Raw genomic sequence first — 288358 nt, forward strand, 5'->3', positions numbered from 1 at the left:
TGTTAAAAACATGGCAGCTAGGCTTTTAACAGGGTCAAGAAAGAGGGATCACATTTCCCCGGTTTTAGCATCTCTGCACTGGCTTCCAGTGAAATTCAGGGTCGATTTAAAAATCTGATTCATGTCTACAAGGTACTATCTGGTCTCGTGCCCAAATATATAAGTGACCTTCTACACCCTTACTCCCCAACCAGAGCACTCAGGTCTTCTGATCAACTTTTATAAAGGGTTCCTCGTTGTCGCTATAGATCTAAGGGTGACCGTGCCTTTTCTGTGATAAATCCTAATCTCTGGAACAGTCTCCCTTTCCATGTGAGGTTAGCTTCATCATTAGCCATTTTTACATTTTCTTTAAATACATATTTATATTCTGTAGCTTTTGAATAGATCATTGAATAGTTTGAAATAGATAAATATTGTATTTTAAATGTTATTTATTTATTTTATTATGTTTTATATTTAACTTTAAATTAATCTGTTTTTAAATCACTCTGTCATTTTGTTTGTTTGATCTGTAAAGCACTTTGGGTCAACTTCTGTTGTTTTTAAACGTGCTCTATAAATAAAGGTTGACTTGACATAAACTACACTTACAATGTGTGTTTAAAAGAAGGATTGTACTTTTGTTTCTGCAGTGCATTTCACCTAATGCTGGCAATCAAGAACAATATGTCAATAAATAACTCTTGTTTGTGTGTTCCTCATCTCTAGATTATTGATTTAGATCAACATCAATGCAGATTAAAATCATGAATAAATGAGCATTGTTGAAAGCAACTTAAATGAACGGAGCCACGTTGTTTAGACTTTCTGACTGATGGCCTATTATGTAAGGGTTTTTTCAGCTCATGAAACTCGCCTATGATTGGATGGGTGGTTGCTCAATCAACCCAAAGTAACAAAATGCAAAGAATATTGTATAGAAATCCACCATTTGGACTCGGCATGGGTTTAGCTTGAAAAAGTGTGGGGGACCAAATCAACTTTTTAAAGAGTTTGGGGGACGTGTCCCCCACATCCCCTGTGGCTGCTACGCCCTTGTGCCTCACATTGAAGCTGTTAAAGATGATGATGATCCTTTTCAATTGCTTGCTCCCTGGTCCAGTTCTTAATGGCAAAACTGGCTGGAACAAGTAATCAGTAAAGAAAGATGAATAACTTAAAGCTGCTATAGCGAGCAGCCCCCTCTGTTGGTCTAAATAAACAGCACATGATTAACCTTGTTGCCGGTAGGCTTCAATAGGGGCATTCTTGCCACGTATTTTCACTTAGCGGACTGTTTTAAACGTGCAATAAAAATGGGGACATTTCCGGAGACAGCTCCAGTTGGAGACAGACCATCAAAAACTGGGACTGTCCCTGGAAAACGAGGACGTCTGGTCACCCTAGTACCATGCATTAACAAAAAGTTGTGTATGAGTGGTACATGTAATTCACCTATGTTTATTCACCGGTACAACAGAAAATGAGCTTTTGCCATCATACAGTGTATTTGTTGAGTTCGGCTTCTTCCTTATTTTGTTTCCTACTTCAATGCGTGGCATCGTAGTAACGAATGCCCAACTCGGAGGAACGAGGTTCCCAGGTCCACTTGAAGGCGGTCGTGTCTAGAAGGGAGCCCTCTCTCCTCAGCCTCGTGAGATTCTTACATGCCATTAATTTGAAGTTGCACAGCAACGAGAAGCTCTCATAAAAGATTATTTTAAATTGTCTGTTTTGATGAACAGTCAGTTTTGATGATAAATTCATGCTCTAAATAAATATTTCACATAGTAAATTTGACAACTTTAGCTCTACGTCTGCTACTTTTGGGCATGAGATATTGTTGGTCACTGGAGAAGTACATCAGTCAGCTCAGTTAATCAGAGTCTGAATGGGTGGTCAAGTGGTAACATACTCACCCCTTTTATAAGAAGCCCTGGGTTCTAATCAACTCAGATGCAACTTTATATTTTAATAAATGAAGATTGCATCTGCACTTCAGTGGACGTATATCTTAAGTGGGGACAAATTTGTTTGCATTTTTGTTTGTGATTCGATGGGAAAGGTGCGCGAGCTTTGGATCACAAACAAAATCACCACAAGATTTGATTTACATTTTCCAGTTCTAAAAGAGATAAACATCTTTAAACAGCAGCTAGTTATTCAACACAAACACTTTTTCTTAATAATAATAATAATAATAATAATAATAATAATAATATAATAATAATAAGGCAAAGGCTATTTGCACTAAGTGCAAATATTGTTATAGACATATACTTGCACCCCATATTAAATACTAAAAGGGCATCACTGCAGTGTGTTTATTTAGTGACCTACAGACACCCTACACCAATGGTTCTCACCATTTTTGACTCCAAGGCCTCCCACTGTCCAAGACAATATTTGAAGGCCCCCTCGCCCGAAACTAGACGTGTCTGATTAAAATAATTAATCATGGATAATTTTGAATTCTAGAAGTTTCAGAAAGAGTCTGTTAATAATTTTTGGGCATCCATCTTAAAGTATTTTTAGCATTTTAATTAAGTTGGATTATTTTAATTATTTTAATATTTCTTATTTTCAATTCATTTTAAGTCATCTTGAGGCCCCCTTGGAAGTGTGCTTAGGCCCCCTAGATGGTCCCGTCCTCCTGGTTGAGAACCACTGCCCTACACCACCCTATCACTGCAAGGAAATCAACCTTTATATTTATTATTATAAGTAGTATTAAAGAAAAATATTAACAGTGGAGACAGGAAACAGGATGGAGAAAACTGGGGATTAGAACCCAGGTCATCCGCATAGAAAAATCACATTCACACGTCTTATCACTTTAAGCCCAAGGGCGTAGCAGCTGCGGGTAACGTGGGGGACATGTCCCCCACACTGTCAGAGTTTTCTGCTTTAATGTTTTATTTTGGCCACTAGAGGCCCTCATTGTATTTCTTTTCAGTTTCCCGCCATTTTATCATGTGTTATTGTTTTCACCTGTGCCTCATTCTGGACTGTGTATTTAAGTTATTCACTTCCTTTGTTTCTTTGCTTGGTTATTGATGTTCCTAGCCAGTTACTGCTGTAAGTTTGCTCTAGTTCCAAGTACTAAACTTTGTAAGCCTTTTGGTTTGTTCTTTCCCCGTGTTTATTTTTTGCTGTTTTTTTTTTTTTTATATATCTTTTTCCTGAGTTTTTTGGAGATGATTTTTTTTCTCCTTTCAGATCCTTTTCTGGACTAAAGATTTTTCTGTTTTTTGTGATTGTCAGTAAGAAATTGCTATTTTTGTTAATAAACTCTTCTGAGTTCTTTTAAGAGTGCATCTGACTATTGGGTTAAACTCCCTTCTGTGGCTCAGTGGTAGAAATTAAGACTTTTGTGCCAGAGACCCAAGTTCAATTCCTGGCTCTGACAGAATAACCAAGCCACACTATGAACCCAGAGACACCTAACGCTCAAGAACTCCTGGCCACAATTGCTCAGCAGGAGTCCACAGTCCAATGCCATGAGTCAGCACTAGTCCAACAGGAGACTGTGATGGCTAAACACTCACAAGTGCTGTCGGATCTCATGATTTCTGTTTGTCAGATCCTGGACCGGCTGCTCTCTACTTCAGCTACTGCTTCTCCTGCTGCCTCGGTACCCCTTCTGGATTCTCAAGTACTCTCTCCCCTGATTGAACCTTGCCTAGCTCCACTGTAACATTTCTCAGGTGATCCCAGTGCATGTGATGGGTTCCTGACTCAATTCTCTCTCACATTTGAATTACAACCATCTTCCTTCCCCTCAGATTGGGCCAAGATTGCATATGTTATTACCCTCCTTTCTGGCAAGGCTCTTTCTTGGGCAACAGCGGTCTGGAAGGCACAGGCACCCTTCTGTTCCAGTTATTCTGTGTTTGAAAAGGAGATCAAGCGAATCTTTGACCACCCCCTCAGTGGCCGGCAAGCCTCTAAGAGACTTCTCACCCTCTAACAAGGTAATGGCAGCGCGGCTCAATATGCCATACAGTTTCGGACAGTTGCAGCAGGGAGCGGCTGGATGAGGCCCTCATGATGTGCTTCCTGAATGGTCTGTCTGAGGCAATCAAGGATGATATGGCTACCAGAGAACCTGCCCCCCCAGAGGTCATATTCTCTTTGTCTCCCCCCGAACGAACTGCTATGGACAAATACATTAACGAATCCCTTGCGGCAGGTATCATCCAACCATCCACTTCCCCTGCTGGAGCTGGATTCTTTTTCGTTGGGAAGAAGGATGGCGGACTCCGGCCATGTATTGATTACAGGGGCCTTAATAAGATCACTGTTCGAAACCGCTATCCCTTGCCATTAATGACCACTGCTTTCGAACTTCTGCAAGAAGCCTCCATCTTCACTAAGCTTGACTTGCGCAATGCCTACCATCTCGTGCACATCAGGCAAGGAGATGAATGGAAGACCGCCTTCTACATGCCCACTGGGCACTATGAATATTTGGTTATGCCCTTCGGTCTCACCAATGCTCCTGCAGTATTTCAAGCTCTCATTAATGATGTTCTCAGAGACATGCTCAACCAATTTGTGTTTGTCTACTTGGACTATATCCTCATCTTCTCGAGTTCCCTCCAAGAACATGTAAAACACATCAGTAAGGTTCTCAGATGTCTTCTTGATAACCATCTTTATGTTAAACCTGAGAAATGCGAGTTCCATGTGACCAAAGTTCAGTTCCTGGGGTTCATTATCAAGCCTGGCCAGATACAAATGGACCCTCAAAAGGTCCAAGCAGTTGTGGATTGGCCCTCCCCCCTCATCGGTAAAGGAAGTACAGCTTTTCCTTGGTTTCGCCAATTTTTATCGCAGATTCATCCAGAACTTCAGTACTGTGGCGGCTCCTTTTATCTGCCCTCACCAAGGGGAACACAACCAGCTTTAATTGGGGACATGAAGCAGAGTTGGCCTTCAGCAAACTCAAAAGCCATTTTACCTCTGCACCTATTCTCATTCTCCCTAACCCAGATAAACCCTTCACCATTGAGGTCGATGCTTCGGACGTGGGGTTTGGAGCTGTGCTGTCCCAAAGAGGGGAGGACAACAAGTTGCATCCATGTGCATTCCTTTCCCATCGCCTTACACCAACTGAGACGAACTATCATGTTGGGGATCGAGAGTTACTGGCAGTTAAGCTAGCGCTTGAAGAGTGGAGGCATTGGCTTGAGGGGGCCAAACACCCATTCCAAGTATTCACGGACCACAAAAATCTGGAATACATTCAGCAGGCAAAGCGACTCAACCCCTGCCAGGCACCTTGGTCCTTATTCTTCAACCGTTTCCAGTTCATCTTATCCTACCGCCCTGGCTCTAAAAACCTAAAACCTGATGCTTTGTCCCGAGTATATGTAAACACTCCTCAGGAAGATTCTATTGCATCAATTATTCCTAGTTCCAAGATAATAGCTCCTATCAGGTGGGATCTGGAAAATACTGTAAAACAAGCCCAAGCCTAAGAACCTGACCAAGGAGGGGGGCCAACCCACTGCCTGTTTGTCCCTAAAGCTGTCCGCTCCCAGATCCTCCAATGGGGACAATCCTCTCGTCTCACTTGTCATCCTGGTACCTCTCGCACTCTTGAGTTCCTCCAAAGACAATTTTGGTGGCCAACTATCAAGGAGGATGTGACAACATTTGTAAACGCATGTCCATGTGCAACCAAAATAAGGTCCCTCACCGCTCTCCACAGGGGCTATTGCATCCTCTCTCCATACCTCATAGACCTTGGTCTCATCTTTCTATGGATTTTATCACTGGACTTCTCACGAGGCAACACCACTATCATGGTCATAGTTGACAGATTCTCCAAGGCTGCCCGATTCATTCCTCTGCCCAAACTACCCACCATTAAGAAACTGCAGAATTGGTTATAAACCACGTCTTCCGAGTCTTTGGCATCCCACAAGACATCGTCTCTGAGGACCCCAATTTTCCTCCCGATTCTGGCGGGCATTTTGTCAATCTCTAGCGGCTACAGTGAGTCTATCTTCTGGGTTCCACCCGGAGTCCAATGGGCAAACGGAGAGGCTTAACCAGGATCTTGAGACTACACTGAGGTGTATGGCAGCCAACAACCAGTCCTCTTGGTCTTCCTTCGTCATGTGGGCAGCAATACGCTCACAATACCCTTCGCTCCTCAGCTACAGGCATGTCCCCTTTCGAGTGCCAGTTGGGATACACCCCTGCTCTATTCCCTGAGCAAGAAGTGGAGGTTGCAGTTCCCTCTGCTCAACAGTTCGTTAAACGTTGCCGCCAGACATGGAAAAAAGCCCGACTCAAGCTCTTGAAGGTCTCTCAGCAGTATCAGCACCAGGCCAATCGCAGACGCAGACCTGCCCCCACTCTGTGCCCCGGCCAAAGAGTCTGGCTCTCCACCAAGAACATTCCCTTGTGGGTGGAATCCCGTAAACTTTCCCAGAGGTTCATTGGCCCCTTCAGGATTGCCAGGAAAGTAATCCCAGTTACTTACCATTTATATTTGCCTAGGTCTTTGAAGATAAATCCCACTTTTCATGTCTCACTGTTAAAACCTGTTTTGTCTTCTCCTTTTCTTGCGACAGGTAAACCTCCCCCTCCTCGTATCATTGGTGGCCAGCCAGCCTACACAGTCCACAGAATACTGGATGCCCGTCAAGTACGTGGGTCCCAGCAGTATCTTGTGGACTGGGAAGGATATGGCCCTGAGGAGCGCTCCCGGGTCCCTGCCAAGGACATCTTGGACCCCAAACTAATTCAAGAATTTCATGCTCGCAAGTCCAGTCATCCAGGAGGGAACGTCAGGAGCCGTTCCTAGAGGGAGGTGTCCTGTCAGAGTTTTCTGCTTTAATGTTTTATTTTGGCCACTAGAGGCCCTCATTGTATTTTCAGTTTCCTGCCATTTTATCATGTGTTATTGTTTTCACCTGTGCCTCCTTCTGGACTGTGTATTTAAGTTGTTCACTTCCTTTGTTTCTTTGCTTGGTTATTGATGTTCCTAGCCAGTTACTGCCGTAAGTTTGCTCTAGTTCCAAGTACTAAACTTTGTAAGCCTTTTGGTTTGTTCTTTCCCCGTGTTTATTTTTTGCTGTGTGGTTTTTTTTCTTTTTCTTTTTTTTTTTTTTTTAAATCTTTTTCCTGAGTTTTTTGGAGATTATTTTTTCCTCCTTTCAGATCCTTTTCTGGACTAAAGGTTTTTTTGTGATTGTCAGTAAGAAACTGCTTTTGTACTCATTTGCTATTTTTGTTAATAAACTCTTCTGAGTTCTTTTAACAGTGTGTCTGACTATTTGATTCAACTCCCTTCTGTGGCTCTGTGGTAGAAACTAAGACTTTTGCTCCAGAGACCCAAGTTCGATTCCCGGCTCTGACACACACCTTTTAAAAAGGTGATTTTTGTCCTCCGCACATTTCCAAGCGAAACCCATACTGAGTCCAAATGATGGATTTGTACACGGTATTCTTTGTGTTTTGTTACTTTGGGCTGATTGAGTGACCATCCAGCCAATCGCAGGTGAGATTCATGAGCCGAAATAACCCTTACGTAATAGGCTGTCAGTCAGACATTCTAATCAACGTGGCTCTGTTTATTTCTACAAAGTTGCTTTCAACAATGCTAATTTATTCATGTTTATTATCGGCATTGATGTTGATCTAAATGAATAATCTAGAAATGAGGAACACACAAAGGAGAGTTATTTATTGGCATATTGTTCTTGATTGGCAGCCTTATGTGAAATGCACTGCAGAAAAACAAAACAAAGGACAATCCTTTTAAGCACACATTGAAAGTGGAGTTTAATTTAGTGCCTGAATCTTCATTAAGTTATACTTTTAACATTATGCTTGTGAGGTAAAAGTTTGATAAGTTGTTTTTGCCAATTTAAGCAGATTATTAGATCTGTGTTAAATTTTAAAGCAATTTTTATATCAGCTCCTATTTTTTTACCTCTATCTGAGTGTGCAGTCGACCAACTGTAGGAAAAAAGATAGATCTGCTGTGTTCTTAGAAAACAGGCATTTTACTGAAGTGAAATAGATATGTAGACACTTTTTTTTATACATGAAAATGTACGGACATTATTGAAACTCATTATAATTGTCATGTGTATTTTGTTGGTTCATGTTTTTCATGTCTTTTATTTTGAAATTCTAGTTCCTGTTTCATGTCATGTGGTTCCCTTGTCATGTGATTTCATGTTTCCCTCCATGTTCATGTGTCTTGTTTTCATTGGTTGATTGTCTTGTTAGCTTGTTTAAAGTTCTTAGTGTTTATTGGTTATCTTTGTCATGTGTTCTCCCATGTCTAGTATTTAAGCCTCATGTTTTCCTTTGTCCATTGTCAGGTATTGATTGTTTGTATGTAACTTTGTTGGCGAGTCAAGTCTATGCCAAGCCAAGTCTATGCCAAGCCAAGTTTGTTATGTCAAGTTTACTGTATGTTTACTTCATGTTTGTTGTTAGGGTTTATGGAATACATGTTGGAATAAATTTGCACTTGGGTTCTTCATCGTCTTTGTTATTGCCAGTGCCAGCAGCATACATTACAGATGTTACAGAGAGAATATTACAATAATTATCAGAAGACTATTGTTGTCTTTTGATATGTCATGCACAGCAGCTCACAAACTGTAGGAAAATTATTGATTTTCTTTGTTCTTGTAATGCTTAAAACCTCTACTAAAGTCTCTTTCTAGGTCTGTAGACATAGAAATATTAAAGGATTCAAATTTTCTATTGATCGTTGATTCAGTGACTAACTCATTTCACACAAGACACTCATTTCTCACCACATTCTGGCATCACCAGAAATGGCCAATGAACGAATCATTAAATTAATCTGAAAATTTTTTGGTGAACGTAGTCAAAACACTCGAGCCACTTGGATACATTTAAATCCCACAGTGCACAAGCACAGAGTAAAAAATTAAATTGTGCTCATGCACAATTGTCATTATTGTAATTGATAAAATAATTTATTCAGGACCAGCTTGTGCTCAGTCTTTTATTGTCATGTATGAAACAGAAGCAAGTGCTCCACAAGATGCCCTTTATTTTTGCAGCTAATTTTGCAATTATTTTGCAATACTTGAATATTTAAAATACTACAAATATTAAAAGTAAATACTAATTTAATACTTATATCATACATAATAATATATACTGTAATATATTAATATTACCTATGTGAGCACCCCCACCACACACTTTTAAAATGAGTGCTACGCCCCCTGATTAAGCCATTGCAAAAACACTTAAAGAGCAGTTTGTTATTAATTTCTTTGTTTCCACCAGACTATTTCAGTGCAAATAGCCCCACTGTGGCAGGTATTTACACCTAGTGCAAATAGTCACTCTATGATAATAATAATAATAACAATGTTATATTATTTATATTATTGAAGTTTCTAATGCTTTCCATCATTAATACGTTGAGATGCGAACAAAAAAAGCACAGGCGAAAGCATCTTAACTGAATGCGCATGCGCGAGAAGTTGACGAGACAGGATCCCTTCTAGACACGACTCGAGAAGGCAGCTATCGTTTTTATTTATTTATTTATTTTTATTATTACAGAACAAGAACACTTACAACAAAATATACATACAATGATCACAATGAACTCTGATACAATTATAGTAGCAGCAAAAAGTAAAATTATAAAGAAAGAAAAAACAATAACAAATAATAATAATTAACCAAATAAAACCAGGGGATAACTTAAAATGAATTAACAAGAGAAAAGGTTTCAAGTATTCTATACATTCGTTTTGCCTTTTTATTTCTTATATCTTTTAGAGTCTCAATATAATGCATCAGTTCAGTTTTAAATGGTATTATGTTAGGTTTATTGTTTGCCCATTTTTGTTTGTGTATATGGTATTTTCCATATATAATTAACAGATTTATCACCAAATTTTGTTCCAAACTCTTATTCTTAAATAATAAAAATATATCTTTCCCAGTTAGTCAAATCTTTAATTTTGTGTGTTTAAGTATTAAATATTCAATATCAATCCAAAAAAGTTGGGTAAACACACATTCAAAGAATAAGTGTTTTATGGATTCTTCCTCTAAGTCACAAAAACACATGTAGTCTTCGTGTCCCTAAAAAATCTTGAGACTACTTGTCTCACTGGGTAAATTAAATGAATAATTTTATATGTGACTTCTTTAACTTTATTGGTGAGACAGTATTTACTAGGTAACTTCCAGACCTTTTTCCATTCAATCTGATTATACAATGAATTCCAATATGGTTTGCATTTAGGTAACGATGTATTTCTGCATATTGTTTTTATAAATAAGTTGTTAAATTTTTTATCTAAAATCTCCACACCATTAATACTTATCTGAGTATTATATACAGAAATACACTCAGAGGATATATCACCCAATAAGAGTTGAATAAGGCCACCAGGAATGGCATCAAAAACTATTGCAAACTCTTTAGCAATCACCGGAATCTTATAGTAATTAAGGAATTCACAATAATTAAAAAGTTGTCCATTACTCTTAAATAACTGTCTCACCAGTACAATACCGTTATCATACCAGTTTCTAAAAAATAAAGATTTGTTTTTAAACACAATATTCTTGTTATTCCATATTACAGATTTGTGTGGAGAGAAGTTATGTTTATAAATGAGCATCCATAATAAAAAAGCCTGTCTATGAAAACAAGATAGCTTTATCGGAACCTTGTTTACATCAAAATTACATCTCAAAAAAAAAATTCCAAACCTCCCAACTTTCCAAAAATCAGGTCAGGGATAATGTTCCATATTTTGTCTTTAAAGCATAAATAATTCTTTATCCATTTATTCTTAAATACGCAATTAGCAGTATTAAAATCAAGTACATTCAGACCACCTTCTTCAATTGGATTGCATAGAATCGTCTTTTTTAAATAGTGCGGTCTGTTCTTCCAGATGAAATTAAACAAAACAGTATCCACTTCTTTTATAACTGACTGTGGAACGTCTAATGCAAGAGCTGTATAAACTAAGCGCGATAACCCTTCAGTTTTAGATAATAATATTCTACCTTTCAATGATAGATCTCTCATTAACCATGAATTTAATTTTTGTTTAATTTTCCCAATAATTGGTGTAAATTTCAAATTATTTCTCTCCTGATCTTTACAGATCTTGATACCTAAATAATCTACCACCTCCTTCACTGGTATACCATGTATGTTATCAACGTTACAAGTTCTCAAAGGAAACAAAACACTTTTTTGATGTTTAAAAATAAACCAGATACAGATGAGAAAGTATGAAGACAATCAATAGCTTTTTTTATTTCAATTTCATTTTGCAAAAAAGGGTAGTATCGTCCGCTAATTGGGAGCATTTTATTTCTTTCTTCAAAAGTGTAATACCCCAAAATTTATCTCTTTTAATATGTATGGCCATAGTTTGTGTTACAAGTAAAAAAAAGAAAGGGTGAGATTGGGCAGCCCTGTCGTATGCCTCTATTGATTTTAAACCTTGATGTTGTTCCATATGTCATCTTAATTGAAATGTTACAGTCATTATATAATGTTCGAATAGCTCGTTTAAAGAATTCTCCAAAACCAAAAAAATTTAAGGTCTCCAACATGAAATTATGATCAATAGTATCAAATGCTTTAAAAAAATCAACAAACAAAATAAAACTTTTATCTGTAATAAAATCGTTGTAATCAATTAAATCCAAAATGAGCCTTATATTATTACAAATGTGTTGACCTTTCATAAATCCCGACTGACAATCATCAATAATGGGATCAATACAATACTTTAGTCTTTCAGCAAATATACTTGCGAAAATTTTTGCATCATTATTAATCAATGTAATCGGGCGCCAATTTTCTAAAAGTAATACATTTTTATTGGGCTTTGCTAATAAAGTTATCAAACCTTGTCTCAGTGAACCTGGTAAATAACCGTATTGTATAGCCTCTCTAAATACAGCTAACAAAAAAGGTGACAACTCGTTTTGGAAATATTTATAAAATTCACTAATTAAACCATCATTCCTGGGTGACTTATTGTCTTTAAGTTTGTTAATACAATGAAGTACTTCATTTAGAGATATTTCTTGGTCACACATTTTCATAGAAGACTCACTTATCTTTTTAGCATCCTCTTTAATAGAATCCAAGAATGACTGTGCATTACTCAATTTGTCGTCATAAGAATACAATTTCTCATATAATTTTGCCACATATCTTGATATTTCCATAATATTTTCTGTTAACTGTCCATTAATATTCAGTTTGACCATAGATGTGAGTTCTACATTTCTTTTTTCCATGTTAAAAAAATATTTGGTACTTTTTTCTCCTTCCTCTAACCATTTCTTCCTTGATCTAATAAAGGCACCCTTTGCTTTATATTCATATATTTTATCTAAATCTAATTGTAATTGTAATAATTTATTTTTCCCTTCTTGATCTAAATTGCAATTTCCAGAGAGATTTATTATTTCACATATACGTTTTTCTTCATTTTTTTTCCTCTGTTTTGCCATTTCTTTTCCTCTCCTTATGGCTAAAGCTCTTATTTTATATTTCATTAATTCCCAATTTAAGCCGAAAGTATTTGTTGAATGTGCCTCATTCCAACAATCTATAATAATATTTTTAACATCCTCTCTGAACTGCTCATCTTTCAGTATGTTTTGGTTCATTTTCCAGTACGTAATTGTTTTTACATCACTGGATTTTGTTGTATCTAGTGAGAGAAAAATGCCTTTGTGTTCTGTAAGAATAGACGGCTCTATAGAGACCTCTTTAACAAAATTCACTAAATACCTTGAAATTAACCAATAATCTATACGTGACTGCTGAGTAAGGTTCCTTTTACACCATGTAAATTTAATTTTATCTGGATACTTATGTCTCCATATATCAATTAAGTCAAAAGTAGAACATAAATTATTCAATTCTGGAAGAACAGACCTGACATTTGGACGAGGAGGAAAATAATCCTTTTCAGAATCCCATATTGTATTAAAATCTCCTCCAATTACAAATTTTGCATTGCTAAACTTTTCTATTATTTTTTGAATCTGATCTTCGAAATGTAAAAAAAAAAAAAGCTTTATTTTGCGTGGTAAAGTTTGTTGCATAGACATTTCCCGAAATAAAAATTTCAGCATTCTTTTCTATTACCAATATCACCCATCGACCTGAGTCATGCAATTTAGTTTAAGGCAGCTATCGTTTGTTGAGATTGGATAGCGATTGTATACGTCATCATTTGCGTCGTCGCAGTTGTGTGACAACTGTGTTTTGGTGTAGAGAGAGATGGCTGAGCGTGAGGCGCTAAAGAGAGAAATAGAAGAGCTGCAGAGTAAGTGTGTTCATTTTATATTTATGTCGAGCTCTTAATATAATTAAACAGTGATATCAGCCCTAACGGTTATTCGTTGAAGCTCAAACTGAAAGCGGTTATGTATTAACACCTTTCAGACAGTTTAACTTGACCGTTATCTATGACCGATCGCTTACCTCATTCATTTGATCTCGTTGCTGGCAGTTCTTCGCCGGTTATTGTAACCGTTACTTTGGTTGTTCAAAGCTCTTAATGCAGCTCGCAGTCCTTTGAATTCTGCTCAGTTGTAATATTTGTTATTTCATGAGAAATGTTCTTTTAAATCCGCCCTCGATACCAATGACAGATCAAATCAAATCAAACTCAAATCACATTTATTGTCACACAGCCATATACACAAGTGCAATGGTGTGTGAAATTCTTGGGTGCAGTTCCGATCAATATAGCAGTAGTGACAGTGATGAGACATATACCAATTTACAATAACATCAATTTAACACAACACAATTTAAAGTCTAATATACACATAATTACACACAACAGTATACAAATAATAACATACACTGTACAGTATACAATATGCACAATATAGAATACACATTATTGAATAAAAATAAAAAAGTATATGTAGAAGTATATATAGAATGTACAGTAGGCTGTATTGTACTGTATTGACATTCAGGCTGTCGGTTGATAGTAAGTTGTTAAGAGAGAATATATATAATATAATATAATATAATTTATGACAGTCCGGTGTGAGATATAAGAGTGAGAATAATAAAGTGCAGTGCTGATGTATTTTGATCATGGGAGATCAAGCGTTCAAAAGTCTGATTGCTCGGGGGAAGAAGCTATCATGGAGTCGGCTGGTGCGGGTCCTGATGCTGTGATATCGCCTGCCTGATGGTAGCAGTGAGAACAGCCCATGGCTCGGGTGGCTGGAGTCTCTGATGATCCTCCGAGCTTTTTTCACACACCGCCTCATATATATTTCCTGGAGGGAGGGAAGCTCACCTCCGATGATGTGTCTGGCAGTTCGCACTACCCTTTGCAGTGCTTTGCGGTTGTGGGCTGTGCTATTGCCGTACCAGGTGGAGATGCAGCCAGTCAGGATGCTCTCCACAGTGCAGGTGTAGAACCGTGTGAGGATGTGGCGGTTCATTCCAAACTTCCTCAGCCATCTCAGGAAGAAGAGGCGCTGATGAGCCTTCTTCACAACGACTTCAGTGTGGATGGACCATGTGAGTTCCTCAGTGATGTGGACACCCAGGAACTTGAAGCTGCTGACTCTCTCCACTGGTGCTTCATTGATGGTGATGGGACTGTGTTCTCTGTCTTTTCTTCTGAAGTCCACCACAAGCTCCTTTGTCTTACTGACGTTGAGGGAGAGGTTGTGCTCCTGACACCAGTGTGTCAGAGTGTGCACCTCCTCTCTGTAGGCTGTTTCATCATTGGCAGTGATCAGACCTACCACCGTCGTGTCATCAGCAAACTTAATGATGGCATTGGAGCTATGTGTTGCCACACAGTCATGTGTGTACAGGGAATACAGGAGTGGGCTGAGAACACAGCCCTGTGGGGCTCCAGTGTTGAGGGTCAGTGATGAGGAGATGTTGCTGCCTATTCTAACCACCTGGCGTCTGCTTGACAGGAAGTCCAGGATCCAGCTGCACAGCGAGCTGTTTAAGCCCAGAGCCCGGAGTTTCTCATCTAGCTTGGAGGGCACTATGGTGCTGAATGCTGAGCTGTAGTCTACAAACAGCATTCTCACATAAGTGTTCTTTTTTTTTCCAGGTGGGAGAGAGCAGTGTGTAGTGTAGATGCAATGGCATCATCAGTGGAGTGGTTGTTGCGGTAAGCAAACTGCAATGGGTCAAGAGAGAGAGGCAGCACAGAGCAGATGTAATCTCTGATTAGTCTCTCAAAGCATTTGCTGATGATGGGGGTCAGTAACAGCAACAGGACGCCAGTCATTTAAGCAAGTTAATTTTGATTGCTTTGGAACAGGCACAATGGTGGATGTTTTAAAGCATGTGGGGACTACAGACAAAGAGAGGGAAAGGTTGAAAATGTCTGTAAAAACACCAGCCAGCTGGTTCACGCACGCTCTGATGATGCGGCCCGGAACACCGTCTGGGCCCGCGGCTTTGCGGATATTCACCCGCCGGAAGGATCGGGTTACATCCGCTACAGAGACGGAGAGTGAACTAACCTCTGTAGCTTCGGCCGCGAGAGCTCTCTCCGCGAGGGCGGTGTTATTGTGTTATTTACTGGTGTTAGATGTACGCACTGTCAGAAGTTTGTACATCACTGTTAGATGTTTCTGATCATATTTGTCATATCCAAAGCAAAATATATTTTTAACCCTGTTAAAGACAATAACTTGATTGATGTTCAGTGGACTCTATTTAGTCTTTATTTATTTTTTTTTAAAGAATCTGATTTGTCAAAGCATTTTGCTGTTAACTTCTGAGGGATGTGGACTGGACTGCTGTGTGTACTGTTATTTCCTTCTTCCTAATAAATTAACAATTTCTTCATGTGCAAATAAATTACAAAAATTTGATGACTAAACAGAAATCAGAAGAAACTATCTACCATTTAAAATACAATATTATTTCTTTAGATTTTTTTTTTTTTTTTAACAAAGTTTTGTGTGAAATTGTGTAAATATAGTGCTAAAAAAGTTTATAATTATTTATTTATTTATTTTTTTTTAGCAGTTATGTTTGTTATTTACACACAATATTAAATTGTGTGATGTATCGGCCAATCGGTCACCCTGCTCTCTGGATATCAGCATCGGTTATTAAAAAACCCATGTCGGTAGACCACTTGTAGTGCTGAATAGGACTGAAATGATTAGTCGACAATAAAAAATTGTCGAATAGTCGTTTGATCACATTTAATGTAACATGACATAATATGAAACTCTTATGATGACGCATGCAAGTAGCACTGCAGTTCACACCTGAATGAGGAGAGGAAGATTTACACAGCTCACAGTCCAGACGCACTCTAAATTTTCCAAACAAAATTTTCAGGTGATGTAGATCGCAAAGTATGAGGGAATTATACAAAAATACCAAATAAGTAAATACAGAAGCACTCTCGTTGTGGAATAAGCAGAGCCGGAGCTCTTGAAAGGAAACACTACATTACATTACATCTTTAATGCAGTTATATTTATTGCATTATAGCTTTATTAAAGTTAAAATAATAAGGAAACAGGTCATTTAAATAACTACAAACTCCGAAACTGGCATTTGTCTGTGTAGTCAGCACCTCTTCTATGAGTTGCGCGAAGTGTCCCGATCTAAGGGGGAGAGATTGAAACTGCACCCGGCTGATGACACTCTGTCGCGGGGACGCTCATCCCTCAAGCATGCAAGCTTAATGCAGCTAGATTATAACGTGATGGCTCGTGACTTATTGAATTATAATATGTCACAGTGCATTTCTAATAGTGAAGAAAACTGGCAATAGGCAGCTTTATTAATGAGAGAGAGTTTGTTTTTTTTGGGTGTTAAAGATGGATTGAAGTGAACAAAAAGGTGAGAGAGGTAGACTTCGCCTCATTATACACGGCAACGAAATACGTTTTTGATTTGTTTTTGTTTTGGCTTGTTTTACAAAATAAATATCTAAAACTCCTTTAAAACAACGTACATTTTCTTTAGCAGCTATACTGCAGAATAAAAAATTGTTATCCGAGAAATATCTAAAAGTATTATTTAAAAGTATTAAAATATCTAAAAATCCTTAAAAAAAAAAAAAAAAGATGCATTCACCTGAGAAGCAGCATATAAGATACAGTGCTGCTTGAAAATATGTGAACCTCTTGAGCATTTTGGAGTTTTCTATTATTTTACCATTATTTCTTTATTTAATCAGAACCAGTATTTTTTATATGAAATAACAGGTGTATGTTTATCAATTCCATATACTTTTTTTGAGGAAATCAATTGTGTAGTCAAAAGACTAAATTAAACATATTTTTATATAAAATTTTGTAGGTGCAAAAGTTAGTGAACTCTGAGCTGCATTGCTTAAAATGAGCAGGTAAATAAAATTAGGTGGGACAAAATTGGTGGCTAAATTAACCAATGAAATAAGAGATCTTTAGGCAAGAAATTGGGCAGCACTGATTGAAACAGAGATAAAACTAGGTCAGTTTAGTCTTACCAAAGTGAACCCATACAGGTCAATCATTCCGAGAAGAAAATAAATCTCAGAGGACCTCAGAAAGAAGGTAGTGACAGCACATTTGTCTGGGGAAAGCTATAGATTCATCTAAAAAAAAAAAAATTGAGCTCCATTGGTCAACCGTGAGGCAGATCATCTACAAATGGAGAGCACTGAAAATTACTGCAACTCTGCCTAGAAGTGGACGACCTTCTAAAATATCTGCAAGAGATGCAAGAAAAATGATAATTCAGGTAAAAGCCAACCCAAACATAACATCTAGGGATTTGCAGACCTCTCTTGCTGCATCTGGGACACATGTGCATTCTTCCACAATAAGAAGAAAACTCCTTCATCATGGCTTTCATGGGAGGGTAGCTAGGAAGATGCCTCTGCTCTCAAAAAAGAACAAAGCTGCCCATCTCAACTTTGCCAGAGAGTACCTGGAGAAACCTGAAGCTTTCTGGAAGTCCAGTCTGTGGACAGATGAGTCCAAAATTGAACTGTTTGGTCACAACCAAAACCGCCACGTTTGGTGAAAAGTCAACACTGCATACCACTATAAGAACCATCTCCCAATAGTGAAGCATGGTGGTGGGAACATTAAGATCTGGGCCTACTTTTCGTCCTCGGGACCTGGACAACTCCACATAGTCCAGAGAATCATGAATTCTGAGGAATATTGTAAAATCCTGGAACATAACCTCAAGCCATCAGTTGTGAAGTTATAGCTTGGCTGAAAATGGATCATGCAACATGATAATGATCCAAAGCATTCCAGCAAAACAACCAAAGAATGGCTGAGGAAGAATACGATTCGTGTTTTGGATTGGCCCAGTCAAAGTCCGGACCTGAATCCAATTCAAATGCTGTGGCGGGACCTGAAGCAGGCAGTTCATGCCAGACGCCCATCCAACCTCACTCGACTGGCTGCATTCTGCAAGGAGGAGTGGGCAAAAATCCCCCAAAGCAGATGTGAGAGACTGATTAGTCGCTACAGAAACCGTTTGGTTGAGGTTATTGCTGCGAAAATAGGTGCAATATTCTATTAACTGAAGGGGTTCAAATATTTTTACACCCATGAAATCTGAGTTTTTGTTAAATCAACCACTTTCGTTAAATAAACAATGACAATATATAATTTTCTTTTGAGTCCATTATTTGGAATGTCAGTATTATGAATTGGGGTATAGATTAACATTTAATAAGGTTATTTTAGTCAGTATTTTTGTAAAAAATACTATCTCTGTAGGGTTCACAAACTTTCGAGCAGCACTGTATTTAGACTTGATTTTAGAGAATTTATTTAGTCTTTACTGCACTTGCAGAAGAAAAAATACATTTATACAAAATACACATATTTAAGATACATTCTTTCAAAGCAAATCTAAATATCTTATATGTTGCTTCTCAAGTAAATGTATCTTGTTTTAAGGATTTTTAGACTATTTTAAATGGAAAACGAGACAAAAACACTTGATGACAAAATTATTTTTTGCAGTGATTTTTTTTTTTTTACTGAATGAATCTTAATAAAAAGTATTTTTTCCTTAATGTCATTTAGAGGTATTTTTAAAAGATGAAAAGGTATTTTTCTCCTCTGTATTGTTAGCAAGCATGTTTATTACAGCCTTTTAAATTGGGGCACAAGTTGAATAGTCGGTTTAGAGCTAATGATTAATCGTTGCAATAATCACAGAATAAGCTAATAAATGTTCTAATAATCGTTAGTTTAGTCGATTATGAAAATAATCATTAGTTGCAGCCCTAGTACTGAATATTTATACTGGTTTATTATATAATATGTACAATTACAGTTGAGTTTAGAAATAAAAAATAATGTCAGCAAGAAGTTGTTTGTAAAAGTGTAAAAATATATAAAAACACTAATAGGATATAGCATTAAAATGCATTTAATTACACAGGTTTATTATTGTTACATAAAATATTATAAGAAAATAAAATTGGTAAAAGCTGCCTGTAAAATAAGGAAAAATAAATAAATAAAAACAGTATTTTAAACAAGACTTAAAAAGAGAAATAGACTCAGAAGATCTGATATTCCAGGGGAGGCTGTTCCAAAGTTAAAGGGCCTTCATTGCAAAGGCTCCGTCTTAAGTTTTACATCTAGATCTTGGAACAGCCATCAGTTTATAACAATATGATCTAAGAGGTCTAACTGTTTGATAAGGTCTCAGCAGTGTATATTGTTGTATATTCTGTATCCATGCAATGCTTAATTAAAATCTAAAACGTACTGATAACCAGTAAAGTGAGGCTAAAGCTAGAGTGTTGTTTAAGTGTAATATGACTATTATTATTATTATTAATATTGTATTTTAATTTTGTTATTTTTAATACAGATTGATTATTAGCCTATTAAGAGTAATAGGGTCAGTTCCAAAACCTAGTGAGCTTCCTCCCTCCCGAGGCAGCACTTTAAAAAGGCGTGCTCCCGACGCAATGACTGTTTCACTAGAGGCACTAGCACCACTAAACGGTATTGCAAAATTAAACGTTGTTTTCAAAACAGCTTTCTGAATATGCCCCCCTTCTGCCATTGATCGAACAAACAGATAGTCCTTGAGACGGGTCACTCAAAACAAACAGAGGAATTTTCATAGCGCCACATAGACACAGTGACCATGTTTACATGCACTATTCCAGGGTTTTTGCAGAAAGCGCCATTCTGGAACATCATGTAAACTAGAACGCCGGTTCCTTGTGCCACTTAAGGTATTAAGAGAAAGTGTTGTAACACATCCAGGTTTCTCACTGAGAATGTGGCTTAATGTGGTCATGTAAACACATAAGCAGCATTCTAACAGGTTTTTGAAGAGTGTGCATGAACAGACCAGATAACAAACGTCATAGGATGGAGCCCAACAACATGTCAACACAGCAGAAAGAATTCAGCATTTCTGGGAGTACAGTTGGAAAATCACATACACTATAAACCATAAACCATACCCATTTATACACACCAGTGTAAAATATCGATCGACTGTCCCTAACGCCTGCATATATGCGCTGGTACATTGAGGGAATCCCGGAGTTTTACGTAATAGGGAAACCCCACTAATGAAATGCAATTTTTGCCATGTTTGTTATTTACACAAGCGTTGCAGGGAAATTATGTTGCTGTGGAAAAAGCTGCTAACTGACCGAGCCACATGTATATGGGAGTAAAGAGTACACCGCTTATCCAGTGCATGTAAATAGGAACGCTGTTTTCTCGCAATAAAAAAAAAAGATGTTACTGTGTTTCAGAAGGGACAAATTATTGGCCTGCATCAAGCAAAGAAAGCAACCAAGGAGTTTGCTGAAATCACTGGAATTGGGTTAAGAACTGTCCAATGCATTATTAAAACCTGGAAAGATTATGGTTAACCATCAGATTCTTGGAAGAAATGTGGTCTGAAAAGAATCTTGAATAGCTGTGATCGGAGATCACTAAAACGCTTGGTGATGTCACATCGTAAAAAATCGACAGTAGAACTCACGGCAATGTTTAATAGCGAAAGTAAGAGCAATTCCAAATGCACAGTGCGATGAGAACTGTGGAATTTGCTAGGGAGCATAAAGATTGGGCTGTGGAGAATGTTGCTCCGATACCACAATTTTGGCTTTTGTACGATACCAGCCCTGGCACCTCGGTATCAATACTAACTTGATACTTAGGCAACAAATACATTTTTGTTTTTTGATGAAATTACACTGCATAAAGTCTTATAGATACAAATTATGCCTTTTTTTGTTTTTATTTTTCTTAATTCCATATTAAATGTTTTAATTAAATGTTATGACCAAATTGTGTTTAATCAAATACATACTGTACAGCTTTTATCAAATGAAAATATAATACTTTTCAACAAATATATATAATATATATATATATATATATACACTACCGATCAAAAGTTTTGAAACACTTACGCATTCTTTATTATAATTTTTTTTCTTCACATTTTAGAATAATAGTAAAGTCATCAAAACTATGGAATAACATACATGGAACTATGGGAATTATACCCTTTGCCTAGAATTTGCAGACATGTACTCTTGACATTTTCACAATCAACTTCTTGAGGTATCACCCTGGGATGCTTTTTAAACAGTATTGAAGGAGTTCCCATCTATATGCTGGGCACTTAGTGGCTGCTTTTCTTTATTATTTGGTCCAAGTCATCAATTTAAAAAACTTTTTTTAAATTTTTTTTTAATTAAATTTTAGTTATATAATGAAATAAATTAATATGGTGGCACAATTATATTTTTGTCTACAAAACGAATTTCAAACATTTAAGCATACGCCTTCAGATCAAAAGATTTTTAAGATCATGAGAAACATTTCAGTCAAGTCAAAACTTTTGACCGATTGTGTGTGTGTGTGTGTGTGTGTGTGTGTGTGTGTGTGACTAATATATATATATATATATACACACTATATATAAATTTTTTTTTTAAAAAACATGCACAACAGAGCTTTACGGTATTAATGAAAACATTAAATGAAAACAATCTGATTACCTGAGGCAAAGGCTGCCATGGCTAAATCACAACATGCTGATATTCAGAACACTTGCTTATGTGATATTGCTTACAGAAAATAATACTAATAATATAGCTGTTTAATATTATATTTGTTGTGTGCTACGTTCAGGAGCGTGTTTGGTTATTAGCAATAATTAATAATTATCGAAGATAATTATTAATTATTAAAATCAATATAACATTGATTAGAATCAGTGTTAACTTTTTAATCCTTTAAATCAACAATCAAAAATAATTATCAATTATCAAAATCAATAGAATATTAATAAGGATTAATATCGCCAGGGCACCACCCTGGAATCAGGGACTAATAACCAGACAGTATTACAGTCTCAATATAGGATTGTTCTTTTAGGAAAGTCGACGTCAGGAGAACATTGACATTCAAAAGTAAAACAATGAAGGCTTGAATCCGAGCATTGACATCCCCTGCCAGCCCTTGACACTGGTGTATGCAAAATAGTGCCCGACTGATATATCGGCCGACCGATATTAGCCTTTCACCGATATATCGGTATAGGCATATATTTTACTGATATGCGCTGATATTCAAACTTTTTTTCAGAACATATAATGCAGAAAACAATGCTTTAGAATTGGTGTCATAGCGTAGTTTGTCCAGCAGAATGCGCTCTGAATCCATTGTTTACAGAGCTGACTCTGAGCTGACGGTGGCTCTGCAGTCAGGGCGGAGTTAAGCGGTGTCTCGGTAAGTTAACTAGTTTGTGAAATACATACTGGAAACTTAATAAACAATGACCCCATCATTTTCCCTTTTCAATATAACTAATATAACATTAACCTTGACCCTGACAACCATGTCACTCATGTCTGTTTGCTGTTAGCCAGCTATAGTTTGTCAGTGCAGTCAGTAATGTAACAGATTGAAAGGTAAGAGAGCATCTTTTTGCAGCTCAGCAGACAGCAGTGCAGTGGTGGATTGTGTCTGATGAGTGTTGATTTCATGCTATGTTGTTACGTAGTTGATGAGACACAATGCTGGAAAGTAAAATAAACAACGTCCGTCTTTTACTCTCCGTGACAACAAGCTTATAGCTAACTAGCTAATCACGTAGCCACTTTCAGTAACTACGTTTCCATCCAAGGATTTTTTGCATCAAAATAAAGCTGATGGAAACGCAAATTATCGCTAAAATTTCACAAGTGTCGACATAATATTTTTCATTTGAACTCTAGCGCATAAATTCTATGTCGATACATCAGATGTCATGAAAAACTGGTTTGGAAACACTTTTTGTCGAGAAAAATGTAATTAACGCAAAAATGTAGTGTCACATGACAGAATTTACCCCAATCGTTAGCCTGTGTTAATCATGACGACAAGGTATGATCCTTGAAAGCCAACTTATTGTACGTGATTATGGATTGACCTGAACGGCATAAAGATCCGATCACTGCAAACATGACACTTCCAAGAGTGCCAACACAAATATCTCATATCAAGTCTTGCACATTGACAAGTGCACGCAGAACAAATGAATGGCCACTCTTTGCGATTAATTTAATCGCAGTAGCCATTCGTTTATTTATTAAAGTTGCTTTTCCACACCATTCAAAATAATAGACGGCAGTCACGGAAGTAGCCCACAATACAAAAAACATATAATTTCTGTGCACAAATGTATTAAAAATTAATACATAATACTAGAAGAAAAGCTTCATTGTGCTTTTATGGAACACTAACAGCCCAATTCTATTAAATTATTGTTTAGCTTACTTTTGAAAAAATGCTGGCAAAATTCCCTGTATTAAATTAAATAAATTACCAAACAAAAAATGCATTAAATTAAAATAATAAATTACCAAATGAAAAAAACATATATTTTTAGACATATATATGCCTTTTCTTTATACAAACTTAAATTAGCCATACCCTGTTCTGTAGATTAATAAAGTCGGCTGAATGACATTTTCTACACTTCAAGACTATAAACTATCAGTACTATTTGTCCAATGCGGAGTTCACTTTCAGAAAACGAGCTTTTGAACCTTTTAAAACTTTTAAATATTTTAAATCTAACCCTCTTTACCTCGGATCGCATTTGCTGAGCTTCTTCAGAAAAAGTAAATTGTATTATGACGCTAAAATTAATTTTAGATAATCAAGTTCAGTTGGTTGTTAAAAGTTGTGGGACAAATATACGGAACATAATGCAGTTGAGATGGCAATGCTGCAGATGATTGTTCAAAATAGCCTATTGAATATCAGGAATGTATCATGTGTAAACACTGATATTACACAGCATCAGTTTTTCTTTAATTGCTGTGCACACAGCATATACACATCGATGGATGGTCCTTATACTATGACTGAAAATTTCCCCACTACTTGGTGCAGGTTGCCAGCTTGAACAGGGCCATGACGATTTGCTTTCGGGTTGGAACCGGTGGCAACCTGCGATAGGCGCAACATCAGGACCAATATTACAGTCCTATCAGAAGGGCAACTGCTCCCTTTTGATTGCAATTCCTCGTTCTCTGATTGCATTTATTTGTGAAAATAAAATGACAGTTAGCTGGTTAATTTCAATGAATTGTCTCAATACTCTACCCATTTTACCAAAACTTCGGTGGAAAAAAATTTGGGACATCTGGGAGGCAAATTAGCGATAAACACACATTTCTGTATGGAAACAGCTTAAGGGCAGATTTCTTTTGCGATAAACCAAAACTTATGCGACAAAGTGTTTTTTTAGGCATGACATGCAAACAGGCAGAAGACGGCAAATTTCGCAAACATTTTTTTACGCATTTTCACTTGATAACAAAATAGCGCGAAAGGTGGATGGAAACTAGGCTATTGTTGTCAGCTGAGTGGAAGCAAATGAGTAAATGGATTCACCAAACTGTTTTGTTCAGAATTCACAGTTTGGTACACCCTTCAACCGAACAATTCCAGTTTTTGCATTTATAAAATGGAATATTTAAAAGTCTGGTTTTCCACCGTTGAAAGTTTCCCCTGAACTTGTATAGCAGAATACAGTGTAACACCGCAGCTTATCTGTTTATCTTGACTCAGCAGTATTAATATAGTCCGCATTTGACTGATATTAAACAGTAATACTGATGTTTATTTAGCTATTTATTTTACTTTGATTTATTCTTTATTTTAATGGTCAGCATTTGACTGATACTAAACATACAGTACTGATGTTTATTTAGCTATTTATTGTATTTGTATTTATTTTCTATTTTCTCAAAAATCCCTAAAAAAAAATGCTCTAATGCAAAACAAACCAAAACACTTCTCTATGAAATATAACAAAGTTTATTGATGCAGTAATATCAAGTAATAATCAATACAATGCAGTCAATAAACTTCTGACTTACAACTACAAACTAAACAGTGACATGATTAGATATGGTAATCACATGAGAGGAAGGTATGTGTGTGTGTGTGTGAATGGGTGTGTGCGTGTGTGTAAGGAGTGACGCGCACAAAATGGCGGACGTGACTCTCGTGGAGCAGAAATACATAACAGTCCAACATGGTTGGACTAAAACACAGCAAATCACATTTGTGATAACAGTACGTTACAGTAATACCTTCAGTATTATTAGCAGCAATGAGCGGACTTGGCGGTCTGTAAACTGTACAAGCAATAACCTTGATACACAAGAATAACACACTATAGTAATCTATCTCTGCCCAGACGTAAACCTCTTACTTGAATCGCATGAGGACGTGGGTAGAATGTGTGTTCATCCGTCGTTTGACTCTGACTCGGTTCCTCGAAGCTCGGGTGATGACGGGAGGCTTCCTTGCTCTATTGGCGGGCGGTTCGGCTGCTGATTCTCGATGGGCTGGCAGAGAAATCAGCGAAGTTGACTCGGTTGAAGAGGGAAGAGAAATCTTCTTTCTTCACTTCTGCAGGCAAACGGATGAAGACGCAGATTGCTTGGCGGTCTACTTCGGATCCATTAGCGTGTTCGGTGGAACACAGAGAAATCTCAACTCGTCCAGCAAGATGGAGATTGTATGGTTTCGAGTCATACGTTACTTCCTTGTGCAACGAGGCTACACCTGAGAGCAGCAAAGCTGCGTCTAGACACAGCACGTAATGTCGCTGGAAGCAACGCCCAGAAAGATCTCAGAGGTTTTTCTACTCTCGGTGACGTCATGGTTGAGGGGCGTTCTGTCGTGCGCCTCATCCAGTAGGAGTTGAGAGTTCGATCCTTCGGAATTTCACACATAGGTGTGAAGTGAACAAGGCTTCATGGGATTTGTAGCCTGTTTTGGACTCCCTTTGTTTGATATTGGCGCAGTTGTTATCAGTAAGATTTTATGACTGTGTGTGTGTAGGCCTCAGTCAGGCTTTACAACTGTGTGTAGGCCTCCCTTTGTCTTATATCTGAATACATGAGGCCCAACATGTTGTTGCTATGAGTATTTGTGGAGGGGGACGTGGTCGTGTGTCTGTCACTGGGGAGTGTGGAAGCGGTAAGGGCCATCACCTGGTGATTGTTGATATTAAACACCTGTGTCTCGTTTCAGTGGCGACGGAGACGGGTTTTAAAAGACTGCCGGAGCAACAGACCGAGAGAGAGAGTCCTAACCAGACACACACCCCGAAGCTACACGCTGCAAAGCGTTTATTTAATACTATTATAATACTTTTTATTCTGACTTTTATCAGTGAAGCTCTGTCTGTGATGAGAAAAGCACCTTTCTGAGTTAAAGTTGGAGAATAAATTCACACTTACGTGGACTGCAACCTCAGCTCCCACTTCCTTCTTACCAAAACCTGCTACACTGGTGCCGAAACCCGGGATAAGGAAGAAGGCTGGTCGCCATGGACACCTCACTGCTGGGCGAAGTCATCCATGCCTTGAATTGCATCCATCAAGCTCTCCTCACTCAAAAACAGCATTTCCAGGAGCTCCTCAAAGCCCAAGCCGAGGATCGGCAGGCCTTGCGGAGCTGGTTAGCTCCAGGCAGATTCTCCACCGTGGCCCCAGAAGCAGCGATGAAGCCACAGCTGCTGCTCTCAAAGATGGGCCCTCAGTACGAGCCGGAGGTGTTCTTGAGTTTCTTTGAGCAGTCGGCCACCGCCTCCGGCTGACCGCGAACCCAATGGGCCCCCCACCTGCTGTTGCTGCTTTCCGGGGAGGCCCAGCTCACGGTGCAGCAACTACCAGCTGAGGACCGCCTGGACTACATTAAGATGAAGACCGCTGTCCTGCAACGGGATGGGTGCACCCCAGAACAACACCACCAGCGGTTCTCTCCCTCACCCTGAGTGATGCCGGCCGCCTGTTCGCATTTGCCCATCAGCTCCATGATGCCTGCCGAAAATGGGTGCTTGCCGAGGAAGGGCATGGCGTGGAGGATGTCATCGAACTGATGGTGCTGGAGCAGCTGACCATTCGCCTGCCCCGAAGAACTACAGAACGGGTCCAGTGCCATTGCCCCACATCGGTGGATGACGCCGTCCAAGATTATTAAAAGCATTGTGTGTGGTTGGATCCTGTAAACTGAAATCTCGGTGTGTGATGTGTGACGCGATGGCTGGGGAGGCGGAGCCGGGGCTGTCCACGTCTGCTCAGTGTCGGGATAACGCAGGAGGGGAATCCTCCGGAACTCCTGCCCTGAGGGATTCCCCTGAGGGGGATTTCCCTCTAGAACAGTCATGGACGAAACCCTTAGGCACGCATTTGACCAAGTGAGAGTAATCGATGGCCTGCAGCTCCAGCCTGATGTCGCCCTTACATACCCGAATTTTTCAATTTTAGGGACCAGTTGTATCGAGTAACGCAGGACATTCAAACCCATGAAAATACAACCCAGTTATTAGTCCCGAGGAGCCGTCGGGAAACACTTTTCCAGGTGGCTCACCATGATCCTATGGCAGGTCACTTAGGACAAGAGAGAACACTGCACCATTTAATGGCCCACTTTTACTGGCCAGGCATTCACGGGGATGTGCGCAGATGGTGTGCGGCATGCCGCGAATGTCAGTTGATGAACCCACCGGCCACCCCAAGAGTGCCATTATGCCCGTTACCTTTAATTGAAGCCCCCTTCGAAAGAATTGGTATAGACCTCGTCGGGCCATTAGAGCGGTCAGCACGTGGATATACTCTTCCGTTCTTGTTCGGGGCTTCCGCCACTTTCCAACGCCTCATGGATAAGATTCTCCGGCCGCACGCTGCATACACCACTGCCTATTTGGATGACATTATTATATACAGTAACGACTGGCAGAGACATATGCAGCATGTAAGAGCCATCCTGAGGTTGCTGAGGTGGGCGGGGCTCACGGCAGACCCAAAAATGTGTGCAATTGGATGGGTGGAAGTACGGTATCTGGGCTTCCACTTGGGTCATGGGGAGGTACGGCTGCAATTTGAAAAGACCGCAGCGATAGCGGCCTGCCCACGTCCCAAGACCAAGTAGGAGGTGAGACAGTTTATGGGGTTGGCTGACTACTACCGAAGGTTTGTGCCTAGTTTCTCTGATATCACCAGCCCCTTGACTGATCTCACTAAAAAGGGGGTGCCAGATCCAGTCCAGTGGATGGAGGCATGCCAACAGGCTTTGAAATCTGCACTCTTTGGCAGGCCGCTTCTACATGCTCCTAACTTTTCTCTCCCCTTCATTTTGCAGACAGATGCATCAGAGAGGGGCTGGGGCCGTGCTCTCACATGAGGTGGAGGGGGTGGAGCGGCCCGTGCTGTACATTATTTGCAAGCTCTCTTTGAGGGAGACTAAGTACAGCACGATTGAGAAAGAGTGCCTGGCCATCAAGTGGGCGGTCCTAATCCTCCGCTATTACCTGCTGGTTCATCCTCTCCTTGGATCACGCCCCGCTGGTTTAGCAAGCCGGATGGGGCCCGGGCCTGAGTTGGGTGGTGGGGGTATGTGGAGCTGGACGTGGTCATGTGTCAGTCACTGGGGAGAGCGGAAGTGTTAAGGGCCATCACCTGGTGATTGTTGATATTAAACACCTGTGTCTCGTTTCAGTGACGACGGAGAAAGGCTTTAAAAGACTGCCAGAATGACAGACCGAGAGAGTCCGGACCCCACACACACACACACACACACACACACACACACACACACACACACCCCGAAGCAAAGTGTTTATTTAATACTTCAAGTTTATTCTGACTGTTATCGGTGAAGCTCTGTCTGTGACGTGAAAAGACTTGTTGAAAAGCACCTTTTTGAGTTAAAATTGGAGAATAAAATCACATTTATATGGACTGCAACCCTGGCTTCCGCTTCTTTCTTATGAAAACCTGCTACAGTATTATTGCGACTGCTTTAAAAATTGCACTTTTATACAGTAGTAATATTTTTCTGTCGTAATGTCTTCAGTATCACGCAATCAGTTGAATAGTGCTCTCATTTCAGCAGGACTTTTATTTTGAAAGATCTTTGAAGTTCTTCCTGTTTGTGAAGAGTGTTTTATATCAAGCTTCCCGTGACTCACAAGCTGAAATCTCTGAGCTGCAACAGAGAAAGAGTTCATTTGAGAGTTCACAGCCGTTTATACACTCAACACACTGATTTGTGGCTCTGCAGATTGATACTTTTGGACACACTGCATGAAAATCAAGCATTCGTAGTGTGTGTTGCGTTTGTGTGTGTTCGTGTGCATGCCTGTGTGTTGTGTGAGTGTGTGTGTGTGTGTGTGTGTTAGGGCTGCAACAACTAATCGATAAAATCGATAATAATCGATTATGAAGATCATTGTCAACGAATGTCATTATCATTTGGTTGGTCTGCTCACGTCACGGGGAGCGTTTACTGATGATGTCACTTTCATGAAAACACAGTCACACGTGAAATGGCAGAGAGTACAGATTAACCGGCGGCAGAAAAAAGTGTGCGCCCCAAGTCATCTAAGTCAGGGGGGAATTTTACATTAAGTGCAGCAAAGAAGATGGTAACCTGCAAGTTATGCAAAGCTGAGCTTGTGTGGCACGGAAGTACCACAGTAATGCACAAGCACATGAAAAGAAAAACACGTTGGTGTCACGGATGAAGGTGAAACATCAGCACGGTAAGCAAACACTATGTATATCCGCATTATATGAAGACGTGAAAATGGTATAGTCTAGTTTAATTCAGTGCTATTGGATTTGTTTAACAGCTTTGTTTACTAACTTCGGGACAGTCAAACTAGATCTATTTTGTCTCGAGCGTCAGGTTGCGCAATCAGCTCGCTCGCAACATAGTGATGGATTAAAATAGCGCTACCACAGAAATAGGTTAAATTAAAACTGTGTGAACAAAGTGAAGCACTAAATCTAAAGGCAGTTAATAACAACAGCAGTAAAACATTTTTATTTTTTTTGTCACTAGTGGTTTTCAGCGAATGCTTATGTGCTTGTGCACTAATGCATAATTTTTCCTGTCCTTTTAATTAAGCCTGTTAGCTTGCTGCGTTTCACCGTTCCATTCTCTTTTTATATCATTTGTCTACTACAATTAACTTTTATCTGTTTTTCAAACGTGATCTACTGCGGCTCTACTATGTTCACACGCTTGTTTTCAGTCTTTCTATATTTAATTTATCTATATATCCTTTAATTATTATTGAAAATTAAATGAATTATATATTTTAGATGTTTTTGGTTTATATCTGAACATGTCTGTGTAAAAACGTAACAAAAATTGTTAAAACATTATATGTTGTATTATTAATTATTTTGATTTTTTATATTAATCATGGTTGTCAACTTGCCATCAGCTATTATCATTAAAAACAATGCAAATATTGATTTACACATAAATTGCTTCGCCTTGCATACTCAAATGCTGTTTTTTTTATTTCAGAAAGAAACAGCTCACCATGAGTGAATTTGTTCAGAGGAGAAATCCCCCATGCACTCCTCAACAAGCAGCCATTGTAACAGATGCCATCCTGAATATGTTGGTAACTGACATGCGGCCAGTGTCAATGGTGGATGGTGAAGGATTCAAAAAAATGGTCAGCATACTCAACCCAGGATACATTCTTCCCTCAAGGACCCACTTCACAAAATTGATGGAGAGGAAGTACCAGGAGGCATTCCAAAAAATTAAGAGTGCTATAAACACCACCAACAGCAGAATGGCTTTAACTACTGATATATGGACAAGTGTTGCCACTGAAGCTTACCTTGGTATTACATGCCATTACATTGGGAATGACTGGAATGATGTCTGTCTGCCTTACCACCATGCCACTCAAAGACAGACATACCTCAACCAACATTGCAGAGTGGTTGGAAGAAGTAGCAGTCAAGTTTGAAATCCCTTCTGAGAAAATTAGTGCCATCGTACATGACAATGGTGCAACATTGTGACTGCTGTAAAATTACTGGAGGAGAAACATGGGTGGACCAGTATACGCTGCACTGGCCACACCTTGCAGTTGGTGATTAATGCTGCATTAAAACTGCAAGATGTCTTGTGGAGCATTTTAAAAAAAGTGAGCAAGCCTGCATCAAGCTGAAAGACAAGCAGAAACAAATGGGCACACCTGAGCACAAGCTTGTTCAGGATGTAAGTACAAGATGGAACAGTAGTTTCTATATGATTAACAGACTGATTGAACAGAGGTGGCCTGTAACTGCAGCTCTATCTGACCCATCCATCACTCAAAGAGGCAAACACTATCTTGACTTGAAACCAGACCAGTGGAGTCTGCTTGAAGAGCTTTCCGCTGCTATTAAGCCTTTTGAATGTGCCACTGTTTTTATGAGCGGGCAGGAATATATAACATTCTCTTCATTGCCTCCACTTGTGAAAGGGCTGTTGAAGTCCACTGAAGGTGCTGCCTTCGATTCAGCTTCGGTGAAGTCCTTCCAAGCCACAGCAGTTGAGCAGCTTCAAAACAGATGGAAGGAACACTCTTTGATCAGGTAGATAATCCTGTGATTCTCTCCTCTGCTCTAGACCCAAGGTTCAGAAGACTGAAATTTCTGTCACCTGAGCAAATTATAACTGTGCAAGCTAAAGCGCAAACTGAAGCACTTGCAGCAAGAAGGGAGATGGTGCAGCAGCAGCAAATGACCACCTCAGCCATAAGAGCAGCAGCTGAACCTTCAATATCTTTGCTTGACTTACTCCTTGAGTCTGGAGGCAGCAGTGAGGAAGAGATCAGAGAGGAGAAAGCTGAGGAGAACCTCAACACTCAAATAAGAAATGAAGTCCTGGCATACTTTGTTGAGAAGCCCCTAGCTAAGGAAGAAAATCCTTTGGATTGGTGCAGGGATAATAAAGATAAATATCCCTCCTTGGCAAAATTAGCTAAATCCTACTTGTGTATCCCAAGCACCTGCAGTGGTTCTCTGCTGCAGGTAACATAGCTTGCAAAAAGAGAGCCAACCTCAGCCCGGAGCATGTGGACATGCTGACATTTTTGCATTCCAGTTCAAAGTTTGGGAAGAGTGAATAAGAAACATATGAACAACACTGAACAGAGACAGACTTTCTCTTCTTCTGCATTCTACCTCTATATCAAACAGTAACATTTGTTTTTTTGTTTATTATTTGTAATTTTGATATTTCAACAAATTCTGCTGCTTAATATCTTATTACATACATGTTGTTATCCTAATTTCATTTTAGGATAATTTTACTTGAAGTTTATATGAGTTCAACTCAATATTTTGTTTTGTTTTGCTTATTTATTTTTTTGGATATTTAAAGAAGTTTTACTGTTTAAAAACTGGACAAACTTTTGTGTTTTATTTATTTTTTATAATGTGGGGATTATATTTTTAAAACTCAGTTTGTGGCTTTGTTTTTGATTATTTATATTTTGGATATTTAAAGTTTTGCTGCTTAAAACTGTGGACAAACGTTTGTGTTTTATTTAGGGTTTAAAATGTCAAAATTAAAGATTATATTAGTAAAATTCAATATGTGGCTTTTGCACTTTTTAAAGTACACTTTTACACATAAATACCCTGATTAAGTGTTTTATTTAGTTATAATAAACAAAAAATCAAATTGAAAAATTGTTTAGCTTTTTATCTGATTAATCGAAAAAATAATCGTCTGATTAATCGATTATCAAAATAATTGTTAGTTGCAGCCCTAGTGTGTGTGAAGGAGGTGACAGGGCAGAGAGGTGCCTCTTATTCATACTCTGGCATGCAGCGCATGTGACTGTATATTATTTAATTAAATTACATCCTTCTGCTGTTTAATGATCTCACTTGGCCACATAAAGGCTTTTTAATTATTAATTTCAAATGGTCTTTGATTTCATCTCCAAACTCTTATATTACATTACCTTTTGCTAATGGCAGCATACTTTAATATGGTACTGAAATTAACAACAAGATGATATCATACCATTTAAATTGCTTGGTATCGTGATATTTCATTAGTACCGGTATACCGCGCAACCCTACTGTGGAGCAATGTAAAAAGGTCATGTGGTCTGATGAGTCCAGATTTACCCTATTCCAAAGTCAGGGTAAGAGGGGAAGCTCATGAAGCGATGCACCCATCATGCATAGTGCCCACTGTACAAGCCTCTGTAAGCAGTGTTATAATCTGGGGTTGCTTCAATTGGTCAGGTCTACGCTCAGCAATGTTATGCGGCAATTAAATGTCAGCTGACTACCTGAATGTACTGAATGACCAGGCTATCCCATCAATGGATCTTTTCTTTCTTGATGGCATGGGCATATTCCAGGATGACAATGCCAAGATTCATCGGGCTCAAATTGTGAAAGAGTGGTTCAGGGAGCATGAGGAATCATTTTCACACATGAACTGGCCACTACAGAGTCCTGAGCTTAACCCCACTGAAAGTCTTTGGGATGTGCTGGAGAAGATTTTACAGAGTGGTTCGACTCTCATCAATACAAGATCTTGGCAAAAATTAATGCAACTCTGGATGGAAATAAATGTGACATTGTATAAAGTTGTCGAAACAATGCCACAACGAATGCGCACCATAATCAAAGCTAAAGGCGGTCCAACAAAATATGTATGCAACTTTTTTTGGCCAGGTAGTGTATAATCCATTGAATACTGAAAAGTTTTGATAAAAAAATTATCTTAATATTAGGGATGGGCATTTTGGTCATTTTGTATACTCGAGTACTCGGCCTAATTATTCGTTGAGTACTCGAGGGGCAATGACATGTACATAACTGTATATATAATAACATGTCTGACAAATGTCTTTGGCTGCTGCATTGCATCTTGTTGTTCAAGTGTAACGTCTATTCATTATTATAAGCTGTTATAAAATAATCTGTAACAAAATGTACAAAATATTGCATATTCAAAATATAATGCATCATATTTTGTCATTATGTGAAGATTCACTGCCCATCTCAATGAAAGAATGTGCACAATGCGCATTTTTAATATGTGTGTTAAGTTGAAGTTCAGTTCTGAAGACGCTGCGTTCTATTCCATTCAGCTACACTCTGTCTAACTGTTTGAAACACTCGCCTGCTGTATATGTGCTGCTTCAGCGTGTTGAGTCCACTACCACACGCCTGGTCCCCAAGTGTTTGCTCCTGTGGGGAAAGCCGCGATGCTCCGTAGTGTTGTTGCTGTGATGATTCATGAAGCGTTCCATTCAATCTGAGAGTCGGAATGACAATTTATGTCATACTTCTAACTTGCAAACTCTTGCAGAAATCTTCAGCTCCCAACTTGTCGAAATGCACGTGTGTTTTACGTCATGCAAACATTTCGGCACCCGACCACGAGCGGGGAGGGGCTCACTGCCGACCGCCTGGAGTGGGAGAACCGCTGCCAGGAGTGGAGGAGAGCCCTACCATCCACCAAAACGCGGAGGGGCATTCCGTCCACCAGGGCCCAGAGGACTGCCTCCGGTCCACCTGGGGAGGAGTGGCTGTCATCCACTAGAGGGTGGAGGAGTGACCAAGGACCAGGCTACGGTGTATCAGAGAACCGGCGAGTAAGTTATAATTTTTTTTCTCTCTCTCTCCCGCTGTCATTCCATGTTGGCCTTTCCCTCTCTTTTGTTTTGTTGTTTTTCCCTCCCCTTTTCTCCCTCCTACATCCGAGAAGATCTGCCGGGAAGTTTGTGTCAGCAGAGCAGCACCATTCACCAATGCGGTGGCGCTGCACATACTATACATTTACTTATTAAACATAGCCTTTTGTGATTCACAGAGCTATCGCACGTCTTCAAGTGGCTTTGAATAAAATGCACGAGTCATATGAACTGCTTTAATGGTTTTTATGGTTCTTTTATGTCATTTTTGGAGCTTGAAAGTAACGAACATGACTAACACACAGTATCAGATTTGGATCGGGCTCGTCGGACCGGTACCCGATCCGTCTAAAATCTTCGGTATCAGAGCCGATACCGATCCAGGTATTGGATCGGTGCATCCCTACCGAATACCCTAGTACTCGTGCCCATCCCTATTTAATATGATAGAAAACATTTTTACCCAAAATGTGTGTCTGCTATGCATATTTATGCTCATTAGAGTATTTCGTTGTTCCTCTCGCATCACCTATATTGAAATCAGTTGCTAGTCGAGTCTCCAGTATGCTGAGTGTGAGGAGCACTACCTATGGTGTACCTATGGCATGGAGTTGCTACCTATGAAGAGTGTTCTAAATCGGTCTCTTATGAAGTGCCATTTCAGTTAGGATGCAGCCATAGAAGACAGCTGCCTATGTAGGAAGAAGACAGCGAGGCACCTCACTAAAGTTTATAACAGACCCATAGATTAATAGGGCTATTACAGTTTTTGTTTCACCATATTGAACACTATCTGAACTAACATGCTTCTCGTTGACTTTTGCAGACCTCATTAATGATTATAAGAACACAAAAGGCAATGTTCCTTCAAGCTCTGACCAGTGGGATCAAGCCAGATGGGGTTCAAGAAGGGGTCGGAGTTATGGCTCACTTGACACACGGTCATATTCAGCACTGCCACAGCCTCATGTGCCTAGTGCTGCTGGCAGCTGGAGGAAAACATACTCCCTTAGCAACAAGACAAACAGGGCGATTGGGAGGTATGTGTCTCACCCACCACAGTCTTATCTGAACCAGCCTTCCCACCACTCTAGCACCACATCTAGAGCTTCTGAAAATAATACAAGATTGGTTGGTGGCAAGGAAACGATTCTAGATGAACAAACCAAGGTTAAATCTACAGCATCTTCACTAAATGTCCAAAATGCAACTTCACAGGTGAGGAACGTAGTACTCGCAGCCAGTGGAAAAAGGAATGTGCTTATGTCTGCAATAGGAAAGACTGGTCATGGCGAGTCACCTAATAATTATATGACAGACTCAATTGCACCATTAGAACAACAAAGTGAGTGTGAAAACAAGATAAAACCCGATTTGAAATCACCTGAAGCTGTGACCAATCCTTCTATCCCTTCACCTCTCAAACAAAAGCCTGAAACTCAGTTACAGGTCAAACAAAGCCTTCCCTCCGCTGCCTTATCCAATAGGACTGTCAAAATGCCAGCAGCCAATAAATATTCTTCTCAAGCTTCTTCTGCCACTTACCTTCAATTTCAGGCTTCCTCAAGCCCCACAAAGCTCCAGCTTAAACCAGACTCAACACAGACAGTTGTAGCCTCCTTATGCCATAAGAAATCTAGGTTTACCTGGGTGAAAAACCAAGAAATTCTAAACACAAACATCAAACCTAAGCCAGAAGCTCGCCCCACAGATACCTCTCTCTCCTCTGTCTCTTCATCCTCTCTTTGGGCAGCCACTGCCAGAAGAGTCTCTGGCTCAAGCAAAAGGATATCTCGCAAGCCTAGTATTTCCCTCGGAGCTCATAAGACCTCAAAGTACAACTGGGTATCTTCATCTTGCTCCTCATCCACAGCTGGGAAATCAGGCACTTCAACCAAACCTCTACGCAAGCCCCTTTCACCCAAATCTCTTCAGATGCCTTTAAGAACAGATCAAGGTGGACTTGAGGGACCCAAAAAACTGAGATATCCCACTACTTCAATGACTGTAACAAAAAAGTCTAGAACTGGAGGTGCCTCCATATCCCATGATGGCCATGTCAGCCGCTGTCGCTGGAAGGCAGCTGGACAAAATGCTACAGTAACCGCATCTAGCTCAACTCCTAGATCTACCCATAAGGGCACTGTGTATCAGTGGACTGCTTACAAGAATGGTCAAAAGGGGGAGAAAGGATCTGCCTGGTCCTGCAGGTCGGTCCACCTTAGTGCTCCCTCTACTGCTTTTTCAACTGGTGCCTTCAAGCTTCAGAGCCGAACCAAGATTATCAGAAGATCCACTAACAGGTAAGAGCTCTGGTTGATAATGTTAACATAACATTAATGTGATAATGTGATTGAATGCACCACAATGCCATGGGATTTGGGAAGTTGAAGTTTTAATAATTTGTTATCACTGTTGATATCTTTTTTGTGCATAGTAATGTGTTTTTTTCTACATCAAACAAAGAAGGATTGATCACTATTGTCTTCTTATTGAAAGTAGACACAACACAATGTTGCAACTGCCTTTAAGGGGCCATATCATAAGAAATAAAATGCTCACTGTTCGTTTGAGATATACGTTTATTGAACCATCAAAAACATAAATTAAGTTTCAGAACTCAAAACTTTCTATCCAGCCCCAAAACAGCATTTATATAAGAAAAAAGATTAAAAAAAAATGTCCTTTCATGTCCTTCTGAAGGATCCCATCATTAGAAACAAGCAGCTGAGGGTTATTTTCACATTTCAGTTTTGTGAACCTGTCATACTGTAATGCAGGCTCTGCAAAGAAGCTGATGGATGGGCAGTTACATATTAGGAGTGGGGCAGTTAAACACTATATTGGATTGAGAGCAAACCTGCAGCTTGTGTGTGAGCACTGTTTTTCATTTCACATGTGAAGAGGGTGTTTACACGAGTCTTAAAACTTTTAATTTTAAAGGCTCAGGTATACTTTGTTTTTCCATGTCCCGTTTTGTTTCACACACGGTCGAGTGCTTCAGCCTTACAGAGTGTAATCTTTTGACTGCAAGACCATGCGGCCGTGTTCGACACATGCGCTCTATGACTGCATTGTGATGGTCTTTACGACAGTCAACACCAGGTGGATGTGGCGACGATGTGCAAAGATAAGGAATGTCTGCATGTCTAGAAAAACTGGGCTGCACATGCACAGTCTGTGAAGGCCATATTTATCATGCATTGTAAAGGCATTAAAATGCATTATAATGTATTAATAATGTCTAATACACATATAATGCATTGAAATACTTAATCTATTCATAGTTATGCCTTAAAGACTATAATGCATTTTACCCATAATTAATTTTATCCGCAGAAGTTATGTAAGTAATATATATATATATATATATATATATATATATATATATATATATACACACACACACACACATTGGCGGCCAAAAGTTTGGAATAATGTACAGATTTTGCTCTAATGCAGTGTTTCCCAAACTGGGGTACGTGAGGTGACAATGGGGATATGCAAATAACATTCTGAGATTTACCGTTCTTTCAATTTCATCACAATCTAAAATAACATTCAAACCCAGTTCATGTATTTCTCACTGGCAAAAATCATTTTGTGTGCCATCTAGTGTAGAAACACCAATATGGTTGTGTCATAAAGGTCAGAAAAATATGCAATGAAATAACCCTATCTTTTGTATGCATCTACTCATGCGTCGTGTGTCACACAAGTATCTTTTTTCACCAGCCCAGCACACTGCTAGGTGACGTAGCTTAGTGATAGCAAGTAAAATACTTCACTGTTTTACCAGACTCACACATGTCAGTCGTCCACGATTTTAGTTTAGGTTTTTTTTCTGCAGTTTAAAATGTAATTTGTATTTAAGGTTAGATGCATAGGGAGTTTTGATTCTGATGGTATAAGTTCAAAAGTTTTGATGACAGGTATCAGACATTCAGTGCCACCAAATAATTTTTGTTTTTTCAGCAAATGAGCTCAACCTTGCTAACAGTGTCAAATGTGACATAAAAAAGCACCTTGAGCTGACCACACAATTGCACAGATACATACCCGCAATGCTCGAATTCGGCAATGATGCGCAATTCCAGGCATAGAACTGAACACTAATCTTGCATACTGCGACGCGATGAGGGGGAGTTTTAAAGTTATGCAGTTATATCATATCTAGCATACCCATCTCAATTGGTAACCCATTTATTCAGTAGTATGTATATGAATAATATAACATGTACAAAACATGTACAAGTATAACATGTTTAATATAAGGGAGTTGTTTTACAAAGATAATTGTGTTAAACAGACATATTTTCAAATTACCTTTTGTGAATTTTATCTATGTGTTAGAGAGGGGGATTCACACAAAAGGATGTTGAATGTTTGAAGGGGTATGCCACTGTAAAAAGTTTGGGAACCACTGCTCTAATGGAAAGAAATTGGTATTTTTATTCAGCAAAGTGACATTCAACTGATCACAATGTTTAGTCAGGACATTAATAATGTGAAAAAGTACTATTACAATTTGAGAAAAATGTAAACTACTTCAAAGAGTTCTCTTCAAAAAATCCTCCACGTGCAGCAATAACAGCTTTGCAGATCCTTGGCATTCTAGCTGTCAGTTTGTCCAGATACTCAGGTGACATTTCACCCCACGCTTACTGTAATACTTGCCATAGATGTGGCTGTCTTGTCGGGCACTTCTCACGCACCTTACGGTCTAGCTGATCTCACAAAAGCTCAATGGGGTTAAGATCCATAACACTCTTTTCCAATTATCTGTTGTCCAATGTCTGTGTTTCTTTGCCCACTCTAACCTTTTCTTTTTGTTTTTCTGACATGTGAGGCATCTGTTTCTCAAACTAGAGATTCTGATGTAATTATCCTCTTGTTTAGTTGTACATCTGGCCTTCCACATCTCTTTCTATCCTTGTTAGAGCCAGTTGTCCTTTGTCTTTGAAGACTGTAGTGTACACCATTGTGTGAAATCTTCAGTTTTTTGGGTATTTAATACATTGTATAGCCTTCATTGCTCAAAACAATGATTGACTGATGAGTTTCTAGAGAGCTGTTTCTTTCTTTTTTGCCATTTTTGACCTAATATTGACCTTAAGACATGCCAGTCTATTGCATACTGTGGCAACTCAAAAACAAACACAAAGACAATGTTAAGCTTCATTTAATGAATCAAATAGCTTTAAACTGTGTTTGATATAATAGAAAGTGATTTTCTAGTACCAAATTAGCAATTTAGCATGATTACTCAAGGATAAGGTGTTGGAGTGATGGCTGCTGGAAATGGGGCCTGCCTAGATTTGATCAAAAATGACTTTTTTTCAAATAGTGATGATGCTGTTTTTTACATCAGTAATGTCCTGACTATACTTTGTGATCAGTTGAATGCCACTTTGGTGAATTACCAATTGAAGTACCAATTTCCTTCCGAAACGGCAAAATCCGTAAATATAACTTTTGGCCACCAGTGCGTGTGTGTGCGTGTGTGTGTGTGTGTGTGTGTGTGTGTGTGTGTGTGTGTGTGTGTATATATATATATATATATATATATATACACACACACACAATTGCAGTCAGAGGTTTAAATACACGTAGGTTGAAGTCATTAAAACTCATTTTTAACCACTCCATAGATTTAATATTAGCAAACTATAGTTGCGTAAGTCATTTAGGACATCTACTTTGTGCATGACACACTTAATTTTTCCAACAATTGTTTACAGACAGATTGTTTCACTTTAAATTGACTATATCACAATTCCAGTGAGCCAGAAGTTTACATACACTAAGTTAACTGTGCCTTTAAGCAGCTTGGAAAATTCCAGAAAATGATGTCAAGCCTTTAGACAATTACTGAATTGGAGGTGTACCTGTGGATGTATTTTAAGCCCTACCTTCAAACTCACTGCCTTTTTGCTTGACATCATGGGAAAATCAAAAGAAATCAGCCAAAACCTCAGAAAAGAAATTGTGGACCTCCACAAATCTGGTTCATCCATGGGAGCAATTTCCAAACACTTGAAGGTACCACGTTCATCTGTACAAACAATAGTATGCAATTATAAACACCATGGGACCACGCAGCCATCATACCACTCAGGAAGGAGATGCATTTTGTCTCCTAGAGATGAACGAAGTTTGGTGAGAAAAGTGCAAATCAATCCCAGACTGTTTTTAAAAATAAAAAATGATTAAACCTGTTTTACACTTGCTAAGTAAAAAGCAAAATGAGCAGAAAAAAAGCTTCATTAACAGTTCTATGTTAACTTGGTATTGCATTTTTAAGCAAATATGCAATAAAACACTGTTATTTTTCAAAAGTCTTTTTTTTTATTTTTTTTATAAATATTTACAGTTTAAATGAAAAAAATGAGGCCTTTAGTGTTTATCTTGTAAAACTTGCTTTAAGCTTGTAAAGGAATTATTCAAGAGCCAGTAATTAAATACTGATTAAAGAACAGAGTAAACAGTGCTTTAAGTTTTTAGCAACAGTAGCAATTAAACATTTAAAAATATATAATATAAAAACATTAAAAAAGGTAATTTAATGCAAATGAAAGTGCTTAAATATTTGACACTCTTTACTGTGTGATTATTAGATCTAAATTAATACTGCATATTTGAAATATTTGATGCAGTAAGAATGCTTGAATGCCTATAACAGACAGCATGCAGCTTATATACATTTAGACATCACACAAATCTAACATTTTGAAGAATTTTTCCTGTCTGCTTATAAATTAACGGCTGTGTTTGCTTTAATATCTCGTCAAGACAGCGCAGATTTAAACCCGTCTGTTTACACTGGTAATTCATTAACAGCTGTGTTTACATTAATATCACCTAAAGAGGACTATTTTGATTAAAAATAGTGCAAAGTCTCGTGCAGGAGTGCTGCATTCATCACAAGACACAAGTGCATGGGCAGACGCACTCATATGTACGTTTGAAAGCAGCCAGCTGTGATCAGACAGCGCACGGGTAGCGAATTTAGTTAGATCTTGGTAATGCTGTTATTTTTGTAGTATCGGTGGCTATTAAAATATTGAACTGAACAGAGATGTCACACTCCTAGCTAATCGTGACTGCACCCTACAGTTTGTAAAGCACTGTGCTGGACAAATGTCTTTGGCCATTGTGTTTTAGTTTATTCAGCGTCTTGTGCAGGAGCGCTGTGTTTTGTAGATGCCATATAATGTTTATCAACATTTAAAAATGCGTCTTGAAGTAAATTTTGAATTTAAATTTGACCGCCTTACAAACACATGCCACTGGAATGTTAATATACATTGCAGAATCGTTGTCATTTAGACATGAGATCGCGTGGGTGTCTGAATCGAGAGCGCAATCTTTTAATGATTAATCATGCAGCTCTAAAATTTTTATACAGTGCCTTGCAAAAGTATTCAGACCCCTGACCAATTCTCTCATATTACCGAATTACAAATGGCACGCTGAAATTTCATCCTGATTTATATTTTATTTTAAAACACTGAAACTCAAAATCAGTAATTGTAAGGTGACATTGTTTTTTGTTGGGAAATACTTTTATGAAAAATAAAAAACTGAAATATCTAGCTTGCATAAGTATTCAACCCCCACACATTGATATTTGGTCGAGCCACCTTTTCCTGCAATAACTGCTTTAAGTCTTTTGGGGTACATATGTACCAGCTTTGCACACTGTGACGAAGTGATTTTGGCCCATTTTTCTCGGCAGATTTGCTCCAGGTTGTTCAGGTTGTTTGGGTGACGCTTGTGGACTGCAATTTTCAAAAAGTGCCACAGATTCTCAATAAGATTGAGATCAGGACTTTGACTTCCTTCAATTCTAACAAAATGCCAAGTCCCTGCTGATGAGAAGCATCCCCACAGCATGATGCTGCCACCACCATACTTCACTGTAGGGATGGTGTGTCTTAAGGCATAGGAAGTGCTAGGTTTGCGCCACACATAGCGCTTTGAGTTTTGGCCAAAAAGCTGTATATTGGCGTAATCTTGGAGTAACGGCTTCTTTCTTGCCACCCTCTCATACAGGCCAGTGTTATGCAGTGCTCTTGATATGGTTGACTGGTGCACCATTACTCCACTCCCAGCCACTGAACTCTGTAGCTCCTTCAAAGTGGTTGGCCTCTCTGTGGCTTTTCTCACAAGTCTCCTTTTTGTTAGAGTGTTAGAGTTTTGAGGGACAGCCTTTTCTTGGCAGTGCCTGGGTGGTGTGGTGCAGCTTCCACTTCCTGATTATTGATCCAACTGTGCTCACTGGGATATCCAAACATTTGTATATTATTTGTACCCTTTCCCTAATCTGTGCATTTTTATTACTTTATCTCTAACTTCTGTGGAATGCTCTTTGGTCTTCATTTTCCTTCAGATTCACAGCCTGACCAATGATCCTTCAACAGTGGGTTTTTATCCAGAAAATGTGATTGCAGCTTTAATGATTCACCGGTGGATGCCAATGGTAAAGTAATTGTGTCCTCATTAGGGCAATTTCTTTCATCGGTGTAACCTGGCAGCTTCCACAGCACGGGGGTTGAATACTTATGCAAGCAAGATATTTCAGTTTCTTTTTTTCTTTTTTTTTTTTTTTATATTTCCCAACATAAAACCAATGTCACCTAACAATAATTGATTTTGAGTTCCAGTGTTTTAAAATAAAATATTAAACAGAATGAAATTTTCATTGCACCATTTGAAATTCAGTAATATGAGATAATTGGACAGGGGTCTGAATACTTTTGCAAGGCACTGTATATATATATATATATATATATATATATATATATATATATATATATATATATACACACACACACCGATCAGCCACAACATTAAAACTACCTGCCTAATATTGTGTAGATCCCCCTCGTGCTGACAATCATGCCACTGTCCAAATCACGGAAATCACATTTTCTTTCCATTCTGATGGTTGATGTGAACATTAATTGAAGTTCCTGACCTGTAACTGCATGATTTTATGCACTGCACTGCTGCCACACGATTGGCTGATTAGATAATCGCATGGATGATTGTTGGTGCAAGATTGTCTGGTTTGAATATTTCTGTAACTGCTGATCTCCTGTGATTTTCACACACAACAGTCTCTAGAATTTACTCAGAATGGTGCCAAAAACAAAAAAACATCCAGTGAGGGGCAGTTCTGTGGATGGAAATGTTTTTTTTTTTTTTTTTAATATTATTTTCTCCTCTTTTTGTCCCCAATTTGGAATGCCCAATTCCCAATGTGCTCTAAGTCCTCGTGGTGGTGTAGTGACTCGCCTCAATCTGGGTGGCGGAGGACAAATCTCAGTACCTCCACGTCTGAGACCGTCAATTCGCGCATCTTATCACGTGGCTTGTTGAGCGTGTTACCACGGAGACCTAGCGTGTGTGGAGGCTTCACACTATTCTCCGCGGCATCCATGCACAACTCACCACGTGCCCCACCATGAGTGAGAACCACATTATGGCGACCACGAGGAGGTTAACCCAACATGACTCTACCCACCCTAGCAACTGGACCAATTGGTTGCTTAGGAAGCCTGACTGGAGTCACTCAGCACGCCCTGGATTCTAACCCGCGACTCCAGGTGTGGTAGTCAGCGTCTTTACTTGCTGAGCTACCCAGGCCCCCCAACATCACCATTTCTTATGGTTTAGTTTACACAGTTACACCAGTTTCATACACTAACCTGCAAACTCATCAAAATAACCTTGTTTATTCTTGTAGTACAAAACCCTTTGTAACTTTGGACTGCCATCTGCTGCGCCACTTCAGCTCGTCCTGTGTGTGTGTGTGTGTGTGTGTGTGTGTGAGTGACACCTTTCCTGACTGCTACCAGCTTCAGTAAATGTTATATCACCCTCTTTTAGTCTCCCAATGCTATTGTGTCAGACTGTTAAACAGAGGTCAACTGAGTGAGTTGGAAAGCATGCAAATTAGGCTTCTGATTTAAATGTCGGTTAATTTGAATATATTAATGCCTCAAAAAAATAAAATAGCGTGCTGATCAATAATCGATATATCTATATTTTCTGACATCCCTAATACAGTATATATAATACAAGTATATAATGGATCCTTTTCACATCCCGGGTTGGAGAGCAGAAGAAGATGCATAGCAGGGTCTACTTGAATGGTGAATGGGGGACAACAGCAAATAAAATTTTTGCTTACCCGTTTGCTCCAACAGCAAAAGAAAAAATCAACTATTACGCTTTCACAGCTTTGCAAAAGATGATAAAAATATACAGTGCTGGATAACAAAAGTAAGAAGTTTCTGTCACTCCCAGCTGTGTTAGAAGCCTCATCGCAGCGGTGGTAATTGATTTTTTAAAACTTATTCCAGGGTAATAAACTCAGCAAAAAAAGAAATGTCCTCTCACTTTCAACTGCTTTTATTTTCAGCAAACTTAACATGTATAAATATTTGAATGAACATAAAAAGATTCAACAGCTAAGACATAAACTGAACAAGTTTCACAGACATGTGACTAACAGAAATGGAATAATGTGTCCCTGAACAAAGGGGGGGTCAAAATCAAAAGTAACAGTCAGTATCTGGTGTGGCCACCAGCTGCATTAAGTACAGCAGTCCATCTCCTCCTCATGGACTGCACCAGATTTGCCAGTTCTTGCTGTGAGATGTTACCCCACTCTTCCACCAAGGCACTTGGAAGTTCCCAGACATTTCTGGGGGGAATGACCCTAGCCCTTACCCTCCAATCCAACAGGTCCCTGACGTGCTCAATGGGATTGAGATCCGGGCTCTTCGCTGGCCATGGCAGAACACTCACTTACCTGTCTTGCAGGAAATCACACACAGAACGAGCAGTATGGCTGGTGGCATTATCATGCTGGAGGGTCATGTCAGGATGAGCTTGCAGGAAGGGTACCACATGAGGGAGGAGGATATCTTCCCTGTAACGCACAGCGTTGAGATTGCCTGCAATGACAACAAGCTCAGTCTGATGATGCTGTGACACACTGCCTCAGACCATGACAGACCCTCCAGCCTATGCAGACAGTCTGAGCACTGATGGAGGGATTGTGCATTCCTGGTGTAACTTGGGCAGTTGTTGTTTCCATTCTGTACCTGTCCCGCAGATGTGATATTTGGATGTACCGATCCTGTGCAGGTGTTGTTACACTGGTCTGCCACTGCGAGGATGATTAGCTGTCCTTCCTGTTTCCCTGTAGCGCTGTCTTAGGCGTCTCACAGTATGCACATTGCAATTTATTGCCCTGGCCACATCTGCAGTCCTCATGCCTCCATGCAGCATGCCTAAGGCACGTTCACGCAGATGAGCAGGGACCCTGGGCATCTTTCTTTTGGTGTTTTTCAGAGTCAGTAGAAATGTCTCTTTAGTGTCCTAAGTTTTTATAACTGTGACCTTAATTGCCTACCATCTGTAAGCTGTTAGTGTCTTAACGACAGTTCCACAGGTGCATGGTCATTAATTGTTTATGGTTCATTGAACAAGCATGGAAAACATTGTTTAAACACTTTACAATAAAGATTTGTAAAGTTATTTGGATTTTTACAAAATTATCTTTAAAAAACAGTGTCCTGAAAAAGGGATGTTTCTTTTTTGCTGAGTTTATAATACAAAGTACAATGTTATAAATTGACACTAAATATTTTTTAAAATTGGAAATATAAAAAAGTTTGCAACATTTATGTTGTTAAAGAAAGTGGAAACATGTCATAACAGGTCTGTGAGAAGGATCCATTAGTTATAACTTACATTTGATGTTGGTCATGTTATAATACATTAATACTTTAAGGCAGGGGTCGGCAACCTATGGCAACCAATGCTGGCATGCGTAGGGGTAATCACTGGCATGCCAGCAATGGTGAGAGAGGAGTAGACTATTTTATTTATATAAATCCTGCACCTGCATTCCAATCTACATCTTGATGTAATCCTTCCTCGTGATCACACAGCGTGTTTTCATGAGCTGAATGGGAGGCTAAACAAAAAGTTAAAATGTGACGAGACTGCAGTATACCCAGCAGACTCATGCAGCGCGTGCAAGCCATTCGCGTATCACGAGCCAGCAGTGCTTCACTTTCGGTTATTCACTAAAGGAAACGCACCCGCTTTGTTTCGGTCAGGCTGCCCGGATGACAGCCTACATTCACTGTTTCATTTGTTTCTTTTTGCTTTCAGAACAACACATGATGTAATAAGGAAAACACCACTATTAATCCATGAGATTTCCAACCCAGCATACAGGTACACCTTCCTTAAACCATGGTCACACTCAAAATTATATTAAAAGATTAAAAGAGAAAACATAATCTGATAAAAAAATGTGAGTCTACTCAAAATATAAATTAAACCTGGAAATAAAGTTTTAGGATTTTGCAGGTGCGATTCACCGAAAAGGGCTGAATAGTTGATCGGCTCGTGATGTGCAAATGGCTTGCACGCGCAGCGCGAGTCTCGTCACACTTTAATAGTGTTTAGCCTCCCATTCAGCTGATGAAAACATGGTGCATGAACATAAGGAAGGATTACATCAAGATGTAGATTGGAATGCAGGTCAGGTGCGAAAAACTTCATATAAATAAAATAGACTGCTCCTCTCTCGCTGTTGATTGCATGCTAGTGATTACCCCTCTGTTTGATTTTGAAAAATGTATGACATAATATAAGAAGTATTTAATATTCCACACAATTTTGTGATCAGTAATCAAATAAGCAAATTTGTGACATTAACTGTGTTAACTCATTTTGTACAAAATGACAGGTGTTCTTCATTAAAGCACTTTCAGAAAATGCATCGGCACAGCCATTGACCAGGAAAATAAAAAATGACTCTCCATGTCAAAAAGGTTGCTGAACCCTGCTTTAAGGTATAACTATTAATAGATAAGTATTATAATTTTGGTTACAATAAAGTTATAACATATTATAAGGCTTATTATGGGACTTTATAAATGCATTCTAATGAAAGCGGTCCTCCTGAAAAAAAAAAAAAATACATCCCAAGAAAAACTATTCAATAGAAACTGAATATGAGTGATTCAATCTCTGGTAAACTGAATAAAACAAAGTAGGCTGTTTTAACCAATTATACACATCACACTAAAAAGTGATACTGTATACACAAGGAAAGAAAGTGACATGTCATTCAAAATAAAAATACATTAAAAACGGGCCTAGGTAGCTCAGCGAGTATTGACGCTGACTACTACCCCTGGATTCGCGAGTTCGAATCGAGGGTGTGCTGAGTGACTCCAGCCTGGTCTCCTAAGCAACCAAATTGACCCGGTTGCTAGGGAGGGTAGAGTCACATGGGGTCGCGATTAGTAGTTCTTGCTCACAATGGGGCGTGTGGTAAGTTGTGCATGGATTGCGGAGAGTAGCATGAGCCTCCACATGCGGAGTCTCCGCATTGTCGTGCACAACGAACCACGTGATAAGGTGTGTGGATTGACGGTCTCAGAAGCAGAGGCAACTGAGACTTGTCCTCCACCACCCGGATTGAGGTGAGTAACCGCGCCACCACGAGGACCTACTAAGTAGTGGGAATTGGGCATTCCAAATTGGGAGAAAATGGGAGAAAATGTTTTTAATAATAAAATAAATAAATTGAAAACAATAATTGAATAATAATTGAAACAATATTAAATTCGCACTTAATATCGTCTTGTCCGCTATGATTTTTCTCCAAAACTCCAGTCCGCTGAGATTGATCAAGAGGATAAGCAGCATGGACTGATGGGTAGTAGACCACTGTGAAGCTCGCATTAGTGTGGGCTCCGCCAAAGGGTGCATCGAGGGTGCAGAGAAGGTGCTCATGAGCACCCTTAGGAGTGCTCAAATGACAAATGTGACAGTCCCTCTACAGTCCACATCAAGTGCACCATTTGGGACAGGGCATTTATCTGCACAGTTGAACGAATTAAGCAAAGTTACATTTAATTTTTGTTATAACTGTTACATGATGCTAAAAATCCCAAATTCCTACAGCCTTTCTTATATGCTTCTTTATCTGCAGTACTCCCTCTGTAGAGAGAAGATACAACCCTTTTGTGCAGACTTTAAGGAGTCCGTATTCACTGCGGAGACGGACACCCACTCAGGAGAAGACTCCAACCAGTGCCAGACGAGCTCCGTCCAAAGTGCTGGTCTCATTTGGCAGACACAAGCTCCGCCGCCTCTCTCTGTCAGCTGCCCCACTGGGGACCCCAAAATCAGGTCAGTATGACTGCACATTCACAAAATGCTTTGCAACTCTCAAAACACAATGCAACTCTTCTCCTACCTTTTTTAAACCAACAGACTGTTTTTACTCCCCCTGTTACTAATTGGCTCAATAGGTAATTAACACAAAACAATCTCTGGAAAATTAATTATCTCTGCTTTGTTTGTATTCCGCAGAAAGGGGTTGAAATGAGCTTTATGTTCCCATGGAAACATAGAGTTTCTGCATAGGAAAGAACTGTACTGTTGTGCATAAAGCCCTTTTGTAGATCTTTTCTGCCTTCTGTCAGACTTGCCTGCACTGCCTGGATAGTCAGTCATCACCAGGCCGGCATGGAATCAGTGGCGACAGAATTCTACAGAAAGCTCAACAGATTTCTATAGAATTCAAACGTCCATTAATCAGAGTTGTATACAGTGCATCCGGGAAGTATTCACAGCGCTTCACTTTTTCCACATTTTATGTTACAGCCTTATTCCAAAATGGATTAAATTAATTATTTTCCTCAAAATTCTACAAACAATACCCTATAATGACACCGTGAAAGAAGTTTGTTTGAAATCTTTGCAAATTTATTAAAAATAAAAAATGAAAAAAAAATCACATGTACATAAGTATTCACAGCCTTTCCTCAATACTTTCTTGAAGCACCTTTGGCACCAATTACAGCCTCAAGTCTTTTTGAGTATGATGCTACAAGCTTGGCACACCTATTTTTGGGCAGTTTCTCCCATTCTTCTTTGCAGCACCTCTCAAGCTCCATCAGGTTGGATGGGGAGCGTCGGTGCACAGCCATTTTCAGATCTCTCCAGAGATGTTCAATCGGGTTCAAGTCAGGGCTCTGGCTGGGCCACTCAAGGACATTAACAGAGTTGTCCCAGAGCCACTCCTTTGTTATCTTGGCTGTGTGCTTAGGGTCGTTGTCCTGTTGGAAGATGAACCTTCGCCCCAGTCTGAGGTCCAGAGCGCTCTGGAGCAGGTTTTCATCAAGAATGTCTCTGTACATTGCTGCATTCATCTTTCCCTCGATCCTGACTAGTCTCCCAGTTCCTGCCGCTGAAAAACATCCCCACAGCATGATGCTGCCACCACCATGCTTCGCTGTAGGGATGGTATTGGCCAGGTGATGAGCGGTGCCTGGTTTCCTCCAGACATGACTCTTGCCATTCAGGCCAAAGAGTTCAATCTTTGTTTCTCATTGTCTGAGAGTCCTTCAGGTGCCTTTTGGCAAACTCCAGTCGGGCTGTCATGTGCCTTTTACTGAGGAGTGGCTTCCGTCTGGCCACTCTACCATACAGGCCTGATTGTTGGAGTGCTGCAGAGATGGTTGTTCTTCTGGAAGATTCTCCTCTCTCCACGGAGAAATGCTGGAGCTCTGTCAGAGTGACCATCAGGTTCTTGGTCACCTCCCTGACTAAGGCCCTTCTCCCCCGATCGCTCAGTTTGGCCAGGCGGCCAGCTCTAGGAAGAGTCCTGGTGGTTTCAAACTTCTTCCATTTACAGATGATGGAGGCCACTGTGCTCATTGGGACCTTCAATGCTGCAGAAATGTTTCTGTACCCTTCCCCAGATCTGTGCCTCGATACAATCCTGTCTCGGAGGTCTACAGACAATTCCTTGGACTTCATGGCTTGGTTTGTGCTCTGACATGCACTGTTAACTGTGGGACCTTATATAGACAGGTGTGTGCCTTTCCAAATCATGTCCAATCAACTGAATTTACCACAGGTGGACTCCAATCAAGTTGTAGAAACATCTCAAGGATGATCAGTGGAAACAGGATGTGCCTGAGCTCAATTTTGAGTGACATGGCAAAGGCTGTGAATACTTATGTGATTTTTTTCATTTTTTATTTTTAATAAATTTACAAAGATTTCAAACAAACTTCTTTCACATAGTCATTATGGGGTATTGTTTGTAGAATTTTGAGGAAAATAATGAATTTAATCCATTTTGGAATAAGGCTTTAACATAACAAAATGTGGAAAAAGTGAAGCGCTGTGAATACTTTCCAGATGCACTGTACATCCCCTATTTGAAAGATACCATTTTAAAGCTACCATTAAATATTTTGCCATATTTTAATTCATCTTACTGAATTGCACAGAAAGCTCTGCAGAATTCAGATTCAGCCCCTATCTGAAAATGTTTGTTTAATAAATATTTTTGCTAATTTGATAATGCTTTTAGCTCCCAGTGAGAGTGTAATGTTCTCATTTTACAATATTTACATCCATTCTGCAGATTTTTATCACAATCAGCACAGAAAATGTGACAAAGTGTTTACGCTTCAAATCCAATATGCTGCTGGATATGGATGTACAGCTGAAGTCAGAAGTTTACATACACTTAGGTTGAAGTCATTAAAGGAATAGTTCACCCAAAAATGAAAATTTGCTGATAATTTACTCACCCTCAAGCTATCCAAGATGTATCTGTTTCTTTCTTCATCAAAACAGAATTTAAGACTTTTAGGATTTCATTTGAGGCCTCCTCCTCTAAACAATGCAAGTGAATGTCCTCCATTTTTTGACGGTCCAAAATGCGTATTTAGGGTGCATCAAAATAATCCACGTGACTCCAGTCGACAAATAAAGTTCTTTTAAAGTCGCGTCATTGTTTACAAGAGAAACTTGTGCTGTTAACAAACCAAAACAGTCCAAAACAATTTCAAAACAATATAAATAATTTCCAAATAATAATAATAAAAAAAAAAAAAACTATGTAAACAATGACGCGCTTCCTGACTCCTCCACGTGACGCGTGACCTTACCAATGAGCTTACATCATCCCTCTCATCAGCGCAGTCACAGAGATGTACGGAAGCGAACATTTGTAGTTAAAAAGTATATAAGTATTGTTTTGTTTCTAAAAATAATCAATAATTTGTATTCAGAAGCACTTTATTTGTCGACTGGATTTGTGTGGATTATTTTGATGCACCCTAAATATGCATTTTGGACCGTCAAAAAATGGAGCACATTCACTTGCATTGTTTAGAGGAGGAGGCCTGAAATGAAATCCTAAATGTCTTAAATTCCGTTTTGATGAAGAAATTAACTCAGATACATCTTGTATGGCCTGAGGGTGAGTAAATTATCAGCAAATTTTCATTTTTGGGTGAACTATTCCTTTAAAACAAATTTTTTAACCACTCCACAGATTTCATATTTGCAAACTATAGTTTTTGCAAGTCGTTTAGGACATATACTTTGTGCATGATACGAGTAATTTTTCCAACAATTGTTTTACAGATCGATTGTTTCACTTTTAATTGACTATATCACAATTCCAGTGGGTCAGAAGTTTACATACACTAAATTAACGGTGCCTTTAAGCAACTTGGAAAATTCCAGAAAATTATGTCAAGCCTTTAGACAGTTAGCCAATTAGCTTCTGATAGGTGTACTGAATTGGAGGTGTACCTGTGGATGTATTTTACTTACCTTCAAACTCGGTGCCTCTTTGCTTGACATCATGAGAAAATCAAAAGAAATCAGCCAAGACCTCAGAAAAAAAATTGTGGACCACCACAAGTCTGGTTCATCCTTGGGAGCAATTTCCAAATGCCTGAAGGTACCATGTTCATCTGTACAAACAGTAGTACGCAAGTATAAACACCATGTGACCACGCAGCCATCATGCTGCTCAGGAAGGAGACACATTCTGTCTCCTAGAGATGAACATAGTTTGGTGCGAAAAGTGCAAATCAGTCCCATAACAACAGCATAGGACCTTGTGAAAATGCTGGAGGAAATGGATAGACAAGTATCTATATCCACAGTAACCTGAAAGGCTGCTCAGAAGCCACTGCTCCAAAACTGCCATAAAAAAGCCAGACTACAGTTTGCAAGTGCACATGGGGACAAAGATTTTACTTTTTGGAGAAATGTCCTCTGGTCTAATGAAACAAAAATTGAACTGTTTGGCCATAATGACCATTGTTATGTTTGGAGGAAAAAGGGTGAGGCTTACAAGCCGAAGAACACCATCCCAACCGTGAAGCATGGGGGGTGCATCATGTTGTGGGGGTGCTTTGCTGCAGGAGGGACTGGTGCACTTCACAAAATAGATGGCATCATGAGGAAGGAAAATTATGTGGATATATTGAAGCAACATCTTAAGACATCAGCCAGGAAGTTAAAGCTTGGTTGCAAATGGGTCTTCCAAATGGACAATGACCCCAAACATACCTCCAAAGTTGCTTAAGGACAACAAAGTCAAGGTACAGGAGTGGCCATCACAAAGCCCTGACCTCAATCCGATAGAAAATGTGTGGGCAGAACTGAAAAAGCATGTGCGAGCAAGGAGGCATACAAACCTGACTCAGTTACACCAGTTCTGTCTGGAAGAATGGGCCAAAATTCCAGCAACTAATTGTGAGAAGCTTGTGGAAGGCTACCCAAAATGTTTGACCCAAGTTAAACAATATAAAGGCAATGCTACCAAATACTAACAAAGTATATGCAAACTTCTGACCCACTGGGAATGTGATGAAAGAAATAAAAGCTGAAATAAATCATTCTCTCTACTATATTCTGACATTTCACATTCTTTAAATAAAGTAGTGATCCTAACTGACCTAAGACAGGGAATGTTTTCTAAGATTAAATGTCAGGAATTGTGAAAAACTGAGTTTAAATGTATTTGGCTAAGGTGTACAGTTGTGCTCAAAAGTTTGCACACCCTGGCAGAAATTGTGAAATTTTTGGCATTGATTTTGAAAATATGACTGATCATGCAAAAAAACTTTAATCTTTTATTTAAGGATAGTGATCAAATGAAGCCATTTATTATCTCATAGTTGTTTGGCTTCTTTTTAAATCATAATGATAACAGAAATCACCCAAATGGCCCTGATCAAAAATTTAAATACCCTTTATTGTTTAGCCTTGTTACAGACACACAAGGTGACACACACAGGTTTAAATGGCAATTAAAGGTTAATTTCCCACACCTGTGGCTTTTTAAATTGCAATTAGTGTCTGTGTATAAATAGTCAATGAGTTTGTTAGCTCTCACGTGGATGCACTGAGCAGGCTAGATACTGATTCATGGGGAGCAGAAAAGAACTGTCAAAAGACCTGCGTAACAAGGTAAAAGAACTTTATAAAGATGGAAAAGGATATAAAAAGATATCCAAAGCCTTGAAAATGGCAGTCAGTACTGTTCAATCACTTATTAAGAAGTGGAAAATTCAGGGATCTCTTGATACCAAGCCAAGGTCAGGTAGACCAAGAAAGATTTCAGCCACAACTGCCAGAAGAATCGGGATACAAAGAAAAACCCACAGGTAACCTCAGGAGATATACAGGCTGCTCTGGAAAAAGATGGTGTGGTTGTTTCAAGGAGCACAATACGACGATACTTGAACAAAAATGAGCTGCATGGTCAAGTTGCCAGAAAGAAGCCTTCACTACACCAATGCCACCAAAAAGCCCGGTTACAATATGCCCAACAACACCTTGACAGGCCTCACAGCTTCTGGCACACTGTAATATGGAGTGACGAGACCAAAATAGAGCTTTATGGTCACAACCATAAGCGCTATGTTTGGAGAGGGGTCAACAAGGCCTATAGTGAAAAGAATACCATCCCCACTGTGAAGCATGGTGGTGGCTCACTGATGTTTTGGGGGTGTGTGAGCTCTAAAGGCATGGGGAATATTGTGAAAATTGATGGCAAGATGAATGCAGCATGTTTTCAGGAAATACTGGCAGACAATTTGCATTCTTCTGCACGAAAGCTGCGCATGGGACGCTCTTGGACTTTCCAGCACAACAATGACCCTAAGCACAAGGCCAAGTTGACCCTCCAGTGGTTACAGCAGAAAAAGATGAAGGTTCTGGAGTGGCCTTCACATTTTCCTGACCTTAATATCATCGAGCCACTCTGGGGAGATCTCAAATGTGTGGTTCATGCAAGACAACCAAAGACTTTGCATGACCTGGAGGCATTTTGCCAAGACGAATGGGCAGCTATACCACCTGCAAGAATTTGGGGCCTCATAGACAACTATTACAAAAGACTGCATGCTGACATTGATGATAAAGGGGGCAATACACAGTATTAAGAACTAAGGGTATGCAGACTTTTGAACAGGGGTCATTTCATTTTTTTCTTTGTTGCCATGTTTTGTTTTATGATTGTGCCATTCTGTTATAACCTACAGTTGAATATGAATCCCATAAGAAATAAAATAAATGTGTTTTGCCTGCTCACTCATGTTTTCTTTAAAAATGGTACATATATTACCAATTCTCCAAGGGTATGCAAACTTTTGAGCACAACTGTATATAAACTTCTGACTTCAGCTGTATTTCTGGCAAACATGAGCATAACATGAATGAAATACACATTAAATTAAGTGCAAATGTACTGTATATTTAGTGGAAAACTGTAACATCGAAAATAACATTAAAAAAATATGTTTTTGCTTCATGGTTTAAGAAATAAATGAAAATCAGTCAAGCCTCCTTCAAACTGGCACAGTTATTTATTTTGTTTATAATTTCCTAACTGTAGAAATCAGTATATTTATAGGGAAAAAATGACACTGGCTGGCACTTCTGAATTAAACTTATATGTTATGACTGTACACGTCCAATAGAGGGCAGCATGCTCTTAGCAGCCTCATCAGTTTAGGGGGGATTGTGTTTGTGTGTGATGGCCCGTAACCGCTGGGGATAGGAGGAGTTAATTAATTGCCCAATCGGGCCATGATGGTGTACATGTGCCGATAGTGGGTAATTTGCAGCAGTGGCACGCCGAATACAGCTACATTATCAAACCCTGCCAGCTCTCTTGCTCAGTAGATAAAAAGAAGCTAATGCATAATTATCCCTTTGCAAATTGGATTGTTTTTACGAACTGGAGAATATAAGCCCAACCTGATGGAAAGCAATCACTGTTTTTACAGCCAGCTCCACCCCCTCCACCCCATCTCTATGTAGGCAAGCAAGGCCATCTCACTGTAATTGCTTGCAGTCTGTTTCTGCACACATTTGAGTGTCGCTATTACCATAAAATTGCCTTCCTTTTCCATACCTCTCGTTCTCTTTGTCTTTGCCTCGTCTTGTCTGTAAATTTGTCTTCCTTTCTGTGATATTCTTCCCACTGGTGTCTTATAATAGAAAGTTTTGTCTTGTTTAAGCCAGGTGATGCTTCCTTGAGTTGAGAGTGAGGCGAATGTGTGGCAGTGTGTGAATGCTTGAAGAAAAAGGGGGAGAGCAGGGAAGACAGAGGGGGTGATGGAGGGGTTAGCCAGAGGGACTCTGTGCAGAAGATAAGAGTGGCTAATAAAGAGCAAATTGAATTACTAATGAGGAGAAAGAGGTCAGTCTCGTTAAAAACAACCACTAACTGCCTCTCTTCACTGCCATAGCCACCACTGCGTGACATCTCTTAATTCCTTCTCTGATGAGTGCCCCCCTCATGTCTTTCATTCTGTCTCTCTCCCCCTTCCTCTCCCTCTGTTTACTGTGGCTGGTTGGTTATCTGTTGGGGATTTAAAGGGGCATAAACCTAAGTGAGCAGTTAGGAGCGTAATGAATTGCGAGCAGGGTAGAAGCGCTTCGATAATCCCATAAAATAGATAAATGACATAACACAATAGTGAGGAGATGAGAGAGAGAGATAAAAGAGAGGAATTTAAACCGCCTGTAGTCCCTAAACAGAATTTTCAGAGGTTGTAGACAAATACAAGCAAGTCCGCACTGATCAGTGTTCACACCCCACACAACTGCTTCATTTATTTGTGGGATACATTTACACCCTTACAAGGTCTTCCCATGGTTTGCTGTGGCTACATACTACTGTGCAGCTTTTTTCAGTTTGAATTCTCTGAACAGCAATTTCTTTACATCTTCATTGTTTCCTTAGGGATTTATTTATTTAATTATTTGTGTGTGTGTGTGTGTGTGTGTGTGTGTGTGTGTGCGTTGTATTATGGAACAGGAACATTACAAAAGAAAATCAGTAGTGTTCGTCCGAAGTATCAAACAACAATTGAGATCAGTGGCCAGTAAATAATTTTAACTCATCCAAAACTGAAGAAATGTAGAATGTTCATGTAGAAATCAATTGCAATGTAGAAGACAAAGAATTTTCATTATGATTGCAAGCTAACTACTGGAAACTCACTTGCGAATCTAGAGAATCTTGGTGATTCTAGATTCTGAAGGGGCCGTTCACACCGAAGACATTCTTGCATCTAAAAAAAAGTACTGACACATTTTTTTTTAAATATTAAGTTCTCTCATCTTGACACAGCTCTTAAAAATATGCTCCTGTGCAAGATGCTGAAAAAACAGCGAGACACGGTGCAGTCATCAAAGATGTCTTTACAAATGTTTACAAGATGTTTACAAAGAAAAAACAATTGCGAACGCCCCTTAACATATGATTTCTTATAATCTTATAACAATGAAGGATTGCTGAAATAGGAAATTCGGCATGCAGAAGCAAGGTACTCGCTTTAAAATAAATGTATTAAATAAAAAAAGAATCCTACATAATATTAATCTCTATCACTTACCCACGGTTGCCATGCCCTGTTTTAGTTCTTCTTTAGGGTTTTTTTTTAGCCCCTAACAAAAAACATATATACAGAATGTTCTGTATATTAGTGCTGTCAGTCGATTAACGTGTTAACAATGTAACATTGTAATGCTTTATTAGCATTTTCCAAACAAAGCCTTCCACAGTATAAAGATAAAAATGCACTAAAATAGCACCAATTCAAGTAACATTAAACATTTCTCGAAGTCTAAGTGGGAGTTTGACTAATTGAAAGAACTAGTCCAAACATAGGTTGCATATTCATTGCAATGGGCATTACATTTCTTAAACTCTCATCCTCCATAATATTAATCTACCAGTAGACTGTGACTACCGACTTTGTTACAGCAGTTGTGAAGCTGCATTCATGATTCACGTCAGGGTGTCAGCACCAGCATCGAGCGCCACTTTGAACTCTACATGAAAAGCGCTTACGGACAAAAGCATCTCTTCTACATTTTGGTGATAGTTTTTTTTATTTATTTATTTTTTTATTTTATTTTTTCAATTACAATTTTTATTGATTCATAGACATCTCACATAGAAAAAAACACAACATATGTGTTTTTTTGGATCACATTTAACATTTAACCCCCACTATTACCCCTCCCCCTCCCAATCGCCCACCCCACCCTGACCCACAATGATCAACCCTGTGGTCACAGTAAGAATACACACACACACACACACACACAAAACATAAGAACATAAAAACAAAAAAGAAAAACTAAACTACTCTCTCCACTGCCCCTCCACGAGAGTCTAACTTAACTTCTCCGATTAGTTTGATAGAAAGGCTTTGCAATGGCAAAATAGGGGCAAGAACTTCTTGTTCAATACAAAATCAGGGAGGGGCTCTCTCAGGTGGAAGCGACCAGTGAGCCAAATGTCTGAGACAGAATGCATAATAATAAAACAAAATCTTGGGTAGGCCTAGCCCACCTTTATCAATAGGCCTATGTAACTTATTTAAATGTAATCTGGGACGTTTACCATTCCAATTTAAGGACTTTGCTATGCTATCAAATTGCTTGAAATAAGAGAGGGGGACATCTACAGGGAAAGATTGTAACAGGTAGTTACATTTTTGAATACAATTCATTTTAATAACATTAACCTTCCCAATCATAGATAAATGTAATGAAGCCCACCTGCCCACATTGCTTGAAAACCTCTTTATTAAGGGGTCAAAATTAACTCCGACAATACAAAACTAAATCAGACAATTTTGCTGTGAATAAAATTTCCAAATACTTAATGCACTGTTTGGGCCACTGGAAGGCACCCAGCTGGAAAGCCGTTACTGGGCAGTATGCTGTCAGATCCAAAGCTTCGGATTTAGACCAAGTGACTCTGTATCTTGAGAACTTAGAAAAGGAATGAATAATTCTGTGGAGGCAAGGCATAGATCTAGTGGGGTCGGAGACAAATAATAAAATATCATCTGCGTAAAGCAAAAGCTTATGCGCCACACCTCCCGCCACCACTCCTGGAAAATCATCCTCCTTTCTTATCACGGCTGCTAATGGTTCCAGGGCAAGAAGCAACAATAATGGGGAAAGAGGGCAACCCTGCCGGGTACCCCTATCCAGAGTAAAATAATCTGAAATTAATCAGTGTGTTTGTACCGTCGCTACCGGGTGTCTATAAAGTAACCTAATCCATCCAATAAAAGTATTCCCGAACCTGTATATTTCCAAAATCTTAAAAAGGTAATCCCATTCTACCATATTAAATGCCTTTTCAGCATCAAGTGAGATGGCTGCGACCAGAGTCTGATCATTCACCACTGACCACATAATATTGTTGGGACGCATAATGTTATCAGAAGAGCTACGGCCCCAAATAAACCCCACCTGATCTATATGTATAAGAGATGTCATAATCGGTTAGCCAGAATATTTGACAATAATTTAACGTCTAGCTGGATCAGGGAAATTGGACGATAACTTTTACACTCGCTTAGATCTTTGTCCTTTTTAAGAATCAGACTGATCCGGGCTTGTGTCATTGTTGGTGGAAGCTTTCCATTCTTTATTGATTCCTTATAAACTTATAGCAAAAGTGTAGCCAGTTCTGTAGCATAAGATCTAAAAAATTCAGCGGCAAAGCCATCTGGCCTTGGTGCCTTGCCTCTAGGCAAGGCCTTAATTACCTCGCAAAGCTCCTCCAAGGTTATCTCAGAATCAAGAGAATTTTGTTGCTCATTTGTCAATATAGGGAGTTCTAATGGTTCCACAAAGTTTCTAATGTCTTCATCAGTAGATGAAGACATGGAACTATAGAGGTCAAGATAGAAGTCTTTAAAAGCATTATTAATATCAGTGGCTGAGGTAAATATTTCACCACCAGCAGATTTCACTGAGGGAATGGTAGAAAAAGACTCTCTGCTTTATATGTCTAGCCAAAAGCTTCCCTTCTTTGTCCCCGACTCAAAATATGAGTGTCTTGCCCTGACAAAATAGACAAAACTCACCTTCCGTGACAAAATAGTATTATATTTGTATTTCAATCAGGTAAATTCTCTGAGGCCATCGGACGACGTTTTGCGCTTCTGCTCTGCCTCGGCACTTTTAATATTCCCTTCTAACTCCACAAGTTCTCGTGCTTTGGATTTTTTGATGAATGAGGCATACTGTATGATCCGACCCCTAAGAACCACCTTAAGTGCCTCCCAAGCCACGCCCACATAGGATACTGAGGACCAGTTGGTCTCCATATAAACATTAATTTCAGCCTTTAACATTTGTTGGAATTCAGGATTTTGCAAAAGGGATACATTAAAGCGCCAACTATATGATTTCTTTTTCTCTGTATGTGGCAACACCTCTAAACTCACCAGGGCATGATCTGAGACTAAAATGTTTCCAATTGAACAATCAACAACAGATGATATGAGGGACTTATATATATAAAATCTATTCTAGAATAAATCTTATGGACTGATGAAAAAAATGTATAGTCCCTACCAGATGTGTTCAAAAGTCTCCAAATATCTGTAAGACCAAGATTTTTACACATCCTGTGAAATGTCACTGTTGTTGTAATGGGCTTGCACACTTTGTTTCACCATTAAGTCTCCTCCCAATATTATATCATGAGGGGTGCCAGCGGCTTGCAACATCCCTTCAAGATCTATAAAAAATCCCTGATCACGTAAATATTAGCCATAATCAACCTTTGCCCCTTAATTTCTGCTAAAACAATAATGACTCTTCCTAATTTATCTTTAATCTGTTTGAAACATTTGAATTGTAAATGTTTACTTATCAGTGTAATGACTCCCCTGCTCTTACTTGAGCCAGCACTAAAGAAACATGTCCACCCCATATCTTCCCAAACTTTTCAGCTTCCTGCGGGGAAAGATGCATTTCTTGAAGAAACACTACATCAAATTTCTTACGTTTAAGAAAATAAATAACCTTCCTTCCTTTGTATGGGGTGCCCCAACCCATTCACATTCCACATGGAGAGAGACAATCCACTCATATTAACATATGACATTTTGACATATTAGAAAAATATTTATAGTGTGTTAAAAATAAAATTACCACATTCCAACATTAGTGCAACAATCAAACACCAAACCTCCCCTGAACCAAGCAAACAGAAAAAAGAAAAACGTGCACTGGCGCCAATCGGCGTCCATCCCTCCAACTCAAACAGTCCATGTACACCATTCCAGCATTAGTGCAACAATCAAACCCCGAACCAAAAAAACAGAAAAAAGAAAAACGTGCACATTTGGCTGTGTACGACATCGCCAACCGGCATCCAGCCCTCCAAACTCAAACAACCTACGAGAATTCCTGCGACAACTTTGCTGTCGGATTGCTCTAGACCGGTGTTTCTATAAAAATTTAGTGAGACAAAATTACACAACAGAAAATAATCTATAAAACAAACTCCAGCCAATTGGAGGGGTAAGCACAAAGAACGTGCAGATTCATCCACAAACTGTCCCGAAGGAGTGTTATCCCACAAAACAAACTCCAGCCGCTAGGCTGAACCAGCACAAAAAGAAACAAAGAAGGCACTCAGTTTCCTCGGACAGTAAAGTGAATGTTCAGTGAGTCAGGCTCACTCGGCTGCATAGAAAGTATCACACAATGACCTACTCATTCCATTGACTTTGGGCATGTAAATACTAGAGTTTCTTGCCTTCCTTGAATCGATCACGTTTCTCTCTTGTCGAATTCTCAAAGTCTGGGAACAAGAAAATGTTGTGGTTCTTCCAAGAAAGTCTTCCTTTACTCCTGGCGTAACATGAGATCTTTATCGGATGATCTCAGAAATTTGGCCAGAATTGATCGGGGCTTGTATCCCTCAGCGGATCTCCGAGACGGAACTCTGTGAGCTCGCTCGATTTCCAGCTTATGGCCTGTTATGTCGAGCAGACTCGGGAAGAGCTCGTCTAGGAATTTAACCATATCTCGGCCTTCTTCGTTCTCAGGAATTCCAACAATTCGGACGTTGTTTCACCGGTTACGATTCTCAATGTCCAGCAAGGTCTTGATATGTATCCACTTAGGCAGCTTGAACTAAACTGAACTGGTGGGCTTAAGGCCCCTGTATTTATACTACTATTTGTATTACTGGAAAGTTATAGAAAGTTCTAGAAGTTACTCTAAGTTTACTCAGCACTGAATTTATCTGGAATGTTCTGGAAAATAGGTACATTTCTAAATATCACTGTCCTGGTCACAAAAGCAAATTTGTGGGGAATAATAGCCATTTTCTATACTTCTGAGGCATAAGCAATTAGGAAATAACACTTACTACCCAGGAACCAAAAAACAAAAAAAAAAACAAACAAAAAAACAATAATAATAATTGTTACACGGTGTTTTCAATCACAGCTTTCATGCGTCTTGGCATGCTCTCTACCAGTCTTTTACACTGCTGTTGGGTGATTTACAGTGCATCCGGAAAGTATTCACAGCGCTTCACTTTTTCCACATTTTGTTATGTTACAGCCTTATTCCAAAATGGATTAAATTCATTATTTTCCTCAAAATTTGACAAACAATACCCCATAATGACAACATGAAAGAAGTTTGTTTGAAATCTTTGCAAATTTATTACAAATAAAAAACGGGAAAAAAAATCACATGTACATAAGTATTCACAGCCTTTGCTCAATACTTTGTTGAAGCACCTTTGGCACCAATTACAGCCTCAAGTCTTTTTGAGTATGATGCTACAAGCTTGGCACACCTATTTTTGGGCAGTTTCTCCCATTCTTCTTTGCAGGACCTCTCAAGCTCCATCATGTTGGATGGGGAGCGTCGGTGCACAGCCATTTTCAGATCTCTCCAGAGATGTTCAATCGGGTTCAAGTCTGGGCTCTGGCTGGGCCACTCAAGGTCATTCACAGAGTTGTCCCGTAGCCACTCCTTTGTTATCTTGGCTGTGTGCTTAGGGTCATTGTCCTGTTGGAAGATGAACCTTCGCCCCAGTCTGAGGTCCAGAGCGCTCTGGAGCAGGTTTTCATCAAGGATGTCTCTGTACATTGCTGCATTCATCTTTCCCTCGATCCTGACTAGTCTCCCAGTTCCTGCCGCTGAAAAACATCCCCACAGCATGATGCTGCCACCACCATGCTTCACTGTAGGGATGGTATTGGCCAGGTGATGAGCGGTGCCTGGTTTCCTCCAGACATGACTCTTGCCATTCAGGCCAAAGAGTTCAATCTTTGTTTCTCATTGTCTGAGAGTCCTTCAGGTGCCTTTTGGCAAACTCCAGTCGGGCTGTCATGTGCCTTTTACTGAGGAGTGGCTTCCGTCTGGCCACTCTACCATACAGGCCTGATTGTTGGAGTGCTGCAGAGATGGTTGTTCTTCTGGAAGATTCTCCTCTCTCCACGGAGAAATGCTGGAGCTCTGTCAGAGTGACCATCAGGTTCTTGGTCACCTCCCTGACTAAGGCCCTTCTCCCCCGATCGCTCAGTTTGGCCAGGCGGCCAGCTCTAGGAAGAGTCCTGGTGGTTTCAAACTTCTTCCATTTACAGATGATGGAGGCCACTGTGCTCATTGGGACCTTCAATGCTGCAGAAATGTTTCTGTACCCTTCCCCAGATCTGTGCCTCGATACAATCCTGTCTCGGAGGTCTACAGACAATTCCTTGGACTTCATGGCTTGGTTTGTGCTCTGACATGCACTGTTAACTGTGGGACCTTATATAGACAGGTGTGTGCCTTTCCAAATCATGTCCAATCAACTGAATTTACCACAGGTGGACTCCAATCAAGTTGTAGAAACATCTCAAGGATGATCAGTGGAAACAGGATGCGCCTGAGCTCAATTTTGAGTGTTATGGCAAAGGCTGTGAATACTTATGTACATGTGATTTTTTTTTTTTTTTCGTTTTTTATTTTTAATAAATTTGCAAAGATTTCAAACAAACTTCTTTCACGTTGTCATTATGGGGTATTGTTTGTAGAATTTTGAGGAAAATAATGAATTTAATCCATTGTGGATTAAGGCTGTAACATAACAAAATGTGGAAAAAGTGAAGCGCTGTGAATACTTTCTGGATGCACTGTATGCCTCTCATGGCACAAAAATTCAAGCAGCTCGGCTTTGTTTAATGGCTTGTGGCCATCCATCTTCCCTTGATCACATTCCAGAAGTTTTCAATGGGGTTCAGGTCTGGAGATTGGGCTGGCCATGACAGAATCTTGATCCGGTGGTCCTCCAGCCACATCTTGATTCACCTGGCTGTGTGGCATGGAGCATTGTCATGCTGGAAAAACAATCCTCAGAGTTGGGGAACATTGTCAGAGCAGAAGGAAGCAAGTTTTCTTCCAGGATAACCTTGTACGTGGCTTGATTCATGCGTCCTTCACAAAGACGAATCTGCCCTATTCCAGCCTTGCTGAAGCACCCCCAGATCATCACCGATCATCCACCTAGTTATCTAAGTGTTAGACGGAGACCTGGAGAGGCCTACAAGCCACAGTGTCTCGCACCCACTGTGATATTTGGTGGAGGATCGGTGATGATCTGGGGTTGCCAAATAAGAGTCTCTGACACCACTTTCCTGTCTGTGATAAAAAGATGAAGAAAAGAGCTACAAAACAAGCCCAAATGGGACTTGTGATAGAAATCAAGTATTTTTCAGCCTATGTAAAGTGCATTTTAATTACCACAGAATCACATCGAATCTTAACTATCACCAAAACGCAGAATGAGACGTTTTTGTTTGCAAATGCTTTTCATGGTGAGTTCAAATCGGCACTCTGACCCGAATCATGAACGCAGCTTCACGACTGCTGTAACAAAGTGGATAGTCACAGTGTATCGGCAGATTAATATTGTGGATGATGAGAGTTTAAGAGATTTAATGAATATGCAACCTATGTGGAATCTAGTTCTTTCAATTAGTCAAACTCCCACTTAGACTTTGGAAAATGTTTAATGTTACTTGAATTGGTGGTATTTTAGTGCATTTCCACCTTTATACTGTGGAAGGTTTTGTTTGGAAAATGTTAATAAAGCATTATATTACTACATATTGTTTTGTTTTCTTTCCTAAGAAGGCATTAATTAATTTTGACAAGAAAATAAGTATATATAGTGTCAAATTGCTGCACTTTTAAAATCTGCAATTAACTATAAAAAATGCGATAAATCACGAATAACATTTTTTATTGACTGACAGCACTAATATATATATATATATATATATATATATATATATATATATATATATATATATATATAAAATACAAAAATGATGAACATGTTTTGAACTCGCAACTTTATGCACTAAAAGTGGCCTCTGGACCGATATATCTCAGAGTCTTGGAAGGGGCTCTCAAAATACACTTATAAAAAATACGTGTGGCAGGTTAAAATGGAGTGGACTTAATTTAATGAATGTATCGACTCATTGAGAAGCTTTTTTGTTGTTGGAATAAGCAGAATCTTTATTTGGCAAATTAGCCTTTCATTTCTGATTGTGTGGCTTCTGATATCCCCTCCCTCTCCCATGTGTTAAAGCGATTAACTTCAGGGAGAGTTGCCATGGCTTTATTTTGAATGATGCGTGTACACCTCCACCTAACCCCACCCTTTCCACACACACACACACACCTTTCAAAATGTTAGCATCTCATCTGCCGTCGGTTGCTATCATGTAAATCAGAGGGCAACATGTATCTTCTTCAGCTGGTAAACTCACACTGTCAGTGCATGCACATGCTGACCTGCTCGGGCATCGATAGGAAGAGATTACGATTAAGTTGGACACATCACTCTCCTCCTAAATGCATACTTGCGTAGTCATGTTACTGTAATTCCATAAACTCACAAATGTACAACTAAGCCCTGCCCCACTCCACAGGGGTCATATTACAGTACAACTATGTGCCCTTTTATTTACCCATAAATAATTTTTCTGCTCTGTCACAGCCCTGATCCGCTGTCATTTTCCTCTATTTCTGATGGTACCGTCGCTCACTAATGCACGGAAAATTTACGCACATGCAGACAGGTGGTCCACACATGCAACTATATATAGATGTGTAATGTTAATCTTTTTTTTTCTTCTTTTTTTTTTCTTTTTAATTTTGTTTTATGTGTTACATGTACTTTTCTTTATTTAGCAGACACTTTTTTTCCATAGCGATTTGCAAATGAGAATAATATAACCAGAAGTGATTTAACACAAGCATAAGCAATTAACAGGCTGACATGTAATCTGCACACACAGAACTCCGCAGAAAGCTCAGTAGATTTCTGCAGAATTTGAACACCCATCGCTTACATTATGTGCTTGTTTATTAAATATATTGGCTAATATGATTATGTTTTCAGCTTCTGATAATAGTGTAGTACTTTTAGCTCAGTGTAGCTCAGTTTACCACATTTGAATCCAGAATCACAATATAACGTGAAAAAAGTCTGCAGATTCAGTCTGGGCCTGGCAGTTAGTCTTATTTTCTTGTATTCTTTGTTTTCTTGTATGGTAAGTTTTCTGATCTGATTTCAAATTAAATCACTTTATTTAATTCGATTTATATCAGTAACTCACTTCTACTACATGTTCACAGTTTGGAGAAGATGAGCAGATGTATTTTGATCTGTCCATGTGGGAGTAAGGGAGGAAGCTGTGGTCATTGCCTTTATAGGCCCCTCATTAATCAGATGGAGTTTACACACCATCTTCCTCTATTCCTGTCATACCCTCTGAATCATTGACGAGACAGGGGAGTAGAGTATGAATAACTTTACAAATAAATCACAGCACTAGAATTAACTACCATTCAACAAATCACATTTTAACAAACACACACATAGATTGAAGAATGACAACTGCATTAGGTCACACAATGAGAGAGTGGATGAGTCAAGCATGTATTATGTTTGTGATGAAGTGTAGCATAATTAAGATAATCTATGTATATAGATATGAAAGGTCTATATATATGTTTGCCCTCTCTCATCTATTTATTTATTTTTGACTTTGTGCCTTTCATTTTGTGACTTTATATAGGCAGATAGTATAATTTATGTAGATTAATGCAGCACCTAAGCCCTCTGATCACATCTGTACTCTAGGTCGACGTAAACGAACACTCATAACCTGGCAACCATACACATGCATTATACAGGTGACAGCCAGTGTTTCAGTCTTCTCTAGCCCTTATGCATCCGTTCCTTATGTGGTTTGTTTATTTTAGTTTGTTTTTTTGCCTCACTGACTAGTTCACACTTCCTTCAGTTTCTGCCACTTTTTTTTTTACATCACCGCTGCTCGCTATTTTGCTCCCTCTACTCACCTTACTCATTTGCTGGATCTTATTGAGTAAGCAGCCCATCTCGAGTCCGGTAATATACACCCGACAAATGTGTGTCGGCAGGCCATGGTTTACTTGATCCACATGCCCTGATTCTGGGCTAGTGCTGCGGTGTGAGGAAAGAACCCTCTTTTGGAGCTTTGCAATTCGTTGATGGACATGCCGGAGTGTTCACAGGCTGAGAGTCAATAAAGACAGCAGGGCGCTGTCAAATAGCATTAGTAATATTAGTGATGGTTACGATGGATGTATTGCACTTGTACATACAGAATGACTTTGATTAAGCCGAGTTTGCATATGCAGAGAGATTGCGAATGGGAGAACGAGCACAAATGTGAACAAATGGAAATAAACTTGAATGGTGACTGAGACTTAACATTCTACCTAACATCACCTTTTACGTTCTACAGAAGATAGAGGGCCCTATTTTAAGAGCGCTGTACCTCAAGCCCAGTGCTTTGGGTTACAGCATACACGCAGAGGCAGTGGGCGTGAAGTTTTGATATTTTCGTGCATGCATTCGTTAAGTGTAAGTGCAAATGGGTTGGCAAAACTGAGTTTCTTCTCTGGTTATTGCACCATCTGAGTCCTATTATATATTCAATTTCATGTAATGCAATGTTAATATACTGTAAATGAAGACAGCCCATTCATAAAACTTTGGTGGAGTAAACGGGCTGTATGCAGCGCATCCCCTGCTCTGTTTGTTACCTGTGCTGCATGCTCCGGACCACAATGTATGTGTTGTATGTACTCTAACGGCCTCTCTGGGACTGTTGGCTCTCGTCCTGCTTGTCCGTGTCTCACCTGCTTGAAATATGCTTTGCTTCTCTGCTGTTGTTCATTGTTTTCTAATGTATATTTGTTGTTTCTCTGTTTAATGTTTTGTTTAATTTCTTTCACTATACAAAATAAACATTATTATTATTATTATTATTATTTATTAATAATAATAATATTATTAATTATATTGATCTACTGAAAAACAAATCATTGCTAGCATTAAAAGTGATTGATAGATCTTTGATATCATCTGCTGGTGGAATCCCAAAACTGCAAATGCAGGAACTGATTTTAGACTTCGCACGAGATTAGACGTGGTTCTCGATTAAGCTTCTTAGCGCAGTGACCTATTTAGAGTAAAATAGCAAATTGCAATTTGTGGCACTTCATTTACATACAAAACACCCACAGTTTGCGCACAAACTCCCACCCACTTGTGCTTTGCATTGGCATGAAAATTGCGCTTAGAATTAGCACTCTCATGAAAATTAGATAAGACGTAGCACACGGTCGTTACGATTAGTGCTGTGCCTAGCACGGTCACAAATATAGAGCCCAGAAAGTCTCGTGGGTTTGGAACATAAGGGTGAGTAAACAATGACAGAATTTTCATTTTTGGATGAACTGTCTTTTTAAAGGAATTTTCTTTGTTCAGTTCAGATAAGTTAAACTCAGTTAACATCATTTGTTTCATAATGTTGATTTCCAGAAAAAAAAAAAAAAAATTTGTTTATTCAATAAAGCAGAAGTACTTACAATGAAAATGAATGGGGCCAGTCTATAAACATTCAAATACATTGTTTTAAAATTATAGCCACAAGACATGTGTTATATCAAATACCAGGATTATGGTGTCATGACAAAAAAGTTGTAAAACTAGATATAACTTGATGAACTGTTTATAGACTGGTCCTATTCATTTCTAATGTACAGTATGTGCCTAACTGTAACCGCAATTTATTTATTTTTTATAAAGGAGGGATTTTTTTTTTTTTTTAATCAACATTATGCTGCAAATGCTTTTAATTGAGCTTAACTTGTATTGAACCCGGAAGGCCCACGCAGTGTCTTAGCATCTTAATAAATTCGCTGTAAATACCACAATGCCACACTGGATGTCAGTCATGCTCGCATTCGCATACCGTCGACCTTCAGTCTGTGGGACAAACATTCTGCTCATTCCACATCACTTTCTCAGGCCCTGCATGTCAAGCAGATGGGCCAACTCACACTTTAATGGGGTGTAATCTCTCCCCTCCACCAGTGTCCACTGGATAAACATCCAACTACTCAAATTCGTGCCCTCTACGGGTCCTGGCACGCACACACCAACCTGCTCATAATATGTCCTGCAGGCCTGTCTTTAGGAGGACCACCCACCACCTGTTAACAGCTATTGTGTGGGCGTATTTTCTACAGTGTATCCCTCATCCCTAAGCCTCAATTTGTCTGCCTCTCAGCTGTCTGTTGTCAGTTTCTCTCTGCACTATGTAGTTTGTGTGCTGTGGTAGCTGTTAGCACAATGATCACATTCCCAATAACTTTCACCATGCTCTCTTGAGTTCCATTCATTTTGCTAGGCCTATCCCTTAAGCAAATAGGAAAGTGGAAATAGATCGGAAAGTGGAGGAAGTGAAAGGGGAATTGGACTGGGATTTGATGCAGGTCTGAATCGAACCTGTGTCCCTGTGAGTGCAACAACTTATTAAAGTGTCACGAGAACTACCCTCTGTGTCATGGCTGTGACTAGCGCTGGACGATATGGCTACAAACATTATATCTAAATATTTTCCAGCCTATTGACGATATTCGATATATCTCGATAGTTATGTATTTGTGCTGAAATGGCTTAAAAGTGTTTTTTGTTTTGTTTGTTGTTTTTGTTAAATCAGAGGAACCGTCATTTCATCCAAACAGCCGTTGTAGCCAACCAGATTCAACATTTTAAAGGCACTGAATAAAAATCTATTTAAAAATAATAAAGGCATGTTTCCCCACAGTTTTTCACTAAATGAACACAAGGGAGTATGAGATCTAATTATTTTCATTGATATGAACATGTATATTTATGTTTTATATACATTGATTTATAGATACATAGTTTATTAAAAAGCATTATTAACAGTCATATATTTTTACTGAAACAATTTTTTGTGCATGAAGGTGTCCAAAAACTACTCAACCCAGTTGAATATTGCATAATAGTGAATTATTCCTGTGGGACACTTTCAAGTTAATTATTATAATATACTACTGAATTTTAATTATTATTTTAAGGATTAGATTTGTTTTATATAAAAGTTATAGATTTCTGTACTATTTACTCCACTTTCACCTGGAGTTTTTATTTTGACACTGAAAGTGCAGTGTGTGGTTTACACTGTTCCGCATCTTGTGAAACGCTGGTCATCTCCTTCTTTTCTGTTATAATGTGCCGCCTTTGTAGATTTTTATAATAACTTTTAGTGGTTACTAATGTTTGGAATTGTGTGAATGCTTGAACCTGCAGTCATTTATTTCAAAATGCATGTGAACTGCTCTAAAAGCGCTAAAAACACGAGCCCATTAACCCCCTTATGTGGACACCCGATTATTCTGAATCACACCCAGACCATGTTTAACTGCCTTAAATTGCAGCCTTTAGGAGTTTTAAAATCATATACACCGATCAGCCACAACATTAAAGCCACCTGCCTAACATTGTGTAGGTCCCCTTTGTGCCGCCAAAACAGTGCCAACCTGCATCTCAGAATAGCGTTCTAAAATGCTATTCTTCTCACCACAATTGTACAGAGTGGTTATCTGAGTTACAATAGACTCCGTCAATTCGAACCAGTCTGGCCATTCTCTGTTGACCTCTCTCATCAACACGGTATTTCCATTCATAGAACTGCCACTCACTGGATGATTTTAGTTTTTGGGACCATTCTGAGTAAATTCTAGAGATTGTTGTTCGTGAAAATCCCAGGAGATCAGCAGTTCCAGAAATACTCAAACCAGTAAACTGTACAACTGTGGTGTTAATAAAAATGCAGGTTGGTGCTGTTTTGGTGGAACGAGGGGGACCTACACAATATTAGACAGGTGGTATTAATGTTGTGGCTGATCAGTGTATGACCATATCGCCATTTAGGTGTTATTTTTATTAATTGTACAGCTCAAAAGGATTATGAAACTGGTATACTGATGCACTCTTTTTGAAACTTAATGTCCAAATAAAAAGCAGTTATATCAGCGTGATATTCACAATAATGCTTAATTTTATATCGTCGGGTAAATATTTGCGACTATATTTTGAATATTCAATATATCGCCCAGCCCCAAGTATGACCAAACTTTAAGATTTTCTAGTAATAACTTCTAGCAGCTTTGCCTTCGGACAGCATTTTTACTTGTTTGTTCTCGTTTGATGTGAATTTTTTTTTATTTTTATTATTTATTTATTTTTTTACTAGCACCAGTGCTAACACCTAAGAAAAGTTAGCGTACAGCCCTGTGACACCATCCAAACATTCGTAAAGCAGTAGAGGTGTGAATCTTCACTTGCCTCACGATTCGATTCGATTACGATTCAGAGGGTAACGATTCGATTATAAAACGATTCTCGATGCATCACGATGCATCTTGTCCTCCAATTCTTTTATTAATAATGAGCAGTTACTGTTACATCTGTGGCGATGGATGTCCAGGAATCGCAGGTGATGGCCACTCGGCTGGCGTTACACATCGACTCCATTACTCTAGATTTTGTGTCACTGTACAGAACAGGTATAGCGGTGTCTGTGAAAAAACTCTGAGAAGTGATTCTGTATCTTGTCTCCAGGGTATGGAGGAGGAAGCGAAAGCAGGTGTTTTCCACGACCGAGTAAGGGCGGAGATCCTTTGCAATAAATGTGGCAAAGGACTGTGTGATCTTTGCCCTTTCAGAGTTCTGAGGTAAATTTTATACCATTGCTTGTTGTATTGTTGGCTGATTAGCTGCGTTTTGCGGGGTTGCTGCTAACTTTAGCTCTCGGTGAAAAAGGGAGATGTGTTGCTGAAGTATTTAATCTTGGTTCGACATGTCTTGCACACAGCATATTTTTTATCAAGCTAATTTTTCTACTTATCTTAGTAAAAACCGAAATGTGCCCAAATATCTGCTTTCAAGAATTTAGGTGCATTTTTAAGCACCAGCTGCTGCTCTCCCTCTGCCATGTCTCCTATCTACGAACATCAGACGCAAGTGCTTTGCTTCCGAAGGACATAGGCAACTTTTTTATTAATATTTAATTAGACTACTTTATTTAAAAACAGTACGGCATATACTGTATATGATATTTAATTAAATAAATAATAAAAAAAACCCGATTCTTTTGTTTTTATGCATCGATGCAGAATCGTTCACGTCAGCATCGCGATGCATCGTAAAAACGATTACATTCCACAGCTCTATAAAGCAGAATAAAAACAGCCTAAGAGTTTACAAGCTTTTACTGCTATCTCAGAAAGAATAGTTTTTAGACCAATGACACATTAAATTTGCTTAATAGGATATGAGTGTTTCAGTGGTTCTCAGAACACATGGATATCCACAGGGCACAGATTTTCTGTTAGCAGACTATGTAAAAAGCAGAAGTTGAAAAACATTTGAGTAAGAATATAGTGGCATATCACTGTAACACCCAGTTCACAACCACAGGACAACTGATCAACCTCAAACACTTTAACAGACAGACTACTGTGCTTGACATGGATTCCAAGTGTGTAATTCGTCTACAGCCACTGACAGACGTAGAGAGACATTATCCACAGCTCTGCACCCTGCTCCTTTTTTTCTCTGGTGGCAGGGGCCCCATGGCTCTGGCTGCTCCCTAGTCAAACTGTCAGCTGGCCATAATTAAAGCTTCTCACTGCTCGGCCTTGCGTGACACCCAAGCAGCAACGCAACTAACAGCCACATGCCAGGCACACCCGTCCCCTGCTCTTGTGTGTAAACTGCATGTGAGCACCTGCAGATTAAGTGGATGGAATTGAGGCCATAAAGTTTCTATGCTCTTTGAGTTATGCATCTGATATTGGCTAAGCTTACAAGGAAATGCTTAAGTACAAGGACATGCAGAAATAGAAAATGTGTTTGTCACAGTATTGCGCACATTGTCTCATTGAAGCTGGGTTTACGTTGAAGAGAATGTGTGTTTGAGAGCACTTGTTGAGTGTTTGTGCCAGCAGTTGACGGCTGAGTGATGAAAAGTGTAATCCAAACTCCAGAGAAACGCGACACTGCACTTATAACTCTTTCCTTCCCCGTTTTGGGGGTAAATGTTTTCTTGGTATCCCAAGGATTCTCCACTAACCAAGGGAACAGAATAAATCAGAAACCCTAAACAGGACACACATGCTAATTATTTAAAAACATACATGACATTTGCCACCTCCAACACATGCATTGTGAGTATGTGTCTAGGTCCTTGGGACTTATAAACATACTGGTGTTATGATTTACTAAGTATGTATCCAAATATAGCTTTACTCCTGTAATTAAAGTTGACATCTGTGACTACCGTGATCTGGTTTCTGTAATGATAACTAATTACTGTACATCGTCAGAATGACAGCTTCAGTCACCATTCACTTACATTGTATGGAAAAAAAGATGCAATGAAAGCGAATGGTGACTAACATGCTCTCTGAAATCTCCTTTTCCATGAAAGAAAGAAAGTCAGATGGGTTTGGAATAACATGAGGGTGAGTAAATGATTTTTTTTGGGTGAACTATCCCTTTAATGTTGTGGATTTTGTTCTATTTTCAGAAAAAGTTTTAGCAGTAACACCCCTGGCAGTGTGACCCGTCACTTCATTTTGTTTGCACTGAACACTGTTGCTTTTGGGTAAAAGTTTTATGTTGCAAAACATGAAGTCCAGTGGGCGAGGTTCCTAAAAATGGCACATTATAATATTACCTCTTGCCCAGGCCCTTTAAGTGTCTCATTTCCAGTAAACTGATCTCACCAACCCCTCCCACGCACCCTTCGTCTGTCCACACAACGTGAAGTGTTACCATAATAATCACAATAAATTGCCATTACATGGGAAGTGGGCTCTGTGGTGTTCCCAACACATCAATAATGAGGCTTCTTGCCCTTCCTTGATCGGGCTGGTGTGAGTGGATTGGTTTGAAGTGTGACAGTCCTGTGGTGTCAAAGGTCACCTCTTGGGAGTATGGGCAGAAAGAAGGCCTAGAGATTAAGACCAGTCTTCAGGCCTCACAAACCAGTAAGATGCTCCATTTTGGAGGCAAGCTGGTGAAGCCACAGAGGTCATGTTTACAGGGGGGGGTTGTGAGTCAATTGGACACGTCATTCATTTGCTCTAGCTCTTCTCATATCTCATGCTGTCATTTTAGCTCATTATTTTCTTGGACCCCTTCTGAACCTGTTGAACTGACTAACCCTGTTTAACTGTGATGGCTGTCTCGCATACTGGGTTCAATTGCTCACATTTTTAAATCAATAGTAATTTTTTTTTGTCATGTTGGTCACATGCAGGGTTGGGAGGGTTACTTTGAAATGTATTCAAAACAGATTACAGAATGCATAACTTTAAAATGTAATTTGTAACGTATTCCAATAGATTACTTAAAGTCAGTAATGTATTCTAAATACTTTGGATTACTTCTTCAGCACTGGTAGATTTTTTTCACTTGTTTTGACTATAAAAACCCTGCAAGTACAGTAAGACAAAATTATGCAGTGTTGTTTCTAAAATAAGATAAATCAAACTGATCTTGTTTTAAGAATTTTTAGATATTTTTACAGGAAAACAATACTGTGAGGGAATGAGGTCACTGGGAGAGGAAGGTTCAGGTCTCAGGTGAGCTTTTAATCACAGACTTAGGGATAACACAGTCACAACTGGCACAGTAACTTCTTCAGCTTCACAAACTCTTTCACCAGCTGACATTCGCGGCATGCCGCACACCAACTGCGGACATCGCCGCCAATGCCCGGCCAATAAAAACGGGCTATTAGACAGTTCAGTGTTTTCCTTTCCCCTAGATGACCTGCCATGGGATTATAGTGAGCCGCCTGGAATACCATTTCCCGACGGCTCCGCGGTATTAAGAGCTGGGTTGTATCTTCCTTTGTTTGAGCGTCCTGCATCACTCTATACAACCGCACATTTATAATTGCGAAATAAGGATATGAATGGGCGACACCCGGCTAAGTTGTTGACTATCGATCACACTTAAATACTTAAAAAAAAAAAAAATCTAAATAAAATGATACTGTAGGTAAGTAGAGGGGGATAAAATACTCTGGGTAGCATAAGGTGTTACACTTTATAGTTAGGTGTTAAAGTTACGAAAACAGTTTTAGATTAACACGCCACATTGGGAACTACAAGGACATGAGGGAAGCGTCTCATTGGTGGGTGTATAACACCCTGTCTACACAAGGCGCGTCTGATGATGCGACACAACGGCTTGAGGCTGTCCACACTGGACATGTCGACACAAACGTTCTAAACCATTTATTTGTGTTATTGGCAGTAGTAGACCCAGCACGTACAGCAGTGCACCCGTTTACTATTGGCACACCGCAACGGACGCTTACAGTGTAGACAGCCTCATTGATTATAATGGCTTCCGTAGCTTTTGAAGCGACTAGACATGCAGCTCTGGTCTGGTGTGGACAGGGTGTAATTCATACTATTTCAGATGAATGAACTTGTATGAATTGGTGCAAATTCACCACCTTGTACTATTATGAAGAATTCTTGTGAGATTGGGTTGGAATTAACTCGCCACTATTTCTGCATTCGTGTTTGTCTTAAATATGCTATTTATCATAATATCAGCAGTTCATCAATAGGATATTGGGAGTGTATGGTAATGACTGTTGAAAGACAGGTGGAGCGAAAATGTAAGAATTAGACTTCTTAATATCCATTTATATTTTCGGCTGTGGGTATGTGAGCCCACAGATGTTCTTATCATTTTTAGTAACCGTATCCGTGAACAGTTTCAACACATTGCAGTCAATTACAGGTTTCTTGCAGGCAAAATATAGCCATTTACACCACCTTCTCTGGTATAGTATCACTTGATTTCTGGCCTTTTGATCTGCCTTGTTCACTCTGTCCAAGTTTCTAGTTACCAAGTTGGCAAGTTAGTGTCCAAGTTGCTAATTACAAACCCAGAAACATTTGATACTCTGACTCTTAAGTGCGACCATACTCTTGGATGTGCCCAAGTCTTGATGAGCTAACTTTACTGGAACTATTTGCATCATAGCAAAGACACCAATACATCCAAAGAATTTTACGGGTTCAATACATGTTAAGCTCTATCGACAACATCTGTGACATGCTGCCGATTACCACAGAAATGAATTAAACTCAACAAGCAAAAATCACTTTTACAGTAATGCACTTATAATGGGAGTCTATGAGGAAAGGCCTTGCACCAGAATACATGTTAAAATACAAACTGCTGAACTTTTTTTTTCCATAACATTATCAGTATTTTAACATGAGATTAATGTTATAGAATCGCTTAGCCTTAACTGCAAAGTTGTATCCAATCTCCTGTCAGGACCATGTTAACCTGATAACTTTTGCACTATATGTGCCAGTATCTGGAACATGTAACTAGAAGTTAAATATTTTTTAAACTTCTTTAATTGTTACCTATTAGGCCAGTCAGGATAATTAAATAATCATCTGAATGCATTATTTGATCTAACTGTGATTATTTGAGATAACGTAATTAATGTGCACTTCAAATTCCAATTACATTTTACTACCAAATAAGGGAATTTTAAGGAAATAAATAAATGTCATGAACGGCAAGGATTTTGATAGTGAACTCAAAACGCTCTGGTTTCACTTTAATTTAACAGTCGTGTATTGGCAAATGTTCTTGGTCATTTCGAGTTCATACACTGTGAGAATCCCCTAATCTATTTGAAGAGACACATTTTCAAATACATACAGAATCTCTTCCTTCAGTCTTCCTTCCTGAGAAATAAGGTCTTGTGGGTTTAATTGGAGAGCCTTAAAATAACATGTTAAAGTGAAGAATTTAGGACAGAAATATTTGTCTATTGCATAATATAATATAATATAATATCCAACAGTTAGTTCCAGTCCTCGAATCTGATTGGACGAGAGACGTTCCATGAGTACTGATGGTCTCACACCATCAGCACTCGGACGCTTCACTGTGTTTGTATCACTCCGCTTGTGTTTGTGCCATTCTAAACTAAAGTGTAAGAGCAGTGCAGATGTGGTAAGAGCCATCTGTCTCTTTACATTTAATTTTGTCACATTACATATTTTAGCCAGCAGGTGGAGGCAAAAGACAATTTTTTGTGTGTAATATGAGCCAGTTTGTGAGGTGAAGTGAGTCAGCATTTATATTCAACACCATTATGTGATCGCTCATATTACTTCTGCACTATTAAAGCTGGGAAATAGCTTTAAACGGCTTTAAATTAACAACTTCAGCATTAAGGCTCATCACAGCTGAGAGACACAACAGACTGATTAATTTCACAAACTCAATGTGCTTACCTTTTACTGGACTTTCCACATTGGAGAGGACAAAATGGCAGACGAGATTATGGATTCTATAGATGACTCTTGCGCACCAGCTACCGTGAAATAGGGAGGAATACCCCCGCTTGAACGACTGTTTTTCCACTGAGAAAATAGGATGAATTTCACCAAAATGACATTATCTTCAGAAAGCTGACTAACAGACTACAGCATCAGCAACAGGTGATCGCACATGCTCCATCTCTCTCTCTCTCGCTCGCTCTCTCTCTCTCTCTCTCTCTCTCTCTCACTCACACACACACACACACACACACACACACACACACACACACACACACATACACACACACACACACACATCCTTGCTTCTCCATTAACTTGTTAGAAACAGCCCAAGCTGAGATTTTAGTCCTAAAGTGAAATTTTTGAATTACTAACAAAGGCTTGGACGCATCATTTGGTTTCAACCAGCAATGGCAGATTCTGATCCGTCACGTAAGAAAGTAGTTCCATGCACAAATGCGTTTTTTGTGACCGTTTTTTTTAAATGTACATATTCATTGAACTGTTGTATATAAGCAACATCACACTCGCACTCGTGCTACATGGCCCTAAATCAGCACTGCTGTGATTACCTACGGCACTCAGCCTGCGGCTGAATCACAGCAGTGCTGATATAGGGCCATATCGCACTCTCGCTTGTGTGATATTGCTTAAATATAATATAATATAATATAATATATAATAGCTGTTCAGGTTGGCTGGATTCCAAAAACAACAGTGTAAATGTAAAATGGACCAAGACTAAAGTTGACCAAAAAGAGAGGCATATTTTAAGTATTTGGAAATATTTTGATATTTAAAATATTATTTTTCATGTCATTCATAAGTTTTTAAAGCCTTAAGGAAAACATACATCCATATTTAACTATGTGATTCAAAGATAAATATGAATATTATGACTTCTTTAATTGTATGAAGCACACATACACCGTAAGAAGTATGTTAGTTCGAATGACAGTTAATCGTGAAATACCTAAAATAGACATTAATTAATGGTCATAATCAATTATTTGTTTGCCACATATCATAATCATGACAGCTTTATTATGTATACTTGTGGCATTTCTTACCAAACTTAAACTTTGTTTGCGGGGTGCGAGATGAACTTTGTTTCCCTATATACAAACCAATATAAAACGGTCCTGCCACTCACACATATGATGTAAACATCAGGGTGCGTCAAGAGCTGGGTGATTGACTAGTTTACGATAAACCAACTTGACCCTGTGGCCCCAAGCATATTCTAGAATTGCTTCATTGGTTCATTTCACTGCATGAATGAATTACATGTTGTTGGAAAAAAAGAAAAAGAAAAATGTAAACAATCAATAGGAAGATGTTAATAAAACCACAGCTATTGAGCCGTGAAGTTAAACTGAAGCTTGTGTTACTCTAAATGCTATTCTTATGGGCTTGAATCAACCGCACTGACCATAGTGGTATGACTAATGGTATATTTCTGTCCCTTCCTCTCCCTCTCGCTTTCCTTCTCTATGACGGAGTGATGAAATTCTCCTAATTAACTGGCTGGCTGTTGCAGTACGCTGCACAGAGAGGCCATCCAGGGGCTAGAGTACACACATACCTCCCAAACCCATACTCCGCTCCACCTGGCCCACGGCCCATGACAGAGGGGTGAACCGGGAAACCCGACCCTAATCACTCTCAACTTTCCATTTCAGTCGAAGAGGCTCAGACATTGGAGCTCACACTCTATTCTGGGCCTGAGAAGTAAGCCAGCAAACCTTGCAGGCATCCTTTGATTCGCCTTTCCCTTTCCCTGCTGGTTTTAGTTTCTGACCTGGTCCGTAATGACACTGTTTTTTCTTCACGATGGGCCTCTTTCACACTGCCCAAAATTACAGTCCGTCAGATCCCTTATCCATGCTTCCCCTATTTGTCTCACTTTCAGTCTTTATTTTGCTCTCTGGGGAGCAGTTAAGTGCCTTCAGGCCTCTTAGAGACTCCTGGCCACGATTGGCATGTAAGTTCTCCAGCTCAACACCCCCTATCCAAGTAAGCTCTAAAAACCCTTTGTGTGCATACACACAGGCTGCCCCCTACAAGATATCTCAGTCATCCTCACAGGTGCCTGTCCAAATTTAAAACTGCAGGCGTGTGATAACGTGTGTTATCCTGGGAAATGTGTGGGAGATTGTTTAACAAATAAAACTCGCAGACTGATGGACAGATGAGATCTGGGAAGGGAGCGTGTTTTGTAGGTGGAAGACCCAGAGCTTCTCCTTTGTTTTTGTTTTCTTTCTTTCTCTCTCTACAGCTCTTTGTTTTCATCCAGATTGTTTTTTATGTATATTTGTGTTTCTTTTTTTCATCCTTCCTCCTATTTGTACCAATCAGTAACATGTACGGTGGCCCCAAAATTTTCCCACACTTAAAAATTTATGGAAGTTATTGCATTAGCAAAATTTCAGAGGCATTTATTTTATGGACGGATAGCACAAACACACTTTTCCAGCAAAACATAACTCAAAAAGACATCTGTTGGGTTGTTAATGAAAAAACAATAGATATACTGTACTAATAATATAGTTAGTCAGTAACTACAAGTAGGAACATGTCAGTACTTAATGTCACCTTTTTGAACTTTTTTTGTTATTAACAATTTTTATTGATTTCAGTCACAGTTTAAATAAACATGAATACAGAATCAAATTATATAAACTTAAAACCCTTCACTCCGAACATTAACCCCCACCCGACACAAACCCGCACCTCAGTGGTCTGATAATAAATTAATAATGACACATAAATCAACAATAAATCAACAAAGTATTTAAAAAATTTAAAAAACAATAATAAAAAAAAAAAAAACAATAAGAATGCACACACACATTTGACACTGTCTATCTCCCTCCACTGTCTCCCCCCGAGAGCCCTCCAAAAAATCCAAATAACTGCCCCATTTTTTATTAAATAAACTCATGTTGCCCAGACTTCTATATATCATCCCCTCAAATGCCGCCACCCTGCCCAACTCCGTGCACCACTCCCGAAACGAGGGCGTTCCAGCTGACTTCCATCCCCTAAGGATGACCTGTCTTCCGATCATGAAACCAGCCAGGAACCAATTCTTTATGTACCCATCCCCTATATTAATAACCATCCCATCGCCTAGAATACAGTCTGGGGCAAAATGAAATTTGAGTACCCAAAACATCACACATAAAACTCTGAACCCTCAACCAAAATTCTAGGATCTTAACACACCACCAAAAAACATGGGTTATGTCCCCGTCTTCTGATTGGCATCACCAGCAGGTGGGTGTATCTTTAAGACCAAGTCTATACAATATAGAGGGAGTCCAATAGAATCGATGTAAAATCTTAAATTGCATCAGACGCACCCTTGCATCTCTAGATGTAAACTTGCCTTTTTTTAGAATCCTAGCCCACAGTCCTTCCTCCAATACCAAGTTTAAATCTTTCTCCCATAATCTCTTGAGAGAAGTTGAAGCTCCGTCACCCAGACTCTGAGTTAACAGGTAGTAAGACACTGATGCCTCATGACCTTTTCCAAAATCAGTAGTCACCACTCCCAGAGTATCTGCCGCTTTAGGGGGGTGTATGCTACTCCCAAAAATAGTACAGAGCAGGTGGCGTAGCTGTAAATACCTAAAGAACTGAGATCTGGGAATCCTAAAATGTTGAACCATATTTTCAAAGGATCTCAACACTCCACACTTATATAGGTCACCGAGTGTATTAACCTCCCTCACAATCCACTCTGACCAGCAGAAAGGGGACTTACTAATACATAATTTTGGGTTCAGCCATATGCTCGAGGCAACATTTAAATAAATGTCAGAATTAAACACTCTGGACACTTTTGTCCATACCACGTGCAAATGCGAGATAATGGTGTGTAACTTAACTTCTCCAGTTAGTTTAATAGAAAGGCTTTGCAATGGTGGAATAGGGGCAATGATTTCCTGTTCAATACATAACCAGGGAGGGGCTCTCTCAGGTGGAAGTGACCAATGAGCCAAATGTCTGAGCCCGAATGCATAATAATAAAACAAAATATTGGGTAGGCCAAACCCACCTTTGTCAATCGGTCTATGTAACTTATTGAAATGTAATCTGGGACACTTACCATTCCAAATGAAGGACTTCACTATGCTATCAAATTGCTTGAAATAAGAGAGGGGGACATCTACAGTGAGAGATTGTAGCAGGTAGCTGAATTTTTTTAATACAATTCATTTTAATAACATTAACCTTCCAAATCATAGAAAAATGTAATGAAGCCCACCTGCCCACATCGCTTCAAAACCTTTTTATTAAGGGGTCAAAATTAACTCTAACTAAGGGTACGTTTACACAACAGCGATGTACTTTGCATTTTTGAAAAGTTTCGCGTACAGACGACAACGTTGTCAAAATGATCCCCGGTCACACGGATCCGCGAAAACGACTAAAAGCGCTGTATTCTGCATGCCAGGCCAGTAGTTGGTGATGTCACTTTGTAAAGAAACACTACGCACCTGCGCACATAAGCATTCTTGCACAGAGTGGTGAATGCAAACAACGAAGATGGCGATAGCATCGAGCAATTTTGTCAGGACAAAATCTTGAGCAGCACAAACACAGTCCTGTAGTCCACCATTGTATTTTTGAATGTCTCGTGCGTTTTTGTATGTTTACATGGAGACGATAGCGGCGTAGTTTTCAAAAACTTGCACTTTGAAACCCATTTTCAAAAGTTTGCAAAACGGCGTTGTCGTGAAAACGAACAGCCGAAACGCATAAAAAGTTTTCCGTTTTTAGTTGAAAACGTTATCGTGTAAACGGCCCCAACATCACACAAATTTGCTGGGAATAAAATGCTCAAATACTTAATGCCCTGTTTGGGCCACTGGGAGATGCCCGGCTGAAAAGCCGCTGCTTGGCAGTATGCTGTCAGAGCCAAAGCTTCAGATTTAGACCAAGTGACTCTGTATCCTGAGAACTTAGAAAAGGAATTAATAATTCTGTGGAGGCAAGGCATAGATCTAGTGGGGTCAGAGACGAATAATAAAATATTAGCTCCGTAAAGCAAAAGTTTATGCGCCATACCTCCCACCACCACCCCTGGAAAATCATCCTCCTTTCTTATCGCGGCTGCTAATGGTTCCAGGGCAAGACAGAACAATAATGGGGAAAGAGGGCAACCCTGCCGAGTGAAATTAATCCATTTGTTTGTACTGCTGCTACCGGGTGTCTATAAAATAAATTAATCCATCCAATAAAAGTATTCCCGAACCCGCATGTTTCTAAAATCTTAAAAAGATAATCCCATTCTACCATATCAAACACCTTTTTGGCGTCAAGTGAGATGACAGTGACCGGAGTCACTGACCACATGATATTGATGAAACGCCTAATGTTATCAGAAGAGCTGTAGCACCGAATAATCCCCATATGTACAAGAGATGTCATAATCGGTTAGCCAAAAGTTTTGCCAACCTTTTTGACAATATTTTTTACGTCTAACTGGATCAGGGAAATTGGACAGTTGTGTAGCATAAGATCTAAAAAATTCTGTGGCAAAGCCATCAGGCCCCGGAGCCTTGCCTGTGGGCAAGGCCTTAATTACCTCACCAAACTCCTCCAAGTTTATCTCAGAATCAAGATAATTTTTTTTCTCAGTCGTCAGTTTAGGGAGTTCTAATGGTTCCACAAAATGTCTAATATCTTCATCAGTAGACGAAGACATTGAGCTATAGAGATCAAGATAGAACTCTTTAAAAGCATTATTAATATCAATGGCCGAGGTAAAAAGTTCACCACCAGCAGATTTAACTGAGGAAATGGTAGAAAAAGACACCCTCTGCTTTATATATCTAGCCAGAAGTTTTCCTGCTTTGTCCCCCGACTCAAAGTATGACTGTCTTGCCCTGAATAGCCAAAACTCCACCTTCCGCAACAAAATAGTGTTATATCTGTATTTCAATTCACTGAGGCCATCAGACGACATTCGGCGCTTCAGCTCTCCCTCGGCACTTTCAATATTCCCTTTCAACTCCACGAGTTCTCGTTCTTTGGATTTTTTGATGAATGAGGCATACTGTATGATCCGACCCCTAAGAACTGCTTTAAGTGCCTCCCAAGCCACACCCACAGAGGATACTGAGGACCAGTTGGTCTCCATATAAACATTGATTTCAGCCTTTAACATTTGTTGGAATTCAGGATTTTGCAAGAGGGATAGATTAAAACGGCAACTATATGATTTCTTTTTCACCGTATGTGGCAACATCTTTTAACTCACCAGGGCGTGATCTGAGACTAAGATGTTTCCAATTGAACAATCAACAACAGATGATATGAGGGACTTATATATATAAAATCTATTCTAGAATAAATCTTATGGACTGATGAAAAAAATGTATAGTCCCTACCAGATGGGTTCAAAAGTCTCCAAATATCTGTAAGACCAAGATATTTACACATCCTGTGAAGCGTCATTGTTGCTCTAGGGAGCTTACACACTTTTGCTTCACTATGATCAAGGAATGAGTCCATCAAAAGATTAAAGTAGGGATGCACTGATCATGATTTTCATGGCCGATTCTGATTGCCGATTTTTTTACAAGCAAATGGGGCGATTCTGATACGACTGCCGATTGTTTTTTTTTGTTTTGTTTGTTTTTTTTGTTTTTTTTAAGCAACAGACAAGAAAGAATGAAAAATTTCATCAAAAAGATGTTTATTTCCTTCAAACTGGCCTTAAATAAAAAAAAAATATCTGTAGCTATGTGAAATTAGAGGCAACAACTGCATATTAAGCACTAGTGGTGCACTGATCAGGAAATTTTAGGCCGATACATTCTCCTATTTTTTTTTTTTAACACTAAGATTGTCCGATACCGATTTTTTATTTATTTATTTTTTTTTAAGTGCCCTTTGCCACACTTTTGCAAGTTATATGCTGCAGTTATATGTTTATGCCCTACACAGTAAAATTACAGTAACACTTTACAAAAAGGTTCAATTTGTTAATATTATTTAACAACATTACTGTAGTTAACATGAACTAATGACATTTTTCCAAAACATTTTTAAAATCAAAAGTTGTATTAGTAACATTAATGCACTATGAACTAACATGAACTAACAATGAACAATTGTATTTTTATTAACTAACATTGATTAATAAATGCTGTAAAAATATATTGTTCATTATTTGTTCATGATACCTAATGCATTAACTAATGTTAAAGAAATGAAACCTTTTTATTAAGTTTTACCAAAATTTCATTAAAATTACATTAATTGTGAATTGCTAACATTTATTTGTATTGAAAACAGTTATTAATAGTTCTCAATATCAAAAGGTCATTGTGACATACTGGCAACCAGTAAAAACCATGAGAGCATCACACACCGCAGAGATACATTCAAAAATAAGAAACATATATCCATTACAAGCTTTAAAACTGCTCCAGTGAGAAATCATTAATATCTATGATTTGTTTACTGTCTTTGGCAGCTTGTTGTAACACAAATCAGGAATTAAGCAAATGCGTGAAGACGCGATGTCGTTATTGAAGGTTAAACAGTTAAATCTGTTATTAGTGGTAATGTGACCAACATTAATCTGATTCCAATTGGGTTCCTCACAGAACAGCGCTGAGATGAGTGACTGATTTTGAGATATTGAGAGCACCTGCAGAGTGCACGTTGATTGACACCGAGAGCGCTCATGTTAAAGAGAGTGACGCTAAAAGCCCTCATGATCGCTCAAACAGTCTCTATAGCTCAACACGTCTGATTGTCATGACTCACATCATGTATCATGTATTTGCGTGTTTATTTGTTGTTTAATTTGTTTTTATACCCGTTAGCAGCCTCTTTATCCTCTTCCTGCTCACAGTGCAACAAGTCAGAATTACTACCGTAACGACTCTAGAAAATGAGCAACTTAATATTCATACACGTGTAATTCTTACACATTTTAAAAACAAACCGGCATATTCATCTGAATTACAGCATGTCTGAAAGTTTAAATTCGTGAATGCTTAGAATTGCCAACAACTCACCCTCCAGAGGTCATTCTGTCATGCATCAAGGGCTGAGCAAGTGCTCATTCATTAGAGTATTGCACGTGTGATTCCCTATGTGCTGAAAAAAAGATCGGCACTAAATCTAGGCACAATCGGCCGAGCACGGATTTAAGACTAATATCGGCCGATTCCGATCGGTGGCCGATCGATTGGTGCACCCCTAGATTAAAGTCTCCTCCCAGTATTATATCATGAGGGGTGCCAGCGGCTTGCAGTATCCCTTCAAGATCTATAAAAAAGCCCTGATCATCAGCATAAGGTGCATAAATATTAGCCAAAATCAACCTTAGCCCCTGAATTTCTGCTAAAACAATAATGACTCTTCCTAATTTATCTTTAATCTGTTTGAGACATTTGATTTGTAGATGCTTACTAAACAATGTAATGACTCCCCTGCTCTTACTTGAGCCAGCACTAAAGAAAACATGTCCACCCCATATCTTCCCAAATTTTTCAGCTTCCTGCGAGGAAAGATGCATTACTTGAAGAAACATTATATCATATTTCTTATGTTTAAGAAAATAAATAACCTTCCTTCTTTTTATGGGGTGCCCCAACCCATTCACCTTCCACGTGGAGAGAGACAATCCACTCATATTAACATTTGACAATTTGACATATTAGAAAAAATATACTGAACAAAAATATAAATGCAACATGCAACAATTTCAAAGATTTTACTGAGTTACAGTTCATTTAAGGAAATCAGTAAATTGAAATAAATTCATTAGGCCCTAATCTAATCTAATCAATGCGTATGGAAAGTTTCTGGGATCTTTTATTTCAGCTCATGAAACATGGGACCAACACTTTACATGTTGCGTTTATATTTTTGTTCAGTGTAGATTGTGTCAAAAATAAAATTATAACGACCACATTCCAAAATTAGTGCAACAATCAAACCTCGAACCAAACAAACAGAAAAAAGAAAAACGTGTGCATTAACCCCGCGTACGACAACGCCAGCTGGCGTCCATCCCTCTAAACTCAAACAGTCCATGTACGCCTACGAGAGACCCCACGACAACTTTGCTGTCAGATTGCTCAAGTCTGGTGCTTCTATTCAAAACTTTGTGAGACAGCATTACACAACAGAAGATAATCTGTAAAACAAACTCCAGCCAATAGGAGGCATAAGCACAAAGAGCATGTAGATTCATCCACATAACTGTCCTGAAGGTGTGTTCCTCCACAAAACAGACTCCAGCCACTAGGCGGAACCAGCACAAAAAGAAACAAAAAGGCGCTCTGTTTCCTTGGACATTCAAGTGAATTTTCAGTGAGTCAGGCCCACTCGGCTGCAACATAACTTACTCAGTCATTGACTTTATGAAGAACATAGCTTACTGTGGGCATGTAAATATTTTGCGGCCATCCTTAGTATCTATTCTCAATTTGGCCAGGAACATCAGTGCAAAAGCGACCTTCCGTTGTTGTTTCTTGCATTCCTTGAATCGATCACATTTCTCTCTTGTTGAATTCGCAAAGTCTGGGAACAAGAAAATGCTGAGGTTCTTCCAAGAAAGCCTTCCTTTACTCCTCGCCTTGTGTAACATGAGATCTTTATCGGATGATCTCAGAAATTTGGACAGAATTGATCGGGGCCTGTCTCCCTCAGCGGATCTCCGTGCCAGAACTCTGTGAGCTCGCTCAATTTCCAGCTTATGGCCTGTTATGTCCAGCAGACTCGGGAAGAGCCCGTGTAGGAATTTCACCATATCTCAGCTTTCTTCGTTCTCAGGAATTCCAACAATTCGGACGTTGTTTAGCCAGTTACGATTCTCCAGGTCTTCCAAATTTTTCCAGACATGCTCCAAGTCTGCCTTGGTCGCTAGCGGGTTAGCAGCTAATTCCCTCTCCTATGACTCCAGATAATCGATCCGTTTCTCATCACCCGACACTCTTGTAACCATCTCAGTGAATTTCGTCTCCATGGCAGTGATCGATCGACATATTACAGCAAGTTCCTGCAAGTCAGCCGACACGTTCATCAATTGACACCGAATCTCTTTCACTTCACCATCCAAATTGACTCACGGGCTTTCGGCCTTGCTGCTCGGGGGATTCAGCTTGAGCAAGTAAGTGTCTTTTAATATCTCCAGAGCCTGAGGATTTTGAATTCTTTGACATAATGTCTTCCTAGAACAGTTAAGAATCAGGGTGTATCGAATCTCACCGGTTTATGACACAAAAAGTATTAAAACTAGCAAAGTGCGCAGAGCTCGCCGTTCACATGTCCGAACCTCGCATGGCGCCACGCGACTCACCTTTTTGAACTTGAAGGGAACTGACTTAATACATACACTGAAAATCACCTTAAGACCAGTTGATGTATTTGCAAAATGGTTAAGAGCAGTAAAGTGAAAAAAAAATTTGCTTTAATGTTTTGTTATCTAATGCAATTACATAGAGTATTTCATACATTTTAAAGTGTCGCTTGAGTGTCTAAATACTTTTGGCCACTGTATGCAATGTTTGAGAAACCATGTAGTGTTTATATACTACTTGCATAACTCCACAGTGTACCTGTGTGTTTTTGTAATGTGTGTGAGAGTTTGTTTAATTATGGATGATTGTTTGTGTTGGTCTGTCAGCCTGCACTGTTGTTAAAGGACTTTAAGATAACTGCTAATTCCACTCTTGGAGTATTGATTGGCTTGGCTGGGTTGGTATAGTTCTATAGGCTCTCACTCAGGCTACATAATTAATGCTTAAGGTATTTAATTAGTAAGATTTGCTTAGAACAGAGAGAGTAATTGAGTCCAATCCAGTCAATGGGACAATTCATCTACAGTTCTGGTATTAAAGTGTGCATTTGTGTACTTTTGTTGTGAATTAAAGTGTTTTCTTTGTTCATTTTCTTTCACCTTCATGAAATCTGCTTAGGGTGTCTAGTCGGCTTTTATTGTGTACTTTTTTCCAGTTAGCATTGCGTCAGAACTGTGGCACTGTGGGTAGTGCATGTGTTTGTGACAAAAGAGCATATTCATGGTGACACGTTCGATTCCAGCCTACAGTATGTCATGTCCCAGTATCATTACCGCTCTCCATCTCTCCACTTTCCTTTTTAGTTGTTTATGGATATGACTTTTTCAATAGCTGTAATCGATATCTAGAAAACGGGGTAGATGATGGCCGATATATAATGATATTTTATATGACTTATTTTACACATATTTATTGTACAATATTTTCACATAATTCACAAAATGTGCACTGTCCATTGAAAGGACTGTCACTTCTGTTATACAGCCAATCAGGCACAGCCATTGGCTAATGCCAATAGTCTCAAAATGGCCATATTTTGGTCAATATTAATTTCTCTCTCTGTCTACTGTTACAAAAATTAAAGTCAAAAAATAAAGTACAAATTTGTTGCCTTGCTGTGCTAGCTTGGGTTTGCCACTGCTGTAACACATGCACTGGTTAAATTCCCAATGGCCAAATCACTGCACCTGTCTCAGCTCACCAGATCACATAGTGTTAGGCACAACTCCAACTGCTATTTCAGCACCTGTATCAGTTCACCACAAACCATGCAGACATCGGCAAATACTAGGTCAGGAAAATCTGCCAAAACAATAGCAGATCCTCTTTCATTGCTCTGAGTCTCTTTTGTTATTTATCCATTTCCTTTTACACTCACTGTCTCCATGCTGCACTTTAAATGACCCACTATACTCTGATTTATTTTTAGTTGCCAATTTCTCTTTTATTTTTCCTTTCTCTTTTGTTGAAATAAGCATAAACATCACTACTCTATATAATAATAATAATAATTATTATTATTCTAATAATAAAATGACACAATATCAAATGTGCAGCTTCAATATATCCAGATAAAATCTGAAGATCTTTTTTGTAGCAAGGCTTACTTTTGGCAAACCTTGCCATTTAGAGAAAATCTATTTGTGTGTTTGTTTTATGTCAGATCTTTTTTTTTTTATTATTATTATTTTTTATGTCCCTTACTGTTCATCACCTGCAGAGGGAGCCCTTTTACAAGTCCCACTGATCAATCAAACCACTTAATAATTTTATCACTTCAGACTCAAAGCCTGTTTGCTTCAAATCATGCTCTCATGGACTTAAACCTGTGTGTGTTCTGTTTTCTATTGTTCTATTGATAGAATAGATGCCTTTTTTCTGTTCTTTTTCCCTTTTAGCAAATTCTTATCCAGAGTGACTTGTTAGTGGAGTCAGGTTGCTTTAAACTATAAACTGCATAAAGATGTAACAAATGAAATAGATAACAAAAAATATCTGAGTATAGCTGATATTACATGAGAGCGGCGGTCAGTCTGTGCGCACATTCATAAAAACAGTATGTGCGTACATGCACGGGCTGTCAATCAACCATCTCTTAATCTCACTTGAGAGTCACTCATCACAATCTGTGTCAAACCCATTTTGAATAGCTTGACTGAGATATTTTTTTCATAATAGGAAAAAAATAATAGTTTATCCTGCAATTACGCTGTTGAGACGCCTTCACACAAATGCTTATTAGTGGTCTGTGTTACTTCACCACAAAACACTAAGGTGAACAAATCTTTATGGCTTCTCTCTGGAGCAGTTTTGGAGTTAATATTGGATATAGCATACAAGGGGAAAAAGGCTCCCCGGGGTAAAAGGGACTTTTGATTTTATTTTCTCCCAAAACACTAAACAGCAACAAAACTATCACAGTACTTTTCTTAACACCTGTTTTCATTTTACACTGTAAAAGGTTCCTGATCCATGCGATCATTGTGTGAAGTGTCAACATTTTTATTTTGAGGTAATTTTTGTGGCGAATATATTTATGAATTTTTTTTTCAAATTTCACATTGACTGATTCTATCACAATGGAGATTACTTTGTTTATAGAAAATTTGAGATGTTATGAAATGCCATTGATTGAAATTAACAGAAAATTCTAAAGTGGTTATTTTGAATAAGCATTATCTTAATTTGTTACTAAAAAAAAACAACCTTATGCTGTCTCAAAAGTATTTGCAAAAGTTGACAAATTTTGCCCTATAACTATTGTCCCTATATTTACACAGTATCACTATAACCCCCTGGGGGCCTTTTATCCCAAATGTGGGGAACTTTTACTCCAAGTGTGGGGTATAAGGCTCCCTCGCCACCTTTTTAAAAAATGAATTTGAATCAAAACAACCTTCCTTTATATTGTATTTTCACACAAATAATGTTGCTTCATCACTACAGACAGATTGTTTCACTTTTAATTGACTATATCACAATTCCAGTGGGTCAGAAGTACTATATATATATATATATATATATAAGCAATATCATGCAAGCAAGAGAGCACGATTGTGAGTGTGATATTGCTTATATACAACAGTTCAACGAACAAGTAAATACAACAATGAGGAAAAGGACTGTAAAAAAAAAAAAAAAAAAAAAAAAACGCATTTGTGCATGGAACAACTTTCTTACAGGATCTGCCGTTGCTAGTTCAAAAGATGCATCCAATCCTCCGTTACTAATTCAAAAACATCACTTTAGAACTAGTAACGACAGCTTGGGCTGTTTCTAACAAGTTATTGGAGAAACAAGGATGTGTGTGTGTGTGTGTCAGCTTTGCTTAAGATAATTTTCTGTGTAAAAAAAATAGCCATCGGAGTGGGGTCTTCCCTGAGTATTTCGTGGTAGCCGTTTCGTTTCTCTCCTCCGCCATGTTAAATGTTGTTTACATCTAAATTCTGCTCCCAATGTGGAAACTCCGGTATGTAAGCACCTTGAGTATGTGTGATTACTGAGCGGTCTGAGTGGTCTTGAAGTAAGAGGCAGTTGCCGATGACTTCAAAGAAACTGCTTAGTCAGCGCTGACCGAAATGAATGTCAGTTCAACTCGCTCATAACACACAAAAATGGTCTTTTGTCACCACCTGCTGGCTAAAATCTTTAATGTTACAGGGAAAAATTAGACACATATTTAGCTTTTTACACATCTTCTGTGCTTTTACACTTTAGTTTAGAATGCTGCAAACAAAAGCGGATTGATATAAAAAGTGAAGCGTCTGAATGCTGTTCTGAGACATCAGCACTCAAGTAACATCTCTCGTCCAGTCAGATTCGAGGACTGGAACTAACTGTTGTGTATATATACACTACCGTTCAAAACTTTTGAAACACTTGACTGAAATGTTTCTCATGATCTTAAAAATCTTTTGATCTGAAGGTGTATGCTTAAATGTTTTGTAGAAAAAATATAATTGTGCCACCATATTAATTTATTTCATTATAAAACTAAAATGTAATTAAAAAAAAAAAAGTTTTGAAATTGATGACTTGGACCAAATAATAAAGAAACGCATCCAATAAGTGCCCAACATATATGGGAACTCCTTCAATACTGTTTAAAAAGCATCCCAGGGTGATACGTCAAGAAGTTGGTTGAGAAAATGTCAAGAGTACATGTCTGCAAATTCTAGGCAAAGGCTGGCTACTTTGAAGATGCTAAAATATAACACAGTTTTGATTTATTTTGAATTTTGTTTAGTCACAACGTAATTCCCATAGTTCCATTTATGTTATTCCATAGTTTTGATGACTTTACTATTATTCAAAAATGTGAAGAAAAAAAAATTATAATAAAGTTATAAAACAAACTTTTGACCGGTAGAGTGTGTGTGTGTGTATATATATATATGGATTAATGTAAAATTAACAGTGCGGCCCTCAAGGCTACAGGGATCCAGCTTTGCGGACCCTGAGCTTTCCAAATTTGATTAGCCCTTTTTACAGTGTACATTTTCCCTATTACATTAAGAACATATCACCCTTTCTTACTAGAAAATACACTCATGCACATTAAATTGTGTAAGGGAGTGTGAATGACAGCAGTGTGCTGTACACCCACCTGTCTCTGGCTGAGAATTGTGCCGAGGATCTTTCTTGCACCTGTGGGCTTATAACAACGTTCCTGTCCTCTGGAAGACCTCTCATATCCTACGTACTACCACACTGTATGTAATACACCATCCAAAAATGGAGTACCGATAATAAGAGGAAAACATTACACCAGGGCGTTCCGGGTTCAATACAAGTAAAGATTAATCGACAGTATTTGTTGCATAGTATTGATTACCACAAAAATGTGTTTCGACTCATCCCTCCTTTTCTTTAAAAAACAAAAAGCAAAAATCTGGGTTACAGTGAGGCACTTACAATGGAAGTGAATGGGGGCCAGTTTTTTTTTGTGTTTAAAGACTCATTGTTTCAAAAGTTTAGCCAGAAGACGTAAACAATATGCATGTTAACATGATTTTAGTGTGATAAAATTGCTTACTAACCTTTTCTGTGTAAATATATAGCAGATTTTACAACTTCATTGCCGTGATGATGTAATGTCAACAAATCCTAAAACAACTGTAAAAATGATGATTTAAACAACTTTAGAGCTCAGATAATACATTTTAATAGAATAATTAATGTATGTGCTTTTATAAAAGAATAAGCTTCACATTTTTGTTTTTAAACCCTCTAAAAATTGGCATTCACTTTCATTGTCCCTATTTACTTCCACTGTAAGTGCCTCACTGTAACCTCCATATTTGCTTTTTTTTATTTATTATTATTATTATTTTTTTTTATATATATAAAGTAAATACATTTTTGTGGTAATTAACTTTATGCCACAAATGATGTCGATTGAGCTTAACTTGTATTATACCCGGAACATTCCTTTAACGCTTGTCTAGTACAGCCACAGAAAATAATAATAAAATAAAATAAACTAGAAAGAGTTTGTCTGATCGGTTTGGTTCACTTACAGTGTATACTATGCTCCAGGTTCACTTTATTTTCAAGTCAGCGCAATTCCAAATATAAAATGAATGTAACAGAGATAACAGCACTTCTCCAAAGTTTTCTTTAAGTCAGAATGAAATGAGTGCTTAACCGCATCACCTTGCAATGCCACGTGAAAGTGAAACCTGGAAAAAAATCTATTATTAAATAATAATATTACATGGAAAATAATTCTGATGGTAATAGTACTGGTAATCATAATGTATATAATATGAATAAATATGACAAAAAACATTACATTCGATTGGGCCTGGTTCCAGTAAAGAACAGTGTAAATGTAAAATGGACTGAGATCCTATCTAAAATGTACCAGAAAACCAGTATGGGGACAGTGAAAATATAAAGAGTTCTGTTCTTTAAAGCACCATATATGTAATCATTAGTGACTCTTATTATCTTGCCTGTAGTGAAGAATAATTGCAGAGAAATGTCTGGGCTGGAAACTGTGCCACTTTTTCCACAGAGTAGTCAAGATCATGTTGTCCAAAAGTTTCACTAAATGGTTATTTTCCTAATACTCCTGATGCCTTGTCTCATTTGACTAATAATGTACTGAAGCTGTAGTCTTAAAATGTTTGGGAACAAGTGACCTAAGTTTTATTTTAATGATAGTACCTGGACTTGGAAAAACTTAATTTCGAGCTCTGCATACTAGTGGTCGGGTGATATATATCAAGATTAATAAATCAGCTGACATTTGGCATTTTTAATTATCTGTATCGGACAAAACTTTTTCCTGTTCGGTCGATTAGTCTTGCAAGCTGTGACGGCATCTAATATTACCTGTTTGCATGTGTTGGAGCCATCAGAGGCCACATCAACACTAATATGTTTTCGTTTGAAGCATCTTTTTCTCTACATTTTGACCTTCCGTCCACACTGAGACTGCATTTTTGACAGCGAAAATTGAGCTTTTCGAAAACGCTCTCCCAAGTAAATAAATTTGAAAATGCCATCTTCGCATTGTAGTGTGGAGAAGGGTGTACAATGATGATGTATTTGTTGTCATGTGACACAGTCATGTGATCCATTCAACCCAAAACAACCAAGATGGCGACCCATGTTGTAGCGACGTTTTTGTGCCTTCTATTCACTTTGATAGCATTGGTAAAGATAAAAGTTAATTTGTACATCCTTCACATTGCATTCCTTCAAAGGCAATGGGAAGTTTACTCGGAATTGCTGTCCGGCGACGGAATATGAGTACAGTTGCATTTCAGACTGCACATAGAACGGCGATTGTTTGCATCCGCAGTAAGGGGATTTAAGAGACTTCAAAAAATCACAGTTTTTGTTGGTATGTACCACAGTGTTCCCACAGGATTTTGTAAGACCTCAGTACCCAGACCTTGTATCCCCCCCTTAACATTTTTTACATTTTAAAGTTAAATTCATCAGTCTGGTGCACATTAAGAGCAAAATTAAGAGGCTAGATCTATGAGGAACTTTGTGTTCTTGTAAAAAATGTTGTGCTCTAGAAGTAATTTAATCATAAACACATTGTTTGTATAGATATGAATGGTGATGACACGGCAAAAAAGTCACATCCACAAAGCATAAATGAGATGGAAAAACACAAAATCGACTAGAGCATACATTTTAGCCAGGGCTTGACATTAAGCATTGTCATGTGCTTGTTACATGCTCAAGTAACATGTCAAAAACATGTTGTATATTTTTCTAAAATTATGACCGATGCCCAACCTAATAGTGTACCTATGCAATCAACTCAATTCTCTGTGACAGAAATGTAAACTGCACTGGTTAGGGGAGGAGGCTGTTGTCATATGGTAATTACTTTATTTCAGGTTACGTATTGTAGTCAAATAAAGAAATCCTCCATCGCCACTTCTATGGAATGAGATCTACTTTTTCATCATGTTATTGCAGCAAGATCTACCATGTACATTAAAGGCTATGCATTATCACAATACCAACATTTCAGTAGTCGATAGTGTAATTTGACGATTCGCAATACCAGCTTCAAAACCACAACAAATAATAACACTAACTAATATGTTAATTGTGGAAGAATGGTTTCAAGTTCTTAATTATTCAAGATTAGTAAACAGTCAGTAATAAAATAACAATAATAATAATAATAAAAAAGCAATGAATAGAAGTAGATTAAAAATAATAGAACAAAAAAATACAAATTAAGAAAATTTTAACAGCTTTAAAAGTTTTTAACAGCAGTAGGCTATCAAGTAAACATTCAGATTGAAATGTAACATAAAACTACTACTGGTCTTCATTGTATGATTATAATAAATTAATACTTATTAAAGCTACTAAAGTTATCCAGTCAAGAGCAGTGAGTGTTTTCTTATGGTTGTTTGATTATTATAATGACACACTAGACGGCAGCAGGTCTATTAGCTTACATTTATACTTACAAGTTCGACATTTTACTACAAGTCTGATTTTTTTTTCTCTCCGCTGTTTATGTTCACTTTAGACATCACTCTCTGTGTTTATATGAATACCTCACCAAGACGAGTATTTTGTCAGAATTTTGATATGTATTTGACCATTCAGGTGGGCATTAGGGTGAGCATTTTCGGAACACATGCGCATGTTCAGCACACACACATACGCCACCTGTCAATCAAACAGGGCACACCTGTTTCTAGATCTCTTGTGAATTATAAAATGATGTGCTCTTCATTAAATTCAACAGCAGAATAAGAATATTAACTTTCTAATAAGTGACACAGGCCTAGGCTATCACAAATAGCCTACTGTGTACGCCCGCCTTTACCCAGTCCTAAAACGAATAATTCTGGAAAATCTTGGTGACAAACAGTATCTTTAGTTATTCTCTAAATGACAGTGTGTGTATGCAGAGGTACACATTTGAATTCAGGCTGATCCATAGTTCTGATAACAGCAGGACTGTTTAAATAAATTTGTTGCATGCTAGTCTATCATTGTGGTAACACAATGGTCAGTGTTTCCAATTAATTACCTAGACTTCTCATAATAACATAAAAGATCACTAATGTTGTGTTTTGTGGCACAGATCTACTTCAGAATGTCTGCTATCAACATGCAGGCAGTGACACAGATGAGAAGGACGTAGCATACATCTTAAGCTGAATAGTCCAGGTAGCCTATACTCCACTAAAATAACTCAGAATTCTGCACTAAATGTCATGTTTGCGCTTAAATTAAATCCAAGTATAACCGACAGAAACGGTGCGTGAATTTTCCGTACTTTCTTTTTAATCTTGTACATTTTGTGCACTTTATTATCATGCAGTATCTGGCAGCAGCAATGCACTGACGTTATGTTTGATGTATGCAGTCATAAAATTACACAGCCTCCCTTCGAAATCTGAATCTGTCAGATGTTTGACAGCATTTGTAATAATTATCCATTTTTATTATTTATTTATTTTTTAAATCGGCAGATGATTTTTTCAGCTAATGCAGCCCCTGGCCATGCCAGTCTTCTTTTTTTATTTCTAAATCGCAAGCTACAAGGAAGCAACGTCCTCTTCTGGCTTTATGTCTTATAATGATAAATAGCACGAAAATTCGTGCGATTGCTCCGGAATTTGCCAGGTCGTGAAGTTGTGTCGTATACAATTGCACCAGTACAATTATCAGATAAACTGACTCGTAACGTGTGCAGGGTCTCACGACCTCCCGATTGTCAGAACTCGCACCGTGTACGCCCAGCTTAAAGGTATACATTTTCCGATGCAATCCGATCTTCATTTAAACAACCTCTAAATCGATTCTTAAATCCCAATATTGATCTTTTGCTAAATGCGCAACTCTCTTCAATGCGAGTAAATCACTCTTAAAAGAAACCAAATTTTGCGCTATGCAACTAAAATGTCAGTGATTAGCCACTGGCTGGTAAATATACAGATTTCACTGACCAGTAATTGAGTAGTATTTTGGCTAAGAAGTTCAGCATCCTTTCACTGCATGTTGAAGTTTGATTTGACTCGTCCCATGTAATGTGTGTCCAAAGACGAGATCCACGCAATACATTTGTCATTGAATAATGTCTCTTTTAATAATACATAAACATTTGATTCTAATCACTAATAGCACAGATGAGCTAAAGAAGCCATTAGAGTCCTCTCTCATTAAGATGGGCTCATTTACAGACGAGTGCAGGTTTTCTGAAAGAGACGGTATTGATTTTCAGCAAGTGTTCTACAAATCAGTGTAAATACTTGTTAATAGTATTGATTATGCATTTAACAATAGACATGTAACACAATATAATATATGCAATATAATATCATATTTGTTGATGGAATACATGGATTTGTACATTAAAAAGCTAAAATGTGACTAAAATGCTGAAAAACAAATTGTATTAAATATATATATAATTGGTCAAATATATATTTTTGCAATGTTCTTAGTTAAAAGGTCCGGACAGCATTATCTGGGAGAGAAATTAATTAATTTTGAAGCAAAATGGACATTAAACACACCTTTTGCAAATAGAATAGAATAGAAGAACAGTGAGCCCTGCAACAGATGGCATGGCTCCCTCAGAGTCCCCCACTGAACATCGAGTCAGTCTGGGATTACATGAAGAGACAGAACCAATTGAGACAGCCTAAATAGGTAGAAGAACTGTGGCGAATTCTCCAAGAAGCTTGGAAAATCCTACCTGCCAACAACCAAGAAAAACTGTGTCCAGAAGTACCTAGGGGAATTGGTGCTGTTTTGAAGGCAAATGTGGTTACACCAAATATTGATTTAGCTTCTTATATGTTTACTGGACTTTGTATGATGTTAAGTGATAAGTGAAAACTATTTATGGCATTATTTTTTAAAACATCCTCACTATGCAGCATTTTTCACAAGTGCCTACAACTTTTGCACAGTACTGTGTGTGTGTGTGTGTGTGTGTGTGTGTGTATGTATATATATATATATATATATATATATATATATATACACAGTATACAGTTGAAGTCAGAAGTTTACATACACCTTAGCCAAATACATTTAAACTCAGTTTTTCACAATTCCTGACATTTAATCGTAGAAAATCGTCTTAGGTCAGTTAGGATCACTGCTTTATTTTAAGAATGTGAAATGTCAGAATAATAGTAGAGAGAATGATTTATTTCAGCTTCTATTTCTTTCATCACATTCCCAGTGGGTACTACACTTTCCCATACACTTTGTTAGTATTTGGTAGCATTGCCTTTAAATTGTTTAACTTGGGTCAAACATTTTGGGTAGCCTTCCATAAGCTTCTCACAATAAGTTGCTGGAATTTTGGCCCATTACTCCAGACAGAGCTGGTGTAACTGAGTCAGGTTTGTAGGCCTCCTTGCTCGCACACGCTTTTTCAATTCTGTCCACAAACTTTCTATCAGATTGAGGTCAGAGCTTTGTGATGGCCACTCCAATACCTTGACTTTGTTGTCCTTAAGTCATTTTGCCACAACTTTAGAGGTATGCTTGGGGTCATTGTCCATTTGGAAGACCCATTTGCGATTGAGCTTTAACTTCCTGGCTGATGTCTTGAGAAGTTGCTTCAATATATCCACATAATTCCTTCCTTATGATGCCATCTATTTTGTGAAGTGCACCAGTCCCTCCTGCAGCAAAGCACCCCCACAACATGATGCTGCCACCCCCATACTTCACGGTTGGGATGTTGTTCTTCGGCTTGCAAGCCTCACTCTATTTCCTCCAAACATAACAATGGTCATTATGGCCAAACAGTTAATTTTTTGTTTCATCAGACCGGAGGACATTTCTCCAAAAAGTAAGATCTTTGTCCCCGTGTACACTTGAAAACTGTAGTCTTGCTTTTTTATGGTGGTTTTGGAGCAGTGGCTTCTTCCTTGCTGAGCAGCCTTTCAGGTTATGTTGATATAGGACTTGTTTTACTGTGGATATTGATACCTGTTTCCTCCAGCATCTTCACAAGGACCTTTGCTGTTGTTCTGGGATTTGCACTTTGCGCACCAAACTACATTCATCTCTAGGAGACAGAATGCGTCTCCTTCCTGAGTGGTATGATGGCTGCGTGGTCCCATGGTGTTTATACTTGTGTACTATTGCTTGCTTGTACAGATGAACATGGTATCTTCAGGCATTTGGAAATTGCTCCTAAGGATGAACCAGACTTGTGGAGGTCCACATTTTCTTTTCTGAGGTCTTGGCTGATTTATTTTGATTTTCCCATGATGTCAAGCAAAAAGGCACTGAGTTTGAAGGTAGACCTTAAAATACATCCACAGGTACACCTCCAATTCAGTACACCTCCTATCAGAAGCTAACGTTTTTGGACTCAAGATGGTGCCGAGTATGGCTGCTGCATTGCGAGCTCCGACACAACATTGCAGTTTTTTGTTTGTTTTGTTTACAGTTCTTATGTTTTTTGTCTTGGATGTTGTCTGCCTCATTGTCTACAACAGACAAACACTTTTGGACATTGGTTCTGCAATTGCACACCATAAACCGGACTTCAAATTCCTCAGTGCCGACCCGCTGTTTACAATCATGGCAGCGGAGTCCTTTGTCTGGGCAGCCCGGCCGCAGAAACACAGAAGGAAAAGGGTCTCATCAGAGTAAGACGTCGTGCAAATCGACCCCCGCTGCCCAGTATTCTACTGGCAAATGTTCAGTCTCTAGACAACAAGTTCTGCGAGCTGAGAGCGCGGATCTCTTTCCAACGAGAGACTAGGGACTGCTGCATTATCTGCCTTACAGAAACTTGGATGTCTGCTGAGATTCCAGATTAAGACGTCGCGCAAATCGACCCCCCGCTACCCAGTATTCTACTGGCAAATGTTCAGTCTCTAGACAACAAGCTCTGCGAGCTGAGAGCGTGGATCTCTTTCCAACGAGAGACTAGGGACTGCTGCATTATCTGCCTTGCAGAAACTTGGATGTCTGCTGAGATTCCAGATTCAGCCATCGAACCTGCGGGGTTCTCCATGCACCGAGCGAACAGAGCGAAAGACCTCTCAGGTAAAAGCAGAGGTGGTGGTGTATGTTTTATGATCAACAAATCCTGGTGTGAACAGAGGAACGTACATTCTATCAAGTCTTTCTGCTCTCCAGATCTGGAATTTCTTATGCTTCTGTGTCGACCATTCTGGCTATTGAGGGAATTCACAGCAGTCATTATCACTGCTGTGTACATCCCGCCACAAGCCGACACAGACCGGGCACTCAAGGAACTGTATGGGAGTATAAGTGAGCAGGAAACCGCGCACCCTGAGGCCGTGTTCATTGTGACCGGGGACTTTAAAAAATCCAATTTCAAATCAATCGCACCAAAATACCCCCAACACATCAGTTTCAACACACGAGGGGACCGGGTTTTGGACCATTGCTATTCTCCCTTCCGGGATGGCTACAAATCCCTCCCCCGCCCACCATTTGGCAAATCGGACCATTCTTTCATTCTGCTTCTGTCCGCTTACAGGCAGAAACTGAAACAGGAAGCACCCACCCTCAGAATGATCCAGTGCTGGTCGGAACAGTCAGATTATACGCTACAAGACTGTTTTGATCACGTGGAATGGAAGATGTTCCGGTCCGCCTCTGATGATGACATCAAGATTTATGCTAATAGCATAACGTGTTTCATCAGAAAGTGCGTAGAGGATGTTGTTCCGACCAAAATAATACGGATCTACCCCAACCAGAAGCCATGGATTAATAGCGATGTTTGCGCGGCACTTGATGCGCGGACCTCCGCTTTTAATTCCGGGAACGCAGAGGAGCATAAACAAGTCAGTTATGCACTCCGCAAAACTATCAGAGCAGCCAAACGCTAGTACAGGGACAAGCTTGAAGGACAGTTTAACACCACCAGCTCTAGAAGCATGTGGCAGGGAATTAATATCATCACAGATTTAAAGGGAATAAAAACTCCGCCGTGAACATCTGCCTCTCTCCCGGATGAACTAAATACTTTTTATGCTCGTTTCGAGGGAAATAACACCGCCCTCGCGGAGAGAGCTCTCGTGGCCGAAGCTACAGAGGTTAGTTTACTCTCCGTCCCTGTAGCAGATGCAACCCGATCCTTCCAAGGGGTGAATATCCGTAAAGCCGCGGGTCCAGACGCCATTCCGGGCCACGTTATCAGAGCGTGCGCGAACCAACTGGCTGGTGTTTTTCAACCTTTCCCTCTCCTTGTCTGTGGTCCCCACATGCTTCAAAACATCCACCATTGTGCCTTATTTAGATTAGATTACATCTGCTCGGTGCTGCCTCCCTCGCTGGACCCATTGCAGTTTGCTTACCTCAACAACCGCTCCACTGATGATGCCATTGCATCTGCACTACACACTGCTCTCCCCCACCTGGAAAAAAGGAACACGTATGTGAGAATGCTGTTTGTAGACTACAGCTCAGCATTCAACACTATAGTGCCCTCCAAGCTTGATGTGAAACTCCAGGCTCTTGGCTTAAACAGCTCACTGTGCAGCTGGATCCCTGGAATTCCTGTCAAGCAGACGCCAGGTGGTTAGAATGGGTAGCAACATCTCCTCATCACTGATCCTCAACACTGGAGCCCCACAGGGCTGTGTTCTCAGCCCGTTCCTGTACACACATGACTGTGTGGCAACAGACAGCTCCAATGCCATTATTAAGTTTGCTGATGATACGACGTTGGTAGGTCTGATCACTGACTATGATGAAACAGCCTACAGAGAGGAAGTGCGCACTCTGACATGCTGGTGTCAGGAGCACAACCTCTCCCTCAATGTCAGCAAGACAAAGGAGCTTGTGGTGGACTTCAGGAGAAAAGACAGAGGACACAGCCCTATCATCATCAATGTAGCACCAGTGGAGAGAGTCAGCAGCTTCAAGTTCCTCTGTGTCCACATCACTGAGGAATTCACATGGTCCGTCCACACTGAGGCCATTGTGAAGAAGGCTCACCAGCGCCTCTTCTTCCTGAGATGGCTGAGGAAGTTTGGAGTGAACCACCACATCCTCACATGGTTCTACACCAGCACTGTAGAGAGCATCCTGACTGGCTGCATCACTGCCTGGTACGGCAATAGCACCGCCCACAACCGCAATGCCCTGCAAAGGGTGGTGCGAACTGCCAGACACATCATCGGAGGTGAGCTTCCCTCCCTCCAGGACATATATACCAAGCGGTGTCTGAAAAAAGCTCGGAGTATCATCAGAGACTCCAGCCACCCGAGCCATGGGCTGCTCTCACTGCTACCATCAGGACCCGCACCAACTGACTTCATGACAGCTTCTTCCCCCAAGCAATAAGACTTTTGAACTCTTGATCGTTCACGATCAATATACATCAGCACTGCACTTTATTAATCTCATACTGGACTGTCATAAATTATATTCTCTCTTAACAACACACTGGCAATTGACTATCAACCGACAGCCTGAATGTCAATCCAGTACAATACAACCTTCTGTATATTTTATATATACTATATATACTATTTTTATTGTATAATGTGTATTCTATATTGTGTGTATGTGTATTCTATATTGTGTGTATTGTATACTGTACATTGTATATTATTATTTGTATATTGTGTTGTGTGTAATTGTGTATATTAGATATGCAAATTGTGTTGTGTAAATCTGATGTTTATAGTAAATTGGTATATGTATCATCACTGTCATGACTGCTGTGTTGCTCGGAACTGCACCCAAGACTTTCACCCACTATTGCACTTGTGTATATGGTTGTGTGACAATAAAAGTGATTTGATTTGATTTTGATTTTCAGGCTAATTTTCTAAAGGGGCTTGACATAATTTTCTGGAATTTTCCAAGCTGCATAAGTTAATTTAGTGTATGTAAACTTCTGACCCACTGGAACCGTGATATAGTCACTTAAAAGTGAAACAATCTGTCTGTAAACAATTGTTGGAAAAATTACTTGTGTCAAGTAGATGTCCGAAATGACTTACCAAAACTATAGTTTACTAATATTAAATCTGTGGAGTAGTTAAAAATATTAGTTTAATGACTTCAACCTAAGTGTATGTAATCTTCTGACTTCAACTGTATATACTGTGTGTGTGTGTGTGTGTGTGTGTATATATATATATATATATATATATATATATATATATATATATATATATATATATACATAACTCATTGTAATAATTTTTATATATTTTTTATGTATTGGTATATTGAAAGATTGTGGTTAAATAAGTTATAGTGTGATTATAGTGAAATTGCATTACTTTTGTGGATTAAAACAAAAGAAAAGCCAACTTATTTAATATTCACTGAACTGGCGTTACACAATTATATGTGCCTTTGAACATTCTCTGTGTGTTTGTGTACATTTGTTTTTGGTTTCCTCTGTGAGCAGCACAGAAGTAGGCAGTTAACAGAAGAGAGAGAGAGAGAGAGAGAGAGAGAGAGAGAGAGAGATTGATGGTATTGATCAGGGCCAGTTCATTTTCTGTTGTCCCCGTTGAGTTGCTCTGTGGGAATAGCTAGTTTGTCTTCTGTCAGGGGGGCTGTAGAGCAACCTGGGTTCCATCCTGGTCAGTGATAGTCACTAATCTGGTCAATCTTTGCAAATATTCTTGCTCTGTATTTTACTGTGTGATCATTAATGTCAGGGAGGTTTCCCCAAAAATTTAACAGTTTACAAATAACTAATAGCTATTTTTAGATTGTAGTGAGATTACTTTACTGAGAACTTTTTCTGAACAGTTATCACATAACTCATTACTTTATATATGAATTTACTTTATTTCAACCTTTACTAGATGCACAAATTAAAGAAAGATACAAAATTGTCCTTTTTGCTATTTAAGATGAATAAATTGAAATACAGTTCATAACATAAAAACACTGAATCTCTCGCTAATAGTTTTTGTTTACAGGCCTCACAAAAAACTGTTATGAGCATAGAAGCCTCCGTTATTTGTTGCAGATAAGCTTTTAGACAGGTGTTCCCAGCCAGTGAACCGCTACAATAATCTTGAGAGAGATGCTCTAAAATTCCATGGTACTTTATGGTTTAAAAGAGTAGATTGTTTATGTGGCATGGAGAGACTTGCTCTGGCATCAAGCTGGCAAATGTGCTTGGGGGCAAACCATTGATCAGTGATGCATGGTGTATTTTTACCTGACTCTGATTGATAATCAGGCTGCCAATGCATTTATTCAAGTTTTTGGGTCAGTTCCCACTGCATATTTAAAAAAGTGACAGTAAGTTAATGCCAGCTCCCATGGTGGGTGGTGGTGGAGGGTGGGCGGTGTGGGGGTTCTATCTTTAAGGAACAGTGGACTCTATTGTATTGATTGTGTTATGTGTGGGAGATCCTTGCTTATGAAGTGGTCATTCGGTCTTAAAACCTTATGGTTTCAGTGGTTAAATGCTCCAAATGATCCAGATGTATGCACTCAAGCCCCTGAAATGCTCTTTGCATGTGGATGCTTCACTGTTCGTACATTATTTACTATGGATGAACACTCAATTTTATCATTTTCATATGCAAAAAGGTGTTTGTTTTTTGTTTTTTCTCCCCTTTTCTCCCCAATTTGGAATGCCCAATTCCCAACGCGCTCTAAGTCCTCATGGTGGCGTGACTCGCCTCAATCCGGGTGGCAGAGGATGAACCTCAGTTGCCTCTGTGTCTGAGACCATCAATCCACGCATCTTATCACGTGGCTTGTTGAGCGTGTTACTGTGGAGACCTAGAGCATGTGGAGGCTTCACGCTATTCTCCGCGGCATCCACGCACAACTCACCACACGCCCCACCGAGAGAGTGAACCACATTATAGTGACCACGAGGAGGTTAACCCAACGTGACTTTACCCACCCTAGCATCTGGGCCAATTGGTTGCTTAGGAAGCCTGACTGGAGTCACTCTGCATGCCCTGAACTCGAACTTGCGACTCATCCATAAGTGATTACAGCATTGATTGTTAAATAAATCTGAGCAGAAGTTTGATATAGAGTGTCTTAGCAGAAGCACTGTGGCATGCAACTCTACCTAATATTACATAAGTCATGGCCTTTTCCCAGGATCTCTGCCCCCAGATTATGCAAAACCACAGAGAAAGACACACAGTTTATGATTCTCTTTTAAAATAGGACTAGACAACGGTGTAGGATTGTGCACAGCTGTGTGTAAGAAGAGTTGGAGGAGATGTGAAAATTAAAATGCTTATTTTGATGCATACTGCATATTGAGTTCTAATGTTATTAACGATTTGTGTGATTTTTTTTAATTAGATCTTTTTATAGTCTAAATTATAGGGCTTCTCAGTGCAGCTCTATGGTAAGAGTTAGAATATTGCCTGGTCTATTTTAGGTGCAACTGATTTGCCCCTCTCCCTTCCCTGATGTGTCACATGTCATGTCCCAGATCCGCTTTCATGCCATTCTTCACTTAACAAGTTTGTGGAAACTGATGGCCAACTTGAGGCTGGCCCTCTTAGCTTACATTAGGTGAACAATGTCTCAATCTCCCCCTCCCTTTGCCTTCCCCATCACGGAAAGATTTGTAGTTTTTGTTTTTTGGCAAAGATCCTACCCTTAGCCAGTGCTCTGGTGTGATATCGGTTAATAAGTCCTCCCAAATGACACATCTGAAGTTGAGCGTGCTGATAAAATGAAGGTCAGGGGCTTAGCCTTTCTCCACGCCCTTGCAGTTGTCCTGGTGACATTGAGGGCAGCTGCTCCAGCGGTTAGGTGCCCTCCTCTCTGACTGCTCTGAACAGATGCCCATTGCCCTCAGTGCCAGCCTTACCCAGAGGGACCAATTAGAGCGTACAGCAGCTGCTGGCATCAGTGCCAGTCATAATGGAAGGATGAGTGTGGAGTGATGAAGAGATGAGTAGGGATATGTGTGAGAGGGACACTTACAGCGTCATGTACTTTTTGTCTTCTGAACACCTGCTTGACATCCAAAGGTCTGGAGTGCAAAGACAGGTCTTTGCACTCCCTGTAGGCAAAATTAACACAAAGCCTGGCAGTCCACCACCACACCTGACCTTTCCCCTGTGAACTCTGACCTTTGGTGAGCTGAATGTGGATGCTGTTTTGTGATCTAGTGTTCTGGACCTTTAGCCTGATGTTTACGTTGATGGATTAAAGGATAATTCTGATGCTTCTTTAGATGTTCATACGAATCTTAGTTCACTACAACCAATCTTCGTACTGTTGCATAAACATATATATTTAAGGAATATTTCACCAAAAAATGAATCTACACACCCTCATGTCATTTCAAACCTGTTTGATCCTTGAAACACATACAGAGTTATTTTTCAGGATGTCTTGGCCACTTTTTTTCTTCCATACATTGGAAATTAATGGGGATTGGCGCTGTCAAACTCCAAAAATTACAAAAAAGTGACATGTAATAAAAGTAGTTCATGTTCAACGGACCAAAAGTGGCTGAAAATTGCCAATCACCTCTCCCAAATCTTATTTGCGTTGGCAAACATTCAATATGGCCCCTCAAGAAACGTTGCAGCAGATTTGATGTTAATGAGGAGACATATGAGAACCAGTCATGTCCAATGTATTTGCTCTATTTACTGCCATTTAAACACTTTAGAGCATGGTAGATGAAAAAAACAAACTCATGCGAAAAAAAAAAAAAATGTCATTCCCTTGTGGGCGAAAGTTCAAGTTTTGTGAACACTTACCTGCGAATTTGAATGATGAGAAGATGTGTGACCAATAGAAGATTGAAATGTCACACACTGACTTACTGGCTTAATACAAAGAATGCATACACTTACTGAGAACATTATTAGGACACTATAAAACTGGGTAGGACCTCCCTTTGCTCTCAAAACAGCCATAATTATTCGTGACATTGATTTCACAAGATGTTGGAAACTTTCCTTTGAGATTCTGGTCCATGTTGACATGATTGCATCATACAGTTTCTGCAGATTTGTCAGCTGCAAATCAAATCAAAATCAAATCACTTTATTGTCACACAGCCATATACACAAGTGCAATGGTGTGTGAAATTCTTGGGTGCAGTTCCGATCAACATAGCAGTCGTGACAGTGATGAGACAGTACCAATTTACAATAACATCAAATTAACACAGCACAATTTAAACATCTGATATACACATAATTACACTCAACAATATACAAATAACAACATACACTGTACAGTATACAATACACACTATATAGATACACATTATTCAATAGAAATAAAAAAATATATATATAAAAAAGTATATATAGTATATATAGAATGTACAGTATTGTACTGTATTGACATTCAGGCTGTCGGTTGATAGTCAGTTGTTAAGAGAGAATATAATATAATATAATATAATTTATGACAGTCCGGTGTGAGATATAAGAGTAAGGGTAGTAAAGTGCAGTGCTGATGTATTTTGATCGTGGGAGATTAAGAGTTCAGAAGTCTGATTGCTTGGGGGAAGAAGCTGTCATGGAGTCGGCTGGTGCGGGTCCTGATGCTGCGATACCGCCTACCTGATGGTAGCAGTGAGAACAGCCCATGGCTCGGGTGGCTGGAGTCTCTGATGATCCTCCGAGCTTTTTTCAGACACCGCCTTGTATATATTTCCTGGAGGGAGGGAAGCTCACCTCCGATGATGTGTCTGGCAGTTCGCACCACCCTTTGCAGTGCTTTGCGGTTGTGGGCGGTGCTATTGCCGTACCAGGCGGAGATGCAGCCAGTCAGGATGCTCTCTACATTGCAGGTGTAGAACCGTGTGAGGATGTGGCGGTTCATTCCAAACTTCCTCAGCCGTCTCAGGAAGAAGAGGCGCTGATGAGCCTTCTTCACAACGACTTCAGTGTGGATGGACCATGTGAGTTCCTCAGTGATGTGGACACCCAGGAACTTGAAGCTGCTGACTCTCTCCACTGGTGCTCCATTGATGGTGATGGGACTGTGTTCTCTGTCTTTTCTTCTGAAGTCCGCAACAAGCTCCTTTGTCTTACTGACATTGAGGGAGACGTTGTGCTCCTGACACCAGTGTGTCAGAGTGTGCACCTCCTCTCTGTAGGCTGTTTCATCATTGTCAGTGATCAGACCTACCACCGTCATGTCATCAGCAAACTTAATGATGGCATTGGAGCTATGTGTTGCCACACAGTCATGTGTGTACAAGGAATACAGTAGTGGGCTGAGAACACAGCCCTGCGGGGCTCCAGTGTTGAGGGTCAGTGATGAGGAGATGTTGCTGCCTATTCTAACCACCTGGTGTCTGCTTGACAGGAAGTCCAGGATCCAGCTGCACAGCGAGCTGTTTAAGCCCAGAGCCCTGAGTTTCTCATCTAGCTTGGAGGGCACTATGGTGTTGAATGCTGAGCTGTAGTCTACAAACAGCATTCTCACATAAGTGTTCATTTTTTCCAGGTGGGAGAGAGCAGTGTGTATTGTAGATGCAATGGCATGCAAACTGCAACGGGTCAAGAGAGAGAGGCAGCACAGAGCAGATGTAATCTCTGATTAGTCTCTCAAAGCATTTGCTGATGATGGGGGTCAGAGAAACAGGAAGCCAGTCATTTAAGCAAGTTATTTTTGATTGCTTTGGAACAGGCACAATGGTGGATGTTTTAAAGCATATGTGGACTACAGACAAAGAGAGGGAAAGGTTGAAAAAACACCAGCCAGCTGGTTCGCGCACGCTCTGATGACGCGGCCTGGAATGCCGTCTGGGCCCGCGGCTTTGCGGATATTCACCCGTCGGAAGGATCGGGTTACATCTGCTACAGAGACAGAGAGTGAACTAACCTCTGTAGCTTCAGCCGTGAGAGCTCTCTCCGTGAGAGCGGTGCTATTTTCCTCAAAACGAGCATAAAAAGTATTTAGCTCATCTGGGAGAGAGGCAGCGGTGTTCATGGTGGAGTTTTTATTCCCTTTAAAGTCCGTGATGATGTTAATTCCCTGCCACATGCTTCTAGAGTTGGTGGTGTTAAACTGTCCTTCAATCTTGCTCCTGTTCTGGCGTTTTGCGGTTCTGATTTTCGGAGGGCATAACTGGCTTGTTTATGCTCCTCCGCGTTCCCGGAATTAAAAGCGGAGGTCCGCACATTAAGAGCCGTGCAAACATCGTTATTTATCCATGGTTTCTGATTCGGATGGATCCGTATTGTTCTGGTCAGAACGACGTCCTCCATGCACTTTTTGATGAAACACATTACGCTATCAGTGTAAAGCTCGATGTCGTCATCAGAGGCGGACCGGAACATCTCCCGGTCCGTGTGATCAAAACAGTCTTGTAGCATGGAATCTGATTGGTCCGACCAACACTGGATCGTTCTGAGGGTGTGTGCTTACTGTTTCAGTTTCTGCCTGTAAGCGGGCAGAAGCAGAATGGAAGAGTGGTCCGATTTGCCAAATGGTGGGCGGGGGAGGGATTTGTAGCCATCCCGGAAGGGAGAGTAGCAATGGTCCAAAACCCGGTCCCCTCGTGTGTTGAAACTAATGTGCTGGTGGTATTTTGGTGCGACTGATTTTAAACTGGCTTTATTAAATCCCCGGTCACAATGAACGTGGCCTCAGGGTGCGTGGTTTCCTGCCCACTTATACTCCCATACAGTTCCTTGAGTGCCCGGTCTGTGTCGGCTTGTGGGGGAATGTACACAGCTGTGATAATGACCGCTGTGAATTCCCTCTGTAGCCAGAATGGTCGACACAGAAGCATAAGAAATTCCAGATCAGGAGAGCAGAAAGACTTGATAGAATGTACATTCCTCTGATCACACCAGGATTTGTTGATCATAAAACATACACCACCTCCTCTGCTTTTACCTGAGTGGTCTTTCGCTCTGTCCGCTCGGCGCACGGAGAACCCCACGGGTTCAATGGCTGAATCTGGAATCTCCACAGACATCCAAGTTTTCGTAAGGCAGATAATGCAGCAGTCCCTTGTATCTCGTTGGAAAGAGATCTGCGCTTTCAGCTCGCAGAGCTTGTTATCCAGAGACTGAACATTTGCCAGTAGAATAGTGGGTAGCGGGGGTCGATTTGCGCAGCGTCTTACTCTGATGAGAATGCCGGCTCTGTTTCCCCTTTTCCTTTTGCGTTTCCGCGGCCGTGCTGCCCAGACAAAGGGCTCCACTTGTGTGTTTGTAAACAGCGGGTCGGCATTGAGAAATTTGAAGTCCGGTTTATGGTGTGAAATTGCTGAACCAATGTCCAAAAGTGTTTGTTTGTCGTAGACAATAAGGCAGACAACATCCAAGACAAAAAACATAAGAATTTTTTCTTATGTTTTGAGATGTTTGCACACTCCTGCTGCAAAAATTCCATTCTACCACATCCCAAAAGTGTTCTGTTGGATTCAGATCCGTTGATTGGGAAGTCCACTGAAGAACATTGTCATGTTTATGAAACCAGTTTGATAAGACTTTTGCTTTGTGACATGGTGCATTATCATGCTGAAAGTAGCTATTAGAAGATGGTAAATTGTGGCCATGAAGGGATGCACTTGGTCAGCAGCAATACTCAGATAGGCTGTGGCATTCAAGCAATGATTGATTGGTATTAAAGGAATAGTTCAATCCAAAATGAAAATTCTCTCATTGTTTTTTTACCCTCATGCCATGAATTTCTTTTTTCAGCAGAACACAAAGATTTTTAGAAGAATATCTCAGCTCTGTAGGTCCTTACAATGCAAGTGAATGGTGATCAGACATTTGTAGCTCCACAAATCACATAAAGGAACCATAGAAGTAATCCATAATACTCCAGTGGTTAAATCCATATCTTCAGAAGCGATATGATAAATGTGGGTGAAAAACAGATCAAAATTTAAGTATTTTTTTACCCTAAATTTCCACTTTTACTTTTACATCTGAAAGTCACATGTGGTGCCTTTTTAGTTTCATTTTCACATTTGAAAGTGAAAGTTAAAGTGGAGATTTAAAGGATAAAATGACTTAAATATTGTTCTGTTTCTCACCCACGCCTATCATATCGCTTCTGAATATATATATATATATATATATTTAAACACTGGGGTCATATAGATTACTTCTTCATTTCCTTTATGTAATTTTTGGAGCTACAAAGATCTGATCACCTTTCACTTGCATTGTATGGACCTGCAGAGCTGAAATATTTTTCAAAAAAATCTTTGTTTTCTACTGAAGAAAGCCATACAAATCTGGGATGGAATGAGGTATTGAGTGATCCAGATATATGCACTCAACTGACCTGTATATGCATGATTTTATGCATTTCACTGCTGCCACACTATTGGCTGATTAGATAATCACATGATTAAGTAGGTGTACAGTTAATAAAGTGTAATACAGTGTTCCTAATAAAGTGCTCAGTGAGTATTTCAAAGCTGAGTGTTTTATTGTTGCAGGAAAGTGATTAGACAGTTTATTTTAACATTTTTAATATATAATATAATTTTATTTGTGATTTATTGTTTATTTAAACCAGAGGCCCCCATGCATGAAATCAAATATTGTTTGTTGTAAAATAATTTGCATGCTTAAAGTCTCGTGTGACCACCCCTTACTGCATCTTTAGGAGATTCATAATAAGCTTGAGATTCATATAGATGAGGTACAAAAAATGAAATTAACTTTTCCAAATGTAAACAATATGGACAGTAAAATTGGCCAGCGACAATTTTGTTTTTCTTCAACAATGACAGACGTTATTGCATTACAAGTCTGGTGACGTCTAGTGGCCATAATTTATGATCCTGCTTAGTTGAAACGCGGTCCTCAACAAGACCTTCTCAAGCTTTTCCCCTCCAACTAGTTGAGTGTTTACCACTGTGACACTTTCATAACCACCATAAGTCACTCAGTGAGCCATTGACACTCACAACCACAGGGTTAGTGACTGGTTGGTTGCGCTCAATCTCTCACTCAGTGAGTGGAACTCAAGTTTTTTAGCCAGTTGAATGCTCAGACTTGATTGAGCATGGACAGCCAAACACCAACCCTTTTTAACAACACACACATTCACACCCTGTGATTAATGATCCCTTGCAAGGAGAATGATGCCCAGGGTTTTGTCTTTTGTTTTGACCTGCTGCAGACTCTTAGGTGCCCTTGTGGGCAGACAGGTGGCTGACAGGTAAAGTAGATGTTTGAGAGCGCCTTCTGCTCTCAGTGGACATACAAACTCAACCAAGAATGCATCAGTCAAGTTTATTCGCTCTGTCACCACACAGTGAAGCAGATGTATGCGCTTCATTGAGACATACATGCACACACATACGTTACCCATGTTCGTCCACATATTTTATATGAATATATGGAGTACTCTTGTCAACACATGGCATAATCACACCAGTTGATGTACAGTACAACCTTATGTTTGCTGTGCAATTCCTTTTTTTTTTTGTGTCTCTTTCAGACACTCATGCCGCATGTTTTTATAGACATGCCTTGATCCCTCAAAAGATATATAACTTTCAGCTGTGGCAGGCAGAGTTGCAGATCCCCAGTGCTTTATTGTGTGTTGGGGCACAGAGCAATTAACCTTCATAAGTGCCCCTGTGCAACAGACACATGTCATAACGGTGTGACTTCTTCAATCTTAGGCTCAACTGATAAACACTTGTTTCTTGTGACCTTAGTCACAGCCCTGAGGCACTTCCTTGAAATGTGACTCTCATGGGACACAAAGTGGTTTTGCAAAATAACGTTACACGGATTAACTTAAACAAAAAACAAAATCCTAGAATTATTAGATGTTTTAGAACATCGAACAGTATTTTTTTTGCAGCTGTTTTTTTTTAATTAATATAGTATCCCATCCAATGCATAGCTTATTGTTTTGTTTTGATAGAAACAAGGTCAGAATGCTTGACTCTCATCTCTAATTCATGCCTTTAATGCCATAACTGGATGAAAACAGCAATATATAAGGAAGTCAGTGCCATTACTTATTTGTGTTTTTCCTGCTCGGCTTCTAACCAGCAGTGACACACAACAGAGTGCTTGTAAGGAGGAAGCAATGCTGGAATCCCCAAGGAGTAAACATTAGCAATATGGAAACATTTCCATGATGTAGTCTCTGCTGTGTTGATGGACAGTGAGAGGCTTCTAGTGTGCATCAGGAAGTAACTTTAGTGTTAACACGCAGTAAAATAACAGCAAACATGTTGAATTACGACTGTCACCCTCCATTTCAGGTTTATAAGCAGTCAGGGATGCTCAGAGCAGGTCGTGTTCCTCTTATTAGTCCCAGCCATCTTGGGTACAGTCATCGTGTGATGTAAAAGCAAGCCCGAGTATTCATGTACGTTAATGTGGTGTTGGTTTCTGTGACGATAGCACCATGTTGATGACTGATGAGGCCTGGCCTCATGGCCGTCACTTGAGCCTCTCCCAATTTCGACTGGTATGGGATCACGGAGCCATCCACTGGTGCAGGCAGCAACTATGGTTCATGGTGAAGAGGAACTTCCTGTTCTCGATCTTTCCAAATCTTATATGGCTATGTGTGAATCTGCATTAGTTGAGGGTACTTATATTTCTGGCCTTTAAAACTTACCAAGGTCAAATCAGCTCCATTACACATGCACAAACAATTGGCTGAACAACAGGTCTCAGAGTTGGGGAGAGATTTTTGTTGGCACACCTTAACTACAGGTGCATCTCAATAAATTAGAATGTCGTGGAAAAGTTCATTTATTTCAGTAATTCAACTCAAATTGTGAAACTCGTGTATTCAATAAATTCAATGCACACAGACTGAAGTAGTTTAAGTCTTTGGTTCTTTTAATTGTGATGATTTTGGCTCACATTTAACAAAAACCCACCAATTCACTATCTCAAAAAATTAGAATATGGTGACATGCCAATCAGCTAATCAACTCAAAACACCTGCAAAGGTTTCCTGAGCCTTCAAAATGGTCTCTCAGTTTGGTTCACTAGGCTACACAATCATGGGGAAGACTGCTGATCTGACAGTTGTCCAGAAGACAATCATTGACACCCTTCACAAGGAGGGTAAGCCACAAACATTCATTGCCAAAGAAGCTGGCTGTTCACAGAGTGCTGTATCCAAGCATGTTAACAGAAAGTTGAGTGGAAGGAAAAAGTGTGGAAGAAAAAGATGCACAACCAACCGAGAGAACCGCAGCCTTATGATTGTCAAGCAAAATCGATTCAAGAATTTGGGTGAACTTCACAAGGAATGGACTGAGGCTGGGGTCAAGGCATCAAGAGCCACCACACACAGACATGTCAAGGAATTTGGCTACAGTTGTCGTATTCCTCTTGTTAAGCCACTCCTGAACCACAGACAACGTCAGAGGCATCTTACCTGGGCTAAGGAGAAGAAGAACTGGACTGTTGCCCAGTGTTCCAAAGTCCTCTTTTCAGGTGAGAGCAAGTTTTGTATTTCATTTGGAAACCAAGGTCCTAGAGTCTGGAGGAAGGGTGGAGAAGCTCATAGCCCAAGTTGCTTGAAGTCCAGTGTTAAGTTTCCACAGTCTGTGATGATTTGGGGTGCAATGTCATCTGCTGGTGTTGGTCCATTGTGTTTTTTGAAAACCAAAGTCACTGCACCCGTTTACCAAGAAATTTTGGAGCACTTCATGCTTCCTTCTGCTGACCAGCTTTTTAAAGATGCTGATTTCATTTTCCAGCAGGATTTGGCACCTGCCCACACTGCCAAAAGCACCAAATGTTGGTTAAATGACCATGGTGTTGGTGTGCTTGACTGGCCAGCAAATTCACCAGACCTGAACCCCATAGAGAATCTATGGGGTATTGTCAAGAGGAAATGAGAAACAAGAGACCAAAAAATGCAGATGAGCTGAAGGCCACTGTCAAAGAAACCTGGGCTTCCATACCACCTCAGCAGTGCCACAAACTGATCACCTCCATGCCACGCCGAATTGAGGCAGTAATTAAAGCAAAAGGAGCCCCTACCAAGTATTGAGTACATATACAGTAAATGAACATACTTTCCAGAAGGCCAACAATTCACTAAAAATGTTTTTTTTTATTGGTCTTATGATGTATTCAAATTTTTTGAGATAGTGAATTGGTGGGTTTTTGTTAAATGTGAGCCAAAATCATCACAATTAAAAGAACCAAAGACTTAAACTACTTCAGTCTGTGTGCACTGAATTTATTTAATACACGAGTTTCACAATTTGAGTTGAATTACTGAAATAAATGAACTTTTCCACGACATTCTAATTTATTGAGATGCACCTGTATATGTCAGGGGTTCTTATATTCAGAGGAACTCTTTAATTTGTGCCAGGATTGGAAAAGATGCATCTATATACTTGCGGTCATAATGTATTGGCCTCGCTCCAGTTTAGGGATTTGAAGATGTATCACCCGACAACTGACTAGTCGATTAGCCTTTAGACATTTTGCATGGTAAAACCCTCTCGAAAAAGTTGACTCTTAAATTCATCCCCTTTTAAGCGTTGCCACTACAGCTATGCACATTCAGACGGAGCTTTCCGTTCATTGTGTCACGCTTAAAGCTGTTTTTTGAGCATCTCGCCACAAGAGATTTTAAGACGCAGTGTCAGGTCAAAAATGTTTCTCAAGGATCCTTGTGTGTTTTGTTCCATTGTACCATTGTTCCTAATTATACAGGGCTTCCCAAGACCAACTGGTTGACTAGTCCTAAAGGCTACCCACCGATGATTGAATTTTGGAAACAAAATATATAGTTTTCCATATCTCTACTTTATTCGCACACTGACTGTTCCTCTTATTCCTTACACTCTTCATGAGAGAGCAGATGTCACCATATTACACAGACTTGTTTGCTTGCATACCACACGCCAGGCTATGGGACACTTCCAGACATAATGGGAATCTACATTAAAAAAAATGTTCTTGCTTTATAATTATTTTAATGTTTTGAGAGTGGGGTTAGATAATATCATAATCATGATTATTTTGGTCAATACTGAGATTACGATTATTTAACACGATTACTCATTGACTTTGGAAACATCATGCATTTATTGAACTTTGAACGTTTGAACGAACTTTGAAAGTCTTTTGAACAGTGGATTTCCTTGAACTTGAAATGTAAACGGCAATGGGTAGGGGAGGAGGCTATTGTCATATGATAATTATTTTATGTTATGTATGGTAGTCAAATAAAGGAAAGCCTCCATCGCCAACATTTACAGCAGGGGTGCTCTCACTTCTATGGAATGAGATCTACTTTTTCATCATGTTATTGCAGCAAGCTCTACCATGTACAATAAAGGCTACACATTATCACAATACCACAATTTCAGTAGTCGGTAGTGAAATTTGATGATTCTCAATACCAGCTTCAAAACCACAAAAAATAATAACACTGCTGTTAATTATTGTTAATTAACATGTTAATTATGGAAGAATGGTTTCAAGTAATTATTCAAGACTAGTAGGCAGTCAGTAATAACATGACAATAAAAAACATCAATGAACAGATATAGATTAAAAATAATAGAACAAAAATACAAATTAAGAAAATTCAGTGCTTTTTTTTTAACAGCTTTGAAAGTTTTTAACAGTAGTAGGCTATCAATTATTCAAGTAAACATTCAGAATGAAATGCAACATAAAACTACTACTGGTCTTCATTGTATGATAATAATACATTAATACTTTTTAAAGCTACTGATGTTATCCAGTCAAGAGCAGTGAGTGTTTTCTCATTTTCTTGTTATGTTGTTTGATTATTATAATGACACACTAGACAGCAGCAGGTCTATTAGCTTACATTTATACTAAGTCCAGCATTTTAATACAAATCTGCTTTTTTCTCTGCTGTTTACATTCAGTTTAGACATCACTCTCTGTGTTTACATGAATACCTCACCAAGACGGGCATTAGCACGAGCATTTTCGGAACAAACACGCATGTTCAGCACACACACATATGCCACCTGTCAATCAAACAGGGTGCAGCTGTTACTAGATCACGTGATTACGTGCTCTGGATTACGTTCAACAGCAGAATAAGAAAATTAACTTTCTAATAAGTGACACAGGCCTGTATAGCCGGTTATTTTTTGGTTATTGACATTTTAATCATTCTGCTTGTCCGGTCAGTCAAGTAAAATTATTTTTTACTTGCCCCTTCAAAAATCCACTTGTTCCGGATAAGATTTAATGTTGAGCCCTGATTAAATATTGTATTCAACATTCTTCCATAACAATCCTCAGTATTGCTCCTAAAGTAAATGTATGTTGTTTTAAAGGAGTTTTAGATATTATTTTGGAAAACAAGCCAAAAAGGACTAATCAAAAACGTATTTTGTTCCAGTGTATAATAGGCTAAGACTACACTCTCTCACCTTTATGTTCACTTCAGTCCATCTTTAACTCACAAAAAACAAACTTTCTCTTCTAAATAGAGCTGCATATTGCCAATTTTCTTCATGATAAGATACACACAGTGAATGTGACACATATATTATGATTCACTATGTCGCAAGCCATCACGTTATAATCTAGCTGCACCAAACGCGCAAGTGACGAGCGTCCCCGCGCCAGAGTGTGCATCAGCCTGGAGAAGATTCAATCTCTTCCCTGGTCACTTCAAGCAACTCATAGTCGTGGCACTGACTACACAGAGAAATGCCAGTTTTGGAGTTTATTTTCATAGCCCGCTTCCTTATTATTTGAACTTTAATAAAGAATGCTTTAAAGATATAATGCAGGGGTGTTTCATTGCGAAACGGAATGTGGCACAGTAATTGTTTTCATAATCATTGGAAGCCAAAATCGTAATTGAAAATAAAATTTGATTAATCGCCCAGCCCTATTTCACATGTGGTTAAAGTAATGCCTGTTAAACAACTCAAAAGGCACTGAGAATAATTGACTGAATTGCTTGGAGACAGACAGAAATGTATAGTACAATCAAACAATTTCCTATCAACTACTGCCAAGAGAACACTCCGGAGCTCTGCCACACTCTATTGCTGTCACACTTATTTTGTCCCATGAGATTCTGCTCTGCCTTAAGACTAGTTTGATAGCAGTGTTAAGTGTTGCTGGTTTACCAGAGAAGCATTTAATGGCAGTGATGCCGTCCCACTGGGAATCAGAGGATGAGTCCCTGGGGGATTGCTGAAGAAGCAGGGGGGATGTCTCTCACTGTCAATAATGAGATTAATGATGTGACAGAGACGGAATGGCAAAGAATTGGACTGCTGTTAAACGGAATTAGTTGTCAAATTTGGAGACGGGATCAGAGAATATGAGATTGTGTTCACCAGGGTGTCACTGGTGTCCTGTCATAACAGTGATGAGGGATCATTCTAAAAAGTTGAAAATAAATACTATACCAGTATTAAAGCAAAGAGAGTCTCTGTTTCAGTTCCAGAGATCAAGTAGTGCAGCTTGAATATCTGTTCTGTATTTTTCAAGAGTACGTCCTTCGAACATATCTGGGAAAGTCTGACAAGACTAGTTTGCCACCTTAAAGTCAACTTGAAATCATAATTGAACCTATTTCACATTTTTTTTTTTTTTTTTGAGGAACAGTTCACGTCAACTTTAAAGTGATAGCTCGCCCAAAAAAGAAAATTAATTGTGTGGGAAAATTATGCTATTAAACTGAGTAGTGACTGTCTGAGGCTTTCATTCCTTAACATGCAGTACTGCCATAACAGGTAGTTCAGGTTTGGAACAAAATGAGGGTGAGTAAATCATGACATGATTTTAATTTTTGGGTGAACTATTCCTTGAAAGTGTCACATAATTGCATAGTTACTAAATGGGCTGTGTGCCGATGTGCCTTTTTACTGTAACATCACCACTCAGTTATCCCGGGCAGCCCAACATAAAGTCCACGGAAAGTAGACCGAAAAATAACATGGGAACCTGTCAGAAAAATGAGTCTGTGCTCGTGACAGAGAGAGATACATAAAGGTGTGAGCTTGCAGCACTGAAGCTGGAGTGAGTTGAGTAAATAATCGGCGGTCTGAGGCGGTGCGGAGCTGGCGTGTCAGCGAGCGATGGATGAGTCCCCAGGCCTGATTGTATAGCCCAGCAGGTTGTGTTGGTTGAGTGAGTCTGTGCCGAGTGGAGTCTCAATCTTCCCTCTAATAGGCCACTGACAGGCCTTTACCACACACATATACACACACTTGCAAGCACACACATCAATAAAAGTGTCCTGACAGGGACCACAGCCTCAGCTTTGGCACCTAGCGTTCAGCACTACACTAAACCAGCCAACAGAGACCCAGGCGGCATCAATTCTGCGGCGCTATCATTAGACAATAGGTAAGGTGGAACAATACGGCAAAGTGCGTAGTATACGGCTGGCTGTGTGAGACACCAGCTGCCTGACAAGCCATATTTTTCATCCACAGGTATACAGGCAGGTCTGATATCTGCAGTATAGATGAGAGTGTGTTAAAAAGTGAATTTGAGCCAGACGACTAATCTTGCAGCCTTACATACACAACCTCTTGACAGAGGCCCACACAAAAGTATATTTGCTCCCTCACTTATGCAGTCCGGCCATATACTCCACAGCTCAAACACTCCATCATACAGTCTAAAGGACACATAAACACTCATAAGGGGTCCTCCGCATCACACACACATACAGTCGGACCCATCCCTCCGCCTGCATGCTCTGTCAATAGGCCATGCTGTGCCGAGATTTGATCATCGGTAAATGTTTGTCGAAGATTAATTCCCTGGCTGATACTGAGGTTTGTGTGGTGATAAATGAGAGAGGGCGTCCTGGCGTGAAAGACAGGGACAAATAGGAGGAGGAAGATTTTCTATTGCGACAGGAAATGTGAGTTTCCATTGTAACAATATGAAATGGCCATTAAAATCACACAGGAAGAGTAGATGTTTACATAACCAGGGATTTATTAATTGTTTTACCAAAAACTTTTCACCTTCCTTTTTTTTTTCTTTCTCTTCCATTCTGTCTGTCTGTCTTCTTTCCTTCCATCTGTTCTGTCTATCTGTCTTCCTTCCTTCCTTCCTTCCTTCCTTCCTTCTGTTCAATCTGCATTCCTTCCTTTCTGTTCTGTCTATCTGTCTTTCTTCCTCACTTCCTTCTGTCCTTTCTATCTGTCTTCCTTTCTTCCATCTGTTCTGTATATCTGTCTTCCGTTTCGTTCTTTCTATACTGTATGTCTTCCTCCTTTCTTTGTATGTTTCTTTCTTTCTTTTTTACATTCTATCTATCTCCCTTCCTTTCTTTCTTTCTTTTTCTTTCTTTCTTTCCTTTCTTCTCTTTTCTTTTCTTTCTGTCTGTCTTTCTGTCTTCCTTTGATTTGTTCTGTCTATCTGCATTCCTTCTGTTCCATTTTATCTGTCTGTCTTCCTCCCTTCCTTCCGTTCTTTCTATATATCTGTCTTCCTTCCTTCTGTTCTGTATATCTGTCTTCTTTGCATTCATTCTGTCTATCGGTCTTCCTTTTTTTTCTTCCTTCATTCCTTCCTCAATCCCAGCTAGCGTTTGTCCCTGGCTCTCATTGTCTTCCTCCTCTTTTCTCTCACCTCACTCAATAGGAAGACAAAGCGTTGTCAGAGTCTTGTTGAAAAATAGAAAGCTGTGTGTTTGTGTGTTCGTGTTTGTAGGCATGTTCATGTATGTGCGAGCAAAAGCCACAAACTATATCATTAAATGAATTCTTTCTGTCAATTTAATGACATTTATGCTACAGTTTATGGTTACGCATCTCAAGTGTTCTTATTCTGTGATACATGAGAGGAGCACAGCTGTGAATTCAGGTTTAATTTCATACTCACTAAATCAGTCTTCCCTGTAATTACAGTATTAACATAACTACTATCGTATTACCTATTTATAAGAAGTTATAAACACTTTATTTAATAAAGTTTCAACCAAAGCCTCTCTGCTCTGGATCTTTCTTCCACTAACCCTCTCTGATTTCTTAAGTTCTTTAAGTAATTCCATTCTCCTGCTGGCTTGTCTAACATGCTAAATTGTAGCTGCTGGGAATAAATCTTTGGGGTTTTTAGCTCCAGTGTAAAGCGGCAACGAGCGAAACCGCCACGCCGAGTCCATCTTTTACTCAGCTCGCATGCATGCATGTCACTTCAGCCCAGCCACTCATAAAGCAACATGATGGATAAATGAATATAGAAATAAATAAATAAAAGCCACACTTATTCTCTCCTGCACATTCTTCCCTCTGCCTTTCTGAAGGATCTGTAAAATGATATAAGGAATAAGACTTGGAGAGAGAGAGAGAAAAGAAGGGTTGGGGTGGAGAGACGGATATGATTTATTAGCCTGATAAAAATTCAGCCTTTGTTATTCAGTCATTTTTCCATGTGCAGCTTATTAAGGAGTGCACCTGCCAGTGAAAGAGTTTGTGTGTGCTGGTGGGTGTGTTGCTAAATGTGTGTTTCCCATGGAGTAGAAGGATTCAGACCTCACAGAGCCAGTCTAGATTGTTCTTTCTTGGTTTGCAGATACGTCTCTCTCCCACTTTGTTCAGTGGCTTAAAGAACTCGTCATAGATAAACTCTTTCATTTATGTCTACCAATGAAAATGAAATGGGATGTTTTTTTTTTGTTTTTGTTTTTTTCTAGATGTGAAATGTGAAATGTAACTGGCTCTAAAATGTGAGTTTATGCAAACCACAGGCTGACTTACTAATGACTTGGTTATAGCTCATGCGGCATCATTAGGTGATTAAGTATTATTGATCAGTAAAGTGACATGTCAACCATTAATTCCTTTCCATGATTTGTCTGTTGCTCTACAGGCCCCCCCTCTCCGTCACTGCGAAGCCTGGCATCACACAGGGTCATCAAAACACGCTACAAGATCGACACGCGTAGAGCCCATGCAATCCACCACAACCCTTCTCTTTCCTACAGGGTTAAGAGAGTCCAGTCAGCTAGGTAAGCCATGAAACTCATTCTCTTCATGAATATGTGCTTTCCTAAGTATATTAGCAAATGTAAGTGGTCAGCACTATCCACTTGTTTCCTCTTCAGCATGAATCATTTTTAATAGCTAAATTACATAATAAATTGTGTGTTCCCACCAGAGCATGTGAGCGAAGCAGAGCGGTGTGACACTCCGCTCAATAACCTGATCCATGCGTGTGCGCTCCGCTCAGCCGCTACCGGCCCAAGCGGACGCTCCGCTCAAGTACCGCAAATGCTCACCTGTAAAAAAGCGTTCGCTCAAATCCCGCTCCGACATTAAATTTCTCTGTATTATACTTGTGTGAAGGTTATACGGGAAAGGACGAGTCGGGAAGCACAGACACCATTGCAGTAAGGCTTTTATTCTCTGCCTTCTGCACAGCCTGTACACTCTTCCTAGTGTTTTTCTGGGCTCACGTAGGTAGCTTTACCAATAACAAAACTTTCTATAAACATAAACTTCTTAAAAGACATGCAGTTCTTTGATGTTCAGGAAACACGCCAACACTGGACTGACATGTCGCTCTCTCTCTCCTTCTGACGGTGGCGTGGCTGTTTATATGCCGCTCTCCCCAGCTCACTGGAATTAGAGACAGGTGTTAGACATAATTTAGCTCGGGTGTAAGCGCCTTACCGCTTTCTCTCTCTCCGGATGGGCGCTCAACCACACCCCCGCTGCCACAACTTGGTTCCAAACACACACACAGGGGGTAGCTACAGTGGCCCAAGCAACTGCCCCTTTGCCCACATGGGCTGATGTGCCCCTCTGGGTGAAATATAGACTATAGGCCAACATTTATTAAATTATCAAATGATTAGTAATGTACACATCTGAAATTATGTGATTGTATTGTTGTGTTTTTTTATATAAAATCTCGCTGTTTATTTTGTAATGGTTTACAACGGCTGTTAGATAATCGGGTCTACCAGACCTTCCTTATCATTTGTAATCAGTCAAATATTTATCTGTTAGCACATATATCATTAAACATCTTCAAATAATGCCTTAAAAAATTCCAGTTCTAAATTACCTTTATTCAGTTTAAACAAGTTATCAAACACACCTCTACAAGTGCTAAAACATATGTGCGTTGGCACGGAAACTCGCATACACGCAAATTTGTGCTTTTCAGTTTAAACTGGACCTGAGTGACACAACCGACCCAGAAAACCACAATCTTTTCAACTTTAAAGTTTGTTCGAGTCGTTTATGGCAATAATGAAAACATGGACTGGTACCAGGAAAAATATTGCAGGTAAAAGTGAAATTCATAAATGTTTTTCAGTTGTCTCCACTGAATGATTATACTGTAGATTTGATACATTAATATGTTTCTGATTTAATGCTATCAGACTTTGGGTCTGTAAATTAAAATGAGCAATTTCTCATCCTAATTTTGTGTTCAGTTTTAAAGGGTTTATTAATTTATCCGGAAAAGAGCAGTGGATGTTTTTCTCTTTTTCAGTGTTGTTGCTTTTATTAATATTCCCTACAATTTTATATGTACAAATCATACACAATCTAAAGGACTGTGGTTATTTATATAATAATTATTATATTAGTAGATACCATGTGTCCCCTTTGTTTTTTCTTGATATTTTTAAAGCATTATAAAGTGAATCTGGACTTTATATGCATCAAACGATCATGTCTTGTGCATGCACTCTGTATATGTACAGCAAGGTTTAACCATGGATTTAACAAATAAAAAATATTTGTCCTGCATAAAATGAGATTTTGTCCAATAATATATTAGATGAAATCATGTTTAATGATCCTAATAAAATTTATTTTGCCTTCGTTTAAGAAAAGTTTTTTTTTTTTCTAATGTATAATCATTTATAGATTTTTTTCTCTGCGCATGAATGCAGCAAGCGATGACGAAGATGTTATCTGCAACCACTAATCTAGAATCTTTTTTTTTTTTACATTTCACTTATCGTTAAGGTGTGGATTTGGCTTTGGGAAACTGACCAGCAGTTATGTGCCACTTTATCCCGAAGCAGAAATCGAAAGCATCAGGCGATCGATTAAGTGAGATAATTCCGCTATGAAATTCTCTATGTGAGAGTGGAAATTTTACCAATCAAATGCTTAATTGTACAATGGAGGTATGAAAGCAGAATGCTCCGCCTGCAAATTAGGACACACTGATCTGCAAGATCATACATGTTTATTGGTTTTGATGCAGGGATTTTTTTGTGTGTTCGCCGGGATTCAAGGAAAAATGCTTTGCCAATATACAGTAATATTAAGCTTACATATTCAGTTGAGGGTGCTCAAACGTTCACAACCCTGCAGAACCGGGCCTGCATTATAGGCAGTTGCACTGACATGATGGCAAAACAACAAGATACCTTACTTATCAAATAATTTATTATCGAATTGTAGTGTAGCCTACTAGCTCACCTTTTGCTGCACTACATGGCGTAGCACATCCTCGTGCTCTCTAGCAGTGTGACACGTATGATTCCAGAAGAAATATTTGCTAATTCTCACGGTCTCTCCACACTCCCTTTCGATTTCCTCGTTCTTAACTTTGATTAATACTTTGCATTTATTGAGGTTATAAGGTTTGCAACTTCACTAAAACAATGTTAGAGCTCCATAACCTCAGGCCTATTGCTTATTTCGCAGATTCCTAAACCAGCATATCACGAAGCGCATTCTGGGTTGAGCGAGCGGCACTGAGCGGCCTGAGAGAGTGGGATCTTCAAAAAAGCACTCTCTGCTCAGGTGAAATTATCACCGCTCCGCTCTGCTCACATGCTCTGGTTTCCACGCACACTGATTCTCATTCACTAATAATTCACTACGTTTCACACTTACGTGTGCAGAACAAGTTCTTGCACAAAATGTCCTCTGGATTCAAAACAGATCATTTGTTTTTACCCTCATTATAATAATGATTAATCCAGATTATACTATATCAGGGAGCGCATGCCCATATTTCGTAGTTTGCATAAAATATATTTAAACAATCTCCAAATAAGGTCTGTCTGTTCAACCTTTTGCTCTACAGCTTTTCATCACTCACCACAAACATATCTTCACACTCTCAAAGATGCATGTTTAACTGAGGTCAGGAAAGTAAAATAGCAAAATATTGTTTGATTTTATGTTTACTAATGTTTAATGAAAGCAGTGTAAATACTCAACTATTAGTCCAAGGCACTCAGGGCAGGGTATACAATTAAAAAGGCTTTATTAAATCATGGCCGTTAAATTAAAGATTTTCCACAAACCGATGCACTGCAGTTTAGACAGCCTTCATCAGTGAGCACCAGCGGGAATTGCTTCACATCCAAGCAGCACTCCTTGCATGCTTTGTTTGAAAGCAGTGTAAATTGGTAGTTAATACACAAATTAGATTCAAATTATGATTTTTTTATCAAAACATGCAATAAGTAACCTGAAAATAATCAGATTAGATTACAAAAGTGTAATCCAAAACATTGAGTAACTGATTACAATTGTAGTTGTGTAATTTGTAATCATTACCAGATTACATTTCAGAAGTAATCTACCCAACACTGCCCAAAACACAAATTACAATTTTTTTTTCATACATGTGGCTTCATTTGGTTCTAAATATTATCGTAAATTCTGAATACATTGTGTGAAATTCAAATAATTTTTAAATGTATTGATGCAAGATGACTTCTGTGTGAAAGCATTCGCTCACGGTTTTTTATGTGCACATGTGTGCGTATGCGCAGTTAGTGAGCGAGCATATTCCCTTCCATGAAAGTGTGCTTTTCTTGTGGAGATGGAAGCGGTCAGCACAACCCCCTTAGTCCTTGTACTTCCTGTTTGTTTCCTCTTTAACAGGGCTCATTTTAATGGCTTTATTCTATCATAAATGGTATGTTTGCTTATAGGTGTGCATCCCTCTCACAATCTCAGCCCAGCACAACCAATTACCAGACTGACTAAAACCTCTCTGTTGACATTTAATATTTTTATCAGTGTCTCAGTGCCTAATAAAACATTCATTAACTGCCTGGCCCTTAAAAACGCTACACAGAACCATAACTACTGTAACTACCTCATCACCGCTGATATTATGACAGAGAGAAGGTGCCACTCGTCATGGTAATCTATTACTGAAACCATAATATTAGACCATAAACATGTTCTACGGGATGGCCCACATGCTCATGAGAACATGTGGGTGGTTACTGAGACACTTATTTCAGACCATAGCTTTTAATGGCCAAAGACTCCTCTTAGTGGGTTTTATATATTAACATTAAAGTGTTAGGAAAGGAAATGGGGAAGAAATGCCAAAAAGGAAAGTGCCAATAGTTAAAGGATTTGATCGTTTGCTTGTTTATTTTTACAATGACCATTAAAATAGTTCTTCCTGTCAGAGCTGTGGCCTAATGGTTAGCACTCATGATCCACACAAGTTGAGCCATGGTGTTCATATGGGAGATGCCGAGTTGAATCTCACCTGCAATATGTCTCTATCTTATATTGCCCTTGACTCTCCCAAATAATTTTCTGTCCCCTCTTTGTCTCTGTTAATGAAAAGTCTTCCAGACCTGTTGAGCCACGGTGCTCATATTGAAGGCGGAGGTTTGAATCTAGCCTGTGATATGTCTTGATCCTATTCCCCCTCTTTCTCCGTAGTAATTTCCTGTTGGCTCTTTACTGTCTCTTTTAGTGAAAGTGTAAAATTGGCCAAAGAAAAAAATAAATAAATGGGTTGATCCTTTACATACATACATTTACAGTCCAAGCTTAAATAAGAAGTAAAATTAAGAAAGCTTGGAACGCTTTGAGATTGTGAATGCTTTATATGAAGGCAGAGAGAAGGAAGAGGGGTCACGGCTGTGTCTGTATAGCATTAGCTTTAGTCTGATAGGAGACAACTGAGAAATCCCATTCACTTAAGGGTGTAAATGAAGCACTCATGCGTATGGGTGTAAATTTTTTATTCCCATTCTTATCTACAGGGTTAAAATGATCTTCATAAATCCCCCTGCTGTGTGGCCCTGGCTTAGCCATGTAGAAAAAAAGGGGCTGTGGATTATAGGTGTTATATGTTAAGAAGGGTGCCACATTAAACAAAATAACCTTCTCTTTTATCTCCCCCTCTCTCGCACACGCTCTCTTTTCTTGTCCTACTGGTCTTTTCTGCCTTAGTGAGAATTGTTTTACTCTGCCTTGAGTGGATACTGCTTACCAAAATCACTCTTTCTGGTCATTTCCTGCAGGATCAGAGCCTGAAATCACTCTAAATATCTGATTGGCTGCTTTAATAGCTATAAGTGTGTGTTAATGGAGAGTAGGGAAGATATAAGCAGATCTGTTTACGTCTATGGGTTTTTAAATTTAGTAATGTAGCAGTGATCCCTGCTTATTAAGAACTCATAATAGTTAGATTTTTGAAGATTAGTGTCCGATGTTTTTATCTTAGCCTGTGTTTGCTACTTATGCCTATTGCTCTCATTTAAGAATGTTGGACAGGCTTGCTCATAGGCAACATACACACAGTGTTGTATAAAGTATCCATTTGTCATACTTGAGTAAAAGTATAGTTACCTTCATGGAAATTGACTCAAGTAAAAGTTGAAGTAGCTCATGAGAAAATGACTTAAGTAAAAGTATTAAAGTAACTGATATTAAATTTACTTAAGTATCAAAAGTACAGGTAAATTGCATAAATTACGGAACAGTTCATTAAACCCATGGCAACTTATTTGATTGTTGGTGCTCATCATTTACTCGCTCTCATGCCATCCCAGATGTGTATGACTTTCTTGTATCTGCAGAACACAAACAAAGCTTTTAGAAGGATATTCCAGCTCTATAGGTTAATTCAATGCAAGTGAATGGTGGCCAGACATTTCAAGCTACAAAAAGCACATTAAGGGAGCATAAAGTTATCCATACTACTACAGTGGTTAAAGCCATGTCTGCTGAAGCGATTCAGTTGGTTTTGGGTGAAAACAAACCAAACCATTACTCAGTTTCACTGAATATCTTGCCATTGCAATCTCTAGGCACGGTCATGATTTCAAGCTTGATTTCACTTTCTAGTGCTTGATGCATGTGCAGAGCCCTAGGTGGCGCTATAGGAAGTGTAATCGAACTTGAAATCCTGATCGCCAAGAAGACTGCTAATGTCAAAATTTATAGTCGAAAAAGGAGTTATATTTTGGTCTATTCTCACCCATAAACCAATTTGATTCGTTCAGAAGACATTGATGAAACCACTGGAGTCTTATGGATTACTCTTATGCTGCATTTATGTGCTTTTTGGAGCTATAAAGGTCTGGCCACTATTCACTTATGTTGAATTGACCTACATAACAGCAGTATTCTTCTAAAAATCTTTTTTTTTTTTTTGTGTTCTGCAGAAAAAAATAAAAATAAAAATTAGTCATACACATCTTGGATCAAATGAGGGTGAGAAAATTATGAGAAAATGTTCATTTTTAAACGAACCATCCCTTTAATGGCGCATTCAAGTCAAATCAGAATGATCATATTTATGGGATTATGGGGCCAGCAACCACCCAGAACACCCTGGCAACTGCATAGCAATGTGCTGAAACACAGTTAAAACAACTTAACACCATAGCAACAACCTGAAAACCACCTAGAACACCCTGTCAAGTGCAAAGCAATGTGCAAAAAACACAGAAACTTAGCAACAGCATAGTTACAACCTGGCAACCGCATACTGTAGTAATGTGCCAAAACACACAGCAGAGATCACCTTGATAACTGCATAGCATGCCCTAGCAACCAATCAGAAAACCCTAGTTACTACATACTGTAGCATAAATGTGCTACAAAACAAATATAACACTTTAGCAACCACCAGAAAACTAGTTTTGCTTCGGCAAAGACCATTCACATCTTCATAAAATATAAAAATAAATATTGTTGGACATTTTCATGAGTGCTGGTAATTATTCATGCACATCATATCTTGTTTAAATGTAAAATGTAAACGCATGTGATTGACTTTTATATGAACAGGTCTCCTGGAAAGGCAGGAGACTGATCACACATAACTTCATTATTTCACAGCTTTCATAATGTTTAAGCCTAAACTTGTAAATTTAATTAGTCGAAAAAAAAAAAAAATAACTCACATGAGCAGTTTCTAGTCTTCTCCAGACGATGGAACACGTAATCTGGCGCACGCTTCGCTTGTGATTTTGATTCAGATTCGTGATTCTCAAAATGAATCATTCAGACCGCTTTTTGAATCTTTTTATTCAGTTCAAAGGAATCAAATTTAAAAGATTTGATTCAAATGATTCTTTCAACGAATCACACATTACTATCACCGATCTGCACGCATTTGTGGACATACTGCTGTTATATATTTATTTAATTTTTTTAGGTGTTCAGTCGCAAATGTAACGAAAATGTCTGGAGAAATTTATCAGAGTAAAAGTACAAATTTCCTCTTCAAAATGTAGTAAAGTGAAAGTCCAAAGAAATATTTATATTCAATAAAGTACAAATATTAAAAAACTGTACTTAAGTACAGTAACGAAGTATTCGTTACTATACACCTCTGCATGCACGCAAAGTTTCGGGAGTGACAACCGCATTTAGATGCGGGAGTGAATCCCCTAAATTTTCATTCCACGTGTGTACGTTAGAGAGGATTGACAAGTGATAACCATAGTAACGCTGCAGTGACTTGTGCCTGTGAATTATGAATGCCACCATCTTAACCCATTTTGTGTTTGCTGTTTTTGAGCAAAGAGATTATCCACGACAGATATATTATCATTCGACAGTGTTTCGTTTGCTGCTGTCGACAGAATCGGCATGTTTTGTTTATGTGCATCTAAACGGCTGTTGTTAAACATTGCGCGTGCTATGAACTGCAATGAATCGGTTACCCTGAGTCCGAAGGGCTGATGAGAGAAATTACAGATGAGAGAGACGGACTGGAATATATGAATGAATGAAGACACATACCTCCAGGAGAAGATGGACACATCTCACACGCACCATTAATCACGTCTTTAACAACTAATTGTTCGGTTCGGTACACACTGTGTGGAATTTTTTTAAATGTGGTTGTCACTACCTGAATTTTTCAGGAGTTAATTCGTTTGTAGAATGCAAGTTGTCACTCTCCTATTTTATCAAACTGTGTGTGTGTACAGAACAGGATTAAGCACTAAAAAGCGAACTGACAACTGAATTTAGCTGTAGTGTGTATGTGGCCATAGTGAGTTAGTGATCGTGAATGTGTTTATTTAAATGTTTTTGTTGAACTTTAAATAGCTTGAATCATGCTAATGATTCCTAATTTAGTACGATTCCAATACGTGTTGTCATGACATGTCGCTTGAGAACATTTTGGCCAACAGACATGTAACAACTGCTATTGAAATAGATGATTAACAGGTCTACTGGTCAGACACTCGTCTGAGCTCATTATTGATGAGATGCTGACATTTTGACCTCAGTGGTTTGCTCTCAAGTATTCAACACATGCATTTATGCGTGCAACTAATTAATAAAATGTTGTACCACTACTAAATACTTTGTTAGTAGAACTACTGTACTTAATTTGACTTCAGTATGGTGTTACATTTAACGTAAATGGCCAGTTGACTTGAATTGTCAAGCAGTGTTCATAAGTTTTCTGTGGTGTTATTCATTTGTGACATCACAGATCTTTTAAATTAACTTTTAAAGGCAAAAAGAGATGCAAATGGTAAAAAACCTAAAAAACTACTCTTTCCCTTATATTCTGATACATTTAACATAAGAGCATGATGTTCATGGACATGTTACTTGTCAACTACCCAAATATCTGTAATTAATTATATTTACCATGGAAAATGAATTGTTAAGTGTTACTTATTTTTACAACCTTGTGTGATGGTGTGAAATGCTTCATTTGTGTAATTTAGATTTGGTGTGGGGTTCTCTTGGCTTTATAATGAGCAAGCTAGTGTGTGTTTGCAGAGCTTCATTTGTGTAATGCAGATTTTGTGAGAAAGTGCGCTTGGCTTCAGACCGCCTTTGAGCTGTGGTGACTTAGCGCCATTCATTTAGCTGCCTGCAATAAATATTGATTCATCAAGGGATTTTCAAATTTGAACCTCTGACGCATTGTGAAATATTACAGGAGGGAGGGAAATGAGAGGGAGAGAGAGATATTGTGGGGGAAGAGAAGATAAGGGAAGATTTTTTAACAATCCACCTTGCATTCATTCATTTATGCAGTTGTCTATGATTCTTATTTTTTTAGAGTATTTTGAAGTGCAGCAGTCTGCCACATCCTTATTGCATTTTGGCAGACATTACATTTAACTACATTTAACAAACTACACATTTTATCAGTATGCACAATCCCTGGGATTTGAACCTGTGACCTTAGCATTGCTGGTGCCATGCTCTACCAATTGACCTAGGAACATGTGGTGCAGGCGGCTGCACAACATGCTTTAAAAAAGCCATGACACCAAGAGTCTGTGTTGGTTGGTTGGTTAGTTAACAAACATGCTCACAGATGGCTGTTTGCAGTCCGCCACACAAGAACTCCCTCTCCGTCTCGCACATGATCAGACAGACGGGTTCTCTTTAGCCCCTCACCCTTCTGCACAGTGACCCGACGTCCAGCGCAGCGAGCTGGAGAGTGGTGGGAGTGTGTTGTCAGCAGTGCTGGTGTGCCTGGTGATTGAGTGTTCGAGGGGACCGTGTGGGGGAGGAAAGGCCCTCGTAAATCCATGGCAGCCACCAGAAAATAGATATAATCTCAACATTAACTACATTAATAGTAGCAGGAGTTGAATTAAGAAAGCCGTAAAGCATGGATGCCTGGGCATAAATTACACGAGTCCGTGCACACACACGCATGCACACATAAAAAAAAAGCCCTCCTCCCATTACACACTCTGTTTTGCTCATTCTTTTCTGGATCTCTATCTTTGTCTCGCTCTTTTTTGGTTGTGAATGTGGAGCTCGTTCTTATAGTTGGATTTAGCCATGGAATGCTGAGTAGACATGAGACCAAACTGTCAAGTTTAATTTTAGGCAAAAATGAATAAGAAATAATTTGCCAAAATGAAAATTCTGAAAATGAAAAATCATTTGCTCACCCTCTTGTTGTTCCAAAGACTTTCTTTCTTCCATAAAACACAAAAGGAGATGTTAGACAAAATTTTAGACTGGTGATGCCTAAATCACCCTATAATTTCAATGCATTTTTTTTTCTCCATATAATAAAAGTGAATGGTGACTGAGGCGAACATTCTGCTTTACATCTCATGTTTGTGTTCTGTGGAAGAAATAGTCTATGGTTTTGGAACAACATGAGGGTGAGTAAACTACTTTTTAGTAAACTATCCTTTTTATAAATTCATTCAAGCAGTACACAAGAATGAAACCAAATGTAAAGGTACAATTTGCTGAGTTGTCATTTGAAAAACCCATATTGATTCATTAGTAGATTTATAGATTCACTACTAATCTGATTATTGGGTGGAAGCTTCCCCCTCAAAAGTCTATAGTGGTTATGGCCCTGGCGATACAGGACAGAATGAGATTTTCTTGAAATCTGACACTGTTCATGTCTGAGAAACACAAACAGAACAATCATAATCTTTACCTTAATTTCTCTATTTGACACACTCCCACACGTGCGGTCACTCACACTCTCTCAGTGTGGGTGGAGTGGCTGGTGTGGCCCTCATCAGGTTTAGTGCTCTGGTATTGATCAGCACAGGATATGCTGCAGCATTGCTCCCTTTTCCTCTCCTTCACAACCTCTCCATTCATCTCGTCTACCCATCCTGGGAGCCAGAGCGAGGGGAAGTGAGAGTGAGGGAAAACAGGAGGAACAAGACAAGAGAACTGAGAAAGTTAGAGGTATACTCAAAGCAATAGAATTCATGTTTTAACTAGTGGTCGACTGATAAGTTTTTTTTAATGGTCCAAATCAATATTGAGAGACTAGAGTACAGACTGATATAATGTCTGTATATGTAAAATATATATAGTAAAAATTCATTATATATATAAAGGTTTGGATGATATTGCTGATCCTGCAAAGCTTTCGTGCCTGTTCTGCCACAAAAATGGAGAGAAGCGATCTAAATTGCCTCAGGAATTATGAAATCACTTCTTTGTCAATCGTGCGTTTATACCGATCAGCTACAACATTAAAACCACCTGGCTAATATTGTGTAGGTCCCCCTTGTGCCGCCAAAACAGCACCAACCCGCATCTGAGATGCTATCCTTCTCACCATAAATGTACAGAGTTACCGTAGACTTTGTCAGTTCAAACCAGTCTGGCCATTCTCTGTTGACCTCTCTCATCAACAAGGCATTTCCATCTGCAGTACTGATGCTCATGTTTTTTTGTTTTTGGCACAATTCTGAGTAAATTCTAGAGACTGTTGTGTGTGAAAATCTCAGAAGATCAGCAGTTACAGAAATACTCAAACTAGCCCATCTGGCACCAACAATCATCCATGCGATTATCTAATCAGCCAATCGTGTGGCAGCAGTGCAGTGCATAAAATCATGCAGATGCGGGTCAGGAGCTTCAGTTAATTTTCACATCAACCATCACAATGGGGAAAAAATTTGATCTCAGTGATTTGGACCGTGGCATGATTGTTGGTGCCAGATGGGCTGGTTTGAGTATTTCTGTATCTGCTGATCCCTTGGGATTTTCATGCACAACAGTCTCTAGAATTTACTACGAATGGTGAAAAAACATCCAGTGAGCAGCAGTTCTGTGGACGGAAACGCCTTGTTGATGAGAGAGGTCAACAGAGAATGGCCAAACTCATTCGAACTGACAAAGTCTATGGTAACTCAGATAACTGCTCTGTACAATTGTAGTGACCAGAATAGCATCTCAGAATGCTATTCTGAGATGCGGGTATCAGCTATATTTTTACTCAAATTAATTTCATGATATGCTGATTAAATAATCGCATGTATGTATGTATGTATGTGTATGTATGTGTATATATATATATAATTTGAGTAAAAATATAGTGTGTATATATATATATATATATATATATATATATATATATGTGTGTGTGTGTGTATATATATACAATAATTCAATATATAAAAATAGTTGTATTTAAATAATTATAACTATAATATATATTATAATTATAATCATTCAGATAATTAAAATGCAGTACATTTTAGTGGAAGACGTGTAAAGCATTGATAAGACAATACAGTCAGTGGCTTTAGAAGGCAGTATATTGTTTATTTCCATATTATTGAACATAAGCCTATTATTGGCCTACAGTCCACAGCAATCCATTTTAGATATTGAATTTGTCAATCTGTCTGAGATTGATTTATTATTAGGGCATCAATGTACACATGCATCAGAAGGACACTTTTGGAAAGTAGACTTCACTTTGGTTGCGTTGCATCATAAACACAGCATTTTTAGGTCAAGTTAAACGTAGTTTGAAACTAGATAAATAGGTCTCGAGATCCCTGCATTCTGAATGTTGTCTCTCCAGCTGTTTTTGAATGCAAAAACGCATTCTCATCATGTGCTGTCGCTAGTGCCATGCAAGCATGAATGTGGATATGTTGTCTGTACAGCTGCAGGTTGCATATACAGCTGTAATTTTGCTTACTGCCCTCTGCTGAAAACAGGTGGTACTTCAAGCTTGAATTGCTCCGATGGAAGGAATATTCCTTATTAGAGTCCAGGGACATGATTCATTACATTAGCCAATTTTTTTTTTTTTTTTAACGTGTCATTTTATATATATATATATATATATATATATATATATATATATATATATATATATACAGTATATATATAATTAATCACACTGATTAACTCGTTAAATCGACAGCCCTCATTAAAATATATAATTAGTTTTCTATAGATAATGTTTTTTAATTGCAATGGTCATGACAAGTTTACCACTACTTTGGACATCGTTTTAAATAAAAAATGAAACTGAATTATGTTTTTAGAAGTTTTTGAATCACTGTCAGTAAAATGTGTATCATGATTTATATTATTATTGACCAAAAAAAATCTAAGAATAAATCCCCAACACTAAACATTTTGTACATCTCTCTATTTTGACACACCCACTTCAGGTCGTAGAACGAGACATCAGCATTGAGAGTACTCCAGAACTAGGATTAGAAAACCTTATAAATGGTCAAATTTAATGATTAAATAATATCTACACAGAATTGCTGAATTTATATTAACACTTAACTCCATTTACTCTGAATTCCTTACAAATATTTGAAAACAGAAAATGTGCCCTGTCCATTACAAGGCTGTCAGTAGCTTTTGTAACTGACACCAGACAGTAATGCCACTTCTCTTTATTAGCCGCCCAGTACAATGTTGGTATTGCAATGCTGTGCCAGCCATTTCTGTTAATTGCTAAGAACACAACATATTGAATATATAAACCAGATATAAACCAGAGCATGAGCCTAAAAGAAAAAAAAAAATATGTAGGCAACAGAACTGGAATGATGATGACAACTGTTCAATTTACCTCCTGTCTTCTGCCCGCCAACCCTCCCCCTTTCCCTCATTTTTTACATTTCTGCCCACCTTTTTGCCCTTGAGGTGTTACTTTGTTCAAACAAACATTTTAGATGTTTCCCACCTCTAATTGATTTCAGTACGGTTAACACTTAGTTCCCCCATTATCTGCTTTGCTTTAAGCAAAAACTAATTTACACAATGAAAATTGGTTAAGTGAGACCAGCTAGCTCATTTCAAGGGTAACTCTTTTTGTCTATTCTTCAGGATGAGCTTACTAATGCTTTCTCTGCAGCCAAATAGACAAGACAAGCATTACTGTGAATGCCCGTGCGGCCTGTGAATTCCTCCCCGTCACCAGAACAAAAGTCACATCGTTAATCACCCTGCCAGAGTGCTGATTCGCTCTCTCCTTCATCTGCGCTCACCCCCGCGGTCGAAACCCAACAAGATGCACATACATGCATACACATGATCTCATGTGAAAGCACAGTCTAGCCCAGACAGTGGAGCATGCAGATGTAATTGTGAGTAATATTAGTGAAGTAGGCAATCTTCCTTCCTAATTGAGAGTTTTGTTTAACCTAATTAACTTCTTTGGCATTAATGTACACATTTTCGGTGAGACAACTCTTTGGCTTATGTTTGCAGGCATAGGCAATCCTCTTCTGATCGTCGCACACACCAGCACTGATGTGTTTTTGTCTTGGCACAGGTGTAAGTCCCTTGTGCTCATCCTTGCTCATCATTACTTACCATGCCCCCTAAATATGCTACATACAAGCAAAAAAAAGAGATTTGTGTCTAATGGGAGTGATAAAAATCATGATGCCTTCGAGAAGTTTGCTGTAAAAGCGTTTATTTTGACAGTGAATTAAAGGGACAAAAACAGCGATTTGCAACTGCCCCTTGAGGGATGGGTCATCATCAGCATAACCGGCATTTCTTCATAATATCATCTTTGCATTTCGTGCCTCTTTACTATGAGCACCTATCTTCAAAGTTGTGAGTGTGTGAATGATTTCTGTAAGCAAGTTCTTCCATTCTTCTTTCTCTTATATCCCCCAGTAGACCCTCAGATAGAGCATGAAGGCCTTTTTATATCATAGCCTCAGGGTCAGAGCCCCCCAATGCTAAATCATGTTTAACTCCAACAGTGCAATTACAACCCATCGTGTGTCCCATAAAAATAATTCCCCACTGCCATTCAAGTGATACATGGAACAACGTGATATGTCCCTTCAGACCCTGTGTATTAGTATGGCTGGTTCTCTCTACTGATATCAGATCAGCTTCACATTGAGTCTGAAGCTGTAGTCCGAGTCACATGGTTACCTATGTAGTGTTCACTACTCCCTATATACTGAGCAGGGGATTTATGTAGAAGTACACTTGTAAAAATTTGTTCATTTAAAATGTCCTGCACATCATTAAATGGATTAGGTGCAGATTCATGTATGATGACATAATATACTTGTAAAGTGTAAATAAACATAATATAAATTACCATGCATTTATGCATATTTGTAAATGTATATAATACATCCATGCATATTTATATAAAACATATTTTATTATTTAAATTAATATAATTGTACTCAAAATGGACCACTTAATTAAGTGATCAATGACTACTATGATGTTTAAAATGATAAATAATGTGTTATGTTAGTTAATTTACAACATGTATGTCTCTTCTTAAATGTTATATGTTCCATGGTCATGATAATGGCATTGTAACAGTCGCATGTTGTGCGTTTTATATCCACAAGCAACAATCCACAATTCCCTCCCCACTTCCTGTGAAGTCATGTATAGTTGAAGTCAGAAGTTTACATACACTTAGGTTGAAGTCATTTAAACTCATTTTTTAACCACTCCACAAATTTCATATTAGCAAACTATAGTTTTAGGAAGTCATTTAGGACATCTACTTTGTGCATGGTACAAGACATTTTTTCCAACAATTGTTTACAAAGATGGTTTCACATTTAATTAAGTGCCTCTTTGCTTGACATCATGGTAAAATCAAGCCTGAAAGGCTGCTCAGCAAGGAAGAAGCCACTGCTCCAAAACTGCCATAAAAAAGCCAGACTACAGTTTGAAAGTGCACATGGGGACAAAGATCTTACTTTTTGGAGAAAAGTCCTCTGGTCTGATGAAACAAAAATGGAACTGTTTGGCCATAATTACCATTGTTATGTTTGGAGGAAAAAGAGTGAGACTTGCAAACCGAAGAACACCATCCCAACCGTGAAGCATGGGAGTGGCAGCATCATGTTTTGAGGGTGCTTTGATGCAGGAGGGACTGGTGTACTTCACAAAATAGATGACATCATGAGGAAGGAAAATTATGTGGATATATTGAAGCAACATCTCAAGACATCAGCCAGGAATTTAAAGCTTGGTCACAAATGGGTCTTCCAAATGGACAATTACCCCAAGCATACCTCCAAAGTTGTGGCAAAATGGCTTAAAGACAAAGTCAAGGTATTGGAGTGGCCATCACAAAGCCCTGACCTCAGTCCGATTGAAAATGTGTGGGCAGAACTGAAAAAGTGTGTGCGAGCAAGGAGGCATACAAACCTGACTCAGTTACACCAGTTCTGTCTGGAGGAATTGGCCAAAATTCCAGCAGCTTATTGTGAGAAGCTTGTGGAAGGCTACACAAAACATTTGACCCAAGTTAAGCAATTTAAAGGCAATGCTACCAAATACTAACGAAGTGTATGTAAACTTCTGATCCAGTGGGAATATGATGAAAGAAATAATAGCTGAAAGAAATAATTATCTCTACTATTATTCTGACATTTCACATTCTTAAAATAAAGTAGTGATCCTAACTGACCTAAGACAGGGAATGTTTTCTATGATTAAATGTCAGGAATTGTGAGTTTAAATGTATTTGGCTAAGGTGTATGTAATCTTCTGACTTCAACTGTATATCGATGTACAGCTGTTCCCTATGCTTGCTTTCTATGATTTTAAATACTTTCAGGTGATTGGAACCAAGGCCGTAACCATGTCTTGAACATTGGGGGGGAACAAACCATTTTAGGGGTGTGGGGTCACGGGTGTTGAGGTCACAAATATAATGGTCCTCCTTGGTCCTTTAATATAGTAAGGCGCTAAATGCAATAATTTTTTGAATAAAGGCTTGAAATGCGATAACATTTTATAATTTTATACTTTTTGTTTTTAAAAGATACATGTATTTTTAGTACAGTACAAGACAAACACTGTGTCTGCATTGCTAGAATTTTGCCTGTTTCAGTCATCTTTTCTTTCTTTTGTGTGTTGTCTCAAAAAAAATAATTTATGTAATTTGAATTTTTTTTTTTTATCATTGATGTATCTGTAAAATGGCATGGATGTATTAGCTAGCTAACAAAAAGTAAATGCACAAAATTATTTACTGACCTCAAGTTGTCAATCATTGTTTTTTCCTCCCAGTAGAATCTTAACACAGTATTTTCTTCAAGAATCCTAATGCTGCTCTTTGGCCAAACAGTTCTTGACCACTGCTGTCAAGGTCCAAAGAAAATACAAAATAATTGAAAAAATACCATAAAAGTAGTCCATACAACACATAGCTGATGTATGGCCCCAGAAAGTTTGGAATATAGTGCACTTGTCATATATGGACTACTATAGTGTTTATAGTATGTCCTTTTTGAAGCTTGACAGCTCCTGCTCACTATAAACTGTTATTCTATGGAATAGAGCTGCTTAAAATATCTATTTTTATGTTCCAAGAAAAAAAGCAGCATATGGGTTTTGAACAACATAAGTGTGAGTAACTGAGTGAGTAAAAGTACATTTTCCATTTTTAGGTGAACTGCTCCTTTAAAGCTAGGGTGTGTAATCCAGAGAGGCTAGCAGTTAGCAAGCTAGCTTTGAAAGCATAGAGCCCGCCCTCGCTTCAGAGGTGTCTCCAAAGCCACGCCTCCTCTGTCTTAGCAATGTTAATTCTGCTTTTAGCACGCTCTTGATCCAGACGTTTTTTCATTGTAGAAGTTTCTAACACGTTCTTTCTTTTCTTGTTTCCTTTTACTGGTGGTTCAGGAGGAACATAAGGTAGCTGCGGTTCGCCTTCCATTCTCGCGCTCGCTCTGCACAGCGTCAAGGAACCCGCGCTGATGATGTGTGATTGTCTGCACGAACCGGTTGCGCGGCGGTATGCAAATATAGATTGACAGACAGGAAGGACATCCTATCATTACATTCAGACCGAATGCAATGATTGGTCAATCATTTTTTAGTCCTGTCCCTTCCACAGAAGATATATATATATATTTGTTTTACATTTAGACCACTTCAATTATTGATTGCTATCAGGATGTGAAGAGACTTTCAACCAGTATAACAAAAAAAAAAATTCTGGAAAAGATTGCACACCCTAGCTTTAACTGGTGGCTCATTTTGTGAGCACAAACCTGACAAGACATACTGAAAATAAAATGGTCTCTTTTAAAAGTAGACTCTTGGGAGATGCTGTAAAAAAAAAAAAAAAAAAAAAAAAAAAAAAAGAATTAATTAAAGACATAAATACATTATTTAGAAAGTCTTAAATTGATTTTAAATTATTACCTAATAATATTTGCATTAAGAATATATGACACTGTCTTTGCCAAAACCTTAAAGTACAATAGAAGTGATAAGTCACAGATCTTACCATGTTCTAGTTCTAATCTGAGTGTGATTAAAAAGCTTTACTTTTTTTTTTATAGATAATTTTCTTAGACAATGTCAAGAGAATTTTCTAAATAAAGCTACTTCAAAAGCCTTCCAGATTACCACATTCATTCAATTCCTTTACAATATACACACATTCGCTCTTTGTCTTGAGCCTGATTCGCTGAAAACTGCTCCGTTAATGTTTTCACATTCACAGTTATGAATGACATACAAATCACATACTGTACATGACATATTTTAAATTCAAAACGGCGAATTTTGCCAAATGGTGAATAGTTTGCACCCTTAGAAATTAATGTCAGTCGGTACAACATTTAAAGTGGTAAAATATTGCATGTTTAGTACAATAAACATGCAATATTTTAGTTAGATACTTACATCTCACATGACACAAAAACTCTTAACCTTAACTGCTTCCCGCTTAATGTCTTAAACTTAAGTTCTGCCTTCATCGATTTGATTGGCTATCTCATATGACATTGACGAGCGCTGTAAGACTACTGAGTGCGGTAAAAATTAAACTTTTTTTAAAACCATTTTTTAATTCCTGCAATAACTTAATGACAAATAGACAGCGGTGCATTTGGCCATATCTGATTACTGGGGCAGACTCAAAGTAAATTGTGGTTACGGCCCTGATTAGAACATACCTTGAGATACTGCAGTATCAGGAAGCGCAAGCATAACTGATACCAGAGCAGCAACTAAAGGTGCTTTGTACCTACATTGTGGGGATCTCAGATTTAGAAAGTGTCGGTTGGCTGAAGATAAGGTATCGATGTTTGAGGGTCAAGGACAACTGGCTTAGAGCTCTAAGGATGATAGAGCTCTCCTCTCGCCTTCTTTTTTTTTTTTTTTTTTACTTTTATTTCCCTCTTTCCCGGTGTTAAAACAAGATACCCAAGATGTTACAAGGCATAATGTGTTTCCAGCTTTTCTCTCTTCCATCGTATTCATCTTAAGCAAAGCCCACTGAAAGAAAATTTGCATGCTATTACATGTAATCTGCATTCACGTTTGGGCCTCATATATTTTGTCCATTTGTCACACAGGCTCACACAGTCACTATGACTAGGGTTAACTGCTGTGCATGTTCCATGATGTCCATGTCATGGCTACATTAGGCTCCATTATGGCTCATGGGTGTCCTGCCTCAACCTCAGTGAGGGCAGCAACTGTTCTCCCATTAAGCTTCATTATGGCTCCCATGGCTGCAGTCACTGAGCCGGTGTGGACCTGTCTGAGTTAAGATGTATGTGCGGCATATGCTCTTACAGCTAAAAGGAAGTAGATGAACCACAGGTCATTCGCCACTTTGATCTTGTGTCTGTGCATGTGATAAATGCTGATTTTAAATTAGTTGTGCGTTCCATGCCTTGGCCTATTATAGTGCCTTATCTTTTAATATTTTGCATGCTAGCTAAGGCAAGCATCACTATTACTATTGATCTTACTTAGGATGAACAAACCCCTAACTTTAAGGGAATGTTGCAGGCTCAATATAAGCTAAGCTCAATTGACAGAATTTGTGGCATTATGTTGAATACCACAAAAAAAAAAAAATAATTTCGACTTGTCCCTCGTGGTTACAGCAAGGCAATTATAATGGAAGTGAATGGGGCCAGTTCATAAACATTAAAATGCACACTGATTCAAAAGTATAGCCACAAGATGTAAACATTATACATGTTAGCAGGATTTTAGTCTGATTAAATTGCCTACCAATCTTTTCTGTGTAAAGTTATATCCAACAGTACAACTTTGTTGTTATGATAACTGTGGCAAGGAGGAGGGAGCTAATCAGGCTAATCAAGCCGTCGAGAGGGATAAAGGCCGCCGGTGGCGGCAGTTCTGGAGAGAGAGAGCTACAGGCAGCTGCCATGTATGTATTTATGTTTGTGTGTTTTTGTTTAATTAAATATTACTTTGACGCTTCGTCCGGTTCTCGCCGCCTCCTTTTCCATTTTACCCTGTTACAATAACATAATGGCGGTAAATGCTGTAATGCCAATAAATCCCTGATTTTATTACACTAAAAATTTTGTGGTAATCAGCATTATGCTACAAATGTTGTCGATTGAGCTTAACTACTAAACCCGGAACATTCCTTTAAGCAAACTTTGGAGTTGTCCCAGATCATCTGTTTCCCAGATATGAATGATGCCTCAAATCGTGTGGCTTGTTGAGATGTGTGCTATTACTTTTCTAAGCAATTACGATTCTTACCTGGTAGATGATAAAACGGGCAGAAAAATATGCTAAAGAACAGCATTGAAGAAGGGAACAAAGTCATATCTAGGGACCAGTAGGGGTGAGTAAATTATAGTTTTCCTGATGCATCGTGATCTTCATTTGAACAAAAATCCCAAGATCGATCTTATACTCTATGCGCAACCCTCTTCTACAATTAAAGGAAATCACTCGCATTTGCAACCAAATTCTGTGCTATGCGGCTAATATGTATAATTGTCAACTGGTTGGTAAATGTTTACATTTAACTCACCAGTAATTGTGTACTGTAGTGGTTGAGTATTCAGCAGCGAGATCCTTTCACTGCGTGTTGAGAGTAAAAGTTGTTCCGTGTAATTTATGTCCAAAGACGAGATCCATGCGACCCATTTGCCATTGAATAATGTCTCTTTTAATACCCTTTCTGTTCTCTACAGTCAGTTGTTGATCAAAAACACAAAAAATAAACATTTAATTCTAATTATGATGGCACAAATGAGATAAAGCCATTCGTGTCTCTCTTGTTAACATGCTCTACACTCTACAGAAATGCTGGTTTTGTGTTCAACAAATCTATGTAAATACTTGTAAATAGTACAAATTATGCAATTAAACAATTATGCAAAAAACAACATATGACAAAAAAATAATATATGCAATATAATGTCATATTTATTGATTGAATACATGAATTTGCTCATTTTTAGAAAGCCAAAAAGTGACATGATGAAAAATAAAATATAATCAGTATCATTTATATTTGTATTAATGTACCTAGTTAGAAGTTCCCCTGTATTATTAACAGCATTAGCTGGAGAGAGAATGTCTTTCATATGTAAGCAAAAGGGACATTATAACTGAAATATACCCATATGAATCGATATTGAATCTAAATCGGAATCGAATCGAGAGCTTGTGAATTGGAATCAAATCAAATCGGGAAATCTGTATCAATACCCAGCCCTAGGGACCAGTATATCATAGAGATTTGAGGGTGGCCTCTTTTGACTTGGGCCAGTAAGCAACCACCTAGCAAAGCCTTAACAACTGCCCAGAACACCCTAGCTAAATGCAAAGCAATCCGTTAAAACGACTAACAAACTTTAGCAACCACACTGCAATGCCCTAGCATTGTGGGAGCGACATTTGCAACAAGAATCAACACTCACATTTTCTTCAGAACGTTTTAAAGTCTTGTTAACAATATTGCAATGTTATTATAGTAATTATACAGGACAGTTTGTGGTGTCTTTTGATTGCGTGTGTGTGTGTGTGTGTGTAGGAGTGCTCGGGCTCAATGTTGATGCTGTGCTGTATGTGTGGGCTGGGGTTGGACATATTGGCTGAGGCAATAGGTTGTGTAATTGAAGCTCTTGTATTGGGTGTAGATTGATTTTGGAAGTGATTTGCTGTTGGGCTTTAGATGGGCTCTCGAAACGTTTGGTAGTATAGTTCATGTCTCCTAATACAGAGTAGCTACTTCACACACAACCTCTTCCACAATCAGTCTCAAAAATACAGAGGACTCCAAAAGTCCACATTGACCAAATTAAAAAAATCTGGGATACAAAATTGTATTTAAACCTGTAAACAAACAAAGCCAAGATAAATTTAAATCAAATAAATGTTATGATGTAAACTGAATAAAAAATATTTAATATTCTGCACTATTTCTTTGTCAAGGTCCAAATAAAGCAAATTTGTGACTTTGACCATGTTAACTTCTTTGTATAAAAGTTCAGAGTCCAGTTTCAAGAAAGCCCTTAACTATAATTTTAAGTATATTGTTAATAAGTGTCTTTCTTAACTGCAGATTTTCTTCCATTGAAGCACACAAGATGATCTTTGGAACATTTTACAGTAAATCATGAAATGCATCTCTGTTCATTTTACATAATAAAAGGGAATGTGAGGGGTGTGTATGCGTGCGCGCGCGCGCGTGCGTGCACGTGCACACTTGAACAAGAGACAGGAAGCATCAAGGAGTATGTTTGGAGGGCAGTCTCACTGCTCTGGCCTCATGCCCTGGCAATTATCTCAATGATTTCCTCCTCTTTTCAATTCTCTCCATTTCCACATGGCCGTCCCCTCCATTAGAAGAGCAATTTACCAGAGTGCTGTGACACGGGAGCCAGGAGAAAGAGAGAGAGATAGAGTGAGCATGATAGTGTGGGTGTGTTTGGGGAAGGTGAGGATGAGATTTGAAAAGAGTGTTAAAGGTGGGATAGTAAAAGACAGATGAAGCTGAAGTAGAGAAAGAGGAATTCAGAAATGTGTGACGTGATATGCACAAAATAAAGTTTCTTAAAGTAGTCATATCATGAGAAATAAATATTTATGTATGACTGCCCATCAGAAACCCAAACAGTTATATATGACAGCCCACATTTAAATGTCACTTGACACAAGACACTTATTGACACCTACTGGGTGATCAGACACTTTACCCACCTAGTCAAACTGAGCTAATAAGGAGGACATAGGATAGATAATAATATTCTGTTCCTGGCTGTGTAGCACCTGCTGCTCTGCATATCTAGATCCCAGCATTAGAAATGAGCCATTCATTTTTAACAAGATCCTGATCATTTCAGACCTTAACCATTTGTGTGGCCCATTTCACCGTGAATTGTTTTGTAAACCTATTACAATGTAATGCAGGCTTTGTAAAGGCCAAAACATACTCTTCACAACCACGTGAACGAGGGCACAAAAAATGGTACATTTTGTGCGTTGTTGCATTCTTTATTGTGAACTTAGGGGACATTAGTGTGAACTGTCTGCTCCTACTGTGAGTTCTCTTTCAAACCAACTACTGTCATGGTGGAACAACAGTTTGAAGAGAAAAATGCTGAGCAAGTAAGGTAAAGTCAGTATTTTTTAGCAATTTACCTGAATAATAACACATTCAGTTTAATGGTACAGCATTTTGAACTTAACTCTATCGCCCCCTTGAGTTTTACGGTTTGTTTCCGCCACAGTAACTCAAGAACGCATGTTATAAGCACATTCAACCAGACCATTGGCAAAGCACTCATATTTGCATACACTACTTGCATAAAAAAGGATTTTTGCAGGTTGTTCAGTTTACTTAATTAAAATCTACTAAAGCAACACAATTCTAGAACAATTTGTTCGTAGCTTGATTTCATTGTGTACTATCCACTTGAATTTGTAAAAATGTAAGATCACTTAATCCATTTGAGTTGGGACTACATAAATGCTTTTTGTAGCATTGATGAAACTGTGCAGGGGATTTAAATTTCCCAGCATGCTTTGCATGGGACTGGATTGGGTGACCAAATGTTGAAGTTAAGTGTTATGCATTTTTGAAAAAAAAAAAAAAATGAAAATAGGAGATTTGTTAATGTTTAATGTTCTGTTGTATTTAAAAGTGTGTCTGTTAGGCAGGAGTTTGGGGGTTACCATTGTGGTGGAGACTGGCACTTGTGCTTAGGTTGAGGATGGACTTGCATGTTTCAGTGATGTTTGATTTGAGCGCTGCTTGGCTCCATAAGCAATTGCTATCAAATTGACAGTGCAACAGTTTTACTGTCCTTACACATGCTCAACTGGCATATACTAATGATTAATAAAATAAATTAAGTCGGACAAACATAAGAAAATTAATTAAATTAAACATTATTAAATTGAGTTTGACTTACCTTATACAGTTGAGTTAAAACTACTAAACAATAAACAAATAACAATAAACAAATACTCTCAAGTGCCCATTCACTCATGTGCCATCTGTAGCGAAATTCATTCACACATCTGCCCAAAGTAAGATATATCTCTATCACGATTCTTTTGTCTGGATTCTGAATATCAACACTCTATTATAAACTTATCTTTGCACTTGTATCAGTGTCATCACACAATACAATTACAGAGTGTTATCGGCGCATATTATGGCTGCGTATAGCGTGTTAGCGCATTAGCACCATGAATCTAAACAAGACAAATTAAATATTTTGTACTGTATATATATTACTTTAAATCATCATCGAGTGGTTAAAAAGACTTTTACTGACCTCATGTGAATTCTACTCATAAAATGAGGCATTAAGTCATTGATAACACATTTTAATGTCACATTAGTTATGTTTTTTACATGTTGCATCCTCATATTTAAATATACTTCTAAACGCCTCCCACAGTGGTGTGGCGGGTGTCCGAATGTTCACAAACAGTATACCATTGCTTGGCTGTTTAGAACTTCTTTTTACCCCCGAACGAAGAATGAAGAATAACTTCTCCGGAAGTATAGCAGGGCCTTGAGTGTTGCACAGAGAGAAAAAAAAAAAAAAATATGATTAAAAGAAAGTTTGTTTGATCCCTTTAATTTACTAGAACTGGGTTTCCGCAAATCCTTAAGTCCTTAAATGTCTTTAAATCAGTTTTCTGAAATTTAAGGTCATAAGAAGTCTTACATATCTTAAATGATACAACAAAAGTCTTAATTTTTAATTAAAGAGGTCTTAAATTTGGGGGCGGAAAGATGGGAATCGTGATATGACAAAATGACAAAAGAATACGACTTAACTAAATAAATGCATGTGCTGCATCCTTCAAAGTGAAAACACGACACTTATATTTACTCCAAGTATGCGGGGGCTTGTGAGTGTTTTCAGCTGGTGCAGAGCAGCTCACAACAATGAAGCCATATCGGAAATTTATGACAAGCGATCACTAATGATCAACTGTTGAAGATGATGTAGTGTTGATGAAATATGACAATGTTTACTTTTAATTGTTTATATTGTAATGCGTTGTAGATTATTGTATGAATGCACATTTTATTTCCCTTATTTCTGTGGTTCTCAGAGTGTGGGGCGTATTGCAAGTGGGGCACAGAAAACTGACCTTTCCTCAAATCTCGTTCACTTTCACACATTCAACAAAAATAGTGGAAATACACATTAGAACCGATGTGCGCAATTTCCTCTGCCTTTTCTCCTGCCGTATTTAAACTTTCGCCTGGCACCACAGCACTCTTGACAGCTGAAAGCGTTGATGTCAGGTGCACTCATGTAAACCAGGTCATTCTTGCGTGCGCGGCAGTTTCAAATGAGTGACGAGGTAAATTAAATTTCAGTCTGTTGCCCACACAACACTATTATATGGCTTCAGAAGAATTGAAATCTAAGGCACGAGTGTTATGGACGACTTTAATGGCAATTTTATGTGTGCTTTCAGAGCTTGGACAGCCACAAAAATGATCCTCTTGTCCCTCAATCTTGTGTTTCACGGATGAAAAAAGTCATATTGTTTTTGAACGATGAGGGTTAGTAAATGATGGCGGAAAGGTCCGTTTTTATTAAAGATTATCAGTATCATTAATCAGGTGCAAATGATTGACTAGAGGTCCTGACCACTACCAAAACAGCACGTAGACGGCGCTGTCACATGATACTTTTTTCAGCGCTGGCTAGGATGCTACAATCACAGTCGTCATTACTGGATTAGGATTTAAAAAAAAAAAACTTTTATAGAGACTGACCCTCAACAAACATTCCTGTGGTCACACATGAGTATACACACACACACACACACACACAGAAAAAAAAAAAAAATAAAAAATATATATATATATATATATATATATATATATATATATATATATATATATATATATATATATATATATATATATATATATATATATACACACTACCGGTCAAAAGTTTTGAAACACTCATTCTTTATTATAATTTTTTATCACATTTTAGAATAATAGTAAAGTCATTGGAACTATGGGAAGTATGTTGTGACTGAACAAAATCCAAAATAAATCAAAACTGTGTTATATTTTAGCATCTTCAGAGTAGTCACCCTTTGCCTAGAATTTGCAGACATGTACTCTTGACATTTTCTCAACCAACTTCTTGAGGTATCACCCTGGGATGCTTTTTAAACAGTATTGAAGGAGTTCCCATCTATATGTTGGGCACTTATTGGCTGCTTTTCTTTATTATTTGGTCAAAATCATCAATTTCAAACCTTTTTTTTATTGTTATTACATATTAGTTTTATAATTACATTAATATGTTGGCACAATTATATTTTTGTCTACAAAACTAATTTCAAACATTTAAGCATACGCCTTCAGATCAAAAGATTTTTAAGATCACGAGAAACATTTCAGTCAAGTGTTTCAAAACTTTTGATCGATAGTGTGTGTGTGTGTGTGTGTGTGTGTGTGTATATATATATATATATATATATAATCACAGACATTTATAACTATATATATATATATATATAATCACACACATTTATAACTATACCTCTCTCTCCACTGCCCCTCCCCGAGAGCCCTCCAAGAACGCCAAATAGTTGCCCCATTTCCCAACAAACGAATCCAAGTTCCCAGTCTTCTAGATGACACTTCCTTGAAAGCTGCATCACTCCTAAAATGGGGGTGCTCCAACCGACTTCCATCCCCTTAAAACAATTTGTCTGGTGATCATAACACTGGTAAGGACCCAATTTTTAATGTGTTTATTTCCTATATTGATGACCGCCCTATCACCTAAAATACAGAGTCTAGGGCAAAATTACATTTGAGTGCCCAATACGTCACACATAAAACTCTGAACTTTCAACCAAAATTCTTGGATCTTAACACACCATCAAAAAACGTGGGTTGTGTCTCCATCAATCAATGTAAAATCTTGAATTGCATAAGGTGCACCCTTGCATCTCTAGATGCAGACTTGCCATTTTTTTAGAATCCTAGCCCACACTCCCTACTCCAGTACCAAGTTTAAATCTTTTTCCCATAATCTCTTGATAGAAATTAAAGCTTTGTCCCCCAGACACTGAATTAGCAGGGAGTAATACACTGATGCCTCATGACCTTTTCCAAAAGCAGTAATTACCACTCCCAGAGTATCTGCTGCTTTAGGGAGGTGTATGCTACTCCCAAAAATAGTACAGAGCAGGTGGCGCAGCTGTAAATATCTAAAGAACTGAGATCTGGGAATCCCAAAATGTTGAACCAAATTTGAACCAAGGATCTCAACACTTCACTCTCATATAGGTCTCTGAGTGTATTAACCTCCCTCACAATCCACTCTGACCAGCAGAAAGGGGACTTATTAATACATAATTTTGGGTTCAGCCATATGCTTGAGGCAACATTTAAATAAATGTCCGAATTAAACACTCTGGACACTTTTGTCCATACCGAGTGCAAATGTGAGATAACGGGGTGTAACTTAACTTACAAAAAAGAGCGCATTGGGAATTGGGCATTCCAAATTGTGGAGAAAAAAAAACATTAAACATTCTTGAACAAATTTCTTTAAAAAAAAAAAAAAAAACATTTCTTAATCATTTCAAATTGTATTCAACTTATCTCAAGAATAACCAACAGAGTCTAACCTCTAAAATGCCATCATTTTTTTTTTTTTTTAAATCTATTTGAATTTGCAACTAATGTCTAAGAAACATCTGATACCCCAACTGGCAGCTTGCCTAATAGTGTCTGTGAGTTTTAAAATTCATTCTATAAATTTAAATTTAAAATATTAAATTTTTTCTTTTTACTTTTTATTTTCACAAGTCAGACAAAAACAAAGATATTAATTCTGAATCATTAAAATGCTCTTTGGAAAACAATGGACAATTTTAACAGACAATTTGCTTTTATGAGTTTCACATATTCTGCATTTTTTAGGATTATTTTATAGTAATCACTTACTTTTGTACAGATAAATCAAGCTGAATTCTTAAGCCAAAGTGCAAACAATTTTTTGTAAGGGCAAGAACTTCCTGTTCAATACAAAACCAGGGAGGGGCTCTCTCAGGTGGAAGCGACCAATGAGCCAAATGTCTGAGACCGAATGCATAATAATAAAACAAAATCTTGGGTAGGCCTAGCCCACCTTTGTCAATCTGCCTATGCAATTTACTGAAATGTAATCTGGGACGTTTACCATTCCAAATGAATGTATTCACTATGCTATCAAATTGCTTGAAATAAGAGAGGGGGACATCTATATGGAGAGACTGTAGCAGGTAGTTGAATTTTGGAACAGAATTCATTTTAATAACATTAACCTTCCCAATCATAGATAAATGTAATGAAGCCCACCTGCCCACATCGCTTCAAAACCTTTTTATTATAAGGTCAAAGTTAACTCTAACTAAATCACACAAATTTGCTGGGAATAAAATACCCAAATACTTAATACCCTGTTTGCGCCCGGCTGAAAAGCCGTTACCAGGCAGCACGCTGTCAAAGCCAAAGCTTTGGATTTAGACCAATTAACTCTGTATCCCAAGAACTTTGAAAAGGAATTAATAATTCTGTGGAGGCAAGGCATATATCTAGTAGGGTCGGAGACGAATAATAAAATATGAAATGCGTAAAGCAAAAGCTTATTTGCCACACCTCCTGCTGGAAACTACCCCTGGAAAATCATCCTCCTTTCTTATTGCAGCTGCTAATGGTTCCAGGGCAAGACAAAACAATAATGGGGAAAGAGGGCAACCCTGCCGGATGCCCCTATCCAGAGTAAAACAATCTGAAATTAATCCATTCGTTTGTACCGCCGCTACCGGGTGTCTATAAAGTAACTTAATCCAACCAATAAAAGTATTTTCGAACCCGTACATTTCCAAAATCTTTAAAAGATAATCCCATTCTACCATATCAAACACATTTCGGCATCAAGTAAGATGGCAGCGACCGGAGTCTGATCATTCGCCACTGACCACATGATATTGATGAAATGCCTAATGTTATCTGAAGAGCTACAGCCCTGAATAAACACCACCTGATCTATATGTATAAGAGATGTCATAACTTAATCGGTTAGCCAAAATTTTTGACAATATTTTAACGTCTAGTTGGATCAAGGAGACTGGATGGTAACTCTTACACTCGCTTGGATCTTTGTCCTTTTTAAGAATCAGGCTGATCTGGGCTTGTGTCATGGTTGGCGGAAGCTTTCCATTCTTTAATGATTCCTTCTAGCAAAAGTGGAGCCAATTCTGTAGCATAAGATCTAAAAAACTCAGCGGCAAAGCCATATGGTCCCGGAGACTTGCCTGTGGGCAAGGCCTTAATTACCTCACCAAGCTCCTCCAAGGTTATCTTAGAATAAAGAGAATATTTTTGCTCAGCTGTCAGTTTAGGAAGTTCTAATGGTTCCACAAAGTTTCTAATATCCTCATCAGTAGATGAAGTCATGGAACTATAGAGATCAAGATAGAATTCTTTAAAAGCATTATTAACATCTTAAGGAATGGTAGAAAAAGACTCTTTCTGTTTTATATATCTAGCCAGAAGGTTTCCTGCCTTGTCCACCGACTCAAAGTATGACTGTCTTGCCCTGAATAGCCAAAACTCCACCTTCCGCGACAAAAAAGTATTATATCTATATTTCAATCGGGTCAATTCTCTGAGGCCATCAGATGACATTCGGCGCTTCAGCTCTGCCTCAGCATTTTTAATATTGCCTTCCAACTCCACGTGTTCTTGTGTTCTTGAATGAGGCAGACTGTATGATCGGGCCCCTAAGAACCGCCTTAATTGCCTCCCATGTCACGCCCACAGAGGATACTGAGGACCAGTTGGTCTCCATATAAACCTTGATTTCAGCCTTTAACATTTGTTGGAATTCAGGATTTTGCAAAAGGGATACATTAAAGCGCCAACTATATGATTTCCTTTTCTCCATATGTGGCAACACCTCTAAACTCACCAGGGCGTGATCTGCGAGACTAAAATGTTTCCAATTGAGCAATCAACAACAGATGAAATGAGGGACTTAGATATATATATATATATATATATATATATATATATATATATATATATATATATATATATATACACACATATATATATATATATATATATATATATATATATATACACACTATATATATATATATATATATATATATATATATATATATATATATATATACATATTCTAGAATAAATCTTATGGACTGATGAAAAAAATGAATAGTCCCTACCGGATGGGTTCAAAAGTCTCCAAATATCTGTAAGACCAAGATTTTTACACATCCTGTGAAGCGTTAGTGTTGCTCTAGGGGGCTTGCACACTTTTAATTAAAGATTAAAGTCTCCTCCCAATATTATATCATGCAGCGGCTTGCAACATCCCTTCAAGATCTATAAAAAAGCCCTGATCATCAACATTAGGTGCGTAAATATTAGCCAAAATAAGAATTTGTCCCTGAATTTCTGCTAAAACAATAATGACTCTTCCTAATTTATCTTTAATCTATTTGAGACATTTGAATTGTAGATGCTTACTTATCAGTGTAATGACTCCCCTGATCTTACTTGTGCCAGCACTAAAGAAAACATGTCCACCCCATATCTTCCCAAATTTTTCAGCTTCCTGAGGGGAAATATGCATTAACACTATATCATATTTCTTATGCTTTAGAAGAGAAATAACCTTCCTTCTTTTTATGTGGTGCCCCAACCCATTCACATTCCACATGGAGAGAGACAAACCTCTCATATTATCATTTGACATTTTGACATATTAGAAAAAATTTATTGTTTGTCAAAAACAAAATTATAAAGACCACATTCCAACATTAGAGAAACAATCAAACCCCGAACTTCCCCCAGAATCAAACAAACAGAAAAAAGAAAATGTGCGCATTAACCCCACGCACGACAGTGCCAACTGGCGTCCATCCCTCTAAACTCAAACTGTCCATGTATGCCTACGAGAGCCCCTGCAACAAATTTGCCTTCGGATTGCTCAAGTCCGATGTTTCTATATACATTTTGTGAGACAGAATTACACAGCAAAAGATAATCTATAAAACAAACTCCAGCCAGTAGGCGGAATAAAAACAAAGAACATGTAGCTTCATCCACATAACTGTCCCGAAGGTGTGTTACTTCACAAAACAAACTCCAGCCGCTAGGCATAACCAGCACAAAAAAAAAAAAAAAAAAAAAAGGTGCTCAGTTTCCTCGGACAGTCAAACGAATGTTCAGTGAGCCGGCCCATTTGGCTGCTACATGAGTGCAACAAATTACCTAATCACTCCAATGTCTTGCAAGAAATACTCCACAAAACAAACTCCAGCCAATAGGAGGCATAAGCACAAAGAACGTGCAGATCCATCCACAGAACTGTCCCGAAGAAGTGTTACTCCACAAAACAAACGGCAACAAATTCCGCTAGGCAGAACCAGCACAAAAAGAAACAAAAAAGATGCTCAGTTTCCTCGAACAGTGACTGTTCAGCGAGTCAGTCCACTCAGCTGCAACGTGAGTACCACAAAATAACTTACTCACTCCATTGACTTTATGAAGGACATCGCTTGCTGGGGACATGTGAATTTTTTATGGCCATCCTTGGCATCTATTCTCAATTTGGCCGGGAACATCAGTGCAGAAGTGACCTAAGAGTTGTGTAAGAGTGATGTAAGAGTTTCTTTCATTCCTTGAATCGATCATGTTTCTCTCTTGTCGAATTTGCAAAGTCTAGGAACAAGAAAATGCTGTGGTTCTTCCAAAAAAGCCTTCCTTTACACCTCGCCTCGCATAACATAAGATCTTTATTGGATGATCTCAGAAATTTGGCCAGAATTGATTGGGGCCTGTCTCCCTCAGCGGATCGCCGAGCCAGAACCCTGTGAGCTTGCTCGATTTCCAGTTTATGGCCTGTTATGTCAAGCAGATATGGAAAGAGCCCGTCCAGGAATTTCACCATATCCTAACCCTCTTCGGCCTCAGGAATTCAGATGATTCGGGCGTTATTCCACCGGCTGTGGTTCTCCATGTCCTCCAGCTTCTCCCAGACACGCTCCAAATCCACCTTGATCGCTAGTGGATTAGCAGATAATTCCCTCTCTGATGGCTCCTGATAATCGATCTGTTTCTCGACATCCCCCACTCTTGTAACCACCTCAGTGAATTTCGTCTCCATGGCAGTGATCAGTCGATGTATTACAGCAAGATTCTCCAAATCAGCAACGACCTTCATCAGCATTGCCAACATGTTCAACATTTCTCGCCGAATTTCCCTCGTTTCTCTGACCAAATCAACTCCTGGGCTGGGGGCCTGCTCAGGGGTGTCAGCTTGAGCACATAAGTGTCTTTTAATGTCTCCAGAGCCCGACGATTTTGAATTCTTTGACATATTGTCCTGCTAGAACAGTTATGGAACAGAGTGTATCAGATCTCACTGGTTTATGTCATTAATAGTGTTAAAACTAGCAAAGTGCGCAGAGCTCACCGTTCACACGTCTGAACCTCGCATGGTGTAACATGACTCCACCAAACTTGGACTCTTGTAGCCTTTGTCTGGCCCTCCCCATAACAGAAAGGAAATACTAAGAACATGTAATATAGGCTACCAATTTAAAAAACGATTGGCAGACTAACTAGCTTTAAACACATCGAATCAGCACTATCCAACATCGGTCGACCTCTAATTTGTATTTTTTATATAATGGTACATAAACCAATTTTAATGTGGAAAACATGTCTTGAGTATTTTAAACTTGCATATAGCCTACACTGTTTTACTGACAATGTTAAGGCCATGTTGAATGTGTGCCCCTGCCTGTTTAAGTAAGAGTTTGTGATACATGATTTATTTTGAGATTGTGTGGGTTTGTTTTGGTATGGGGATACGGTAGTAATTTTATTTGTTCAGGTCTTGAAAAAGGTCTTAAAAAGTCTTAAATTTGATTTTAAAAACTCTGCAGCAGCCCTGTAGAACAAAACATGTCAGATGGATTGAATAAATTTTACATTTGGTGTTTAAGGTGTTATCTTCCTTTTCCTCATTTGTCTTTGTCTTTTTATTTGTTTTTTATTCAGAATCCTCCTACAGAATCGCCTAAGGACGAACTCAGAAAGGCACTGGAGGGGGCGGAGCATGAGGTGGATAGGCGGAGCGCTATACAGAGTCTCAGCCAATAAGCTCTCTCGCACTCATACCACCTGCTCACCTAATAGTAGATCAGGTAACTAACTTGCAGAGATTACTACCTGTTCAGAGATAAATTACATAAATGCTCCATTCATATGTAAATGTATTTAATATTTTTACATGAAAATGTGCCACTGTTTTAATTGTATAGCAGGTATTAAGGTGTATTGTTTTTGAGGGTCAGTATATATTGGTTGTATAAGAGTACACAGTGAAGATTATCAACCCATCCAGAGAGATAGGTGGCTATGGGTCGCCTTCTGAAATAATAAAGATATCATCTGTCACTGGCCACTGGTTGAGAGAGAGACAAACACAGAAAGAGAGAGATGGTGAATGCCCTAGATTAAAGTCTAAAGCCCCAGTCAGAACTGAAATTAAAGATCAGCTCCTGCCCTGTTATGAGAGTTCAACACAAACACACACTGTCTATTTATGATCTCGCCAACAAACTGTAGTCTCACCACACACAGGTCTGGTACAGCTAACACACACACAGTCAATTTCTCACTCACTTGTTCATACTGACTTCACAATAACATCCCACATATCCAGCCAGCCATTTCTCACATGCACCCAGATCTTAAATTCCTCCTCTGCCCTCATCGCTCTGTCACTCAGTGCTATACTTTACATAAAGTACAGAGTGTCTGGACCTACTTCTGTCTCATGTTACCATTTGCCCATGGGTGATGGACCTTGACATACAGTATAAATAAATATCATGATATCTTGTCATAGTTCTACTTACTGGCCTGAGACACTACCACTGAATGTGATGACCTGCAATTACTATACATGCTATTAAGATAGCTTGTTATGAATAGATATACTTTTACACAAGTTTGAATGAGGCAAGTGGTAAAAACAAGCATCTACCTACATCTAAGTTAAAGAAAGGATTCATAAAAACATAATATAGTGGTTTACACTTTGAACTTCAAGTGTAATGATTTTGTTCATTGTTTGTAGCTCTTCATATTGTGTAAATCAAAAGTTTTTAATGCTTCCTTATAATGGTGTATAATGTGTCTTACCCACAAGTTTTTGTCTCTCTCTATACTACAGGAGAATGGTATAGTCCGGATGTTTCCTCTACTAGTAGTCTGGGAAAAACGTCTGCCACACGTTACGTAGCCAGGTTAGTATTGTTTTGGAATTCAATGGTAATGCCACAGCATTACTACACTTTTCCTTACCTGGCGTAACTCAACAAGCAATAAAAGCTATCTCTTCCATGTTAGTACGAGTTTCTATCTTATATCCAGCCTTGACAACAATTTATTCTTGTTTTCTATCTTTGGACCCACTTTATATTAGGTGTCTTTAACTATTATGAACTTAAGCATTTGATACAATGTTCTTATTACATACATACCCCTAACCCTACCCCAACCCTTACCATAAACTCTAACCCCAATTTAAACCCTAACCCTACCCCTAAGCCTACCCGTACCTCAACCTCAGTAGCAGAAAATGTGAATTTTGTGAGAATTTTGAAAAACAACATGTAGTAACACACTAAGTACATTGTATGGTATGTATTTTTATGTTAGTACATAGTAGTTAAAGACACATTATATTAGTGTTGGGCTTGAGTCCACCTTAGTCGAGTCAGAGTCAAGTCCAAGTCTTTAAACAGTCGAGTCCGAGTTGAGTCCAAGTCCAGAAGGCGGCGAGTTGGACTCAAGACCGAGTCCATAACAGGCAGAGTCCGAGTCGAGTCCGAGTCTGAGTGAATCTGTTCATGAATCTGAATTAAATTTGTAACCGTAAACTCAACATTAATATTTTAAGCTTATTTTAAACTTCACAGCTAAGAAAAACAGTTTGTCAATATAAATGTAACAAAAACACCTCTGTTGCCTTTCATATATATAGTTTATGATTAGTTTCCTGCTGAACAAACTTCAAAGTGATTTCAGAAAGAAAGCATTTGCTTTAGGTGTATGAAGACAAAACTGTCCTTCAACACAATTCTTATTGCGTTCTGTTGACATTTCAATTATTTGTTGCTTTTCCCCTCCACTCAAACATAGACTAAAGAAAGTGAATGCTGCATTAGTCATTATAACTAGAGTTATTATGTTTTTAATTTTAATTTAGTTTTTATAGTTTCATTTTCAATTTGTCAATTCAAAGAAATAATAGTCTATACTGAGATTTCTTTCTGAATCTTTTCTCTATCTGCCGACTGATTTGGGAAAATACATACTGTACAAATGAGTCAACACAATAGTAATTAGCACTCGCTGAGAAGTTACATCTCACGATTTTACTGCAAGTGCTACATCAAAAACACTTGAAAAGCCCACTGATAATATTAGGGCCACGTTGTCAAAGACGTGATCTAGTTAATTTGCAGGAAACCGCACAATGCAGGGCAGTTCTGCGTGCTGCTCGTGTACCTACATCCCCGATGCATCCGTGTGCGTCTCGCAGCAGCTGCTGCAGAAGATAAAAAAATTTAAAATAATTAAAATTTGCTTGAGCGGAAGCCGCGTTGGTCTGCAATCAGTCTGAAATCTTTAAATACCAAGCAAAGAAAATTTAATTGAGCTCTTCTTTAACCACAAAACAGAGAATAATAATTTTGAGTCATAAATTTAACAGAATTGTCCATCTGAGAAGTGTCAGATGTATAGGCTAAAAAAAGATGCCCAGTGGTTTACAATAAAAATTTAAGAAAAATTTAAAATAAAAACGTCATAACCAACTAAATTCACCTCGTATTTTAGCTTCATATACAAACTCTGTCATCAAGTAATACATTTATTTTATAGCCAATAATTAAATTATAAACAAAACATTTCACTGCCCAAAATATCCTAATATTTTATTGTGCATGGTTGAATTTTGTGAATGATGGACAAATGCTGTTAAAGAATGTATTTTAAGCAGCTCGTCAATGTTTTGAAAATAGTCAATCAATAATAAATATGTGCTGTTTATCTGTTTAGAGTTGCTGTCTGCTTTAGCAATAATACTTTATTCCTTCGAATATTTAAAACATTACACAGTTAATTCATCAAGCTATTATGGACCAGTTCAAGCTGACAAAACTGCGTGGACCACAAGAGACTACAGAAGCCTACATGTGTAGATGCATTACACCTAAAAAAACTTAATATCCAATATTAATACTATTTTTATGTATTTCTATTTCGATATGCTGTTTTTAGTAAACTGAGAGAGACATGATGTGGGTGACTTGACTCATGAAGTTCTTGATTTTAAGTTTTTAACCATGATGAAACAGCAATCCGAGCACCGTCTTGGCTGCACAAATGCCACATGCAATTTTACCAGTTGTCAGGTCCCGTGTTGTGTGAAGCTGCCTTGTTTAGTTTCTATTACACTGGATACATACCCGTCTTTATGATTTCGTCATGCCAGCTGCCTCGGTAGTCAGTGTTATACAGTAGTCTCTGTAGTAACATTCAAGCGTATTGGTAGACTGATGAGTGTGCCTGTGCACGTGCGTATGTGTGTGTGTGTGTGTGCGCGTGTGTTTGCTTAAACACAGTGAAACAACTCTGGCGACATCTACGATTTCAGGGGCTATTACAGTTGCATGCAGACAGAGATGCGTTCATTAATTTCTGTTTTGTTTTTTTTATTTTTTTCATTGCATCACAAATGTCATATGACTTGGCTGGACTCTGCAAAAAATCCAGAGTCCCAAAGGCTCGAGTCTGAGTCCAAACTCGAGTTCCCCAACTCTCCCTTATATAAAGTGGGACCTTTTTTTATTTGTCTTTGTGCATATCAGTCGTGCTGTACAGAGGAGTATAGCTATAATCCGACAGGCCCGACAGAAGAAACAGACGGCCAAGCAGTACTGCATGTACTATAACCGGTTCGGCAAGTGTAACCATGGCGATGCCTGCCCCTACATCCATGATCCTGATAAGGTGGCCATCTGCACCAGGTATGGCTTATCTGTGCAAACTCACATCATCCAAAATCCAAAATGTCTAATGAATCATAAGATGGGTTCACATTAAACTTTTATTTGGTGTTTGAAAGTTATGTGCAGAGATCTGCAAAGCATTTCTAAGGGTGATCTTTTTCATATAGATAACCTTGATTGGTTGTATCCAACATTGAACTCTTGATTGGTTGGCAGGTTTCTCCGAGGCACATGTAAACAGACAGATGGAACCTGCTCTTTCTCTCATAAAGTAGTTAAAGAGAAGGTAAGTCAGCCATCACTACTTGATCTAAGGCAGTGTTTAACAACCGTTTGTGTCTTGTGCACCCCCACAACCCAGTCGGTAAGGCTCAAGTACCTTTTCATCTGAAACGTGTTCCTTTTAACTCATATTAAACTGGATTGCCTTGAAAAGGAACTGAATGTGTATTCACTACGAGAAAAAAATAAGACTTTTTTATTAATTATTATAATAATTCAAGTTTAAAGTTTCTGTTTCATATGTTTAAGGAAGCAAAATAAAAGCCTTTCCAAGTACGCCCCTGGGGTACGCCTATTCCTGGTTGGGAATCACTGATCTATGGCTTTGCAATTACAAGTTGTAGTGTAATGTTTTTTTTTGTTTTTTTTTTTACATTCTGATACTAATTACGGGTGTAAATTGCCAGTTTCATCACGATGCGATCTTATATTAATTATCTTAGCCAGCGATCCGATGTTTGCAATGCCTCAATATCTGCCGCAATTTCGATTTGATTTGAATTGCGGTATTATGTGCTATATTTTACACAATCAATTACATTTATTATCTCACAAATGCAACCAAAATGTAATTTGAATATTTTATTGAGCTCTATGAAAAGTGCAAATCCAGTATCCAGATTGGGTCATCCACAACAAAATAAGGTACTTAAGTTGTTGAAAAAAAATTATACAGAAAAATAAATAATACAAAAAATAAAGTCACATACATGTGATCATAAATCGTTTGATGACAGCTCATTGCCTTGTGGAATGAGGTAAACACTGCAATGACAGTTTCATCTCTACAACAATCGAGAAAGTCTTTCAATCCAAAATACTTGCATACCCACGACAGGAGAGTATGTGCTATACGTGTTTTTTTTTTTTCTTGGCTACAACTACCACAGTTGGATTGAATAATTCTGTTACAGTTTACTATGATATGAATTGTTGTTGGGGTAGGGCCAGTGTATTCTCTTTCCCGCGTCAGTGTTGTTCAGAATATCAGGGATGTTTAGCTGTTTGAATTGGTTGAATAGTCCTTTAAAACAGAACATTCTCATGTAGAATTCAAATGTGTTGCATCCCGTACGACACTGAGGGAAGCCCGATTTAATCGCGTATTTGAGCCGCTCAGCTATCCTGTAACCAGAGCTCACAGCCCTGTTGATGGGTGAGCATGGATAGAGCACAGCGCAACTTCAGGCTTCAATCACTCCGTGCACATCTGTGCGGTCACATGAGAAGCATATTTAAAGCAAGATGAATATGATAAGGTGTACGGACGTGGCTGGCAAGAGAATTTCAAAATAAAGGTGCATTTTAAAAATATATATAAATTGATGTTTATGCGTTGAATCAGTGACATTTTATCGTTGGTGATTTGATCGATGCTTCGATCCAGAGTGATGGATCGTTACAACCCTAATGCTAACTGAACCTGACTGATCATTCATATTTAGATTTATTATCAAAGGCATAAGAATCTTAACATCATTCATGATTGGCTATATGTGGTGGTATTAGGTTATTGTCAGTGCTTGCTAGCCTGTGGGGTGATAATTAAAGATGGCATGGCTGGTCCCTCTCTCAGGTTATGATATGGTGTGTTATAGTCTCAATATCTGTGAGACATTCCCAGTAGATTCCAAAGTTACATACTTTGAAATCTTGCCCAGGCATGGGAAACCATTGCCGTCATGGAGACAGGTGGAGATGGGATCAGTATTAAGCCAACATGTGATCATATACTAGTCTAGATTCTCCAAAAGTGAACATAATGATATCCTTACTTAATTACCCCTCTCAGACAGCACATGTGCATGGTCATATCTTTCATGGCTGTGGCTCTTCGGTGTTAATCAGTCTCATTGAATGTATGCTGCGGATGCTTCTTGCTAATTTAATATGGTCATTGCATGTAGTTTTAAATGTGCTATAGAAATAAACGTGCATTGTATTGCCTTATCAATCCAATACTTTATTCCAAGACTAATGGTTTGTATGGTTAAAAACCATTACATCTCTCTGCTTGAGCTGACCAATATAGATTTAGATCAATGAGAAATTATATAGGGTGTTTTAAATATGTTTTTTTTGTTTTGCTTGCCTATACAACGGTGGCCTTGGACTTTATACTGATGCCTTATTGGTGTGGATACAGTGTCATACAAAAGCAAAAGTTATTTTGCCAATACCATTGCAGAAATCCTGTACCCTATTTGCAAGCACATTTGTTAACAATAATTAATTTATTCTGCACCCGAAAGAAGCGGTCTCATTATATGGAGGTTGCCAAGATAAAGTTATGTGATCTCAATATGACTGCCACCATGAGAGGGGACCACCCCTTTGTAAATAACTTTTTCTATGCCTCTCACGTGAGTGTATCATTTTAAACATATTGCAGTTAATGTAACACTCGTTTATTTTATTTTATTTTTGTCCAGACCGATTTGACATTTTATATATATATATATATATATATATATATATATATATATAAAGAATGCAATTCACACAAAACAGTTACTGTCATTGCAAATTACAAATTCAATTTTGGAGTTCAGTGTCATGTTGATATTTTTTTTCTGGGGGTTAAAGTGAAAATGTCTAAGTGATGCAACCGTTCGAAGGCAGTAAAAAAAAAAAAAAAGGAAAAAAAAGCGTAAATTCTTGAAAAACATTTTTTGTCATAAATAATTATAATTATTTCTTCAGAAAATAAGCTGTGAAAATTTTTATTTTACAATATTATTAATATTTAAAAAAAATCTTCTGTCCACCAAATCAAATTCAGGTGGTTTAACCAACATGAAGGTAGCCATTTGGTTGTCATGGGTTCATATTAATCGGAAGGCTGCAGCTTCATTAGGCTGAATACTGTATCTCGGCTGCCACGTCATCAAGCACCGTCAAAGGCTGTCTCAATTGTGAGGACCCTTGGAAGGCAGCCTCATTTCACAGCCTTTGTTTGCTATGTTTTGGAGGATGCATCAAGTGCATCCTTCGTGGACTTCAATCACCCACAATCCCTTGCACATGTCCTAAATTATTTAAAACATTGTGGAAAAAGAGTTGCGTGACCGCGGAGGTAAAAACCTTTATGACGCAGCCATGTGCAGTTTTTTTTTTCTCTTCAAGTTTTATTTGCATTTGCAGCAATGATAATATGTAGAAAAATAAAAAGGGCAGGTAGTTTAGACAATTCAACAAATGAGAAGATACAAAGCACAAAAAAAGAAAGATGTTGTCAATAATCAGCAGAGGCAGGACTCAAACCCAGAGTAAAGAAACCCAAAAAGGATTTATTGAACCAAAAAGGCAAAAACCAAACATAAACAACCCCATAGGGGAAAACACTGTCCAGCATAGGGAATCCTGTGAAGCTGTACCGGGGCAGGCAAACAGAAACCAGGATCGACCGGAACCGACAGAAGAGACTAGAAACAGGACCGACATGAGACACGAAACAAGACGAACTGGCACTGGACAGCACACACGAGGAGACTAAAATAGGAGAGAAATCAAACAGGTTAAATGCAGGGCAGGTGAGACAGATTAACTAATAATGGGTAAACAAGGAGGCGGGTATGAGACTGAGAGACACATGTCAATACAGAAACAAAACAAAACCACGTGCTCTCACAAGACACAGAAACCCGAATGACATGAGCGCACATCGCCAAGACAATAAGGCAACATACGCTCATGCCAACCGACATGATGAGAGAATGCGTAGCAATGCCAAACAAAGCAGTGCCACGCATTCCCACACTAAACAAAGCCTGAGTGTACACCACGAGGCAAACATCACGTGATACATGCAACAGGCAGCAAAACGAGACAGGAAACCTGTGCGAGAGTTCGGCCACACACAAACCTGGCATCTCATACCGAAGTGAAAGAACCTCAGCACAACGTGAAGACAGCTCGCGACCCAGGCGTGCAACGCAAAGCGAGCACAACGCACATCCATGAGAGACAGACATAAACGATTGACGTGAGTGCATGCAAGATGACATAAACGCAATGCATTCACGCCAATAAAAGACATGGGGCATGAGTGTCCGAATCCTGACACCAACCGAAACCGAACCAGACAGGGAAGTCAGGATCCGGACACCATGCCCCGAACATGAAACATGAGACCAACAGAAGAGTGCACGGCAGGGAAATATCAACCGAAACAGTGCGCTCACACAAAGACAGAAAACGAAACACAAGACGATGATGTCACAGTCCTGTCGCACAAAAACCCAGACTGACAGAGTGACAGGTCTGTGATAGAAATAAAAGGACAATTACATGAATTTGAAAAGCTTTAAAAGTTGTATCGTATTTACAAGTCTAAGGTTCCGTATTTTCATATTTGAAAGAGTTTTAATATAAATTCTAGGATTTGAGTTGCAAAATGTAGTACATAAAGTTTTTTTTGAGTGACTCTAGCTTTGTGAATAAACTTTTTTGCTAAAACGATTTAGAGATTAAGGACATATTTCTCGTTTTCTGATATATATATATGGGTTTTCTAAGCAAAGTAAAATATCACATGGTTCTACACTTCTTGGCCAAAATAAAAAGTTGCTTACTCTAATATTTCGTTGGACCACCTTTAGCTTTGATTGCAGCACGCATTCGTCGTGGCATTGTTTCGACAAGCTTATGCAACGTCACAACATATTTCTGTCCAGAGTTGCATTCATTTTTGGCCGAGATCTTGTATTGATGATGGGACAGTCGAACCACTCCGTAAAGTTTTCTCCAGTACACACCAAAGACTTTCAAGGGGGTTAAGGTCAGGACTGTGTGGTGGCCAATTCATGTGTAAAAATTATTCCACATGCTCCCTGAACCACTCTTTTCACAATTTGAGCTTGATGAATCTTGGCATTGTTGTCCTAGAATATGCCCATGCCGCCAGGGAAGGAAAAATGCATTTATGGGATAACCTGGTCACTCAGTAAATTCAGGTAGTCAGATGACTTCATTTTATTGCTGCATAATTATGCTGAGCCTAGACCTGACCAATTGAAGAAACTCCAGATCATAACACTGCCTCCAGAGGCTTGTACAGTGGGCACTATGCATGACGGGTGCATCGCTTCATGCGCTTCCCTTCTTACCCTGACGCACCCATCGCTTTGGAATAGGGTAAATCTGGACTCATCAAACAACTTGACCTTTTTCCATTGCTCCACAGTCCAATCTTTATGCTCCCTAGCAAATTGAAGTCGTTTTTTCCGGTGAGCCTCACTAACAAGTAGCTTTCTTGTGGCCACACAGCTGTTTAGTCCCAATCCTGTAAATTCTCATCACATTGTGCATGTGGAAATGCTCTTACTTTCACTATTAAACATAGCCATGCGTTCTACTGTCGATTTTTTTACAATGTGTCTTCAAGCATTTTAGTGATCTCCGATCACGTTCATTCAAGATTTTTTTTCCGACCACATTTCTTCCGTGAAGCTGACGGTTCACCACTATCCTTCCAGGTTTTAATAATGCGTTGGACAGTTCTTATCCCAATTCCAGTGATTTCAGCAATCTTTTTAGTTGTTTCCTTTGCTTGATGCTGGCCAAAATTTGCCTCTTCTGAAACACAGTAACATCTTTTCCATGACCACAGGATACATCTTTCGACATGTTTAAGAAATGAGAAGGTACACACTGCATCAGTTAGGGTTAAAAGAATTGTTGCCAGCTGAAACATATTAATCACTGCAATAATGATCCAATCATAGGCTCTTAAGTATCTGCTTATTTAAATCCAAATGCCAGGCAGCGTACGCATATGGTTTGGCATGCACACTTACTAGACCGTCTCATTATAGCGCTGAATGCTGAGGAGCCTAGCCCACAGCCTCAGAAGGACTTGTCTAGGAAGGACACAGCCTAACTTGGCTGCAGCCTTCTGATTGAGAAGCACCCCATAATACAGAGAAAAGCCCTTTATGTAAAGACTGTATGTAAAGTTTTTTTTTTAAATAGATCATTTTTTTTAAAAGCATTTTTTAGGTTAAATAGAGTAACCCTAAGAAACATCTTTTTTATCTTAATATTTTTTCAACGTTTTAGTTTTTTTATTTTATTTTTTTATTAATAATGATAAACTTGCATACACTCACATGGATTCAAGGTGCAAGGAAGGCATTTTAATATATTTTCAATTGATGGCTACACCAATTTACATTTTTCACAAGTCATTAAATACATTTTTTGTTGAAAATGCAATATACACTTGCAGCCAAAAGTTTAGAATAATATACAGATTTTGCTCTTTTGGAAAGAAATTGGTACTTTTATTATCCAAAGTGGCATTCAACTGATCACAATGTATAGTCAGGACGTTAATAATGTGACAAATTACTATTACAATTTGAAAAAAAAAAAAAATTCAGAACTTCTTAAACTACTCAAAGAGTTCTCATCAAAAATCCTCCACGTGCAGCAATGACAGCTTTGCAGATCCTTGGCATTCTAGCTGTCAGTTTGTCCAGATACTCAGTTGACATTTCACCCCACACTTCCTGTAGCACTTGCCATAGATGTGGTTGTCTTGTCGGGCACTTCTCACGCACCTTACAGTCTAGCTGATCCCACAAAAGCTCAATGGGGTTAAGATCCATAACACTCTTTTCCAATTATCTGTTGCCCACTGACTGTTTCTTTGCCCACTCTAACCTTTTCTTTTTGTTTTTCTGTTTCAAAAGTGGCTTTTTCTTTGCAATTCTTCCCAAAAGGCCTGCACACCTGAGTCTTCTCTTTACTATTGTACATTAAACTGGTGTTGAGCAGGTAGAATTCAATGAAACTGTCAGTTGAGGACATGTGAGGCGTCTATTTCTCAAACTAGAGACTCTGATGTACTTATCCTCTTGTTTAGTTGTAAATATGGCCTTCACATCTCTTTCTGTCCTTGTTAGAGCCAGTTGTCCTTTGTCTTTGAAGACTGTAGTGTACACCTTTGTATGAAATCTTCAGTTTTTTGGCAATTTCAAGCATTGTATAGCCTTCATTCCTCGAAACAATGATTGACTGATGAGTTTCTAGAGAAAGCTGTTGCGTTTTTGCCATTTTTTACCTAATATTGACCTTAAGACATGGCAGTCTATTACATACTGTGGCAACTAAAAAAAATTAAAAAAAAAAAAACACAAAGACAATATTAAGCTTCATTTAACAAGCCAAATAGCTTTCAACTGTGTTTGTTATAATGGCAAGCGATTGTCTAGTACCAAATTAGCAATTTAGAATGATTACTCAAGGATAAGAGCCCTGTCCCAAATGGCGCACTTTATGTGGACTTGCGGTCTCGTGGCCTTCAGTTGCACGTGCTTGTGAAGTCTACGGGTCCGTAGTGTGTCCCATTTGTGATTTTAGTGCTTGCGAGGGTTCTCACGAGTGCCCCCTTTGCGCCCTCGGTGCGGTCTTCGTCCAAGCCCGCACTGCTCCGGGCTCACGGCAGTCCACTACCCAATAGTCCTTGCGACAGACCAATCAGAAGGACTCCAGTTTCTGAGCTAGAGGAAAAAACATGGCGGACAAGGCGATGTTCAATTGAGGATTAAAAATTTATTTTAATAATCGCTTTTTCCTGATTGTCAACGGTGGATCACTTGCTTATCGTGGGTATATAGAATCACTTTTAAGTCTGATGTGTAGAACTTGTTCAAAACTTTGTTTTATTTAATTTTCCAGAGATATGGAATTACTCCTATTCAATTTATTGTTATTGTTGTTTCAAAGAGGATTTTAGAATTATTGTGAGTCTCTAAAATATCAAGACAGGAAAGAATAATTTAATGCACATGACTGTAGCTTGTAAGATTGCTTACATTTATTGATATAGCAACATTCGGTCTAACAGTGCTATTTATACCTGCAGAAGTGTGGCTGTGTGTATTTTATAACTATTTTTGTGAATATATGGTGGTATGTTCTTTCTATACATTTTACTGTATTCTAAGCTGTAACCATCCATGTGTCTGAATAATGTATATTTGTTCTCTAAAGATATAAAACAATGGGGTTTTGTTGCTGTAGTCATATGTGCACTTTGTTTTTCAGAGATTCTTTATTATCTAATGCTTTATTGTCAGTGTGTTGCTTGAAATTATTTAATAAAAACAAATATTCAATAGTTAAAGTGTGTTCCTTTACCCTATCTATCAATGCCATGACTTTTTTAAATAATAATTTGTAAAACTGCATGTAAATTAAAACATAATGTAAAAATGCGTCATCTGATTGAAGTCTTGAAGTCTGTCCCAAATGCACACTTTTACCAATCATGCCCCCTCCTGGACTTGCTGACTAGTGCCCCATCGGTCTGCACTCTCTTACGTCATCAGAGTCTGCACTCAGAGGAAGACCACAAGGGTGGAGGGTACCATTTGGGACAGGGCCAAGAAGGTGTCGGAGTGATGGCTGCTGGAAATGGGGTCTGTCTAGATTTGATCAAAAATGACTTTTTTCAAATAGTGATGGTGCTGTTTTTACATCAGTATTGTCCTGACTATACTTTGTGATCAATTAAATACCACCTTGGTGAATAAAAGTACCAATTTCCTTCTGAAACAGCAAAATCTGTACATTATTCCAAACTTTTGGCCGCCAATGTATGTTTTTCACAAATGCATGAAACCAACATGGACACATATATTACATTTCTAAGAACTTGATGCATTTGTTTTAAACTAGATTAAAAAAAAAAAAAAAAAAAAAAAAACTTCTTGAGTCATTTTTATCATCTTGGACAACCTTATTTGTTGAGAGCTCTTCATTTATTTAGACATATAACTTTTATAAACTTAACTTTTAAGAGGAAGAGAAAAACATTACTTGGTGTGCATTTACAACCTCTTTAAAGTTTATATCAAAAGTTTGCATATATTTTTACTCTGCAAATCATAAAGCCTTTATAGTATAACATAGAAGTAACAGAGAAATAATATAATATTTTGAAAGAATTAACAGGTGAGCAATAATGAAAGCCAGATTGGCAAATGGAGAGGCATTTAAATGACAAGAGTAGTGATAGCATTCCTAATGGTGTATAACTTTTCCACACATTTCCTTCTCGCACTGACGATGAACACCTGTCTGTTTTGTTTGCTGTAAAAAACCTCTCTCCTGTGAGTGTTCACTTTCTGTAAAACACACACACACACATACACTCTCTCTTCTCCACACCATTCCTTCCTCTCCTCAAATTCTAACACTTGTTTAGACTTTTGCTTGTGTTCTGTCCAATGTCCTACACAACCCCCACCAACCCACATACAAACACCAAATCACTGCACCTGTGACAGTCATCAGCCTCTACTCCTCCAGTACACCAAGAGGCCAGCTGTTCATCTGTCTTAAAGGAGCAGAATCACCTCATTGCAGCACAAGCCCACCTGCTAGTCTTACCCCCCCCACCCCCCCCCCCCCCCACACACACACACACACACACACACACTCCTGTCTCACAGCCTTGGGGCTCAATTTAACCCCACACCCTGTGTCAACCATGAGCCATGAAGCATGGCTTGAGTTCACGCCTGCAATTGAAAACGATCCAGTGCCCCAACCCCTTCCCTCCAAATAACTGAGAAACAAGACCAAACCCCTTCACCCCACTCATGGCTAGCGTCCATTCCCCTCCCCTGCACATAAACACATCATGCAGGCAGTACAACGCCCCACTTGGGTCAATATTTCTGTTGCAGTTAATTAAGCAGAAGTGATATGACTCCCATGGAAATGAGATTCCACTTAAGAGGGCAGCGGTTTCCCCTCCCCACAAACTTCATCCTCTACTTTAAGGGAGGAGAGCGCTCAGTCATGTTCAGATTATTCATACATGCAGATCATATTCATGAGAAGTCAGTAAAGACTATGTGCAAATCTGTGTCATTGACACATGCACATAATTACTGATTAGACAATGTGTGATAAATTCATGTTTTGACTGGGGCTTCATAAGTGGTGTGTCTTTGAAGCCATATGTGTACAACTCACTTATGTTCTACGTCACTTGATATTTACGCACATTATGTCTGTTAGAAAGTGCATTTAAAGGCAAATCTGAATTGCTTCTGGTTTCCTCTTTTCGTTCATTGGTTCTTTGGTGTGTCCAACTAACAGTACTTTTGTTTAAGTACTGGAAATTGATTTCATGTATGGGGTTATTTGTAGTTTTAAAAAGTATAATTTGTTTGATTTATTTAAAATTGTTTGCATAGAACTTTGAGGTCATTTTCAAGCTCTAAATCACTGTTTCTTTCTTCTTAGATGCCTGTGTGCTCGTACTTCCTGAAGGGGATCTGTAATAACAGTAGCTGTCCCTACAGCCACGTCTATGTGTCTCGCAAAGCCGCTGTGTGCAAAGACTTTGTCCGAGGATATTGTCCTCAGGGAGATAAGGTAAGACATTTGGACACTTTGCATTTATTTATTTACATTTCAGGGACAATACACATTAATTAACAACATATTATGTGAATGTGTCAGATTTAGCCAAAATGGCTCATTTTTATTTGCCATCCCTGGGCAGGTTGATGTTATGATAAATCACACAATACAATTTTAATTGAGAGAAGTTAGACTAAACCAAAACATAATCTATGCACACTATGTACATAATCTTAAAAAAATAAATAAAAGCAAATCACATTAATCTCAGTACATATTAATTAAACATATGTAACCTTTATTGTAACTTTGAAAATATGTGTAAATATGTAACTTATATTGCACGTTCTGTATTCAGTGTAGGAAATAAACTTATATATACAGGTGCATCTCAATAAATTAGAATGTCGTGGAAAAGTTCATTTATTTCAGTATTTCAACTCAAATTGTGAAACTCGTGTATTAAATAAATTCAGTGCACACAGACTGAAGTAGTTTAAGTCTTTGGTTCTTTTAATTGTGATGATTTTGGCTCACATTTAACAAAAACCCACCAATTCACTATCTCAAAAAATTAGAATACATCATAAGACCAATAAAAAAAATATTTTTAGTGAATTGTTGGCCTTCTGGAAAGTATGTTCATTTACTGTATATGTACTCAATACTTGGTAGGGGCTCCTTTTGCTTTAATTACTGCCTCAATTCGGCGTGGCATGGAGGTGATCAGTTTGTGGCACTGCTGAGGTGGTATGGAAGCCCAGGTTTCTTTGACAGTGGCCTTCAGCTCATCTGCATTTTTTGGTCTCTTGTTTCTCATTTTCCTCTTGACAATACCCCATAGATTCTCTATGGGGTTCAGGTCTGGTGAGTTTGCTGGCCAGTCAAGCACACCAACACCATGGTCATTTAACCAACTTTTGGTGCTTTTGGCAGTGTGGGCAGGTGCCAAATCCTGTTGGAAAATGAAATCAGCATCTTTAAAAAGCTGGTCAGCAGAAGGAAGCATGAAGTGCTCCAAAATGTCTTGGTAAACGGGTGCAGTGACTTTGGTTTTTAAAAAACACAATGGACCAACACCAGCAGATGACATTGCAACCCAAATCATCACAGACTGTGGAAACTTAACACTGGACTTCAAGCAACTTGGGCTATGAGCTTCTCCACCCTTCCTCCAGACTCTAGGACCTTGGTTTCCAAATGAAATACAAAACTTGCTCTCATCTGAAAAGAGGACTTTGGACCACTGGGCAACAGTCCAGTTCTTCTTCTCCTTAGCCCAGGTAAGACGCCTCTGACATTGTCTGTGGTTGAGGTGTGGCTTAACAAGAGGAATACGACAACTGTAGCCAAATTCCTTGACACGTCTGTGTTTGGTGGCTCTTGATGCCTTGACCCCAGCCTCAGTCCATTCCTTGTGAAGTTCACCCAAATTCTTGAATCAATTTTGCTTGACAATCGTCATAAGGCTGCGGTTCTCTTGGTTGGTTGTGCATCTTTTTCTTCCACACTTTTTCCTTCCATTCAACTTTCTATTAACATGCTTGGATACAGCACTCTGCGAACAGCCAGCTTCTTTGGCAATGAATGTTTGTGGCTTACCCTCCTTGTGAAGGGTGTCAATGATTGTCTTCTGGACAACTGTCAGATCAGCAGTCTTCCCCATGATTGTGTAGCCTAGTGAACCAAACTGAGAGACCATTTTGAAGGCTCAGGAAACCTTTGCAGGTGTTTTGAGTTGATTAGCTGATTGGCATGTCACCATATTCTAATTTTTTGAGATGAGTGAATTGGTGGGTTTTTGTTAAATGTGAGCCAAAATCATCACAGTTAAAAGAACCAAAGACTTAAACTAGTTCAGTCTGTGTGCATTGAATTTATTTAATACACAAGTTTCACAATTTGAGTTGAATTACTGAAATAAATTAACTTTTCCACGACATTCTAATTTATTGAGATGCACCTGTATATATATATATATATATATATATATATATATATATATATATATATATATATATATATATATATATATATATGAAATAATTAGCTTTATATGTGAACTAAACTTCGACCAAAAAGTATTGTTATTGTTTTATCTTTGTATTGACATTGTACCTGGTCTTAGGTAAGTGGACGTGTCTGTGATTGTAGGTCTCTGTCCACTTTACATTAACCATATTGTTTTTTTGAATCATATTTAAGCTACCCCCTTTTTTTATGTAATAGGTTTCCTGTGCTACTTTTAGAAAATACTGGAAACATTCCCTTCCTGATTCCTGATTTTGTGAATCAGTTAATACTGTCCATTTCAGTGAATCAATTCAAAACTCTAATTTAACAAATTGTTTGCGTCATCACTCAAATGTTCAAAGAAGTCCCAGCTTGGCACTTATTTTGTATTTTATTTTTATTTTTATATATACACTATATTGCCAAAAGTATTCGCTCATCTGCCTTTAGAACTTAATGAACATATGAACTTAAGTGACATCCCATTCTTAATCCATAGGGTTTAATATGACGTCAGCCCACCCTTTGCAGCTATAACAGCTTCAACTCTTCTGGAAAGGCTTTCCATAAGGTTTAGGAGTGTGTTTATGGGAATTTTTGACCATTCTTCCAGAAGCGCATTTGTGAGGTCAGACACTGATGTTGGACGAGAAGGCCTGGCTCGCAGTCTTCGCTCTAATTCATCCCAAAGGTGCTCTATCGGGTTGAGGTCAGGACTCTGTGCAGGCCAGTCAAGTTCTTCCACACCAAACTTGCTCATCCATGTCTTTATGGACCTTGCTTTGTGCACTGGTGCGCAGTCATGTTGGAACAGGAAGGGGCCATCCCCAAACTGTTCCCACAAAGTTGGGAGCATGGAATTATCCAAAATCTCTTGGTATGCTGAAGCATTCAGAGTTCCTTTCACTGGAACTAAGGGGCCAAGCCCAGCTCCTGAAAAACAACCCCACACCATAATCCCCCTTCCACCAAACTTCACAGTTGGCACAATGCAGTCAGACAAGTACCATTCTCCTGGCAACCGCCAAACCCAGACTCGTCCATCAGATTGCCAGATGGAGAAGTGTGATTCGTCACTCCAGAGAACGCGTCTCCACTGCTCTAGAGTCCAGTGGCGGCGTGCTTTACACCACTGCATCCGACGCTTTGCATTGCACTTGGTGATGTATGGCTTGGATGCAGCTGCTCGGCCATGGAAACCCATTCCATGAAGCTCTATACGCACTGTTCTTGAGCTAATCTGAAGGCCACATGAACTTTGGAGGTCTGTAGCGATTGACTCTGCAGAAAGTTGGCGACCTCTGCGGACTATGCGCCTCAGCATCCGCTGACCCCGCTCTGTCATTTTACGTGGCCTACCACTTCGTGGCTGAGTTGCTGTCATTCCCAATCGCTTCCACTTTGTTATAATACCACTGATAGTTGACTGTGGAATATTTAGTAGCGAGGAAATTTCACGACTGGACTTGTTGCACAGGTGGCATCCTATCACAGTACCACGCTGGAATTCACTGAGCTCCTGAGAGCGGCCCATTCTTTCACAAATGTTTGTAGAAGCAGTCTGCATGCCTAGGTGCTTCATTTTATACACCTGTGGCCATGGAAGTGATTGGAACACCTGAATTCAATTATTTGGATGGGTGAGCAAATACTTTTGGCAATGTAGTGTATGTTGTTGCATATACAGTAAATGAAAAATATTTAATATTCTTTTTGTGTTCATTCAGTTAAAAACAGTGTGTAAAATACATATATATATTTTTTAAACCTGATTGGAAAAACAAAATAACCCCTTTAAGCCATTTCAAAGTAAATACATAAATATTAATGATGCAGTGGTATCAAATTTAGATTCAGATTATTTAGAACAACATCTGCTAATGCCTATAATTTGGTGGTTCTGCTTTTTTATGGTACTTTGTTTTAAATCACTGATAATAAATTGCACAACTTAATTTTTTTTTTTTTTTTTTTAATAATAACTATGTTCTCTGTCTCTACACATTTTCCATGTTTTAGAGAAACTGATCTCAGTTATAAACACAACACTGAAACAAAAAGGACATTATTCTTAACTAGCATTTACTGAATTCTGAATGTGAGGATCACATTAAATCGGTTAGTTGTTTTTTTTTTTTATGTTCTTAAAGCTGAAGTATGTAATTTCTGTGCCACCAAACGGAACTGCAAAAATAAACTTTGTTCTCAAAACAGCTTTCTAAATAAGCGGGATTTTACAACTACCGTTGGTAAAAAATAAAGATATAGTCCCTTCCCAACTCACGCCATTGGTTGAGTAACGTTGTTGGGATGAGTCTTAAGTGGGTCGCTTAAAAAAAAAAAAATCATTTTTCATTCTGTGGTGCTCAAAAAAAGAAATTTTCATAGAGCCACAGAAACACAGTGCTTACAGTTTTCAAGAAAATTAACCTATTAGTTGTCTATGCATATTACAGGTGCATCTCAATAAATTAGAATGTCATGGAAAAGTTCATTTATTTCAGTAATTCAACTCATATTGTGAAACTCGTGTATTAAATAAATTCAATGCATACAGACTGAAGTAGTTTAAGTCTTTGGTTCTTTTAATTGTGATGATTTAGGCTCACATTTAACAAAAACCCACCAATTCACTATCTCAAAAAATTAGAATACATCATAAGACCAATAAAAAAAACATTTTTAGTGAATTGTTGGCCTTCTGGAAAGTATGTTCATTTACTGTAATGTACTCAATACTTGGTAGGGGCTCCTTTTGCTTTAATTACTGCCTCAATTCGGCGTGGCATGGAGGTGATCAGTTTGTGGCACTGCTGAGGTGGTATGGAAGCCCAGGTTTCTTTGACAGTGGCCTTCAGCTCATCTGCATTTTTTGGTCTCTTGTTTCTCATTTTCCTCTTGACAATACCCCACAGATTCTCTATGGGGTTCAGGTCTGGTGAGTTTGCTGGCCAGTCAAGCACACCAACACCATGGTCATTTAACCAACTTTTGGTGCTTTTGGCAGTGTGGGCAAGTGCCAAATCCTGCTGGAAAATGAAATCAGCATCTTTAAAAAGCTGGTCAGCAGAAGGAAGCATGAAGTGCTCCAAAATTTCTTGGTAAACGGGTGCAGTGACTTTGGTTTTCAAAAAACACAATGGACCTACACCAGCAGATGACATTGCACCCCAAATCATCACAGACTGTGGAAACTTAACACTGGACTTCAAGCAACTTGTGCTATGAGCTTCTGCACCCTTCCTCCAGACTCTAGGACCTTGGTTTCCAAATGAAATACAAAACTTGCTCTCATCTGATAAGAGGACTTTGGACCACTGGGCAACAGTCCAGTTCTTCTTCTCCTTAGCCCAGGTAAGACGTCTCTGACGTTGTCTGTGGTTCAGGAGTGGCTTAACAAGAGGAATACGACAACTGTAGCCAAATTCCTTGACACGTCTATGTGTGGTGGCTCTTGATGCCTTGACCCCAGCCTCAGTCCATTCCTTGTGAAGTTCACCCAAATTCTTGAATCGATTTTGCTTGACAATCCTCATAAGGCTGTGGTTCTCTCGGTTGGTTGTGCATCTTTTTCTTCCACACTTTTTTCCTTCCACTCAACTTTCTGTTAACATGCTTGGATACAGCACTCTGTGAACAGCCAGCTTCTTTGGCAATGAATGTTTGTGGCTTACCCTCCTTGTGAAGGGTGTCAGTGATTGTTTTCTGGACAACTGTCAGATCAGCAGTCTTCCCCATGATTGTGTAGCCTAGTGAACCAAACTGAGAGACCATTTTGAAGGCTCAGGAAACTTTTGCAAGTGTTTTGAGTTGATTAGCTGATTGGCATGTCACCATATTCTAATTTTTTGAGATAGTGAATTGGTGGGTTTTTGTTAAATGTGAGCCAAAATCATCACAATTAAAAGAACCAAAGACTTAAACTACTTCAGTCTGTATGCATTGAATTTATTTAATACACGAGTTTCACAATTTGAGTTGAATTACTGAAATAAATGAACTTATCCACGACATTCTAATTTATTGAGATGCACCTGTAAGCTGTGATAGGAGAAAGTATTTTAACAAGTTATATACTTCAGCTTTAACTCACATTAACTGAATTTAGAATGATTAAGCTTGTACCTTTTTAGCTGAATTATCCTGCTTTAACTTTAAAAAACATAACAGTTCTTGCTATGGTGAGGTTTATGTTGAGTAATCAAATTAGTTGTGTTAAAGGGGTCATGAAATGCTCTTTTTTAATACGTATATAGTTTTATTATCTTCCCTGAGGTCCACTGAAAATGTTACTTTTTTTTTTTTTCATTTTTCCGATGCGGTTTTCCAGACCCTTTTAATTGACTGGAAATAATCGGCCCTCATCATCAGCTGTTTTTAAACAATTGCATGATGTCTGATAATGCAGATAAACGCTTTTATTGACAAAAACCGATGATTGGCATATATATCAGTGCATCGTTAATAAATGTCAAGATGTAAATTGAATATACTATGTGTGTGCTTGTGAAGAGTGCACACAATGCATGCATGAGTGACAGAGCTGCACTGCAGATCAGAAGAACAGCCACAATCTTCATGACACGCGCTTCACAAGCTTTTCTTTCATTTGTTCCTCAAAATGTAATCCAATATGTTACTTTAACAAGAGTGCATTGTTGTTACTAAACAACATTACTAAACAAGTGTTTTGGCCAATCCAAGACCCGTCACCGCTAAAGTGTTAATTTCCCACCCTTCTCATATTATGTTGTAAACACTTATTTTGACTGCAAATCTCAAAGGATAAAGGTAAATGGTGCTGTTTGGGAGAGAGAACAACCGTGACCAGTCTTTGGCACAAAACTCATGTTGTTCACCAACACTTTAGGTCATCACAATAAACAAAATGTATCTTCTCTCTGCTACTTCAACACAGATAAAGGCCTCATTATTTTAATGTACATGTAGTTTGATGTTCATAACATTTGTTAAATGACAGTGCTTTGATGTCGATGAGAGTTTTATGGGTCTTCATGAATTCATGTTATTTATTGGTAAACACTTTATGCAAGACTTATAAATAGAGCTCTTAAAAGTTGACTATGTTCCTGATATTAATCTGAACCTTCGTCAGGGTGCTAATGACATATGCATTCAGTTTCCTCCATGTTTGTGAGTGAGTGACATATTGAGTGCAGTAACAGGAGATGACCATATGACCCACATTCACCAAGTGTCCTCGTATGTCCTTAATCCTGTAGGTTCTAACTCATCCATGACCTCTATCCTCACCCCAGCTGTATCCCACACAGACACACATGCTCCTGTTGTTCCCTGTCACACCTGCCCCTTAGTCTCATAGAGTCATACACAAGCATACAAACCTATGCAATGCATTTGACAGGTGTAGCCTCTTTCATGTTATATCATAAATTATTATTCTCATCCAATTTGAATACATCTTCATTGTTTTCAACAGTTGGCAGCACTCTTGCTATTTCCAGGTTTTGATGCCAAGTTTACTCAACGTGATGTCTTGTTGTCATGCTCTTGGTTAGATTTCAGCAGTGTTAGCCTAATACGTAGTGGCATTGTTTGACAGATTTTAATAGACAAAACATTTGAGATGATAACATAATTCATAAATGCCAGGACATTTTTTTTACATTGGCCCCAAAAGTATTTGGATGCTTTATCCACGCTTAAAAGTGTATGTAATTTCATGAGATATCAAATATCAAACCAAGTCTAGCATTGGGAACCAAAAACCATTTTATTTATTTATTTATTTATTTATTTTTTAAATACTTGAACGGTGTGATTTTCAGAACTTTCAGGTTCGTTAACAGTTTCTGAACATGCAATTGTCCTGCCAGTGCAGACAGAACATCATACTAAAATACTCTGACAGTGTAATCTGCAGCGCAATTCAGTGGCAGCGCTGCCTCTCTACTGAATCTACAGTGTGAAACATGCAGCGCGAACACTTTATTCCAATTCCTGAGCGAATGACGCTAATTATCTGGTTATTTTTACCCACATCTTGCAAAATACAGTACAGCTGACTTGTGGAGTCCGATTCTCAAATGAATGACTCTTATAAGCCAGTTCCTTTTAGTGAATCAAAAACATACAGCATGACCAGTGTTATCCAACTGCCGAGTGAATGGCTCTTATGAGCCGCACCTTTGAATAAAATACAGAGCGAATGATTTTTATGAGGCAGTTCTTTTTTATTGAATCAAAAACACAGCTAACCAGTATAGTCTGATTCCCAAACAAATGTCTCTTGTAAGCCAGTTCTTTTTATTGAATCAAAAACATACAGCTGGCCAGTGTAGTCTGATTCCCAAACAAATTACTCTTGTAAGCCAGTTCTTTTTAGTGAATCAAAAACATACAGCTGACCAGTGTAGTCTGATTCCCAAGTGAATGGCTCTTGTAAGCCATTTCTTTTTAATGAATCAGAAACACACAGCTGTCCAGTATAGTTGGATTCCCAAACAAATTACTCTTGTAAGCTAGTTCTTTTTAGTGAATCAAAAACATACAACTGACCGGTCTAGTCTGATTCTCAAATGATGGAATCTTGTAAGCCAGTTCTTTTTATTGAATTAAAAACATACATCGTGACCAGTGTAGTGCGGTTCCCGAATGAATGACTCTTATGAGCCAGTTCATTTTAGTGTATCAAAAACATATAGTTGACCAGTGTAGTGCGGAATCTACAGCTCGCAAAATACAGTACAGCTGACCTGTGTAGTCTGATTCCCGAATGAATGATTTTTATGAGGCAGTCCTTTTTAGTAAATCAAATATACAGCTGACCAGCGTAGTCTGATTCCCTATCGAATGACTCTTGTAAGCCAGTTCTTTTTATTGAATCAAAAACACACAGCGTGTCCAGTGTAGTGCGTTTCCCGAACAAATAACTCTTATGAGCCAGTTCTTTTTATTGAATCAAAAACATACAGTGTGACCAGTGTAGTCTGATTCCAAAATGAATGTCTCATATGAGCTGGATATTTTTAGTGAATTAAAAACACTTAGGCATATACATCAGTTGGAGGGGTTACTAAATTAATCTCACTGACCTGCAAGTAATGACTTTAGTCATGCCCATGCTATGCGACTAAAATTTATATATTTGGCAACTGGCTGGTAAATGTTTACATTTCACTCACCAGTAATTGTGTAGTATAGTGGTGGAGTGTTCAGCAGCGAGATCCTTTCACTGCGTTTTGAGAGTAAAGTTCCAAAAGTTCCATTGAATGTGTGTCCAAAGACGAGATCCGTGCGACCCATTTGTCATTGAATGTCTCTTTTAATACTCTTTTTGTTCTCTACAGTCTTTTAGAAATGCCGGTTTTGTTAAAGAGAGAGTTTTAGCATGTGTTCAACAAATCAATGTACAGTACTGTGCAAAAGTCTTAGGCACATAAGATGTTTCACAAAAGCATTTGTCTTAAGATGGTTAATTATATCTTCAGCTTTAGTGTGTCAATAAGAAATATAAATGTTAGACTACCAAACATTACTTTTGCAAATAGAAAAGATTAGAATAGAAGAACAGGGAGCCCTGCAACAGATGTCATTACCCCCACTGAACAGCGTGTCAGTCTGAGATTACATAAAGAGACAGAAGCAATTGAGACAGCCTAAATAGATAGAAGAACTGTGGCGAATTCTCCAAGAAGCTTGGAATATCCTATCTGCCAACAACCAAGTAAAACTGTGTCCAGGTGTACCTAGGAGAATTGGTGCTTTTTTAAAGGTAAAGGTGGTCAAACCGAATATTGATTTAGCTTTTTTTATGTTTACTGGACTTTGTATGACACAAGTGATAAATGAAACCTATTTATGTCATTATTTTGAAGACATCCTCACTATGCAACATTTTTCACAAGTGCCTAAAACTTTTGCACAGTACTGTAAATACTTGTAAATAGTACAAATTATGCAATTAAAAAAATAATCATGTAACAAAAAATAATATATGAAATATAATATCTTATTTATTGATCGAATACATGGATTTGTTCATTTTTAAAAAGCCAAAATGTGACCAAAATGATGAAAAAGGCCCACTGTATAATTACCAGGATTAGCTGGGAGATAATTACTTTTATATGTAAGAAAAAAGGGACAATATAACTGAAAAAACCCATGTGAATCTATATTGAATCGGAATCTAATCAAGACCTTGTGAATCGGAATTGAATCGTGAAATCTGTATTATTACCCAGTCCTAAAAAAGTCTGTGTAAACACGCTTTTTACAAAAATTGTATTAACATTATTTCTGCTTTGTTATATCTGCTCTGTCGAAATCTGAAATTATCTCATAATTTGGCAATAGTCTGCTGAAGCCAGTACATGCTATAAGAATTCTTCCTCAAAGAATCATTGATGGAACTGTTAAGGAACCAGAATCGTTTAGAGGAATCAGAATCTGAACTGGAAACTTTCATTCTTTATGATTCCCATCCAAGTGCACATTTCACAAAATAAAGCTTGTTAGGTTATAAATTTGGAAACTTTCTGGTTGTCAAATTTTAGTGGAACATGTCCACAACTAATGGGATCAACTACACCTGTGTGAACTTGAGCGTAGCTTTATACATGCTCTAGAATGACATTGAGATCAGTCAGTCAAAAGTAAATGCAAAATGGCTGAGAAAAGTAAAACTATAGTTCTGAGAAAAGGTCTAGCATCGTTTGTTTGCGGATGACACTATGCTTTGATATTGTGTCATCTAATGCAATGGCATTGATATATTTTAAGTGTGGCTTAAGTGTCCAAATACTTTTGGGGGCCACTGTATTATATGACACCATGCCTAGCTTCATTATTTTGCTCCTATCAGCTCTAATGAATTGTTTTGTCACAATGCATTTTGCCTATTACATCTTCTCTCTTTGTCTCTGTCTGTCTGTGTCTCTCTCTCCCTCTCCATCTCTCACTGTTTCTTCCCTCCATTTGTTCTTTGCTTTCCCTTCATCATAACAAATGCATTCTCTCGCTGTCAGGGCTCATTTAAATATTTGGGGTGAGAATGAGAATATATAAGAAGAGAGATATTAATATTTATTCTATTAGCTAAAGTGCTTAGGTCTGTAATTTTGCACCATCCCAAAAGCACTGTCTTAGATATGATGGATAGCACACCATAATTATGGACTTGAAAAAGTGCTGATGGCAGCAGTACAGACGAGAGGCCAGCAATGGATACGCCAGCGGAGCAAGGGTTAAAGCGCACTCTCATCCTCTTCATTTCTCCCTCCCTCTCTTCTTTTTTTCCACCCATTCCCCCTCGATCTCTGGCTCACATACTAGCAGTCTCTCAGTCTGGTATTCTCCCTGTTTTCTGTCCTGTTTCTTCTTTTGTTTGCTAGTCATCTCCATTCACTCCTCATCTTGATCACTCTTTTGATGTTGCTTCATGTCCTCTTCATCCCTCCATCACTCTGTCACTATTCTCCCTTCACGGCCCTTATTTCATAGCCACACCACCAAACATTATTTCTGTCTTTCTCTCTCTCTTTCTTGCACTCTGTCTCAGTAATGTAAAATGTGCTGACTCTTTCTGCTTTGTGGCCAGTAGAAAGCTCTTCTAATAGGCCCTAGAGACTTCCCAGCCTTTCTTAAATCAAGTGGAAAATTGTTAACTTGCACTGATATAAAGATGTTCCATCCACTTCTCTTTTTTTCCTTACACACTTCTCTTTTCCCTCTATTTTGCTGCTTTTATGTAAATTAAAATGTATGAGAGAGCATAGCTGGGGAGGTCTTAAGCTTTTGTTTTCTTTGCCCAGACCACAGCCGTGAACATCAAAGTTAATGAGCCTTCTCAGTACTGCGTCCACCTCCCAAAAGTGGTATTTTCTTCTAATTAGATACGATTCTAAATAGCCAATCAACCTAGAAGGTCAAATTGATATTGTTCATCCTTCTGGGATTGTAGCTATCATGAATTTACACCAATCATATGTTTGAATGATTAAAGTGGAACATGTTTAGGATCATACAGTGAAAAAAAAAAAAAAAACAAACTATAAAATGTACCCCCCAAAAATGAGGCAGCAATTTGCACACTTTCTTTGAGTCATTTTTTTTTTCTCAATTTTAGCATGCAATATAGTTTAAGAATATCAGGTAAAGTCTACCTAATATAACTTGGATTGTAAATGCAATTTACCTTTTTAATATAGGCAAAGTTTACTTTTAAATAGTGGGAAAAATTAACCTGAAAAAACTAAGAATTTATTATACCTTTTTTATTATAATTATTGCAGATTTTTTAGACTACATTTAACTAAATCTATTTCAATTACTCACAGGAACCACAAAAGTAATTGTTAATAATATTTATTGACCAACATGTGCACAAATGGGTTGACAAAACAAAAATATTTCACAGAGAATCATCTTTGAATGTTTAAATGCACAATGCAGTAAAACTTTTATACATAAAAATCACATCTGATCTGGCATCCAGTTCTTTAAATAAAAAAGTCCTATTAACAGTGCACAAGCTTGTTGCTGTATTTAGTCAGTACTTCACTGTCCTCAAAATGATAGCAAACATTATTCCTTATTTTTCAAAAGAATGACAGAAAGACTTCCATATCACACAGGTGTATAACAGCTAATTCTGTGTTGAATTCAAATGGGCTGCTTAACTTGCACTGTGTTTACCACTGTACATCAGGGCGCGAGCGCAATGCAGGTTCGTCAGCGCTGCGCTGCTTGGGTGAGAGACAGGTGGTGGTCCTGTTCTGCTCGCGCAGCGGCCAGCGGCCAGCGGATGCGTTGCACGGTTTAATCGCAATAGCGACTCTATCCTTGTATCCCATTCCAACAGTGGCAGAACAATGATTCCTTCATTGTTGATATGAAACACATACCTAAGCCTTGGTGAGATGCTGGCAACTTTCCGTGATTTATTTAACAGCAGGACCAACATGAGTTGAATGCATGGAAAAACAGAAATATTTTCAGATTCAGAAATCTGATAAACATGTATTAAAATAGCCATGTCTTTTAGTATCTAAACAGAAATTTACTTTTCTACTTACCTGCAACAGTAAAAAGCATATAATATTTCTGGCCTCGCTCGATTTGAATTCCAAAAAGGCGTCAGTACGTGCAGCGTCAGAAATACTCTGATTTAAAACGTGTACCGCACGATAACGTAAAGCTTGGTCACAAATTAATTACAAAACAACAAATTTAATGTTACTTTATCACATAATCTTAACCCATGATAAAGGATTTCATTTAGCCCTTTGTAAAATGTTCCTGAGCTGGCAGCTGGATCTTATACGAACTTGTAAAGCCTTGCCACTTGGATAAAAACAAAATAAACTTGCATAAAATGTCAACTGTATATACACCGATCAGCCACAACATTAAAACCACCTGCCTAATATTGTGTAGGCCAAAACAGTGCCAACCCGCATCTATAAATAGCATTCCAAGATGCTATTCTTCTCACCACAATTGTACAGAGCGGTTATCTGAGTTACCGTAGACAGTTCAAACCAGTCTGGCCATTCTCTGTTGACCTCTCTCATCAACAAGGCATTTCCGTCCACAGAACTGCCACTCACTGGATGTTTTTTGTTTCTGGCACCATTTGGAGTAAATTCTAGAGACTTGTGTGTGTGAAAATCCCAGGAGATCAGCAGTTACAGAAATACTCAAACCAGCCCATCTGGTACCAACAATCATGCCACGGTCCAAATCACTGAGATCACATTTTTTCCCCATTCTGAAGGTTGATGTGAACATTAACTGAAGCTCCTGACCTGTATCTGAATGATCATATGCACTGCACTGCTGCCACACGATTGGCTGATTAGATAATCTCATGGATGATTGTTGGTGCCAGACGGGCTGGTTTGAGTATTTCTGTAACTGCTTATCTCCTGGGATTTTCACGCACAACAGTCTCTAGAATTTACTTTGAATTGTGCCAAAAACATCCAGTGAGCGGTTCTGCAGACGGAAACGCCTTGTTGATGTGAGAGGTCAACAGAGTCTGGCCAGAATGGTTCGAACTGAAAAAGACTACGGTAACTCAGATAACCGTGCTATGCTATTATGAGATGGGGTTGGTGCTGTTTTGGCGGCACGGGCAGTGGCGATTTTAGGGGGTGGCCTGTGGTGGCCTGGGCCACCCCTGAAATCTCATTGGCCACCCTGTGGCCACCCCAGAACTGATTGGTAGTTCATCATGTTCATCAACACAAGAACGAAGAACCAATAGAAACATCTCAGGTCATTTGTTGATTTAGAGCCACACTGACCCAGGGTCAGTTTTATATTTCTGACCATTGTAGTAGTGGTGGGACTGAAGCTGTGTGAGCTGCTCTTTGATCAGTGGGGGGAGGGGCAGGCTGCGGGCGGCCAGGCAGGTGCCGCAGGTCGCAGGCAGCGGGCGCCAGGTCTGGAGTATAATGGTCGGTCAGAAGCACGAAGCTGACACGAGCTAGTGTCTACCTCCAACTTCCAATGTGTTGACGACGTCGATTTGTGGTCAAAAAGAAAGCTGTTATTTGAGAGGTATGTTCATCTAATCTAACGTTTAATTTATCCCGAATTTCCATGTGAATGTGAAAACATTTTTTCATTGTTACAGTAGCTAGGTTAAAGAGTAAGCTAGACCCTACACCACATTCAGCATGTTATCTTTATATTGACATGAAATATGAAATTGCATGTTTTCTGATTTAATGACGGAGGTGTGAAGCGTTTTACAGATGTATATGTTCAGTAGCTAAAGTTATATATATATGGCTAACCTGTGTGTGAAATGGAAGGGTTTGTGCTGTGACTGTACTTTAAATCTTTACATGAGTTATTTATGAGCTCTTTACGTGTATTATTGGTCAGTCAGACCAAGTTTTTATACCTTATTTGACATTTTAAATATGCAGAGGCAGGGCAAATTGCACTTAAATGCCACAAATGATTTGACTAACTATTTTATTTGGTAATATTCAAAGTAATTGAAGCTATCAGAACATGTGGAAAATAAACCTGAGTAGACACTGTAAATAGAGTTTTGTTTTTTACTGTATTCAGAGCTCAATCTACAATTTTGGGGTTTCCAGACAGACGTATAAGCCCTCGTAGCCAGTTTCACACACTGATTTGTACCCAATTTAACAATATTTTTGCTGGACAGTGCAGTTATAGCTAATAAATGAATGAATAATTGATTGAATGATTGATTGAATTGTGCCTCAATCAGTTATCACCTGTACTTGTATCTTTTTATGATTATACACTATACCTGATGTTATACGCAGATTAATTCTCTACAATGAGAATAGCACTTAAAAATGTGTAACTGACTTTTCCTAAACAATTACTGATTTAAAAATGGATGTTATGTTAAAATAACCAGAGATTCCCAGAAACTGTAATAGGTTGAAATAGAACAGGAATAGAAAACTGTCAAATGTCAAAACAACAGTCTGATATTGAATACAAACAATTCAGTGAATGCTAACATGAGTTTAAGAGTTCATTTATTCTACATGTGTAGATGTTGAAGCAAAGCAATGCGATATTTACACATTTTGATCATGTGCCATTCATAAAGGTTCTCCTGGTATCGCCACCCCACACTAGGTCTGTGCTACATCTTGGCCACCCCAGTAAAAATGTCCTGGATACGCCACTGGGCACGGGGGGACATACACAATATTAGGCAGGTGGTTTTATTGTTGTGGCTGATCGGTGTATATACAGTATATATCTTACCTTAAGTTCTGTGTACAAATAAAATTTTCTGTCAATCCTGCTGGATGTCTGTTATTTATTTCACTGCATCTCTCATCGTAGATGGTGCATGTGCACATGCGTACGTGAATTAAATGTATTTTAATAGAATTTATGAGGCTTTTATGAGTTTTTAATTAAATTATTAGAGGACATGTTCTGTAATTATATCAAATGAAATTTACTGCTTCTAATTCAAGAAATATTTAACTGTTAATTATTAAGTTAATCTTCCTAAAATTACTAGGTAAACTGAAGATCTTATTTCCTTGGGTATATTTTAACCAATGTGTATGAATAGTAATTAACAACCCCAACATTTTTTTTTTTTTTTCAGTGTACATTTGCTAGATCATCATACAATAAAATGTTGAAAAGAGTGTTAGGACATAATTCTTTATAATTATTATCGTTAATAAATAAACAAAAAGTATAATGAAAACTAGCACTGAACAAATGTGTGTTTGCAAAGGAACAAAAACTACTCGGCAAATATAATGCTATAGACACTTTATAAGAAAGACCTGTACACCTACTTATTCATGCGATTATCTAATCAGCCAATTGTGTGGCTGCATTGCAATGCATAAAATAATGCGTGTACGGGTCAGGAGCTTCAATTAATATTCATATCAACCATCAGTATGAGGAAAAAATGTAATCTCAGTGATTTGGACTGTAGCATGATTGTTGGTGCCAGACGGGCTGGTTTGAGTATTTCTGTAACTGCTGATCTCCTGGGATTTTCATGCACAACAGTCTCTAGAGTTTACTCAGAATGGTGCAAAAAACATCAGTGAGCGGCAGTGCTGTGGACGGAAATGCCTTGTTGATGAGAGAGGTCAACAGAGAATGGCCAGACTGGTTTGAGCTGACAGAAAGTCTACGGTAACTCAGATAACCGCTCTGTACAATTGTGGTGAGAAGAATACCATCTCAGAATGCTATTCTGAGATGTGGGTTGGTGCTGTTTTGGCGGCACGAGGGGGATGTACACAATATTAGGCAGGTGGTTTTAATGTTGTGTGTGATCATTGTAATAGTCTGTTTAACATTTGCATACTTCAGGGGTTCAAGCACCAACTGAGCAACTTCCATTGAGATGAATAAGAATGCTAACAGATAGCTCTCTCCAGGGCTCTACAAACCCACTGGCCATCCCTGCAGCTAAATATAGCAGCAATGGCAAATTAATTACACATTCAATTATCAAAATTATTATTCTTTTTTTTTTTTTTTTTTTTTTTTATTTTACAAATAGAACTTGATCTTGAACATTGATGCCGAATCAAAACATTAAAAAAAAACTATCAGACTAGTTTGAGAATGGTGCAGTTTCTGATGAGTTTCTTCTTAGTCCATTCTATTTGTTTTAAGGTATTTAGTAGTACATGTGTAGTGCAGATTCTGTGACCATTAGCTCAATTTAATATATAAAATTTTGTGTATTTTTTTTATATACATTTTTTTTTTTTTTTTTTGCAAGACCCACTTAGGCTTTAGAATGTCAAGAACACAAATGTTCATACAGTTAAATTACTGAGTTATATTTGAAATAATATAGTCATGTTTGATATTAATTATGACATTAAAAAAGTCAACTTATTTCACTTTACAGTGTTTTCAATTTCTCACAATTTACATGTTTGTCCTGTCTGCCTTTACCCAAGCTTTGGATGATTAAAGCTAGACAATGGATGTTATCAGTCAAACAAGGAACAAATGGGTGTTTAAAAAAGAAAGGTCCCAAATGCTCTTCTGAAATGGGGTGGAATTGGAATCGACTGAATTCAAGTGGCGAGGGATTCAGCAAATTGGACCAATTAGCCATGAGTGTGGTGAGTGATGATGTTGTCTATAGGATGATTTAGGGGCATTAGAGACCCAAATTTATTGGATGCGATAATCCAGTTACACAAGATTCTGTGTATATAAAAATATAGACAAATTATATTTAAGTATTTTATGTATAACAGATAATATAGCAAAAGTTGTCCTCTTGTGCTTGAAATGAAGATCCCATAACCACACTCTACATGTTCTAAATGTGATTATTCAAAACAGTTAATTTAAAAAAGAGCCTGCTTTCTTAACATTTACTTACATAAACGAGTACAGTGGCATTATCTGGACATGTCAAACCATTGTAGCCCCTTGTTTTTTTTTTTAAGCGTCATACAGTATCTGACATTTAACTTTTGAGGGAGAGCCTCAAATGGGTGAGACTTGATGACATAGAGCCAATAATTTCAATGTTGATGTACGTGATTGACAGCTTTTGAATATTAAAAGCACTGCCATACAGTACTTGGACATGCTAACACAGTGGAAGTTAGACATAACACTTTAAGTTTAGCTAGATAATCTTGTCTTTTGCCTATTGACAGTTGTTAACAAAATAATTCACCAAGCTCAGATCTGTACTATATTATTAAGGAGTTTGAAAAACTGCTTTTGGGAGCAACATTGCAGATGCCTAAATAATAAAGTACACTGGGGTCCAAAAGTCTGAGACAATTAGTGAAAATGCTTCTATTTTGCATTTTTCTAATACAGTTTACATTACGATTTGTTTTACATTTGTACATTTTTTACATTACACCTTTTGCCATTGATAACTGACATCCTCACTCTTAAAAAAACACCAACTGCCACTGCTTTGGATCTGCTAGGGGCCTAATGTAAATGGCAGAATAATAAGGCAACTATGTATAGAAGACAGGAGGAATTACAGAATAAAGGGGGATCTGAATATGATTTACGCTGATTTCTGGATGCATCTCAGTTCTAAATACCAATGTACCTTATAATGAGAGCCTCTGGTGATTAACTGTAAAAACTGCAGTTGTGGAGATATGGGTACAAGGGTGTAACGGAACTCTGTAAGGCCGGGAGTTTGGGATGCTTTTGTAGATCTGTCCTAAACCCCGTTGGAGAAAGTGTCTCTGGGCGGTCTGCCCTGCGTGGTGACATGGAGTCCACACTGTTCCCAGACACACAATCCATCAGCCACCCTCCCCTCTCACACATACATAACAGACACACTCTCTCTATTTCTGGAGCAACGTGCCCCACACTCTCCCAATCTCTCTCTCTCACTTATACACGCGTCTTGCGCTTCTCACCCCATAGTGGGGTATAATTAGCTTCTCTGACAGGTGGGAGGGATCGGGTCTCCCAAAGAATGAAGCTACCAATTTACGTCCAAATTACATGGGCACACAGACACTCTCACCTACTCTCACTTACACACAAACACGCTCACCTTCTCTCACTTATCAGATACTTACACGCACCTACCGAAGTGTGATCACACACAAACACTTTCTTTTGCTAACTCATGAAACCTGAGCATGCTTGTCACCCCCCATTGTCCCACGTTTTCATAACCAACCTAAAAAAAACATTGTAAAAATCCATAGTAAGTCTGCTAAAGAAAGAAAGCAAGCATTCAGATTTTCTGCTCTCTCCACAGTGTAAGAAGAAACACACTCTGGTATGTCCAGAATTCTCCACTACAGGCGTCTGTCCACGTGGATCCAATTGTAAGCTGCACCACAGACAGAGTGTGAAACGCACTGGCTCTAACACAAGCTCTGGACCAGCCAAGAGGGCCCGCACCAGAGACATTTTAAAAAGGTGCTATTTTCATCTCTTGGTACATTTTGAATTAGAAAACGATGCAATAAGGTTTTATACATTAACATTAGTTAAAGCATTAGGTATCATGAACTTACAAAGAACAAAAATCTTTTACAACATTTATTATATATATTATCTTGGTTCATGATATTTAAAAAAAAAAATATATATATATACTATTTTTAGTTTATAATGCATCATGTAACATTTTATATACAAAATGAATGTGTCAATGAAGTGGCACTCGTTTTTGTCCAGATCTACAAAATTATTCAATAATACATTTAAAATGCAATTCACATAAAACAATGAATACTTGAATACCCCTCTTGTATGTTAAACATGTTTTCAATTTCTGTGTTCTAAGTCATTTTTATATTTTTTCTGGATGTCAAACATGTCTAAGTGGTCTGGAGACAGTAAAAAAAAAAAAAAAAAAAGGTCTAATTAAAATCTAATTAAATTTTCTTGAAAAAAGAAATGTTGTCATAAGTAGTTTGGAATAATATTTTATTATTATTATTTATTTATTTTAAATAAGCATTGAAATAATTTGGTTTTAAAATATTCATATTTTTTTAAAACTTTTGTCCACCATTGTCAGGTAGTGAAAAAAAAAAAAAATAATAATAATAAAAAAAAAAAAATTAAAAAAAAAAACATTTGCCAGAGAATTCTGATTGCTCTGTGATTGGCCAAAATGCTAAGTTTAAATATTCTGATAACCTACAGTTTGACCTTTGTCCTAGTTTGTTTAAGATCTGAATTTCTGATACATGAATTTGAGAAATTGGTTTGTGGAGGTCTGAATTTCTTCTAAATCTGAAAATTCAAACCTAGAATTTTATCATCTGAATATTTACAGCTAATTCCACCTCTAAACACTCATTTTTATCATCATCTTATTATCACCTTATCATCACCTTATTTAAAGTGTTAGAATGTTTTTAACTGGCCTTGTAAACGTGCCTGAGCTTGTACTCTTGAATCTTGTAAACTTTCTCTGGAGTTATTAAATATCCAAGTAAATCTCCCCTAAGCATGCTGACTACTATATTTCCATTCTCATTAAGCTAGATAAATACATCAAATGTATTTCCTCATTCTAAAATTTACTATTTCACTTAAGGTCTAACTTTGTCATCTTAGATCAGAGGAAGGGAATAGTCTGCCTGCAGAGTCCAAACAAGCATATGAGGGCTCATCCAGCTCGGGTCCTGAGAAGCTGCTATCCTACATCTCTTTGTCCAGCTCTCCTGACATAGCAGAGATCTCTGAAGCCCCCGAGTTCCCTTCCACAACAGGCCCACAGGCCAAAGGTGAGAGAAAAGTTTAATAAAGTCAGAGGGTAGTTAGATTAAACTGATCCTGTGTGTAATAACTACAGTAAAATAAAGGTTAAGAATAGCATAGTGGTATGGGGCCTGGGTAGCTCAGTGAGTAAAGACGCTGACTACCACCCCTGGAGTTCACGAGTTCGATTCCCAGGGCGTGCTGAGTGACTAAACTAAATTTTAACCAAATTGGCCCGGTTGCTAGGGAGGGTAGAGTCACATGGGGTAACCTCCTCGTGGTCACTATAATGTGGTTCTCTCTCTCGGTGGGGCATGTGGTGAGTTGTGCGTGGATGCCGCGGTGGATGGCGTGAAGCCTCCACACACACTATGTCTCCGCGGTAATGCGCTCAACAAGCCACGTGATAAGATGTGCGGATTGACGATCTCAGACGCGGAGGCAATTTGTCCTCCGCCACCCGGATTGAGGCGAGTCACTACGCCACCACGAGGACTTGGAGCGCACTGGGAATTGGGCATTCCAAATTAGGGAGAAAATAAAAAAATAAATAGTATAGCATAGTGGTGCCAAATAGATATACTTTTTAAAATTAAGACAAAAGTTCTTAAACACGTTCTGGTTATCAAATATTAGTGGTAACTGCTAGGGCACTTGTTTAAACTTGAGGGGAACTGAATTCATAGATCCACTAAGTATCCTTGGACCAGTTGGTTAAAAGTAATTGCAAAAATGGTAAGTACTTCTCAGAAAATGTCTAGCATAATTTTTTTGCAGATGCCAATTGGTTTATTTACTGTCCAATGAAGTGATAGTGCATTAAAAAATGTTAGTAAAAAAAAAAAAAAGAAAAAAAGAAACATTTTTAAGTGTAAGCTTAACTGTCCAAATACTTTTTGGGGTTGCTATATATAAGGAGTAGGGAGGTAATAAATATTTATGGACAAAGTAGTTGGGTTATTTAATACGTAGTGAGAGGGGTAATAATATCAGGGGAGTTGATATTATTTAAGAGCGGAGTGCATGAGGTATATAATACTTACTGAGGGGGTACTAATATTTAGGTTTGTTGTTAAGGACAGGCACAGCTGAAGCTGGTATGTCAGTCTGACTGAGAGGATTAGTGGAGTGGGGCCCCTATATCCTCGCTCGCTCTCTCTCTTTTCTCTCTCTCTCTCACACACACACACACACACACACACACATACAAGTCACACCATATGGAACAGTGTCTTTATCCCTAACACTCAAAAAGCCAAAATTGATCTACTGCCTCAACACAAACTCACACACATTCACACAGTAAATAATGATCAACTTCTCCCACCAGTTCTGAGAAACTGGGTATAACTTTTTATAATGTAAATGAACATTTCTCAGCTTGTCTTCTCTTTTCTCTAGCTTTCATACTTTCTTTTATGAATTAGCTACTGCAATACAGAAACTGCTGTGATTAACCTCCGCACTCACACCCTAACAGTCTCTGTATCACACCGTCACATGGGCAGACTACAACCTGCTACACACAGATACACACAAAGTATTATCATCTCTCTATGTAAACATTTATACATGTTTACCTCATGTCTCTCTCATTTTTTGTTGCTTGCTCTCTGTTTTATCTCATGAGCACATCCCTCAATGCTTTATAATCGCTTTCCTTCTGTTTCCATAGCTTTAATAAGACATGGCAGGATTATTTCTGTTATATCTGCATGTTTATATAAAGTTGGTGCTTGTTACACAAACACACACACATCTTTCTGCCAACTTCCTATTTCTCTGCCACGCCAAGTTCCAGATCAGTTCCCCTTTGGGATCATTGATGGCAGGCATGTCTCTCAGAATAGCACAGGTGCCCACCAGACCACCATGGCCTTTCACATGGCCCTTTCCCATCCTGTTGACTGAAATCATCTGCTGCATACAGACTGAACAAGTTCTACAAACTCACCTGCTCACCAATCATAGTCTGAGGTTACTCCGTTATCTCCTTCTGGTAAACACAAACAAAAAGAGCAGTTAATTGTTACTAATGAGAGCCTAACTCACTCTAACTTTAAAGATTGTGGCTGTCCAGACAAACTTCTCTCAGCTTTGCATAAATTTGCACAGACTCTATGCATCACTGCCTGCATCTTCTCTCCCATCCTCGGTCTCTGTGCTATCCCTCACTCTGACACAATCACACACTCCTGTGTCATTCCTCTTTCATTTAAAACAGAGTGATAGCCACTCCTGTCATTGCCAGTGCTATTTATTTTTCACTTGCCTTTCTCCTTTTTTTCCCCCAAATCAGTGTTCATTACTGTTGTGTAACCAACAAACAGCAACAATGAACTTTATCAAAAACATGAAAAGGCTCTTATTCATTAAAAGGAACAAAATAGCACGTCTTTTTTTTTTTTTTTTTTTTTTTGCACTGCACTGCACAGTTTCTTTGTGGAATTTCTCCCCTCTCCTCTCTTCTCTTTGTAACAGGAAAGACACTACACATCAAGCCACGCTTCTAACGCTTATTCATGACACAAACAGAGCACTTGCTGAAGGAAGAGAACTGTCAACTATGGTGGGTTTTTTTAATCGGTAATAAACAGGGTTGGGAGGGTTACTTTTGAAATGTATTCCACTACAGATTACAGAATACATGCTGTAAAATGTAATTTGTAATGTATTCCGTTTGATTACTCAAGGTCAGTAACATATTCTAAATACTTTGGATTACTTCTTCAGCACTAGTAGATTTTTTCACTTGTTTTGACTATAAAAACTCTGCCAGTACAGTAAGACAAAATACACGTTAAAAATACATTCTCTGAAAAACCTAAATATCTTATGCAGTGTTGTTTCTAAAGCAAGATTAATCAAATTGATCTTGTTTTAAGGATTTTTAGATATTTTTACAGGAAAACAATACAAAAATTATTATTAAGAATATGATTTTTGCCCTAATATCAAAGGTCTTACTAGAAAAAAGAAATTATGATCCAATGTGAATCTTCTTGATGACAAAATATGATTGTGGCTGGTAACATGTGCATGTAAAATTGTTGGAAATAGCATTTTAGCTTAGCGTAAAGCTGACAATTTACACAAGGTTTATTTCTATTTCTTCTGCTTCAAACTTACTTCAAACTTACTTCTCTGTCTGCTCGTATGAATGTAACACATCATAAGAAAGTGTTTCACCGCTGTTCAAATGCACTTTGGATCACATCATTTATATGTATAGATGTTTCCATCTGAAAGGACTAAATATTAAATGAAACAAATGACAATAAAATGCAAAGTAATCTCTTCAGTAATCAAAATACTTTTTGAATGTAACTGTATTCTAATTACCAATGATTTAAATTGTAACTGTAGTGGAATACAGTTACTTATGTTTTGTATTTTAAATACATATTACCGTTACATGTATTTACGTATTTCGTTACTCCCCAACCCTGGTAATAAACCATGAAACATGTTTATGTCCTTTTTTAGACCTTCTGGACCTTTAAAGAAATTACAAAGGCATGTTTATATTAGATGTACACAGAGAGTAAAACATTTAGATTATTAGGCTGTGTCACATGTATATTTTCAAGAACTCCGAGTTGCAAATTTCTCAGAATATTTCTTTAATGCTACAAAACTGGAACGGATCCCTGTTTGATGAAATACTCGTTCATCACAAAAAAAATACATTTGCATTTATGAGTTCATGACTTATTTTCAAAGTGTAAAGTAATTCTCAGGGATTTTTAAAACTGCGTTTCTTTAGTGATTAATAATGTAAAGAAATGATTTTATTGCATAGAATGTAAGCTCAAGCAATTGTTGTATTTTCAAAGAATTGATCATTTGTAATAAAATCACTTTGAGATTTTTCTTGATTGTGGTTTTCTTTTTTGCTGGTGTGTTAGTGTGCATTTGTGACTACTCCTGTTAATAAATGCATATGCAGGATTGTGTATGTGAACCAGGGTCAGAAATTAAGGGGGCTCAGGCAAAAATGCCACCCAAATTTAAAAAATAATTCCCTTGTAATGAATGAATCTTGAATCTTGATATAACTCTTAACCTCCTGAGGCCCAGGAGTGTTCATTTTCAATCTCCATTTTTGATTTGTAACTAGTAGTACCTAATAAAAATGCCAAAAAATGAAACAAATCTAGAACAAATAGTATTCCTAAAAATTGATGGCAACATATGTGGAAATTCTAAATAATACCAAGCTATAGAAAGCTATAGGATGCTCCCTTACTTCCTATTTAGTGACTTAACCTCCAGTGTTCTGTCTATCTGTACTGGTCTCAGGACAGTTTAAAATGCACCTTATTTTCACCCTAACTCCATAGAAAGCCTCTGGAAGCAACTTTGATTGATTCTCAATGTGATAATGCGCAGTGACTATAGGATTTCTAAGGAAAAAATTTGAACCTAGAGACTGTAATCTTTTGACTCAAACAGGTTTCAATGTAAAAATGTAATTAGGTTTCTTACCAGATGTAGTTTTGTTGGCGTTTCTCCAAAAGACAAACTCCACCATGTTTTGTCACATGACTCCATAAATTGAAAGTTTAACCCTTTACTGACAGCCCAGAGTCTTCGGAACTGAGATCAGTCAGTTTAAATTCATTTAAATTACGCGTTGCGTATAGTGATGCCAAAATACAATGTCCACGCATGTGTACACTGGGTCGCACAAGGTTAATATTCTATTATAGTTCTATTTATACATATTATGCCATAAAATAGTTGATGTTGATTTAATTCTTTGGGAAATAAGTTATTAAATCTTGTATTTAAAGTGACCTGTTTGGCATAAACAAACAGTTTGTTTTAAATGGTTATAAATATGCCCTCATAAAGGAAGAAAATTACAGAGAAAAATCAAATCCATTGGGGAAATACTGCTTGAAATATACACATGACAGTTTATGCCCTGAAAAGTATTTAAAAAAAAATAACATCACAAGCCACTTCATTCCCATGTTGTTTTATAAATAGCATTTCCATTTAACATGAAAAGTATCTAAATTCCTGCATGTGTTATGAAGCAAGTGGATGTAAACTACATCACATGGTGTTTGTCACTGTAATTGAGTCTTAAGGAAAAATTCTAATGCCTCTCTCACACTCACTCTCTCTTCTCCTCCTACTTTTTCCTCTCTGTAACTGCTGTCTGACCAAATCCATCACAACTTATTTCTGACAATGTCATTTTCCTTTCTCCATTCCCTGTCTTTTTCGAAAGCACATACTTGATTTAGGATCCATTCATACAGTAGATGAGCCTGCTTGTCACTGTTCTCCTTTCCCTCTTCTCCGTTGGGTAATGTAATTAGTGATTTGAGTGTTAAACAGTGGTTCAGAGAGGATGATGGGAGCTGTAATCCCTTGAACGCCCCTTGCTGTGTGGAGACTGCTGATATTGAGACTATTAATGCGTCGTTAAACCAAGGCCTTATGCTCTGTACACTGTGACAAACGACTACCGGTCGCTACAGGAAACCTGGTTAACTGTCGCCGCCAGCAACGACAGGGGGCATTAATACACCGTGGCGTGGGTCTTGCTGCGGAACACGACACAACTCGCTGGCACTGACAAGCCTGCTCCCGTGTTAACGAGATAAAGGCCATCCCAATGATGCGAGCCACATTTGCGCTTGCGAGTGAGATGACATAGAGGGATGGAGGGAAGGAAACATTCCCTCATCTGACTTTTCGCTGCCTGTCTTTCTCCCGTTTAATCGTTCATGCAGGGAGGAATACTTCACAAGAATGCGTGTTGATATGGGTGTTGTAAAATTAAAAAAAACAAAAGTTGTCATACATCACCTAACCCCTTTTAACTGATTTGTCTTTTCTGCATTTCAGCTCGTGTTGGTCTCACTTTTTTTTACTCTGAAATATATATATATATATATATATATATATATATATATATATATATATATATATTAAGCATTTTTACTTTTATTTTGGTAAGTAAAATTTTGGGCAAAGATATAATAACCTTATGAACTATGGAAATCAGAAATGAACTGTTTTAATAAGGGGCAGTATTGCCCATTTAATTGATTTTCATGGGCATTTATTTATTTATTTGTTTTACCTTTGAGGGCATATTTTTTTCTAACCATCTAAAAATACACTCATTGAGCACTTATTAGGAACACTATGGTCCTAATGAAGTGCCCGACGTGGTCTTCTGCTGTTGTAGCCCATCCGCCTCAAGGTTCGACGTGTTGTGCATTCTGAAATGCTATTCTGCTCAACAAAATTGTACAGAGTGGTTATCCGAGTTACCGTAGCCTTTCTGTCAGTTGGAACCGCTCTGGCCATTCTCCGTTGACCTCTCTTATCAACAAGGCATTACCGTCTGCAGAACTGCCGCTCACTAGATGTTTTTGTTTTGTGTTTGAAAATCCCAGGAGAACAGCAGTTACGGAAATATTCAAACCAGCCCGTCTGGCACCAATAATCATGCCATATTCAAAATCACTGAGATCACATTTTTCCCCCATTCCTATGGTTGATGTGGGCATTACCTGAAGCTCCTGACCTGTGTCTGTATGATTTTATGCATTGCAATGCTGCCACAAGATTGGCTGATTAGATAATAGCATTACATTTTTTTTTTTTTATCACACATTATACATTTTGCACATATACAGTGAAATTCTTTTTTTCACATATCCCAGCTAAGCTGGGGTCAGAGTGCAGGGTCAGCCATGATACAGCACCCCTGGAGCAGATAGGGTCAAGGGCCTTGCTCAAGGGCCCAACAGTGGCATCTTGGCAGTGCTGGGGCTTGAACCCCCCAACCTTCTGATCAGTAACCCAGAGCCTTAACCGCTGAGCCAGCGCTGCCCCCATTTACATTTATGCATTTGGCAGACGCTTTTATCCAAAGCGACTTACAGTGAACTTATTACAGGGACAATTCCCCTGGAGCAACTTGGTGGTGGCTGTGGGGATTGAACCAGCAACCTTCTGATTACCAGTTATGTGCTTTAGCCCACTGAGCCACCACCACTCCTGAATGAATATGTAGGTGTATAGGTGTTCCTATTAAGTGCTCAGTGAGTTTATACTGAGTGTCATCCTTTCATGTAATATACCTTTAATCAGTTAAAGTACATTTTCAATCAGAGCCATTAGGTTGTTACCTATAAAGTTAAATCAGCATCGAATATATCAGATGAGACAAACAAAACAAGAATTCATTACAGGTGCATTTTTTGCTCCCACATTTTGAATTTTGGGGGCATTTTTATCCATTTTGGTGGCACTATTGCCCACGAGCCTCTGCTAATTTCTGACCCTGATGGAAATACATATTACTATACTACCCTACAAAGCCAAAACGCAGTAACTACGGTTACACAAAAACTTTTTTTTTTTGATTTCCCAGCCAAATGTTGATTCTAAAATGTTATAATGTCTCACTACATTTTCTCTGAATCTTAGAATAGTTGTCCCAAACCCATCTGTAACAGGACAAAGACAACAAAATGTGTTTAAATATTCTGAGACGTATCATAACCTGTAACTGAAGTGTCAGATTTGTGCAGTTTTTGTGGAGAAAGAAGAAGAGGGCATCTGAGAAAGGAAGTGGGGTGAGACTTGTATTCATATTCATGATGTTCTTTAACTATGGTCACTCAACATTTTTTGTTATCTGCATGGAAAAAGAGAAATTCATGGAGCAATCACTCTTTCTTTTCTCACCCTCCTCTTCCCTCATTCCCTCGCTCTGTCGGCAAGGATGTAAGTGCCTTAGACAGATGTCTGCTGCCACTTGTCTCAAAGCTCAACGTGAGCTGCTGAGCTCTGCAAACTCTAATTAAGATCAATATTTCAATTTTTAGTAAAAGCGCATGCGAAAGAGAGCAGAGAAGTAGAGTGAGGGAGAAAGGAGAAAAAAACAATCTCACTTGAATGAGAAAAAGGAACGAATGAAAGGTCAAATGTAATTTTTCTCCACCTCAATAGATCGCCTAGGCATAAAAAAGACAAACTTGTTATAGCTCAGCAGAGTCCATCCCATCAATAAAGATCATACTTTCACTGCAAGTAGTTAGTCATTAGTATAACTGCTCCATTCCTTTTATGTTCTGCTGTCCATTGCCCAATTTCTCCTGTTTTGTCTCCATCTTTCTCATGTTTATTTCTGTTTCTGTTGTTTACTTTTTATACTTTTTTCCCTTCTGCCAGAAGTTTCAGTGCATTTTAAAAAATCTCGTCCTGTCCATTTCTACGCATTTTGATGCAGTCTGTCTTTTTTCTCTTTAACACTTAACGTGATCTTTTATGTCACCTCGCTGTTTCCATAACTCACTTTTTTTGCTGAAAACTTCAGAGAAGTTTGTAGACTTGTTAGTTTGAATGTAGTCACACAATTACTGCTGAATCTTTGAACGGGCATTTGTGAGATTTTGAGGCCCACAAAAACCAGCTTTCCAAACCTGCCACTGATAACCCCCTATACTCCATCTCACACCTCTCAACTACTTTGGCTAAAGAGGGGTTAACTGGACAAATCAGTCTCAGTCATTTTCACAGGGTGCCACCCTTCTCTCTCTCTCTCTTTTTTTTTTTTTTTACTTTATCATCCTCTTTTTTTTCCCTTTGCACATGCTGATGCCCATTTTGCTTAAATCAGTAGAACTGCACCAGCAGCTAACTCCCAATATGCAAAGGCACAATGAAAGCCCTGACTTCAAAATTTATGTCTCAAGCCCTCGGCCACATCCATACACACCTACCTCCGCTCACTGAATGGACAATGGCAAATCTTCTTAAATGTGGCATTTTCAAAGCGGACTGCTTAGCTTGGACTTTAGGGTCCACTCGTGCTTATTTGATAAAAAAAAAAAAAAAAAAACATAATGACTTAGCGCACCTTCAACTTCATATACCTTTATATGATTTGTACTGTCCTCTTAGGGTTTTTTTTTCTTTTCTCCCTCCGTTGGCAGATTTGAGTCTTGAGCACTTCTGTATTTCACTCATTGGTACCTGTAAAGAAAGACATTGCATGTTGCATGAGGTTAGCAGAGCGCAAAAACTCAATAGCGTGGATCAAGTAAATTATGCTTTTTATTTAGAAATTGATCCTCAAACCATGCAAATAGTACATGTACATTCACCATTATTAAGCATCTGATGTCAATTATAGTGCAAGGGATTTCTGAACTCTGCATCTGACTGTTAATCATCTCATGAACCTTTCATAAGCATAGTAATTAAGATCATACATCTACACTGTAAAAAAACAGTTTGTTGAGTCAACTTAAATATTTGTTACCCCACTATCTTAAGATTTTGAGTTAACTTGACCAAAAAATAAATAATAATAATAATAATAATAATAATAATAATAATAATAATGTTGAATTAACTTACCCTTGAAGTGAAGTCAACCTTTTAAAAAAAATTATATTTCCTAGTCCAGTCAACAAAAGTTTTGTTGTAACAACAAGGGCAACAATGTCAACTTGACAAAAATATCTGTTGTTTCAACTTAAGACGAGTTGTTTAAACTTTAGTGAATTTGTTACCTCGCTGCCTTCGAATTATGAGTTAAGATGACAAAAAGGATTGTGTTGAGTTAACTTTGTCTTTTCTTTCCCCATGTATTGAATTCCTTGTCTACTTCCAACATACAAGACCAATATACATACACTACATTATATCTCTCCTCATTGTATGTGTGTGTCTTTTCTTTTCAATGAATGATCTATATTCTATTGAAATACTGCAGTATGGACCTGCCCTTAACATTATCATGGGTGATACACTGACCCCCATCTTTGGGTATTTCCTTCCACGTGAGGCTGGCTCCCCTGATTAAGACATTTGCTGCGGGGATGAAGGCGCGCGCTGCGTGGGGCTTAATTATGTGTCGATCCGCGCAGATGAGTCGAGATGCAATTAGAGGTTAATTGCGAATGAAATCCGGAGCGTGGCTAGCACTGGCGAGGCGGATCCTGATTAAGTCACCCGCACAAATTGCGCATTTTCCCCATCCGGCGGAAATGTAGATTGATTTTATTGCTAGATCACGCGTTATTGGGTTCATCATATGGGCGAGGAGGAAAGTTGCGTTTGTGTTATCCTATCAGATCAATACACTGAATGATTGTTCATGAGGTTACAGAACATCGCGGAAATATGCAGTTTAATGCATAATTGAAACTGTTTAAACTGTCCAAACTCATTAACGAATTAATTTTTTACTCTCGTGATGTCAACCTGCAGATTCCTTACACTTGATTCTATGTTATAGACGAGCCTGCACGTGATTACTTTTGATAACTTGTTAATAATTGTTGTGACAAGAAATATGATGTTGTTTTAAATTGAGCGCAGTTACATACATTTTACTCTGAATGTCTGTTCTCGAGGGTAAAAAGTACACTGATATATATATATATAAAAAAGGTCCACGGAATAGTCCACGTTACCGTTGCCTCATATTTTTTTTTTCTCAATGTAGGTTTGTTTCCATTTCTTAATAAATTAAGACTTTCGCTCTTTTTAAATTTGACGCTAAAAAAATGAGCTGATTTTCTTACTGCAACATCCAAAGATTATAGTCTGTTTAATACAATTAAATGTATGTATAATCACATACCACTGACACATTTGTGAAGCAATAGGTCAGGTTCCATAAACTTGCAACTGCATTGTAATGAAGCCTTTACCTTTTAAAGGCCGTGCCTGCGTTTAATACTATGAGGCATTCGCGTTATTACGCCTTAATAAGCCCTTCGACACCGTGCATTGTTTTTTATTTTATTTATTTATTTATTTATTTATTTTTACCACGGTTAAGGGGTTAAACCTTCGTTTTTATACAGCTGTGACATCTGTATTATAGCTAATAAGACGCAAATGTTCAGTAATTACATTTATGAACAGCAATAATGACAATAAACAATTCTTCCGCCTAGTAACATTGTTAATTAGCTCGAGTGTAAGAGATATTTTAGATATTTCGACTTGGTGCATGAATAGGCTATTGAATTAAAATGATGTGGGGTCACAGGTGCGTTTATCAGCCATTTTATAACGTGGCTCATCCAATCCGATTTTAGAGCTGGAAATAAAGTTTTTGTTTTGAGTGGAATAGAGCAAACTCCTCTCTAACATTAAAAGTAATCATTTTCTTAGTAAGTCAAGCTTGGCTATTCTTTTTGCTCACCTTCCACGTGCGATTGCAGAAGAGGCGTCGCTAGAGGGCGAGAGGAACACCTGTTTAAGCGCCCTGCCAGTTGCTCCGTTTTCGCCTCAGCTGCTACAGCACAGGGAGGCGTTGCTATAGGAATATGCACATCTACTGCTGCCCCTTTTCCCATTGGTCCGTAACGTTCACTGGGTGGGACGCTCAGAAGGGCCATGTGTATAAAGAGGTACATTGCCCTTTACAGTGCTTCAGTGATACTGCGTGTCAACGGTGGACAATAGTGCAATAATAAGCTCAAGCCGTCTGGGGAACAACGTTGACAGCAGTCTATATAACTTTATAATCGACAGATATTAAAGCAGTGCGAGGCGGTGAAAAGTCACGGAGGTGCTGCGGGCTATTTGCAGCCAGACTTCAGTATTTCCATCGGGCTGCGCTGGGGCGTCCCACCAGAGGGACTTACTGTGATTTGTCACACACATTCTTGCCGTCCGTGTTTGCTGGGGACTTTGTAAACAACAGCATCAACATTCCACTGGACTCGAGTGGTGTGACGTTTGCTGAACTTGACGCATGAGTGTGTAGTGGACTGCCTTAGACTTCTCTCGGCATGTGAGGAAAGTTCTCGCCCCTACTTTGTTGCCTCCAGTCAGGAGACGGAACTTAAAGCCCGGAGGTGAAGAAGGATATTTAAAACCAAGTAAAACTACAAGTCTCTTCGACACTTTTCTCTAAAGTTCGATTTCTCTGAAACCACATGTGTCTGCTGCTTTAATACGGTGAAGCGAGTAAAAGTCAGGTTGGTGGCTTTGAATTCACGAGTCTCAAGTTTCTGCCTCCCTGGCTAGTGATATTAAAGCGTGAATTTGACCTGGGATAAGTTGTCAACAAGAGAAGTTGCAGAGGCAAACTGGCAGGTGTACATGTAAATTTACATGCATGGGCATACGCATATAAATAGAAGCAGTCTGAAGGACTAATCAGCCCCTCTGTGCTCGTGCGTATGTTTTAAACCCGGGCCACTTATCGCACTCGGTCATCTTTATCATAATCCCAGTGAAACCCACGCGTACCGCTTTGGCTGTAAGGGTAGGTGTCGTCGCATGGACTGACATGGCCACCGATCTCGCCATGAGCGCAGATTTGCCCAACAGCCCTTTGGCTATAGAATATGTCAACGACTTCGACCTCATGAAGTTTGAGGTCAAGAAAGAGCCCCCGGAGGCCGAACGCTATTGCCACCGCCTTCCCTCGGGCTCTCTGTCCTCAACTCCGCTCAGTACACCCTGCTCTTCCGTGCCTTCCTCGCCGAGTTTCTGTGCTCCCAGTCCCGGGTCGCAGCCTGGTCAGAACCTCGTTCATGGCGTCAACAACAACCACAACAACAACAACAACGGTGGCGGCAACAACAACAACACCACCCAAAACTCCTCGGGCAAGTCACAGCTGGAAGACCTCTACTGGATTCCGAACTACCAGCATCACATCAGTCCAGAGGCCCTCAACCTGACCCCCGAGGACGCAGTGGAAGCGCTCATCGGGAACGCGCACCACCACCATCATCACCACCAGCCCTACGATGGATTCCGCGGTCAGCAGTACGTTGGAGAAGACCTCTCGGCGGCCACGAACGGTCACCACCATCCGGTGCACCACCACCACCACCATCACCACGGCCACCACGCGCACGCGCGCCTCGAGGACCGCTTCTCAGACGAGCAGCTGGTGAGCATGACGGTGCGCGAGCTCAACCGGCAACTGCGAGGCTTCAGCAAAGAAGAGGTAATCCGTCTCAAGCAGAAACGGCGAACCCTGAAGAACCGGGGCTACGCGCAGTCGTGCCGCTACAAGCGCGTGCAGCAGCGGCACATGCTCGAGAGCGAAAAGTGCACGCTTCAGAGCCAGGTGGAGCAACTCAGGCAAGACGTGGCGCGCCTGATCAAAGAGCGGGACCTGTACAAGGACAAGTACGAAAAGCTGGCGAGCCGAGCCTTTAACGGCGGCGGTGGCGGAAACACTCGGGACCCGTCCAACGGCACTCACGGCAAAACCACTTCCACGGAATTCTTCATGTGAGAGTGGTTCTTGTTAGAGACTTTTTCCACATCAACATATTCGTTTTTCTTTCTTTCTTTCTTTCTTTTCTTTTTTTTTTTAACTTACATTTGATGATTTTCAGTGTGAATTTTATTTAGAGTTCTTTTTATCTTAAAGACTCTGTACACATTCATTACTTCATACAGCGCCATATTTAAAGCCTTCACTTCATTGTTTGTGTACTTATATTATTGCACCATACAAGTCTTAAAGATATAATGTAATGTTAGGATTATCTTCCACAGATACTGCACGGACTCTTCTACTTTATAAGACATCTGATCTAAATATGGGATCACACATAACCTCCAAAGACACACCAGGACTCTCTATATACGTGTGTTGTTTCTTTTTTATTAATAGGCTAACTGCAATGCCCGACATGTTTAGGGACACACAGGCGCGTCGCTAACAGTCATTAAACCGCGTCCATAATATTTTTCCCCCCCTTGTCTTAACGGATTGACGAGTCTTAATGGCGATGAGACTATGCTGCAAACGAAATTTCAGATTTATATGGACTTTGGAACAAACGATATTAATAAAACACATGTAAGCAGAGATCAGTACAGCATTTACTTCTATGAACTGAGGTTGAGGGGACTTGTGAACTTTAAGGGCCCTCAAGCATTGCTCAAGTGTGCATTACCCCACCAATCCTGCATGCGGGACATGTATGGTACTCCAAACTCGCCAAGTACTTTCTATATTTCCCATACAGCATTTGGATGATGAAAAGCATGGCCCTTAAGCACTCCCTTCTCTATTTTTTTTCTTTCTCTTTTTCGACACGAACCTTGTAGTTATGTGAAAGAGCTCATGCGTACCTACAAAATCACCTGAAATCCGTTCTTACATTAGTTTTGATTGTTTAAAAGAATAAGAACAAACGAAGAAAAAACACAGAACTGAGCCAGAGTTGAAAAGTTATTTATTACCACTTGTACATATGTAAAGTTCAATTGGTGTGTTCATTTTCCTTTCTTTTTAAAAGTCATTTTTGCTTGATTATTTAAAACGTCTTAATACAATGTTTGTATGTAATAGCATGCAAATGACAAAGATACTCTCATCCTGTTGATGACCTCTCATATGTACCATTTCAAAAGAAGCCTACTGCACTATGATTCGAAGAATTGGGATTTAAATGAAATTTATTTTCCTCAGTGCTGATCGAATTGTTGTTTTGGTGGACATTGTTACTCGATCTAAAGTGCACCATAAACACAAGGACTTAAATTGCTGCTAATACTCTATGCACCAAATTCGAAAGCAATTAACAGAAGCTCTGATTATGTGAATTTTGTACTTTAATTCTAAATTAATGTAGAAGACTGGTAAGACATGGAATTCAAAGTAACAAAAATCCACCATCTCTTTTAAGAAAGCTTTTTGTCTTATGGGGCGGAATGATGAATGGCAACACTTTTTATTTGAAATATATGACAGCCGACGTCAATAAGGCAAGGAGGGCTGGTTGAACTTTTTATGACAAACTCTAGCCTACGCTGTATCCTGCATTCGGCTTTTAAGCAGTTGCCTATTGTTTTGCATTGCAACATTGTGACGATAATAGGCTTCCAACCATAATCGATTACTCTAGATGTCACAAGATTAAATGCGGATATTATTCTAAAATAATAGAGGGACTTGTGTGCAAACATATTGAAGTTATCGTGCGCATTTGATTGTGATCATTTAAGGTTGAAATATTGCCTAACTAGTTCAGGCAGATGTAAAAAAAAAAAAAAAAAGTTAAACAGAACTTGCCAAAGTGGATTTCAGCATTATTTAATGCACGTAAATTGTCTTAAGTCAGTTTTCACTCTGTCTCCGACCTGTGTATGCGTAGTTCCCTAACAGAAATCAAATATATCGCCCAGACTTCTACAATAACATCGCCACGTATGCTCCCTTGAATTACTATCTGCTTGAAATTCTTACCTGAAAACCACTATAAACATTGATTTAACTGTTTTGGTTCGATTATGATGCTGTCGTTACTAAGCAACCTCTCTGTCTATTGGTCTAATTTGAGGCACCGCAGCTCCAGGTTACATAACCACATGTGCTGTCCAGTGTTCTGTCTTCTGTAAAAAAAATGAAATCAATAAAATGAAAAGAAAAAGAAACTGTACATAGGCTTTAATTTCTATATATTTATCGAAAACTATAAATGTCCTTACGTGTCAGTAAGTCCAAACCAAATGTTTCAAAATGGAATGTTGTTCAGAATCTTGTTTTCGTAATGTTTAATAAAAAGTTCTCTCAAACGCTTCGGTTTGTTTCCCTGTGACTCAAATGTATTTTGATGGGTATATATAAATGAAATGTCTAGTTAAATATCACTATTCAGTTTCCCCCAGTGATAACCGTTAGGCTTTATGTCATGTTCTAGAAAAATGTAATGGATAAAGCCACTTTATAGCGCATAAAACACCATGTTCCTTAGCACAAAAGGCACATTTTACATGGACTATTTCAGACATATCAGATATTGTATTACGTCAAGTTTCAAAACATACTAGTTGTAGTACTAGCTGTATAGTTCTATTTAATTATTGGGTGTAATAAACTATGAGGGCTTAATCCCAATGTGGCATATACAAGGGTCTTTTTTTTCCTCGTAAAAAATAACCCAATTAAACCTAAAATGTCTTGTTTGGTCAGCGAGTTTCGTGGTATACTATAAGTTATTCTTTTATTAACTTGAAAAGTTTTGTTTCAATTTAGGCCTGTTCTATTCAATTGGATGCAAGGGGAAAGATGGGCGAACGCGTCAACAATTTGGGGCTAAATGGAAATGATAGGCTATTGTTTTAAAATGTTGAATTATTATTAATATTATTTATTACTATTATTCGCAAATGCCACGTATTTAAAACGGCAAAAAGACATCAATAATGGCACCAAATTGTTATTTGTTACATAAGAGTAATTAAAAGTTTTTATGGTGGCTCGCGATCACTTTTTCGTTTACTTGATTAAAAAAAAAAAAAATGTTGACTTAAAATGTTGAAATTATAATAAATCACGCGAACATTTATAGCTACCCTATATACTGGAAACACTCTCAATTCATCTAATCGTTCGGTCCGCGATTTACGTGTTCTGATCCCAGAAAACTCTTACAAGTAATCTTTCCTCGTTGCTAATTATGTGAAACCAAATTTTCCTTCATATGTATTGTTATATCTGAATAAATGGCTTTGTAATTCAAATAAGATTTTAGCAAGTTAGCAATATTAATGTTTGATAAAGTCTGCATCTTCCAATTTCTAATTCATTTTCCCATATTATGAAAATTATCAAAACTTTCATGTTTGAAAGCAAAGAGGACTGTGTGAAAACAGAAACAGCCTGTTGGTTGCTCAACTTTTTGTTCAAGTGTTTAGGCTTCTACACTTGCTGTTCTGTCAGGAAGGCCAAAGTGAATGGTTATTTCCCAAGTGTTCCATTTAACCTCTGCTGCTTCCAGCTATTTTGTTTTACAGTTCAGATGAGAATTAAAATAATTTTTACTGCATGTGTGCAAGGGAAAGATCTGCTTTTTATTGTTTCTGTTTTTTTACATCACACAGTCATACATTCAAACCAGTAGAGCACAGTCAATTTTTCAAAAACTAAGAGAAAAAATGTGCGAATTTGGTAGACAGGTATGCACTTATTATTATTATTATTATTATTATTATCATTATTATCATTATTATTATTAATCTTTCTTTTTTTCACAATTTATAGCCGAATATTTAAGTTGCACAGCCCATTCATTGGCTTTGCAAAGCTGTTTGGAAATGTTTGTTCCATATGTGACAGTGGGCAGAATGTGGCACTACCTGCTCTCCATGCTACCTGCTATTCATAAGCTACTTTGGCCAGCATAAACACAGATTTTTTTTTTTTTTACACAGTGCTCTGACCAAAATTTCAGTCTAGCTGTCTGCAAGTTGCTCTGACCATTGATGCCCTTTTCCTGTTATGTGTGCAGTGTCCTTTGTCATTTATCGTGACTTCTGGTTCGCCTTCTGATATGTTTTATGCAGTTTACTGAATATAAAGTAAACTATGAGGGAAACATTTCATAATTTGGCAGTATGTTCAAGCACACTGTCTGATCTGCATTCACTAACCTGGGTGTGCTTTTTAAAATAATTTTTATTGGCATTTGTATAACTGTTATGGACTGACAAAATGTTGCATATCTAATTGACAAGACAAAGAAAGCAAGTGAGGCAGGATAACACTCACTGAGCTCTTTATTAGGAACACTATGGTCCTAATAAAGTGCCCGACGTGGTCTTCTGCTGTTGTAGCCCATCTGCGTCAAGTTTCAACGTGTTGTGCATTCTGAGATGCTATTCCGCTCACTACAATTGTACAGAGTGGTTATCTGAGTTACCGTAGCCTTTCTGTCAGCTCGAACCAGTCTAGCCATTCTCCGTTGACCTCTTTCATCAACAAGTTGTTTCCGTCTGCAGAACTGCCGCTCACTGGATGTTTTTTGTTTTGTTTTGTTTTGAGCTCCATTCTGAGTAAACTCTAGAGACTGTTGTTTGTGAAAATCCCAGGAGAACAGCAGTTACAGAAATACTCAAACCAGCCCGTCTGGCACCAACAATCATACCACGGTCGAAATCACTGAGATCAATTTTTTTCCCCATTTTGATGGTTGATCTGAACATTAACTGAAGCTCCTGACCTGTATCTGCATGATTTTATGCAGTGCACTGCTGCAACACGATTGGCTGATTAGATAATCACGTGAATATGTAGGTTTTCCTTAAGTGCTCAGTGAGTGTATATAGTGTATACGTAGTTCACTGAAGAAAGTTGTCTAATGGTGTTTGCCCAAAAAATGCAGGAACAGTTCCTCTTTCCAGCAATTCTGATTGACTGATTGAATCAAAAACAAAAATATTTTCTTGCTTAAGTTACTTTTTTAGTAATATATAAGTCATGATAATTACTGACTAATGAATGGTGTACTATATACTGTAGTTGTGCAACTTACTGGAAACCTTTTAAGACAGTTTAGGCATCCTAAAGTCAAACAGTTCTCAACTGAGCTGCTTCAAGAAGACACTTGACTATTTAAATTGTGTGTCTTGCTTTTTTCTCACGTTAGCTTAGGGAAGCATTTTGTTTTCCTCTGTCTTTTTTATGCATATACTGGTACAGTTTAACCGACATTGTTTTTTTACTCTTAAGAGTAGAAGACAGGAGGTTTCACGAGGGCATGTATCTTTCTCATGTATCTTTCACATGTGTCTTTCTCAAACGGAAATCCAGCCTGGTTGACACACCGAGTTGATAAACATGACATTTGTCATGATTCTGTGTTATGCACATAACAAGCCACTGAGATGCTCTCTGTCCTTGTTCAACTTAAGCAGTGTCCCAGACTAAAGCTCAATCTCAGCACACTCTCAAACCCATCCCCCCACTCTTCTTCCTGACTTCCTCTTATTTCTGCTGTGTCAGAGGAGACAATGTGTTTGACAGCCATCACTTTATCCCAACAGTGCACCTGACTGACACCTACACAAACACAATGTGCTTCTCTTAAATTGTACAGGAGGCCTGTGTTCGTTTGAATCTATAAGTCCACTTTGCTACAGTACACATCCGGCAATGTACAATAACAACCTGTAAATTTGAATGGTCTGATTAAGAACAATGCCTCTCGTTGTGTTGTTTCATTAATATATTATTCTATTTATTTTATTTTTTTCTGCAACAGTGCCTTGCATGGTAGCCCTAGGCCAATGTGCATTTAATGAGAGAGGGGAAAGAGACAGAGGAAGAGGTAGTGTGTTCTTTGGCGTCTAGGCTGCATTGCTGATGAGATTCCCCTGTAGTCAGCGTCTCTATGGCTCAGCTTACAAGAGAGACAGACACACATTCTCACACACAATGCACTTCACACACATTTATGGGGGCACTTTGGAAATGTGTACAGTGTGTGCACACTTGCATAAGCCAGCTCACATACAAATTTTTTTTCCGCACTTTTTTTTTTTTTTTTTTTTGGTGGTGGTATGGGGGACATACTGTATGCTGAAAATATCTGAAAGAATATACAATAGATTAAACAAGCAAACACTATGAAAACGTACTGTATGTACGTTATAGAACTAAATTACCAATGGAATTCATAATTGTGATTTTCAATAGGTTGCACCAAAGCCTTCCCTCTAGAGGCTTCATTTATTGGACGTGTTTGAAATCACAGACACCAAACGTCGCAACCCCTAAAATAAATCGACAGCTTGATAAATCACCTTTGAAGCTCTATTAACGCTTAGCAGGTATTAATAATTATTTAGAACGCTCTCATGATTGAATTAGTGACCCGGGGCGCGGACCGTGCGCGATCCCCAAACGCCGACAAACTCATTACTGCGGAACGGCTCCCTGCACACAGTGAGCTTAGCCGCGGCACAGCACCGACCCGCCGAAAAAAAGCAATTTACAGATGGTGAGTGAACGACCCTTCGCCGCTGCGCAACTGACTGTCACACAGAGGCGCGCGCGCACTCGCGCTGACACGCTGTGTGCTGAATAGACAAAGCGAAAAACATGCTATCACAGGGAGAAAATGTGCAACGCAAGTGATTTTTTTTTTCCTCCACAGTTTGTCGTGCAACCGAAAATAAATAAATAAATAAACAAACAAACAAATGGGTCCTAATGTTGATACGTGGCTGTGCCTGATTATGAAAAAGCAAAGATGAAGTGCCACAAGATTTGAATTTTTCAGACTTCACCACTCTGCCAATTAGTGTGTGGAAAGGGCTTCTGTCAGTCATGCCTCACTTTGATAGCCTACAGCTCAACAGTGCACAAGTGAAACTCCACCTGGCTTTGGGTAGGTTGAGCTGGGGTGCTCTGCAAAAAAAAAAAAAAAAAAAAAAACGTGATTTTAAAGGCATTTTTATTATTTCTACTCTTGTGTGGCACCCTGAAATATAATGGCTCTGAGTGTTTCAGTACTTGGAAAATATAGGTTTGCCCTTAGTGGAAGTATATATTGTTCTCTCTTGTATACTGTGCTTGTATAAGTGCTGAATGACAATAAAGTACATTTTAAAGCTTGAGCCTTAATGATGTGCCATAAGATGAGTAAGGTCAAGAAATGGTCAGAGATGTGGCCTGTGCTGGTGCTCAAGTGGAAGATGTGCCTACATCATGTTGTCATTCCATTAAAAATAAATAAATAAAAAGACCCCAAATAAAAGAATTTAAGAACAGAAAAACACTATTGATTTTTTAACTTAGTTAAAAAAATGTGTTATCGGCCCAAGGCTTTTTGCCACTGTAAATTCAAGTGGAAAACCTAACCTCAAATTATGTACAGTGATGACTTTTTGGAAAATAAACCTGTCTCTATATAGATTTTGTTCCTGCCGCATTGAAGGAAAAGTGTGGTCACCATATAGGCTCTTTCACACTATTATTAAAAAAAAGAAATAGGCCCCCCCCCACCCCAGCATTTTAGAGGTCATGTGCGAACAAGACCCATTGTCGAATTGCCTGCAAATCAGCCTGGGCAATATGCCGGCACAGGAGGTTTTAACATTGCTGGAAATGTTCTGTATTGATGATATATGTGAACAAAGCTATAGATTAATGATTTGAGCATGTTCAAGATTAGGGCACTAATGTAAGGAATCAGCTGTGAAAGTGTTTAAAGGGATTGTACACCCAAAAATGGAAATTCTCTCATTATTTACTCACCCTCATGCTATCCCAGATGTGTATGAATTTCTAAGAATTTTAGAAGGAGATATTAGCTCTGTAGGTCCTTTCAATCCAAGTGAATGGTGGCCAGAAATCTGAAAAATAAAAAATAACAGATTAAAGCAGCATAAAAGTAATCCATAAAACTCCAGTTGTTGGTGAGAAACAGATCAATATTTAAGTCTTTTTTTTCTCTTTACTGTAAATCTCCACTTTCACATCTGAAAGTCACATGTGATGCCTGTTTAGTTTCACTTTCTCATCTGAAAGTGAAAGTGGAGATTTATAGGAAAAAAGGACTTCAATATTGATCTGTTTCTTACCCACACTTATTACTGTTACTTATGGATTACTTTTATGCTGTTTTTATCTGCTTTTTGGACCTACAGATTCCTGGCCACAATTAATTTGCATTGAAAGGACCAACAGAGCTGAAATATAATTAAAAAAACTTTGTGTTCAGAAGAAGAAAGAAATTCATACACATCTGGGATGCACGAGTGTGAGAAAATGATGAGAGAATTATCCTTTTAAGACATTCACAAAGTTCTGAAGCAGCTAACGCAATTACTCCAGGCCATTTAGTTGTAAGCCTGTGACACACATGATTAAAAAATCATGTTTCTTAATGATTTCTTAAAAGTTTGCATACCCTTGGAGAATTGGTAACATATGTACCATTTTTAAAGAAAACATGAGTGAGCAGGCAAAACACATTTATTTTATTTCTTATGGGATTCATATTCAACTGTAGGTTATAACAGAATGGCACAATCATAAAACAAAACATGGCAACAAAGAAAAAAAATGAAATGCCCCCTGTTCAAAAGTCTGCATACCCTTAGTTCTTAATACTGTGTATTTCCCCCTTTAGCATCAATGACCGTAAAAGACTGCACTCTTTTGTAATAGTTGTCTATGAGGCCCCAAATTCTTGCAGGTGGTATAGCAGCAAATTTCATCTTGGCAAAATGCCTCCATGTCATGCAAAGTCTTTGGTCGTCTTGCATGAACCGCACGTTTGAGATCTCCCCAGAGTGGCTCGATGATATTAAGGTAAGGAGACTGTGATGGCCACTCCAGAACCTTCACCTTTTTCTGCTGTAACCACTGGAGGGTCAACTTGGCCTTGTGCTTAGGGTCATTGTCATGCTGGAAAGTCCAAGAGCGTCCCATGCGCAGCTTTCCTGCAGAAGAACGCAAATTGTCTGCCAGTATTTTCTGATAACATGCTGCATTCATTTTGCCATCAATTTTCACAAGATTCCCCATGCCTTTAGAGCTCACACACCCCCAAAACATCAGTGAACCACCACCATGCTTCACAGTGGGGATGGTATTCTTTTCACTATAGGCCTTATTGACCCCTCTCCAATCATAGCGCTTATGGTTGTGACCATAAAGCTCTGTTTTGGTCTCACACAAATTACAGTGTGCCAAAAGCTGTGAGGTATGTCAAGGTGTTGTTGGGCATATTGTAACCAGGCTTTTTTGTGGCATTGGCGCAGTAAAGGCTTCTTTCTGGCAACTTGACCATGCAGCTCATTTTTGTTCAAGTATCGTCATATTGTGCTCCTTGAAACAACCACACCGTCTTTTTCCAGAGCAGCCTGTATTTCTCCTGAGGTTACCTGTGGGATTTTCTTTGTATCCCGAACAATTCTTCTGGCAGTTTTGGCTGAAATCTTTCTTGGTCTACCTGACCTTGGCTTGGTATCAAGAGATCCCCGAATTTTGCACTTCTTAATAAGTGATTGAACAGTACTGACTGGCATTTTCAAGGCTTTGGATATCTTTTTATATCCCTTTCCATCTTTATAAAGTTCTAAAGTTCTTTATAAAGAGCTAACAAACTCATTGACTATTTATACACAGGCACTAATTGCAATTTAAAAAGCCACAGGTGTGGGAAATTAACTTTTAATTGCCATTTAAACCTGTGTGTGTCACCTTGTGTGTCTGTACCAAGGCCAAACATTCAAGGGTATGTAAACTTTTGATCAGGGCCATTTGGGTGATTTCTGTTATCATTATGATTTAAAAAGGAGCCAAACAATTATGTGATGATAAATGGCTTCATATGATCACTATCCTTAAATAAAAGATTTTTGCACGATCAGACATATTTTCAAAATCAATGCCAAAATTTCACATTTTCTGCCAGGGTATGCAAACTTCTGAGCACAACTGTACGTTGTGAAAAGAGATATAGTGAAATTGGACAGATGCTGAAACAAAAATTAAATTTCTAATCAGATTACTGGAACAGTTAGAGATTTAGGTGCTGATGTGTGAATAGCAGATGAGTAACATTTACTGGAAAAGGTTTTCTGTCAATTTTACTGCAATTTAACGAGGTTCATGTGTGAAAGTGGCTTATGATAGAATTACAAAATTTAATGACAGATATTAATCAATCTGTCAGCCTCTCGTTCACTCCTCACTCTGTGTTATTTTACAGGCACTCATTGACCTCTGACTTTTAGAGAGAGGTCATGTTTTTGCTGATTCAACCTGATCCCTGCATGCAGTTCTCCACACAAGTCTGCTGTGTGTGCAGCCTTGAATCATATGTGTGTTTCAGTTCTCCTCACTCACTCTAACCATAGTTCTGCTCTTCATAAGCCTTTGCTCTATCCATGACTCTCAGCATAACAAGTACAGGCCAGGGGCCAGTTGCACCAGCCATGCATAAGTTACAACTAGTAATAGCGTAAATGGGCACTAAGTTACAGTTTACACACTACTAGATATTTGAGTGTAGCACCACTGAACTTAGTTTAAAAGTAACCCATGTGTTACTTTTTAAATATTTACTGAAGCCTCCGATCAGGTGTAACATTTGGAATAAAAATGTTAACTGATTAAATGATATCAATGAGCTCATGTTTTGCATGACAGACTTCAAACTTTTAGACACACAGTGCATGCAGAAAGTATTCACAGCGCTTCACTTTTTCCACATTTTGTTATGTTACACCCTTATTCCAAAATGGATTAAGTTCATTATTTTCCTCAAAATTCTACAAACAATACCCCATAATGACAATGTGAAAGAAGATTGTTTGAAATCTTTGCAAATTTATTAAAAATAAAAAATGAAAAAAATCACATGTACATAAGTATTCACTGCCTTTGCTCAGTACTTTGTTGAAGCACCTTTGGCACCAATTACAGCCTCAAGTCTTATTGAGTATGATGCTACAAGCTTGGCACATCCATTTTTGGGCAGTTTCTCCCATTCTTCTTTGCAGGACCTCTCAAGCTCCATCAGGTTGGATGGGGAGCGTCGGTGCACAGACATTTTCAGATCTCTCCAGAGATGTTCAATCGGGTTCAAGTCTGGGCTCTGGCTGGGCCACTCAAGGACATTCACAGAGTTGTCTTGTAGCCACTCCTTTGTTATCATGGCTGTGTGCTTAGGGTCGTTGTCCTGTTGGAAGATGAACCTTCGCCCCAGTCTGATGTCCAGAGCGCTCTGGACCAGGTTTTCATCAAGGATGTCTCTGTACATTGCTGCATTCGATCCTGACTAGTCTCCCAGTTCCTACCCCTGAAAAACATCCCCACAGCATGATGCTGCCACCACCATGCTTCACTCTAGGGATGGTATTGGCCAGGTGATGAGTGGTGCTTGGTTTCCTCCAGACATGATGCTTGCCATTCAGGCCAAAGAGTTCAATCTTTGTTTCTCATAGTCTGAGAGTCCTTCAGGTGCCTTTTGGCAAACTCCAGTTGGGCTGTCATGTGCCTTTTTACTGAGGAGTGGCTTCCGTCTGGCCACTCTATCATACAGGCCTGATTGGTGGAGTGCTGCAGAAATGGTTGTTCTTCTGGAAGGTTCTCCTCTCTCCACAGAGAAACGCTGGAGCCCTGTCAGAGTGACCATCGGGTTCTTGGTCACCTCCTTGACTAAGGCCCTTCTCCCCCGATCGCTCAGTTTGGCCGGGCGGCCAGCTCTAGGAAGAGTCCTGGTGGTTCCAAACTTCTTCCATTTATGGATGATGGAGGCCACTGTGCTCATTGGGACCTTCAATGCTGCAGAAAGTTTTCTGTACCCTTCCCCAGATCTGTGCCTCGATACAATCCTGTCTCGGAGGTCTACAGACAATTCGTTGGACTTCATGGCTTGGTTTGTGCTCTGACATGCACTGTTAACTGTGGGACCTTATATAGACAGGTGTGTGCCTTTCCAAATCATGTCCAATCAACTGAATTTACCACAGGTGGACTCCAGTCAAGTTGTAGAAACATCTCAAGGATGATCAGTGGAAACAGGATGCACCTGAGCTCAATTTTGAGTGTCATGGCAAAGGCTGTGAATACTTATGTACATGTGATTTTTGTTTTTGTTTTTTATTTTTAATAAATTTGCAAAGATTTCAAACAAACTTCTTTCACGTTGTCATTATGGGGTATTGTTTGTAGAATTTTGAGGAAAATAATGAATCCATTTTGGAATAAGGCTGTAACATAACAAAATGTGGAAAAAGTGAAGCGCTGTGAATACTTTCCGGATGCACTGTATATGATGATGTTGACATTTGCACGCATTTACGTTTACGAGGGAGAACATGATGTAACAAACGGACTTCTTAGCTGCTCTTCAGCTTGAAACTGATCTAAACGGTGTGTGTCGCCCAATGTCACTGGTGTGACAATTTTCAATGCATACAAAATATATAGGATATTAAAATGAATAAATGTAAATTTTCCAGTCTGTTCTATTAGTTTTTATTTACTGCCCCTTATTCATTTTAGATACTTTTCTGAATATTATTATTTACATATTTTAAAAAAAACTAGGCCTATTATATACAGTACATAATATACATACATATATATATATATATATATATATATATATATATATATATATATATATATATATATATATATATAAAATATATTTATTTTTTTATTTTTTTTATTTTTTACGTACTGTATTTCAATGGACATTTTCTAATTGCCATTGACAGTTACGTGTGACAAAATAGGACTGAATTTCAACCCAAACAAGATAACACTGAAATTGATTGATTTTCAACAATTCTGTTTAAAAATTTGAAGGCTACTTATTGGATCAATAAAGGTAAACGTCATAGTATGCAACTACATATTGCTTTATGGAGAGCTTACGTACTTAGCACCTACTAGCTAAGTCTTGTGTTAAGAACTGATGGTGCAACCAATTTCAGTGACTGGTTACAAACCAACTAGCAGCTAAACCATTACTTTGAACTTAACATCAAAACTTAAGTAAGACCTTATGTACAGCTGGTGCAACCCTACCCAGGACTTTATTTATACTCTCAGTAACCATGTGCTTTCTCTTGCCTGTGAGAGGGAGAAGTAAGAATGAGAGATGGAGGCTGCGTCCAAATTGCAGCACTTTCATAGTATCTTCTTAAAGGGATAGTTCACCCAAAAGTGAAAATTACCTCATCATTTACTCACCTTCATGCCATCCCAGATGTGTATGACTTTCTTTCTTCTACTGAACAAAAACAAATATTTTTAGAAAAATATCTCAGCTCTGTAGGTCCAATCAATGCAAGTGAATGGTGGCCAGAACATTGAATGTCCAAAAAGCATAAAATGGCAGCATAAAAGTAATCCATAAGACTCCAGAGGTTAAATGCATGTCTTCTTCTTCTTTTGTTTTTGGCAATCACATTCTCCATGCATATTGCCACCTACTGTGCAGGGAGAAGAATTGATAGTAAAACATACAGTATGCATATATTATGCTCTCTCAATTTCTAGTTTCTTTTACACTTTAGTCTCTTCCTTTCTTATTGTGCTCCTTGTTTGTAAAAGTGTGGTTGGTGGATGCAGGTCTTGGTTTGTGTATAGCCACTCAAGTCCATAATGAAAATAAAAGTAAGTGGTTGAATTGAAAGAAGTGGCCTTAGTGACACTGGGGTCAATCAGCAATCAATTACTCCATTACTCTACTGGATTTGGCCAACAGCCATCACACACATATACTGTACACACACTTCAGTCTCATCATCTTCAAAATCTCCCTCTTTCTTTCTCTCTTATATCCTTATGCACTCACTCACTCTCTTTCCATTTCTCCACTTTCGTGCAATGTTTGGCTTGAAGCCATGCATTAACACCATGTTAATGAGAAATTGTGTGCTTTTCAATCTCTTATTCCCACATTAGTCTACCTGATTTGTTGACAGATTCTTAGGAAGTAGTTTACCAATAGTAGTCACAAATATTTAGGAGGTTGTGGTGAAAAATTGGAATTTAATTTCATAGTGTAAAAACATGAGGAGAAGCAGCAGCAAGGTGAGAAATGTGTTCAGCTAGAAACAGAGAGCAAAGGAGAGATGCAGATGGGAAGGAGTGGGCGAGAAAATGAAGCCAGCGACCAGCCGAGTCCACTGACACTATCATTACTCGAGTATGTCAGTAAGTGGGCCAAAAGCACATGATGTTCAAGAACGTGTTGGAATGAACAGTAATGAGATCTGGTGTTGACGGATTTTTTCCCCAACAGATTTTGTGTGATTGGACACAAACACCCAGCCAGCAGTCTCAGGCCGACAACCTAACAAAGAGTGCAGTTGTCCTCACTTTCTGTTATCAAATGTGCTGCTTTTCAGATCTATCGCAGTCTCAAACAACATTCACACTGATTTACTGCACACTGAAGTGACATTTGAGGAGCTGAAGTACTCTCCTCTCCATTCTTTTTCTAACTCTTTCTTAACACATTTCCTTTTTCATCTTCATCTTCCTGACACCTTTTACAGAGTTTGGCAGAAGAGTAAAGTTTGTTGTACTTGTTCATTACAGGAGAAGACTTGAATTTATTTATTTATTTATTTTTCTTATTTTCACAGACAGGAGAAAATATAGGTATATATATATATATATATATATATATATATATATATATATATATATATATATATATATACATATATACAGTTGTGCTCAAATGTTTGCATACCCTGGCATAAATTTTGGCATTGATTTTGAAAATATGACTGATCATGCAAAAAAAAATTGTCTTTTATTTAAGGATAGTGATCATATGAAGCCATTTATTATTACATAGTTGTTTGGCTCCTTTTTAAATCATAATGATAACAGAAATCACCCAAATAGCCCTGATCAAAAGTTTACATACCCTTGAATGTTTGGCCTTGTTACAGACACACAAGGTGACACACACAGGTTTAAATGGCAATTAAAGGTTAATTTCCCACACCTGTGGCTTTTTAAATTGCAATTAGTGCCTGTGTATAAATAGTCATTGAGTTTGTTAGCTCTCACGTGGATGCACTGAGCAGGCTAGACACTGAGTCACGGGGAGCAGAAAAGAACTGTCAAAAGACCTGTGTAACAAGGTAATGGAACTTTATATAGATGGAAAAGGATATAAAAAGATATCCAAAGCCTTTAAAATGCCAGTCAGTACTGTTTAATCACTTATTAAGAAGTGCAAAATTCGGGGATCTCTTGATACCAAGCCAAGGTCAGGTAGACCAAGAAAGATTTCAGCCACAACTGCCAGAAGAATTGTTCGGGATACAAAGAAAAACCCACAGGTAACCTCAGGAGAAATACAGGCTGCTCTGGAAAAAGACGGTGTGGTTATTTCAAGGAGCACAATATGACGATACTTGAACAAAAATGAGCTGCATGGTCAAGTTGACAGAAAGAACCTTTACTGCGCCAATGCCACAAAAAACACCTTAACACGCCTCACAGCTTCTGGCACACTGTAATTTGGAGTGACGAGACCAAAATAGAGCTTTATAATCACAACCATAAGCGCTATGTTTGGAGAGGGGTCAGAAAGGCCTATAGTGAAACGAATACCATCCCCACTGTGAAGCATTTTGGTGGCTCACTGATGTTTTGGGGGTGTGTGAGCTCTAAAGGCACTGGGAATCTTGTGAAATTTGATGGCAAGATGAATGCAGCATGTTATCAGAAAATACTGGCAGACAATTTGCATTCTTCTGCACGAAAGCTGTGCATGGGACACTCTTGGACTTTCCAGCATGACAGTGACCCTAAGCACAAGGCCAAGTTGACCCTCCAGTGGTTACAGCAGAAAAAGGTGAAGGTTCTGGAGTGGCCATCACAGTCTCCTGACCTTAATATCATCGAGACACTCTGGGGAGATCTCAAACGTGCGGTTCATGCAAGACGACCAAAGACTTTGCATTTTTCCAAGACAAATGGGCAGCTATACCACCTGCAAGAATTTGGGGCCTCATAGACAACTATTACAAAAGGCTGCACACTGTCATTGATGCTAAAGGGAGCAATACACAGTATTAAGAACTAAGGGTATGCAGACTTTTGAACAGGGGGCATTTCATTTTTTTTCTTTGTTGCCATGTTTTGTTTTATGATTGTGCCATTCTGTTATAACCTACAGTTGAATATGAGTCCCATAAGAAATAAAAGAAATGTATTTTGCCTGCTCACCCATGTTTTCTTTAAAAATGGTACAAATATTACCAATTCTCCAAGGGTATATAAACTTTTGAGCACAACTGTATATCTATCTATCTATCTATCTATCTATCTATATATATATATATATATATATATATATATATATATATATATATATATTTATTTATATATATATATATATATATATATATATATATATATATATATATATATATATATGTACATAGGCTATATTTATATACACTCACTGAGCACTTGTCACGGTCCTGTCACTCTGTCAGTCTGGGTTTTTGTCTGACAGGACCGTGGCATTGTCATCCCATGTCTGTCTTGTGTTTCGTTGTCTGTCTTTGTGTGAGCGCACGGTTTCGGTTGTATTCTCTGCCGTGTGCTCTTCGGTCCGTCTTGTTTTATGTCGGGATGTCTGGATCCTGACTTCCTGTCTGGTTCAGTATAGGTCTGTGTCGGATCCGGACACTCATGCTCCATGTCTGTCTGTTATTGACGTGGGTGCATTTCGCTTATGTTATCTTGGCAGCATGCACTCGCGTCAGTAGTTTGTCTGTCTCTAGCGAACACGGGTGCGAGCTGTCTTCATGTTGTGTGTGTGTGGCCGAAATCTCACACAGGTGTTCTGTCTTGTTTTTGTCGCCTGTTGCATGCATCGCTTGCAGTTTGCCTCGCAATGTAAGCTCAGGTCTCGTTTAGTGTGAGAATGTGTGGCATCACTTTGGCGTTGCTACGCACTCTCTCATCTTGTTTGTCGGTTGGCATGGGCGTATATTGCCTCATTGTCTTGGCGATGTGCGCTCGTGCCATTCGGGTGTTTTGTTGTCTTGTGAGAGTACGTGGCTTTGTTTTGTTTCTGTATCGCAGTGTGTCTCTCTGTCTTATGTAAAACCCAGCCTCCTTGTTTGCTTATTATTAGTTTATTTGCCTCACCTGTCCCCTGTTAACCCGTTTGACTTCTCTCCCTATTTTAGTCTTCTCGTGTTTGCTGTCCAGTGCCAGTTTGTCTTGTTTCCAGTCTTGTGTGTATTCCAGTCGGTCAAGTCGGTTGGTCCTGTTTTTTGTATATTTGTCCCTGTTCATCCCTACCCAGTCCGGTCAGTCCTGTTCCCCGCTGCATTCTGCCCCAGCCCTGGATTACCTTTTTCCCCTATGGGGTTGTTTATGTTTGTTTTCCCCCTTGTGGGAGTTTTTTCCTTTATTTTGTATTTAATAAATTCCCTTTTATTTCTTCAACTCTGCGCCTGGGTACTGTACTGTACTGCATTCTCTGACAGCACTTTATTAGGAACACCTGTACACCTACTTATTCATGTAATTATCTAATCAGCCAATCGTGTGGCAGGAGTGCAATGCATAAAATCAAGCAGATATGGGTCAGGAGCTTCAGTTAATGTTCACATCAACCATCAGAATGGGGAAATGTTTTTATTTATATATAAATAAAAACATTTCCCCATTCTGATGGTTGATGTATATATGCACACACACACACACTGGCGGCCAAAAGTTTGGAATAATGTACAGATTTTGCTCTTATGGAAAGAAATGGGTACTTTATCCACCAAAGTGTCATTCAACTGATCACAAAGTATAGTCAGGACATTACTAATGTAAAAAACAGCACCATCACTATTTGAAAAAAAGTAATTTTTTATCAAATCTAGATGCCCCATTTCCAGCAACCATCACTCCAACACCTTATCCTTGAGTAATCATTCTAAATAGCTAATTTGGTACTAGAAAATCACTTGCCATTATATCAAACACAGTTGAAAGCTATTTGGTTGATTAAATGAAGCTTAACATTGTCTTTGTGTTTGTTTTTGAGTTGCCCCGTTCTGGTAAAGCTATTGGACATAACAGATAGTAACCGCAAGACAAAATAATGGCTGAATTTACACACATTGTATGCAATAGACTGGCATGTCTTAAGGTCAATATTAGGTCAAAAATGGCAAAAAAGAAACAGCTTTCTCTAGAAACTCGTCAGTCAATCATTGTTTTGAGGAATGAAGGCTATACAATGCTTGAAATTGCCAAAAAAACACTTTGATTTCATACAAAGGTGTACACTACAGTCTTCAAAGACAAAGGACAACTGGCTCTAACAAGGACAGAAAGAGATGTACAGCTAAACAAGAGGATAAGTACATCAGAGTCTCTAGTTTGAAAAATAGATGCCTCGCATGTCCTCAGCTAAAACAGCTAAATCTGTCCATTATTCCAAACTTTTGGCCCCCTGTGTGTGTGTGTGTGTGTGTGTGTATATATATATATATATATATATATATATATATATATATATATATATATATATATATATATACATACATACATTTTGTAGGCATATATACAGTTCTGATATTACATTTACATATTTGATATGATAAAAATAGCTTTCCAATAGCTTTACCCCGTTCTGGTAAAGCTATTGGACATAACAGATAGTAACCGCAAGACAAAATAATGGCTGAATTTACACAAATTGTGCTGTTTAAAACTTGGCATACCCTTACTTTAAGTTTTTTTTAGGACTAACCTACACTGGCTCAATGAATCTGCCAATAGCAGTGTTTGATTAAGTTACTCAAACACTAATAATAATTAATAATTACTTCTCAAAATAATTGTTATCAGATTACACTACTCATTACTTCATAGAACAAGTAATACAATTACTAATTACTTATTAAAACACATGCTACAGAAAATTGTTTGTTTTTCTGTTTCACAAATCCAAAATTGTCAATATTTCCTCCTTGTTTATTGTCATTTTCGTTTCTACCTTACAATGACTCATTAGTGACTCTTCATGTGTCACAGAAAGGAAAACATGTACAAATGAACAAAATACATGTTTTAAATGTATTCTACGTAAATAATATTATTTTAGAAGTATAACCCAAGTAATTTACTTAAAAGTAAGTAACATAATTGAAAGTCAGTAAATGAAATCTGATTACATGAATTTAAAATGTAATGTGGTGCGTTACTTTTTTAAATGAAAGTAATGATTTCAGTAACTAATTACTTTGCAATCAGATTACACCCAATACTGGAGAACACAGGTTATGTAAGAAAGAAAGTGATGTAAATTATTTAAACAGGACAATTTCAGTTTTGTCATGTAGAATTTACTTATGCTTATTTAATTATACAACAGTTCATTTTTTCTGATTAGATTTGCGGCCTCATGCCTGTGTCTGAATCACAACTCTGCTGATATTCAGTACAAAAGCCAACATGATCACACAGGAACTCGAAATGCTGCTACTGAATATTCCAGTACCCTGACATTCTGCCTAGTTACTGACAAGTGCCATCTCCCATCAGACATCTTTGCGCTGCTGATAGTGCGTTGCACAAGCATCCTCATAGACAGGTTCTGGTCCTATGGAAACCAGGAAGTAATTGTGTTCACCTCTGCAATCACTGATTCTTGAGATAAGGGACAAAACATGTCTTACATACAAAAGTCCTCTTTATGTTAAAAATCAAGAAATTCATAATAATAAATATACTGACAAAGTTCAGTCTAAAGGAAATGGGTATACTCAGGACATGCATTACTTTATAAATAATATTTGTAAATAATTTAATTAGAATTGTTGAAAATGCATGCTCTATACTTGGAAGCACATGTACTATAACTTAACCTGTCCTCAGCAATAGGTCACAATGTTAAACTGCCAAACAACCTGTTTAAAAATGCAACAAATTAATACAGGTGCATCTCAATAAATTAGAATGTCGTGGAAAAGTTAATTTATTTCAGTAATTCAACTCAAATTGTGAAACTCGTGTATTAAATAAATTCAGTGCACACAGACTGAAGTAGTTTAAGTCTTTGGTTCTTTTAATTGTGATGATTTTGGCTCACATTTAACAAAACCCCACCAATTCACTATCTCAAAAAATTAGAATATGGTGACATGCCAATCAGCTAATCAACTCAAAACACCTGCAAAGGTTTCCTGAGCCTTCAAAATGGTCTCTCAGTTTGGTTCACCAGGCTACACAATCATGGGGAAGACTGCTGATCTGACAGCTGTCCAGAAGACAATCATTGACACCCTTCACAAGGAGGGTAAGCCACAAACATTCATTGCCAAAGAAGCTGGCTGTTCACAGAGTGCTGTATCCAAGCATGTTAACAGAAAGTTGAGTGGAAGGAAAAAGTGTGGAAGAAAAAGATGCACAACCAACCGAGAGAACCACAGCCTTATGAGAATTGTCAAGCAAAATCGATTCAAGAATTTGGGCGAACTTCACAAGGAATGGACTGAGGCTGGGGTCAAGGCATCAAGAGCCACCACACACAGACGTGTCAAGGAATTTGGCTACAGTTGTTGTATTCCTCTTGTTAAGCCACTCCTGAACCACAGACAACGTCAGAGGCGTCTTACCTGGGCTAAGGAGAAGAAGAACTGGACTGTTGCCCAGTGGTCCAAAGTCCTCTTTTCAGATGAGAGCAAGTTTTGTATTTCATTTGGAAACCAAGGTCCTAGAGTCTGGAGGAAGGGTGGAGAAGCTCATAGCCCAAGTTACTTGAAGTCCAGTGTTAAGTTTCCACAGTCTGTGATGATTTGGGGTGCAGTGTCATCTGCTGGTGTTGGTCCATTGTGTTTTTTGAAAACCAAAGTCACTGCACCCGTTTACCAAGAAATTGTGGAGCACTTCATGCTTCCTTCTGCTGACCAGCTTTTTAAAGATGCTGATTTCATTTTCCAGCAGGATTTGGCACCTACCCACACTGCCAAAAGCACCAAAAGTTGGTTAAATGACCATGGTGTTGGTGTGCTTGATTGGCCAGCAAACTCACCAGACCCGAACCCCATAGAGAATCTATGGGGTATTGTCAAGAGGAAAATGAGAAACAAGAGACCAAAAAATGCAGATGAGCTGAAGGCCACTGTCAAAGAAACCTGGGCTTCCATACCACCTCAGCAGTGCCACAAACTGATCGCCTCCATGCCACGCCGAATTGAGGCAGTAATTAAAGCAAAAGGAGCCCCTACCAAGTATTGAGTACATATACAGTAAATGAACATACTTTCCAGAAGGCCAACAATTCACTAAAAATGTTTTTTTTATTGGTCTTATGATGTATTCTAATTTTTTGAGATAGTCAAAATCATCACAATTAAAAGAACCAAAGACTTAAACTACTTCAGTCTGTGTGCATTGAATTTATTTAATACACGAGTTTCACAATTTGAGTTGAACTACTGAAATAAATGAACTTTTCCACGACATTCTAATTTAGAGAGATGCACCTGTAAATATCAAATGAAAGGTAAGAATGTGCAAGATATCAAACATTACATAAAGTAAGCTTTAAATTAGACTTTCCATAAAAACTGCCTTTCAAAGTTGTGTCCTCACTTTGTGTCAACTCCGTCAGATTTTTTTATAATCCTGAATAAATTTGACAATGTCATGGTCAGCTGTGTACTCTTTTCCGAAGATGGAATAATATTAAATTTTGAATTCAGAATTTTCAGAATTGTGTGAAAACAGAATAAATGTATATATAGAATGTTGTGATGAGGAGGAGGGCGTGGCTGGGCCGTGATGCTGAATCAGCTGATCAGTGGGAGAGCAAGATAAAGGAGAGCCGGAGGTGCCAGATCGAGAGAGAGAGAGACGCACGCAGCCGCGCTGCATGTGTGTCTGTGTTCGATTATGTTTTATGTTGTTTTAAGTTCATTTATATAATTAAACCTTTATGTTGACTGTTCAGCCAGTTCCCGCCTCCTCCTTGCTCACCTTTACCTGTTACAGTGGTGCCGAAACCCGGGAAGGAGGAGGTATGCACTGTCGCGGAGTCCTCACCACTGCCATCCACCAGGGGAACAGCCGCGGCCGTCTGCCTGGGGATGGAGGGGTCACTGCCGGCCGCTGAGAGCCAGAGTAACCACTACCATCCGCCAAAGAAGGGGAGGAGCGGTTCTGTCTGCCAGGGGCTGGATGACTCGCTACTGTCCGCCGGGGGAGGAGCGAGCTGGCGTCCGCCAGGGGGCGGAGGAGCGGTTGAGGACTGGGCGACAGCGTGTCTGGGAGCCGGCGAGCAAGTTCTTCTCTCTCCTCTCTCTCTGTGTCTCTGCTCACCCTTTCACTCTCCCCACGCCTCCCCTTGTCTCTCCCCCAAGTTCACAGGAGGGGAGGACCACCGGCTGATGGAACGGCCAGAAGGGCAGCGGTTCCCCTCCAGAGGACTCTGACTCTGGCCTTCAGGACAGCCAATGAAACTGCACCTCTTACTTCAATTCACTTCTCTAGGTCTATATTCCAACTTGCTCTATGCGATCTATGAATGAGCGGCGCTTGGAGGTCCCATCACAAAGAGGCTCAAAGTCTATTTCATGATCTTTCACTTCCAACATCCACATGATCTGCTGATACCATCTCAACATTCAAGAACAAGCTGAGAACACATCTGTTCCACGAGCACTTAACCAATCCACACTAATTGCACTTAATATTGAACTTAACTTGCACTCACTGTACACACACACACACACACACACACACACACACACACACACAATACTTTTGTCTCTTTCTTCTGCACTAGCATACTACTCCAGCCACCTTGAGAGCTTGGCAGTACAACACTGTAGATGTTGTTGCTTGCTATGTTCCTCATTTGTAAGTCGCTTTGGATAAAAGCATCTGCTAAATAATTAAATGCAAATGTAAACTGAATATTGATGGAGCAACACAATTTGTGTGAAAAGAAATAATAATGGAAGGTTGTTTTGATTAAAATTCAGTTTTATATATATATATATATATATATATATATATATATATATATATATATATATATATATATAAAGTGGTGAGGGAGCCTTTTGCCCCACACTTGGAGTAAAGGGCCCACACACTTGGGGTAAAAGGCTCCTGGCATTGTGATATCGTGTAGATAAAGGGGCAATAGTTATAGTGTAAAATTTGTCATCTAATGCAAATAATTTTGAGACAGCAAGATGCTTTTTTGAGTAACATATTAAGATAATGCTTACTCAAAGTAACTACTTCAGAAAAGGGTGCACAATTTCCTGTTAATTTCAAACACATTTAGCATTTCATAACTTCTCAAGCAAACACATTAATCTCCATTGTGATTGGATCAGTCAATGTGAGCCCACTGAACATTTTTCAGAACTAATTTATTCCCTCCACTTAAAAACAACAACAAAATAAAACAATGTGTTTTATAGGGGCCTTGAGTCCCTCAAAATATTTTATTTTATTTTATTTTTGCCACAAATACCTTCCTATCAGTTATTGGGCAGTTATTAATTTGTTTTTATTTAATCACATTGCACAAAACTGAATATGATTAAGTATTTTGTCTCAAAATTAATGTATTAATTTAAGAGATTTTCATGAGCTACATAAATTTGCAACATTTAAAAAAATAAAAAAAATGAGATCAAATTGCATCAAAATCAAACTTTAGATACCACACGCAAAGATCTCATGGATCAGAAGTATTTTGCAGTGTATTGTGACTAACAGGTGTTTAGGAAAGTGCTGTGGTAGTTTTTGTTGCTATTTAGTGTTTTGGGAGGAAATACAATCAAAGGAGCCTTTTACCCTGTGGGGCCTTTAGCCCCGTTGTACCCTATCTTTTTGTTGTAGCTTTTCAGGGCAGTACTAAATAATAATAATAATAATAATAAGTTTTTCTCAATTTTTTATTAGTTTCTGCTAGAGGTATACAAACAGATGAGGTGTGTGTGTGTGTGTGTGTGTGTGTGTGTGAGAGAGAGAGAGAGAGAGACAGAGAGAGACCAATAAATACCTCAGCTAAGTGCCTCCTCTTAATTTGGTAATCTTAGATTTAGTGCACTTGATATCTGCTGACAGACAATGCTCCAATATCCAGGCTCTTGGCTTGATACCTTGTCTTAATGTTGGCATTCTCTGTTGTACACTGCAGTCCTGTGGGTCCTCTCAAACACACCCTGACTAACCACACATTATACAATGCATTATCTATCAATGTTTATCTCTTTAAGGCCTTCAGGTGTATTATTTCTGAGTCTGAACTCTTGTTTTACTAATGCCGTTTCTGTTCATCAATCTATTTTTAAGAAAACAGATTAATAGGTTAACACGACTCTTCATTACACAAGATCTCACAGAAAATGTTGTCCCAGAAGAGGGATGATTTAATTCCCTCTAACACGCAAAAAGATGCATACAAATTAAAATTCTGACTAATTACAATGTATAGTATAAAAATAAAAATAAATTCTCTGCTGTAAAGTTCTTCCTCTCATTTAAAAGGACTCCAGTTAATGTCCTAGTTTACCCTGATTCAACTTTACAAGCAGGTCCTAATAATATAGAAGAGAGCAAAAGCAGAGCAGAAAGTAAAGTTTTCCCCTTAAAGGAGTGCACACTCAGCTTGGCTCCCGGGGAACGGTTTGAGATGGAGGGAGAAAAGAAAACAGAAATTGTGGTAAGAAAAGTTGCACAAATGACAAGAAACGGGCACATGGTGACAGAAAGAGGTGTATTAGCACCAGCTGCTGGTAAGTGTGTGGGTGCATGCGAGAGAGAGAGAGAGAGAGAGAGAGAGAGAGAGAGAGAGAGAGAGAGAGAGAGAGACTGACAAATCATCTCTCTGGTCTAAATGTCAGAGACTATGTCTTGTGGTGAGACGCATTGGCAGTATGAGGTCATGCATGCTGGAGCTGGTGGAAGAAAGACTGTTTTCTGCATATCCTATTCCTACACTGTATTACTGAGAGCTGCTATGATGAATTATGACACCCCAGTCTTCTGCGATTTCCTGTTGCGGTGACCCTAATTTAAGCCATTAACCATTGGAACTCCCACGTTCAACCAATCTTCCTTTTCTTTTATCTTTTATGCAGTAAATCCTAAACTTTTTCTTTTATGTTTTCTGTGTTTTTGTACTCTATCTCTACCTCTCATTCCTTCATACGTCTGAAAGTCAAGCATTTTGAGACGTGCACAGGCACTGTCAGGTAAGTGAACTTGTCCTTTCTGTTTCCTTTTCCATTGGGGCAGACAGACAATTTAGCTAACTGCCTTGTCTGAGGCCATTTTAGATGGGTGACTATATACAGCATGATGAGGTATGTAAATTATGCAAGCCATTTTTACACCGTTCCCTTGTGTATGATGCAGGAAGACTTGGTGTTCCTGTGGGACTGTTTTCATTAAGAAGAAGGATTTCATTGCCCCATCTCTTGAGTGGAAAATATAACACAAAAAGAATAAATAGCCTATTTCCTTATGAAATCTGGTGCTCCCAGAGCTGTCACACACTAATGCAGCTGTTCATGTAGCGTGATTGCGTTTGAGTAAACTGTGGCGCTCTGAGTGTTGTGTGCCCTTAGCATGCCTCAGGGAGTCAACTGAACTCAGACATAAACTCTGCTCAGACACCAATACAGTAACACTTGCACCCAAGCTGACATAAACACACACATACAAACACAAACAGAACAGCCCCCTGTAAACCCCACCCATATACAGTAAGATAGGCCCTTATAAATAAATCACTCTCCAACTTAGCCTCACCTGCCTGTGTTTACATCACTGAAATATACATAGCACCTTTATTAACATTTAAGGGCGGATGCCAAGCAGTTGCAGGTGCTCTCATGCATCATAGATTCAGTCATGTCATATATATTAGCTAATCCTTGTACAGTAATTTGTATAATCAAATTATTTGATATTAGGTCCTCCATAAAGATTTTATTACCTGTTATACTCAGTATTAATGAATGTACTCGACACTGGCTATTCTCTGGAAGCAGTGCTGGATAATGCGACTTTGTTCCTGTCCCTCAAGTTTGTCACAGACATTTTGGAACCATTTCAGCATCGAAAGAACCTCAGACAATGGCATTTATTGGGAAATTAAAGAAACAGTGTGATGTTGAGGTCTACAATAGGTGTACAACAGGGTAATCTACAATTACCTTCATAGAGGTGTAAAAAAAAAAATGTCATAATTGTAACGAAAAACGTAAAGAAATGCTAGAGAGAAAAACTGTAGTTACCATATACGGAGATAAATAATTTTTAACAAGACAATACATTTAATTTTACTGTAAAATATTGAAAAAAAAATTGATGTAAAAAGTCATAATTACCGTATAGTTAATGATTACATCTATATTATATTTAACGAGACAATACATTTTACTTTTACAGTAAACTAATGTTTAAATTACGGTGCAAATGAATAATTGCGTGTTCTCAGAAGGTGACCACGTGACCCATTACAATTGATTATATTTTATTAAAATAGTTATATATCTTCCTATTTTTGATATCAGAAGAATGGGTACCAAAACTCTCATGCTCCAAAAGCACATAAAGGCAGCATAAAAGTAATCTATAAAACTCGTGGCAATCTCTATGTCCTCAGAAGAAATATGATAGGTGTGGGTGTGAAACAGATCAATATCCTTTTTACTATAAATCTTCACTTTTACTTTCACTTTCACATTCTTCTTCTTTTGTTTTTGGCAAATAGTCTTCCTTCGTGCATATCTCCACCTACTGGGTAGGGAGGAGAGTTTATAGCAAAAAAGGACTTAAATGTTGATCAGTTACTAACCCACACCTATCATATCACTTCAGAAGACATGGATTAAACCACTGAAGTCATATGGATTACTTTTATGTTGCCTTTGTGTGCTTTTTGGAGATTCAAAGTTTTCGACCTCATTCACTTGTATTTTATGGACCTACAGTGCTGAGATATTCTTCTAAAAATCTTTGTGTTCTGCAGAAGAAAAATAGTCATACACATCTGGAATGGCATGAGGGTGAGTAAATGATGAGCTAATTTTCAATTTTGGGTGAACAATCCCTTCAAGTCATCATGTGACTCTGCTGTTTTACCACCTGTGTTATTATGGTGGTGAGCAGTACATTTAAATGTGCAAAGATTTTTGAAGTCCCAGCAGGTTGGTATATTAACATTTTGCACTAAAATGACATACCGAAGTGCCTGAAACATTGTCACTGTACTGTATTTATTTCATGCAAAGCCAAAATTCAACTCATCACATTGGTATGATGTATGTACAACTGCAACTTTCTAACTTCTAGGAGAATCTACTGAGTTGTTTCTGTAAAATGTGAAAACTTTGAAACTGTGGCTCTGCTAAACGTTCTATTACAGTATATTCTTTGTTCTTTGATGAAGATAATGTCCCAAAAATGCAATGTCCCAACATTGTCTGTTACTAGCTTGTGAAGTAATTTAGTATAGTAGGTTTACTGTAATATCACTTAAGAGATTTATTTCTCATTAGGAAGAACAAGGACTCTGGAACTGATGCACGTGAAAGCAAGGGAAGAAGACCTAGCTGAGCCAAATGAGAGGAGGCAAACGAAGTCATAGATGTGCCACAGTTTTCTTTAGTACACTTTCTTTCAACCCAAAGAGACACACTTTGGAGAACACTTGCATGCTACTTTTTGAGGAATACAGATATTCATCAAACCTGTCTGAAGTACCATATTGTTGGAAGATTTTGTCATGAAAATCATGGATTTTGGCAGAAAATGTATATGCTTGTAATCTGACAACAATCTCAGATAATTAGTGATTGACAGATCAATAAAATAGTAACATATTTAAATGGTTAAGGCTAAGGATGATTGACGGCTGGGAGGGAGGAAATAATGCATAAATAAATACAGATAGAAATGCAGTGTGGATAATACTGTAGAGGCCCACCACACATGATACCATTATTCTCTGTTCTACCTTGTATATTTGAAAATACAAATGTATGAATGTTATTGCATTATAAAACAAAACATCAAACCAAGTGGGATTTATTTATTTTAAATAGATAGCACAAGTACACTTGTCAAGCAAAACATGTATAAAAATGGTAACACTTTACAGTAAGGTTCCATTTGTTAACATGAACTAACAATGAACAATACTTTTACAGCATTTACTAATCTTGGTTAATGCTGGTTAACACGTATACTAATAATTTATTTTAAAATCAAAAGTTGTATTAGTTAATATTTGTTAATGCACAATGGACTAACAATGAACAATTGTATTTTTATTAACTCACTTTAAGATTAATAAATGCTGAGGAAAATTGTTGAGTGTTTGTTCATGATACCCAATGCATTAACTAACGTAAACAAATGGAACCTCATTGTAAAGTGTTACCACGAAACATATTTTCTTTTTTTTTCTTTCTTTTTTTAATTATTATTATAAAACAATGGATATACTGATAAAATTAAGACAAGAAGTATTTTGACTTTATTTGGACATTATTTTCTGGTTATGGAACTTAGTGATGTGATGAACTTCACCTGTCTGAACTTGTGGATAACTGACTTTATACCACTAAAATGACTTTGGGACCAGCTGATTAAAAGTAAAAGCAAACATGGCTAAGAAAACAGTGAAGTTAGTTCTGAGAAAAGGTCTAACATTACTGTTTGCACACTCCACTTTGTTTGATATTTTTTATCTAATGAAATTAATAAATGGCTTAAGCGTTCAGATTCCTTTTGGGGCCATTATTGTATATTGTACTGACAAAATCAAAAAAATGTTTTACAAAGAGATAACGAAAACCTCTCTTATTAATTTTAGTGTTTGTAGAGTGTTTGCAAACCTAGGCATGTGCACTTGCAGGTATGACAGTAGCAAGTGGGACCTGTTGTGTTTCAGTGAGACATGCGTGCCAACAGTCACCAGGGAGAGAGTACTCAGTTGTCACTGTGAGAAAGTGAGAGGTGGAAGACCAGCTGTGCCACTGAACAGATGGACACACTGTGACTGTGTGATTCTCATTCACGCACACATGCTGCCTGGAAACAACAAATATCAACAAGTTGTTGTTCACTTGTTTATTTTGCATTCAGAAGGATTTAGCTGTGGTAACCATCAACCTTAAATATTCTCTCATCATTTACTGTACTCAACCTCATATTGTTACAAATACCTATGACCTTCTTTTATCAGGGGGGCGGAACTGTGTTACTCTATAACGGGCTACACGGATGGCCCTTATGCCGCGGTAAACCCATGCGTTAATGCAGGCCTGATGGTGACTGAGGGTGTCATTCTGTCTACTTTCACAAAAATAAAAAATAAATGCTTTGGCTGAACCTGATTCAGTCATGGACAGTGGTTACACATATTTGAAATGAGTTAAATTCAATTAAAATGACCATGTAATTTCAACATGAATAGTTCAAGTACAGCAAACCTTACTGGATCATCATGCCAAAATAACTCAAATGAAACTCTTTTAATGATATGCTAGTTAGTGCTAAATACATGCTGGTGGGAAGCAATACTGAGTGCAACTAGGTCACTGTGCTATGATTAGTACAGCAATTGCTCAATGGAAAGCAACATATAAGTACTTCAGTTGTGTTGGTCCGCAATCTAGGCCCAAGCTCCACTCTTCAACATGATGGTAACCCCCAAAACTACAGCATAACATAAATTATACTAAATCTCAACATAACAAAATATTAAACATTAACAAGTCTCACTACCACCCCTGGAGTCGCGAGTTCGATTCCAGGGAGTGCTGAGTTTATTCAGCCAGGTCTCCTAAGCAATCAAATTGGCCCGGTTGCACAGCAAGCCACGTGATAAGATGCGCGGATTGACGGTCTCAGAAGCGGAGGCAACTGGGACTTGTCCTCCACCACCCGGATTGTGGTGAGTAACTGCGCCACCACGAGGACCTAGTAAGTAGTGGGAATTGGGCATTCCAAAATTGGGGAGAAAAGGGGATAAAAAAAACAACAACAACAACAAAAAAACTAACAAGTCTCCCCCTTTATATTCATCTTGAACAAAGACATATAAAACACTTAATTTTGACATTTACTCTCCCTGTCAAGTCCCATGCAAAGCATGCTGGAAACTAGAAATCCTCTGCCTAGTTTCAGTTAACCAAACAAAAAATAATAATGTTGTCCAAACACAAATGATTAAGTAAAGCTGACAAGACACTTTTTTTTAGTTGAATCAACTCAGTTAATTTAAGTTCCCTTTTTTATTTTTTTTTTATAATATGTTCATGGATGGATTGAGTAAAACTGACAATAGTGAAAGTTCATTCTTTTGAGTGTAACCTTTTTTGTTCTACTGATAAAAAATAGTCAACCCTATCTTCAGTCTAACACAGTGGTTCTCAAACTAGTCTTGGAGGGCCCCCAGCACTGCACATTTTGCATGTTGCCCTTTTCAGACACACCCAGTTTAAGTCTTGGAGTCTCCACTATCGAGTTGATAAGCTGAATCAGGTGTGTTTGATTGAGAACACATCCAAAATGTGTAGTGTTGAGGGGCCTCCAGGACAGGTTTGAGAACCACTGATTTAACCCTTTAAAATTGTTAATGGCTGCTGTCTAAAAGGAAAACCTCATGTTCCCTTAGACAGGCCTTGTAAGTATATACTGTATGTATATGTGCGTGTGACAGGGCGGGACCATTCTTTCACAGTGGACATTTAAATATTTAATCAATGACCACACACTCAGTGGTCTTGCCAGTGCATGTATGCTGTGAGGAGAAAAGGAAAAAGACAAAGAGGAAAGGTGAGAGGCACTGTGAAATATCAAGTGATCTTTAAATTTTAGTGCTTGTATGGAAGCCACATGAACATGTAGTGTGACACGGATTTGCTCAGTGGGGCAGTTCTCCAAAAGCATCAGGTTCTTTAGAATTTGATAATCCAGTTTCAGCTGAAAAAAAAAAGAAACCACAGCTGGACTCCAAATCACTGTAGTCACAGTGGGCTCAAAAGCAGAAAAAAGTCAACCTACTGTTTCCGATTTCACTGTGAGATCAGTCTGAAAAAGCATGAGTAATGCTTGATAGAGATTCAGAGCAGACACTCATATTCAAGCAAAACATAATGTCGTTGAGCCTCATTCATGAAACATGAGCAGAACAAATTTCTGACTAAAATTGTCACGTTAGTTTCCATGTTTCAATGTAAAAAAAAAAAAAATGTAATTTAAGAATGAATTAAACAGACGTTTGTTCTGCTCATATTTCACGAATGAGGCCCATTCAATAACAATTGTATGAAAACTCAACCTGCTCTCATGACAAGTCGTAATAATAATAGTTCGAATTTTGTAAGAAATCATACAAGTTGGCTCATACAAAAATGTAGGACTTAACGAACCAACGAATGATGTTATTATTATTTTATTTAGGGCTATTGATTTCATTTGGTGCGATTAGATATATAAAAAAATAACGCGTTAAAAAATTTACGCAACTAATCATGTCCCCGGACCGTAATTCAAGCTTAGAGTACCACCTTTTTTCACCAGGGGGCAGTAAGCGAAACTCGCTGTATAGGCAAAGCGCAGCTTACACAGACAGAGAACAAACCACACTTACCAAGGGCAGACAACACAAGATCAGAACACGTTCTTGCATACAAACACAGCTTGATGGAGCTCAAATCCGAACACAGGGATCTCAAGACGTGTTTTTCTAAGTTTCAAACTTCGTATAACTTGTCACAGCCACCTAAAAACTTTGTTTACGATGCGACACAACCGAGATGCTCCAAAAGCATCCATCTGACGCAGCTGCACATTGACACACCCTTAAACAAGCCCTTATAATAAATCTCAGACTGATTGACTTCTTTGATTGAAATCAGTTGCAAAATCGATTGCTACGAACTGTAGGCCAATGATAGGCTTATGTTCAATAATATGTAAATAAACAATATATTGCATTCTAAAGCCACGTTTTGTATTGTCTTTTTTAATGCTGTACTTGTGTGTCAAAATAATGTAATGCATGTTAATTATCTGTATTATTTTTTTAAATAATAGGATATATTTTATTTATAATTTAAATATAACTATTTATAATTATTTAATCATTATATATTGAATTATTGTTATTTGAGGGACTTTCTCAGCAAATATTTATGTATGCGATTAATTGCGATTAATTTGATTAATTAATCGCCATACCATGTAATTAATTATATAAAAATTGTAATCGATTGACAGCCTTAATTTTTTTATATAGCAGCTTTCTACCTTTTTTGTATAATAGTAGAGACAAACAGGATAGTGGGGGGGGGGGTGGGGGGGGTTGAGAGGGAGAACATTGGAACGTTTAGGACATGACCTAGGCCAGATTCGAACCTGGGTGCCTTGAGCCAACAGCACTTATATCAGGGGCAAATGTACTGTATGACCTTCTGTGCCACAGCTCCGACAGACAAAAAATTTTAAAAGTCTAATTTTCTTATTCATTTATAGTGATTGTTCCTATTTTACATATTTTTGCATTCACTCAGAATTAAACAATAACAACTGAAAATGGTGTACTGAAACATGTGTTTATTTTACACGTAAAACCAAAAATGGCAAATATACTCCTAGGTAGCACAGAGTCATTGTGCAGGTCACACATCTAAACAGCATGAAATATTCATTGAGTATGCTTCAGAATCTATTAGCTTTTGCATGTGAATATGCATGCGTCTGCTCAAGTGTTACGGCAGGTGTAAACTTGTGGGACTCCGCTAGAACACCCAGTCAGGGGTAGTGAGTTTCACTGATGTTGTGCGGTTACCGTAGCAAAGTTTCACACCCCTCTGTAGTTGAGCGTAACCCCTGTGGCATGGACACACATGCTCAGATTCACACACGTTGAGGACACTTGCAAATAATATGAACTGGATGTGAGAAGAAATGAGTAAATGATATAAATGCCTAGAGCTTGATTAATAATGAGAAAAATGTTGACTTTGCTGAAAACAGGATCCCCATAAAAAATATTAGCCCTCAGTTTTACCAATTTTCTCTGCTCAGTATTTATATAAAATGTTACATGATCACTAAAGGGATTGTTCACCTAAAAAAATAAAATAAAAAAAACTTTTGTCACCATTTACTCATCCTTATGTTGTTCCAAACCCATATAACTTTCTTTTTTTATCCCCTTGGAACACAAAATGAGATATTAAGCTCAGTCCCCATTAACCATTAGTTAGAGACAATAACGGAATTCATATTTTGAAGAATAAAACTGTACATTTTAAAATTGATTTCAAAAGATCTGTGAGATATTAGAACAGAAATGTCTGGTTTTGTCTGTATGACAAAGCAGATGATAATGCACTGTTCATTTTCAATTATTTGACACTGGAGTATTAGCTCACCTAAAGCCACTGAACAATTAACTTTCTTCCTGCCTTCATTAATGAGCACAACAACATGTTCCTAGTGCACTTCTGAGTACAATTCATTAACAACTCTCATTCTCTCTCTCTCTCTCTCTCTCTCTCTCTCTCTCTCTCTCTCTCTCTGCCAGGAGAAAAGAATGGAAAGAGACTGAACCACAGTGGTCGTTTAGTGAATTATTTAATCCTTCCTTTTCTGTTCCCATCCTTCATTTCTAACCTCTTTATTCTGCCTGGTTCTCTGTCTTGTTGTAATAAACTTGAATTGACATGTGTAAAGTGGGTTTTGTGTGTATTGAAACCTTGACTTTTCTCTGGTACAGTGACATGACTGTCTTGTGCTCAGTGTAATATCTCTTGTCTGTTCACTGAGGTGAACTAAAGGTCAGAGGAAACTGTGTCACATGGTCATGGGGTCAAAAGGTTAAGCAAGAGGACATGCGATGTAGACATGATCACTTCTTCTAGTGGCAAGATCCTCTGTGCTTTTTAAATGTAATTTTAGAATATTTCCATTAAATTGAAAAAAATAAATAAAACATGCTGTATTATTTCATCATAATTAATAAATGGTGATACGAAATTGAAATATGTTGCAAAAACATCATGTTTTAGAGTAAAGAGAGTGTGTAAATAAATACATATGAATACAGATGATGTGATATCTCCTGTGAGGGATTCTGATATTACATTATAATTGTAAAGTTATTACATGCATTCAATGTATTCCATTGATTGCTTTTTAATCTACAGTAAATCCTGATATATATATATATATATATATATATATATATATATATATATATATTTATGGTCATATGAACACATTAATTAACTTAACCCCTTAAACTCTATGGACCCGCCAAAGTGGGGGCGCTATATCGTGAAAAATGTTTATGCTTAAAAGGGCATATGAGGTATCATTTCAAAGCTTAGAATCTGAACTTTTCAGAGATAATTTAATTAATTTTATTTATTTATCACACATTATAAATTTGCACATATACAGTGAAATTCTTTTTTTTCACATAACCCAGCTAAGCTGGGGTCAGAGTGCAGGGTCAGCCATGATATGGCACCTCTGGAGCAGATAGGGTCAAGGGCCTTGCTCAAGTGCCCAACAGTGGCATCTTGGCAGTACTGGGGCTTGAACCCCTGACCTTCTGATCAGTAACCCAGAGCCTTAACTGCTGAGCCACCACTGCCCCAGATAACCATAACATTTCATAATGATAACAACAATTTTTGCATTTATGTTACTTAAAATAACCAAATAAGTCCTCAAAACATTCGTGCTGAAAATTAGCGCCCCCCAGAGGTAATGGGGAAGAAATATTTATATAAAAATAAATGTCCTTCACATAGCACATAAATGGACAAGTCATATATCAAATGTAAGCTCTCACTCTCAGGAATGTGACTGTACAGTCAATTTTGTTGCCCTGATACCACAGTTCGAAAGATTTTCAAAAGAATCCCAAAGTGAAATATGATTTTTGTAAGTCATCAAATACAAACGTCTCTTTTATTCTCCGATAACTGCTGCTTTAAGCCTGCTTTTACCTTAGGAAGTCCTCTAAAAAATTAGCCAATGTTACTTGTCTGTGAGCTTGCTTGGCTGAATAATCCAATATAATATCTTAGATGTCCAGAACAAAATATGCCATCCTGAAGGAAATGCATGCAAAACAAATCATCAGAAAATACGTTTTCAATTATTGATGATAAAATCTTTTATATCATCGCAAAGGGGAGGATCTCAGCTCTCTAATAACACCTAGATTGAGCTTCTAGAGGCTCAGAGGCTAAGATATTCAATGAAACAACAAGGGTGACGCTTGAACAGAAAATTAGACTGAATGTCTATGGACAAGCACATCTGTGAGGGCTAAAATGCATTAAATTTCAGATCTGTATATTGTGATGGAATGTGATTGAAAAAAAAACTTTTTTCTAGTGCTTTCTGCCACCTAGTGGAATAAAATGAGACTTTCCAATGTGAGGTTGAGTGAACAGAACCAGAATTACATGTTTACAAAGTAAGGACAACACCAACAACAAAAAAGATGTTGTTTTATTTTCTTTTTCCCAAAAAAATAAATAAATACAAATCTATTGATCATAACATTATAAACACATACAATATTATTTCAGAATAATTGGAGTATTTATTTTTTTTAATTTGGGCAGTTCTCTGAAAATGAGACCAATTTTTTGCAATTAGTCCACAGTATGTGTGAATGGTGAGCCTTTAAAGTTTAAGGGGTTAATAAAAAAAGCCACCAGGCATAAGCCGAGGCAGCGCTTCAGCCTTTATCCTCAAAAATCCATTTGCTCAGTCAAATAGTGTCCCTGAGGCGAGCATATGTAAACATATTTAACTCTTCATAAAGCAGTTCATAGGAAAGTGCCTGTCAGCAAGAATAGCCATCCATTAATATTAATAGTAACACTTAGAACAATCCACAAGCATTCATTAGTGCTTATAAGGTATAATTAGCCATGACAGGAAGGTCACAATCCTTGTACCTCTGGATTACAGGGAAAATAATCACTATCAACTAATTATGATTGTTTTTGTGATCCATTATTATGGTAATCAAAACATGTATTTTATTAAATTAATCTATGACTATAGCTGACACAATATTTACTATGCTGTAAAAGAATGACAAAGAAACATGAAATAAAATGACGTTAATAAACAATGATTTGCATAAACCAATCACCAATCACCTCCTGACGCCAATTGTAGGTGTCAGCTGACAATTTAGTATCTTTTGGAAGCCCTTCGTGTGGTATAATGTGTTAGATTTGCAAATCACTGCACTGCATTTAGGCTTTCATTCTCTGTCTTACTCTCTTTCACATACAGTGTTAAAAGCATTGATAGTACCACATTGTCCTCAGACATAGCAGTCATGAGATGACAAAGAACCCTCAATAAATCAGTGCTGATAGAAGTTAATACATCATGTCAATACATAAATTACTATATAAGGCTCTTTATGAGCCTGAAACCAAATATGTCATTGGTCTCTGAGCACTGAAGGGACCTGGGGAGAGGGTTTTTCTTTTTTTTTTTTTTACTCCAGTGACTGAAAAAATACTGTATATACTGTAACACATATGCTGTGGATTACTAGCTGATAGGCATAAATTGATGTGTGCTTTCCTTCTGCAGTCATTGTTTTGTCTTGTGATTCAACACTTGTAAACTGTTACAAGAGTCACTGACAAAAACATGGAAGAGACAAATGCCCTTGACTCTAGTTGCCCTCTCCTTTTCCCTCTCTCTTCACCCTTCTCTTTTTGTCTGGTTGTCATTCCTTGTCATATCTGTGTAAACAGCCAAAGGACAAGAAGCCCTGGAATGCCTTGGAGATTCACTGAAAAATTAACTGTGTGTATGTGCGTGTGCATCTGTGTGATTTCCAGAGTGACTGGAAGTAGTCAGTTTTTTTTTTTTTTTTTTTTACATTTGTTCTAATACACAACCAGTCATAAGCTGAATCACACTTAACTGAATTTGTTTCTCATAAATGTAACATTTTTATCTAGAGACTTATGCTTAAATGATGGACACATTTTTGTAGAAAATATGCATTAAGAATAATTTTATAAAAATGTATAAAAAAAAAATGTAGTACAAGTTTTTACATTTACATGAAGAGATTGTTATGTGGGCACAATGCATATTTTCTACAAAACTTAAGTCTAGTATTTAAGCACAAGTCTTTAGATCAAAAGGTTTTTAATAGAAATTTCAAGTTTTGTAAAGAGTTTATTTATTTTTTTTACTTCATTTTAATTGATTTATTTATTTGTCAGGGACATTTTACATTAATCAAATATATCACTGATGTAAAAGTGTCATATTTAGCCAATGGCTTATTTAATCTACTGTCCCTGTGCAGATAGATGCCAAACGACAAAATTACACTCAAAATACATAATTATAAATACTTATTTTGTACATATAAATTTTTTACACTTTACAAAATGTTTTAATTACCATAACAATTAAAACAAATCAATAGCAAATTTTAACTTTAAATTAAAAACAATATAAAAAATACCTAAGATTATACTACCAACACTAAGTACCATGTTGGCAATTCTGGATTGACAATAACCAGACTTTTAATTTTTTAGAGAAAATTGACCAAAAACACTCTTAGTGGTATTTTACAATCTCCGCTAACACCTACTTACATGAGAATGCTTGAGAGAATTCTTTGATGACTTTACTACTATTCTATAATTTGGAAACAGTCAAATGAGTGAAAAACAGGTGAGACATGCTGAAAATGGATAGATTGGGTTTGATGGAGGGTTACGGTTCAGGACGTGGTTAGTTGTTTGGTCAATGTTGGGTAATTTATTAAACTGGATCGGTCCTCAGAGTACACCTGTCTCATTAACTGCGGACTGCGTTAGCCTTTAGCGATCAGGCACACTTCTGAACACCTCTCACTCTCACTGGACAGACTTTGTGTCAGCAAGGTTATTTAGCTGAATACACATCCATTCATCACACTGTAGGGGAGAAACAATCAACCCCACATGCACACATCCACTCATGTAATCAAAGGTGCAAAATGCTGAAGTCCATAAATTCTTTGATAGATCCTGATAAAAGGGAGTTGATCTCTTTGACTTGTCTTGAGAGAGGACAATAAAGGAAAAACATAGGTCAAAGGCAAACCAGAAGGCCTGAGGACCTACTGTATAGACGCCAGCAGTTTGTTTGAACTGTGCTGACAGTCTTCTTCCCTTCATCATACAATCAACAACCCCCCAGCAGGCAAGGCATAGCTTTCTGCTTCATAGGTGAAACACCACTGCAGAGTGACTGATGGACAGGGCAGTGAATTCAGGCAAATGCAGAGCAATTTATGATTTTAAGCAGAAGTTATGCATGAAGTGGCCCAGGATACAGGTGCTGTCCATGGTGCTGGTGCAGTCAAAGGTGACTGGCCATTGGTTTGTGATATTAGGGCTGTCTGTGGTGTTACTGTATACTTGTACCTATTTCCACTGAAATGGTGCTGATTCTTGTGCCTGAGCTGATGTTTGAAAAGTGCTTGGACAGTGGAACTGCGAACAGTTCTCAGAACCAACCCATGTTTCCACTGACTTGAGAGACGAAAGATAACATAACTGATCATGTTACAACATAACCTGCCCATAAACAAGCATCCTGCATCCTTGTTTATGAGACTACAATCAAAAGCTGCTTTTGATGCAATGGTCAGGTGTTATAACAAATAAAAATAAATTATTCATTTTATTTTATGCAACACGTGACATAGGAAAGGATGTCTGTCAACTGACAATAAACAGCTTTGTTAATTGTAACAATCAAGTTTTGTTTGGTCATTTTTCCAGTCCAGAACCACCTTTTATTTTCTTTGCTTTTTTAAAAAAAAAAAAAAAAAAACAACCTGATCTCATGAAAATGACATGACAGTGATGACGAATTTCAAAATGTTATTACGTGGCTCCTTACACGTATCATGGCAGTTCAGAGGTGAAATGTCCACAGTGTGGAGCTAAAAGCAAGTTTAAGCCCAAACAGATGAGGTTTTGAATGTTATAGCCTAATGGATTTTTAAATAAATTAAACCTACCTCTCTACCCTAAACCTTAAACCTAAACCTAAAGCTAGCCAATAGTGTCATAAAAAGCCAATGTGAGCCAAAAACAGATGAGGTTTCTAAGGTTAATGCTCGATTTAATTTTAATTCAACAAAACATACCTACCTACCTACCACAAACCTAATCGAAAGTGTCATAAAAGCAAATGTGAGATGAAAAACGCAATTGCTAAAGCAAATTAATTTTGTGGTGCTTCAATGTCACTTTCGGCTCACGCGTCAACTTGTGCCCATATTCGATCTAATGCTCTAAGCATGTAAATTTAGTTGGTTATGTAATGCAAATATTAAATGTATCACCTGACAAGTCATGTGCTATAGTGAAACTGTCATAAGAGCATTGTATGAGAAACATGGTTAAAAATGTGTTAATTTTTAATTGCCTTTTTACTTGTGAATTGTACAGTCTGGTTTCATGAAATTTACGTGACATTGGCAACATTTTTGCAACATTATACGTTTGTCTGCAGTCTCCCAGTAAAATGTCCAGCAGTGGGGATTATGATTAAGACACCAATAGTGTCTTAAAAGATGAATGAGAAATGCACAAAACATACATCCTTAACATAACGCAACAACTAAACCTAACCGATAGTGTAAAAAAAAAAAAATAAAAAAAATAAATGAGAGGTGAACAAATCAGACATCCTTACCCTTCATTAACCTAAGCTTAAACCTAACCGTTAGTGTTTTAAAAGCAAATTTGACATGAAAAGCACATATTGTGTCATTTCACTTTTGTTTCAAGCATCCTTGGCTGGGCTTGAGGCTCGGTATCTGAGTCCAAAGTTCAACACTCAGTCAAGTGAATTAAGCTGGAATATGAGTTTAAAATGTAGTTGGGTCTGTATTACAAGTGTAAAAATATGTTGTTTTTCAAATGATGTGTTACAGTAAAAGTGTTTCTATATCTAACATAGCAGGGTGGGAGTAATAGAGCCAAAAATATGTGTTTATAAAGTCCTAAACAGCCATAGTACCCGGGATTTGTGTGAAAGTAAACAAAAGGCACAATGATTGTAGTGCTTCTAGCGTTCATTTCCCCAGGAAACTGCAGCCAAATGTAGAAAGTGGCATGTAAAACTCAGTTTGCAAATATATTGTTATAGTAACATTCATTCTATGAGACTAGGTTGGAAATGGAAAATTATTTGTTGTTGTAGTGCCTCTAGTGTTTATTTCACCAAGAAACTGCTGCGATATGCACAGCAAGCCACATAGAAATTATTTAGCACAAATGTAGGTGTAGTAACATGATCCTATGAGACCAAGTTGCAGCAAAGCATGGAATGGTTCCATATTGGTCATCAGCAGTGGCAGCCTGTTGGTGGAAAATAGCTATTTTTGGTGATCTGGTCTGTGATGCTGGGCTGGTAGAGGGTATTGGAAAGATCCACGGTGCTGGGTAGGTTTATAGGGTCTAGAGCTGCAGTGAAAGCTGCTGATGGTGAAGGGCGACAGCTCCCTTTGTGCTGAAGCGTAGGCCTGAAAGAGCTGCGTCGGGTCTTTACCCACAGCCCACCGAGACATGCTTCCTGATCACCTGAGCACGAGCTGCCTCCCTCAGCGATTCACACATACACACACCCTCTTTGACCGCACCCCAACCCCCTGCACACACACATACACTCTCACCCGCTGAGGCGGTCATCAGCATGGTCATTAATTGTGGAGTTCCCCTGAGGCTGATAGAGAGAGTGAGTGAGGGAGGGGGTGAAATGGGAGAAGAACTCCTGTTCGATGTTGGCTGAGGGTTCGTCTGCCAGGTCCTTGGGTGGGTTTTGCTCTGTAAGCACTCTTGTGTGTATTAGTGTGTTTGCGCAGCTTAATTCACCAACTGTATTAATTTGCTAAAAATTTTAAATAAAACATTTTGAAATCTGCATTTTTTGTTTCTTAATATGGGGATTTGCATATGGGCAGTCATATCATGTTAATGTCTCTTTGTCTATAATTAATCATGATGTCTCATTCATGTGCGGTTGTTTGTTTTCCTGTCCTGTGTGTACAAGAGTTTTCTCATGGCGTGAGCATCCAGCGAGCCATAAATCCCAGCTGTTTGTCTCATTTCCGTCTCATTAGAGAGAGGAGACCAAGCGCATGGCTGCGGACCATGAGATTAGTAATTAACACAAGGCCTAACGAAGGCAAAATTAAAAACAACAGCTCTACAAACTCAACCCATCAACTTGGACCTGCTGACTAGAGAAACAAAACGCTGAGATGTCCAATGAGGCCTGAAGCAAACTAACTTAGAGATCTGACTCCACATCCTCTTCATCAAACACTTTATTTGCTTCAAGCTGCCCAGTAGGCACTATGAGCACGCTGACTGGCTTGAACAACAACTTTGGTTCTCCATTTGGTCAGCTGTTTATGACGTATACTGTATTAACTGGGTACAAGTGATTACGAAAGAACAGTAACATTACAGTACATATCTGTACACAGGGGCGGACTGGGACTAAAAAGTGGCCCTGGACTTTCTGGCCCAGAGCGGCCCACCAAACCTGGCCCACAACACACCACACCATAACAGACAGGCTCAATGATTTAATTTTCTAATTCAATTTCAGATTTTGTTTTGTTGTTTTTTTTGTTTTTTTTGTTGATTGCTAGTTATGACAATGAGCCCCACCAGTGCAAAAACTGTCATATCTTTAAAACATATAAAACCACTGTAAATGTGATGAGTGGATTTTTTAGAGAAGGCACTAAAAATTAGCACTTTATAGTTCAGACAAATAACATGTCTGAAAACATTTTTTTGTATTTTGTATTTTAGGTGCCGTGACAAGTCAGCATTTCTTTAAAGTTTTTAAAGATCTTAATCACCTTTCAACTTTTTACTTGAAGAGCAAATAAACTATTGTCTTAGTTAATATGAGGTTGTGGAAACAACAAGTATAATAATAATAATATATTATATATGTACTGTATATATAGCTATACAAGATAAATAAAATAAAATAGTTAGACGAAGAAAGTGTCACACAGCAGGACACTGATGACAATGCTTAAAATGTCATGTCAGTTACTCACATGTGTAAATGTTTATTTTTAAAAAAAATCAATGAAAAAAATTTGGCCAGAGTATGTACATATATAAATATAAACATACATATGTAAAAAAATAAGCATACCTCTTAAAGTGTAGATCTTTGCAGATATTTTGCAGATTAATTTATCGTATTTTCACTCTATGCAATTTTGTTGCATCTTTATATCTGCAGTGTTTTAATTCCTTCCCCAGATTATTCTTGAGAAAAAGTGAAAAGCCCTATGCTTGGACAAGCGCTGTTTCTGCTATCCATTAAACAAAGTAAGCTTCAAAGACTCAAACAGCCACAAAGTAATATTTTTATTTTCTGCATTTTTATCAGGTGTGAGCATTATTCAGCAAGTCGCACTTCGGCTCCCAGTTAAGCTTTGCGGTATGAATAAATTATGCAAATAACTATGTACTTCTCATAGCTATACTGTTTGCAGATTTTATATACGCTGCTGTTATTGTATTTGTTGTAACTTGCAGTTATTTTTCATTTTGTGATTATTCAGAGCTCATCTTATACTTTATATATATATATATATATATATATATATATATATATATATATATATATATATATACATATTTTTTTTTATTTTTTTTGGTTGTCACCATTATTGTGATTTGTATGTCAAATAATGAACTCCGTTACAGAATAATATACTCATACAGAAACCGCACTAATGTGCAAGTGATTTCAAAATAAAAGTAATTACATGATGTCATAATAAAAGCCATTGTATGATTTGACATTACTAAGTTTATTGAATTCTTGCTCTGTTACAGGTCCGCACGGACCTTTTGAAGCCCAGAGCAGCCGCCTATATCGCCTGTAGGACGGGCCAGTACTTGTGCAGCAGATGGGCCAAATTACCCAGCGGCCCACCGAGAAAACGCCCGGTGCTCCCGATGGCCAGTCTGCCCTGTCTGTACAAACAATCACAACCTCAAAGTCACAATAGTAAACCATGAGAATTAAGGTACATTCATTATGTCATCTCAGGGATTTTCACCTAAAAAGCATTTGTTTAATAATGGGGTAACACTTTAATGTTCCCTTTGTTAAGGGTTTATAAATGAGTTAATTAAGGACTAATAAGTCATTTACAAATGCAGTATAAATCATGTAAATGCAGCTATATCAACATGCATAAAAAGGGAAACTTTCATCCAACACTTGCCAAATAGTGAGCATTTTAACTCACATGCTATAAATGCTTAATTAATGAACTTGTTCATACTTATATTAACCAAAAATATAAAATGCCCTAATTCATTAAATATGGCTCAGTGTAACAAAATGGACAATTATAGTGAGATTAAAAGGAAGTATTATGTAATTTTGCTACAGTCCACTTTGTGTTTAAATTAATTACTGTTATGTCGACTGACTTGTGTTGTTACTTCTATTGTCATGTTGATGTCAAAAGAATGGATTTACCTAGTCCTAGTTACCTAAAGTCCTCTGCAAAAAAATAAATAAAAATAAATTAAAAATTCAGGTCTTCATGCTCATACACAGTATACAGTGGCAAGAACAATTATGTGAACCCTTTTGGAATTACCTGCATTTATGTATACATTTGTCTAAAAATCTGGTTTGATCTTCATCTAAGTTACAATAATGAACTAACACAATCTATTTTAAATAATAACACACAAATTATTGCCCTTTTCTTGTACATATTGAATACATCATTCAAACATTCACTGTGTAGGTTGGAAAAGGTAAGTGAACCCCTAAGCTAATAAGGTCAACAAAAGCTAGTTAGAGCTTCAGTTGTAAAACCTGGCATCTAATTAATGAAACGAGATTGGAGGTGTGGGTTAGGGCTACTTTGACTTATACAAAACATTTTGAGTTTGCTATTCACAAGAAGCATCTGCTGACGTGGACCATGTCTTGCAAAAAAGAGATTTAGAAGACCTACGATCAAGAATTGTTGCTTTGTATAAAGCTGGAAAGGGTTACAAAGTTATCTCGAAGAGCTTAAATATTCATCTGTCCACAGTTAGACAAACTGTCTATAAATGGAGACAATTTAGTACTTTGGCTACTCTCCCTGGAAGTGGCTGTCCAGCCAAGATTACTCAAAGGGCACACCGCAGAATGATCAATGAGGTAAAAAAGAACTCTGGAGTGACAGCTAAAGACTTGAAGGAAAAATTGGAACTGGTTAACATCTCTGCTCATGAGTAACTCTACGGAAAACTATAACAAGCATGGTGTCCATGGCAGAACACCATGAAGGAAGCTTTCCAAAAAGAAATTGCTGTGTGCCTGAAGTTTGCTAAAGACCACCTTGACACTTCACAATGCTACTGTTTTGTGGACTGACGAAACTAAAGTTGAATTGTTTGGGAAGAACACGCAGCACTACGTATGGTGTAAAAAGGGCACCGAATACCAACATGAAAACATAATCCCAGCGGTGAAAATCGGTGGAGGGAGCATCATGATTTGAGGCTTCTTTGCTGCTTCAGTGCCTGGACCGCTTGCCATCATTGAGTTTATCATGTTTATCAAGATATCCTACAGGATAATGTCAGGCTGGCTGTACACAACCTGAAGCTCAGTAGAAGTTGGGGGATGCAGAAGAACAATGACCCTAAATATCGAAGTAAATACAGAATGGCTTAAAAAAAAAAAAAGAAAATCCACCTTTTGGAGTGGTCCAGTCAGAGTCCAGACCTTAACCCAATAGAGTCGCTGTGGAATGACCTCAAGAGAGCCGTTCACACCAGACATACTAAGAACATGACTGAGCTGAAGCAGTTCTGTAAGGAAGAATGGTCCAAAATTCCTTCTGAATGTTTAATCCTCAACCAAGTGTTTCCAGAAACACTTGGTTGAGGTTATTGCTGCCAAAGGAGAATCGACCAGTTATTAAATGAGATAAAATGAGATCACATTTTATGACCAATTAATGCAGAAAACCAGCTAATTCCAAAGGGTTCACATACTTTTTCTTGCCACTGTATATAATATAAGAAAGCCTGATGACCATTAAAACTGACCTTTTGAGTAGAGATTTCCAGTGTTAGTAACTCTTGAATAAATGCTTTAAGGTGCTTTTCATAGGTTATTAATGTTGAATAAGTCTTATTAAGCATTAATAACATACATATAAGGGAACAAGCCTGTGTAGAGGCATCATTCAACTACTTTTTTTATTTGCTACAATAAAAAGAGTAGCATCGACATTTTGTTCAATGTGAAAAAGTCATGCATGTTTGTAGAGACATAATTTAAATTTAAAGCAAAAGATCTGCAAAGGTGCGACTTCACTGAAAAACACAAAAAACTATATCTGAATGGAATGTGTCTTTCCTGCCACTGCAATTTAGACAAACACAATTTTTACTTACAATAATGTTATAAAAAGATACTGTGCTGCTTTGTATCTTTAATTTTTGAAGATTCCACTTTTATTTATTTATTTGTTAACACCTAACAATAAGGTTCCATTCGTTAACATTAGATAATGCATTAGGTATCATGAACAAACAATGAAAAATATATTTTTTTCACAGCATTTATTAATCTCAGTTAATGTAAGTGTGTGTGTGTGTGTGTGTGTGGTGTGTGGTGTGTGTGTGTGTGTGTGTGGGGGGGGGGGGGGGGGGCAGGCTTCTGGGGGGGGGTTTGGGTTTACTGCCCCCACCCTACGCCAGAACCGCCACTGGGCATAACACTTTTGTGTTATCAACATTAGGAGCAGAAATACATTTGTCTCTTCTTCATGAAAGGGAATTAGAAAGGAAAGGAGGCAGTGGGTTGACGAGGGAGAGAAGAAGAAGATTCCTCTTGACCTTTGACCTGTATAGAGTGACAGACTCATTTGTCTGTGGACGTGTGAGCATGTATCAGGGTTTGTGAGTGTGTGTGAGCTCATGTCAGATTGTTTGTGTGACTGCAGGCTAATTCCCTCCGACGGTGGGCAGACATTGAATGCCATAGCTGTCCCTCTGCATTAGCCCCCTCTGATCCTATTGCCACTCACACACTCAGAGAAAAAGAGAGAAGTGAAGAGAACCAATTACTGCAATTTTTTGAAATAACTATCTGGTGTTAAATCTCACATGCTCTTTCTCAAATATCATGACAATTACAGAATGCATACCCAATCACCCCACATCAAGATATTGTGCAAATGCCTCATTGATCCCCTTATGCAGTTAAGCACAGAAAAATGCTATTGCCACTATATTTTAGTTTTAGTATTTTAGGGCTGCCAAAGTTAATGCATTAACTGATTATTTATTTAAGTTTAACACTGTTCAGTTTTTCAGGGTTGTCTAGTGTTTACGCGTTCTATTGTCAATTTCGTGTTTTATGAAGGTGGGTTTTATAGATTTCAAATTTAATAATATACAGAGTATCAGAAACGTTTATTAATTTATTCATTTGAGTTAATTTGTGGTAAATTGTGTTATTAATTTGAGTTAACTTGTGGTAATTTTTATTTCATTTTTTGGAGTCATGAAAGTGTATTTTAGTTTGTTTTGAGTTTTTACAAATATGTTTGAAAAGTTTATTTTCATTTAAATGAAAATGTCTTCATTTCAGTTTTCGTTAACAACAATAACACTGGTGATGTCTCCAAACCAGCCCCCCCCCCCGACACACACACACACACAGATATACACTATATTGCCAAAAGTATTCGCTCACCTGCCTTTAGACGCATATGAACTTAAGTGACATCCCATTCTTAATCCATAGGGTTTAATATGACGTCGGCCCACCCTTTGCAGCTATAACAGCTCCAACTCTTCTGGGAAGGCTTTCCACAAGGTTTATGAGTGTGTTTATGGGAATTTTTGACCATTCTTCCAGAAGCGCATTTGTGAGGTCAGACGCTGATGTTGGACGAGAAGGCCTGGCTCGCAGTCTTCGCTCTAATTCATCCCAAAGGTGCTCTATCGGGTTGAGGTCAGGACTCTGTGCAGGCCAGTCGAGTTCTTCCACACCAAACTCACTCACCCATGTCTTTATGGACCTTGCTTTGTGCACTGGTGCGCAGTCATGTTGGAACAGGAAGGGGCCATCCCCAAACTGTTCCCACAAAGTTGGGAGCATGGAATTGTCCAAAATCTCTTGGTATGCTGAAGCATTCAGAGTTCCTTTCACTGGAACTAAGGGGCCAAGCCCAGCTCCTGAAAAACAACCCCACACCATAATCCCCCTCCACCAAACTTCACAGTTGGCACAATGCAGTCAGACAAGTACCGTTCTCCTGGCAACCGTCAAACCCAGACTCGTCCATCAGATTGCCAGATGGAGAAGCGTGATTCGTCACTCCAGAGAACACGTCTCCACTGCTTTAGAGTCCAGTGGCGGTGTGCTTTACACCACTGCATCCGACGCTTTGCATTGCACTTGGTGATGTATGGCTTGGATGCAGCTGCTCGGCCATGAAAACCCATTCCATGAAGCTCTCTACGCACTGTTCTTGAGCTAATCTGAAGGCCACATGAACTTTGGAGGTCTGTAGCGATTGACTCTGCAGAAAGTTGGCGACCTCTGCGGACTATGCGCCTCAGCATCCGCTGACCCCGCTCTGTCATTTTACGTGGCCTACCACTTCGTGGCTGAGTTGCTGTCATTCCCAGTCGCTTCCACTTTGTTATAATACCACTGACAGTTGACTGTGGAATATTTAGTAGCGAGGAAATTTCACGACTGGACTTGTTGCACAGGTGGCATCCTATCACAGTACCATGCTGGAATTCACTGAGCTCCTGAGAGCGGCCCATTCTTTCACAAATGTTTGTAGAAGCAGTCTGCATGCCTAGGTGCTTCATTTTATACACCTGTGGCCATGGAAGTGATTGGAACACCTGAATTCAATTCTTTGGATGGGTGAGCGAATACTTTTGACAATATAGTGTATATACACTAAGGCTCATGGCTTATAGAAATCCTAGGGACAGCAGTGTTGATAGCCGCTAATGGTTAATTATGTCACCAGCTGATCCTGTCCTGTGTCCACTATAGTCTAACTGTGTGTATGTGTGTGTACCTTGATAGGTCTAGAAGCTCATTCCCTGAACATTAAATTCAATGGGGAATATGGGACATGATACAATAACTGAGCAGAGAAAAAAAAAAAAATTTCATCAATAAAACAGGCAAAACAAAGGAATTTACAGCAGGCAATTTCCAACAGAAAGTCTCGTCACTGACTCCACACAGCTTTACCTCTATCCCAGACATGCCTGAAATCCTTTTAGCGGGCCAAGACATCACGCTCTTGTTATTTGGATATAATCTTCTGCTTCTACAGGCATGGATGTGTGTGTTTAGTAGCATGATGGAGGGGGAGACCTCAGAGCTTAATCCTGTGATGTACATATTTCCTCCTGAAAGTTTTCAGGCCCATGAGCACTGACGGAGAAATCATGTGAAATTTGAATTTCAGGACATCTAAAAAGATTTATTCTGGTGTGTTTGTAACCTCAGAAAACCACATTTTAAAGTCTTTTATGTATCCGGATGTGCAAGTCAAAGTGAAAAATACTACATACAGTAAATATCTGTGTCAGGTGCATATGTACTTGTGCCAGGACATTTGTGTGTGTGTATCAATAGGACAAGTCTTCTCAGAACACATAAGCTCTGTTCCAGAATCTAGTGATCTGCCTCACTGCCCACTACCTACATAGGCTACATCCTAGCTGACATTAAACATTATAAGTGACCGATTTGGGACGCTTTCCTAGTGTTGCCATGATACTTTAATAATGTGTTACAGTACAGTACAATACGAGCTAAAGAGTCACGATACAGCTCATGTTGTCTGAATGATGGGCTGAATGATGTAGCTATGCCGTTGTATTCTTCACAGTTCCATAATGTTCATGTATTAAATATGAATTCATAATAATCAATGTATTAAATATTAAAATATAATTACACAAAATAATAATAAATAAATAAAAGTGAAATAAAGTTCTGAACTTCTGTCTTTATTTATTCACTTTCAAGTGCAAGTAAACCACAGAAAAATAAAGATGATGCTTTTTAATATTCCATTTGCATCTAATTGTTGGTCTATGTACATATGCATCTGATGGAGGCCTTTGCCTGATGTGTCTTGCTCTCTTATTAGCATCTTGCATCATAAGCAATGCGTTTTAAAATGCTGTGTCAAGCTGAAAGGAGTTCAGTTTCGAAAAGTTCCTATTCCTATGTTCTGTTCAATTCTGTTGCATTCCATCTGTTGTCCTGTGTTTGAATAGCCCCGGTTGCAGCACTGTGCTCAGTTACATGCTGTTACCGCATTGAGGCAGAAACTAAAACACAAATAGTGCTTCAAAACCTAATTCAGCCAAATACCACTACTATCTGGAAATATTACTTCTGTACATACAACAGTAATTAGGGTATTACTTTTCATTTCCCTTTTGATTTGTAACTAGTGGCACCTAATAAACATGCAAAAAGATACAACGTTTTTTTTTTTTCTAGAGCAAATAGTTTTCCAAAAAAATGTATGGCAACACACACTCACTTAGCACTTTATTAGGAACACTATGGTTCTAATAAAGTGCCCGACGTGGTCTTCTGCTGTTGTAGCCCATCCACCTCAAGGTTCAACATGTTGTGCATTCTGAGATGCTATTCAGCTTCTACAATTGTACAGAGTGGTTATCCAAGTTAAAAGCCAGTCTGGCCATTCTCTGTTGATCTCTCTCATCAACAAGGCGTTTCTGTCTGCAGAACTGCCGCTCACTGGATGTTTTTTTTTTTGTTTTTGGCACCATTCTGAGTAAACTCTTGAGATTGTTGTGCATGAAAATCCCAGGAGATCAGCAGTTACAGAAATATTCACACCAGTCTGTCTGGCACCAACAATCATGCCACGGTTGAAATAATTGAGATCACATTTTTTCCCCATTCTGATGGTTGGTGTGAACATTAACTAAAGCTCTGACCTGTATCTTCATGATTTTATTCATTGCACTGCTGCCACATGATTAGCTGATTAGATAATCGATAGATAATGCACTTAGCTGCATAAAGAGCTATAGGATGCTCCCTTGCTTCCTTGCTCCCTATTTAGTGAATGATGTAGTTTTTTGGCATTTCTCCCAAAGACAAAATCAGCTGTGGTCAGCGACATGTTGTTTTGTCACATGACTCCGTATGTCGAAATTTAACACTTTATTGACAGCACAGGGTTTCTTGATCTGAGATCAGTTGATTTAAATTAATTTAAATTATGCGTTGCATATAGCGAAGTCAAAATAGAATGTCCACACATGTGTCTCAAAAGAATCTGATGTTAGCATGTTGCTAAGCTAACAGTGCAATAGGTTTCTCTAAGCACAAAAGTACACAGCACACACAAATATTAGATAAACTAATCCATCCTTTTCAGTATCAAATGAAATTACAGGTACATTCATGTGCCTATGAATAGGCAGCTCACTAGATTTTGTAGCAGAGCAGTATTTTGTAAGTAGCTGTACAATGTCACATTGAAGTTACCAAAAGTCCTATGTTGTAGCTGCATCTCTCCCATCAGTCTAAGTAGAAAACTCATGACTGCTATGAGAGTAGATTAGGACATGAAGTAAAGTAAGATATTCTGGACTTTGACCACTTGCCATGGTTTTAACGTTTGACAGCCGGATCTTTTTCTTTTTTCTTTTTTCTTTTTGCGACAGAGTGGCAGTAAGATGGATGAATGGAAATTTGGAAGAGAGAGGGCAAGGGGGGGCTCTCACCATGGACGCAATAGCCATCAAACTCTAACCCAACCTGGTTATTGAAGAGAGGGAAAGAGTGAGGTTAAATAATTGATAGTAAGTATTTCAAAAGGATGCACACGTCTTTTCTGATAAAGGAAGTGCCAGTCAAGTGGGACCTCGGTGCCACTTGATGGGGGTCAGGAACGCCATGGAATGTGTATTTGTGCACATGTGTGTGTGTGAAATTAGAGGCAAAATGAGAGCACAAAATCTGTACATTATACATGTCCATATGTAAGGTGCATGTAAACAGGTCGTGCAAGTGTGCCATGTAATGTACAGACTGGAGTGTATCATGTTTATGTAAAGATCTTGTAGTTACACTTCCTGCCTCTTCAGACAGATCCAGACTGAGCGTCATGGTACGTGCCCCCTCAGATTTTTGAACAAAATTGTATTTTATTTTTTGCTCCTATTTTGCATCTTTTTTTTTTTTTTTTTTTGCATTACAAATTATATTATCAGTATAACAATTTAAATGAAAGGTTTCTTCTTTTGCTTTAATGACAACATGCACAATGTGCTGAAAGTGGCATGGCCTCCACAAATTTGTGCAAAACCTGATGATCTACATCATTTCAGCACGTTTTGAGAACGTTCTAAAGAGCACCTTGTGTGCGTCAATGGAAATTAAAATCTCTCCTTTTATACTAAGAAAGTTGCATGGTCAAAGTTAAAATGTGCTAATTTTAAGTGACCTAGAAATAGAGCAGAATCCAAAATATTTTTTTTAATTAATTTTACATCAGCGTTTCTTTCATTATATATATATATATATATATATATATATATATATATATATATATATATATATATATATATATATATATACACACACAGTGTTGGGGAGTAACGAAATACATGTAACGGGAATACGTATTTAAAATACAAAATATAAGTAACTTTATTCCACTACAGTTACAATTGAAATCATTGGTAGTTAGAATACAGTTACATTCAAAAAGTATTTTGATTACTGTAGAGATTACTTTGCATTTTATTTTCATTTGTTTCATTTAATATTTAGTCCTTTCAGATGGAAACATTTATACATATAAATGATGCGATCCAAAGTGCATTTGAACAGCAGTGAAACACTTTCTTATGATGTGTTACATTCATACGAGCAGACAGAGAAGTAAGTTTGAAGTAAGTTTGGAGCAGAAGAAATAGAAATAAACCTTGTGTAAATTGTCAGCTTTACGCTAATCTAAAATGCTATTTCTAGCCATTTTACATGCACATGTTACCAGGCACAATCGTATTTTTTTATAAAGAAAATTCACGTTGGATCATAATTTCTTTTTTTCTAGTAAGACCTTTGATATTAGGGCAAAAATCATATTCTTGATAATAATTTTTGTATTGTTTTCCTGTAAAAATATCTAAAAATCCTTCAAACAAGATCAATTTGATTAATCTTGTTTTAGAAACAACACTGCATAAGATATTTAGGTTTTTCAGAGAATGCATTTTTAAAATGTCTATTTTGTCTTACTGTACTGGCAGAGTTTTTATAGTCAAAACAAGTGAAAAAAATCTACTAGTGCTGAAGAAGTAATTCAAAGTATTTAGAATACGTTACTGACCTTGAGTAATCTAATGGAATATGTTACAAGTTACATTTTACAGCATGTATTCTGTAATCTGTAGTGGAATACATTTCATATACAGTTGTGCTCAAAAGTTTGCATACCCTTGGAGAATTGGTAATATATGTACCATTTTTAAAGAAAACATGAGTGAGCAGGCAAAACGCATTTCTTTTATTTCTTATGGGATTAATATTCAACTGTAAGTTATAACAGAATGGCACAATCATAAAAAAAAAACATGGCAACAAAGAAAAAAATTAAATGACCCCTGTTCAAAAGTCTGCATACCCTTAGTTCTTAATACTGTGTATTGCCCGCTTTAGCATCAATGACAGCGTGCAGTCTTTTGTAATAGTTGTCTATGAGGCCCCAAATTCTTGCAGGTGGTATAGCTGCCCATTCGTCTTGGCAAAATGCCTCCAGGTCATGAAAAGTCTTTGGCCGTCTTGCATGAACCACACGTTTGAGATCTCCCCAGAGCGGCTCGATGATATTAAGGTCAGGAGACTGTGATGGCCACTCCAGAACCTTCACCTTTTTCTGCTGTAACCACTGGAGGGTCAACTTGGCCTTGTGCTTAGGGTCATTGTCATGCTGGAAAGTCCAAGAGCGTCCCATGCACAGCTTTTGTGCAGAAGAATGCAAATTGTCTGCCAGTATTTTCTGATAACATGCTGCATTCATCTTGCCATCAAATTTCACAAGATTCCCCGTGACTTTAGAGCTCACACACCCCCAAAACATCAGTGAGCCACCACCATGCTTCACAGTGGGGATGGTATTCTTTTCATTATAGGGCTTGTTGACTCCTCTGCAAACATAGCGCTTATGGTTGTGACCATAAAGCTGTATTTTGGTCTCGTCACTCCAAATTACAGTGTGCCAGAAGCTGTGAGCAGCTCATTTTTGTTCAAGTATCGTCATGTTGTGCTCCTTGAAACAACCACTCCGTCTTTTTCCAGAGCAGCCTGTATTTCTCCTGAGGTTACCTGTGGGTTTTTCTTTGTATCCCGAACAATTCTTCTGGCAGTTGTGGCTGAAATCTTTCTTGGTCTACCTGACCTTGGCTTGGTATCAAGAGATCCCTGAATTTTCCACTTCTTAATAAGTAATTGAACAGTACTGACTGGCATTTTCAAGGCTTTGGATATCGTTTTATATCCTTTTCCATCTTTATAAAGTTCCATTACCTTGTTACGCCGGTCTTTTGACAGTTCTTTTCTGCTCCCCATGGCTCAGTATCTAGCCTGCTCAGTGCATCCACGTGAGAGCTAACAAACTCATTAACTATTCATACACAGGCACTAATTGCAATTTAAAAAGCCACAGGTGTGGGAAATTAACCTTTAATTGTCATTTAAACCTGTGTGTGTCACCTTGTGTGTCTGTAACAAGGCCAAACATTCAAGGGTATGTAAACTTTTGATCAGGGCCATTTGGGTGATTTCTGTTATCATTATGATTTAAAAAAGAGCCAAACAACTATGTGATAATAAATGGCTTCATATGATCATTATCCTTAAATAAAAGACAGTTTTTTTGCATGATCAGTCATATTTTCAAAATCAATGCCAAAATTTCACAATTTCTGCCAGGGTATGCAAACTTTTGAGCACAACTGTATATATATATATATATATATATATATATATACTGTATATACACACATATTACACATATTGTATACATACATATTATTCTAAAATGCTCTGTTTATTTTCAGTTTAAAATTAAATTTTGACTTCCAAATTTCCAAAGTGGTCTCAGATTTTTGATCCTCACTGTATCTTTAATAATTAAAATGTTAATTAAACATTGCCGTGTTTTTCTAAAATGTTGTGCCATAAATTAGTCTTTTGCATGTCTAAATGAAGTCAGTCCAATTGAGTCACACCGTTTGCAGAAAATTTGCTTTGAAGGGATAGTTCACATCCTATCATCATTTACCCACTCTGATGTGACTTGAAGCTTTCGAGTGAGTTCCATACAATGAAAGTGCATAGTGAACACCGGTTGTCAAGCTCAGTTTCAGATTTGCTTGCTTTATTAAAATTGCGTCAAGATGGGATCTGTACATGATTTCCCCCACATGTACAATGAAAATGGTACTACTAGATTAGCAGGTCAAAATTCTGTTTAATAATTCACATTTATGCATTTGGCAGATGCTTTTATCCAAAGTGACATTCAGACAATGTACTTAAGCTACACGTTTTTATCCATATGTGTGTTCCCTGGGAATTGTTACCAGCTGAGCTAAAGGAACATAAAATGGTTGTATAATGATTAAATAATTATTAATAAATCATTTGTTTCTTCTACTTTATCTCCAACATTTTTAAATACTTAAATATTGTACCACAAAATTTTTTAGCATAGATAGTTATTTTGAATGTATTGTATTATCATCTTGCCCATAGGCATCAGTGAGAAATGGCCAATACTGGTGCCAGATCAAATGAACCAGGTGTGTTACACCCCTGTATAGATCCACCCTTTAATACTTGTCCCTCAATTTGATTTGTTCCAAAAGTAACTACCTGCAGCATAAATCTGATGAGGTGAAAATGTGGCAGAAGAACATGGAGAAAAACACTGAGTTAAAAAAGTGCTGTGATGGCAAATCTCAAGGGAACATCACGTTTCCATCTAGAAATTTTTTCAAGACCACTCCACCCTAGTGCTCATGATAGGAGTCTAATGGTCCAAAGTGGTTGGCCCAGCCATTCACAGCCTGTCAAAAGTGGAGGACAGTTCAGTTGAGTTCTGACAGGTACAGCCATTTAGCTCACTAGCTGTGGCTGATATTAATGAGATCTCACATTGACAGTGCAGCCTATGACATTAAAAATTATTTTACAAAATATGTGAATGCTTAATAAACAGCTTTTATACAAATATGCTAGCAAATGACAGATTTGAACCTACCACATGACCCATATCCTTCAAGAGAAGAAAAGAAGAAAAATCACAGGAAACATTTTATTGGGAAAAAAGACAAACACACACACATACATAGAGAGGTGGCCTGACCGATTAATATTTCATAGTGGTAAGTGGGAACCCACTAGTGGCATTTCAGAGCTCCCTAAAGCCTCTGGCTATTGCATGTCAACACATGAGAAATGCACTAACTGCCACCTAGGGAATGAAAAGAGAAAGATAATAATATTTGTCTTTTTTATTGAAATTTAATTTTCTGTATTTTCATCTTGTTCATTCTTCATTTACTATGAGTTTGTGTGCATGTTCATTTTGTTTGCACATTAAGGCACCTGCACAATCATATGCAAACTTTTGTTATGGAGTGACTATTTGCACTAGGTGTAAATAGCACCTGCCACACAGCGCAGCAATTTGCTCTCCAGTAGTCTGGTGGAAAAACAGAAATTAAAGACAAACTGCTCCCTCAAGTGTTGCTGCAATGGTGTAGTGAGTAAAGACGTGTGAATGTGCTTTTTTCGTGTGGGTGACCCAGGTTCGATTTCGCCCTTTTTCCCACTTTTCCCCATCCTGTTTCCTATTTCCTGTCTCCACTCTTAATATTTCCTTTAATACTACATATAATATTAAATAAAACAATTATATAAAGTTGATTGAAGGTTGGGGAGAAAGGTGTGATCCGGGTAAAATAAACCATGGTTTTACTATAGTAAAACTGTGGTAACCATATTTTTTGGTGGAAGCCATTGTTTTAATTCAATTTACAATAGAGTTACTACAGTAATGTTGTGTTAATACACTCTTGGAGCACTTTATTAGGAACACTATGGTCGCCTGCTGTTGAAGCCCATCTGTCTCAAGCTGGGTGCTGTGCTTTTTATTTCAAGTTTTCCAGTTTTTAATAATCGTTTCACTAGAACATCACTAGTTCATTTGTTCCTGCGGTGAGACAAATAATTGTTTTGCACTGAACAGTAGGAGAAAAAATTCCACGTAGTCTCTGAATTAGGCCCTGTCCACACTAATACACTTTCTTTGAAAAAGCATTGATTTAGCTATATTACACCTTTACACCTATTTACCCTCTCCACTGCAGCATACTTTGGAAAACAATGATGTTATGAAACTAAAAACTGAGTTTTTAAATGAAAACAGATTAGTGTGGATGTGGCCTTAATATGGTTATAAATAACTACATGCATAATAATTATAACAAAAATCACAGAATGCTGCCTCAAAAAGTTTTAGATAGAGAGTAATACAGTATGTCACATCACAAGATATGTCAGCCTGCCAAAAGCAATGCTACTGTGACCATAGTATTTCTATTGCCCCTTATTATATACAGCTCCGGAATTAACCCGGACATAAAGATATAAGTGAACTTAAGCATAATTCTCTTCAAAGGTGGAATGGAAAAATTAGAAAAGTCTATGAACTTGTGCGATTTCTCTCTCTAGCTGGTACACCGTGTGATTTTGGCCCTCATTATTTATTTATCATGTCTTCTCTCTACACAGACTGATGCATTTAAATCTATTGTCACTACAAGTTGTTTGAGTGGCACTGATATGTTCAACACACTTCTGTCTTTCTGAATAACCTGTCAAAATAGACATTTTATAGACATCTACTGTATTGTCGCAACAGAATTGTAAAATTATTCACATTCAGTTCATTTAGGTTATAGGTTGTTCACATTCCCCCCTACAATGTTAATTGTTTTGGTTGTTTGCCTTGATATCAATTGAACTGTAGGATGTGAATTGATTTAGACAAACAAAACTTTCAACTGTCTCTGCACCTCTTCTTCTCTCCCTCTCTCTAAGCTGGGGAGAATAGTCTGGTTGATCTCTTTTGAAGCTTCTTTAGGGTTACTCATCTACTGCTTTCTACTTCCATCTCCCATTTTTTTTTTTCTCCCACACCTCATTCCAGTGTCACCTCCAGTCTTCCCTATCACCACACACACACACACACACACACACACACACACATCTTTCATCTCTATATCGTAGTTGTGCTCTGTGTGTGATTGACAGGTCTTTTGGGGTCTGGTGGTTTGAATGCTAAAGCTTTGGTCCTCATTGGTCTTTTCTGATCTGGTTCTCATCCGGTTCTTAGTTTGAGTGGAAGGGATTTCCACAGCTCTTGTCAACCATGGAGAAACTTGGAAGACTCTCTCTCTCTCTCTCTCTCTCTCTCTCTCTCTCTCTCTCTCTCTCTCTCTCTCTCTCCTTTCAAGGGATTTACAGTCTCTAAAAGGATACAGAAAGCTGTTGCTGGATCACACCTGTTCCAGACATAAAATCACACATCGGTAGTTACCCTTCCACCTTCAAAAATGCAAGAGTTAGGAAACTATCATCCACACAAACTAAAATTAAAGTTCTCTCATAATTTGCTCACCCTACGTTGTTCCAAACCTGTATGACTATCATACGGAACACAAAGGAGATGTTTTAACAAATATCTTGGGCCGTCTTTTTAACAGTGGATAGTGCCTCACTTTAAAGCTTCAAAATTAACTATAAATAGGCCTATCATAACAAATATTCTATGCTGTTTGTGCATCATATTCATTATTCAAGCTCAAATCAAAACATTACACTACTGAAGCACTTAAATTGAATAATGGTAGCTACACTGATAACGTGAAACCTCATTGGTTCTTGTGATGTGGTGTATTTGTGTTTTGATACTTTATAATTATTACTATTATAAACTTGCATTACAAGGATTTTGCTACCCACAGATGCAGCTGCCAATGCAGCACTAAATTTAAAGGGAGAGTTCATCCAAAAATGAAAATTCTCTCATCATTTACTCACCCTCATGCCATCGCAGATGTGTATGACTTTCTTCTGCAGAACACAAATGAAGATTTTTAGAAGAACATCTCAGCTCTGTAGGTCCATGCAATGCATGTGAATAGTGGCCAGAACATTGAAGCTCCACAAAGCACATTCAAGCAGCATAAAAGTGATCCATAAGATTCCAGTGGTTACATTTATATCAGAAGCAATATGATAGGTGTGGGTGAGAACAAGATCAATATTTAAGTCCTTTTTTTACTATAAATTCTCCTCCCTGCACAGTTGGTGGCAATATGCATGAAGAATGCGGATAAGCAAAAACAAAAGAAGAATGTGAAAGTCAAAGTGAAAGTGAAGATTGACAGTAAAAAGGGACTTAAATGTAGATCTGTTTCTCACCCACACCTATCATATCGCTTCTGAATATATATGGATTTAACCACCAGAGTCAAATTTATTACATTTATGCTGCCTTATGCTTTCCGAGCTTCAAAATGTTGGTACCTATTCACTTGCATTGTGAGGACATACAGAGCTGAAATTTTCTTCTAAAAATCTTTGCTTGTGTTCAGCAGAAGAAATAAATTAATACACATCTGGGATGGCATGAGGGTGAGTAAATGATGAGAACATTTTCATTTTTGGGTGAACTATTCTTTTAATCCCCCAGTCTTAGAACAAACATCTTATGATCTTTTACATTGTAATTTACTAATGAAAAACACAGACCATCTTCTCAATACAATGGCAGTGGATAATGCCTCACTTTAAAAGGACCAAAAAGTATCATAAAAGTAGTTCATCCAGCTCGTGCGTAAAATTCCAAATCTTCTGAAAGCATACGATCCAAAAAAAATATTTTAAAACTTGCCGTTTTTAGATTTTCATCCTATCATTTCATACATATTTGTTGTGATTTGTTTTGCCAGATGATCTATTCTTTTTAAGGACAAGACATTGACTGAAGGACAGGAAGTGGCTACAACAAGGTGAGACGTCTGGAAAGTGGCTTGTGTATGTGTGTGTGTAAACGACAGGAGTGCTAAACCGATAAATGCCTCCTATCTTGACCCTTGCCTCATTTGCCTTCAGCCTTAGAGGAAGCGACAGTATAGATCAGGGTTTGGGACAGGGGCCTTTGTGTGTGTTTGTCTATGTGTCTGTGTGTGTGTGTGTGCGTGTGTGTGGTGGTAGAGTATAGACTAAAGAGTGGAGCAGGGTCATATGACTTTCCTAGGATTGATCAAGATGAGGATCAATCAGGAAATTATTGAACAAGCACTGAAGACAAACCGGTTCAGAAATAGATTACTGGTGGAACAGTGGCAGCTTTGCACACTTTACCCTGGTCTACCAGTCTCCAAACAGGACAAGTTCCACATGTAGGTACAGCTGCAGGAAAATTATCTGAGATATAGAGACCAAATGGACAGTGCTCTAGTTAAACTCTGATCTCCAGCTTCTCTGTATGTGGCTGCCTTTCTTCTTGACCCAATCACCTTTACTTGACCTTTCAACTGCAGGGCAGTTTAAGATCAAACTGTGCCACTGACAAACAAGCAAACTATTATTCACCAAAGTCAATGATAGACTGCAAGGCTTGCCTGAGGAAGTGAGCGAGCAAATGAATGGATGGACAAATAGATGAAGAGTGTAGCAGTAAGATGCTGGATGCCTCTGGATTGTTCATTCCAGTGGGAAGATAAATTGTTGAACTGATGAACTGCATTGTGTGCTTGTGTACTTACATTACATTTGTATAAAATGTTGCCCATCGTTCTGTGCACAATATAAAGAACGTTTTCTTTCCAGGAAGTTTGGGTGGGATATATCAAAGACCTTGTCCTTGTAATTGAATAATTCTTTAGTTCTCATCTCAGCCTACTAAAACCATGATTTGCTACTTGGTATTGCTAGTCAGTGACAGGTGTAAATAGGGTTAGGGCACATTCTAATTTATTCATTTTTTATAATTCTTTCTAATTAATTATTAAAGATTTTACAATTAAAGGTTTGATCTGTATCCCTGAACTCCCTCAACCCTGTTATTGATTGTGAATGTGTGAGTGTGTGTGTGTGTTTGTACAGAAGGTGAGTGAGTGTTGTCTACAGGCTCAGGCTGATGTTTACCCCCTCTTAGGGGAAGTGTCAACTCTCGCTAGTTCTTCAGCAGTAGGCCAGCAGAACAGGCCAGCCAGTGGAAGTCTATCTTCTGCACAAAGGCGATAAGTTCCCCTTTAACCTCCTTTTCTACATCCTCAATTGCTTCACTCTGTCTCACTCTCACCAACTCACGCCATCCGGAAAATCCAGCAGATAGGGTTAACTCACATGCTCATCCTATGTGCATATAGTAAGCAGAGACTAACTCACACACACATGCACACAATTTCAGTAATCCAGAAGAATGGGTTTACACATTCTACACACCCCATGTCCATCTGCAGGACACACACTCACTCACACACACATTTACATAGATAGCGCTTAATTCGGCGCGGCCTGCATCGAAGCAGCCAGGCTGTGGCGAATGGCCCTGACTAAGCTGAGAATTTACATGGCTAAGCAAAGTGGTTAACCCCTGGAAGCACGTCCAGAGAAATAGTGTAATGTGATTTCTCTCTTAATGAAATTTATGAAAGGTAGAAGGGAGAGAGAGAGAGAAAGAAATGTGTGAAGGGAGACATTTCACTTTGCAGCCTGACAATAAGTCAAGAGTTTAAAAACTCTCGATAACACAGAAGTACTTATAGGTTTGTGTTTGTTTGGGAATTCTAACTTTTAGACAGGTAGACAGGTTGAGACAGGTTTGGATTCAGCAATTTTTTTTAAAAATTGGGCCTGTTAATTTAAGAATTAATAACGTGTAGAACAGTCTAAAGGGCCGGCCACACAGGAGGCATTCTTCTATTCCAAAACAGCAAGACACAGTGCAAGACATAGCTGGCCGTCTAGGGCCCCGCTACAAAGAGCATAGTCAATGAACATATATCATAACGTTAAGAAACATCAATGACTCTTACTTTGAATATCCTTATTGCACATAGCATCCCAACACACACATTCATCACGATAAAAGTGCATGGACCTCATTATTTACATATACATATACATTTACATTTATTCATTTAGCAGATGCATTTATCCAAAGAGACTTACAAAATGGAGTTCTAAACAAAGGTTCGGGATGAGCTTGTCAATCCTAATGCAAGCACATATAAGCGTATAGTCAAGTGCTCTTGAAAAAGTTGTGTCTTTTTTGAAGACAGAGAGGGAGTCTGCTTCACAAATGGAGTTGGGAAGGTTGTTCCACCATCGAGGTACAGTGAAGCCGAAAGTCCGGGAAAGTGATTTGGTGCCTGTGTTGGTACGACAAGGCACCACTCATTTGCAGACTGCAGCCTTCTTGTGGAAACGTAGCTCTGCAGGAATAATGGTAGGTAAACTGGTGCAGACCCAGTGACTGTTGTATGCCAGCATCAGAGCTTTGAACTTGATATGTGGAGCAACCGGCAGCCAGTGTATAGAGACAAGGAGGGGTGTAACATGCGATCTCTTGGGTTCGTTGAAGACCAGATGTGCTGCTGCATTCTGGATCGGCTAAAAGAGCATTGCAGTAATTCAGTCTAGATATGACAATAGACTGAACAAAGAGTTGTGTGGCATGATCAGAGAGGAAAGGTCTTATCTTCCTAATGATGTAGAGTGAAAATCTACAGGATCAGGCTGTTTTTTAAATGTTGTCAGTGAAACTGAGTTTGTTGTCGATGGTTACCTCTAGGTTTCTGACCGTTTTGGATGGCATTATTGTAGATGAACCCAGCTGAATGCTGATGTTGTGCTCAACAGCAGGGTTGCCTGGAAAGATGACCTCGGTCTTTGCTAGGTTGAGCTGACATACCTGTACAAATATCAATAATGGTGACAACTAAAAACAACCCATAAAATTAAGACAAGCTCTGAATAATCACCAAATGAAAACAAATACAATTTGTTGTATTTTCAGCTGTTTGCTAATAAATGTGGATCAGTAATAGTTGCATTTGGTTCCATGTTTTGAGGTAGAGTGCATGTCTGATGTCTTCAGGTGCTTTTCATCACTTTTTCTATCTTGCCACGTCTTTTGTGCAGGCATTTTTCATACACGACATGAGAAAATCTGCCTTTTGTTACTTAAAGTTTTTATAATGACTGAAAAGGAGAGGATTAACACTGATGTAAGATAATAAAGTGCTGCTTTTATTTAAACATTAAGAGAGTGTAAAGACACTGCAAATCCTGTCAAATGCATTTCAGCACCAAAGGAAATGAACAGTGACCAATCAAACAAAAACAATGACAGAATCTATTTTAGACTAAAAACTGATTGACTGTTCCATGGAGATCAGATGTGCATGGTCAACGTTAATTGCACTGAAGTTGAAGCAGTTAACTGTTTTTTATAACCACAGCACTGCATTTTCCTTTGGTGCTGGACCTTCTTTGTGAGCACGATCTCTAAAGCAGCCACTGACTCGATTTGACTGACAAATTTTAGATGTGTTATTAAAGATTTCTGCCACAGACATTCTTTTTTTACATGCAATAATCATTTAACTGAATAATCAGAGGTACATATATGTTTTTGGAATATCAAATAATCCATTCAAAATCCTCTTGGCTCAAAAATTTATGGGGGCACGTGCCCCCTCAGTCTGAATGGGCATGCCGCTTTTGCCTCCATGAGATGAGTCGCAATGGTCAAATGCATCCGTCTACATTTTTACATATATAGGCTAGAAAAGTAATTAACAGTGAAGACAGACACAAGATCTTGTCCTTTGTGAACAGCACCTAAGAGAGTTTCAGCTGCAAAACAACTTATTCTTGTGTTGTTTGTCATGAATTTCAAGTGATGTTATTTCTCTAATTTATTTATTACATATGCGGCAAATTTGCAGTAATATCCAACAGATGTTTGTCACAGAGGCTTGCCCCAGCTGTTTTTTTTTTTAAAGGTGATTGATTATTTTTGCTATACTGTTCAATGGCTGTTTGAGTGGCCTGAACTTAAGGGTTAAGAAATAAATAGTCACCTTCAAAATTCCTTTGAAGCATAACTTGCATCCAGTCTGAGGGCATATGAAAACAACCATGAGGTGACAATAAAAATCTGAATATGTGATACTTATTAATGATCAAGAGACCAGCTTGTTGAATTATGAGCAACTGCTCAGCTACTCAGCTGTGTTCACGATGAATATGTAAATATAGCTCTGTGTGTGTGTATGTGTGTGTCAGCATGCTATTGTTTGTTTTTTCGTGAATGTGTGTGAGAGAGACAGAAGGTGAATGCTGATCTGAGAGGAAATAGGCCCAGAGTCTGCACATTCGCTCAGGTCCAACTCGCTTTTTTCGGGGCAGGTGCTGAGGTAGACTTCTTCATGAGCAAATATACCTCACCTCACCTCCACCTCACAAACACACACATACACACAGTATTTCCCCTTCACTCCCCAGACCCCGCAGCACTCATCATCACAGTGGCGACGCCAATCGATGTGCCGCGCCCCACTGAGCGTGTCTGCGGCAGGCCGAGCACAGGGCTCCTCCACAGGGATTGTGGGAAATCTGATTTATGATGCCCGTGGTGCTGCTGACCACAAACTTTAACTCTTACCCCACTGTACTTGCTCTCTGCTTTTCTCTCTCTCCTTCCTCCGTTTGTGTGTTCTTCTTGAGTCTTCACTACTCTTTTAAGTGAGAGTCTCTTGTGTTTCATGTGTTTTCCAGTCAGAAGCGCCATGCCCGTTCAAACAGTGGCATGTGCACCCTCAAATTAGCCAAGTGGGTTTTGAACACAACTGACAAATACAAAAAACAAACATATATAAATACATTTCACAGTAATGTACAGTACATTGTAGGGGAAAAAGGGGTTTGTCCTAAGCTGTAGCAGAATTCAACATCTACATTTAGTCCGTCCAAATTAGGCACACTTTATTCAGATAATTTGTTTTAAATTGAAAATTCTGTTATCATTTACAAAAAGAGCTACTTGTTTCCATACATTAAAAATGCACGGTGATCACTGGCTGTCAAGTTCCCTTCCAATTTTGCTTGAAGAAAATAAAATAAAACAAAAATTATATATATATATATATATATATATATATATATATATATATATATATATATATATATATATATATATATATATATTATTATTATTTTTATTTTTTTTTTAAACAAGGGTGCCAGTACTGATGAAAAACCCTTCAAAAAATAGGTGGATGACAACCCTGTTTCCAGTTCTTTGTCAAAGTCAAAGTCAACAAAGCTTTAATGCCATGATTGTCAGCTTTTAATTTGTAAAAACATGTACAGTACAGATAGTACTGAAATATACAACAAAATAAAAAAGTAAAAAAAGAAATATGGTAATTGGAAGGAACAATAAAATAAACTATCAAGGTAAAAATAAAATAAAATAAAATAAAATAAAATAAAATAAAATAAAATAAATTTAACCCAACCCTTATACCCAGCCCTAAAAAAAAGAGGCATAATTTAATTTATTGTTATTTCTTTTTCTTTTCTTTTTTTTCAATTGAGGATGTCTCCGGATGTACCCAAAAGGGAGGTTTTTGTCTGATTTAGCTAACTTTTGGGGACATATTTGTCCCAAAAGTATAGCTAAATACACCCACACACAAACACTGCTGAGGGACTTTTGGGAGTAGGTGATGGGGAGAGAAAATAATTGCCATTCCCCTTTGGATTGTGTATTAGAGAACTGAATAATACACCCAGATTTCCGAATCTCATCCATAATTACCCCTGGGGCATATACAGGAGAGAGAACGAGAGACAGGGGGAAGAGGGAAAAAAGAGAACAAGAATGAGAGATGGACAATTTATGCAAGTGAGTGCAAGTGTCTATTGTCAGTTTATGATTGCAATCATATGTGTGTGTGGAAGATGGGTTTCATCCTGTGCCACAGAAGGTTTTGACCTGTCCCACAGGTTCTTATTATGTATTCAGAGTACATGTTGTTTCAGGTACATTTATTTGTTTTTTACACATATTTACATCTAACAAAAGCACTAATCTTAACAATTGTGTCTCATATTTTTAAACACATTAAAATGCATCACTTCTCAGAGAAATGTTGGCAGGGATTAATTTGCATTAATGTTGCAAATTAACACACAAGTCAGAATAGAACAGATAAATGTGACACTCTAAGTATCTGTGATGAGTGTGGGCCCATGAGAGAAAAGCTGAAATAGCACCATGGTTTTTCATTATTATTATTATTATTATTTTTAAGCTGTTGAGTAAAAAGAAAAAAAGTTTTATGCATAAATTGTAATAGCAATATGTCATATTGATTAAAAAAAAATATATATATATAATAATGGTGTGGATATGTCTGCAGGGACAACATGATTTTGTTGCTCTGTATTATGAATGCACTTTAAATACATTCAGCACTCTATGAGACACATTACACTGACTGTTAGAGGGAATGATTACTCTATCTACAGGGGGTGCAGACTTCCCGCTGTGTGTGTGTGTGTGTGTGTGTGTGTGTGTGTGTGTGTGTGTGTGTGTGTGTGTGTGTGTGTGTGTGTGTAAATACTACATTGTGGGGACCAAATTTCCCCACAAGGACAGTAAAACCTGAGATCACCTACATTGTGGAGCCCAGCCAGCGGTCCCCATGAGGGAAATGGCTTAGTAAACATACTACATTATGTTTTTTGAAAATGTAAACATGCAAAAAGGTTTCTGTGAGGGTTAGGTTTAGGGGTAGGGGTAGGGCAAGGGGATAGAAATTATCGATTATTATAGATTTGTATAAAATCCGTAAAATGCAAAAAACAAGTTGTGTGTGTGTGTGTGTGTGTGTGTGTGTGTGTGTGTGTGTGTGTGTGTGTGTGTGCACCTGTGAATGGAAATCTATTCTTTCTTGTGTCGGTATGCATTGTTGTTTTTTCAGGTTAATGTGGCATATTTGTCATATTTTATGTTTTACTTGCAAACTAAAACAAAAACAATACTGCCTCTGTATACTAAAATAACAATAATAACAATCATTATTATCATCATCATCATCATCATCCAGGGAGTTTGAGTCTTTTTGTGTATGAGCAACTAATAATGTCAGAGAATATGGGCAAAAACATTTATCCCTTCCTGACTGATCTGATATGTGTATGTGGAAATGAGTACACTGAAACACTTTCTCTCCATCTGTAATTCCATATTCACTGTTAAGAGGCTTATGTTTAATATAATAGATGTGCATGTGATGAGATGGCAAGTTTTGAAATGTAGCTTTGATAGTTATATCAATATCTCATCACTTTTTCATATCATTGACAAAACACTGCGTCTGTATCTGCCCTGCAGAAACATAATTTAAAAAGGCCATGGCTCATGTTAGAACATTTCTGTGTAGTTGAGATGTAAGTATATTATCATGTCATTCTTCATGGTTAAGTTTTATGGCCCTCTTTGTTTATCTTTGACTTATGAGGCAAAAAAGGAATCTTTTTCATTTCTACTCACGTCTTTATCATCACTTAAAACACACACACACACACACGCACACGCACACGCACACGCACACGTACGCACACACACACACACACACACACACACACACACACACACTTTAATTCTGCTCCTCCAATTATTCCAATGTGGTGCAACACACAAACACATCCTCATTGTATGTTACCCATTGGGAATTGTGGGTAATATATTTGAACCTCTTTTCACTTTTTCTTGTCTCTTTGCATCTCCCTTACACAGCCTGTATCTCTGTGTGGTTTGCATTTATCTGACTATGTAAGCAAATCCCTGGACCAACTTAAACAGCACAGGTGAGAGTTAAAACACACCTCCCAAAAACTGAGGTACAAAACAAAACAAAACAAAACAAAAAAATGATATATAACATTTATTTACATTGACCACAAATATATGAACATATTAACATTTATTTATTTTACATATTTTACATTTATTTATTTATTTATAATCCCTTTTCACTTTTTTATGTCTCTTTGCATTTCCCTTACACAGTGTGTATCTCTGTGTGATTTGTGTCAATTTGACTATGTAAGAAGCAAATCCTTGGACAAAATGAGGTGAGAGTTCAAACACTCCAATCCACCAAAAAAAAAAAAAAAAAAAATGATTTACAACAATTATTTACACCATACTATGCGTGTCCTTGATTGTTGCCTGCCAGTTGCTCAGGGTCTTCTCATTATTTAAATGTACGCTTTTTATCTATTTATGCAATCCATAGATTTATACTCTTTTAGATGCAAAATTAGATTATTTTATATAAATGTATTTATTTAATACTAAACATGAAAAGAGCAAGAATAACTATTAATCTTACAAATATTTATCACTTTTTCACAACCTCCACACTGCTTTTTCTTTCACTGTCTCTCTCTCTCTCTCTCCCTCTCTCTCTGTCCGTTTCCCGGTGTGTTGGGAGTGTGTAAACGGGTGTCAGTGTGGTTGATTGGGGATTAGAATGGCGGTTTATTCACTGCGGGGAAAGTGATGCGGTGATTAGCGTGCTAGTCGCGGTGCCAGCCGTGTGCTGCTGAATTAGCAGCATGTTTGAATGAGATAAAAGGGCCAGGCTTACCCCCTCCACCCTGACTCCACATAATCCCACTACAGCTGTGAAATGAACAGGCCTCTCCCGGCCAGCCAAACCTCAACCTGCCTCAGAGTGCACTCACACACACGTATACCCTCAATCACTAATATTCCTGGTCTAAAGATACCTCACCACACCACCCATGGGACTACCAACTATTATCCAGACCACCTCTACACACACATACACACACACTCTGTGTTTTCAGAGGTAAGGTCATGCACCAGACTACAACACTCGCATCTCCTTGTTGGTCCTTGATGTAAGACAGTTATTCCTTTTTATTTTTTTATTACACTATGTAAATTGGTGCTTTCCAAACGAGTATCCCCAAAAGTAATTTTCTGTATTATTTTTTATTTTTTATTATATGTTTCACCGTTCAAGTTAAAACAGATGTGTGTAATTTCTGCACCACCAAACAGCATTGCAAAAATAAATAAACAAATTTCAAACAAATTTCCAGAATACTCCCCAATCTGCCATTGGTCAAACAAACAGATAGTTCCACTCTAAACTCTCATCATTGGTTGAGTCAATGTTGCCAATAAAATAAACTGAGACATTTCTATAGTGGCACAGAGACACAGTGTTTACAGTTTTCAACCTATATCAACCTATAAATTGTGTACTTGTCTCTGCATATTAAGCTGGGATAAAATAAAATATTTTAGCATTGATAAATTACACATTAAAATTCAACATGCATATTTACAGATTTCAAGAGTGACCCCTCCAATAATTTCAAAAAATGGTTTTGTTTTAAATGCATGTAGGCTAATTCAAAACAAAAGTAATTCAGTTAACTGGTTTTGTGCTGAAACCCCACAACCATAACATACTGTAAGTCTTTGTTCGAACCATACTTCGTTTTTGTTAAAACAAGCCCCCTCCCCTTTTTTCCTCTCTTTCTCTTTCTGTCTCGCCCACTCTCTTTTCCATATTTAGATCCCCACACGTTATTATTTGCCATATTTATTCTGCTGACTCTGCGGTAAACAAATGAACTGAGATGTACGATGAACATTATTGGGCAAGATGGCCAGTTCTTGCATGGAGCCATTAACAAAATGGGACCCTTCCTTTGCATAATAGTGCTTTCTTTGTCATATGGGTGATTTAATTTTCCACAGTTTAATCATTATTTCCTAAGTTACAAGCAGTTAAAGCATTTAAGAGGCAAAACACACTGATACTTGAATTTGCTTAGGAGAGTTCAAAGCTTTATCTTATATAAGTGCTTCTTTCATAATGCCCATATAGAGACCTAAATTACAATTGCAAGTGTTTAAGAAGCTTGCTTTACATAAAATGTACTGCAATAACAAAGTCTCACAGCATTTAGATGATCTTACAAAGATGACCTTTGTTCTTTACATTAACTATAACTGACACTGCATGTGTGTGTATGTGGATCTGTGGGACTGCATTACTATAATATAAGAGAATAAAGATACAAAAGTCTATTACTGCGGCAGACATAGTGTGCACAGAGAGATCTATGTGTACAACATTCCCATGCTCTGAACAAATTGAATTCACTCTCTCTCAGTCTCTCACAGTCTTTCAGAATGTGTCAGTCCTCTCTCTCCTTCAAGTCTTCATTTGTTCTTCTTGTTATCTGGATGGACAGAGGAATAAGCAGTTTTCCCTCTGATTCATTTAGGGAGCATCTGCTAATATCATATTGATGATAATTTCCCTGTATTGCACCATTTGCACTAATTGTGATGCAGGGAGTGAGTAATGTTATCTGACGGCCCCTCGGCCCCCTCACTGGTCCTCACCACTTAATTTCCTGATCATCCCAGAGAGAGGGGATGTGACAAGCTGGTCATAAACAACCACCTCCTCCTCCCCCTCCATCCATCTTTCAGGATCTCTACTGTAGCGAAAGTGTGCTATTTATTTAGTTGTTTTTATTTTAATTTCAATTGCACTTTGGCCCCAACACACATACACACACATACACAACCCATGCCCCCCCACCCCTCTTTAATCTCCTTGGTTTATTATTACTATATCCTCCTCTTCTATTTCCTTCTCCCCAAACCAACTATTTAAGTTTACTTATTTAAGTTACTTATTTCAGTAATCTCTTTATTTTCGAGTTAAGGGGATGAAATCCATTGGTCTGTACCTTGGCCAGGGACAGTGTGGAAGTTATATAAGGCCTTGGATCATCCTCTAGACCTTAGAAGGATAGTTCACCCAAATTATGTTATCGTCTACTCACCCTCATGTTGTCACAAACCCGTGTGACTTTCTTTCATTCCTTTGTGGTGCACAAAAAGAGATGTTATGCAGAGGTGTAGCCTTATTCACCATTCAGTTTGATTGCATCTTATTTCCATACAATGAATGCTGACGCTGAATGATTTAGACAAAAAAATCATATTGCGATTATTTTGAGAAATATTGAGATTGTGATTTGAACTGCGATATAATAAACATAAATAAAAAAAAAAAAATAAAAAAAAAACAGCAAGTGATTCCTTTTGACCAAACTTAATTATGTATTTGTCCATGCTCTACTGCCAATAGAAAGTGTTACTCTTTAAGGTACAACTTAAACTTAGACTTACTTCAGCCAAAAACAAACAAATAAATAAATAAAACAGTGGAAAAAAAGAGGAAAAAGCACAGTGTACCTGCTTTTGTCCACTTTGGTAAAGGGTCTCAGTCCACTTTTCATCATAAATATTTGGAACCCAGTCAACTTGAATATTATATTATGAATAATAATGATGATGATAATAATAATAACAATAGTTATAATTAAGAAATTATTACTGAAATATATTACTATTGTATGATGATGATAATAATAATAATAAGAAGAAGAATAAGAATTATTATTATTATTCAAAAGTAATATATTTATTTAAAGAAATCTTAACCTGCACATTGCATTGCTATTTACTGTGGTCTGGTTAAACCCTCAAGTCTTTATTTTGGTGGAAAATTGAAAGAAGACCTTTGAGTTTCTGTTTGTAGTTCAGATCACAAAATCAGAAAAAAGGTTATTTTAGATTTGTATAGTACCTTGTAGCAGCCAAACATATTTAAATTACGCAAATGTGCAATTACATTTTTAATATAATGCACCAAATCAAACTCAGATCACATCTGTTACTCTAAGCACGAGATGGAATTTGTGTGTATTCAGAACTGCGCTGAAACCACTGAACCACAGTGGCCCACAGTGGCCCTCACACATACATGGACCATGTATAATAAATACACTACAGACAGACTAGAGCCGCACACAAAAGCACAACAAGCAGCACTTTCAGACTATTAATTTATTTAATTAAATTGCAGCTCTTGCGATTTGATAATCACAATATTTTGATTTTATTTGAATTAATCGTTCAGCCCTAACTGAGCTTAACATTGTGCATAACATCTTCTTTAGTGTTTCACTGAAGAAAAAAGTCATAAAGGTTTAGACCAAATTGAGGGTGAGTAAATGATAACATCATTTTCATTTTTGGCTGAACTGTCTCTTTAAAAAGTGGATTGCATTGACTTTGACTGGTGTCTAATTTCTGGAAAATGTTTAAGAAATATTGTTAGATTTTGCAAGATTCTTGAATGTCATAAATAGAAGTAATGACAACATTTATTATATTTAGTTGACAAATCAGGCATATTGGTTTAATTTAGGGCTTTGAATCGACCAAAAAATTGTAACTAAAGAATCACACTGTTTTCTATGATTAATCGTGATTAATTATGGTACATTTTGCATTAAAAAAAAAAAAAAAAAAACATTATTTACTTAATATTTACTTTATACTTTGTCTTAGAGAACTTGCAAGAAATTGGTTAGTAATCATTTATCATGTATTATTTAAATATATACCTGTGAATAATATATTTAATTTGACTTAATTAGTCTAATTAATTATACATTTTTACACAGGTATAAATCTTTCATATAAGCATATGTTGGCATGCCATAAAATCAGTGGACATGCTGTAATTAAAAGTTGGGCAAAATCTTCTGGTATTTTCCAGTGGACTTTTTAAATTATAGGCTCAAATGGGCAGATTAAATTTATATCAAGCTTTATTGGCAAGAGAAACATAAAATGTTTATAAGAAAAACAGATATAACAAACTTAATGCTGAAGTTTAATTTGCTGAAGTTTAAAAAAAATATTATTTTCTCTGGCTGCTGTTCAGTTTCTATTCTACAAACATTGGGTCTCTCTCTTCTTCGTGCGTTTTTGCTTTTGACACTGACTGGTTCAGAGAGTTTTAGGGCGATGCAAAGAGATACGGCAGCTTGCCCGTAACTCTCCCACACCTGGATCAATGCTTGCGGGTGAAGTCTCCATTCTCCACACAGTAAATCTGCTCCTTTTTTTATTATCGTGTGTACGTTTTTGTTTTTTACTCATTAAACAGTCTACTATTAATTGCAAAAATGAACACATAAAATTTCCCAGCCCTAGTTTAATTTAAGTTCAGGTGTGCATTGCCTGGCTGTCAGCTCTGCCACTTGCCGTAATAACAGAAGTGTAATAACAGAGCTGTCACTGAAAAAGGTTTTAAGGATCTAAAGAAAGGTAACTCAAAGATGTGATTGTAACAGACAGTAGAGACTTTACCCTAGGGATACTTTCTACTTTGTGGTCTGAAGTTGTTGTCAAAGAATTTGTCCTGTAATGTACAGCCTATTCGAGTTATCCATAAAGCAACCTATGATGGAAAAGAGGATCACCATGAGTGATGTGTTTGTGAGTGTTGTGGCGGAGTGGGGGTTATATTTATGTATGTTTCTTTGTTTTCCTGAGGTTCTGCATGAGAAAATTTCCAGTGCTGAGAAAGCATGTCTCCACACACAGAGAAACACACACGTGCACAGATGCATGCACACAAACACACAGGCTTGAGGGCACAGATAAACCTCTGGCTATTATAAACCTATGTGGAGGTCACACTTAAACAAGCAGAGGCAAGCCAGCAAAAGCCACAAACTTCTCCTATCTCTGCAGATTAAAAGGACAAAGAAATAATGCATACCATCTTCTGTGCATCTGTGCAGGAGAAGAGATGAGAGAAGTTTTGGAATCATTCAAAAGCCAACTGACCCTCATCTTATATTTTCTTTTTAAAAACCTCATCAACCTTTTATTCTAGAGTATCCTATGTTTCCTTGCTGGACCCTTTACTCCTTTTTCTTTGGTGACACCCCTCTACCCCCCCAAACACACACACTTTTACATAGCTAAATAAGGACATACCATAGACTGTGTATAAATATGTGTATCATTTATGCATAAAAAAAAAAAAAACGTTTTTCTTCAAATGAGGACATCCGTGAATGTTCTCTTCTTAGGACATTTTTTGGAGGTCACCTGTTTCGTTTCAGTACTTTTTAATGCTTTTCTGATGATCAAGGTGATGATAAACTATATCTTAATACTTGCGATAATAATCATGTTCATGAGCAAACACTTGTGTCCCTGTATAGACAGCGCCCTGTTAATCAATAACTCTCAGAGATTGTTGCTTACAGCTGCAGTAGAAGAATGAGATAGATTTGCATATATATAGGGCTGAGTGAACCCATGCACTTTAAGGATGATCAGATATGCTGACCTCAGCATCCTATAAACCAATCAAGTGTGTGCGCACGTTACCATTGACCTCAATTCAGACACGGTCTCTGAAGAGAATTCATACATTACAGAACAGAATTTTTTTTTGTGTACGGAATGACAAACCTAGTGCTTAAGTCGGCCTTGGACCAGAGATAATCACAGTTAAAGTTACAGTCTTTAACTCAGTGGTAGCTGGTATTGCTTCAGGACCCAGATTTTATATTGGACATAAAGTTTCGACAAAAGCAAACAAAATTGTCCTTAAAATCAAACAATGACATTTATTAGGTCTCTAAAAAATGACCATTAACACCAAAATAGGCCAAACAATTTAAAATTATTATCATGACAGGTTGAAAAAGAAAACTGTCAAATTTGTAAATGCATAAACAATAGTAGAAGTATGATTTACAAGCCTAACACATGGAATCAAAAGTGGGCTATAAATTGTATTAGTATTAGTCATATTACCAAGAGACAGATGAATTTCTGTCAAAATAACATAGAGTTTGATTGGACACATTGCCATTGACATTAACAACAAAAGATATGGAAAGCATCTTCTCTTTCGTTTCCTTCTGCTCAGTGGGTGAAACATGTAGAATGTGAGAGCCATATTTACTCCATGTACACCATTACCCAATTGGGAAAATATGGTTCTTAACCAATCAGTGGCAAGAATCAAAGGCAGTTGAGGTAGAAACTACTCTGTAGATTGAGATGTATTTTCTCACTGAGGTAGAGCCTGTGAAGATTATTTGCAACAAATATAAAAGAAAAGAACAGGATGTGCTGCACTGACATATCTGTGTCTCTGTTAATTAACAGAGGTACCAATTAACGCTGTTCTCAGTTTGAAAATATTCTCAGGAGACACTTGCCCCTTCTCGAGAATGGGAGAGTGAATGACACAGAGAGAAAAGATTATTTTTTCAAGTCAAGTTTCACCTCATAAATATACTGTGAATGACATTTTAAATTAAATGCAATAGTGGTTTAATATAAATATATATTTTTAAAAAATTCACTGATGAAGTCTTACATTTTTACAGAAATCAGTGTTTTACATTTACTATCTGAGATTGTCTTTTGTCTGAGAGGTTGTTTTTTGAAGAGTTTGGACTAGACAGGAGGCATTTTGATGGAGCAGTGTGGAAAACTGAGGGCTCCCATGGAGCATGTACGGGGGAGGGAACTCTTCATGAGATTTTATATTGGCTGACTCAGCACATTTCCCTTTGTGTTTGTTTTATTTGGCCTTTCTTTTCCCCAGAAGCATTAACTGAGTAAAATGCTATGTGTGTAAATGAAAAAGAGGATTTACTGCAATGGATGTGTGTAAAAAGCTGAAGTACAGGGAAGAAAAAAAAAGTGATTTCTGGACAACCTTGGTTAAGGTGAATTGTGTATACTGTGTCACTAGCAGCACGAAATGTAATTGCAAAAATAATAATTGTTTCCAAACAGTTTTCCAAAACTCCACTCTTGTGCCTCTGGTCAGTCAAATGGATAGTCCCTCCTTAAACCCTATTCATTTAATAGGCTAGAAGCTGACATGTCTGACCAAGGGGACCAAGGTTTGGCTGGTTAGCTCCGGCAGTTTGCCCCTGCTTGTAGATGCCGCAATTATACCATTCGGCCATTCAAATGTAGCTATCAGTGTTATCTGACAATTTATTCATTTCCTAATTTTTTTGGAGGGCTCTTGTAACAGCATGATTTTATTTCCTCAGTCTGCTGCCTTCGACATCAAAGCTAGTCTGGAGCACAGAGTTATCAGTAACACTTTACATTAAGGTTCCCTTTGTTAAGGTTTTATAAAGGGGTTCATTAATGTCTAATAACGCATCTACAAATGCATTATTAATCATTTATGTTCAGTTATAACAACATTAATAAAAAGGGTGACTTTCATGCCATACATGCTAAATAGTGAACCAATTTAAATTCACATGATATAAATGCTTAAAGGAACAGTTCATCCAAAAATAAAAATTCTCTCATTTTTAGAAGAAAATAGAGCTGATACATTTGATCAATAAAATATCTATATTATCTGAAATATCTGTGGGAAACACCCTCATGCTCCCCTCCCCCTCTCTTAAGCTCTCGCACAAGTGGACACACATACACTACAAGTCAAAAGTTTAGGGTAACTTACTCATTCTTTATTATCATTATTTTTCACATTTAAGGATAATAGTAAAGTCATCAAAACTATGGAAGAACAGAAATGGAACTATAGGAATTGTGTTGTTTCAAAAATTAATAAAAACTGTGTAATATTTTATAGCATTTCAAAGTAGCCACCCTTTGCATAGAATTTTCAGAAATGAACTCTTGACATTTTCTCAACCAGCTTCTTGAGGTATCACCCTGGGATGCTTTTTAAACAGTTTTGAAGGAGTTCCCATCAATACTGGGAACTTATTAGCTGCTTTTCTTAATTATTCAGTCCAAGTCATCCACTTCAAAACTTTTTTTTTTTTAAATACAATTTTAGTTTTGTAATGAAATAAATTCATATGGTGGCACAATTATATTTTTGTCTACAAAACAAATTTCAAACATTTAAGCATACGCCTTCAAATCAAAAGGTTTTTAAGATCATGAGAATAATTTCAGTCAAGTGACCCCAAACTTTTGAACGGCAGTGTACATATGCACATTACGCACACACTTACTCGCAAGCGAAAAACAGAGCCGTCATGCACACCTACATCTCAGTCGGGTTGAAAACAGTTGTTAAGGTTTACAACGGAAATATGGCGGCACTCGCTGCTGCTGAGAAGTGTTTAAACTTACATCTTGGTGATTTTGAAGCGATGTTACTTCTGACGAAAGCTGCAACAAATAAAGGTAATCCCACAGGCGATCTCTCTCAGTTTCTGAGCTTCTCTCTTTTGATCCCTCTACAACAAACTCACACACAAACTCTCACACACACACACACACACACAAACGTACCGTAAGTGCTCCAGTAAAGCAGCGCAAGCCTCGCTATCCTCCGTTGTTAGTTCTAAAGTGACGTTTTCGAACTAGCAACAAAGGCTTGAGCTGTATCAGAGCAAGGCGCTGAATCCATGGCGGAAGAAAGTAGTTCCCCTTCTGTCACTCACTCGATGTTGTGTCGATGTAGTGACACTAGGGGTCACTCATGGGAGCACCATACACTTACAATCTTTGAAAAAAGGCCAATGAGAATTGGCGAGTAGAATTTGCATGACACTCCTCCGGACATATGGGTATAAAGTGGTGGCTCGCCACCACTCATTCAGATTTTTTCTTCCGAAATTTCAATTCCACTGCCAGTCCATTCACCTCAGATAGAAGCATATGCTGTTGGTTATATGGTGCATTTCAGCGGCTTTCTCTCCTTCTGCATGCTTAGTGCAGACTACGCCCCTGGGCGCTTCGACAGTGCTACTAAGAGAGAATATATTTCTGCAAAGAGTATATTTTCCTCTATCAGAGCAACACATTGACATGAATGTCTTTTCAAAAGACGCGTCTTTTTAAAGATGACTTTCAATCTTTGTGTGATTCCTGGATGCGGTTGTTATCTCTCCACCTCCGATAGCCACGGGCGCTGCCTCACATGTCTGGGCCGCGCTTACACTGAGGCAGCATTTGTGGATGGTTCGTGTTCTCATTGCGAGAACATGACCATGGCAACGTTGCGGTCGCGGCTTTCCTTCCTCCGAGGGAAAGCCATTCCAGATGCCCCCCGTGCTGCGCCTTCTACCTACGGTTACGAGGCCGGCCTGGCTGGCGCTGGAGGCGATTTGAGGATTTCAATGGGCATGGTCTCGCCGGGTAATTCCCTGCGGAGCTCCCATTCCCCAGCACGCTCGTCTGCCCCGTCAAGATCCGAGATGAGACCAGCTCACCTCACGGTCAGCCTAACATCTCTCTCGGGGCTTGTGAGCAGGATGAGTCTTTGATCGCTGCGTCGGAGAGCGCACTGGCGATGTCGGATGCCGAGGACTCGACTGGGCTGCCACCTACCCAGTCTGAGGCCGATGCAGAGCTGACCGCCATGCTTGCCCGCTCACAGCCGCACCCACCCCCCGTTCCCCTTCTTCCCGGAAGTGCACGACGAGTTGACGAGGTCGTGCACGGGCACCTTTTTCTGCCCGAACTCGACTTCCCAGCTCGTCCGCTCTCACTACCTATGACGGCGGGGCGGCCCATGGGTACGTGGAGATCCCTCAGGTGGATAAGGCGGTTGCAGTGCATCTCTGCCCGCAAAACGCCGCCACCTGGCGGGATCATCCGGCGCTCGAATCCAGGGCCTGTAGGACTACATCATCTCTGGTGACTAAAGCCTACAGTGCCGCTGGACAGGCCGCCTATGCACTGCATGCCATGGCCCTCCTGCAAGTACACCAGGCCAAGGCAATGAAAGAGCTGCACGTGGGTAATCCTGATCCCGATGTGATGCAGCAGCTGCGCTCGGCGACCGATCTCTCCCTCCGGGCAATGAAGGTCACAGCGTGAGCACTCGGGCAGGCAATGCCCACCTTGGTGGTCCAGAAGCGTCACCTGTGGCTGAATCTGGTTGAGATGAGGGATGCCGACAAGGCTCGCTTTCTCAATGCTCCCATCTCCCAGATCGGCCTATTCAGCGACACCGTCGAAGACTTTTCCCAGCAGTTCTCGGCGGTGACTGAGGCGATACAGCACATCTTGCCCCGCCACGGCTCAAGATCCTGTACCCCGTCTGCTCACCAAGGGCATCCCCCTGCGGCGGCGAAAGCCCAGGCAGATCCGCCACAGCCCGAGCCCAGTTCTCGGCCCCAGCGTAGAGCCCCCCACAGGAAGTTGACACCCCCCGCCTCACAACCAGGCGCAAGGACGAGTTATGAGGACGGTCAAAAAGTCCCTCCTCCCATGTACATGGAGCAAGGTAAGTGCTTCGAGGGCCCCCTCAGCGCAGCGAGTTCGAGACGAAGCAAGGCTCCTCGACGTGGTGTCCCCTGCTCCCCCCCGCCGCGAGGCCCCACCCACAGGTACATTAGACACAATTGTCCCCTTAGTGCCCCTAGCCCGGAGCTTGGACGAGTGGTTAGCGATGGCTGGCCAGGACCATCCGACTCGGCTACGTGATTCAGTTTGCCAGGTGCCCCCCCGGTTCAGCAGCGTCCGCTTCACCTGTGTGCAGGGTGAGAACGCCACCACTCTGGGTGCGAAGATCATGACCCTTCTGTGCAAGGGCACGATAGAGCCTGTCCCTCCAGCTGAGATGAGGAAAGGGTTCTACAGCCCTTACTTCATCGTGCCAAAGAAAAGCGGTGGGTTGCGGCCAATCTTGGACCTGCGAATATTGAACCAGGCCTTACACAGGCTCCCGTTCAAGATTCTGATGCAGAAGCACATTTTTTGTAGTGTGTCTGGCATCAAGATTGGTTCGCAGTGGTAGACCTGAAGGATGCGTACTTTCACGTCTCGGTTTTACCTCATCACAGACCCTTTCTACGGTTTGCTTTTCGACTTCCAGGCGTATCAGTACAAGGTCCTCCCCTTTGGCCTGTCGGTGTTCCCATCCTCTTGCATCTTCACGAAGGTCGCAGAGGCAGCTCTTGCCCCGTTAAGGGAAGTGGGCGTCCACATACTCTACCTCGATGACTGGCTGATTCTAGCTCACTCTTGAGACCTGTTGTGTGCACACAGGGACCTGGTGCTCAGGCACATCAGCTGTTTAGGGCTCAACTGGGAAAAGAGCATCTCTTTTTTCGGGAAGGAGTTAGACTCAGTCTCCATGATAGTGCGCCTCACGAGCGAGTGCACGCAGTCGGTGCTGAACTGCCTGAAGTCATTCAGGTGGACTGCAGTGGTCCCACTGAAACAGTTTCAGAGGCTCCTGGGGCATATGATGTCCTCAGTGATGGCCGCGCAGCTCAGATTGATGCATATGAGACCGCTCCAGCACTGGCTTCAGACTCAAGTCACGAGATGGGCATGGCACCACGGCACACATCGCGTGGTCATCACGCCAATCTGCCACCACTTCTTCAGCCCTTGGACAGACCTTGCATTGTCACGGGCAGGGGTTCCCTTACAGCAAGCGTCCATGTGCGTCGTGGTTACGACAGATGCCTTCAAGTTAGGCTGGGGCGCCGTGTGCAATGGACATGCAGCCACTGGCTCCTGGACAGGACTGAGACTGTGTTGGCATATCAACAGTCTGAGCAGCTCTTTGTTTGCTTTGGCGGACAGTGGAAAGGGAACGCTGTCTGCAAACAGAGGCTTGCCCACTGGATTGTGGATGCCATCGCTATGGTATACCAGGCCTAGGCCATGCCCACCCCTTTGGGAATACGAGCACACTCTACAAGGAGTCTGGCATCCTTGTTGGCATTGGCCAATGGCACCTCTCTAGCAGACATCTGCAGAGCAGCAGGCAGGCAACACCCAATACCTTTGCGAGATATTACAATCTCCGGTTGAGCTGGTTTCGTCCTGTGTTTTGTCAGGTACGAACTGGTAAGTTTGGTAATACGGAACAGCTGGCCGGGTGTATCGCTTGCTTATAGCGCCTTTCCCCTCCGTGAGGTGAAGACGTGCGCTTCTTCTCCCATGTGAGTTCACGAATTGTGAGCCCTGGATGTCCTTCCTCCCTAGCCCTGTGGCTCACGAATTCGGCAGAGGAATTCGCAGCCGGACCCACTATGGGTAATAATATGCCCTGTACTGGGATAGGTGCTCCACAGGTGCCGGTTACTCCGGTAACCCCCTGTGATGTATTTTTCGCGGTACGGTCTCCCTGTCGGCAGACCCACGTCTCCCTTGGGCAGAGCCCTCTCTGCCCCCGGTCGCTCTGTTTGTAGAGCTCCTCCCCTTCCAGGCAGGACCTACTACCGTGCCTCTTCCATGTGCGGCTAGTGAGCCCATGTGATGTATTGCCACTTGTTACTTCTGATGTGGTCTCCGCGGGGTCTTTTCCCTCTGAAAGAATAGAAAAGGAAAAGAACACCTTCCCCAGCGTGTGTAATAGTGTTAGATGGCCCCAGCTGAATCTAATACTCTGTGGAGAGAAAACATAGAGAGAAAAGGCTGCGGCTGGCATGGCCTGCTCCCACGCTAGTTACGTCGCTTCCCCCCATCTGCGATGTGGGGAACTACATGACATCTTGTGGGGCATTGGGGGAGGTTACGTGTGGACTGATGCACCTGCAATTACGCACGCAGCAGCTTGCTTGCACCTGCATTGGCAGTTCACGTAACATGATCCAGCTGTTGTGGCGTTTTTCTATAGGGACCCCTAGTGTCACTACATCGATACAACGTCGAGTGAGTGACAGAAGGGGAATGTCTTGGTTACTATTGTAACCTCCATTCCCTGATGGAGGGAATGAGACATTGTGTCCCTCTTGCCACAACGCTGTACTATCCGCTGAAATGGCCGGGACCTTGTCTCGGCTCCTCAGCACAAAACCTGAATGAGTGTTTGCAAGCCAGCTCCTTTTATACCCGTATGTCCAGGGGACTGGCATGCAAATTCCACTCGCCAATTCTCATTGGCCTTTTTTCAAAGATTGGAGGTGTTTGGGGCTCCCAGGAGCAACCCCTAGTGTCACTACATCGACACAACGTCTCATTCCCTCCATCAGGGAACAGAGGTTACAACAGTAACCGAGAGGTTCCACTCACAAGAGCATTTATGGACGAAAACCAGAAAATGTCTTGAGGTAAAACCCTAAAGTATGTATTAAGGTGTGATAACTGTGGTATAAGTGGAATAATTGACTCTGGCCCATTGCATTACCACCTCGGGTGTGCATTATTTTTCAATAATTCAACGGTTCGTCGTCAATTATTCTGCATTATTTTTCAATAATTCAATGGTCCGTTGTCAATTATTCCTTACTTAAGGTTCTCTTTCATAGGTTACTAATGTATGTAACTAATAAATAGTTCACAGGTGTCCACTTTACATTAAAGTACATTTTCATAGGTTGTGAAAATTTTATTTTGATAAACAACTGAAAAAATACTGTATATATTTTTGATAAACAATAGATGAATCTGAATTAGGGCTGGGTGATATGTCTTAAAAATTATATCTCGATATTTTTCAGCTTATTGATGATATTCGATATATATCTCGATAATTATGTATTCGCTCTAAAATGGCTCAAAAGTTTTGTTTTTGTTTTTTATCAGAGGAACCATCATTTAATTCAAACAGCCATTGTAGCCAAGTAGGTTAAATATTTTAAAGACATTAAATAAAAATGTAATAATTAGTTTTTCTTTAAATAAACACAAGGGAGAATGAAATTCAATTATTTTCATTGATATGCACTTTATATTTATATTTCATACACAATGATACATTGTAGCTTAATAAAAAGCATTATTTACCTTCAAATGTTTTTACTGTGCAATGCTACTTCACTGACTTATTTTTGAAACCCCAGTTGAACATTGCATAATATTAAATTATTACTGTGGGACACGTCAGGTTGATTATTATAATATAATGCTGAATTATCATTATTATTCTCATTATTAGATTTGTGTTATACAAAAGTAATATATTTTCTGTCCTGTTTACTTCATCTTCACCTGGGGGCTTTTATTTTGACACAGAAAAGGCAATGTGTATTTGATAGTTTACAATGTTCTGCATTTCCTGAAATGCTGTAATTTCCTCCTCTTCTGTTATTCTGTGCCGCGTTTGTAGATTTGTATAATCACTTGTAACTGATACTAATGTTTGGAATTGTGTGAATGCTTGAACCTGCATTACTTTGATTTCACAATCAAAATCATGACGTTTTTATTAAAATAAGTATTTTTATTAAGCATTTACAACATGTGAGTTAAAATTGGCTCACTTTTTGGCAGGTATTGCATGAAAGTCGCTGAATTTATTCATGTTGTTATAACTGCATATCAATGATTTATAATGCATTTGTAGATGTGTTGTTAGTCATTAATGAACCCCTTTTTAAACCCTTAACAAAAGGGAACCTTAATGTAAAGTGTTAACAAGTTATGTAATATACCACTAGTGAACGGCATGTGACCTGTACATGTACTTGTGGTGTGTTGTTGAGACATTATTTTTCTATGATTCCAGAGTGATCAGTCACATGGCACTTATGGCTCAGGTGATTGGCTAAAAACAATCTTTCGGGAACTAAGTATCAAAGATGAAACAAAGAGGGCAGCATCCAGGTTGTTTACTTGCGGGCCTGAATGTGCCAGCTGAGCAACGGCCATTGATATGAATGCAAATGATAACGGAGAGCTCACTAGAGTTACAGTATTTTAGACCTCCTTCGTCTGACGGCTCACACTAACAAAACACCACAAAGCCAGAAGTGGTCCATGAGAGGAGGTAAGGGAGGCTAAGATTCCTCAAAAATGTATTCAAAATGAACTTAAAAACTACAATAAATCTAAAATAATTTAACAGTTTTTATAAATAAATGTACCTACTGATGTGCATAACTCAGATGCAATGTAACAAAATATGTATTTTTCATTTTTCTTTTATGCATGGTAGCCCAGGTGAGTTGTAAAAGTCAGAGGAGGCTAACAACATAAAAGTTCTTGTCATTAGTAAACTGACAAATCAAAATGTATATCCAAATGATGCACGTCATTTGATTCTGTCCAAAAAGCATCTGAGAAGGCAAAACAGACGATAAATGAAATTTGCCTCCTTTCCTATATATAACTTATCATTATAAGAAGTAACCTTTCAAGTCAATAAGCTTTCAGTATCACATTAGTGCATAAACAAGCCCGCTTACAGGTAGCATGATGCGACAGGTGAAGAAAGACTTATTAAATATTGATGAAATCCAAATTATGACTTAATGAAGGAGCGAAGAATGTAGTTATTGTGCACATGGGTGAGTAGATATTAGATGAAATGGGGCTCTCCATTCATTTATAATGTTTGTTTTGGTCATAGTTTGTAGATAGAACTGCATGATTTGTTCCATCCGGTTACTATATTGACAAGTGTTGGATTGATGAGCAGAAAGATTATAACACATCAATAGTTATGAAGACAATCAGCAAAAATAAATAAATAAATACATAAATTTGATATAAACCTACTGCAGTCTTTTATTGGTATTTAAAGTAAAAAAAGAAAAAAAAAAAGGTTTACATTCTCAGCAATTCAACCTATGAA

At 38.4% G+C, this 288358-nt stretch overlaps 2 protein-coding genes across 2 annotated transcripts; both read left to right on the top strand.

Annotated features, from left to right (window-relative positions):
• The first annotated feature begins 13254 nt into the window (after positions 1-13254).
• Positions 13255-195181, top strand: LOC127445870 (zinc finger CCCH domain-containing protein 3-like). Its single transcript, XM_051706308.1, has 13 exons — positions 13255-13325; positions 35820-37296; positions 49026-49225; positions 122517-122655; positions 155961-156106; positions 157141-157213; positions 159845-160003; positions 160202-160271; positions 170531-170662; positions 188107-188274; positions 189912-190075; positions 191228-191397; positions 193853-195181. Exons 1-13 carry the CDS (start codon positions 13280-13282, stop codon positions 193882-193884), a joined length of 2976 nt encoding a protein of 991 aa, XP_051562268.1. The 5' UTR covers positions 13255-13279; the 3' UTR covers positions 193885-195181.
• Positions 195182-202829: 7648 nt separating this feature from the next.
• LOC127445875 (transcription factor MafAa-like) lies at positions 202830-206920 on the top strand. The gene has a single exon (XM_051706322.1). The coding sequence runs from the start codon at positions 203667-203669 to the stop codon at positions 204627-204629; it is 963 nt and encodes a 320-aa protein (XP_051562282.1). The 5' UTR covers positions 202830-203666; the 3' UTR covers positions 204630-206920.
• The last annotated feature ends 81438 nt before the right edge of the window (positions 206921-288358 follow it).

This window comes from Myxocyprinus asiaticus, chromosome 9, assembly GCF_019703515.2.
Source record: "Myxocyprinus asiaticus isolate MX2 ecotype Aquarium Trade chromosome 9, UBuf_Myxa_2, whole genome shotgun sequence".
Classification (NCBI taxonomy): Eukaryota; Metazoa; Chordata; class Actinopteri; order Cypriniformes; family Catostomidae; genus Myxocyprinus; species Myxocyprinus asiaticus.

Coding starts and splice junctions, on each gene's coding strand:
- LOC127445870 (XM_051706308.1), top strand. CDS start 13,280: ATGGCTGAGCGTGAGGCGCTAAAGAGAGAAATAGAAGAGCTGCAGA. Junction 49,226..122,516: donor ACTGGGGACCCCAAAATCAG/GTCAGTATGACT, acceptor GTTGCTCTACAG/GCCCCCCCTCTCCGTCACTG. Junction 191,398..193,852: donor AACAGGCCCACAGGCCAAAG/GTGAGAGAAAAG, acceptor TCTTTGTAACAG/GAAAGACACTACACATCAAG.
- LOC127445875 (XM_051706322.1), top strand. CDS start 203,667: ATGGCCACCGATCTCGCCATGAGCGCAGATTTGCCCAACAGCCCTTTG.